The 288,358-nt window shown below is 40.8% G+C and overlaps 7 protein-coding genes and 1 long non-coding RNA gene across 28 annotated transcripts; 3 read left to right on the top strand and 5 right to left on the bottom strand.

Moving 5' to 3' along the window:
* Positions 1–38,136: 38,136 nt before the first annotated feature.
* LARP7 (La ribonucleoprotein 7, transcriptional regulator) lies at positions 38,137–65,633 on the bottom strand. Of its 4 annotated transcripts, none has more exons than XM_031596933.2 (13): positions 65,474–65,633; positions 61,324–61,532; positions 59,822–59,922; positions 59,627–59,710; positions 56,610–56,774; positions 55,917–56,025; positions 53,960–54,334; positions 53,054–53,189; positions 50,267–50,424; positions 49,383–49,501; positions 46,735–46,894; positions 44,199–44,290; positions 38,137–38,575 (listed from the first exon to the last, which is right to left on the bottom strand). In XM_031596933.2, exons 2-13 carry the CDS (start codon positions 61,529–61,531, stop codon positions 38,495–38,497), a joined length of 1,788 nt encoding a protein of 595 aa, XP_031452793.1. In that variant the 5' UTR covers position 61,532; positions 65,474–65,633; the 3' UTR covers positions 38,137–38,494. The 4 variants fall into 4 exon arrangements, with proteins under 4 accessions (XP_031452793.1, XP_031452790.1, XP_031452791.1 ...); XM_031596930.2 differs by lacking the exon at positions 38,137–38,575 and adding an exon at positions 42,924–43,517 and having other exon boundaries at positions 65,474–65,534; XM_031596931.2 differs by lacking the exons at positions 38,137–38,575; positions 65,474–65,633 and adding exons at positions 42,924–43,517; positions 64,971–65,365.
* A 26-nt stretch (positions 65,634–65,659) lies between these two features.
* ZGRF1 (zinc finger GRF-type containing 1) lies at positions 65,660–90,927 on the top strand. Of its 6 annotated transcripts, XM_031596926.2 has the most exons (29): positions 65,664–65,784; positions 66,175–66,235; positions 66,345–66,425; positions 66,531–66,587; positions 67,019–67,204; positions 68,008–70,162; positions 70,466–70,542; positions 70,900–70,971; positions 71,320–71,493; positions 72,065–72,167; positions 72,254–72,360; positions 72,599–72,731; positions 73,672–74,324; positions 75,220–75,358; positions 75,918–76,102; positions 76,553–76,743; positions 77,408–77,547; positions 78,597–78,743; positions 80,095–80,209; positions 81,147–81,406; positions 82,143–82,302; positions 82,932–83,009; positions 83,838–83,985; positions 84,956–85,083; positions 85,411–85,534; positions 85,970–86,146; positions 86,286–86,420; positions 87,395–87,656; positions 88,836–90,927. In XM_031596926.2, exons 2-29 carry the CDS (start codon positions 66,215–66,217, stop codon positions 88,949–88,951), a joined length of 6,324 nt encoding a protein of 2,107 aa, XP_031452786.2. In that variant the 5' UTR covers positions 65,664–65,784; positions 66,175–66,214; the 3' UTR covers positions 88,952–90,927. The 6 variants fall into 6 exon arrangements, with proteins under 6 accessions (XP_089995374.1, XP_089995375.1, XP_031452786.2 ...); XM_031596928.2 differs by lacking the exon at positions 70,466–70,542 and having other exon boundaries at positions 65,665–65,784; positions 68,008–70,020; XM_031596927.2 differs by lacking the exon at positions 71,320–71,493 and having other exon boundaries at positions 65,665–65,784; positions 88,836–90,926.
* Positions 90,928–93,013: 2,086 nt separating this feature from the next.
* On the top strand, positions 93,014–93,931 carry NEUROG2 (neurogenin 2). The gene has a single exon (XM_031596614.2). The coding sequence runs from the start codon at positions 93,039–93,041 to the stop codon at positions 93,678–93,680; it is 642 nt and encodes a 213-aa protein (XP_031452474.1). The 5' UTR covers positions 93,014–93,038; the 3' UTR covers positions 93,681–93,931.
* Positions 93,932–96,014: 2,083 nt separating this feature from the next.
* Positions 96,015–139,513, bottom strand: ALPK1 (alpha kinase 1). Of its 6 annotated transcripts, none has more exons than XM_090139250.1 (14): positions 139,445–139,509; positions 127,239–127,416; positions 123,305–123,459; positions 114,445–114,643; positions 112,961–113,020; positions 111,383–111,469; positions 110,543–110,619; positions 109,402–109,497; positions 108,771–108,875; positions 106,261–108,346; positions 105,378–105,531; positions 102,779–102,941; positions 101,670–101,856; positions 96,017–101,052 (listed from the first exon to the last, which is right to left on the bottom strand). In XM_090139250.1, exons 2-14 carry the CDS (start codon positions 127,357–127,359, stop codon positions 100,856–100,858), a joined length of 3,687 nt encoding a protein of 1,228 aa, XP_089995376.1. In that variant the 5' UTR covers positions 127,360–127,416; positions 139,445–139,509; the 3' UTR covers positions 96,017–100,855. The 6 variants fall into 6 exon arrangements, with proteins under 6 accessions (XP_089995378.1, XP_089995381.1, XP_089995380.1 ...); XM_031596935.2 differs by having other exon boundaries at positions 127,239–127,419; XM_090139251.1 differs by having other exon boundaries at positions 100,969–101,531.
* On the top strand, positions 139,505–145,810 carry TIFA (TRAF interacting protein with forkhead associated domain). 5 transcript variants are annotated; one of them, XM_090139261.1, is made up of 4 exons: positions 139,561–139,646; positions 139,935–140,030; positions 143,497–143,502; positions 143,935–145,810. In XM_090139261.1, exons 1-4 carry the CDS (start codon positions 139,561–139,563, stop codon positions 144,509–144,511), a joined length of 765 nt encoding a protein of 254 aa, XP_089995387.1. In that variant the 3' UTR covers positions 144,512–145,810. The 5 variants fall into 5 exon arrangements, with proteins under 5 accessions (XP_089995383.1, XP_089995386.1, XP_089995387.1 ...); XM_090139260.1 differs by lacking the exons at positions 139,935–140,030; positions 143,497–143,502 and adding an exon at positions 141,225–141,539 and having other exon boundaries at positions 139,513–139,642; XM_090139258.1 differs by lacking the exons at positions 139,561–139,646; positions 143,497–143,502 and adding an exon at positions 141,225–141,539 and having other exon boundaries at positions 139,649–141,101.
* A 2,658-nt stretch (positions 145,811–148,468) lies between these two features.
* Positions 148,469–168,546, bottom strand: AP1AR (adaptor related protein complex 1 associated regulatory protein). Of its 4 annotated transcripts, none has more exons than XM_031596938.2 (10): positions 168,168–168,542; positions 163,405–163,453; positions 161,831–161,857; positions 160,964–160,989; positions 160,060–160,156; positions 159,132–159,230; positions 156,338–156,396; positions 155,199–155,272; positions 154,268–154,396; positions 148,471–152,310 (listed from the first exon to the last, which is right to left on the bottom strand). In XM_031596938.2, the coding sequence occupies exons 1-10, from the start codon at positions 168,242–168,244 to the stop codon at positions 152,045–152,047; spliced, it is 903 nt and encodes a 300-aa protein (XP_031452798.1). In that variant the 5' UTR covers positions 168,245–168,542; the 3' UTR covers positions 148,471–152,044. The 4 variants fall into 4 exon arrangements, with proteins under 4 accessions (XP_031452799.1, XP_031452798.1, XP_089995382.1 ...); XM_090139256.1 differs by lacking the exon at positions 168,168–168,542 and adding an exon at positions 165,954–165,971 and having other exon boundaries at positions 156,338–156,399; XM_031596937.2 differs by having other exon boundaries at positions 148,473–152,310; positions 156,338–156,399; positions 168,168–168,540.
* Positions 168,547–172,346: 3,800 nt separating this feature from the next.
* LOC149918197 (uncharacterized) lies at positions 172,347–183,705 on the bottom strand. Its single transcript, XR_016466439.1, has 3 exons — positions 183,500–183,705; positions 175,141–175,293; positions 172,347–172,464 (listed from the first exon to the last, which is right to left on the bottom strand). It is a non-coding gene; the product is annotated as an uncharacterized LOC149918197 (long non-coding RNA).
* A 136-nt stretch (positions 183,706–183,841) lies between these two features.
* On the bottom strand, positions 183,842–199,335 carry FAM241A (family with sequence similarity 241 member A). The gene is made up of 2 exons (XM_031596940.2): positions 199,134–199,335; positions 183,842–188,388 (listed from the first exon to the last, which is right to left on the bottom strand). The coding sequence occupies exons 1-2, from the start codon at positions 199,227–199,229 to the stop codon at positions 188,143–188,145; spliced, it is 342 nt and encodes a 113-aa protein (XP_031452800.1). The 5' UTR covers positions 199,230–199,335; the 3' UTR covers positions 183,842–188,142.
* Positions 199,336–288,358: the final 89,023 nt, after the last annotated feature.

The raw sequence follows: 288,358 nt of genomic DNA on the forward strand, positions 1-288,358 counted from the left end.
ATGTGATTCAAACATTAAAAATTATGTGTGCTCCCACTGATTCTGGAGGGGATTAATGGAGTTCCATTCTTGCAGATATAGCCATGGGTTCCAGCAAAGCCACCTTTAACCTAAGCTGCTAGAGAGCATGACAAAGATCATGGAGAATCCAGCTATTTGCAATTCTTACACTTGTTATGGAGTCTCCCATGCCATGTAAGTACTAGACTAAATCACTCCAAGACAGAAAGCCATTCAATAGTAACAATGAAAGGCTTTTATAGTTCTTTAGAGCTACAGATGTAGTAGGCCAAGGAAAGGTCTAAATACACTCAGAACACCCAGGTTGCACTGGAAGCAGTAATTTATTGACCCTATCACTGTGGCTTAATGTGCAGACAGAAGAGACAAGTCAGGAATTGTATACAGACCACTGAATTGCCAGGATATGCAGGTTGCTGTGCACTAAGACAACCATCTGACAAAAAACAAGTGAAAGATCTGTAGTAAAAGCATATTTTGTTTCCACTGAGTGAAATAAGAGAAAGGTGAGATGACTTGTTTGTTTAAGTACTCAAGAACAAGTTCAGGGATCAGTACCAAGACACTGCTGGAATCTACAGTTGCTAATTGCACAGATGGCAGAAAGGGACCCAATCCAAGATCCATCCAGGTCAAAGCAACACCTTTTATTGATACTAGCAAGCTTCAGATCAGGCCCAGAGATACCAATGCCAACCTGACTAGCACTGGATTACCTTCTAAACACAAATGAATCACCAGCAGGCACCAGCCCTTGTGTGGCTCTGGCCTACTGGAAATACATGAAAGCAAAAATAAGAATTATGCATAAAACAAGTTGCAAAGGTTACAGATTAGCGAGAGGGCTTGCTTTCCCCTTTTATCTGCTTTTCTATATTAATCAACTCTTTGAACAAGTGCTTCTAATAGAAGCGGCAGTTTATAAACAAGAAGCATAGAGTTACAGACACCTTTTCAATAGCTCCCTGCTCTATTTACAGAAATATCTCCCCACAACAGAGACAGAGACCATTTTGCAGCCCTAAAAAAATGAGAGAAGTGAAGAGCAACAGGAGTATTTCACAGGCAGGATCTCATATAAATTCACTTACAGTTTAAGCATGCTCTCAGAGTACATTTTTCCTCTTCAACAACATACCACAAAGTAAAGAAAAAACAAATTAACACAGCAAGCTAGTTGGACATAACTGGGACTAAATCAGAAATTATGGATTTGCATCACCAACAATTCCTCCTTTCCTCCTTAGTACAAGCAGGGAACAAGAAATGAGAGTTATAACCACCCATATTTGCAGCAGCTGACACGCCCAGTAGCTGCACCCAGCACTCCATCCCCAGGTTTTGCGCAGTCAGGATCCCCATCTCACTGCCAACGAAGCCCTACGCCCGCACATGGCTCAGTGAAGCCATCACATGGACGGTGTTCTGTTCCATCATTCACTATCACAAGCACCGGTAGGTGCTGCATGGTATGTTATGAGGGAAATCGAATGGAATGCAAGGGACTTCACACACTAGTCTCTGTGGGGGGGAAGGAAGCCTCGGGGACTGAGGACATCTTCCTTCTCTCCAGCCTTTGTTCATTTAAGCAGAACAATCAGAAATCTGGTAGATCTCCTCTAGCAACCTACTACATCACAATAAGCGGGGAAGGGGGGGGCAGGAACAATTGTGACAACTCCTTACAGAAGATGCAGATGTTATTGACAGATGTCATTCTGCATCTTGCCGACCAGCACACGACCACCCCCTCGCAGCACACCACAGCGGCACAGCAGAGCCGCACGCCGCTGCCACCCGGTCCCTCCGAAGGTGCAGCGGGAGCACCTGTGCCGGCTGCCCCCGGGCCGCCACGGGGAGCTCTCCCACCGTGCAGCAGCCCCAGCGAGTACCGAGCCGCTAACCCTCGCCCTGGCGCATCTCCCTGCCAGCAGCCAGGTTTCCCGTTTCTACCGGAGATTTCTCATTATCCTTCCCCGCTATTTATTTCAATGGCTTCTTACGCAGAATAACCTGCGGGATTGCCATCGAGAAATAATCACTGGGGGGAAAAAATAAAATTAAGCATCGACGCCCACCCCTTACAAGCAGTGCTGGAGGAAAGAGACCCCGGCTAACTTACGCGCTCGCGTTTCTCGGCAGCAGCGCCTCTGAGGAAGGCTCCCCGGCTGCAGGCGGCGGTGCCGAGTTCCGCAGGACGCGATGGAGCGGCCCGGCCCCCGCAGCCCGCCCTGCCTCCCTGCCCCGGGGCGGCACCGCGCGGAGGAGACGAGACGAGCCGCAGCCCCGCACCGCCGCTCCCACCCCGAGCTCGGAGAGGCGGCGTGTGGGTGCGGGCAGAGCGGCACCCGCCGGGCTGCCCCCCGCCCTGTCGAGCCGCGTTGAAGAGCCTCGCGTTTGAGGCTGGGATGCGGAGCCACGGCAGTGCCGGTTACGGTGCCGGAGCTGGGAGCGGGCAGAGCGCGGAGCTCCAGCCCTCTGCGGAGCGGCAGGCCGGCTGGCAAGCGATGCTCGTTCTGCTCAAAATGAGCCCGAGCTGGCTTCGCTGCCGCATTACAACACGTCTGTGCCTACAGCTCTGCCAAATAGTGACGGCGAAGGAGCAGAAGACAATAAGAAAAGAATCTAATTCGTTAGATTCAAGCAGAAATGGCAGGGAGAACAAGGGACAGAACAGAAACCACACCGGGATACAGCTGGCAGTTGCGCAGAATCATTAAGGTCGGAAAAGACACCTAAGATCACCTGTAGTCCAACCATCAACCCATCCCCGCTAACTGTGTCCCTCAATGCCATATCTCCACATCTCCTGAGGCTGAGCATTGCCACCACCACAAAATCACGGGAGCTCTGGAAATCACCCAGTCCAACCCCCGGTAAAGCACCTTCCCCACAGCAGGCTGTCCCACTGGCAATGCAGAGCCCAACCTGCTCCAGCAGCTCCACAGCTCACCTCCATGTCTTCACATGTTCTCATAAGAGACCCTTCATCTAGATTAACTGTTAAGAGCACAGTATTAACCTAAGCCACATTCCTTTTATTTTGGGAATAGAGGTAATTACCACAAAAGACGGAGGTGAAACTGGAAGCATCAGTAGGGTCACTTTTAGTGCCTTGCCACCTATTAGTTTTTGTTCAAATGAACTTCAGTAAGAACCTTAAAGAGCAAGTCTAATACATGAAATCAGAAGCCAATTTCATCACAAGGATTTAGGTCAGATCCAGTTCGAGACCTATTGCATCCAAGTCAATGGCAGTGCTACCAGTGTAACAGAGAGCCATGTTCTCATCACCACACATACAGAAGTCAGTGGGACTTTTTCAAATAAATTTGCCACACCATCTGATCCTTCAGATTACAAGCACAGCTGCAGTTCTCCTTTTTGAGCACAAAATAAATCACCAGAACATTGCTACAGGGGAGAACAAAGTGGGTCAGTGAAGTAACGGTCTCTTCTAAACAGAAAGGAACATTCTAAGTCAGCAGCATTAGCATTTATTTTCCAGAGGTGTTTCAGAAAATACTGTTATAAATCATGTGGTTCAAAGATCACCGATAGCTCTTGTCATTCTCCTTATACATCACTGCTTCAGCACCGAAGGGACAAAGTGAAGCACTGATACAGTGTCACTGCTTTCTCTGTGCATTCAGAGAATTCAAGATGAAGGCCTGCAGCTCAGTAACTAAGAAAAAAAAAGTGGTCTTTAGCATGGTTTTAGCACATAGAACCTAATAGTCCAGGCACAAGGATCTTGAAACCTGACCTGCTTTAGCCACATACAACTTGATAGTTTTAATAATATTGATCCACATATTAACAAATATTAGAAAATGGATATTGAGATGCTATGGAAACAGAAGGCTGAGGAAAGGGTTAAGGAGAACAGGAAGTAGGAAGAAATGCAAAAATAGAAATGCTGTATACATTAGCTCTGGTTTCCAGCACCCAGTCTGTGCTGCCTGGAATCAGTTCTGCTAAAGCTTAAACAGTGCTAAGTATCCCTCCCACCAAAACTGTAAGTGAGATAAAGATTTATGCTGGAATTTATACTTTCTAAACATTATTTCTATACCACTCCCCCCCAGGTTGTATTACGCTTGCACATCACTGACATAAGATGACTTATAACACCATTCCGAGACCAAGGGAAGCAGCACTATTCTTCGTACAGCTCAGCAAGATGGGGTAGTTGAATCCTGCAGACAACACATGCACCAAGCAAAACGTGAAGGCAGGCAAACATACAGCGAGCTAGGAAATCACTGTATTGAAATACATGGCATGAAACATTCATTTGGTTCCCCCCCATTTCTTCCCTCATTTTCCAGATAGATCTAAATTGTTTCATTCATAGCAAATGAAATCAATAATGCTTTTAGCTCTGAGTACATAAAGAGTCCAGCACAATGCTGCACCCCTTTCATATCCGACTCCTTCCAGAGCTTAACAGGAGTAAAACACAAGCTGGAGCAGGCCCAGCACAGCCACTTAAGTAAATACATATACATTCACCAGGAAAAGACAGGGGAAGCATCACTGTTTCAGGGCTTTCTAGCTGACCATGTTAGATGCCAAGGCAGGTTGGTGAGGAGCCCCATCACCCACGCAGAAGAAAAGAAATCATTTCACCAACTAGAGCTGTTCTCCCACACTTTGATGTATACCACTTGAACAGCCCAGTCTCCCTCAGTCACCTTTCCATCGACACAACTCAGCAGGCCACTGGGCTCAATACAGGCACTGTGCTTTTCAGGATGCTCAGCCCAGGAACAAATCCTGCTTGGCAGGATGAGGAGCGGTATTCTCCTGCTGGAGAATACTTCAACTATTTCAACACAAAATGAGACACATCTTCTGCATGGTAACTGACTACTGAAGCAAAACATTTCTCTCCATCACTAACTCCTCCAGAAATAAGCTAACAAAGATCAATTCTGAGAAGAACTCTCCTTGTAGGGTCTCCCAAGCCACAAAATCAAGGACAATTTTCACCTTCCTGGCAGAGCAAAGCCACAGACTGAACTGTCTGCCAAATGCACATTAGTCTGTGTCTACATAACAGCTTTGAATTACTGTAGGTCAGAGCCTTGGGATTTCCAAGGCAAGTTTGTTTTGTTTTCTTTTTCAAGTTTTTTTTTTTTTTTTTTTTTAAATGACCAAACGTAACAGCAAGGAGAACTGCTGCTAAAGACATCAATTTAAAGTTTTAAATGAAAATTAAATGAAAAGCAGATCCATATTCCTCCCAAAGGATACCCCACCTGTGGAAAGATCAAAGTGAGATCCACCCACACATTTGGATACTAGCCATTAAAAATATATACGATTTCCTAGTTTTAAGTTTACACTTTGCTTTCCTATCCATCACTAACTCCAAACCAGATCCCACAGAGCAATTTTCATCAGCTAATGGGAGAAGCAAAAAAAAAAAAAAAAAGAATGGCATTTGTGTCCTTCACTTTCTCTTCCAGCATCTGGTGGTCCTGCAGGGAGGAAAATCAGGGAGTATAATACTGCCAAATTAACAAGTGAGGTGTGCTAGGCACTCATTTTTCTGGCTGAGAAGGTAACTTGAAATAATTGTTCTATACTCTATTTCTGTTCACTATTATTTGTTTTCCTTTTCCTCCCCCTCAAAGCTTTAATGGTAAAGGAATTTAACTTCATTTGCAGTGAAGGCAAGAGGAAGTTCTCTGGTATTTGTTAATTTCCAGCATTATGTCCTTCTAATTGAATTTCTGTGCATCTCTGTTCAGTGTTCAGAACATAATTGAAGGAGGTGGTTTGTGCAGTTCAGTCACCAGCATGAGCCAATTTAATGGTATTCAACAGCTCATGATAGCAACAAGCAGCTTTCAAACAAACTTAACATTCCCAGAAGAGCTGGAAGCACAGCGTGCCCACTGCTGACTGTACTGTGGTCAAACACAGAGAACCATATAAGCTGCACCTGCAGTAAGATGCCCAGCAAAATTGAGGTTTTTCCAAAAAAAAAGCATAAATCCAACTGCAATTGCATCAATTCTTTCTACTGACTGTTGAAGTCAGAGCTACAGCTCTCCTTGGAATAACAGAATTCACTAGTAACAAAATAAGCTAAGAATTACAAAGATGGAAAAACACATTCCTGTGAGTTTACTACAGATTTACCCCAAACTTCCCCTACCTCCAAAGGCCGCTTACTATTTTGGGATTCAACTCAGTTTAGAAGCCTTTGGAGTGCTGCTTGGCACACTTGCAGATACACCTTAGCAAAACCAAATTGACAGAACCTATTAAATAAAATAGTGGTTAGAAAAACAATGTTTGAGGAGGACAAGCAGACTGAAGCCAAAGAGTAAGATGCTGGCAGGAGGTACTGCAAGCAGATTTTATGTCTTCTATTTCCATTTGAAAAAAAAAAAAAAAAAGAGTTCTCAGCATTGAGATATGCACACTCAGCCCACACAGACTAATCTGTGCTTTTAAACACAAGCTTCTTGTTAAACAACAACAAAACAAATAACTCCTGGGCACGTTGTATATTTTAATGGAACTGTCCTTGCTGTGTGATATGAAGGCAAATTTGTTTCCCATCAACCTAATGGACTTCTGAGCTGCAGTTTTTCCACTCCTGTTAATGACTTGTTTCAATGGAGATGAGTGCTCTGTGTACAGCAATGCCATCTTCTGGCACAGTTCCTATGAGAAAAGGAACTTGCTGAATACCATTAAAAGAAAGCTCCTGTTCTGTGAAAACAGAAACTCAGACTCCACAATAAATCTCAGATTTTCCACTTTCCATTGCTCACACTGTTGGGCTGTAATTGTTGGAGGGACTGAAATAAAGTAGTGAGAATACATGCAGTGCACTGTAGGAGAAAATTCACTCAAGTGGCTCTTAAAGGTGCACCAAGCACACTAACAAGAATGGATGTCACTGCCGATTCCCACAAATGCTCCGAGGTAAAGCATTGTGGCTGAAGTCATGGACACGCACAAAGCTGATGGCAAGGCAACAAAGCAGCTTGGGAAGAACTAGTACTAACAGAACCAGCTTTGCTGATACAGAAAGCATTTCCCCAGGAATACGCAACCATTTCACACATCTAAATTATTCTTACTTTTGTATTCCACAACAGGAAATCTTCATTAAGCAGTGAAGAAACATGTCATTTATATTAAGGAAATAAATTAGGGCTAGAAATGCATAACTCTTCATAATTCCAATTCTGACTTTTTCCAGAACTATCTCTATTTGTAATTAAGAAGTACAGTAGGACAAGATTGGAATCAAACATTTCCCACTGAACCCATGCCTACACTTGTTCCAGAATCTGCAAGGGTCAGAACTCATTGCAAGTACATTTCTCAAAGACTGAACAACCAAGTCAAATCTTAACAAGCTGTACTCTGGAACAATAGCTGAAAAGATTATTTATGTGTGCCATTTGATTCCCAAAATCCTCCCTAGGAATCAGGTAGAAGAAATACATAGTCTTGCACCCACCAGACTTCTGTAGAAGCTGCCTGAATTATATTTAGCCTACAACACAAGCTGTACAATTCAAGAGATTACATACATAGAAAACAAAACCAAACAAAAAACACTGCCTGAAATGAATTCTTATGCATGTAACAGAGCGAAAACTTCAAGTAAACCACTTCCCACAGCAACTGTATCTAGGGACTCTTGTTCCCATACAGATTCCTGTCAGACTTAGGTCAAGAGTTAGAGGTTTGTTCCATTCTCTCCCATCACTCTCGCTGAACAGCTCTCAGCAACCCTCACTAACAGCTAATCATTCCCTTCCAGAAGTTTTATACTTCATTTTTCTCAGTACTTAATATTTCAAGATGAATTTGCTTTGATCAGATTCTCCACTCTTATTCTGACTGAAAAATGGGAAAAGTATAGAGGCAGAGCCCACACAACTAAAGTGCACTTTTCAATAACTTTTTATTTATCAGATAAACTGTTTAGAGCCAACCTACCAAAAATAGCCAGATAGTCACTTCCAAGAAAGCTACATGATTACTGTAAGCATCTTCAGTTAAGTAGTTTGTCCTCCCAATGCATTTACACAAGCTACCACTAACACTACCCTAATGTATGTAGTAAATAGAATAAATAGATGAGGACAGTCATTCAAAACACGACACTGAGCAGCTGACACAGAGAGGTTTGTTTTTAAGGATCACTCAGCCAAGCATTTTGATGGCTTCTGGAGAAGATCAGTCACTCAAATGCTGCCATCACAGAATTTGTTAATCACTGACTTTTTTTTTTTTAAATGAGTAACTGGTCAAACTAGCTCAACTTCTGTAATTATCAAGTAAAACAGCAAATAGTACTGTTCTTTACTGCTAGTACACAAAAATATTAAAATAAACAATGCTGCAGCAGTGGGACTGATAAGGAAACATTGCTGCTGAATTCTTGGAAGTGGTACATATGAAAGTTTTCCTTTTTTTTTGTTACAGCTGAATTCTTAGTTAAAACCTTATTCTGAACCTCAGAGGTTTAGGAATTGATATATACAGTATCAGGATACAAGGCAAGTTAAAAAAAAAAACTCTCATACATCTTCTACCTCAGAAGCAGTAGAAAGTCAATCATGCTTCCAGTAAAGCTGTGCAGAGTTGATAATGGATGATATCAACATTAGATAACAGCAGAGCAACATCTAGAGGTGAGAAGGATGTATGCTGGCACGTTTGGGGAAAAAGCACAGCCCAGATGCAGATGTCTGAAAGAGTAAACCACTACCTCAACAATATATTGCTATCTTTCTTCAGTGCAAGACAACAGGTAGAAGTCTACCTGACAGGTTGCTGCTGAGCAAGACTTGAAGTCAAGATCTAATCTCTGATAACTACAAATTTAACTTCTCATGAAATTAAACAAAAAACAACAGTAGAAGAAGCACCATTCATTTCAGGTTTTGTAGGCTAAACCTTTGCTGGCTCTGGCAAAGCTGCAGTAAACAAAGTCTTCCCATAGGAATATCCATTATATGAAAAGGAGTAGGAAACAAAACAAATCAAATTATAAAGCACTTAGGGCCAAACGTAATAATTCTACTGATCAGTAGCTGAATATGCTTTTTCCTAGTGAGTCACCCTTTCAGAGACTGTCCAGCTAAACAACAAGCTGTGCCTACAGCTTTTATCATGCAACACAACTGTAAACCTAACCAGAGTCCTTCTTTTGCAGGGGCAGTAAAAGACAAAGTGAGAGAAGCACTGAACACAGCTTACGGATACACAAGTACATTTATACACGTGATATCTGAAATGCATACATTGTTCCCATGTTTTGCTAGTGGAGTTATATGACTTTTCCTCTAAAGTTCATGCATCTGGATAAACACAACTGTTTCCCATATCTATTAGTGTCTAAATTCCTCATGAGTAATCTTAACAACATAAAATTTGGAATCAGAACTGAAAGGTTTGTCTTGTCAAATTATGTACACCAGTAGTTTGTTTCCAATAGCATTTTTGTCTGGCAACAGTTTAAATATAGCAACTCTGGCAGCAACACAGTTTTTTTTTTTTTTAATAGCTTTGCCTTGTCAGAGCAACACTAACTGGTCCTTTTCACTATATTTTCAAAATGAAGTGAACCATAGCAGCACAACTCCATACAAAGCTTTTGGGGAAGCAGATGAAGCAGCTCCTACTCGCTGCACTACATCCCAGGTGCTGTGGTCACCATGGTCACTGTTCTTGGAGCAGCAGCTCCGTAGCAGACAAGCAACTCAGCAGTGAGGTAAAGCAGGATTCCTGCATTTCCCTGTTTCAGATAGGGAGTCATGAGTTTCCATCATGCATAATCAGTGATACTTTATCTAAAAAAAAAAGTAATCTCCCCCCCTACCTTGCCCTGACACAGATGCTAGTCTTCTCCTTAAGGAAAAGAGGTTATGCTTGTTGCACCCTCTGTTCTGCATGAAGGACAGAGACACAAAGAATTTGAGACAAACACACCTCAACCTTTGCTTTGCAGTATAATCATTGTAGATCGAAATCCACTTCAAGTGCTTAAAGAATAAAGTTATTCCCTACATTATCACAGTTCAATTCAAGTACAAAAGCTTTCCAGTCATTTGACTCCTTCATTTATTCATCTGCATATGAACTGAAACATCACTCAGGACTCAGTTCTCTCATCTCAGAGGACTTCTTCCTCTTCTCCTAAGGCAAAGCAGTAACTCACCAGCCACAAATAGGTGAGGCTAGAATAGCAGGACAGTCACTCTTACCAGAGCATCTTAAGTGAGGTGGTTTTCTCCCCAATCAAACATTTTTATTTGACATTCAGCAGTGAAAGCTCAGATGCTTTGCTTCAGAAGAAACAAACTCCATACATGCATCTTTAATAGATTTATAGCTTAGTACTCCAGCCAACAGGGAGATGAAAAAGTATATTCTGATACTGGAGACAGATGTCCATCTGTATTTACTTATTATTGATGGGAGTAATTAATTAGTCTGCTAACCTTTTGCACACTGAGTTTTGATTTTAACTAATAGTTGCAATGTCACTTTAACACAGCTGGGTTTCTTTAAATACATGCAAGTTTGTTTTGTTTTTTTTTAAGTGGCCCAGTTCAAGTAGCCAATAGCATAAGGAACCTTCTTACAGAAATAATTCAGTTATTTCTCCTATATTAAAAAAAAAAAGCACCAAAATTCTGCCAATGGAATTCCAGACCAACCTTCATATCTGCAAGTTGAGATTTTAGATATACAAACTTCTCACTTCCTCTCTCTTCAACACCATCCTCTCCCAGAAATGCTACATGTATCTTCCCAGCTAGAAACAAGCAAGTGTAGCACCAGTACCAAAAGAAGGAAAACAAAAATAGAGGTAGCAGCAGCACAGGGTTGAAAACAACCAATTAAAACCCATATTTTAAGTATATATACACTACTCAAGTAAAAAAAAAAAAGAGAATAACAGACACTGCTCTTTATTATTTTCTAACACTAGGGAAATGCTATACCAGGAGTTTAGCATAGTTCAGGTACACAAGCAGTACTTCCTACACTCATTAGAGCAAAGTCTGCATTGCCCTAAGTTGACACAATTCTCTCACAATTTCCAGAGCATAACATCCATTCCAGCATTAAATAGAACTTAGTATTTTTTCCGAGCAATCTGGTACCTCTGTAATTTGAAGCAAATGAAACACTTGAATACATCAGTAGATTTAAAATTAACTCACTGCAAAGATAAACTTGGGTTCCAGCAAAAGTTCACTTCCATCTGTCCAAATGAAATTTAGAAGCATACCAGGTGAGGCAGGTGCCTTCGTACCAGGTATTATAAGCAACTTGGATCCAGCAGAACATCCTGGAGCAGTGGATACCAGTCGCAATCAAGAAGTGATCACAGCCTTGCCTTCAGCACAGCAAGGCTCAGTCTTCCAGGGTAGACCACTCAGACACTGATTAAATCAGCCTTATGCATCACTGTCATTTGTTAATTTCCTCCATCCCTAAACTAAAATTATTTTTGGATCATAATTACTGAAAAAAATAATGTAAGATCATTACTTTTGCTGACAGGTTTTCAATTTTGAATCTGAACCATGGGTGACCTTGTATAAGTGATTGGTTCTTCTTCATCGCAGAGAATCTTATACATCCAGAAATCTACAGAAAAGCATACAACATCTTCCAGCACAAAAGAAATATTTCATAGAGATGACTTTGATAGAGTCAGTATTTCACTAAAGGGAGTATTTTCTTTATACACTAGATCATCTCTGATTATGTCTCACACCAGGTACGTCCAACCCTCCTCTGCCCTCCACTATAGATTCCCTCCAGAATGCCCCTGGGTTGCACATCCATTGCTCTGCAATGACCCAACCATCAGGGTGCTGTTAGCACTGTGCTGACCGAAAGCAGGGCATGGGGAGGGCAGTGGTGTGCAGTGCTGACTCAAGTGATGGCAAGTAACTGTGTGCATTTTGATACACAGGCTAAGCACAGTGCTCTGAATGGAGAAGAATACACCTGTGCTTTCTAGTTTGATAAAGGAGCTTGACAATAGGTTCCAAGGCTGCAAAAGGCTTGCAGCACCATATTCGGTTAATATTAGTACATGATCTGCTAATTTTCAAACTGAATGTATAGAGGTGCAATCAGTCGTTCAACTCAAATCTGATCACATCTCTTTACCCTTTTTATAAAAGGCTCAAGACTTTGATTCAGTCACACCTCATTCACATCATCTTTTTCTGGTTGTATATACATTTGTGAACAATTGTCAAGGATAAAATAAGAGTAAGATTTCAAAAAATCTCTGCCAAGCATCTTGATAACTCACTAAGAGCTGTAGCCATTGCCACTGAACCAGCCTGATGCATTAGTTTCACAAAAACTTGAATATCCCATGTGTTTTATGGTTTTGTTCCTTACTTTTTCAATACTACTTTAAAAAAGTGTTAAAAATTGAAATGTTTCATTTATATATTAACAATATGTTAGGGAGGGTACAGTGGAAGCAATGGCTCCTGTGTTCTTACATTCGCCCATGACATCAGAAGCAGATGTTGGTGGTAGGGGAGCAGAGGCTGAACCTTCCCCCAGTATTCCGTTCCACGTTGTTGCAGTCCGATAGACAGCAGTAGAAAGGCAGTCTGACATAGAAATACATATGAAGCAAAGGGGTACCACTGAATTCCTCCACGCAGAAAAAATAGCACCCACTGACATTTATTGACAATTGCTGAACATTAATGGAGACCAAGCAGTAGTCAGCAGCAGTGGCAGACTTATGAGCACGGCATACAGGCTCTTGTTTACTGCTAGCAGAAATGCTTAGCTAACACAGGTGACTATGTTGAAATAGCTGACAATTTGCTCTACAAATACTGTTACCGACCTCTTCATAGCTGCTGTAGTTTCCATGCAAATAAGTAGGAGGCATCACTTTTGGAGCAAAATACATTATACAGCCCGAGACAATTCCCCTTTGCTCAGTGCAACCAAGACAAGCCAAACAGACACCCATGTCTTACACAATTTCTTCCTCCAGGAAAACATAACAGTAGAAGACAGGGACACAAAGGCTCATTTGGGGATTTGACAAAGCACAAATTGTGGAAAACCAGACTCCAGCCCTGTTCCTCTCACTACATCTCAACTAGACAAAAAAAACTAACCAGCTGGTGCCTTCAGCAGAGGTAAGATTCTCATCTTTCTTGATCCCTTATTAACTGATATAGGCACCAATATAGATATTCCACTACACTTACAGACTCACAGTGGAAAAGTAGTTAATGTAAATGATGACTAGATGCAAGAGTACTTTCATTTTTGGCAGAGTATAAGTCCCAGTTGGGGCTACATTGCATCTCCAGTTAAGTTCATACCAGCTTGCCATGTATATGAGGCACACCAAACTGACATGAAACACTGTGTGAACTGTTCTGCAGCACATGAGTTAGAAGAGAAGCACTTCTCCAAATGCATAACAGTTTCTACATGCATATTTATGTTCTTCTAAATTTAACTTTTAAATTACGTAAAATTATTTTTGCAATTACAGATTAAACAGGCTTTGAGTGAAATACATTATAACTAACATAATTAAAAATGCAACAGAAACATCACCTTTTATAGTTATTCCTTGGCTGCCACTGGATCTCAGGTATAAAAAAAAGCCAGTGGATCTGCTAGTATGATCTACGTTACCATGGTAAATGTTCTGCGTAGATAATTCCATCTTTCTACAAACAAAGACCAAAAATAAGTATTTGTGTCATCTCCAAAAGTGAAGATTTAATTTTCCATTCCCATATCAAAACGTGTTTCTGAAAACACATCTATCTCTATAACTGCATTTAAGGAAGGATTATTAAATAACACATACTGTTGATATTAAAGAATAGCTTAAAACAAAGATTCTAGAAACCTCCCATTTATATTATTATCATTGATTTCACATTATTTACTACTTTTCCTTGTAATCCTTTTAACTTTCTACAATATAAAAAACATCTTCAAAGTGCCTTTAGCCAATATTTTGTTTATTTTCCTTCAGATAACAGATCCATTGTGTGCTACCATAGTTGCTTCATGAGAAAATAAGTCTAGAAGGTTCAATGCAGTTTCTTCATGAAGTATAAAGACACTGGTAAATATGCTTCCTATTACATATTCCAAAATAGATACTACCAAAACAAGGGAATGGATAGAGGAAACCTTCATTTATCTTTCATTAAAAAAATAAAAAATAAAAAGGGTATTGCTCTCTTTTGAAGAAGATTGACAGAGCCTGTTATAGTATATATTCCATAGCCAGGGCATTTTCAACAGCCTTCTTCAGAACATACGTTCCTATAAAATAAGTTATCTCAGGAGTTATTCAAAGACCCTGTACCCTGCAATAGCAAGATACTCTGCATGCATACACTTCCATTTCTGAATTGAATGTTCAGGTTGTACATACAAATCCTGGAATCTAGCTGTATTAGAGTGAACATCTGTCAGTATTATTTATTTCACCTTTAACATACATTCAGTGTACATCAAGAGGTATTTTTCAACATAACCTCAAACCTCTTATTCTGAATAGTCACCAACAGCGCATTCCACAAGTAGGACAGAACCAACATGTATTTACAACAAGTTCTTTATATAGACCAAAGCAGCTGCCTTTAAATGAACACAGATTTTGTGACCTTCTCAGAAGCACCACAGACTAATAGGAGATTCTACACTGCAGCTGAAACCAATGTGACCAGCTGTCCTCAATTCCTTATAAGATAGCCACAGTGCTGGAGAGATAATTGCTGCAAGTTCTGGGATTTGTTTGCCACAGCAGTAGTATTGAAGCAACCTGAAGAGTTAGCTAGAAGCTTCTTCTTGCAGCACTAGTGTTTAAAATAGATAGATCATTATCAGTGTCAGAGCCATCAGGCCATTCTATTATTAATCCCCAAAAATCCCATGGTGCTGTTGCTCAGCATTTCTTTTCCTGATTGAAATGAATCTTCCCACAAAGTCTACAGAACCTAAGTAAACAAACATCAAGAATGCAGCACATACAAATTTTGGTGGAAGCTGTTAGGGAGAAGAAACATGCATACTATGTTATTGGTGCCTAAGGGAGATGCAATGACAAAGCTGAATGTCAAAAGCTCCAACAGGCACTAATCACATTGAATCTCAGTGGGACTACAGGCAGACTAGAAGCTGCCTGCCTCCTCAACTTCCAACTGCTTCAAAGAACTGATTTTCCAAAACATGACTATAATCATACACAAGCAAGGCTTCAAAAGCCAAGCCAGTTGCTTTTCATAGATGTGGAGGCCAACTTCAGGTAAATGTCTAGATTCACACATCCCCCTCAAATACAGGCACCATGAGCAGCAGGCTGACAGGTGCACAAAATACCAGACTATGTTTAGTCACAACTAAGGCTGCATCAGGTCACACTACATATAACTAGAGCTTTCTACCCCCACCCACCACTGCCCTCACAGATGCAGAAGTTTGCATCTCATCTCTGTACTGCATTTCAGAAAATGTCATAAGAAACAAGGGAGCTCCAGTTTCACCAGGTACAGCTAATAATGCAAAACCTTGCCAGGGATGTGTATTTTTGAATCCACTACCACCTCTGGCTGCAAAGACAACCAGAAAGCTACAAAGCCAAGCCTGACCAGCAAAGGAACCTTAACTGGCACTGCAGTCCAAGCTGTCTGATGGAGGTATACTAACTGCAGCTGTGCCAGATGCACACACTACTATACACAGATCACCCAGAGTGCCCCAAGACCATCAGAAGTGCACAGTAAGAGACAGTGCCCTTCCTCACTAGACTTTCAGCTGCTGTGCTATCACGGAGTCTGCAGGAATAGGCTAAGACCATGGTCACACAGCTGGAGAGGTTAAGGCTTCTATCCTTAGACCAAATGAAACTGCGACAGCACAGTTCAAACAGATTTGAAAACCAGGAACTAATAAGTTAGCTGCCAGCAGCAGTATTATTCTGGGTGATTAGAAGTTATCACCCATTAGTGCATGCTAAGCAAGCATTTTCATGTTGTAAAAATAGAGCATCAATTGATTTCATACAGAGCCCACACATTGATTTACCAAGTCTTAAGAACAGATTAAAAACTTGTCAGACAAAATAATCTATATAAATTTCATCCACATTTGCTTTACTAAATATAGATTCTCTTCTTAGAGCTGAACAGACAGAAAGGAATGTAACCACTCAAATCAAGAGGAATTTTGCAGATGTACTTTTAGCATTTGTACTCAACACCTCTTGTTCATTACCTGTTCTGACTTACCCAGCTGCCACTTGAAGAACTGTAACCTTTCCCGCTTTTGCTTTTAAGGTCACAGGAACAAAGGACCCTCTGTTGTTCTTGCCCCAGTTTCCCTAATTGTATCCCCTGGACTTCAATATTACTATTAAGAAAAGTTGGTTATTTTTGTTACTGGGGAGGTGGGGGGGAGGTTCTGTTTTAAACCAACCATAATTCTGGGATAACGGAAAAATCCTCCATACTCATGAATAAGTTATCAACTATTCCAGAAACACATCCATCTTTTTTTTTTTTTTAAATTTCAAGAATCTGAATTTCCAAGATAGAAAATGAAGTTTCAGTCAACTTATTATTACTTATCACAATCAAAAGCACAAAGAAAAAATTAAAAAGACTATTGTATCAGCAAGCAAACTGCTGCGACAATTAATACAAACCAAAGGTTTGCTGAACATAACTTTTCCCCTTTTATGGTAAGGCCACACACATAATAGCTGAGTATGATCCTGTAAAGTGAATGAAACAAGGTTCATTTCTACCAGGAATGCAGATTCTTGCTCTAAAGATATTCCTAAATTCATGCATCTGTTTACAACTGGATGTGTAAATAAATCTCACCTGGCAACTCAGACTATTCTGAAGCTTTCAGCCTTGGAATTACCCTTTGTTGATGTAAGGCTTTGACCCATGAGAGGCAGTGGGAAGAGTATTACCTATTATTTCCAACATGTGACAGTCCTCATGAACAGTCCATTTTGCTCTCAGTGGAACCTGCAGAAGGTTGTGCTGACACACGCTCACTTAGGGGGCTAAAAATAGGATCACAGTGGCATCTTTCCATCAGTTGTTGTCACCTGGAAAATCACGTGTTCTGCTGGTTCCTCATAAGCGAGGCAGATCAGACTAGAAAAAGAGGCATCAGTCCTAGTTTCTGGTTTCAAGTATACTCCTATGTCATTTGTATCAAATAGTCCTAAAATTGCTGGAAACACCCACCTCATTAAGTACCAGCCAGCCACAGGACAGCAGAGAATGCATACCAAGACAGCAGTGAACCCAGCAGTAATTCAGTTTAGAGCATTTCCAGTATAAATCTGACTGCTACGGAAACAGTGCTCGTAAACAGCCTCATTAGAGGTCGGGTTCAGATACAAAAAGCTGGTTGTATGAAATCCAAGACCAGATTACTCATGACATTATCTGGATCTACAACTCCTCCAGGTTTGCAGCATGACAAGAGATGCACATGTGGCACGTGATGCCCTGTCTGCTGTCCCAAGCAAACTAACAGCCTTTGGCTTCTGTGCACCGACCAGCTGCTGCTCTCAGCAGGAACTAAAATATCATCTTGAACACAGGCCAAGATATCAGCATCCAGCCAGAGCAAGTTCAGGCTCCCAGAGAGCTCTTGCAGAGTCACGAGAGGATCCTACTCCTGACACAATCCTGCCAACTTCATTGTTACCCACACATACACACACAACATGAGAGGGAACTGCAGCCATCCGCTGCTGCTGGAACAAAACCCGCATTCCTTAGTAGCAGCAGCTGAGGGTCACAGATGACCAAATATTGGCAGTCACTCCACACTGAGAGGAGGGAAAGCTAGATTTTAGAAAGATACAATAATAAACAGAAGGGTCTCAGAGGATTCATGGAGCTGTAACACAGGAACCAGCATACAAAGGATACTTCAGAAGAGTTCTGCTCATGTGATCAGAAGGCCAGTTACAAGTAAAGCACATACACAGCAACATTAGTACAGCATTCACTGCCTCGGAGGCGTATGACAAGAGGTGGAAATACTTTAGTTGTTTTCAACCAATGAGTTTGGGCACGTGGTATTCCTAATGGTGTTAGAAGGCATGAAATGGAAGTTATCCTCAGCAGAACATGAAGGACATGTAAGGTAAGGACTCTGGGAAAAAAAATAAACTGCAACCTTTTGAGACTACACAAGATGATGAATCATGTCTGGATACTCTGTGTTTTCTGAAGTAAGCTCACAAAACAATACTTCACTATTAGACCTAATAAAAGGGACATCATCATTTACATCATCAACAATACAGCTGTTCTATTAGTTTGAGACCAGTCACTTTGAATGCTTTAAGTGCATTCTCATCACTTGGTAACAGCCCATGAAATGCAAGTTCTCCAGCTGGATGCAGAACTTGTGTCAAGGGCTCCCACACTTTCTCCTCAGTTGACAGGACTTGAGATCACACCCCATATCTTCATGCCATTACATGCTACACATGCACACTTTGCAGTAAGTAACAGCACTCAGGACAGTCACATGAACATACTCATGCACAAGCTGATGTTTTAACCTGCCTTGCAAATAACAATCACTAGAGATGTCAAATACTTCCCCAAGTTTAGTCTACTACCAAGAAAAAAATTCTAATATTTTATGCTAACTATGATCTCCAGAACCTCTCAATTTAGCAATACTGAACATTGTACCCAATTTAAAGACTTCAACAGAGCAAATTGGATGCTTAAAGAAGCAAAAGTAGCAAAGGCAACAAAGAACAGCATCATAGTTTCATCGTCACCAGCTCGAACTTCGGCATTAGCAGCTCAGCATAGGGAAACCCGCTGCAGAGTTGTGTGAGCCCCACAAGAAAACAATCATCCCCCGTACTCTTCCTCCCCAGATACATCATAAAACACACAGAGAATCTTAATAAAATAAGGACTTTTATTAGTAAAGTTTAAATGTAGAGATTCATTTTGTAAAGCCTCTTACTCCTTTTCAAGAATCACAAGCTAAAATTCAAAGCCTCCACAACTTCTGGAAACTTGCCTTGATTATCAATGTTCAAAGCACTGTTTGAAAGGGAACCCCTAGAAGTGGGAGGTCAGCAGACTGATCTGCCAGCTGCCAATTTTTGTACATCAGTGGAGCTGAATATAAAGAGTTAATAAGGCAAACACTTTTAAAAAATGTTTCACAGGGATTTTAGATGAATGAATCCTTGTTACACAAACAAAGATTCCTTTAACGTAAGAACTGCCCCAGTGCATACTGTACCCCCAGTACTCCATAGGAACAGTCAAGTTCTGCAGATAAACCAAAATACTTAAAGACCAGACAATCAAAATAGTAAGAATAAAACTGTACAGAGAGAACCAATAACTGTGCTGCAAGTTGTGCAGTCCCATAGCTCAATGCAGTTCTTTCAATCTCAACTGTGAAATACAACTTAAAAATGCAGAGCACTTGCACATAATTAGTACCAGCAGTTATGTCACAGGAGGAAGGAGATCTACATAAACATTATTCCAGGGTTCTATTAGTAGACTTATAGAAAACACATTTTTAAACAGTCACCAAAGCTCTCAGGGTTTTAATATTATGTTTTGAGGCAGTGGAAGAGTAAACTGCAACTCTGATATTGTTGCCATAATCTCATTAGCAAAGCCACTGTACTACTACTGTTGCTTGTCTGCTGAGGATTTAGTAACCTCTAGCAGAGATTGGACATGGAGTAAATTATTAGAAGAGCATCAGGATGTCAGGCACTGCAGAGGAATCTTAATACTTAGAAGTAATTATCAGAAAATGCATATATTTGTTCAACTGAAAGAGGAACTTCACTGCATAACACATTTCTGTTTTCAGAACACAGTTCTGAAAAATCTGCAGCTCTGCATGTTTAACTCATTTTCTACACAGTATTACTTCTTACATTATTAGTGAGTAAGGTTCAGCTTTCAGTACTAAAACTCCCACAGAAGTTTTGTCACACTATTTCAGCCACATTCTTATACCAATCGAAATAAGTAGTTCTAGTCATGATTTTTAAAAAGGATGTAACTACAGAGCATATCTTGAACCACTAGGTAAGACATTTGATCCTAAATGCCCAGCTTGCTATCCCCGCTGAGGACAGTCAGACACTTAAAAAATGAAAGGGGAGAGGATGGGAGAAAGGACATCAGAACAGAACATGCAGTGTTTAGTCAAGTCAAGCTTCTGAAGTTCATTTGGCAGTTACTATTTTTATACACAATAGAAACATGTACCAACAGAAGGGCAGGAGGCCCATCTCTGTACTCTGATCGTCAGCAAAGCATATTCACCATTCAAGGAGCTCATTCTCAGTGATCACAGCTTGAGATAGATGCCTTAGAGCATTTCAGACATTAAAATTATTTCTCTATTACTAAACATACAACATATTTACTATGCTGTATAGCAATACCATGCACAGGACAACGTGAAAGAGCAGCCCAGTAAAATACAGGATGCAGTCCCATTCAAGGAGAGCTCTTCTAGTAGGGGCACAGTCCTAAGACAGCCTAACTGTGAGTAGAGAAGTCTGTACAGCCCACTGCAGTGCAGATACCAGAGCACACACAGCCACCTCACTCCAGGTAGAGTGCTCAGAGCATGCCCTCACAGGGACAACCAGAGACTATCACAAAGCTAACACTAAGAGCTATAGCCCTGCCTGTGGGAGTACCAACATACATCAGTCCTGCAGAGGACGGAAACTTCCAGAAGGTGGGAGAAAACTTCTCCTAAAGGCTCACTTCACAGGATACATAACACATAAACCAGACAGAGAAAGTTCAGACACTGACACAATCAAATTCAAACCCTTAGTTCAACACCTCTTCCTTAAGTAGCTATATTGAAAGAAAAACAAACCACTACCTCTGAGATGGTCCATCAGCAGTAGTCCTAGAACAGCTTCTCCTGGACACAGCAGTACCACAACCCTACTAAGATAATGCTTCAAGCAGCTTTCTCCTTTATAGCCTTCTTCTGTGGCTGCTTCTAGAACCTTCTAAGCAACGGCCATTTGAGGTAACCAGCTGAGAGAATTAGAGGAGCCAATATGCTGGACTTGCTTCCCAATTAGTACCAGCTGCCTGTAATTACCAAGGCCCATAAGCAGCACCTGGGCAGGAGCAGCAACACAGCTGCAGCAGGCTGGCCTAACCAAAAGAGCCTGGTATGGTTAAGGAAAAGCTTTTTCTGGAACTCTGAGAGGGGCAATTCCTCTAATAGTTATTTCCCTGCATGGTCCCTAGTTTTTCTCTGTTTCTCAAACTGTTGTCTGTGGCTGCCCACGGAGCCCTCAGCTCCAGTCTGGCCCATCTCCCTCTGGGAGCACCTTCCCCAGAAGCCCTCTCTCTGTCTCCTTTTTGCTCTGGTTGTTCTTCATGCAGTTTGCTTTTTAAAAGAAAAGCTTTAACACCGCTCAGTAAGAGTCCTTGGCTCTGGTCTGCTAGCTTTCTGGTGCTGGGGGCACCCCATCTCCAACAGGGCAGGAGGTCTTCCCCAGAAAGTTGTGTCTGCTTAATAAATACCAATGCTTCTGTTTTTATATGTTCAGGAGTGAGTCATAATATTTAAACAACTCCTTGCCTACTTTCCTTCCTACCTGGTTTAGAAGCCCCTGATAATACATGTACATACTGCACCTGACAGTATTTACTAAACTAACTTAGTTTAGAAACATATTTAATACCCTCAGACAGCCCTGGCTCTGGGACTTGATTTACTTTTTTCTTTTTTTAGCCCTTCCACACTCCTTTCTATAAACCAAGAAAAGACCAGGCTGAAACAGGAATAGGTTTAAATCCCTTAGTTCTTTCCCTCTATAGCAGGCTAAAATTGCAGCTCAGGCTGAGCTGATTTTTGTGACAGTGATAAATTTTATTCACTGTTTCTGCATAAATCAGAACTCTCCAATGTTGTTCCCTCATTTTGGAATCTTAGATGTGATCAAAAGGATCTATTAATTTTAAGGATTTCAGAGCACTACCTTGCCTAAATTTAATCTATCTACAGATGTGGTATCTCACAGACTGGCTTTGCAGCTACTGTATGTTTAAAAAAAAAAAAAAAAAAAAAAAAGACTAGATATAAAGTATTTGCTGTGATTTTGAATATATGAAATTTTTATCCTGGAGAATTTTTGCTACAGTTTTTCTTAAAGCTCCAGTACCTCTACTTCCTTCCTCAAGATTCTTCATTGCTTTGAGGATGCAGATGACTAAAACAAATGCTGAGCTGACCTGTCAGCAGCAGACTAACATTATAGCTGCACTTTTGGAAAATATTCCTCATAAGCTCTCTCTATACCATCAGCTTTAGGCAGTGCCAAGAATTGGTGCGGTCATACTTCCCATCCATCCTCCCTTGTATGCCTTGTGTGCAATCCATTGTGACATACTCTTTCACAGCATGATCATTAGAGATTCCTTAAGTGGTTGCTACACAAAGCAATCATTTAAAAAGATTTCACCTCCCTTATATGCACACACTTCTCCTTCAGGGATTAGATGATCTTTGTGCAGCCCAACCATATGCCAAGGCCCAGCCCCCAGCAGACAGGAAAACTTTGCAGGGGTGAAGACTTGGAGGCAGAGCTGTACCTTTAATCTCTGTTTGCAAATTCCCTCCACATTTGGGAAGGAAAAAGCTTTCAAAAATTACCATTTTCCTCTTCTTGATTATGGGCCTTTATGGCAGAAATATGTTTGTTATTCTACAGCGTGTTATCATACATTGCAATTCAGTTCCTAGGGTCACTTCAAGCCTTTTTCTACACATGTCAAATCAGCGTGAAGGACAGACACAGAAGGTGACGGAATTAACATTGCACAGTCCTTAATTCTATTACCTTGTAACTTCTAAGCACTTGACTTTGCAACTGAAATAACACTGCAGTATACTAATTATTGAGTATTACCTAGACACACACAGTCATTTATGTACTAACCATAATTACCTTTTCCTACATCAATCTACATCTACTATGCAACAGGCGCATTACACATTGTTCCATAATTTAAAAATAGTAAGAAGCCATTTTTTAGCATGCTTCTTCCTTTGATAGAGCATATACAGTTCATAGACATAAAACGTTCATTTTGGTGGCTGTTCTCTTCACAATGTGCTGTGATGCAGTCATTTCACTATGCTGCTTTTCAAGACATTTACATTTTGAACAAATTACTTCTAATCCTTAATAGTAGCAGAGGATAAGATTAAAAATAAGCTTGAATGAAATTAAAGTTTAAAGAATCCTTGAAAATTGAGAATTCAGACCAATTTAATTTTTGAAATTAGAATCCCATGCCAGCAAAGATGTGAAAGGAAACATCATCATATCCAAAGCAAAGCTTTGACAAGTTTGGGGTCTTGGCATCAATCTAACCTCCCGTGGAAGAGGAGCTTCTATTATCCTCAAAAACCACAGTGTTAGTAGGAGACAAAGAACGTCCTGCAGTGGGAAATGTGGAGGGAATGGGATGAAAAGACAGAAAAGGCAGCAGCAAAACACCCCAAGTGTGAGAAGTCAGCAGTACGATGGTCCACAAGATCATCTCTGACACTGCAGTGGCATACGAGTTTTTGGAATGGTTAATCTTCTCTACCTTTTCTCTACCAGGGAAAAATAGAAAAAGGGACAGTAGAGTTGTGGAGGGAAATTCCTTGGGGAAAAAAAATCCAACAAAAAGAACAAAGGTGGCTCCTGCAGTCCCACACACCAAATGAAGTGTTCCTGATAAGAGATTTTTGTCAGCCCCTAGGTGGAGACCTCATACCGATCAGACCACATCTGTTAGTCTTCAGGTGACCTGACAGCCTGCAAAGCTGTGTCATTTCAGCACAGAGAAGCTCTGCTCCTGCATCCAGGAGTCACATTTGGCACAATACATGAGACCAGACAACTCTGATTTTCAACCATCTCAACTGTGTTGGGGGTCTTTGGCTCCCCCAGATCTAGTACCAAGGTACTGAGTAAAACATGAAGGTCTCATATTCCCCATTCTTGAACATGCAAGCTAATTTCTTGCTCTCACTGATTCACAGTACAGGGCCATTTTGCTATGGAAAGATCCTTGGAGAAATGGAATGATAGATCTGCTCTGCATCCTCCCACCCAACAGCAGTACTCCCATCCTGAACAGCACGGTGGATTCTCACTCTCCATATTCTGGTTCTTATTTCAAGTCTTAGTCTGGCAGCACAGAATTCTTATGTCCTTTGAATATATTTGGATTGCCACATACATCCTGCCATATTTGGAAAAAAAACAAAAAAACAAACCAAACCAAACCAACCAACCAACCAACCACAGATTGTATAGGAAGAAAGAGGACTACCAGTTCCAGGCATCATTCTACAGACAGTTCTTTTACCAAAGGAGAATCGTGTGGAATAAAGGGACTTCAGGCAAACAATAAAGGTATTATTGCATTGGGAATATCATCATGTTACTCTGGTACATTGCTCCATGATAAGCAACTTTGATTGAGATGAGTTAAATCACAACAGAAGACGCTCTTTCACCTTTTTTTTTTTTTTTTTTTTTAATAATAATAAGCAATGCATTAATATCAGTGATATATTCATTCAAATTCAGAGGCATAACATGATAGAATGCCTGGCAGGTAACACAGAGGGCATGTATCCAACAGGAAAGCTGGTCTTCAAATAAGGACCCCAGAACAGTCCAAGAGTTACTGATGTGGGAATCCCAGTTTGAGTCTCTTACACCAAACAAGGCAGAAAATGAGTGTACAGCTGAGAGCCTCACAGTCCGGGCAAGAGGTGCAAAGCTTGTTAATGTACCTTTCTCAATTTCTTGAAAAAAATACTGAAAGGTTTGTCCAAATGTGGCACAGCAGAATACCAAAGACCTTCACAGAACAATAAAACTATTTTCTCTGACACTGGCTTTATTTCTATTGCTGACATGTTCTTGTCTCAATCAGCTCATCTGTGCAAATCCGCTAATGGTGGTGACTATATTGAAAAACAGTGTTTTGTAGTTGAGAATTTGCTCTATCAAATAGCATCATTGTGCTCTATCACACACAAAATCTTCATTCCAAATTAAACAAGACTCCTTGCTGGAATACTTGCGGTGTCTGAGGACAGTCTGGTGTGGTAGACCCTAGCAGAGGTGGCTGCAATTCTGCTGTCTAAATACTGAAAAGCTTCCACAGAGTTTGGAAGAGATATGTCTGCCAAAAGGGGGAGGGGAGACTTACAAAAGAGTTAATTTAATTGCGGATCCAAGTGGCAACACAACCCAACATCCCAGTCCTTCCTTTCAGTACTATTTTTATTGGTTTGTTTCTTCTACAGACCATGTGTTCTGATGCAAGATGCTTAATGCTTGTTTTGAAAATGTTGTATTTATTAATATGGTTGTATTTTTTTAATGTGAAGAGGTGTGTTTGAATTCCCTTCTGACAACAGAAGAAAAACCTTGGCAAACAGAAGGAATAATAATGAAACTAACACAGGCAACTATGGGAACATGAGGAACAACACCCATCCTATCCTAAACACTATGGTCTCCAATGATGTCATTTATAGAAGTTCTGCTTTTTGTTTGGTACATTCTTAAGCTTTGTGTAACAAATTTCACTAGTATCTGACTGCAACACTTGACTCGGCAAGGTACACTTTCAGCAAAACTTTAAGCAAGTGTGTATCTTGTGAAAAAAGGTTCCCAGCTAACAGCTCTTCAGACATCCCCAGATACATCTTTAACATAAAGGTCATATTCAAGGGTCTTAAACTAACTGAAAGACACAGCAGAAACTCCACAAATATATGTTCAGCTAAAACAACATCTTCAATGACTTTTGATATCGAGCTGGAAGTGCCTTCAATGATCTTTGGTACATAGTGAGAACTTAACATGCTGCTGGTTTTCAGTTTTCACTGGGGGTGCTGTGGTAAGTCCAGCCTGCTAATAAGTTGAGGCAGTGGTTTCAAGCAGGCACATTCACCACATTTTTGTTTAGTTTCTCAAGCCTATCCCTGTTCATCCTCAGGATGCAAGAGATGCTCGGTACAGTGGAAAGCTGGTAATGGCTTATAGGAAAACCGATTGACTTTAGCCATTGCTGTGTTCCTTAACTTGGTCCTGACTGGCTTTGTTTATTTGTTCATGTACTTTTATATTCCTGTGAAGGTCATCCAGTAAGATGTATGCATGCTGTCTTACTGAAGAATGGTAGAATGTCAATTGAATACCAGACCCTATCATAGCCATAGTTCAGAAGCACACCTGCTGAGTGATTTCTTTCTAAAGTAATTAAGAATAATTCCAAATGTAGACAGGACAAAATGCATAGGATGGCAGTAAAACAGCTGCAGTAGTCACATCTTTTCACAGGCAACTTCCATGTAGTAATATGAGATTTTACACTGTCATTTCACTCCCATGTAAAATAAGTAACATCATGAAAAGTCAATCCATAATGCTAAGAAGTGCTAGACTGGAAAACAGCACTCATCCCACTGAGCCATGCAGTGGATGCCAGGCTACACTGCATGCACAGCACCTGATCTGCTCTCAGGGGTCCAGCTCTGTGCAGCCAATGACATGCATGCTATTGGGACCTGTACTGCCTCCTTCCTTCCGTGCTGCCTCCTCCATACAGACAGTCATGCCCACCTCTGGAACCACTAAAAGCGGCTGCTTGGCCTGGCATGACTTCCTTTTCCTTCATCTTCATCAGCAGCGAGCAGCTACTATTAATTGCTATTAGCGGTGATAACCACTTAGTGCAAAAAATAGGTCAGCAGAAGCGCGGTGCTGCCCATGCACTCAGGATCCAAGTGCTGGCTGGAGAGCTGATGGCTTGCAATAAGCAGGACCTGGGCAAGGAGCAACTCAAGTCATCTCTGAGGGTCTGCAGCGATCCTACAGAGCTGCTCCCACAACAGCAGCCAGCTGCGTGGGGTCCTCGTGGCCAGGCCCCCCCCTGCTGTTACCTGCAGCTCCTCTCAGCCCCTGTATCCTGCCGGTGCCCCACACAAAGGCCGTTGGGCCCAGGCCAGCAGCCCCAGCTCCATGCGCACCGTGGGGCTGAGCCGGGAACCCACATCTCCTACTGGGCAGCACCGCCAGCGCTTCAGCCAACGGTGAAAGAACAAAAAGAGCAGGGCGTAATTTACACTTGGATTTCTGTTTGAGCACGTACACGGTACGATAACCTGACTGCTCACCAGGAAACCCTCCTTTGCAACAGCGTTTTATTGATTGATCTCAGCACGGTGACACAAAAGCTTCAGCACCAGGAGCAGCCACAGAGCCGGCAGGGACGGGGACCACGCGGGGATGTCCCTCAGCGCCCGCTCCGCGGCTCCGAATGTAAATCAATGCAGCACCGCCGAACGCGCGCTGTCGGCTCGGGGCGGCGCGGGCAGCGCGGTGCATGCGGCACGGACGGCGCGGAGCGCGAGCCGAGCGCTGCTGCATTACGCCAACGGGGCCGCGGTGGCGGCGGTCCCGGTGCGCGCTGCCCGGCCGGGGCGCCCCGCCTCAGCGCCGCGGTAGCTCAGGCGAGCGTGGGTGCGCACCTGTCCGAAAGGAGCTGGTTGAGGGGCGGCGGGGGAAGGAGGAGCGCGCGCAGCCCGTAACCGACGGCGCCGCCCGCCCGCGGCACCCGCTCCCACGCACCCGGGGGGGCCGTGACTCCCCTCCGGGAGGCCGCTGCCCGCCACGCGCGGCCCCTCCGCACCTGCCGGCCGCGCGGGGCGCCGAGCCCCGGGGTGGGGGAAGGGGGGGGGCGCGGACGCTCGCGTCGCCGGGCACCCACCTGGCGAAGGCGCGGCGGGCCGGCGGGGGGCGAGGTCCCGCCTCCCGGCGCGGGGGGCGCGGGGGCGGCCATCTTCTCGCCCCGCGGCTCCTTCCCGCCGGCGCCCGCCTCTGCTCAGCCCCGCGGGCGGCGGCGCCCCGTGGCCGACAGCATGCCGGGGCTCCCGGCCCGCCGCCTGCCCGGCCCCGGCACGGGGCGAGCGGGGTGACCTTCCCGGGACGGTGCCCGGCCCCCGCGCGGGCTGGTGGGTGCGGGCGGGTGGGTGCGAGGGGAGCGGGGTGCCGGGCGGCGCGGCGGGGTGCCCGCAGCCGGCGGCGGGTGCGGAGGAGGAGGAGAAAGAGGAGGAGGCGGCGGAGGAGGCCGGGCCGCCGATGAGATCATGGACAGCTCCGAGACGCGCGGGCGGGAGGAGCCGCCTCGCACCCCGCGCGGCACGCACGCACCGCTGCCCCTCGCGCGGCACGCAGCCTCTGCCCTGCCCGTGGGGATGAGCGCGATGTCTCCCCACGTTTCGCACTGCGTCGCAGCACGGGGAGAGCTCCCATTTCAGCTCTCGGCCCTAACGTGGTGAATAAAGCCGTGTTTTCGGGTCTCAGAACGGGGCAGCTCTTTCTCAGATGTGAGTACAGACTGGGAGAAGAACTCCCTGTGAGAAGAACGTGGGGATCCCGGTGGACGAAAAGCTGGACGTGCTCCAGCAGAGTCCTCTCGCATCCCGGAAAGTCGACGGTACTCTGGGCTGCATCAGCAGAGGGGTGGCAGCAGGGAAGGGATGGGATCGTCCCCTCTGCTCTGCCCTCACGAGGCCCTATCCGGAGTACCACGTCCAGACCCTGTACAGGAAGGACGCGGAGCTGGTGGAGTGGGTGCAGATGACACCTCTCCTGTGAAGAAAGGTTGGAGAAGCAGCGGGCAGATATTGTGGCCTTGAAGGGAGCTTATAAGCAGGAGGAAGAGCGACTTTTTACACAGTCTGTAGTGATAGGACAAGAGGGAATGACTTTAAATGAAAAGAAGCAAGATTTAGGTTAGATGTTAGGAAGAAGTCTTCTACTCAGAAGGTGATGAGGTCCTGGCACAGCTGCCAGAGAGCCTATGGCTGCCCCATCCTTGGGGGTGTTTAGGATCAGGCTGTATGGGGCCCTGGGCAGCCTGACCTGGTGGGGAACAACCAGCACTCGTCAGGGAGTTGGAACTGGATGATATTTAAAGTGCCTTCCAACAGAAGCCATTCTATGATTCTATGATGTTCTATGATTTACACGTGGTTGCCATCACCCTCTGCAGGCTGACGATGCAGAAATGTGCGTTCCTGCTGGCCTTGACCTCTGTGGAACATCAAGGGGAAGGCATTGTCCCCTGTCACCCACATTTTGGTATTTTAGGACCCTAAAACCAGAGTCTGTCCTCCCACAGCTGGCAAGACTTTCTGGGAAGACAATTTCCCTCAGCAGCTCCTTTAGGAGCAGGTAGAGCTGCAGGATGTGTGTCAGAAAAGACACATAAAGTGTGGTGCATTAAAAAGAATTCTCAGTATCTCTGGGTAGGCAGGCAGTTGGATGCACTCATCTCCAGAACCCAGCTGCTATTTTTGATTTAAGGGATGCAGCAGGTCCATTTTGGATCTATGCAAACCTGCATCAAGCAAGTTCAGACTTAGAGGAGCTTAGGGCAGATACAGCTGCAGGGAGGAGGAGCTGCTCTTCATGCTGACCAAAGCTTGAAGGTCTCAGCAAAGCAGCGGTTTTAATGAAGATTTGTTAGAAGTGTTTGAGGTGTGCAGTGGGAAACACGGGGTCAGCAGTAAGCATGGGCATGTTGTGGGCAAGTGAAGAGTGAGAGAGATGAGGCTGTCAGATTTTGCAGACTGAAAAAACCACAAGGACACTGGTGGTGGCAACCTAGTGCGTTAGAGCAGGGGAAGCAGCACTGCTGGGAAAATCCAGGGTTGTTGGCCTGCACAGGGACACGTGGTCCTCTTTCCTCTCCCCACCAAGGTTGTGCAGGGAGGCCCAGCTCCTGGTGCCCACTGCAGCTAAAGGGATGCTGTGGGAGAGAAGAGCAAAGCCTAGCAGAGCCTGCCAGAAATCACATGCAATGCAAAAAGCGGTTGCAATTTTCAAGACCGCCTGAGGGGTCTGTGTGACTACTTCCTATTTAATTGGGTGTTATGATTTTTCAAGCATCTTTGAAAATCACTGCCAAAGTTTACACACCATCGGTTTGCATGCCCAGCTTTGGAGAACAGCCCATTTTTATCCCAGCACACACTGCCAGTGAGGCCTTGATGAAGAAAACCTCTTTTCTGCTTAATCCTTTGAGCTTTGTGATTAGGACATCTCTATTTCTAACCTGCCCCCGTGTCCTTTGCTGCATTCTCTCTATGCTTTGATACTATCTCTAATATTGTCTCATTCCTTATTGAAGTCTGCAAGTACTGGATTAAATCCACAGCCTGCCAGCAGACTGTTAGCCTTATTTCTACCATTTAATGCACTCTGCTGTGCCTGGGGGTTTAAATCCCCTATTAAACATAGCTTTGCCCTTTTGCAGACTTTTTCACTTGGGCAGCAGTTTTACACTCGACTTCTTTCTTGGGTGAACAGACTGTGAGATTCATATAAGCAGATTTTTTTGCTGAAACATAGCTAGTATCAAGCCACAGTGACCCTACCACTGCCCTCTGAGCTGCCTCTGCTCCTCAAAGCCCCTCAGGATTTCTCAAGGGAAGCATTTTGGGGTGGCATTGCTTCAGTCCCAAGGCACAGCAGCTGGGTGGAAGATGAATAAGCTTGACATCACTCTTGTCAGCCTAATGCTAGGGGAGCGATGCCACAGCAGATGTATGGATGTTCTGCTTTCACACCAGTGTCAAGCAGAGATGAGACTGCCCTGCACTGTGCTGCAGTGAGCAGCACAACCCCTTGTTTCTTGTGTCCTCTATTTCTTTCCATTTCAGAACAGCTGGGCTCACCTACTTTTCCTTGTAGCAGGACTCCTTCAGATGGACCTCAGACTACCCTGACATCACATGGCTTTGTGTCACATCTCGATAGGCCTTGTCTCTTGGTATTGAAGTGCTCTTGTTCTATCCTAGCATCAGCACCCTTCCTCCTCTTGGTTTTGGTGCTGTGCAGGAGATATGCCTAAGAAGCTGCACCTCCATTTGTTTCTCTATCAGTTTTTCATGATAATCTTGAAAACAACAAAAAGGTACCCTCTGTGCGAAAAGGCATTTTTAAACACTGCATGTAAAAATCAGTCATAACAAAAATTTTGACTGAAATCAGTGTTTGGTCATGCTAGATTTTTTGCCATGTGTGTTTCTGAGTTGCTATCATCTTGCATGTAATTATTTAACAGCCATATTACTGCAGAAATATGTCTATACTTGGCTATACCAACATCTGTGACATTCCAACTCAGCCTGTGAGATCCCTACAAGTAGCTCTAGAAGCCCTTGCAGCAGAACAGTGCCACTTAAAATTATGTCTTTGCTGCTGGGCAAAATCACCACTTACTTTTTCCACCACAGCCCCATTTTCCTGGCCTGGCTGCCACTGCCTTTGCACGTATACCTTGGTTTCCCCACAGAACTCACAACTCACAGCAACGTTGTGGCACCCAGCTACCCTAAGGCACTTGTCCCTGCCTCAAAGACCGTCCCTTATGGGAAAGCAGCAGGTAAAGGAAGAAGCTTGGGGCATTTGTTTTTAGAATGTGGTTAGCGTGAGCCAGGGTAACACTGGGAAGCAGTGCCAGCTCCAGCACCAAGACATCAGGTCACATCGAGCTGAGGCTGCAGCTGATCCCAGCTTGTGTTTGCACCTGCAGGAGGTCTTCTCACCACACCTGGTGAGGAGCAGCAAACAGATACTGCACAAAGCACTTGGGAACCAGAAGCCACATTTCCTAACAAAAGACATTTGAGCGTGAAGCAAGTAAGAGAAAAGAAAACAAATATCAGCCATGGCAGAAAAAAGGAGAACAAAACAAAGGAAAAAACATCATAAAGCGCAAAGGGGAGAAAGGTATACTATAAAGGCAGCTCCATGCATTGTTCAGAGGGTGGGAGAGGGGAGCACAATGCTCCCTCCAAGGGAACTAGGTGTAAGAGTCACCAACTTCCATGTTTGTCATGCTTTTGCTTCTGGCAACAAGCAGCAGCTGTGTCACCTGCACCCCATGTACCACCACACGCTTTTCCATCACTGTTCCCATGCAACTGTGGACTGGATTATTCCAGAGAACAATCATCCTCAGGAACGTGCACTCTGCCAGTGCTCAGAGAGGTGAGTACCTGGTGGTGAAGGGAGCTTTCATAGAAGGGACTTTGTTTTCCCAATAGGATATCTGTAGCATCCCATCGGTGATCAGCACAGCCAAATCAGCACTCAGCGCTGGGCTGCCCCAGCTTTGCCTGTGCCTACAAAGTGGGACAGCACACAGCAGTTTCACCTTCTGCTGGCCACAGTTCTCTGTGATGTCTGCACAGGGACAGGTTCCCCCATGGTTGGGCATGGAAGTCCACAAAACCTGTACATTTAGAACACAGCACCCTCCCCTTGCATCACTGAGCCCAGACTCAGCCCTACAGGAAGCTGCAAGGAAGCAGGGGAGATGCAGGACTGCTTTTAGCATCAGACTCCTCTTATCTCTCACTTTATTCCAAATCTTTCCTTTTGTACAGACCATGAGGGCTGTGCACTCTGATTACACATTTTGGAGCAGCACAGCACTACTGGCAGCCAGCTACCAGCAACAGGTGTGCGTGCCCAGAGCACTGTGACAGGGGCTGAAGTAGTCTGCCACTGCAGCACAGCCCTCCTACCTGCATAGCTGTTTGCTTTCAAGTGCCACGAGTGGTTCATCCCTTCCCTTTCCCTTTCTCCCATTTCTTGCCACCCTTCTGTGTTTGTTTTCTTCCATTCAAAATGCCAGCAGGCAATAAAATGGCAGCAGCAATGAGCATGTGCTTATCTGGCTTAAAGTTAGTTGCCTTGGCAACAGCGACCAAAGATCTCATGTATTCTCCTACCTTCGTTCTCTCATTTTTGCAGTAATTGAGATGACTAAGATTAGCATACACGCATGCTAAGTGTGCTGCCAGCACCACTCCCGGCACAGGGATGCAGCAGCAGACAAGCTGCCTGGCTCTGCTCGCTCGCTAGCAGAAACCACGGGCTGGGCTGCCGGTGCCCTAAGAGTTCTCAGCCCTTTGGCACGAGAAGCTCTAAGCTAAGGGATGCGTGAAGCACTGCAGTGCCCAGCCAACTCTAGTAGGCAGCTCCACAGCCCACTGGCACTTCCCTCTTTGTCCTCAGAGGGTCACTGCTGGAGCTGCAATTAGCACATCTGTGTAATTAGTTTGATTATGTGTTCAGCCAGTCTCTGGCCATCAGCATTGCAAAGAGGGCACAGTGGCTTCCAGCCATTTCTGCAGCAAATCTGCAGCAGTACTTGCTTGCAGTGCTGCCAATGCATGCCTGGCACTGTATGCTAACTCTAGGTCCATCAGTCACGTTTGGAGTGTGTTTACACAGGCAGTTTGTAAGTCAGTTTGATATTTCCTACCATTATTAGCCCAGCTGCACATTCTGGCTCCCTTACAGAGAGGGGATTTTTCTTTTAACCCAGGTCCCTCAGTCCTAAAGTTGACAAGCAGCAGGGTCAGAGCAGGCAGAAGGGGCTGCAGGGGCAGAGAGGATAGGCTCCTGGCCAGTTGTGCTGCCAAAGAGATGGGCAATGCCTGTTCAGAACACAATGAAAAGCAGCAAGAAGATCTTTGCCCTTGTAAAATTAATCAAGTACGTTTGCCCAGGCATTTCCCTAATGCTGCTCTTAGAGACAAAATGCCTACTGGCATTTTAGAAAAATAGAAGTAAAATAATGACCAAAAAAAAAAAACCCAAACAACAGCTCTTTTCTTGCATTTAAAATAAACACTCCTCAGTACTTGCATGACTAAGTTTCTAACCTACTACAGGAGAAATAAAACGCATTGGGTATCTAATACTTTGATACCACTGCTCTGAAGAGCTAGCTCACACCCAGATCACCACAGGCAGGAACACACAGTGCTCCATCTCAGAACCCACCCGATATGACTTAGGCAGAACTAACGCTAAGTATAATATTCTATTCTACTTTGGGTGTTGAGCAACTTCCTTAGTGCCACCAACAGAAATTTTATATCTTGCAGGCAAGATAACTGCATTTCTTCCACTCTCAGTCAGTCACATTTCAAAGTCACCCAAGTATACCTTATCTTGTTTTTTTTTTTTTTTTTTTTTTTCCCAGCATTATGCAGTATTCTATGATTTAATGCTGTCTGAGATCAGTAGACAGTATGGTACCACAAGTAAGTAATCACAGCACCGACCTATGTTCTGGGGGCCTAGACAGGCAAATGCCTTCGACATCCATCAGAGGATAATTTTCTAATTTGATTTAGAGCTTGTCCAGAAAAAGATAATTGCCTTACCTGCTAGCTTTCAAGGACTGAAGTCTGATTTAAACTAGAATGCACAGTACTGCATACATCTTAGGAAAAAAAAAAAAAGTGTGCAGAACACCAATATAACGTACAAAGCAGACAGAACAGACAATACTAAATCAGAACTGGATGGTAAAAAAAACAAAGAAGAAAGGAAAAGCAGGGAAACAAACAAACAAAAAAAAAGGATGTAAATCTTGGGAATACCGCACATCAGTAGAAGTAGCAGATAAAAATTTAGGAAGTCTTCCTACTGCAGGTGTTCACACCCTAGATGAGAACTTTGGCATCTCATAATCTCTCAAGGACAGACCAAAGGGTACAAGCATAACCGCGTGAGGGGATAGCCCACTAAGAGCAGGCTGCTGGAATTTGCAGGTCCAGTAGCTGTGGAATACCAGGCGGCTCCTTTTGGGCACAGCTGTTTTAGCACTACTGTTTTTCTCCTTCCAGCACTTGGAGTGCACAAACAGCTTGTGGGGGGTAGTCATAATCTGGGAGGACATGGGTTTGAAGATGCAGGCATTGCGAGCTTCCTTGAGAGGCATGCAGTGGCTCTGCGGCGAAAGCACGTAGGTCCTACTGCTCATTTCTGTACATATATAGAACGACTTGAGCCAGATCTTGGGAAGGGCTTTCATTTGTGTCAGCTGAGGAGGGGAGCATGAGTTCTAACTGAATCTGCCCACATGCAGGATAGCTCTGCAAGCACACACTCACTGATGGCACCTGCCAGAATCAGCTTGAGAGCATTTAGAAAAATTAAGCTTAGCGCACCAGGGCATAAGCATTTTGGTGAGAAATGTGTTCAACAGTGCTTTTTACCTTTGGCTGCTGGTGCCACCATAAAGCCAAAAGAACAGTTGCAAAAGCAGATTAAATCCAGGCTAGCAGACATGTTTGCTTCCGTCCTTTTAAGATCCTTTCCTGCAGGCAACAAAATACGTTTGCAGATGTCTCTGCTTTTGTCTTCAACAAAGACTTCCAAATTAACTGTGGCCCACACCCTCCTCACCTGCCCAATCCCCCCCATCTCACCAGCCAGCCCACCTCGTAGCAGATCCTTTCCATCCAACTCCTCCCACACCCCGTGTTAACATCACACCTTTGCACCTGCATTCCAGTCATCCTCCTCCCCTTCCTCATCTCCTATCCCGAACTCTTATCTGAGCCCAGCGTGACAGAGCCCAATTCTTTCCAAAACACAACAACATTCACAAGGCCAACTTTCAAACCTGGAAATGTTCCCTCAGAGGAGGAAAAAAAAATAATAAAATCAAAGCAGCCTTCTGTGGGTAGGAAAAATAAAGTAACAAAACAGTTTTCCCTACAAAGTATTCATGATTAGATAGGCTGGATTAGAACACTGTCAACATTCCCTAAATAAACCATTTAAATCACAGACCACATGACCTAAGAGTACTTAATATTACTCCAAAAACAAAACACCACAAAGCTCTCCTTTTATTGAAGTCCCAAATTGTGTTTCTTGCTCCGAAGGCCTCCATTTGGCAGGATTACAGTCCTGTTGCTGCCATGCACAATCTGCAACTAGTAGAAAAGACGTAAAAATGTAACACTGCTAAAAATCATTTCAGATTCAGCACTAAGCTGGTTCAGGAAAATCACAATCAACACCAGACTTTGCCTCAGGCAAATTTATGTGCAATAATGCTCTTGAAGCTTGACACTGAATATTGCAAGCAGACAGGAGTCTGCAAAAACAACTGAGAGTCATAGGTTAGGAACTGCTGTTCCTACAGATGAGCAGAACAGAACATTTAATTGTGTGTACAACACTGTTCTTGAAATTCGTCACTGAATACTGCAAGCAAACAAATCTGCAAAAACAAATAAGAGCCATAAATTAGGAGCGGCTATGATGGATGAACCTAGAAACAAGTAGAACAGAACATTTTTAACTGTAATTAAAACAAAACAAACAGAAAAATCGCTGTAGGTAAACACTGCAGACCACGCTGAAGGCAGCCTCTGTTGGTAATGGTCAAATCTGAAGTACTTCAGGGATGCAATACTCAGGGGATTGTAAAATTCAGCAGATGGACTCCTCTACTTAGCATATGTTGATGAAGAAGGATAGAAGCAGCAGATTTTAACTGTCATGTTAAAGAAAAAAATACATAAACCATTCTGGCATAATTAAGAATCCTAGGTTGTTGGGTTTTTTTTTTTTGTAAATATACATGTTTGTATCTTTGACTTCTGAAATAGGGGGCAACAATGCTACACTTAATAACTTCAGGAAAAATAAAAACCCACTAAACGTTCTCTTCCCTTCTGAAGATTTCAACACCGGCTTGGAAAAAGCAGAAAAAAACTGCTGCCTCACAGTAAGTACTTCACCTATATAAGGATAGAAAGGAGCAGAAGGACCACTTGCTGTGTGTTTGAATTATTAATAAAGCAGCAAAACTCCCAAGAATTCTGCTTGTGCAGCTCTGCTCCACTCTCCATAAAACATAAAAAGACTGAATAATTTATTATTTGAATCATTTATAACACGGATGAATTTCAGCTTACGTGAATTTCTATTCCAATTACAGAGAAATCCATTACATTTTACCCAGAGCAGTTACTCCAGAAGTCCACACGTGAGAGACTGGCATCTACAGTAGAATCTAGTCTTTCCCCTCCTTTTCTCCAGATTCCTCTGGAACGAAGTGGCCTTATGCAATTTCTAAGAACTATTTGCAAGCTTTTTTATCCCTCCCCTGAAAGTTTGTCTCTTATCTTGTAGTTTTTCTGTTCTGTATTCCTGCTATCTTTAGTTTGATCACTGTTATACCCCCTTCATTGATTTGTAGTAATCCTCTCCATTCACTTACTGCCTGAGGAGAGGGATACTGTCTGCTGCCGGCTCAGATGCTAATCTGTGTCTGATGGGAGTAAAGGATGGATGCTTACACTGGCTGTGCCAGAGCCTAAGGACTGCATAGCAGCAGGAAAATACCAATGTAACAAAACTTTTATTAACGTGTGGCATTAAAATAGTCACACTGCTCAAATGACTAGAAAGCATACCATTTTTAAATGTTAACCAATTTTATAACCAAAATCTAAAGACAAAAATGCCTGGAGTGTCATTCCAAGTTTGTTTCAAGAGGCTGGTGGTATTTTAGGAATTTACTTCCAGTTTCCAAGTAGCTTGCTCATCCCTCTATTTATAAAGGAAAAAAAATCACACTTTTATAGACCAATATGTTAGTTTCTCTGCCCTGCAGCAACATTCCCTAAATCTCATGAACAAATGTGTGAACACCTCGTAACTGAGAGAACTGTAAAAATACACTTAGATATGCAAGTTTAACTATTATATATGTGCACGTATATATATATATATAAAATTGTGGCTAGTTAACAATGAAATCAAGCACATTAAGATTAGTATCTTACCTTGCAAACTACAGAACTCCAGCACCCCATCCCCAAGCAAGAAATATTTCTGGAACTAGAGTTAGCAGATGTAATCGAGTTTGGTTTTTTCCTTTACTGTCCTCTCTCAAAATTACAACTACAAGACCTGTTAAGCAAGCACTTCACATTAATTATTTTCAGACTCCTCAGTGACAGATTTTCACACATCCCCAGTCATTTTAAAATACACATAAGAGTATACATTCATTTTACTGCGTTTTTTAATGGTCTGATGAACTAGATAGAGGCCTAGAGAGATGTATTTACCATTAAACGGTTTTATTATTTATAGTGTCAAAACATCAAATTAGAGAAACACAACTGAAAATTTGTCAAGCATTTTATTTCATAACCTGGTGTATAAAACTTCAACATACAAAAAACCCGAAGGTGAACTAGAACAAGATCTCTTGATACATTTTTTTTTCTCCATAAAGCTCTACCTAAAGGCTCAGAAGCAGTAAACATTCAGCCTATTCAAAAATGGGATTTGGAGTAATGTTCATACTTGCAAACTGCAGAATTATGAGTCAAATGAATGGGTTTTTGATTCCTTCTTAAAAACAGTTTAGTTGCTGTAAGCAGTGATGGGTTTGGTTTTTTCCTTTTTTTTTTTTTTTTTAAATCCATGGTTCAATTTCAAGACTATATTCAGCCTTGGTTAGTTATCTTCAGAGAAGCGAATATGTTTACTTGTCTGTTGAGTTTTTTCAAGTCTCATTCTTTCAGCTTTGGCAATCAACTGCAAACAAACATGAAAAACATTGAAGAAAGTTAACAAGAAAATTATGATTTGACTAAAATTACAGTTTTGTACAAATCATGATTGTAGTATTCACTGATTTACCAAGTTTTCTAAGAAAAAGATACTGTTTGAACAGAAAAGCTAATCTGTACATGCAACAAAAAGCTAAAGCAGCCCCAATTAGCTATACTTCAGTAGGGCCTCAGAGCATTCAAAAATAAAATAGGGCATCCCTTCCATTTCTGGACACTGCAGCATCTTTCATTCCAGTCCTTCTTCCTCTGACCATGGCTTAACAAAACTGTGCATTAAGAAATCACAAAATGCAGTGCTATACAGGAAATTAAAAAACATACCCATTTACTGGATTCATGCTATCACTGATGATATAAGATAAACAAGGTGACATGCAAAAAAGCCGTATGACTGCTGTGTCATTTTTTAAAGTAAGGTAGCAAAGACAAGAGCACTGAAATCCTGAAGGAGAAGCATCCTTCATGCTGGGAAAACAGCACAACACATCATAGCTCTGCTGAGAATTACTCTTAAAGAATAATAGTGTAGTAGGGAGAAGTATTTATGCTAGGAATCCCTTACTGAAATCTATCTGACCAGCGGTCAGTATGATGTTGGCTGCATTTTACGTCAGGCCGGTAAAGTTACTACAGTATCTGGGTTTGTTTTACTTTTTCCAAACTTTTTCCAAACAATTTGAAGCTGTAAGCACTGAACTGCCATACTGCTGAAACTGCCTGCCTCAGTTCCCTGTCTGATTGCAGATGATTATAACTCATATCTCTGACCATGCTATCTTTTACTCATGGCAGTAATCCAGACTCTTTTCAGAAAAGCAGCCTTTCTTGCTTTGCAGAAGATGATCAGCTAGGACACCTGTATATTACTACTCTGACAAGTGGTGCTCCTCATCAGTTCAGATGACTCCTGCAACATAACTGCAAGCTGGCATAGAACATTGTTCCCTTTTCCCATAGCTAACCAAACTTCAGGGAGATATCCCAAATCTAGACTTCAGCATAACCTATTATCTCTGTAGTAAACTCTGAATTTAGCTATCCACATTCCTGTAGGATATTTACACTTGAGGGAAAAAACCTCAGTAGAAATTCTCACACACATCACCTACTGAAGGTAAAATAGTTCTTGTGCTTCCTTGCAAAAGTGATTTTTTTTTTTCCAAAAAACCACCATAACTTGATAGTCTAACCAGTTTAATTCAGCCTGTTTCTCTTTCATGCATTCATTTCAGAATATACATGTGCAGTCACTAGTGGTACTCAAGAAATTTCTCGGTAAATTAGAAAGTTAACTGCTCTCCATAAAACATGGAACATTACTAACCTGCTAGTTTTCAACTTACATACTTTGTGACAACAAAGTATACTTTGACAACAAAACACTGAGCCCAACTTTACAAACATGCTTGTTTTTCAAGCACCCATACTAGAACACTCTCCTATTTAACTACAGCACTGCAACAATGCCATGATAACATCTGAAAGCAAAGATGCAAGTACTCTTGCTGGAATGATTCCTTATATGTAAGCAAAAGCTCATAATAACTGTTACATGAGCAAAAATATGTAAGGAGCAAAACAGACTTCCTTGTCTGGATAAAAGGTGAGAAAGCAGGGAACAGTGGTGAACCTGGACACAAATCCATAAAGCACCAGCATAAATCCACCTCAACTTATCTGATGTAGACTAGGAGAGTATCAGCTGGTGCTGAGGTCATGGGTGGGGGGAAGGAACCTGTGCAGAAGGCAACCCATCACAGAGTTTCTTTGATTTGAACCAAACCATCCAATTTATACCAGATGTTTCTATACCAGCACCTCAGTGCTGGTCAAAACCTCAGATGGGGGTTTTTGCAAAAAGGCCTCAAGAACTCTTATTTTCAAATAATCAATCCAGTACCAGCACCTATTTTTCATGGTTGCACCTAATTGGAACTACTATTCATTTCTCAGAGAGCAGCCCAGCCTTCCACAGACATCAGCTAAAGCAGCATGCAAAGAAACAGCATGCCATTCAGAGGGACTTCGACAAACTTGAAAGGTGGGCCCATGTGAACCTAAAGAGGTTCAACATAGCAAAGTCCAGGGCTTTGCACCTGGGTCAGGGTAATCACAGATACATATACAGAATGGGAGAACAACTCCTGGAGAGTTGCCCTGTGGAGAAGGACATAGGAGTCCTGGTGGATGAAAAACTGAACATGAGCCAGCAGTGTGCTGTTACAGCTCAGATGGACAACAATATCCTGGGCTTCATCAGAAGAGGTGGGCAGCAGGGACAGGGAGGTGATTGTCCCTCTCTACTCCGCCCTCATGAAGCCTCACGTAGAGTACTGCATCCAGGTCCAGAGCCCCCAATACAAGACAGACAGGAAGCTGTTGGAGAGGGTCTGAGGAGGGCCACAAAGATGATCAGAGGGCTGGAGCACCTCCCCTATGAAGACAGGCTGAGGGAGCTGGGCTTGTTCAGCCTGGAGAAGAGAAGGCAGCGGGGTGGACTCATTGAAGCCTTCCAGTATTTAAAAGGAGATTATAAACAGGAGGGGAGTCAACTTTTTACAAGGGTAGACAGTGATAGGACAAGGGAGAAAGGTTTTAAGTTCAAGGAGAGAAGGTTCAGACTGGATGTCAGGGGGAAGTTTGTTACTGAGAGAGCGGTGAGGTGCTGAAACAGACTGCCCAGAAAGGCCGTGGATGCTCTGTCCCTGGAGGTGTTCAAGACCAGGTTGCACGGGGCCCTAGGCAGCCTGGTCTAGTACCAGATCTGGAGGTTGGTGGCCCTGCCTGTGGCAGAGGGGTTGGAACCTGATGATCCTTCCAACCCAAGCCATTCTATGATTCTATGAAAGGGGCTTAATGTGTGCTCTAGAATGGGATCCTCCCTTCCTCCTCTTATTAGCCCCCACCACCTGTGCAAAGCAGGGAACAAATCAATCTTGCAAAGACGCAGCCCCTGAGTGTAATGAGAAAAGAACAACATGGGCTGTGCCCAAGTGTTCCCACTGTTCTCCACTATCCCTTTTTCCCATTTATTCTGCAAATTATTCCTCCCTTCACTAGCACCCAATTCTCACTTCCTCCTCAAATTCTTTCCACTTCTTCCCATCCTCTTGAACTTCATTCTTTCCTTCTGTGTAAGAAGTATACAAAGCATAAGACAGCTTCAACACCCACAGAAGTCAAGCACCCAGGCTGAAAGCATACAGCACCTTCTTTGTGAGCAGACAACTTCTAATCAGTCTATGGAGTCTAAAGCTATACACTAATTGCTTAAGATCTGTCTGAACTAGTACTGCCCCTAAGGAAGCATTTCTGACAAGATTTCCAGTCTTTATCACTTCAAGTTGTTTATCATGTAGTTGAACAATAGGCTAAAGCATAGATTTGGAAGAGCTAGAAGAAGCAAGCACAGAAATGACAATGAACTAACAAGTCTGGGGCAAAGAAATTATACAAAGAAAGGGTTTAGCACAATACTGACACTGAACCTTTTAATTCTCCTATACCAAAGGGTGATTAGATATCAGTCACAAACTATGGCGAACCTTTTAAGCTTTGTATACTAATTCAAATAGTTATCTATAACATATTGTCTCCAACAGAGCTGTAACAGTTAAGTGCTCATCTCGAAAAAAAAAAATCTTGTAATGGACTTTAAAAAAAATCCTTAAAAGAGCAGATATTCATAAGGTAAATATATCAATGGCATACTGAGCTGTACATACGCACACATTTTCCTTGCTTTTACTGTGATCTTTGAATGAACCAACGTGGGAGTACATTTGTGATATTTTATGTTGAAAATTCTTCCATATTAACGAATAAAGCAGTACTGTGGGTTTTTTTGTACTATCTTTTCCTGGAATACAAGCTGCAAAAACTTAAATAAAGGGTTAAAAGCTCTTGACTAGAGCTAGACATTCTTTTCCTGATGTCTTGCTTAACAGAGTTAGCATTTAAACAGCACTTGCTAAGCTTTGAAGTTAACACCTCCCAGCATTGTAAGGTGATGGGTAAGGGGGAGGAGCAGGAGTTTGCATCCCTGCTGCTGCTATTGTTAAGCAGAACTGCGACACTTTATATTTGCAAGCCTAAATAAGGTGCATTACTAGCCACTTTACACCAGTTTGGTCAACAAATACCAATCGTCAAAAAGATGAAGAAATAGAATCATGAGAGCAGGACACCTACAGTATGAAGTAAACAAAGTCACTGCAAAATACATCTTTAAAATAATGACTAATTTGAAAAAAAAAAACCACGAAACCAGCAGTACTCAGTAAAGAGCATTAAAGCTTTATTTTTCACATTCATGGAGTCCAATACTGCTTCTATTAAGGAATAATAGCTAAGATTCAAAGACATCTCTTATACGTCCAGAAAAATCCAATCACTTATTCTGGAAAAATATGTTGTGCACATCTGTTAGTAAGAGGACTACATTCATGTATCTGTGAGATCCGTGGAAGCACATTTAGAGAAGGAAGATAGTACAGCTTGAGAAGACTGTGCAATTAGGTTTTTTTTTTTGTAAATGCAGTATGTCTTTCCAATTATATGGGACAACTAGGAAACTCAGTATTGTGTGCATTAACGTGGCATCTTGGAAACAGAACTTGTCCACAAGTCTATATAGTCACTGTAAAACAAGGTCAGATGATTTTGAAGTTTTGTAAGCAATGACAAAGACAGGTTAAAGCCAACTTGGAAGCCTTATCTGCAATACATGTGTTGAGTAAACCTAGCAATAAAGCATCTGTGAAATACCTTTTGGCCCCTCTCTTCAGGGTGAAAGGTCAAACTCCCTTGATAAAGAACCCTTCATGACTGGAAGTATGTTCTGTGGGCAGGAGTTGGGGATGCTCCCTGCCAAGTTCACTGCAACACTCTCTCAACACCGTGGTCTGATGGCAGCAGTAAGATCAAGGGTGGAAGAAAACACCAAATGAGCACTGAGTAAAATTATACTGCAGTGCTACAGATAGAAGGATTAATCTGTTTGACAGTGAAAACAACCATACTCAAGCACCTTAGGTGTGCTCTCAGCTCACTAGACTAGTTTTTAATTTGGAAGCTGTTTAGCTACAGATGCAGTACATGAATTTGTCTGGATTGGAACATACAAGTCAGTTTTGCACAGATTTGAAATTACACTACAATCACACCATCTTTCACCACAGCACAGACTTGTACATTAAATGCTGTATAAATGCTTGTGAGAAAAGGTTTCTAATGTAATTTCTAACAACGTTTCTAACGAAATGTTGTTTATTGCACTAGACAAATGACCTAGAGCAAATAAAAGACTGCTTTATAATGAGCTCAACCAAAAGAGTTTTTCAAGGAAAAATCAGCTTACAGATTAATCTCATGTAATTAGCCCTGGGTTCAAGTTTTTCTCATCTCCATAAAGAGAATCCTTGCATTTGGCAACTGGACTACATACTTTGTGGCTGTAAAGCCATGCTGCAAATTAGGTAGAAGCTGACAATTTTTGACTAATTACATAGGCAAAGATTCTGAAAAACCAGATAGTTTTTTCAACAATGGTCATATGAAGGGAAGGACAGACAAACATAAATTACCTTTTCAGTACCCCGCTTCTTTTCTCGAGGCTGGTTAAGTTTAGCTTGTCTATCCACTAAAATCTTCTGCCAGTAACGTTGTTCATTATCACCTTGAAAATCAAGTTAACATAATAGTATGTGAATACAGGTATTCAATATAGAAACATGCTGTTTGTGTTGGTAAAACCTTTTCTAACTCAGGTAATCCCATGTAAAAAAACTGATTAGGCAAACCTAAACATCAGTTGTAGAAAGAAACAGAATTCTGTTTATTTTTATTTATTTTTATTAGGACAGCAAACAAAACTGTCTCTTTCTGCTTATCACAAAATTGGTTTCAAAACAGATTCAACTGAGTAAAAACGTAGGCTTCAACTATTTTTTCCCCCATTAGTTTTTATGAACCTGATCCCTACTGATAAACAAGCCAGTCCTATATAAAATGCTGCCCTGCAACATTTGATCAACACACTATGGTGAACAATGTAAAGAAAGACTGTCTAAAGAAACTTAAAGCTGACACAAGGGCCTGTGTTCTGTATGCTGGACTGGACCTTAGTCTAAGTTACTACAAACTTTATTAACTTTAGGACTGGATTGGCAAGGTAGCCGGGTAGTCCTGAGCAAGTATCTTTACAAGCTTAACAGAAAGAACTAAAGAAATAAGCAAATATCACTCTTAACTGGCAGGAGGAGCTCATTTTTACTAACATTTCACCACAGTACTGAGAGAGACCCTATAATCCACTGGTGTACTTACTCTGGTTTGAGTGGGCTATCAAAAAATAACTGCAAAATGACAGTATTTGGCTTTATCACACTGTGAGAAGCAAACTGTAGATTGCGTGGGTAGTTTCAGAAGATAGAAAAGGAGCAGAAATACTTTTCTTCAGTGAGTGTTTTGCAGTAAAATAAGCAGTTTGCCACCATTTCTTTTGGTGTGAACTGCAACTATCACAATAGGAATTTTGTGGTGAAATGCCATACAGTCTCATGAGAAGCCATCAATCACTGGGAAGGCTCCAGGTTAGCTTGGAAAGGGTTTCTACAGAAAGTATGGAATTCTGATAAGCAATTCTACAGATATTTGAACTGCATTTTATGTACATTCAATCACAATACCAAAACACCATCACATATGCTTAGTATGTTGTCAGAGGAAAAGCATAGTCAAAAGTTCCATTAAGTCAAATATTACCAGGAGAACTTCTGCTCCTGAAGTAGCAGGGAGCATTAAAGATTCCCTATTGTTATTCACATATTCACATTTACACTACCAAGAAAAGCTGAAGTCCTTACTCAGCCTTTTGCATTTTTCAAAAGCCTTTCCATTCTCATTCCAATGAACCAGTTCAGGAGAAGAAAAATTAGAACTATGAATGGAACGATCCTACAATGTAGTATTTACCTACTTCCAGTCTACCACTGTGCTCTTTCATATAAGGAAAAAGAAATACACATAAAATCGTAGTTTAGAACATTTTGGTTTTTTTTGGATTTCTGGAACACAAGACTCTGGAGGACAAATAATCTCTGCATGACATTAGCAGCATTCACCAAACCTAAATTTTAACAGTTACAGTATCAAGGTTAAGGCTTTCATTGCAGTTATTTCTTCTGTAATCCTTAATTGTCTTTTATGTGGGTTTACATCTATGCATGCATGGAACTGGACCCCATAAAGCTCTATGCAAGTATATAATGACATTTAAACACACAGACAAGATAACCTTATCTATATGATTCTTTCATTTGTATGTTTTGGTACATCTAAGATGTTTAGTGTTTAGAATTAAAAAGTATGAACTCAGTAATCAAATTTGAGGCAACTCTTAACTCCCCATCCCTTTCTCCTGCTCTTCACTTACATGAAGATGTTTCTTTACACATAGAAAAATATTTCAATCTAAAACAATACCAAAGTAATTACAGAACAAAAAATACATTACAGCAAGTCTCATAAATAAACCAGTAAACATTTTAGTGTAATTATATTTTTAAGAAGCATTACCCTGGCATATCTTATTCAATCTCCTAAAAAAAAAAGATTAATCAGAAGGCAGGTGTTAAAGCATAACCATGCTGAGGGTTTAGTATCTTTCATTTTAAATTCTTATCAGTCATCAGAATGTTATAGTTCTAAGGCCAAAATGTGCTTTAAGTTCTATGGTCCAAATCTATAGAAGTGACAAAACCAATCTCAAAAGAACAGAATTAAATCAATCAGAGCAAGTAAAGCAATTATTTCGCTCTAGACAGTGACTCAAAAACATTTACTATTTTACTAATTCCATTCCAGTAAAAAATTAAGATTTATAGGAAATAGATATACTAGCTAATAAAAATGCAGTCTGTTCCACAGCTACAAAGACGCTTAAAATTTTATCCATAAAGCTACCGAAGTACTACATGATACACAAAAAGGATATGATCTGTAGTCAGTCTCTGAAGCTGTAAAATATCTATACATTTAAATTGTCTCCTTCCACTAGGAAAAAAAAACGGTAACAAAGAAAAACCCACACAAAATAACAAACAAGCAAACAAGACTCACCAGTGAGAATTTCATATTTCCAGTTGTTTTTTATCTGTAGGTCTTTGTGAGATTTCATGACCGTCTGCGCATCCTCTGGAGTATTAAAACGGACATGACATTCTGTGTCTCCTTCTAGCATGTCAACATAAGCAACATCAGCCAGCATTGCCAAGGCATCCTATCAGGGTGCGTGAGAACAGAAACCATGAAACAGACTTCTGAGTACAGCAGAACAGCTATTTTGACCACACAATTTGTGGAACATCACTCATATTTACATAAAAGGTTATAAAGTAGAAAGAATTAACTGTTTTCATAATTAAAAAATACCTGTCTAATAGTTTTGACTCAATATACTTTCATAAGAAGGATATTACAGAGTTCTGAATGAGCCCATAACTTTAATACATCTATTAACCTTTCACTGTGTTCCTGAGAACTATTTTAAGCAGTAATTCCTACAGACATTTTTTTCCTAAGAAAAATTTTGACTAATGGAACACTGGTTACTGTCCATTTTGTTTCAATACTGTATCTGTACCGACATTCCTTAAAAAGAAAATAAAGTGTGCTGTAACACTGAAAAGTGTCATTCCAACAGAAAAATATTCAGTATCTTCTTACATATGAAATCCACACATGCAAGCTTCTTCTAGGCAGATTATCTGAACAGTAAAGAAAACCAGGCCTTCCTATCTTTATGAAGTGATCTCTGCCTGAAAATTTTCACTAATACTGAAGGAGGAAGAGTCACACATGCTCTTTCAGATGAAGTACTTCACTTGTAATACCTGCTGTTATGGAAATTAACTAAAACCACACATTCCTAGTCCATTTTGTTCACAGCAGGCAGTTCAAGTCGCTACTGTTCAAGAATTACTTGCTTTTAACCCCATCCACTACAAAGCACAACCTTAGAGCAAAAGAAAATTAAGTACCAAAATTGTTGAGATCATTTGAGAACCAGAACTACTTTTCACTCTTAATTCTGGTAACTCAGTTTAAAGAAAAACAAAGACTCATACAACACACTGTAATTGGCAAGTATCTCTGAGGGGAGCAAATGGAAGTAGTAAAGCAAAAAATTGAAATATCAAAATAATATTAGGAAGGCTCTGAAAAGATCTTTCAGGTGCGTGGAAGTTCCCTATGCCTGTGATACAAGAAGAAACACAGTTAAACGCTGGAAATTTCCTACAAAAAAAACTAAATGCATTCTCTGGTGGCAGCAGCGCTGTAGCTGTGACAGACCAGGCGTACAGGCAAAGTAAAGGTTTTTGAAGAAGAGTTATACATTTCATAGAGGCAACTGGTATAGCCACAAGTCAGCCAGGGAGCATCAAGTATAGTTTGCAGCTTCCACTGCCAACCTGAAAAACAGCTGGAGCATTCCACAGATTGTTGTTTCTACCAACTACAGCTGTATTTTACAATTGTATTTCTTCCTAAAAATCTTTCCTCACTTGTTTGGTGACAGTTTGTAAAATATTTTGCCTTATTTTGGAAACCACAATTATTAACAGCAGCAAAGGCCACCCCATTCTTATTTTGTCTTTACTTTCATTTCCCTGGAATATGTCGCTTAAACTAAAGAAAATAACTAGATTTGTATTATCTAGAAATACCAGACTTGAAGTTTATCATTTCAGTAGTAGCTGAAAACGAACTCCCCCCCCCCCCCACCCAAACACAGTGTGTTAAATGGCAACATCAACTCAACCCTGTAAAATGTATTCTGCAGTCAAACTGAACCGGCCTTAAACGTTACAATGACGACTACCACATTCTCTCAGTGCCTCCAGCACTCAGACGACTGCCTACAAATACCAAGGCAGATAAGACTGATTAAGTTGAAGCCCCATGTACCATCAATTTGTTTTCAGCAAAAAATACCCTTCAAGTCTTGCTAATATTTTTGCACACACTCAACTTCACACACTTGAAAGTAGAAAGCAATTTCAAACAAAGTACTCTTAGAAATAGAAGTAGTATGGTAAGCTACCTCAGAACTTGTGTTTAGATTTGTTCTCATTATGTGGTCTGCATATAACACGAGTTAAAACCAAAAGTCTACTTTCTCATACAAAACACATTTTCTTGATCCCAAATTCCTCTTAACAGTTAAAAAAACAGAAGAAAACAATAAACCATCACATACCAAAACAAAAACAATTTACCACTATGGACTCCTTAATTTGATTTGTACCAAAATTAGTAGCACAATTACATACAGAAAAGGGCACACCCATCAACATCAAGCTCCTCTTCCTCCAATGGAAGATTGGTCTTAGCAGTGATTTACTTTTAACAATATAATATTAACCACATTTTTCACACTGCAAATGAAAAGACAGAACAAGAAGGGCTGGAGGTAGAGGTGACAACTACTCATCCTCCAGAGCATTTTTTTTTTTTTGCCATTATTTTCAGACTTGGTTGAAGCACTGAAAAGGCTACATTTTGTTTGAAACATTTCTCTTCACCGTATTTTTCCATCCTAAAACCTTCCATTAACAGGTACTAGAGAGGAATCTACACACAGCTACACACAAGCAAACAAAAAAAATATCATTAAAACTTGTTTAAATCGTATTCCATATTCAAACATTTGGGGGGCACCGTAAGAGGAAAGGCTAACAGCTACCCTGAGGTTACAAAGGCATTACCTTGATCTGCTTCCTGCCCGGCAGGGGCTCAGTGCTAATGATCTTCACAATTACTCCACTCACAAACTGGGGCCCCATTGTGTTAGCCTTGACAGGAGGGGCACCATCTTCATTGGTGGCTGATCAATTTGAAAAAAGGAGAAAAAAAATCACATTTATCAGTTTGACAAGCCAAAGTCTCTACAAAAGCACATAAGCAAAGTGATGTATACAGAAATGAAAAAAGTATATATATTTTAAAATAATGGATCCAGATTCCTCACCAAAGTCATTGAGTTCAAGAAAAAAATTGTAGGTCCACAAGCACACGAGAATATTTTTTTTTATTCTATCCATCACAGTTAACAATCAAATCCTGAACTCTATAGTGATTTAAAATAAGTGACATCTGTTATCAAAGTTAGTGAGCAGTAAGAGAAAGAAGATCCTGAGAGGGGGAGGCGAGGAAACAATTCTATTTCAGAAAAATAAACAAGTAGAACCAAGAACATGCAACTTCTAGCTATAAACCTGACCAAATCACATTATAAGGCATTTTTGAATGCCTTAAAGTAATAGTTTTGTAAACCTTGCAAGGGATGGTTAAACAACACAGGCCAACATTACATCAAGAAACTCATTCTTGATTTATTTCTCCAAAGCTTTTAAAATTACAATTACCTAAAAAAAATCTCTGTTTAACAAGTGAAACTGGAGCATTCTTGCACCACTTGTTTGCTTATAAAATTCCTTATTTCTAAACCAATCTAAATTAGGGAAGGTTGGCATTCAGAGAATCCATCTACATTATAGGAAAATAAGTTTTATTTTTCTATGTTTCTGGAGGAGCAGCAACTTAAGCACCATTTATCCATATAGAAAGAAAAAGAAGAACAAACAGTTACATTTGCCATTTTTAGACTGAAGATTTTTTGGTGCACAATTGTTCGTTTTCATCTCTCCCACAGGCTCAGGTTTGATTTGGGACATTGTTTTCTTTAAGGAGGCCATACTGGCTTTTTGAAGAGCCAAATATTCTTGCTTCAAATCCATCCATTCAGTCCTGTAAAGAGGCAACCCAGGAGAGGTATGTCAGTTGTAAACATAAAAATAATGTTTAGAAACTCATCAGACAAATCTGTCTTACGATGGTGGCTTAAACTAAACTTGGCAAGTGGTGTAGATCTTTCCCATTAAAAGTCTTCTCACAGTTTGCTCATCTACAGCTTTGTCCATATCTGCATTTTTAATTTTGCTTTGCTTTAAACATTTCAAGCAAGTTAAAACAAGATTAACCTCATTTGTAGAGTGACTCAAATTCCCTATACATTCAGAAAACATTTAGAACAGAAGTAAACTGTATTCTGCTGGAACTACAGAGCGCAAAGGCACTATATTCAGATTTAATTCAGAGACAGCAAACTCTGAATTCACCAAATTAGTTCAGTGAAACCACTTCTGTGTCACTATATTAAGAATCAGTCATTTACTTTCTAGAAAAATCATTCATCGAAAATCAACAACTGGTTAAACTCTCCAAAAACCTACTGAGATAAGAACATTCCTTACTATTCAAATGCACTTCGTTTAAAAAATACCACCACATGGAAGCAATTTATATATTTACATACATTTAACATGGAGATGTTTCTGCAAACAGCTAGAGCTTTGCTCCACAGAAACACAAAGCCTATAGTGCCACTGTGAGAACGACTCATTGTTACCCTAATCTGTACTATCAAACAAGCTGATAGAGGATTTTTAAAGAGGAGGATATCTTGTGGTAATGGTTTTAGCTGTTAACATTGACAACTGTGTACTTCAAAAAAGCATCCAGACTCACCCAGGATCATACATTCTCAACAGAGCAAAGACATTAAAATAACAAAAGACCCACGTAATGATTCGTTGAGATAAAAAGGCACACCGTTCCATGGCAAGGTATGGTATAAATACAAGCACAAGGAGTTACTTGTTAGCTTGTCTCGAAAGAAGAGGAGACCGTGGGGAATGATTCAGGCAAGTATTTACAATGCTTATCCTCTTTTGATTTTTTTTTTTTCTTTTACTTCGCTAAAATTTAAAACTTGTTTCTTTGTATTTGCACTGTTCTCAGGATCCTGGTGGAAGACGACAAGCACCGCCGATAACTTATTTTTTTTGTGGACCCCTTTTACTTTAACATGGAGGTGCTTTCTGTGATTTTACAAAAGTAAGTGCTTCCATGTTTTAGTAGAGGTGAATCCTGTTCTCAATTCTGAAGTGCCGTCCACGACTTCGTTCTTATTTTGGTCAAGATTTTTCCCCCACCACACGATTACTTGGGCAAAGAGACTTTTGGCCAGAAGCAGATAAGGACGTTAACCAAGACAGTTTATGGTCTGTAGGCTCAGAAGAATTTTTAAAGGACTTCCTCCGCTTTAACATGGAGGTACCTGCTGCCTACAAAAGTAAGTGCTTCCATGTTTCAGTGGTGGTGGATCCTAATGTCTGAAGCATTTTTGTGAGAGGAGAAAGAAAAGCATTACAACACAGCGCTGACATGGTTTATTGCAGCGCTGGGTGCATGGAGATCTCCACCTAGCGTGCACCCAGCGCTGAAATAACCAATGTCGGCTTTTTAAACTATCATTTAGTTGCATGATTTGATTGTATTGTTACAGTAATTTTCTAGTTTCTTTTACAGAAAAATACAGTCCCCCTACTTAAGGTTCCCCACAACTTAAATGTGGATGTGCTTGCTTTGTTCTGTAAAGAAAGTGCTTCCATGTTTTAGTGATGGTGAATCCTTCCTTCTCAACTGGAAACTTTTAACTGGAATGTTGGAAACAGAAGAACAATTTAAGAGCTTCCTTTTTGGTTTCTGTGTTATGAGGGAGGGAGTGTGGGGCTTCACAATATTTCTACCATAATATCTGTAGAAAACATTACTTCGTTTTCCATCCTGTTTCTGTATTTGCACTGCATGTAGTCTTGTATACAGGGCAGAGTCCTAAAAATAACGCACTCAGAAGGATCCCCTCAACTTTAACATGGAGGTACTTGCTGGACACCTGAAAAAGTAAGTGCTTCCATGTTTTAGTTGTGGTGTCTCCTGAAACCCAACAGAAGAGGAACAGATGTTTAAAATTCTGGTGTTCTCAACTTCTTAACTACAGGCTAGTACTGTTGCTAATATGCAACTCTGTTGTATAAAAATTGGAATTGCACTTTAGCAATGGTGATGGACTGTCAGACATGCACACTGAGACTTCTTGTTTCAAAAGCATTGTGTAAAAAAGCCTTGTATAACTCTTGTGTATATACACAAATTACTTATAAAATGTGTGATGTATCAGCATTCAATTAAAAAAACAAACAAACACCATGAAACTACTCAAATTTCCTTAACCAAGGCAGAAGTACTCTTGGTAACTGAACATTTTAAAATTACAGCGCTCCCAAACACATTTACTGGGCAAAAAGGCTACCCCTACTATAATAAAAACTCAAAATGCAGACAGCAAAATGATAATAACTGGTAACAATAATATGAGGCATAATTTTAACCTGAAGTTCCAACACAAAGACGGAGTTTAAACCAAAGGAAACCAAATCAGTGAGTTAAATTCTTTTCACTTAGGCTTGAACTAGCATTACACCATCTGCTCATAAAAAAAGACTTTGATAGTAAGCCACATATTAAAACCTACTTTGAGAGTACTCTGAGTGGAATAACTTCTTCACCCATCTTGTGTCTTTCTTTGTGTTTTTTCTTATGCTTTCTTTTAGACTTTGAAAGTGATGTGTCTTTTTTATCACCATCTTTATCATCTTCCACAGGAATTTCTAAATTAAAAATCCAAAAGGAAAGTTTAATATGGAGGCAGTAGACAACTGCAAAGTCTCCTTTCCCACCATTTTTCTTTGCTGCCATTTCAAATAAAATTTCTAGTCCACTTTCCCAGCTGAGATCTCTACTGGATTTTTCTTGCACATGCAAATAAATGCAATTGCAATGCAGCTTTTAATCTGATCTACTGACATTTTTCCTTATCTCCTCTAAGAAACTGAGACCATCAGTTTCCTTTTGTATTTTAACCTTATCTAAGTTTAATCCATACTTTTGTATCTTCAGTGAATACTGAACTTCTTTGAACTATTTCTATTTCTGATGAGATTTACCTACTTCAGTGTTAAAGACCTTCCCTATTCTCCCTGTAGGTTATCTCCTTGAAATGACTCATTATCAGGTTAAATTTCAACAGCAGAAAATCCCAAATATTCATAAACTGACCTTGTTCTGTCTAAACTACACCAATTTTTACTTACTGACTCAAGCAGAGCAAACCACCAGTTTGAACGTTACCAATCTTTAATTCGATAAGCTTACTAGCCTTCAAGAGTTGTTTTCTTAACTATATATGTATTACACAGATTACATTGCAGAAAAAGCTGCCTTCCATTCACGATGTTAGCAATTTGCCTATCCTAAACCTTGCCCTCATTCCCAAGCCATTCCCATTCCCCTCATTCCCATCCATCTGGGACAGATTATGTCTGCCTTTCAGCTACTCATTATATAAATGATAGAGAAAAAAACATGCAGAGAACTTTACCATTAGAATCTTTTGGAGCTTCAGCTGTTTCTTCTTTTACAGGATGAACTTCATCCTTCTGAACAGTTTTCTTGACTTTTGCAACTGATATCTCACCATCTCCAGAACTACTTCTTTTTCTCTTTCCTGGCCTGGTTTCCAAAGGTATTTCTGAGCTTTCTGATCTGTCCCATTTTCTTTTCTCTCTCTTTGAGAGCTGCCTGTGAACCTCAATTCCCCCCATCTCTGAACATTCCGATGAACTCCTGTGTCTTTTTGATTTGGGTGCTTGCTCTGTTGTAGTGTTCACATTAGATTCCTTTGCCTCTACAGCTGCCTGTACATTGCCTTCTTTCTTCATTTTGGATTTCTTTTTTTTCTTCTTTTTCTTCTCCTCTATGTAAAAAAAAAAGTATATTTACAACTGCTAATGATTAACAACTGAGTTAGATTAACTGACCCAAGTAAACAGTTGTTATACCACTGGTCATGCTAATCTGAGATGTTAAATAGGTGTCTGCCTCTACCATCTCTAGCTACACAACTAAGATGCAACACACTGCCCCAAAGTTCCTCTCAGGCATTCTAATCAGAATTAGAAAAAAACTAAAAAGAACACATGGTCTTACAAAATGGGAAAAAGTCTTGTCACACATGCAGTTTGACTACAGGTTTCCCCAAAATACCTGTTTTCAAATTAAGAAAGGAGTTAAGATGTTATGTCATTGCTTCTTGTCTTTGAGAAGAAATACACACCAGCTTCCAGGCCAGCCAAGGACAAACATGAAAAAAAACTGATTTATATTCCCAGAAAAAGGAGTCACTCAAAGTGACCCTAAAAACTAGCTGCCCATTAAGAATGCTAACTTAAGCAGTAGGAAAAAAAAAATCCATTTTGTTCACAATACTTGCTTCAAAACTGTTGTGGGTAGGATGCAGCATGGAGCATTGTGAACATCCTTTAGAGGGGTTTAAAGCATTGCTCCTGTGTGACCTGATCTAGGTGTTCCTGCTCCAGCAAGGGGACTGGACTAGATGATCTTTCAAGGTCCCTCCCAATCCCTGATATTTTCTGTGACTGTTTAAAAGATTTTTTTAAAATATAGTCTTAATCCTAACTGCTCTAATGATATAACGAAGAATCAGTGACAATAATGAGGAACACAACTCATCAGTAGGTTTGAGAAAAATGTAGGAAGTTCTCTGATGGCTTGGAAATTGTATTAGGCTATCAGAAACAAGAGGAAAAATGATTCAGTGAATCAGAGTTAGTACATGACCCTGTTACGCAGCTTCATAAATTACAGTAGCTATATTTTATTGGAAACTGTGAATTCATGATTCTTCTTAGTAATATCCTCAAGGTTTATGTGATCATTTATAGACCATGTAAAGTGAATTATTAAATAAGCTGCAGAAAGTTCATTCTGCTAAAAGCTGCTTTGTTCAAAGGAAAATTGTAAAAACATGGTTTTCAAATTTCTCTCACTGAGAATTTCAATGATGAATGAAAAATAGCACAAGGTTTCCTCTGATGTCAGATGATCACAAGCTTATGTAAACAGCACTAAAGTTCAAAAATAATCTCTCGTGTCTGTACCTTTCTTTTCAATACTAAATATTACTAACACGATATCTCCAATTGCCTTTTGCTAGTGCTGAGTGTTTAGATAACACTTGTATAGTCTGTAAGCTGTTCTGCTGGCATAACAATGACTAATGATAACTGGCAAGAGGGGAAAAAAGATACTGAATTTCTTATCAAGCAGGAAGACAAAAAAGCAGAATCCTCCTACATTTGAATTTTACAATTCCATTTTAAGTCTGCGTTGGCCTAGAAAAGCAGCACTAAAAAAAGCATATTTATTTCTTCAAGGTTAAGAAATGCGAGATTAGATTATAACAGCAATCAGTTCAAAACTCTTCAGAGGCTGAAACACAAAGCATTTAGTCTTGATCCCACCAACTTAACACTTACCCACTACACAGCTGTTACTTGTGTTCAGTGCAGGGACAGGCTTATTCTTTACTGTTTTGGGAAAAATCCCAGGTTTCCGTGGCGCTTCTTCTGGAGGATTATTCAAAAACTTAAAAACAACACAAAATCCATCAATTAATTTTGAACAATCCACTTTTTTTTGTTAAGCAAAGAATCCCCATTCAAGTTAAAACCAGCAGTGTTCATTCAAGAAAAACGACACCCTCCGTGACTTTGGACAAGTTCAGAACTCACTTATTTCACATTATTAGTGTGACATATTTCTGCCTCTGTCACCATTATGATATAGGAACTTTTAAATTTTCAAATGTATATTTACAGCCAGTTAACTTGGAGCAACTATGCTTCTATCAAGAAATTTAGCTAGCCATTCTACTGTTATGGAGATCTCTAATTCTGTATAAGATGCCAATGCTAGCCAATAAAATTAGTTCAACACTGCCACCCCCCCCTCCCTCAATGACTCTATTGAATCTCCAAACATCAGAATTTAAACTTTTAAGGATTTATGGGATTGATAGCAATTCTGAGGGGAAGAGATCAGGACATAATTCCTGCTAGCTCAGGATTTCAGTTATGATATTTTGGACTTCACATACCGAAATTTCTATGTCCATATCACTGCCACACAAACAGGAAGAACGTTGACAGATGAGAGGTGCCACTACTCACCTCAATAGCTTTTTCCGCTTGCTCTTTAGTTTCAAACTCAACAAAAGCAAATCCCTTTGGATCACCAGTAGATTTATACCGGGGTATGCTGACATAAACTACATTACCACACTTCCCAAACACTCTCTCAATCCAACTGTGATTGACATTTTTGGGAAGAAGCTCCTATAAAAATAAAAAGAAATCTTGTTTTCTCAGTATTGCACTATCATTTTATCAGGTGGTTTACTGCATCTAATTACAGTTCTTCACAAAAAAGATGCTTGATGTAACGTTAAAAAAAACTTGATTGCTGTAAATATTCTTGTCAGCAGGTCATAACATTCAGACAGTAAAAAATGATCTGAAAAATGGATCTCTATCCATTCACCTAATCTTAACAAATAATTTGTATTGAATTAAACAGGTTCATCTTCTTCCCTTGACAGAAACACCAAGGTCTCACATGTCACTGCATCTTGGAAAGATAAACCATCTCTCTCCAGTTAAGAATTCTGAGAAAGCATAACTCTACACTGTCAGTCAATGGTCAAAACTAGTCAGTGTAGAGCACAAGGATTTGTTGTTGGTTTTTTGTTTTATATTGTTGAAAACTCAGGTATCACACAATTTAATTCCTACGGGCCACTGAAGAGGTACTACTCAACAAGCTTTTTAACACAGCAACACATTCTAGCAGCATGCAGATACAATGCCTCAGTTCCTCACAATTTTTCTTATCAAAGAAACATTCTGTTGTACCAATTCCTAAAGAGACTCAATTGAACACAATTTAAAAACAATACTCCCAGCTTCATGCCTAAATAAAGTAACCAATCTTTTATTCTTTTTTTTCATGACAAGTTACCACACTAGAAGCTCTTTGCTCTAAGAAATGCTATTATTCTATTTGGGTAGAAAACTCTTTACATGAACTTTGCCTGTTTGAGGAAAACATTTCACTGTGGTTTTGGTATAATACTGAAAAGCTAAATTTCTTTGAAACAATCTTATGATCAGTGACTTTATTTTTGACATATTTTATTTAAATATGTTATTTTTGTATCATACACATCTCATAAGCTTTTCATAATATTTTTCAAGTTTGAAAGCTTATGAGATGAGTACAATTTATCATTTCAAAGAAAGTTAAAGAAAACAGCTCAAATAAATAAAATAAATAAAAAATTCTTGAAAATGCAAACTAATGAACTTACTGCTCCTTAAAGGAGCACGGCTCCCCCTCATGGCTTAACGAGTAAAATGACTTAACGAGTAACACTGCTTTACAGTTTTACAATAACAAAATAAAGGGTGGGCATCTTACACACTAGTCTTTTAAAACGTGAAAAAAAAACAAGCAATACCCCTCTCCAAAAAAAAAACCAAAACCAAAAACAACAAACAACTACAAAACAACTCTGTACCTCTTCTGGTGATAAGGAGAAGATTCTGAATTGCTACATATTCTCCAAATAAGATTTGTATGAACTAAATTACAAAATACAAATAAGCTATTTTGACCTTACAGAAGAAGTTAAGATTAAAGAAAACCCAATTAACGATGTAGTTAGGTTATATCACTCAATAAATTGAAATATCTTCTCTGAAAAGTATGTAGAAACAGCATCTGAGAAGTTCCTGTCATCACAGCAGAGCAATACCATGATTGCTAGATAGCACTTCATGTAAGTGGCAAGTCTTTCTGGGTTTTAGTTAAAGAACACAATGATCAGAGTAAGCCAATTTCTATTTACCTGGGTGGGCTGGCATTTTGGACATGAATATTACTCATCTTCAACGAGGAAGCTTGGTGCCTGCTTGAAATTATTAACTGCAGGAAGACCTAGCTGCTAAAAGCTATGGGAATAAACCTAAATTATAATAGCCACAAAAAGATCAATTGAAGGCCTTCATACTGGCTTCAATTATATTAAAAATGCAAAGACTTTTAAATAAGTGACAGTACAACCATCAGATCTCTTCTCTTATTACCACATAAGTGACTCAACGATATGATAATAGTAGACCTACTCTGAGATCTAAAATACCACGTTGAGATGCAGCATAAGCTATTTTCATTTACGTTATTGAATCGTTTAACTAGTAAGGTTGCCACACTGTGCTAGTAGGAGTACTTAAAAACACAACCTTAACATAAGATCAGCTCACCTACGTAAATCCTGCAACTAAAATAATACCAGTGCTACAAAACCAGAAGCACATAAGTAACAGATTTTATAAAGAGGTTGTATTTTATGAAGCATGACTGATTGTCTTCAGCACGTGCTGTTTGATAAAACTATTTTTCTAAAGATTTGACTACATTAACATACTTCATAAACATTTATTGGTAACCACTGTTACTCCTCTAGCAACATTAATCAGAAAAGCCCAGTTAAAGTAGTAATATATGGATGAAAATACACCATTTCTAAGCTGGGATGTGAAATGGCTCTGCTCAGCATTTTAGATCAAGACAGTACTAGAAGACAGCATACCACATACCACACTAACCCCACTTCTATATTGCCCTGGTCTCTGGCAGTGATCATCTACTTTCTCTTTACTTCCTTTACTCGGCACAAGCAGTAGTAGTCAGACCTCCCTGTTCTAATAACAATATCAATGCACAGGTATTTCCAAAACAAAAATCTTTATTGCATTGAAAGTATATATTAAGCCTAAGCTAAGAGTCTCATCATTACAAGTTCAGTACACCTACAGTGCATCTCTCTCCTTTGCACTGCCCTTTTTTTTTTTTTAATTGAGAAAAAAATCCTTTGTTTCCTGTATTAAATCAATGATCTTGTCCAAGAAAATCCAACTTCTAACTCCGGTAAAACTACATGGCTGCTTTGTTGAATGTGTCATTCTTATTACTGTAATAATTTGCAATCATATTACAGCTTTAAAGATGTACAGTGGTTTTTGCACTCCAAAATACTTTGCAGCAAGAATATAAGTTTAAAGTAGTTGCTATAGCTAGAAATAAAGTGCTGTCATACATGAGGCTTATAAAACAGGTACAACCTTACCACATAGACTGTACGACTATCCACATCCTTTGGCTGTTCACCCAGGGGCTGGCGTCTTCTAATCCTAGTTCCTTCTAAGTCCAACTAGAATTTAACCAGAAAAAAGCATTTTCTGTAAGACTGATTACTTCAGTTCCACTATAACTACTAATCCAATAGCATCAAACACAAAAGAGTGAAATATTAAACATTCACCTCTACAACAGATGAACTTTTAACGGCTCGTGCTATCAATTTTCCATCAGTAGTCAATTTTTTCATTTTGTTGAAAGAAACAAGAAGTGATATGTCAACATCTGAGGAGAAAAAAAAAGGTGCACATGATGAAATTAATGCGATCAAGAAACCCTTATTTTTGTGTAATAACCAGACATCAATAACAAGCTAGAATTCCCATGAAAAGAATGTGCAAGTCATAACTACAGCATGCAACCACACTGCATACTGATGAGGATTTACAGAAAAGTGTTACCATCAGAATTCAAGTTTCAAGGAACTCTATATTTAATGTTTTGTTAAATGTTATCTATCAAAGGAATTTCTATCTCCCCTTTTACCTTCCAAATGATAATTGTCCTTGGAAAGAAAGAAAAAGCCTTTCTGATGTACTTTTACAGTACAGAAATAATTTGCATTGAAAACATGTTTCTCCTTCAAGGACTCAACTGAGTGTGTAACCTAACCTTTCCAATACAGTAGAGGCCCTGCTTTTACTTTAGCTAAGTCATGCTGCTAACATCTGAACAGAAAATTATGCAGTATCAGTCTTGGTTAAAAATTGTTCAAGACATCCAAACTCTAATACCCACAGAAAATGTAAAGACTGTTCCTCTGAACATTTTTTTTTTTTTAAATGACTTCGAGTTCAATGCAATTGAGAACTCCAACAAGTGATAAGAAGATTAGACTTCTCACACAACACGGACGGCCTAATGATTTATACTTCAAACAAGTATGGAGTCCTTAAGAAAACAAAGTAAGAACACTTATGGAATCTGAAATAGATTATTTCTTTTGCTGGAAAAGGACTGTGTCTCTCTCTCTATAGATATAACACAACTGATGTAATTATCCATCTGGAGTAACACAATTGAGCAAATGTGCTGATAGATCGTCCTAACCACAAATTTACTATACTTAAAGCAAAAAGCAAATACTTGCAGCTAACGTGCAAATTAACTTCTGCCTCAGAATGTGTCAAGTTGTTTCAAAATCAATGTCTATCTCCTAATCTGAAGTCAAATGAACCTTGTCAAAAAATTGTCAGCAGAGAAGAGACCTATAAAAAGCCCCTATAAAAGCAAATGCAGAATCTCTCACATATCAAATTTGTCCAAGAAAGAGGAACAAAGTATATCAACCTGAAAAAGTGGCATTCTCATTCCTGCATACATCTAAGGGAAATAATGACCCCCGTTTATACTAAAAATATTTCTTTAAAAATCAGGTCTCTCAAACAGTCTCTACATCTGTTGCAGATGCCTCTGATTTACTTCTACAGCTGGTAGTAAAGGAAAGCAAAAAAGATACATACAAAAAACTATTAACAAACTCTAATGTTGATTTCCAGTATACATCTGCTTTTTTCCAGACAAGCAGACATGCACCTAAAAATAAACTTAACATCACCTGCAATATAGCAAAGAAGAAAATCAAAATCACCTCTGTTTACTGACATGCAATTAATACAAACTTACATCCATCTCTGGACTTTTCTATTTGTTCTCGAAGAAATCTATCTTTGTGGAGATTAACATCGCCAAACCAGAAATCCACCTGTTTAGCTATATCTGCAAGCACCTGTTTAACCCTCGACCTCTTCTTTTTCTCCCTCTCTTTCTTCTGTTCAGTGCTTTCTTCTTCCATGGCTTTGTCTCTTGCAGCTTCAGTCTCCATTCCCGTCATTCTGTCAATCAAAAATTAAATATAACCTTTGAGAAAATCAAAGTAATGTTATGGCATGGAACAAATACTGCTCTTCCACGCAATAATTTTCAGAAGTTTTATCACATGTTAAGGAGCCTAGCTTTATGCATTCCCTATAATAACATGAGCCGTTCAATACTGCGTAGCATAGAAAAATGCCAAATACAAAGAAAGAGAGAAACTTCAGGTCACAGAATAACTGTGTAGTGAAGACTAAGCTGAAACCCAAGTCTCACAGCTCCCTGCAATGCCTTCTAGCCACAGCAATTCACTGCAGGCAGGTTGGTACCAAACCACAGGCTTTCCATTGAAAATTTGTTCTATTTTGTTAATCCAGAAAGCTTCATGAGCAGCCTGCTCTCCCCATTAGATTACTAAAGAAAGCTTTTGAGTTTCAGCCGTGACATCTACAGTTTCAACTGTTTTCATGCACTGTCAGAAAAGCAAGGCTATTAACAAATATGTTACTGAATTATATGAAGTACCTGTGGAGACAATTAAATGTCCTTCAATAAGGCAAATTCCTTGTTAGCAGAGAAGGAAACAACCCGTTAAAGGGAGTTTACAAAATCCATCTAAAAGTAGATCTTTGCCCCCCAATAAGTACATTTTCTTAGAGCTGAAAAAAGGACAGAACTTACTTGATCTTTACGTCTTCCCAAGTGTCCCAGTACAAACCATTAGAAAGATTCCAACAAAAAAAAAAAAAAAGGAAAAAAACAATGCAAAGAACTACAAATCAGAAGCTACCCTTTTACGTAGAAGGCAAAGTAGAATAAAAAAAGCTAGGTTATCTAGGCAACTTCTGAACAGGCTGGCCCGAAGGACAAGACTCAGCAGGCATATATTGTAAACCCAGCGTTTGCAAGCAGGTTACATTAACACACAGCTGCAGATGGGCTCACCGCAAGAACATACAGTAAGATTTCCAAATGAGAAGCATCTATTAACCTTTATTACAAAATACAATTCCCATCCTTTTCGTAAATCCAGGTGCCATTCAGTAAGTGCTACACTTACACATCTTTCTTTGGTTGGAGATCTTTCACCAAAAGTCACTGATTTTAATGGCAAATCAAGTTCTGTTGGAACTTTGGAATCGAGCCCCTGCAAAAAGGGACTAAACCACAGCAGGTGACTTGAATTTACAGCTTTACTTGGAAAAAATATCAAAACTTCTACATAGATCAATTCACCTTTTTTTTGTCTCATGTTTCTGCTCACTGAAGGTATGCAGTCATCCTAGAAAAATGCCAGAGTACTTTACTCAAGCCAAGCAAAGCAATACTGGCAAAAGCAGACAGCTTTTAAAAATAAAATTTACACAAAAAATAAAGCGATTAATATGGAAATCATCATTTGAAAGACTTCTCAGCTCTCCGTACACAACATAAGGAAACAAAAGTACAGCCATCAGAGAGGAAGCTGACATCTGCAGCGGGACAACAATGGAGATGGTCTTCAAACTATTGTGCAAATCGCGCCTCCTTAGCCGGATATCAGTTTCTCTCCCTGCTGTGAACTGACCACTCAAGACAGTGAAAGGGCAATTACCTTGAAAAGATAAGCCAGGTAGAACTCCCAACTGAAGTTCAAGCTACATTCGAGCCCTTCAGCAACTTACATTAATTATCAGCACAACATACCACTTCACTAAAAGCTAGTGAGTTACACCATTACAAGATATTTTCTTTAGTTGAACAGTATTTTATGACCCCACTAACATGTAACAAATCCGGCTTATGTACAGCAGAGCTTTATTTTAGGAAGCTATCTAAATCATTTCATACATTTTGAGTTACTCGGGAAACACAGCTACAAGCTGTATTCTGCTCTGTTTTACTCCTCCTCCACCCCCATACCTACTTTTAGGCGCTGCTTTAGGAATAAAGCTTTGCAAACATGGCTTTGGGGAGCCTGGAACTGGAGCAAGTGTCAGCTATGAATCTATTATTAGAACCTGTATACAGTTTTTCAGTAGTGAAATACACCTGAGAGTTCACTCAGCATTTAAGAAAACATTTGGATGTCAGGGGGAAGTTCTTTGCTGTGAGAGTGGTGAGGTGCTGGAGCAGCTGCCCAAAGAGGCTGTGGTGTTCCCTGGAGGTGTTCAAGGCCAGGCTGGATGGGGCCCTGGGCAGCCTAGGCTGGTATTAAACGTGGAGGTTGGTAGCCCTGCATGTGGCAGGGGGTTGGAGATTCATGATCCTTGAGGTCCCTTCCAACCAGGGCCATTCTGTGATTCTGTGAAAACTCTGCTGATAGGAAAGCATATCACTAACTCATAGCACTTGCTTTTTCACCGGTATTCTTTCAGCTCGCAATTAATTTCGCAATTCTCAACACGGAATGCTGCAATGTCAGGATGTAAGGCAGTCCACGGTTTTGCTGCCTGACCAGCTCTCGCACTGCCAGCCTCACAACCACAAGCACTGTTCTCACAAACAAAGTAAATCAGAAGAAAGCAAAAGCTGAAGTCGAGATTTCAGTCTATTAAAACTACACAGCTACAGCTGTTACCTTTCCTTAACAGAAATTAAATTATCAGTGTGCAAGAAAGGAACCAAGAAAAGGAAGAATAACTCATCAGAGGGAAAAAAAAAAACCAACAAAATGATGTAAATCAAAATGATACAGATTCACACAAATCTATGATGACATACTTACATCCTTTTAGAAGGCAAATATTAAATTATACAGGCAGTAAATTTCAGAGACAAGTTTCAAATTTAACTGCTGTTACAAAGATACCTAGAGAAATGTGACAACATCTGTCATACAAAAGGAAAGGAACAGGGGTCCAGTTGTAAAACATCTGTGATATCAAGCACTGATATCAAACTTGCTTGCTTACTGTGGGCCTTTAAGCATCAAGATGAGAGGGGGGACCGTACAAAACGTGCTTTATACTGTGAATGCTTCCATACTAACTGACAATAATTCCCCTTCCGGACAAAATAAACGCAACCATGTAGCACGCCTCTAACTGCTTTTATAAATGTACTACTCTGCAGACCACCCTGGGCATTCCTCGCTACACGCAAAGGGAGAGCTGCACCTCTCCGAATTCATTTCTTACCCTGTAATTTCAACCTACAGAAAATGACGTGACAAAGGTCAGAAGATAGCACATGAGGACTTGCACAGTTTGCTTCATTATCTATAAAACAGACCCTACAGCTCTTTCACCAGTCCAAGGCATGAAACCAGTACGACCTTTTAAAGTGACAGCAGAGTTGTCTGCCACTTGTCACAAGACACGGCGTGTGCTGCGCCTGGGACCAGCGCACACGGCGGTGCTGCCGCGCTCAGCCCGTCCCCTCACAGCGACCAGAGCCGGGCAGCGCCAGCTCCGCTCTCACTTGCTACACTCCTTCCTTGCATCTCGTTCTCTGCCGAGCCAGGGCAGCTCTCGCACCTGAGAAGCCGTCATATTGCGGTGCTTCTCTCCTGGATGCACGAACTGGCTCATTCACGGAGGCGGAGCGGGAGCGGAGCAGCAGGCAGCGCACGGGACACACGCACAACAAGACGCACCGATGCCCCGTTAGCGGCTGCTGACGGAGCGCCCCGGAGGCACCGCACAGCCTCGCCTCCCTTCTCCCGTTTCAAACAAAGAGAAGAAGCAGATTCTCCTCGCTACGACCTAACCGTTACCAGCGGGACCAGCCAGCCACCTGTTCCCGGGGAACGCGGGCGGTGCGGGCCGACTGTGGCTCTAAGGGCGGGCGGAACGCCTCAGCCTCACGCCGCACTTAAGACCGCAACCGCCGCCCGGCACGCGTCCCGCACCCAACGGCGCGGCGCGGCGCCGCGCCGCCCCGCCCCGCGAGCTGCGTCCCGCGCATGCGTGCGGCAGCGCCCCCTTTTTGCGCCGCCGCAACCGCCCCCCAACGGTCACCCCCGCCGCGCGTTACTGACCTGCCGCGGGGCGGCGTCGCCGCGGGGACACCGGGCCGCACCCCCCGCTTCTCGCAACCGCCTTCTTCTCCCTCTCCCGTCTCTCAGCCGTCACTGCGGGCGCGACGCTCGGCCCCCGCGGAGAGAAAAGCCCCGCGGAGCCACGCGCGCATGCGCGGAGTGGGAGCGGCCGCGCCTCGCGTGGCGCACGTGATTTCCTCTCGGCGGGTGGGGTGAGGCGGCGGGCTTTCCTCGGCGCCGTCAGGGCGTGGTGACGTCAGGCGCCGTGGCGGGAAGTTCGGAGAGCGGCGGGACGGCGGCGGCCGCCTCAGGTGCGCGGCGGCCGTGGGGCGCTTCGGGTCCCGAGTGGGTGGCGGGGGGCGGTGCTCCGGGGGCGCGTAACGCGCTGGGTAACCGCTGGGCCGCGCGTTTGTGTGGGCCTCTCCGCGTTACGTCGCTGCGCGTCCCGCTCCTCCCGTGCTCGGAGGGCTGAGGGAGCGCTGCCGATCCCCTCGGGGCGGCTGTTGCTGCGCTGTCGCTGTCAGCGCGTCGGGGCGCAGCCGCACGGCAGCCGGCTGCGAGGGCCGGCCCTGCCCCCTCGGTCCCGCACGCATGGCCGCTCCGCAGTCCGGGAGCTGGTGAACCGGTGACAACGTTCTTCTGTTAGCGGTTTCTGGCTTTATTAAACAGCGGTTTATTTTGAGCCTTTCCCTGTCCCTCAGGTTGTGAAATTAGCTGTTGAAGGACCATTCTGCCGCACCAATGGCTTCTCAAGAATTTACTGTAAGTTTTTTAACACGATGTCGCTAAGTAAAAATCAGTCAAATGACACTGCTGTGTTATTTATTTTTTTAATTTATGATTGTTCCAACATCTCGCCCTTTTACATCAGGTGTTATACACTCACCAAAAAATGAAAAAATCAAAAACGTGGCAAGATGGAATTCTGAGGATTAGACCTGGAGAAAATAAGGTGAGCGTCTTTAGATTTAATGTCATCTGCTTGACAGTCAGTGGCCATTTAGTCGACCTCTGAAGTAAAACTGTTTTTTTTAATTCCATTTATTTTTCCTTGCAGGCAATGTTGCTTGATGATAAAGGACAATATTTGGAGAGTATGTTTGTAAAATCCCAGGTATATTTTATTTGGAGCTTGGTTTTTATGCTTATTACTGTGGTTTGCATTTCAAATTCCTGTTTGGTGATTAAGATGGTGCTTTTTCCCCAGCATTCTGACAGTTGTAGTGCAAATAATAGAAAACTAAAAATGCTTTCAATTGTTGATAGAACTTACTATTGCTTTTCCAGAACCAATATAGAGGATTCACAGAATTACACTGGTTGGGTAAAAGCAGCATATCATAGTAACGTATTAAATGAACATAACTAGGTGCTAATGTTTTCCATTATTAATTAATCTAACTACATATACAATGGTTGTGATGTGCTGGGTATAAAATGTTACATTTCTAAAAAATTTATACTTGAGTATATACAATATTTAGAAGATCTGTAGTTTCCTAAATTGCACTATTACATACACACTATTGCATTCTCTTTTCCTAGGTGAATTCTGGAGATAATTTAGAAAGTGAACGATATCTGATCATGGTTGAAGAAGCAAAAATGAAGGAAAAATCTTGTGAAGATCAACCAAGGAAAGCTGAAAAAGTAGACATGAATAGACGTGGTGTAAAGTCTGGAGTTCTACCTCCAAGGCATCTGTCTGTTGGCTTAAAGAGGAAGTTTACAGTATGTCTGTTTCAAAATTTGTCTGACATTAACGTACATTTAAAAACAGAAAAGGCAATTTTTAAATGGAATAGTAAATATATAGATAATGTCTTCCTACCTTTTTTTGGAACTGTAAGTCAAGTCATGGTACCAGTAGCTATTTTTTCCAAGACTCTTTAAATCTCTATTTAGTTTAGTATTACTATTGCTAAAGCTGCTGTGAAAATTGCAAGGATCTTGATTATTTTTATACACCCGTGGAATTGTTATACATGTACTATTTTATCTGAGTCAACCAAGACAGTTTGTTGTTGGAGAAGATTGAGAGGGGAATCTGTCACAAAGTTATCTCTATATATTTATATATATATATATAATATATATATAAAATATATAAAAATATATTATATAAAATATTTAAAAGGCATGAGCCAAGTGGATGGGGCCAGGCTCTTTTTGGTGGTTCCCAGACACAGAACAAGGGGGTAATGGGCACAAACTGCAAAACAGGTAGTTCCCTCTGAGCCTGAAGAAAAACTTCTTTATTGTGAGGGTAACAGAGCACTGGAACAAGTTGCTCGGAGAGGGTATGGAATCTTCTCTGGAGGTACTCAATTCAAGACTCACCTGGAGGCTTTCCTATGCAACTTCCTGTAGGGAACCTGCTTTAGCAAGGGATCGGATTAAATGATCTCCAGAGGTCCCTTCCAACTCCTATGATTCTGTGAATATACCTTAGGGAATGTGCTCAATTTTCATCTTTTGCTTATGAAATGTGAAGTTGTTTTCTGAGTAGAATTAACTTTAAATTCCTCTTGTAGGGTTTCCAAGGGCCACGTCAGGTTGAAAAAAAAGCATCAACAGCAGAAGATGGAGAAAGAATGGCAGTATTGCCTATATCTGAGCAGAGTCAGGATCCTTTTCCATCCAGGTTTTATATTACCTCTCCCTTATTTTCTACTATTTACAAGAAGAATGCAGAAACAAGCTTATCTGCAGGCTTGCATGAAGATGGAGGTACAGATAACAGAGATCATGTGACTCCCTCCTCAGTAGTTTCACTTCCATTTCTTCATACATGTAATGAAATAGAGAAGAAAAATTCTGATCAGTCCACGGTAAAGCCAGAGCCTCCTCTTATTACTGGGTACACCGAGTCTAGTAGTTGGACAACTGGTCGTGGGGCAGTGTCACAGAACATCAGGAGCACAGCACAGATCATAGCTCTTTTGAAATCTAAACCAGAAGTCTGCAGAGAGCAAGCAACATCTGAAGTCACAGAATGTCATAGATTTCAAGCACTGGAAAACATAAATAGCTTGTATAACCTAAAAAGCACAACCCTGCCAGCCTTTTCTGTCAACTCTGACAAAAAGATTGCTCAAAATATTCAGCACTTGCCTTTTACAAAGGAAATAGTAAATGATAAAAAGGAACGTTTGCTTATAAATTCATCTGAACCTTGTGATAAAGAAGGGCAAAGACATGACAAAAACGCTAATAGTTTAAGCCAAGATTTACAAGATCCCTGCAGGACAAACAGTTCTTCACTATCTGAATCAACCATAAGCAGAGTGAGTGACAGCCTATTTGTCTCTTCTTGTTCAACAAGTCCAGTCACCTTTGAAAAACCTCTCTCCAGATACAAAGAGCATTTGGCAATTAATGGTCTTCAGGATAATTCAATCAAATCTCAAAGTGACCTTCAGCTGAAACAAAATTCAGAAAGAATGCCTAGTGACTTAGAGCTCTCTGAGGATGTAACAGTGACTGAAAATGGAATTGCAAAGCAGGGATTAAGTGCATGTGGCAGAGACTGTAGTCCAGACAAACAGGTGATGGAGGTTAATTTTGACCTGTTGGGGGCTTTTGATTTTCATGATATGGACAGTGGAGAGCACTGTGAAAGAAATAAGAAAGAGCTCACTGAAGACATGCTTTCAAAAAGCGCAGATTGCTTAGAGGGAGAAGACAGGGCACAAAATACTGCATTGAGACTTAATTCTTGCTTTGAAGTGATGACACACTGCAAAAAGGAAGAAATCGAGTGTTCAACATATGATGTAGAAAATGATGGCAATCACTGTACTGTGCAAATGCCATTACAGATTTGTAACAATGTTACAGATACAGAGAGAAGTATGGAAGACTCTTCAAACCAGACCAAAATTGAAGTGGAGCTCCTGGATGACAGAAACAACTTAAAAGAGATTAAAGGAAGCCAAGGAAGTATTGAAGCCGTGAACAATAAGAAGGATCTTGTTGGCTGTGCAGCACTTACCATTAATGGCACATCAGGAATAAAAAGCAAGCACTTTGATCTTTTTCCTGTTGACACAAATGTCAAATGTCACCCTAAAACTGGAATGTTTAATAAAACTGAAAATGTTTCATGTACTGCTTCCAGCAGTGTAATTTCTACAGCAGAGGGACAGACTGAAGATGATGTTATACAACTTGAATGCATGAGATCCCCAGATCTTGATTTAGAACATTTTTGGGGAACTAAAATTGATTACATCAAATCAGATGGCCCTGTGCTGACTTTGTCACAAAACTCTGAATCTTGCTGTGGCTCATCCCAATATATTACAGAAGATCATCAAAATCTGTCTGGCATTTTGAATAAGGAAAGTACTCTTATTTCCAGAAGTGCTATCTGTCCTTTAGGGAAAGGTCGTTCAGCTTCAGAAGAAGCAGAAATGAATGAAACAGAGTTGGAAAATCTAGAGAGCATGAATGCTGCTCAAGGAGCCTGCAAAGGTGAAAGAATAGAAATGGATTGCCTGAAATCCATGGCAAAGGCTGAAAATTCATCAGATCTTCCTGACTTGGTAAACAATATCACTCTTCTAAGAGCTTTGTATCAATGTAGCACAGCACTAGACAGCTTACAAATGATGAAGGAAAACAATAGTGTGTTACATGAAGCAGAGACTTCTAAAGAGATACTTGAACTACTTACCAAAGATGAAGGTTAGATCAGTTTCTATTTCATGACTGACTCTTCCTGGTTGACTTCTGAACTGCCATCTCTCCTGCTGAACAATAAACATACAGAAGTCATACTTTTATAGCAGTACGTTACGAAAGCTACATCTCACAATGTTCAGCCTTTAAGGCACCAGTGTGGCCGCCAAGTCTGTTTCCCTGTTTTATTTAATGCAGTTAACTGTACAGTTTTTACATGGGGAATGAGTGCACAATCATTAAATTATTCAGATTTTGTGTTATGTAAAGTGACTGCTGTATCTTATTATGCTTTTCCATGTCTTGTAGCTATAAAACGGTTTACAGAAATGCCTTACTCAGAAAGTATACAGGCATCTTCATGCGTTGATTCTTCTGGCAATTTGGTAACCAGTTTTTGATTACATATATCTGTTGCTACAAAATATATATGTATTTTTACCAAACCTCTGGATCAACTAAGTAAACAAAACATGTTATAGAATCATAAAATTGCTCAGGTTGGAGAAGATCCTTAAAGATCATCATCTCTTCCAAACAGGAAAAAAAGACTTTATCTAAAATTCTTCTGCTTCTCCCTTTTCATTTGCAATACCTTCTGTTTTAGAAGTACATGAGGTCTTTGGAAAAATCCTTGGATATATGAGCTTATTTTTTTTACTCTGAAGGGTTATTAAAACTGTTAAGCTAATTAGCTTTTGATACTTTTATAGCAGCCTAACTGTAAGATTGATTTATTGCAGAAAACTGAGCTCTGTGTTCCACTGAAAGCACTGGGCCAAAGAGACCCTAGGACACCTGACTGCCAATGGAAGGTACAATTTCTCTGTGAAACTGAAGTGTGATGAACACTGTTAATGTTCAAGCCAGTAGTTTAGTATTTTCAACGTATTACAGTAAGTTCTAATAAATATTTAGCCAACTTCTCAGATCACGTTGTATCAGAATGTAACAACTTTGTGTTGACAGAGATTTGTGCAAAAGCTTTGTTGCTGCTGAATTGTGGGTCAGCAAGATACAGATACCTTCAAAAGCATAGACTGTTCTTCCCCCACAGTTTTGAAGAGGTTATTTTTGTTGTATCCCTGAAAAGTGCTTTGTTGGCTGTAGATAGTTCCTGAACAGTACTTATTTTCAGTTAATAATTCCAGTGTATTGTGTAGCCTGTAGAGTTTCAAGGGCACCAAATAAAGGGATCAGCATCTAGCGAGATAATGTTGAGAGCTCCCTGCTCACAGCCAGGATGGCAGCAGTACCTAGAGAATATGGAGTTTGCAGCTGAGAGATTTTTGTCACCTCCATTTTCATGCAATTGTGTTTTTTCTGACTTCAGAGAGGTAAAGCAATTTTTTCCAAGTTATTCTTGTTAACCTTAGTGCAAGAACCAAATGTAATACTGCAATTAGGCATAATTAATTTTACTTATTGTTGCAGAGTTATGTGTTTGCAACATGTAACTTAGATTGAAGAATCATAAAAACTATTTCATTTAAAGAATTTATAATGTATGTGATATTAAAAAAAGAGATTCCTTGAAGGGAAGAGTGACGATGAGGTTTTGTAGCAGTTATTTTTGGTGCATTTGAAATTTTGTGTATAGTTTTTGGAGAGTTTCAGAACAAAGATTAAAACATCCTTTTTTGGATGATGAGAATTTATTATTACTCCTCATGGATGCAGAGAAACATGAGGTGCAATGTTAAATAAACCATATTTTTCTAACACTCTAGGTATTTCAGTATTGACAGTGATGGAAGAAAACTGATCCTTCTTTTTTTCTCCAATTCCAAAATGGGAGAATTTGCATTTTGTAATTAGAAATGAGATCTTTGCACAAAGATGTTATTTGTAAGGAGGATAAAGAGTTTAAATTTCTAACAAGATTTTACTGATACTTTTTTGATACAGTCTCCAGATTCAAGAAGTCTTCATGAGGACGGTGTGAACTTTATCAGAGAGGAGAATTTTCAAAAGAAGTTTAACATTAAAGACTCAGTAGTAGGTCACTCCTGTAAGTGAAAGCAAATGTAGAACGGCAGTCATTGGCATCTGAACAATTATTCTGCCTGACTTCTGTCCTTTGCATGTTTTGCCTAGCATCAGCATTGAATGCGTGTTCTGAAGTTCCACAGTGGATGGTGTCAAGCTCACCATCACATTCTGATTTGGGAGGAACACAGTGGACCTCATGGGAACCTGGCAAGGTGTGACTTGACTCTGTTGTAGAGCTTTTTGGTTTTACTTCCTCTCTGTTCATGGTACCAACTTCATGTCTAATTTGTTACTTTTTCATCTTGACTCTGAGACATTTCAATTGTCTAGAATGATAAGAGGGAGAATAGTGACAAAAGAGCTATAATCAAGGGTAGTTTTTTCATTTTTTTTCTCCACTTTTTCTTCCCTCTGGTCATTCACTTAAAATGTTAATTCTTCATTCTGTAGATTATTTCATCAGTGCAATTGAATTCCTCGGTTTCTCCAGCTTCAGGAAAAAAGGGAAGGGTTCAAGACATTCAGGAACCTCTGATTTACAGGAACCTACCAAGTGATTCAGAACTTTCAGAAAACATTTTCAGTAAGAGATTATAGTTCATAATTGTACTTCATAATGTTTTTCCTACAAAGTCTGTGATGATTTTTGAAGCATTGTGAGTTGTTCTATTAGAAAAAAATCTGAATCTTGAAGTACATTGATATGTCTGTATAACTACACAGTTTGGTACACTTTTTTTCATACATGTGTTTCAGATTTCTAAGCACAATTTTCTATTCCATTCCCTTTTTTTCCAAACCACCTCAATTAGCCTACTTTTCCATACTTCCCACCCATATTTATTCCATGGGAGAAACTTGAGTATACAGATCCAATTGTATAAAGAAAAATTACTTTCCTGTTCAGAGAGAGAAATAAGGCTGTAAGCAAAACTTCTAATTCACATTTATGTTTTCACTTAATCGCCTGCTTTAGTTTGAATCCATGTTCAGCTGCCTGCTAATCCGCTTTCAGTGATTACATGGACACTTATCACTGACTGCCACTTCTTACTGGTAGTGAATTTAGCCAAAGTGATGATTTTGGTACTAGAAATCTTTTTATCTGCATTAACATTAATTTTGTACACTTTTTTGTAAAAAGGAATAGATATTAAGCTGTTTGTTTTCCATTTGGCTTCTGTCACTGAACTACCAAAATTATCAGATTTACAACTTCCACAGCAGATATTCAATTTGAAAAATTTCTACCTTTTACTTACAGAGAAGTAGAGTGCTTATAGAAATGTGTTCAGAATATACAAATTAAAATAAAAGAATCATTTTTGAAATCTGTCATTTTATGTGGAAATGTAGTATGGATGGCACAGTAGAGGGGCAATAGAAAGAACCTGTCAGTTATAAGATAGGTTGTAAAAGGAAGTACTTCGGATTATTTCTTTAACTTTAGATGCACAAAGAACTAAGATAATATGCCATCTGCAAGTACACAAAGTTGCTTATAGGATGTATTTGCTCTACAGCATGGGAACAAGACAGCTATCCAGAGGAATGCACCTCCACAGTTAAAACGCAAACTCCCCCTGTCACTGTTGATGCCACTGAGAAGATAACCAACACAGATTTTTCCCTAATCGACAGTGAGGAGGTCCAGCAGTCTAATGGCTTTTCAGTAGTCAGTTTGAACAACAGACCAGCAGTGTTTCCCATGAGTGCTTCTGGCCCTGAGGACAAGAATTATGAAACCTCTGTGTTTGAGGAGTGTACGGAAGACAGACAAAGGAAATCTGTGCACCCAGTACTCTCAAATGTGACTTCACAATATAAACAAAGCAAGTGGCTGAAATATCTAAACAGCACTCATTGTGACCCGATAACTCAAAACAGCAATGATATGGAAGTGACCAATGACATCTATGCTGAGAATGTCCTTGGAATGCTGCTGGGTGACACAGGAGAGAGCCAGAGCAGCACTGTGAACAGCAATGCTCCCAGCTCTGTACCTCTGCTGATAGCAAAGAGCACGCTTGGTGAATGCTGTGCAGATAGCAGCAACCAAGATTTGATTTCAGAGAGGAAGTTACTTTCTTGTCGCTTAAATCAGACTCCTTTAACTGAACCAGCACAAAAGGTGTTGAATCATTTGAGCTGTCGCACTGTAACAGGAGATGTCCAGGTGTGTAACTGTTCAAGCAGATACAGTTTAACAGAAACACATTTTTCTGGACAAAGCAACTTAATTTATCTGATTTCCTGCAAGATATTATCAGTATGATAGGATGTTTCTGTGTATGTAGTAGCACAAAAGAGGCTCTGCTACTAATGGAATCCTTAAGCTGTGTGTCCGAGCGTTTATGAAGATAATTCCTTGTTTCACATGGTGCCAGATTCAGATTTTTTTTTTTTAAAGTCTGAATGCTGATGGCAAGGAGATGATAAATCAGTACAATGGGCTTTTTCATATTTTGTTGGTAAGAACACATTTCCAATTCTTAATTGTGAAATCAGCATTATTTTCGTGAACGTCCACATCCTGCCTCAAAGTACAGTCTCTAATTTTAAGATACTGCAAATATCATAATTTTAATAATGGCAACACAGGTTATGACATTGAATAAGAGCCTACAGAATTAGCAGTTGGCACAGCTGCTTGTGACTGTTAGACTATTTTTTTTTTTTAAAAAGGAGAATATTGGAGAAAATAAAAACAACAAAACAAACCTATGTTCTTAAGAATGCAAATTGTTTTGCCAGGAACAAATTTTAACTTCATGTGCATCAAAAATGATACTTCCAGCTCATTATGCTGCAGTTTTCAAGTCTATTTAGTTTATTCCTCTTGAATACGTGTTTCTGTACTTCTAATAACAAGTTCTGCAAATGTTTGTGCTACAGGAGGTTTGTATTTTGCTTTTGAAAAACTTCATCTTGAAACTTCTGGTTACAGAAAAAAGGCCCTGAAAAATCTGACTGTTTTTGATACATCTGTACAGTAGCCATTTATGAAAATTTGTCTCCCTCAGGATTTTGCAAGCTTTTAACAGCCTATTTATTTATTTATTTATTTTTAGGACATAACAGTTTCTGAGTTGTCTTTTCCTAATGCAGATAAAGTAAACCATGCTAATCTCCCTAAAAGAAAGATTGCCATACCAACTGAGTTTCAGTCTCATGTTCACTACAAACAGATTTTTAAAGCTGCTTTGACAGGTATGTCTAACACCATGCTATGTAAAATGCTGTCATTTGTACACCACGTATTTCTGAAGCTTCACAAAAGCAGGTTGAAAGGGAAAGATATAATCAGCATTGTCTGTGGGAACAACTGTTTGTATCTGAACTTGGATCTATACACATCTTTATATGTGTATGTATACACTCATGTATATACTTAAATATATTCAGTCTATACTCAAAATTGTAAAGACAAACTGAAAGATTAGTATACTTCTTTTTCAAAGATGCAACCTTGTGCCTATTTACCAGTCCTATCTAACCTTCTTCTGAGCTACTGACATTCAGCATTTGCATCATTTGGAGATATAAATTTAAACTTGATTTATATGCAAGTAAGGTACTTAGAACAAGTTTATTTCATGTGCAATATGTGAATTTTGTAGACTGCATGTTCTTTTAGTACTCAGATTAATTATTTTGATGTAAATATGGAACTGAACGTTTCAAATGAAAATGCACGTCTAAATGCTGCGTACACGTAAACATTTTAAAGCTATATTAATTGCTCTTCTATTCTCCTTTCTACACCAAGAACATTTAAACATAATGCTTTTTGAGCTGTCACAAAGATTACACAACGCTCTTTCAAAAGTGGATATATCATTTTACACTTCATTGAAAGATGAGCAAAGCGAGAGCAAAGAAAGCTGCGTTCCACTCTGTGATCACATGCGTCCTGCTAAGGTTCTTGTGGTTAAAAAAGAAGGTCAAAACAAGGTGCTGTTTATTCCTTATCTGTTTGCAGTTTGGGATGTTTGCAATATAGACCATGTTGTGTGAACAATTCCAGCACAGTTCTCAGTGACTTATAATTACAAGTTAAAGCCATGTGTTACAGTGATCGCTTTTAAGATCATTGGTAGTAGCTGTTCTTGTCCAGAACTGCTGATGTGATGGTTCTCTCCATAGAGAAAGAACTTTATATACGAGAGAGAAAGCCTCCAATTAATAATTTGTTAGGTTACGCTGGATTTCCTTAAGCTGTGATTATACAAGCTAGCTTGAGAAACAGAGGTGTTAGGAACACATTTTTTTACAGCTAAACAAGCTGAAAACACAGATGTTTATCTGATATTTATATAGCAACTAGTACTGGTCAATTGCTCTACTTTTTTTTTTTTTTTTTCCTTTTAACTTGCTTAAGATCTCCCTCTCCTGCCTCCCTAGGGCCGCCTATTCTATGCCTGTGATGCCCCAAGAGCTGAGCGCTGTTCATTTTTCAAGTGGATAGAAGAAGTGAATCCTGCACAAAAAAAAACATTCAGACCGAGTGTAGTGCTTCATGATGTAAAAAGCATTGGAGCATACCTCCGAAATCAAAAGATTTTTGTCTTTGATGGATGCCAGCTTTTTGTAAGGTATTTTGATACAACATACATCTTTCATGGGTGCTATGTGAACTGCAAGGTCTATAAATCCAAAGTTAGCAACATCTTTAAATAACATTTGTCAGACACACTGACTATGTTTAAAGAGGTTGCAGTCCCGTGTAGAAATGTAAAAACCAAATAAGTAAAGGATTATTATTCACAACTGTCATTTCAGGTAAGTATCCCTTTTCCATGAGAAAAAAAAACAAAACTGCTTACCAGCAGTTTTATCAATTGCTTAAGAAAAATTCTTATGATGGTTGCATCTGTTTAATCTTTCTTAAGGGAATTTGGGACAGACTTTGTTTTATTGTTCCTACTGATGCTTTTTAAAACAGACATATTCAAGATACCAGATTGTTAATCTTTAAAAGGACAAAAAACACCTGTCTGGATATAACATACATATTCTAAATGTAATGTTAGAGGCCATATCTAAGGCTCTTCTATGCTTTTAAATTGTAGGGGAACCAATTTGATTTTAGCTGAGTATCAAGGTCAAAAAACACTTATTTAAGCCTTACTAAGATGAACAGCCAAGATCTGTGCTGCTTAGCCTGCTCTTATCTGTGGAATCTTCTTATTTTTATGGCAATTAACCTGTAATGTACCAAATGATTACATGCTTTTTCTGGAAATCACAATTTAACAGGAAAGGCTATGAAATTGGAACACGATGGTGTAGTAAGCTCAAGAAACTTATGAACGTGCATGCTGAATCTGATGGGAACTCCAAAAATAAACTGTACCTCAAGCTAAGCAGTAAGGAGCATTATTCTCTCTATAGCAAAGGTGAGAAAATTTTAAGCATCAGAACGATAGTCTATGTTCATGTTGTGCCTTCATGAGTTTCTTTTGAGATTGCAATTTAAAACTTTATCTCTTTGTGGAATGCCTGATAACTTTGATGATTCCTTTCCATTGTAGAAAGACAATGAAGTATACCTTTATTTCATCTTTTTCCTGTAAATGTTGATATAATTTAGAAAAAACATGAATTTTATGTCTTCAGATTTGGACTGTATGAAATCTGTAAATAGCTGAATTTTCAGGAAAGCCCAATATTCAAGTAGAATATAGTGAAGGAACACTTGATGCAAGAATAGGTGTTTCAGTAGGTGTTGCCTATTTTGTCTAACTTTCTGACATGTCACAGAGTCAGAGGGCATTCAGTGAGTTGATCCAGATTGCCTCAGTACTTCTACAATTGATACATATGTTTTCCTAGTTTGATCATTTTGGTATAGAACGTTACTGAAGAAATTAGGCATAAGCTAATATGTTTGTGAATGGTTTATCACAGACTCTAGAAGACTCCAACAGATCAGGTTTTTGCTGTTTTAAAATTCTGCAACTCTGCAAAAGGAAAACTTGTGAATGGAAAATTAGCTAGTGAAATTTGTTATAGGTAAATATGTATGGCCTAGAGGAGCCTCAGCAGATGTGCCTAGCAAAGCTGAACATTTGTAGATTACAGTATGTGATGCCTTTGAAAGGGACGAAAACCAAGTAGTTAACTAGATTTGTAGTATATTGAAGCAATTTGCTCTGAATACTATCAGAATTAATAACGCTTAGTTAACTGGCACTAAGTGCATTAAGGAGAGAACTTTACCACTACAATGAATTTTAGACAGGGAGTACCTGACAAATTGATAGTTTAAGTTATTTCTTCTTTGGGAACTGAACTAACATATGTTTAGGACTTTAATACCTCTCACTTTCGTGTTTGCAGTCATTTAATTTACAGCCTAGAAGATGTTTTACTTTTTTATCTGGCATTCTTTAGTTTAAAAGATATTAGATGTTTAAAGTTAATGAGAACTCTTTTGTTTTCACAGATGATATTTGGGTTGTTTCGAAGACTCTGAATTTTGATCCCCTTGATACTTTCATTGCAAGTAGTGCTTTCTTTGGACCAACCCATAACAATGAAGTAGAACTCCTACCACTGAAAGGCTATTACCCCTCAAACTGGCACTCACACAGTAAGTTTTATTCTAAATAATTAAGAAACATGGAAAACTACTACTGTGGGGAAAAATACGACTAGCTATGAAGGATGAGATTTGAGTTTCTCAAATCTAGTGCATGATTTTATTCACAGTAATTTTTTTAGTATGTATTTTGAATACAATACATAATGCATTGAAAGCAGCAGAGTAATAGGTAATAAATACTGGATGGATGATGAAGAGATGAGGATAATGCAAATGGCATATAGAGAGTGCAGTTTGGCTGTGAGAGCGTAGGTAGTGGTAGGTACATGTTGTTACCGTCATAAAATAAAAAGCTCAAGCAACTCACTATACAGTATTTGTACTTACATAAAAAGAGTGTTAAGTCTGTGATTTGGCTATCCCAGTGTTCCTCTCGGTTCATTTTTCACTGCAATCTGGAATAAGCAGAAAAAAAAAGTTTTAAAATTAAAGAAAAAAACAAATCTCTCTACTTCGTGTTACTATCATTGACAGAAAATGATAGTATCAGGGTAGTTTTCAATAAACCACTGATCATTATATTTTTAGCAAGATGTTTTCAAGTAAGGTGCTGCTATCCTCTATTTTGGTTTTAACGTTTTTGTTTGCGGTATTTTTTCACATCTTGATATCAGTGTTTTGTAAACAGTGAGGTTAGTGGTGTGGGCTTTAAGTACAGAGACACAGTGTGGGTCTGCCACAGATCTCACAACAGAACAACAAGTTTGCTGACAAAGGTAATGCAAAAGGTATTTTTTTTTCTATTGAATAAAACTAATTTAAAAAAATAAGGAAAGAGAAATGAAGAATGCCATTCTGGAGCTGGAATGCAGTGTGAAAATTGTGTGCTTGATTACTAGAGACTTTATTCATACTACTCAATCAGGTTTATTGAGTGTTTTAAGTCCACAAATTAATACTGTTTAGGCTTTCTATGTAATTATTAGAGATCCTGCAAAGCACATTTCAGTCAGCCTACATTAAGATTAATCTTATTCTGAGTTACATTCATAAAAATAAATAGAATGGCACATATTTTTGTGGGCATACTTGCTATGAAATTGCAGACTTCAAAGGCAATTGGAGGTTCGGTTTTGTTTGTTTCCTGCATGTAAAGTGCAGGACTGACATAAGCTGTCAGTGTCTAGAACAGTTTATATATAGCTTTGCAATCTTAATGTTGTTAGATCACAGTTCCATATTTATTTGTTCCTTAGCAAGATTTTACTCCCAACTTAATTTGTGACCATAAGTAATGCAGTAGGACTAATTCAGCATTTTCTAATTAATTTCTCTACCTGATTTGAAAGTTTGGCTTATTTCATTTTTTCTTAATTTTATTTTTCTGTGGCCTTTTCAGCATCAGTTCATGCCTTGCTAGTTTGTAATGCCAGTGGTGAGCTTATATCCTTAAGAAATATGGAAGAATACTTCAACCCATCTACATTACCACTAATACCATATCTACTAAAAATGTAAGTTACTGTTTCAGCATCAGCATACAATATGTAAACAGGTACAGGAAAAAAATACCATTGAGTTTGCTCTATTAAAAGTGTACTTCCAGAGAAGTGATGGAGTCACCATCCCTGGAGGCATTCAATAAATGTGTAGATGTAGTACTTAGGGGCATAGTTTAGTAGGCAATTGTAACACTATAATGGGATGAAAAGTACCATGATAATAGCAGGGTGGCAAAATCTTTGGCTGCAGCAAATAAGAATGAGCACAAGTGCAGCACCCATGCATGCAGAAATGAAAGAAAAAAAACTGCTTACCTTTGGAAGGCCTCAGGTAGGCAGAGATCTCTAGCAAGAGATGCCCTTGCTTTCACTGCCAACCCTTAAATGAGGTCTGGGAAGTGGTGGATCCTGGCTCCACCCCTTCCAGTCACTCAGGTTCATTGCATGCACCTGAGCTCCCCTGGGTTGACCCTGCCAATCACTGGTTCAGACCATGACTTAGCATTTCCACTACAGCAATATTGGTGGTAGGTAGACAGTTGGACTAGATGATCACAGAGGTCCTTTCCAACCTTTATATGATTCTATGAATCACAGTATAAAACAAGTAATTATGTGAACTCCTGCTACTTCTGACTACATGATTCTACCACTCTTAATTCTGTCAGGCTTGAGTAAGTCAGAGGAAAGTCTAATCTCACACCAAGTAGGATAAAAGCCCAAAAACCTGTTTAGTATGATACAGATTTCCCTTGAGAAGTAATAAGAGGCAGGAATATACAGTCCAGGTGTGCTTCAAGATGAAGAGGGCAGCAACTTCTTTGTATGTCAGTTGTTAATTATAATGCATCAGCATTTTGCCATAGGTGAGAGAACATCAGAACAACGAGATGCAATTCATACACACGCAGTATTGTAACACAGCTTTTGTTTGTTACATTTTTCTTAGGAATTTTGATTCTGAAAAGCCTACTAGGAGAATCAACAAAAGAAAATTTATTCCACCTGCCATGAGCCTGGTACGCAAAAAGATGTATGCATCTGTCAGCACTGAAGTGGCAATGGAACTAGCTGAAAAGATGATCCTAACGTTCTCATTGAATCCAGATCAAGCTACATCTCTGATTCATATAGCTCAGATGATGTCCTCGCATGAAAATATGAAACCAGTGGAAGAACATCAGATTTTCCCTATCACAATCATACATGGTATTAAGCAAATAATTGTAAAAATTGCTATTTTATTATTTGCAAAAATGCTGGTTGATATGTAACACCAACATTAGTGAAATATCCCTAAATTCTCTCGGTGTTGAAACAGTAGACTAGCTGCCTTTGTATTTATATATATTTACAGTCCTACACAGACTTAACAAGAAATTCTAAAGTCTGGTAAACAGTGACTTATTTTAAAGGCAGTATAAAAAAAGATTCATTGAATCAACTGCCTCTGTGAATGGAATATCCCTTTCAGCACTTCTGTAACACCACTGTTCATGCATTTCCTTAAAAAATCATGCCTTGCACAAGGTCTTTCTGATAAGGACCTTGCCATTAGAATCATAACATATGTTCTGTCAGCACAAAACTTTTGATCCTTGAATTTGCATCCTGCCTTTTGCAGTATTTTACCTTATGTATAGAGATCTTTCCTAGCAAAATCTCTATACAAAGTTAGGATTGTCTTCTGCTTATTTTTTCATATTAAAATACTTGTCATCATGTATAAGCTTTGCTAAATTATTACATAAACTTTTTTTTTTTGTTTGTTTGTTCTATACTTCCTGGCTACTTTCTGGCTACTGAAGCAAGTGCAAGCAATGTTTTTACAGGAATTACAGTGCAATATTATCGCAGAATAAAATTATGTTAGAATAGTTGATCAAAACTGCATTTCTAGAAAATCTCCATGTGAACTTTTGGCTTTTTCCTTCTAACATACCAGGTGTTTTTGGAGCTGGAAAGAGCTATTTGCTGTCTGTTGTGATCTTGTTCCTGGTCCAGCTCTTTGAAAGCAGTGAACCTAAGGAGGGTCCAGAGCTAGCTCCATGGAAACTTCTGATTGCTTCTTCCACTAATGTTGCTGTTGACAGGATACTGCTGTGGTAGGTGAATTAAGATTTCACAAAACATTGTTCAAACGACAACAATGCACTTAAATATTACTGGTAATTATGCAAGTATTTCCAGTATAATACTTTGGATTATACTTGCACTCTCCCTATAAATTTTTGCAAATGGGATTTAACTTTACTCTTGCTCCTTTGCATAGTCTGCCTACTCTAGGAAACCATGTAAGACTAGCTGGACTGTTTTGTATGAGCCTAATCTCACACTGTCATCACATTTACTATTAGAATCCACCCAAGACAGAAATTAGGAATGCTCAGAAAGTTTAAGGAAATAACAGTGGCAAGGGGGCAGATCAGACTTGGGAAGCTTCGCAAAATACCAAGAGAAGAAAATATGTTAGAGGCTAAGACAGTTGGAAAGATAAAGGGAGAAACACTGAATACAAGTCAAGAATCATAAAGGAATTGAGCATTTTTTGAGACAAATCACAATGAGGTAATTTGGTTTGATTTCTATTTATTTGACTTGTGGTTCACATTACTTTAGTTTGGTAAGTTGTTGAAGTTAGTTTATATTCTTCATTTCACAGAAAAAATGTTTTGTGTTTTTCAAAATTAATGCCTACCTTTTCCTAATGTGTATCATCTCTTTTTCTTTGAAGTCTACTTGATCTTGGATTTGAAGATTTTATCAGAGTGGGAAGTATTAGGAAAATCGCCAAAGCAATTCTTCCCTATAGGTAAGTATGCTAACCTTTATGGGATCTGAGACAATTAAATGGTTCATGATAATTATTTTACAGCATGCACACTATCTTGAAGTCATTCAAAATGAGACTGTAATATGACTATCTCCACCTACTCCCACACAGTGGGTAAATTTTATCTTGATTTAGGCACGTGACTTGTTACTGAATAGGGATAATGCTTTTAAATGGAAATAAATAGAGAACAAATTAACAACACTGAAAGATTTGGCAGTTTACACAAAGAGGAAAAGCAAAAAAAAAAAAGATAAGGACTAGGAGGAAGTGGTACATTTAATGCTCAGAGAATTAATAGTAACAGCTTGTTAATACTGTACTTCTTACCCAAGGCATCTCCACTGCATACAGCAGAAGTGTCCTGGGGTCTGTCTTTTGACAATTTAAAACTAAGTGGCCTACACCATACTTTCAAAACTATGGAGGGAATTAAGTACAGTTCAAGGTGAATAAAGATAAAATTACCATTCCGTGGTGTAAACAGAATGCCAAGGGTACAAAAAATATGGGAGTGAAAATTTTCTCCATGCTTCTACTCCACGCTGAAATCAACTGTATGAGCCTGGGGGAGTCATTTGAGTCATTTACTACGCATACATCTTTGCTCAAGGCAGTGGGTTTGAGCTGGTGGGATAAACTTCTGTTTTAATACAAGTATTTTATTAGTTTATCTCAGCTGGTATACACTAATTGTTGTAAAATACTTTTGTGTCTCGTAACACACAATATACAAAAACTAGTTAACTAAACACTGAAAACAATGTTATTTTTGGTCATTTTAATGCATGTTATGAAATCTTTAAGTTTACATGCTGGCTCAGGAAATGAAAATGAACAGTTAAAAGAACTTCTTGCTCTCATGAAAGAAGATTTAGCTCCAGCTGAAAAAATGTATGTAAGGAAGAGTATTGAGCGACATAAACTGGGGACCAATAAAACTGCACTGCAACAGGTATAGTCAAAGTGGGTGGGATGGGAAGGCGATCTTTTATATGCCTTACCTGCAAGACACAGCAAATGGATACTGGGAATCCTCTCTGGCACTGACAGACCGCCAAGCACCTCAAGTTTTGAGATGAATGTTCAGAATAGGACAGCTTTGATTCTACCAGTATAGCTTAATGTCTTACACATTCTGACTTGAGTTGTACTTACAGTTCCTATTTAATGATAAATTATGAGATAGAAACCTATTTTGAATTTACTGCAGTCTGTTCTAACACTACAGTTTACAAGGAGAGAAAAATAATTGAACGTTGCTTGTCTGCACTGTACTTTCAAAACAAATTTATATAGTCATAAAGGTAAAAGGCAAGGGATTAATTAAATTGAGTTAACCTAGAACTGAGAATCAGCTGCCAAGAATGTTTTTTCAAATATATTTTTAAGTAACTTTTCATCAAAGCATTACATTTTAAAATTAGCACTTCCTGTAGAAAAACCTTCTGATCTCCAGTTATTTGCTTCTTTTCCCTCATTTCTAGACTCAAGTGATTTGAGGATGTTGTAGAGCAATTACAACAAAGCAGAACTGAGCATTGTGGGTTTTTTGTGCTTGTTCCTAGTGATCACTGCTGCCGCTTCCGTTACTGGGGCTCAAAAGGTTTTGGAGAATTGTGTAATTTGAACTCTTTCTGTGCCTGACCTGTTCTGGCCTTGATATCCAGGAATTTGTGAATGGTTCTAACATAGAAACGCACCAATGATGCTAAATGTTAATTTCGATCCTCCTCTTTGTGTACACTATCTTTTACCTGAAGTTAGAGTTTAATTTTTTGAAACAGTATGACATAGCATATAGTAGAATAGCTAAAAATTAATTGAAGTGTATTCCATTGCTGGAGTTACAGTCATGTACTGCATAGAGACTACTTAATGATCATAATGTTTCTCTATCAAATTTTCCTTTACTAATGACAAAGGTAAAAGTGGTTGGAGTGACCTGTGCTGCCTGCCCATTCCCTTGCTTGGATACTCTTAAGTTTCCTGTAGTGGTGCTGGATGAGTGCAGTCAGATGACTGAACCTACTTCTCTCCTTCCTATTGCAAGGTATCACCAACCTTTTGTGTTTCAGCTGAAAAGTAACTTTTAGTTAACAGTGACACATCCTCAAATCACTAAACTCGGATGTTCTTTTAAGAACACAAACTCTAAGGTCTCACCTTAAAAAAAGAAGAGTAATTATAAACTGAGGCATGCTTTTAGATGCTTTTCTTGAGATAGTATGTTATTTTAACTTTAGAAAGAAGAGTGATGAAGGGAGCCTGATAGAAGGCAATCCACAACATAAGAAGAGCGGTTGCAGTTTCATTACAAATAATTTAACATCCTTTTTTAGAACATTTTAAAGGCTTTTTAAATAACATTCTTATTTAGGTTTCAGTGTGAAAAGCTAGTCCTTGTTGGAGATCCTAAGCAACTGCCACCAACTATTCAAGGGTCTGAGAGCATTCATGATAAAGGACTAGAACAGACTCTCTTTGATCGGCTTTGTTTAATGGTATGTACTGCTAACCACGTCTTTCCTAAAGGTGGAAGATAAAATTCCAAGTCCACTGAAGTCACTAAGACTTCTGACTTAGCTGTCAGAGAATCAGCATTTCAGTCTGCTCTTGAATCAAGTACATTCCATTTTGGTGCATTTCTCTGTAAATGTTCTTTGCACAATGCACAGACACTGCATAATAAACGTAAAACAAAAATGAGAAACAGTGACAGATTATTTCTCCTGATCTTTACATTCAGGTTTCCATCCACATAGAGGAATTAGAGGCTACAGTATTTCTTCTAACTTTTGTTATTAGTGTGAAGATTAAGTCTGCTTCTTGCAGGAATTGTTTCTATTTTTTGTCTGATCAAGCTGGCATTTCAAAATAGGTAGAAATTATTTTTCTTATTCTGAAATGATGATCCTCTCTACATCATAATCCTTTAGGGACATAAAACAATACTGCTACGGACACAATATCGATGCCACCCCGCTATTAGCGCCATAGCCAATGAGCTGTTCTATGAAGGAAACCTGATAGATGGTGTTTCTGAGAAGGAAAGAAGTCCTTTACTGGATTGGCTTCCAACACTATGTTTTTATAGTGTTAGTGGGCTGGAGCAAGTAAGTTTTCTCAACATTTCTTATTTAAAAAGACAATATTGTAGGGTTTTCACCATTCTGCTTGCATTCTTACTGTTCAATTAAGTGTATTTTAACTGCTACTAATGAGACCTGAATTAGAAATCTTCCCTATTTCCAGATTGAAAGAGACAACAGCTTTTATAACATGGCAGAAGTTCATTTTACAGTCAAGCTTATCCAGTCTCTGATTGCAAGTGGAATACACGGATCTGCAGTGGGTGTGATTACTTTTTACAAATCACAGATGTGCAAGGTTTGTACAATATACTATTGATAAAACAGCTGTAAATTTGTTCTAAACAAAGGCTCCACTTCAACCAGGAATAATGAACTAGAAGTAAGATATAAGTGCTGAAAGGTTAACCAGAATTGAATTTTATTTTATTTGTTTAAAAAAAAAAAATCTTTTATTCATCTTGTCAAAATGCTTACTTCTTTAATTTTTTTTTATTAAAAACAAACAAAAACCATTCCCTTTTTCTTGCTGTAATAATCAGAAAGAACACCACGATAAAACAATAATACAAAAGATGCAATGTCAAAGGGATTAACACAATAGAAAGGTGTTATAAGGGAAGGAAAAAAGGACTGCTCACCCATCTCCAAAGACTTAGGCTCACAGGGGAAGGCTCCACCAGGGAGGGATCTCCAACCAGAGAGATCCTTCCCTAGTGGCAGTCAGCCCTTAAATGAAGTCTAAGAGAGATGCAGCCAGGCTCCACCTCTTCCAGTCACACACATGAATTGCCTTCACTTGTGCTCCCAGGGCTGACAGGTTCTTTCCCCAGGTGATCAATCAGTGGTTCAGGCCATGACTCAGCAGTTCCCATACACCTGCCCACTTAAAAAATTTGGAAAATTAAATAATACATAATTTTAATCTATGATTTGGGTGCCATTACAGATGATATTCATGACAAGGACAGATAATGGAGAGACCTGCATAGCAAGGCCACAGTTGTACCTCACTCAGTCATTCAGGGCATGATATGGGCTGCTGTGATTACTAAGTGTGAGCACAGTTTGCCAAACTGAGCAGACCAGCGTTTTATCAAATGCAGTCTCATTCAATAATATTTTCCTGTAGGTAGCTGAAGATTTATTGTCATTGCACTTTGTAGTTTCTTAGTTTGCATCTTGTGGAGACTCAGACTTGTAGTTTTTGCTCAAGACAAATAATTGACAGAGCAGCATAATTCATCAACATCCATGTTCATTTGTCTACAGATTCAGAACTTGCTTAGGAGCATACATTCCGAGGCTTTTCCAGTGAAGGCTGTCCAGGTGTCCACTGTAGATGCATTCCAAGGAGCTGAGAAGGAGATCATTGTTCTGTCATGTGTAAGAACAAGACAAACTGGATTCACAGACTCAGAAAAGAGAATGAATGTTGCACTGACAAGGGCAAAGAGGCACCTGCTGATTGTTGGCAATCTGGCCTGCTTAAGTAAGAACAGACTCTATGAAAGAGTAATTAATCACTGCAAAGGTATTACATCTTTTCCTTTATTTTCAAAAACCTATAGCTCGTCTTTTAAAGTTATACAATATGCTGTATACTATACAGAATACATCCTTCATAATGTATAGTACGTATATGTTACAGTTGGTGTTACAGCTGGAAAGATTATTGTAGTGAAAAAGGAAAAAGAAACAAACAGGGAAGGAATGCTCACCTGTAGCCAAAGATCTAGGTTTGCAGGAAAGACTCCACAAAGGAGGGATCTCCAAAAAGAGATCTTTCCCTAGTGGCAGTCAGCCCTTAAATGGGGTCTAAGAGAGGTGCAGCCAAACTCCACCACTTTCTGGTCACATAGCTGAATTGCCTTCACCTGTGCTCCTAGGGCTGACTCAGTCCTTTCATCAGGTGATCAATCAGTGGTTAAGGCCATGACTCAACAGTTCCCATACAGCATACTATGCAAATACAGTATATTTCCTACATACATTGTATACTGCAAGTAGACTGCAAGCACAAAAGTTTGCTTGCTTGCAGTTTTATCTGCAGACGACTTTTATATGTTAAGTATTTTTGTTGTCAGTAATAGGACTTCTTTTTTCTTCTCTTGATGGCATCAAATAGATGGACAAAGTACTCTAGTGAGGAGATCTAGAGATGATTACTTCATTTCTAGTGCTTTACCAATTTGGTTTTTACATAGCAGACCTAGGCAGGAACACACTGTAAAGCAATGTAGCTCTATTTCTGAGTAGTATGTATTAAACAAGGGGAACACAACTGGGAAATCATTTCATATCTCAAAGCATGAGTACATTTCATCCTAACCTTTGCCTTATCAATTCTCATTGAATTAGAGAAGCGAGAGAAAGTCCCAGTTTCTAAAATGCCTTCAATAAACTGTCTGAATCCAACTCCCCAGCACCCACTTTGCAGACACACGCCTGCTCTTTGCACCGAGAGGCCTCACCTTAGCAGATACCACAGAAGGAGTTTTTAGTCTCTAAAACAACAGGTAACAGTAACAGGTTCCCTTTACTTGGTTGGCATCGACCAAGTAGGAGAAGAACAATGATGTTCCCAGTAGAAATATTATAGCCATTTGATACGTTTTGGGAAATAACAGATGTTCTCATTGCCACACAGCAATTACGTGATGGATGCTGCTGTGAAGTGAGATATAATTATGCTATTGAATATTGCTTTCAGGACGAGAAAACGGATTGCAACATGTAAGCCAGTGTGAGCAGCAGCTAAACGACATTCTGAAGTACTACTTGGAGGAAAAGAAGGAAGAGGAACAGAGTAAGAAAAAGGAAAAATAAAATGTGTGCATTTTATTTTGACAATATATGAATGGTGTGTCTATAAAAATGACCAGTACTGCTGTGAATGTATATTTAATGTTTAACGTGGGGAGATCTTACTTGCATCTGTTCTGATTCTTCTGTTTTGGCAGCCCCTTATTTGAATGACTAAAACTAAAGAATGTAGGAACTGCAGGGTATCTGAAATCCCTTGAATTCTATCGTTAATATTAGTATGAATTATTTAATAACTAAGCCTATGAAGTACCTAATTGTATTATTAGTGTTTTGTCATTCTTCAGATTTGATACGCACGCAGCAGCCTATTGTAAAAACAAGTGTCACTTTGCGTATTTACAAATCATTCAAAGCCAAGAGCATGGCTCTACCAGTAAAAAGGCCTAACGCAACGTCGTTTTTTCAAAGAAAATGGCATGCCCTCAGTTTATTCAATCCTCGCAAGTCAACAGCCCCACCCGGCTCGGCGCAGCCCCGCCAGGCCGCCAGGTGGCGCCGCCCGCCGCCGGGAACGGCCCGCTTTGCACCGTGCAGCGCTGCTGACACCTCGGCTCTCGCTCCCTAAAATCTCAATCAACAATCCATTAGGACGCAACGGGAGTAAAACTAAATCCTCGTTTAAGTGTATTTATCCGATCTCTTTTCTCTCTTTCAAATGCTAAATCCATTTCAGCATATGCCCCCTCTTTCTATCGCCTTTCTCTAAAGCCCGGCAGCCCACACTGCTCTTGTAAATATGAAAGATGCTAATCATATGACATATCACGTCTCAGTCGGGGCCTGGAATAAAGCCTTGAGATTTGGGATCATTGCCTCCAGACAACAGCTTCATCAGCCGGAAAGTTGGTTTTTTTCTCCTTTCCTTCAACTCTCAATCCCTTCTTTGTCTGGGGGAAAATGCAGCCAACTCGAGCCACCCCGGCCATATGGTTCACTCTGTGTTTTCTTAGTGAATTCTGAATTGTTTGTGACTTGCAGAGGGGTTTTTTTGGGAGCATGTATAAAGACATAGAAGGGGCTGCCCGCGCTGGGCAGGGCCGGGCCATGTCCTTCACGTGCCCATTTCACATACTCCTGTGTCCGCCCCACGGCCACGCGCTGCCCGGACACAGCCCTGGGCTCAGCAGCACCACGATGCCTTCTGGGGCTCTCACAGTTTTTCCTTTTTGAGGATCGAAGTGCCTTCCTTCCTGAAGGTGAGGCATTTTTGGGGCTGAGGGTGCAGGCTGCTCACTTGTGACAAACCTGCACGCATGCCAGGGCTGAGAGGTACGGTAGTGCCGTGCGTAGGGAAGCACGGTTCCTCTGCCCCGTGTGCTCCGGGAGCTGAATGGCTGCGGTGCGCTGCGGGTTGGGCAGCCCCATTTGATAGCAGCCTGCCAAATTTTCTTTCTCTCTTTCCTCACACAAATCCCCAAAAAGGCCCTTTCACCAAATCATTAAATTCTACAGAGGTGGTCAAGCTAGTCCTGCTTTTCATGCGTTGGAGAAAGAAAAGGGTCCTTGAAGTTTAGAAGATGCCCAAGGAAAACTCATTGAATGACATCAAAAGAATGAGTTTCCATAGCTGTTGAAGCACGAGAGCTGTGTAGCTGCACAAAGGCGGGTTGGGGCAGTGGGACTGTCCCACTGCTCTATCCCAGCACAATTGGGTCACTGAAATAGGGAATTAATTACCATTGGAGAGTGGGCAGCCCATTCACCGCTGGCTGAGTTTTATTAAACGCCAATATAAATAACAAAACAACTCTTGTGGCTGCACTATTCCTACACGCCAAAGGAAGGATTATGTCGGGGATTAACATCTTAAAGTCTATGAGACTTTCTGACTCAAGGCTCGGAGCTGGTAATCGTATTTGTCTCCTGGTTCAGCGATTAGTGCTCTCCCTCGCGCACCTTCGCCTGGATGGCCAATGTCCCTTTTTGCAGGCACCGGGTTTTTCACACAATCGGCTGTTCTTTTCCCTACAACTATAGAAAAGAATAAGAAAACTGAAGCGTGTTCACGCGATCCTCAAGCTTCTTCTTCTTCATGGGAAAGGAAGGCACCGGCGGCCTTTTTCACAGGGGGGAGGTGGGGGAGGCAAATCCTCGGGGGGGGGGGGGGGGGGGCAGCGGGGCTCCGCATCGCAAAATCACTCTGCAGCCTGCACCTGCCATGCAAATCCACCGGGAACAATCAGCCCGAACGGGGGCTCGTCCGCAAGGGGGGCTGGGCCTGGATGCCGGAGCAGCATTGCCCAGGGAGGCTGATCCCAAAGGAACCCCCAATATGGGGGCCTGCCCTTCCCTCCCAGCAGTGCTTCTGGCTGCGGCATGCCAGGGGCTGCCCCCTGCCGAGCACCCCTCATTCACCCTCTGGGAAGGGGCTGTGTTTTGACCCCCAGGTTAAGGGCTGGGCAACCCTGCTGCAGGCTGGGCACCCCACCATTAGCTGCTTGGGGGCTCCGTCCCACCGATCCTCTGGAGCCTTGGGAGCCCAGAGCCTGCTGCCCCCACCCTGCTGGGCCATGGGGCCGGCACAGGCACTCACAACTTGTGAGGTCGGAGCGTGGATGGGCCGCGTCCAAAGGTCTCTCAGCAACACAGAACCTAAACTTTTAGGGCTCTCGGGTCGCCTCCGAGTTCAATCTTCTTACTGCAAACAAAGCCCTTCTGAAGGTCTCCCCCTCTCCCGCACACCAGCTCAGCATCCTTTATTTCTGGGCCGTGTGATAAGCTTAAATCATTGTGCTCCCATTTCTTGATCGTCGCCTACTTCACCCCTTTGTTCCCGTAAAGTAGGATCGAGTCTGGCAAAGGGGCTGAAGTTGAACAGTTTGACCCCGGGGGACAGTTCAGGCCCTCACCCCGGCCCTGCCCGGCCCTCGCCTCACACAGCGCTGAGCCTCCGTCCTGCTGCTGCTGCCCTCCTCACACATAGGGATCTCCCGTTTCTCAGAACGGGGAAATGCATCCAAGTCACTTGGCGGAGTCACAGACATTTTGTAATAGATTGGCTAAATGTGGCATGGGGTAGCAGGGCGCACAACTGTGCAGCAGCAAAGAAGCAAAAACGAGGCTGGGGACGGGCAAGTGCAATAGGAGGGAATGGCTTTAAACTAAAGGAGGGGAGATGTAGGTCAGCTGTTAGGAGGAAACTCTTTACTCCGAGGGTGGTGAGGCCCTAACACAGGCTGACCAGAGAAGGTCGTGGATGCCCCATCCCTGGAAAGCCAGGCTGGATGGGGCCTGGGCAGCCCAAGCTGGTGGGGGCAACCTGCCCATGGCAGGGAGTTGAGGCTGGGCTGGCTGGTTGGAAGGTCCCTTCCAACCCACGCCAATGATCCTGTGATTCTATCACTTCTCCGTGCGTGTATTGTGCACCATGGGATACCCACGTACATCTCAACTCTGTCATGCTGATCCAAGCCTCCACTTCGGGGCTCTTCCCACCAGTTGCAAGGCAAGCTCTATTTTACAGCCTCCTATTTTTACCCCAAGCCACTGCATCCCACCGGCCCCGATCAGCGAGCCGGGCACGGGGCTGCTTGATGTTCGCTGCCGCACTGACAAGTCGAGCCGGTGGGAGCGGGCAGCCGAAGGTCCAAACGCCGGAGCCGCCTCGCGGCTTTAGGGGCACGGCGTCCCCCGAGCGCCGTCCGCCCCGCCCCGGCCCCGCTACCCCCGTGGGGACGCGCGGGGCCCCCCCAGCGGGGCAGCCCCCCGCCCGCGGCCGCTGAATGCAGCGCTGAAAGGGAGCCGGCTCCGGCGCGCGTGGCTCGCGGGGCGCCCCGATTGGCCGCCGGCGCCTCGCGGCTCTCCCCCGCCCCCCCCCCGCCATTCATTAATAAATTAGCGGCACGCTCCAGCCGAGCGCGAGGCACCAATGGCGCGGCGGCGGGGCCGGGGAGCGGGGGGGCCGCCGGCGGGGCAGGTTTGATTGTTCCCCGCGGGGTATATAAGGGGCGTTAGCGGGGTCGTGTGCCAGACACGCAGCCGCCGGGCCCCGGGCCGCTCCGACGCCGCCGGGGCGCGTGCCAGCGCCCCCCGACCGCCCGACGGCCGTCGACCCGCGGCCGCGCCCCCCTCTCCCCGCCCCCGCAGGATGCCGGTGAAGGCGGAGAGCCCGGCGCCCGCGGCGGAGGACGAGCTGCTGCTGCTGCGCCTCGCCTCGCCCGCTCCCTCGGCCTCGCTGCCGTCCAGCGCCGGCGAGGAGGAGGAGGACGAGGAGGACGGGCGGCCGCGGCGGCTGCAGGAGGGCTCGCGGCGGGCGGGGCGGCAGCGAGGGACCCCGCGGGCGGCGCGCACGGCGGAGACGGCGCAGCGCATCAAGCGGAGCCGGCGGCTGAAAGCCAACAACCGCGAGCGCAACCGCATGCACAACTTGAACGCGGCGCTGGACGCGCTGCGCGACGTGCTGCCCACCTTCCCCGAGGACGCCAAGCTCACCAAGATCGAGACGCTGCGCTTCGCCCACAACTACATCTGGGCGCTCACCGAGACGCTGCGCCTGGCCGGGGCCGCCCGCCTGGGGGGAGCCGCCGAGACCGCGCCCGGAGCGGCCGCCGAGGGCAGCCCCTCGCCCGCCTCGTCGTGGAGCGGCGGCGCCAGCCCCGCGCCCTCCGCCTCGCCCTACGCCTGCACTTTATCGCCCGGCAGCCCCGCCGGCTCCGCCTCGGACGCCGAGCACTGGCCGCCCCCGCGGGGCCGCTTCGCCCCTCCGCCGCCGCCCCACCGCTGCCTCTAATGCAGCCCGGGCGGCCCTCGCTCCTCCGACGTGCACTTTGCCCGGCTCTGCCCCTCGCCGCTCCGCAGCTGTCTCCGTGATTTACGAGGGGGGAGCGGAGAAAAAAAAAAAAAGTTAAAAAAAAAAAAAAGTTGTGTTGTTAGGGGTCCAGGTTAGAAGTCATTGTATAATTTGTAGGCTTTGTCAGGGCTGAATGCAAGCGTGGAAATTTAGGCTGAACTCTCTATCAAAAGGAAAAACTGTAGAGGGAAGGGAAGGGGTGGGTGGGAGGGAGGAGCGCCTCATGCATTATTTATTTCGACCTTTAGGGGACGAGGAACTCCCCCCTTCTTTCAGGAGATTAAAAATAAATCAACGGACTGAAAACCCAAACAGACACGGGACATTACAGCGATCTGCCACACACGTGTTCACATTTATTTATTATAAAGAAAGATTTCATGGAAAAGATGTATTTTTTTGTATAATTTACAGAGTCTATTCTAGTATGTATTTACGGCTGAAGAGCAAAGGGATTGTTCTCCTCATAAAATATAAATAAAATATCTAATTTTCATAATTTTCATCACTTGGGTTGCTCTTTTTCATGGCTTATGCACCATCTGTTGGGGTGACAAACATCCTCAGCCCCACTGCAGCTTGGCCTGGGGGCTATGGTAGGGGTGGCAGGCGATGCGGTGTGGGTGGCTCGGTTGTGCTCATGTGGTGCTTGGAGACACCGGAGCTGGAGTGTCTTCCAGGAAGCTGATGTGCCTTTCCGTTGCTGAAATGTTGTTTTGCTTCTTTAGAATTAAAGCAGAAACGTGAACTGTGTAGCCCCAGGGGGATGAGGTGGTTGCTCTTTGGGTGAGCAGATTCTGGGGGAGATGGGTGTGGGACGTACTGCCTCCTCACCTTGCGCAGGGACCCCGCTGGAGCTGGCTGCAGGGGGAATGTGGTGTCCCATGTAAGGCATTTCAGAGTCATTAAGGTTGGAAATGACTTCTCGGATCATCTCCATCATTCCATTCCCACTGTGCCCACTAACCCGTGCCCCTCAGTGCCACATCCACATGGTTCTTGAGCACCTACCGGCACGGTGACTCCACCACCTCCCTACCCACTCCATCACCTCCTCTCAGTGCTGGGCACCCTCCCCCCTCCACATTGATTCCTGGATGCCAGATGAGGCCTGGGTACGTCTGGTGTGTTCATGGGCCTTTCAGCACCATCGTAGGCACCCAGCAGTGGCCGGGTGACTTGTGGGCACAAACACCTGGAAATCATTAGGAACCAGTGGAGGCTCCCAAACGTGTTAATTCAATAACATGGGTCCTGGGAGCGTGAAACCCAGCCTTGAGAGCAACATCCCCGAAGGGGGAAAAAGGGAAAAAAAAAAAAAAAGCCCAACGTGTGAAAAGAGAATTAGTGAAATTAGGTTAGCCCAATAAAACGCACCCCCTGCCCCGCGGCCTCGGGCGAGCGCAGCTATCAGCCTCTGCTATTGTTTCCCCCCCTGGCAGGGGAGTTATTGTGTGATAAATAATTCCTGGAGGAAAAAAAAAAGGAAAAAAAGAAAAGTGGGCACATTTGCATAATCAGCGCTTTGATGTGGCCAGGGCACGGAGCTGTGTCCCCAGACCTGCTGTGGGCCAGAAGGGATGGGGCAGGAGGCCGCCTTCCAGCGGGGCGGCCCGGGGGTGCTGAAAAGGACCCCCTGTAATGGTTTGTCCCCATCGACGTGGGCTGGGAGCGGGGGCCCAGCTTATCCTGCTGCCAGGGGGCCGCTCTCTGTCCACGGTACCAACCCCACGGCTGGGAGTCTCTCCAGAAGGTGTGTGGAGGTCTGTCCCCTGCCCGGGCCCGTGCCATGGTTCTGTTGTCACCTTACAAAGACACACAGCACACCACCTGTACTCTGCAGCCTGGCCTTGTGGCCCTTCTCCTCCCTCCCACATGTGTGGGATGCACACCCAGGCCGTACGTTTCCTTTTATCAGGGCTGATCTTGTGATGATTTCATTGCCACAGAGATACTTTGGTTTTCTGATGGCAGAGAAGCAGTGCTGTTGGGCTGTGGAGCGGCACGTGAGGGTTCATCTACTAAGGGGCATCCCATAGTATGCTCTGATGGCTTTGTTAACTAAATTTATAGTACACTGAGTAGTTAAGGAGTAGTTAAGCGTACACTGGCTGGTTTTTAGCACTGGATACGTTAGCTCTGGTGTAAGGATTTTCAATTGGAGGAGGACCGCAAAGATGATCGGAGGACTGGAGCACCTCTCCTGTGAAGAAAGGCTGAGGGAGTTGGGCTTCTTCAGCTTGGAGATGAGAAGGCTTTCCAGTACTTAAAGGGTTTCCAGCACTTGAAGGGAGCTTACAAATAGAAGAAGGGCTGACCTTCACATGATAGTGATACAAGAAGAGGGAATGACTTTAAACTAAAAGAGGGGAGATTTAGGCTAAATATTAGGAAGAAATTCTGTACTCAGAAGGTGGTGAGATGCTGGCACAGCTGCCCAAAGAAGGTGTGGGTGCCCCATCCCTGAAGGCACTCAGGACAAGGTTGGATGGGGCCCTGGACAGCCTCAGCTGGTGGTGGGCAACCAGCCCGTGGCAGGGGGTTGGAACTTAATGGGATCTGAGGTCCCCTCCGACCCATGCCATTCTATGATCCTATGATTCTATGTCAAACTGAAAGGGACAATTACTGGGGCTGTTAAATTGGTGCATCTTTTATTTCCATATGAAGGTACGTATGTAACTTAGAGAAATGAAATGACACTTTAATGAAACGACACTGCAAAATATGTCGGACAGGTTTATCTGTGAAAGGGTGTTTGTATGTGTGCATGGGGAAAGCCGTGCTGGTCCCAGGCTGCTCTGGCAGCCAGCAGCAGCTCCTGGCAGTGCTTTCGCTCACCACTTGTGCCGAGCTCAGCACGCTGCTGGGGTGCCTGAAAAGCTGCTCTGAGGAAAACGGGCTCTCAGTTCTGAGCAGCAGGACCGGCAGCAGGACGGTGTCGGTGGCCTCCCCAGCATCCACCCTCCCCCTGCTTTTATTGAAAGGGAGAGCGACCGGACCAAAGCCGATGGCATATTTACCTTTGCGAGTTTTAAAAAAGTTAATTACTGCTCGGAGCAAGTTGGTACGGCTGTCCTGAGCTGCCTTTTATTAGTAGTCGCCTTCATTAATTTCCCTCGCTGGATTTGCTGCTAATAGCCGCTTGGTCCTGGGCAGCACAAAGCAGCATCTGTGCCATTGAGCGGAGAAGCGGGAGTCGGGCAGAGGGGGGCCAGGGGGAGCGACGCCGTTTGCAAATCAACCCCTATTAATGTGATGGCCTGAGCTGCGCTGACGGCAGCTCATGCTTCCCCTGCCCGGCACAGCAGCTCAGGCCTCGAAAGGCCCCCATGCACCTGTGGGTGCTGGTGGTGGCATCCCGGGAAGCAAAATGGGAAGCGGGGTGCTGGGTGCACAGCCCCAGGTGCCCCATCTGCTAGGAGGGGGGATGCTCAGCAGCATCCCGCAGCAGCTGGGTTGTTAGCAACTTGCTGTCTTGGAAGTTTGATTTCGTTGTTGTTGTTAAATAATGGGACGAAATTCTAGTTGGAAAGAAGAAAAAGCGAGAATAGGGCAGGGAGAAGTCACTGTTCCCAGAGGTGTGGTGGAGGCGACGGCAGCAGCATGGGGACCTGCAGAGGTGCAGGTGGAAGAAGTTCCTGAAGCACTGGGGAGGAGTGCATTAGCACATGGCCATTGCGCTATCAGCGGTGGGATATTCAGGCTTGGTTTGCTGCTTTCACTGGTGGCATGGACGGCCCTTCAGGCCTCACATCCTGCTGCTGGCAAGGATGTTTCACTGCTCCTCTACAATGAGCTTCTCTCATTCTGCAGAGACCACAGAACTGGTCCTTAGTGATCCTTAGTGATAACGAATCTACCCTATAAAGCAACTTACTTAATACAAAAGTCTGAATGTCTCAAAAAACAAGAATTTTGGTTGGCTGGTCCAAATGGCTTTCTTTGGAAAGCAGAGGAAATAGCCGAACAGAGATGTTGCTGGTTGTCCCAAGCTCTAAGCTCTTACCCAAAGGGTGAAGAGTACTGACCTGTGCTGGGGACTGACAGAGCAACCAGGCCAAGTACTGCAGTGCTGGTGCTGCTGGGAACAGGGCAAGCTGACGCTCAACGCCAACTTTTTCAAGCTGCTCATTCAGAAATCTGTCAGTAGCCATAAATTTAGCTGGGATGGGAAAGTGTCTTACATCAAACAACAAAAGAAACCAGCTGCTAAATGCTAATACTACTATGTTGGGAAGTACTCCAAATATTAAAATTCCCCATGTATGCATTCATCCAAAAGCGTATCTAAATACATTTTTTTTGGTCAAGCAAGCAGCAGACTGGAAAAAAGTGCTGCTTCTCAGGGTCGCGGGGCTGCCTGTGGGCAGTGCATGTGAACACTTTGTTCTGCAGGGATTGTTTGGGAGGGTTTCTTTTGCTTCTAATCACCTCTGCAGAGAAGGAAAAGATTTAACACAACATTTCAGCCACCGACTCATTCCCAAAGTCTCGCTGACCATCTTTGTTTCCCCGTGGTAGTCCAGAGTCCTTTTTTTGTGGCAGCACGAAGCCACGTTTGCATGGCTTCTGTCACTTGGTTAAAGGCAGCACACCCCCCACCGCAGACAAGGCAGCCCTTTATTGGCTGTGGAACAAGATAACTGGCTTAATCTTCCCGGTAACACGTGAACTTCCATGTATCACTTTAATCTGCGAGACACTGGGGCTGAGTGTACCGTCACATGCCGATTTTACTTTTCTATGAGCGAGTGACTCCCGAGCTCAATGATGGATTGTTTTGCTCCCTTTTAACAACAGTCAAGATGGTGAATGCCCCGGGGTGATAGACAGTGTGCAATGGGAACGGCAGCAAATCTGATGGCCCAGTTCAAGTTCACCTGACAAAGCTGGAGCAGTCTGCGAGCAGCATTCGAGAAAGGATTATTCACACTAGCATTATATTTTTGAATGCATTTTTCTTCCCGTGCAGCTGCCCAGCTCCCCAGCACTGAAGGTTTATGCACCATAATAAAGAGATTTAATTTTTTTTTCTCTTGCTTCTCCCTCTTTACACCTAGCTCTAATTGTTCAGAGCGGTGATAGGGCATCTTTCCAAACAACTCGGCGCAAACATCCCCTCGAAAACAATGGCATTGCTATAAAGCAACAACAAAAGCCTAAAAATCTCTGCCGGTTGCAGAAACAAAAGCTGATGGATTTGTTAAAGCTAACGTTGTGGTGCTGGGATCCATCTTTCTGTGGAAGTTTAATGCTGTGTTCCTTTTCTCTCCACACAAATCCCCCAGGAGGAGTGATCCCAGGGCAGAGACTCTCGAGGCTCGGTGAGAAGGGGAGCACGTCGGTGAGGGCAGCACATCAGTGAGGGCAGCTTTCAGCACCGCATACGGCAGGAAGGCTGTGCACCAATTGTCCGATGGGGACCCCTGTAGCACGTGGGTGACTGTGCACACACACTGGGTGAGTTGGCATGGTCTGGGAAGAGTAAACCCAAGGTCTCATCATGTTTAATTTTGCCTAGAGGCAGGTTGCTGAGCAGCTGCAGGTGCTATCTCCAGTCCTGTTATTTCACGGGGGATACACACGCACCTTTTCTTGGGCTTTCACAGAGCAGTTTTTGGCCTGGTTTGGATAATAACTTTTATTTTCTTTATCCCTCAACCAAAAGCTCCAGCCTGCTTAACTTGGTGCAGCACATGGTGTCATGAGCTCCTGCTCCCTCTCCTCTGGGTGTTTTCTCAGCTAAGAGAGGCCCATAAAATCGGGAAGCACCGTAACATCATGTGCATGCATTATTTGATGGTGCCACTGAGTTGGACTCAGCTTACCAGCCTGCGTGGGAAAAAGAAGTGGGATTTCAGCTGCACAGCCAGCATTCACAAGGCTGGAAAGGGTCTGCTTCCCAGCATGTGCTTCTGAGATGTACAGTGTGCCTCTAACCCAGCACGCACTGTTGGAGCACATGGCCAGCATGCACACCCAGGCTGGCCAGTGCTGGCCTTAAATATCTGTGTCTCTGTGGGGACAATGCTATGTAACAGCCACAAACAATAACAGAAATTCAGCTGCAGTGTCTAAGTTGAAGGCCATAGTCTGAGTTGCAGCTGTTTGTATGAGAGGGAATAAAGTACGACCCCTGCATGGGCAGAAACATCAATAAAAATCCCCTTTGTGCAGGTAAAGGTTTAGCCTTTGGCTGCATCAGAGTGGAGCGAGGTAAGAAGATCACGTCTTGGTGGGGGCTGTTATCTGTGGGCATTCATTACAGAATCATGAAACTTATGGTGCTTACAGACAAAAAGAGGTACTGTCCTCAAGTGAGAACTGTTCCACCCTTGGGAAACTCTGCTGAGAGTTTGCTAGATGTAGCAGGTCTAAATTATTCATGTATAGTGTTTCCTGGTTGGAGAACAATGTTGTGGTTTTTCTTTTTTTTTCTTTTTTCTTGAAGAACAGCAGCTTTCTCAGCTGTTGCAGTTAAAACATTATTTCAATCTATTTTAATACTGCATGGTCACATCCATGAACACACTTGTAGCAGAAATGCTAAGTGAGGCCTCGAAAGAGTGATTGAGCCATTGCTACACTTTTCATTGCATTATAGCGTTCCAACACTCCTCTGAAATAAATTGTATTTTATTTTTTAATCACCCCCAGACATTGCCATTTGTTCCTTGAAGCATTTATACAACTTTCTGTGAATTTTACGGATGGCTGAAATGCAAGTCTCTGTCTCACTCCATTTTGTACTCTTTCCAAAGAGCAGATGGTGACTATTGCCCTAACTTTGTCTGTAGATGCATTAGAGGTTTGTACAGTCTTGTAGTACATCTCAGCTGAATTTTGAAGGCTGTTTTCTTCTTTCTCTTACGTTCTTCTGTTAAGTCTCACAGATGGTTGTAAGAACACATGTTTCAGATGGTACTCAAGATGGTAACATGGTACTACCCAGCATTACACTACATTTCCCAAACTGTTGCACGTGCTTACATGGATGTCAGCTCAGAGGTCCTGTTCTCACCAAGACAACATGTTCCTAATTGTGTGTATGATTAATACCACTGTACCATTCAGCTTATGGGCCACACTCTCTTTGGCTGTCTTCTGTGAGTCTACATTGGTGTCTCTACTGAGGGTCTTGTTAAAGAAAGGCAACGGCAGATTTCATTGCATTCCACGTGTTGATTGTTGAAGAAATAATAAATTCCTCTCTTCCCAAAGTTAGAGCGTGAAACATCCTTGCTATTAAGAGAATGAATCTGCGGGTCTGTGAGGTAGATGAGACCTTTTCCATTACCTGTTACCCAGCCTGCAAAGGAGGGATACATTTTGATACTGAACAGTACAGCCTATGCACCATCACACTCATCTGTTTTTTGGCACAGCAAATCCTCTGATAATGGCATTTCAGTGATTCTCAGTTTACACTTAAGTCAGTAAAAGCAGAATAAAACTCTAGGAGGCACATAATGGATATTTAAATTGTATATGAGCATCCTAGACACATCTGTGTGCTAAAGGTTGAATTTCAAAGGTCATGTCCTGGACTTTTAAGCAAAGAGCTCAGCTCTTCATTAGCTGAATAGATAATTTTTTAGGCTTGCTGATTACAAGGAGGAGGAAGCACAAGAAGATCCACTTTCTCTTTTAGAGATTCTCCTTTAGATGCTTTCCTCAGGACATGTCCTTCCAGATTGGCTTCACCTTAATTGGGTGCATAAAAGTTGTGGCACACTAGGGTGCTATAGCTTTCCTGCTCCTCCTGTGACACAGCAGACAACAAGACCACTGCTCAGGGTAAAAAAAAAAAAAACCACCTACATATACCTCTCTCACTTTAGGTCTATTAGAGAGGGCATGTCCCTGTAAAGCATATTCTGCAGCATGAGGGGATGTGCAATAAATGAAGCTCACTGCAATACAAACCTTGCAGGTCAACAACAACTTCCGTTCCATTGGAGAACTCATAGGAGAAATGGCCATAGGCCAGACCATACTCTGTGGCTTTGTACTCATTCTTTACTACCTTTGTGTTATTGGACAGCTTCACAAACTCCCCAAGGATGTAGGGCTCCACACTCACACATCCTTTTATTGTTCTGTCTTCCAGGATCTGAAAAGAGAGTTTCAATGACAGTCACCCAAGCAGAGATGTAAAAACAAGGATGCTAAAGATCCTCTAACTTAATTTCTGTTGGTTTTTTTTTTTTTTTCTTGCTAGAACTGTCTTTGCATCTTATGAAAGAGTCCCCATATTAATCCACTGCTAATTCAAAACACAGGCTGTTCAGAACTTATATTTATCAAGAACAATGGTGTCACCAGATCCAACACAAAGCCAACCTGGCAGGCCAAACCAAGCAACAAATTCTACAAATATGTAGCTTGCCCAGTAAATAGGAAACTTCTTTCAGAAGATGTGTCTAAAGCTGAAAAGATTTGGATAACCCTGCTCCTCTTGGTCCTCCTTCAACATTCAAATAACCAATAGTGGGTTTTGTTAGTATTTTTGGTTTTTCTTGCCCCCAGTAATTTCTCTGTGCAGAGACCAGCATAAATACTGATTCCAGGTTGTCATTAAGTCTTACTAGCAAGTGGCACAGAGCCAGAATAGCTAGCAGAAACAGTAACATGCATACCATGCTATCGTATACATAGTAGTAATGAAATTGTGAATTCAGCTCTGCACCCTGCAGATGTTGGTAGGCTGTTAGAATGATTTAAAAGACTGGATAACTCCAGAGCTTCATACAGAAGTGAATCTCTGGTTTCCACCAGGACATAGCATCTTTTTTTTTTTTTTTAAACCAGCATTTTTTTGATCTCGCTTCTCTGTGCATAAGTACCTTCTGTCCTGAAAAGATCAGGTGCAGGTAATATCACGTGAACTAGAGCATGTCATCTGCAAGTGGCCTAACTATTTAAACAAACAAACAAAAAAAATCCACAACAAAAACCATCCTACCAAACAAACAAAATGACTTACGACTCTTTTCCCATCAATTCCCTGGCATTGTTTTGAAGATAGTTCTTACCAGAAGTACTGCAGATGGGATATAAAAGATTTGGGTAGGGAGCTTTTGCTCATACAGCCTTTTGTTGAATTCTGTCACGTAGTATTGGGCAGTCATTTGTCGTTCCACATCACTGAAATGATGAAGAAGCCCCTTTTCTTCTTTATATTCTTTCCCAACATACCTAAACAAGCAGGGAAATCTTTGCTGTAGTCAGTTTTGCATCAGACTGCACTTAGGAAGCCCTACTTGTGGTACACAAACATCACCACAGAGCAGAGTGTGGCAGCCAGCTGTTTGTTGGTGATACATCTAAAATTACAGTGATTAAAGGTGTGGGCTTTTTTCCACCTCCTACAGTAAAATACTGTAATAATTAACCTGATCCTTAACAAGAGTTTCATATTAAGGAAAGATTTAAGTCAAACTTTAAAATACTATTCTTAACACATGAGAATTCTTAAGCTACTTCTAATAACAACCTACAATCTGTGATTAACAGCAAGTAGAGCTCTCCTCATGTTGAGGTCTAATTGATGCAAATGGACTTTAACTCAGCTTTCAGAACAAATGCATCCATTGCATGCACCCACTGCTAAACTTAAACAACTGAAGAACTTCTCTTCCTGTAGTCATTGTTGCTAAGAAAGATCTTGCTGTAAAGCAGTTCTAGGCTGGGAGCTGCGTACTTGGTAGTGCAGCTGTCTGTTAGCTAGGGTAAATTCTTATTGACTCAGGCCCTGCACCATATTAAGCTTTCCTTCTTTCAGACGGCAGCAGGTATGAGGCTGTATTTCTTGGACTATGACTGGAACAAATGCTGGTGTCTTCACAGGAAGGTGAAGGTGAGCAAACTGTCTGATTTCTGGTAACGAGTGGCGTCCCCCAGGCATCTGTCTTGGGACCAATGCTCTTTAACATCTTTATCAATGACATTGATGATGGAATCGAGTGCACCCTCAGCAAAGTTTGCTGACGACACCAAGCTGAGTGGTGCGGTCAACACGGTAGAAGGAAGGGATGCCATTCAGAGGGACCTCGAGAGGCTAGAAAGGTGGGCCCGGGTGAACCTGATGAGGTTCAATACGGCAAAGTGCAGAGTTTTGCACTTGGGCCGGAGGAATCCCAGGCACCCATACAGACTGGAAGGAGGGGTCCTTGAGAGCAGCTCTGTGGAGAAGGACCTGGGGGTCTTGATAGATGAAAAACTTAATATGAACCAGCAGTGTGCCGTTGCGGCTCGGAAGGCAAATGGTATCCTGGGCTCCATCAAAAGAGGGGTGGCCAGCAGGGACAGGGAGGTGATTGTCTCCCTCTACTCTGCTCTTGTGAGGCCCCATCTGGAGTACTACGTCCAAGTGTGGAGTCCCAGTACAAGAAAGACAGGGAGCTGTTGGAGAGGGTCCAGAGGAGGGCCACGAAGATGATCAGGGGACTGGAGCACCTCCTCTACAAAGACGGACTGAGGGAGCTGGGCTTTTTCAGCCTGGAGAAAAGAAGGCTGCAGGGCGACCTCATTGCAGCCTTCCAGTACCTAAAGGGAGCCTACAAAGGGGAGGGGAATCAACTCTTTGAAAGGGTTGATAACTGCAGGATGAGGGGAAATGGTTTTAAATTGAGGGAGTGGAGATTTAGGTTGGACGTCAGGGGGAAATTCTTTACAGAGAGAATGGTGAGGTGCTGGAACAGGCTGCCCAGAGAGGTTGTGGATGCCCCATCCCTGGAAGTGTTCAAGGCCAGACTGGATGGGGCCCTGGGCAGCCTGGTCTAGCATTAAATGAGGAGGTTGGTGGCCCTGCCTGTGGCAGGGGGATTGGAGATTCGTGATCCTTGAGGTCCCTTCCAACCCTGGCCATTCTGTGATCTGCGTCTGAGCTACTAATATGACTCTGTGCTTGCACCCTCTTCAGCAATATAAAGTGTTGTACTGCCTACCCATGAGTAGGATTAGGAGAGCTTGTTTTATGAAACAGCGGAACCTGGAATCTATTTTAGCTTAATTACTTACAGTTGTTTTGGGTAACATTATCTTGCAGAACAAGTTAATCTGAAAATAAGTATGTTTTGTTAGGGTGCTAGGGAATAGCAGAAATGGAATTCCCTAATGCAAATCTAGAAGCCAAGTAAAGTGACACTTAAGCTCATTTAAGCTCACCTGAGTTTGTTTCAGCATGGATGAAGGTAGTTAGGTCTAAGAGTTGTCATGAGCAAACGGACAATAACGTGATTGTTAGAAGACAACAGTAAAGTAGCCTTTTCTTCCCAAAACTTCAGAGAGTTAGATGGAACGATGAGAAGAATTAGTGTAGCAAAGATTGCAAAATGCTCAATAGATTTAAAAAAGCAATGAAGCATTCTTGCTAAAGTGAATCAGTCAAAGGCTAACTCAGTGTAAACTAAATTGAAACAGAATAAAGAAAAAAATCTCCCCTTATGACTCTAATTTCTGCACTTGTCCAAGTGAAAACTCTATCTTCTGAAAATACTTTATAAAAATTAGAGCATGACAAGGCAGTGTACTAGCTGAATCACAGGTATAAGATGAGTCTTACCAGTGAGTTTTCATTCATGATTACACAGCACTGAAAATTTTTCTTTCACAAACTGGTTTGATCAGTACCTTCCCAAGCTTTCTTCTTGGTGCAGGAAGTGTATCCAAAATGCATTTCTCTGTTTGCCTTCTTTTGCCACGTTCAGGTAGTCCCCAATGAATACAGATGTTTCCTGGCCCGTCCAGAGGCCTGATTTCTTTGAATATTTCAAAAGAAGAGCAGCTACAAAAAGAAAACACTGCAGGTAGACTGAACAATTCAAGACTTCTGTAAGCCTTGCTGAGGGATGATATACCATCACAGAGGAGACAAGATATCCAGGCAAACAAATATATACTAAGATGTATCTAAGTCTACATCAAGGACAAAAAGTTGCTAATCAGATTTGAAACATGATAAGATGAGCCCCCAGCAGGTTTTACTTAATGAGCTTAATAACACATCCTACAGATATGCTGCTCCTAACTTCTGTATTTCCTAATGTATTCAATAAGGGTCTACAAATTAAGATACAGCAAATAAATTAAACTGTTATTTATGATTAACTTAATAATCATTGTCTCAATGTATAGTTTGCAGGATGAAATGTGGAATCTAAATGGGCTTGAGGAAAGGGAGAAGAAAGGACTTTATGAACTGGCACAAGGCACCAAGTGACCTGAGATACCTATTGCACGAAGGGATGAAGCAGGAATGATTGAGTGGTCACGGAAATGGAGCCCATCTCTATTGAGCTGTCAGTGATGTGCAAGTGAATAAAAAGGAATAGGAGAAAATGGTTCAAGGGTGTGTTCTTCTGTTGCTAAAACTGCTGCACAAAACCTCTTAGAATAACAACTTATAAAACCCTAGAAAGTGGTGACTAAATTATGAGGTTAAAAAGCCAGAGTAAAAGCTGTTTTCTATGGAAGTAGCATTGCTTGAAATGCCTGTTCCTGTGAGGAAACTTACAGTATGCTTTATGAAGCTGTTTAGACTTAAACATTCCAGTAGGCATCAGTCTCTGGACAAGCCAGTTGTGTTCTACTCCTGCCAGAAGCTGCAAGTAGTCATCATCCCTCAGAATCCGAGCATCAAGGATTTCTTCCTTGGTTCTCCCAGGTGTGAAGACAAGACCACTTCCCCTCAGGCTTAAAAAAGGACTTTCAGGGGAATTGCTGGGCATCTGAGCTGAGCTGTGCCATGGACGCAGTGATGAACTGAACAGTCTTTTGTTGCTCTGAGGCTTTTCCTCTTCCTCTTCTTCTTCTGTACTGGCACAATCAAAGTGTTTTGTTACAGATGTGTTTCCCCGCAAAGGCAAACCTATTGGTGCACCTGGAGCCACCAGAAGCTCTGGAGCAGTCACTCTGGGAGAACTGTTTATTAACTCTCCAGTACTGATGAAATCAAATTCAGTATCATCTACAGTTTCTGCTTGGGGGTCAACCTCAAGCACTTTGAGAGATCTGTGTCCGACCGTGGCTGCAGGTTTCCTCAGCCACTCACTCACGAAGGAGCTGCTGGCTGATTTTGGCTCGCTGCCTGTAGATCCTGCAGCAGCAGCGCTACTCGTGGGACGATTGACGTCGGGCGAGGGGTGCTCCGTGCTGTCCAGGGTTCCTCCCCCCGGGTCCCGCCCCACACAACTGTTTTGGGGCGGGGACGAGGCCATCTCAGAAAGGAGGTGGCCCATCCTGGCGCTGTCCTTGGTGCTGCAGCCTGCGTCCATCGGCCGGGCGGCCATCACACAGGGCTCCAGCTCCGCCCAGGAGGAGGAAGAACACTCCTCCTCCTCCGTCCTGGCAGGATAAGAAGGAGCGGTGAGGGAAGGAACCGAGTTGTTCGCTGTGTTATTCGTCTCCGCTTTCCCTTCCGAAGAGTTCTCTCTCTCCCTCAGCTTGGCTCCCTCAGGAGAAGCCTTCTCCCCAAGCCTTCTAGCTAGGGCTGTGTCTACTACCCCTAAGAAAGGCTGAGGTGACCTCAAACAACTATATGGAAGCTCTCCAGGAGAAGTATACTGAGTTTTGGGCAACAATGAGTGCATGTAAGCAGCTTGACCATTTTCATCTGTTTCTGTTGTGCAGCATTGCTCCTCCACTGAGCCCTTTTCTTGTTTCTGTCCTCCACTGGGTGACTCTTTGTTGCTATTACAGTTCAGTTCCTCCCAGCTGGAAGAGTAACTTGATAGTGACAGCTTGCACCAAGCATTCTCTGAAGAAGTGGTTTGACTTCTGTTTTGCCATCTGTTGAAAACACTGTTTTCATCAATTATTATTCTTTTTAATGATTTGGTCCCTTTTTCAGTGGAAATATTTCTCACATCAGAACTGCTCTGTTTGTTTCTTGTTTGGCCACTGGGCTTCTCTGAGCTGCTTTCCACTTTTGGTGTACTAAACATTTTTCCAGCACCCTTCCTCTGGTATACTGTGTCATCAGTGGTACACATGGTGTCTGTATTTTTGGTTTCTGTTTTTAAAGTTGTGATACAAGCTCCCACATGTGTTTCTCCCAGTGTGTTTTCCTTAATTCTGCAAGGATTTTTAAACACTTCACACACTGAGAGATGGTGCTGAGAATTCATGGCAAGGATTTTCTCAAAGTTGGCTTCCCCTTGCAGGACAGGTTTTTTCACTGCCCCTTTATAGCTGTCTGGCACATAAGACCTGGCATCAGAATTAGGAAAGGTTTCCACTTGTAGGAGCTTCTTAACAGATGTGATCAGAGACATGATCTCTTCTGCAAGCACTCCTTTCTCTTCCTCTTCTGTAAGTGAAGTGCTATAGGTATGCAGTTTTGCTATGGCTTCTCTACAAAGCTGATCAACCTCACGGAGTTTCTCACTCTCCCCATAGAGCCATCGATGCACAGTTGTGAGGCAGAAAGCAGCTTTAATAAAACTGTGGAGCTCCTGCTTGCTGGCGACATGACTGTTATCATTCTTGGTGAGGAGGCCGATCTCAAAGGATTCTTTGGCTTCAGACAAGTAGAACTTCCTCCTTTCTGGGGGACAGTCCTTGGAGTGACTATAGGACAGCAAACACACTCCACGGATGTTCTGGGAGGGAAGAAAAGAGGAGTCCAGGAATTAAAAACTTGTATCTCTGTCACAAATAAATGAGAAGAAAAAATATCTTTCTTTCCTTCTTACAACTGAAAGTAAATAGTGGCTCTAACTGCTTGCTGCTGTGTTTCCATGAGGAAACAATCTTGCTTTTTCCCCTTTGAAATATATTTGGAGTTAAAGGAGAAGCAGCACTCCCAGTTGGTGTTGAAAGCCCATCCTTACTCTATGGATAGATACTGCTTTCTTCCCATCTGCTTAGCTTCAGATCAGAGTCCAGTGTAACATATAGCATCTACAAAGCAGATAGGAGCATACTCTAAGGTATGAAGCTAGGAAGCTATATTAAAGCCAAATTTAATAGCCTAGACTCTTCTCTTACACACATAACTCTTCCAGAGTGTGGACTAATACTCACCACAGCTGTGAGCACAAACAGTGGGGTATACTGGCTGTATACTGCTGCTAATTTGCAGGCTTCAGCAGCTGATAGCAAGCGATGGCTGGACTCCCGGAGAAGAGTCTGGTGAAACAAACAAACAAACAAAGCAAGAGAAGCTCGATCTTAACAGCTGTCTTTTCAAAGAGAAGGATTTATCTGAGAGGCAACCCTATCCGATTGGAGGGAGGCAGCTTGGGATTTACCCATCAGAATCCATTGGGATTTGTAGATTTCTGATGCCTTTGAATCCTAGAGCAGGACACAAAATCAGACACAACAACCACTTAGATTTCTGAAGACGACTTTTTACTTAAGTTTACTATAGATGTATCAGGTTTGGCTCTGTAAATCGTCTGTCTACTATACACGCACATACATATATACACACTCTATAGTTATTCTTGCTGTTTTCTTTCTCCCAGAGCTAGGCAATTTTCTATCTAGGCGCTAATAAACATTTCCAATGGGAACAATGGAATTTGCTTCAGCCCTCTCAGCAAAGATGAGAAACTAGAGGATGGACAAAATATGGGTGAATTTGAGACAATGACATACAATTTGTCTGGAGAATCTGCACTCACAAAAAAAAACAAACCAGAAGTCTTACCAGGTTAATCGCTGCATTGGTTTTAAAACGTACATAATCCTTCTCATTCATGGAAGAAAATATATCTGCCAGAATACCCAAGGAAGTTGCAATTCCCTGAAAAAGAAATGGAAAGTAATGGTAGGGTTTTTCCCCTATGAATTGTTGATTGCAGTAAGTTTGGTTGTATGTACAACAGGAAAAACACACAAAACAAAAAAAAAAGTTCCAAAGGGAAGCATTGCTAAGTAAGTCAGAGTGGTCATCTCAGACTGGTAGGGTTTTATCAATTTGAACTTGCAGAAAGTGCAGCCTGGTGTATACTTCGGAGTTTCCTTAAGTGGTAGCTATCTTAATTGCTATTAGTTCTGAGTTTCAACAGAAACTTGAACAGCACTGCATTTTCCTTAGCTATTTTTCCTAGGTGCTGTTTGTGACAATGAAGGTATGGGAGAGGTGATGAGGTCTGTTTTTGTGGTATACCCTCTGCTGGAGTACAATTACAAAGATTTTTAAAGCATCACCCCAGGACTCACAAGACTTATGTTCACATTCCTGTTTAGCTACGGAAAGTCACGCCAAGTGTGACTGCTGCTTCACTGGCAGTGGGAAGATTAGTGTGACCATGCCTTACAAAGTTGTTGAAGACAGATATGCTAGCTGTTGCAAGGTGTTTAGGTACTACAGGGCCAGGGGATATGAATCACCCACAACTGCTAGCATAGGGCAGCTTGTGAACCCTCCAGCAAACAGCTCAGTTACTGGCTAAATAAATTTAGCGGTAGTCCTAGGAAAAAAACACAAAAATCTGGGGTGGGATTAGTGTGTCCTTTTCAGAAGCAGCTGTGACATACTAGGTGATGGTTCACTTCAGATGATCCTGCTTAATGAAAATGATCGTTTTCATTCCCCTGCAGGAAAAAAGGTGTCCACAAGCCTGTGCATGCATGCATAAATGATATGCAATACTTCAGCTAGAATACTTGCCCTGAGTGCTAATGGTTTCTGAGGTGCATAATTGAAACACTATTTCTAAAAGACATGAGTGAAGTAAACAGATGCTAATCTGGAATCATTATTAGGTTAGACTGAAGTAAACAGATGCTAATCTGGAATCATTATTAGGTTAGCAAGGTTATCCAGAGTGAAAAAGAGATCTTACCTTTTTATCTGGTTGAGGAAGTTTGAAATATCCCACAACTGAAGCCCAAATTAACTCTGCTGCCTCATACCACATCCCTGGAATAAAACAGAAAACAATTACTAAACAGATTACTTCTTCCACGTAGCTTTCAACAGGCTAGGTGTATTTTACACTTCCTAGAGACAGAAGCCCTCAAAACAGCATAAATCCATAGAATCCCCAAGGTTGGAAAAGACCCCCAATGTCATTTAATCTAACCACCCACCTACCAACAATATTTCCTCATTGAAAGCATTTTTTGCTTTGGTGACAGTGAATGTTTATTAGTTTCCTCTAGCTTTTGGCTGTATACGGACACACATTGTATGTTCATGAAAAGCTTCAGTTCAGCAGTCACTGAAGATAAAGGGTCACAGCAAAGGCATAAAATTAAAGCTGATGGCCTCAAGTACAAAGTCCTGGATACAGAAGTCCATCATGCTGAATGCTAGGATCTTCTTGAATTGACTGAGGAAAGCGCTGTGATAGATCTCTGTTAAACTATAGCATGCCTTTGGGAACAGTGAATTTGGTAAAAACATCAGAAGAAAAATGGAACGATATTTCAGGATGTTCTGTGACTTCTGGCTACATTAATAATAAAATGATAATTCCTAATATGTGCTTGCTTGGTACATGGTTCTAGGTCCCTCCTTCTTCCAACAGATGTGTATATACCTCATCTACTGCGACTGCATTACAGACACTGGGCAGATGTTTCACATAAGCTAAAATTCTGACATATAACAAATGCATTGTTTAGAATAGTGAAAAACCTTGAACAGATACTTATAGAAAAAGAAAAAAACCAAACCTTACCCAGCTTTTGCAGAATCTGTCCTCTGATTTGTAAGCAGACTGACTGAACAAGGATCCTATCACTTTCCTTAGCATATTGCCAGGTACCTGGGAAAGAGTTGAAAACTTCAATACAGAATGAATAATGCTGCTGCCATTTTCAGCTCTGAGGGCAACCTAAATCCCAGCAAACTGCTAGGAATCTTTCCATTGAATCCACCTGGTTTGATTCAGATCTTACGGCTGAGAGATGACAAAGGGGTAGTGCAGTAAGGAATATAAGCAGACAGCATGTAGCTTAAGTGACAGAATATAAGAACAACATAAAATGTGAAAGGTACCTCTCTTCTTTGAAGTAACAAAAAATCACTGTATATAAACATGCTGAGTTGTAATAAAAAGCAAAAGGATTTACATGGCATATTTTTGTTGTCACTGACATATGGAGTAGAACAAAATACTTTCAACACTGGCAAAAAAATATTTTCAGATATCAGAGTATTGCAAAGACCAAACCCAAGGTTTTCATATTAAAACAGAATTACTAGTTACACAAAGTCTTTCATTATCAAACCTATTTTGATACCTAATTAAAATACAAAATGAAACCACCACTTTAACAGTGATATGAGTATTTTGTTTAAGGCTCGCTTGAATGAGGACCACTGTTGTATGAGAATCTCAGTTTGGCATTAGAAACAAAACAAGAACCAGAAAAGGCTTGCTAAATTTTTTAATTTTCACAGCTGTTCAGGAACCTGAATGTGGTGACTAAATACACTCTGAAGACTAAGAGTTAGCTAGCAAGTCTAAAAATCTAAAATATATTATTTCTAAACTGTTATTAAATTGTCATTTTGGATGCCCATCCAAATTTGTGAATTTTTACAATAATAAATAGTACATGCCCCTGCAGATCTGAAACAAGTCATATTACCAGTGGTATAGTCATTTGACAGGAAGGGAAAAAAAAAGTAGCTTCTGAAAGTATCAGCACATATTAAAGAATATTCCCATTTTTATAGTTTACATGTCTGTCCAGACATGGAACGAAGTGCTGCAAGATTCATTCTCTTTTCCTTAAATCCAAAATATGGTAAATAAATGCACTGCTACCTGCTACAGGTCTGGGTTATAGCTATAATTTCATTCACAAGATCAGTGTGAATAAGACCATAAGCATTACTCAGCCTGGTTTGTTTTCTTGGGGGTGTAGATTTTCCTTGCTTTTTAGATCAATAAATTTCTTGAAATTGGTCCATAGCAGGAAGGCTGACAATCCATAATATTTTTCCTCCCAAGTGGGAGTCCAAAGATGGACTGTGGAAGTTTCAAAACAAAGTCTGAGTTCACAGAATGAAACAATCATAGAGGTTGGAAAGGACTTCTGGAGATCACTGTGTCCATTGAGTTTCCATACTGTAGTAAAGCGATAACAAAAGGACAGCAAAGGGATTGCAAGGAATGGTGGTGAGAAGAGACTGATGTCAGATTGATTGTATTTAAAATTTGTGTGATTGTTAAAATTGGTACAAAAAAAAAATAAAATAGTTCCACCAAAATAGTAATTATGAAATTGGAAAATAAATATATGTTTACCTGTTGCTCCTTTGTCATTAATAAGGCTGCTGAGGATGTATTCAGCTTTTAAAAGTTTACCTAATTAAAAACAAATCAAAACATTAAGAAAGTGAATATAAAAACATACATTGTGGTATGAACAAAAATATTCACTAGTGAAAGCCCCAGGAAACTGTACTCCTCAGTGCTGAAATTGTATTCACAATTAGCCTAAACTTTCCAGTTAATTGTGTACTGCTAAATGCTGCCTCATGCTCAGGAATCACTGTGATACAGGCTATTCTGCATACACCAAAAATTTTGCAAATAAATGCTGATGAAACAAATGTTCCTAGCTAGACATCTACTTTTAAAAACAAACACATTTTACTTTCTTTCAGGAGAGATGTTAAGTCTGTACGTTGGTTTAAGAGTCAATCCAGCTGCTCACACAAGACCAGCATTGTTGGACCGTGACTCCAGGTAGACTCAAGTCTACCTGCTTTTAAGAAGCACCCTACAGTCACAAGATATAGCCAAAATCTATGGGATTAAAGGATAAAAGGATGCAGTACTCAACAGAAGGTTGGTACTCTGCATTCTGCATTTCAGCCACCTGTCATATGGTTCAGAGGTTTTGTTGCATAGCAGAGTCATCCGAAGAAGCTTGATGGGCTACAAGAAATGTCTGAAAGTCTAATGTGATCAACATTGATGTTGCACCTTGTTTTTTGTCACAGTTATCCAAATTAATTCATTCACTGCTCCAGCCAGTGAAGAAATATGAATGCTGACTGAACTAGCCCATAGATCAGGCTGTGTCAGCAACCAGAGAAGTGGTATGCAAGGAGCTAACGGTCCTGACTATTTTCTGCAAATAAAATATTCCTTAATTGTCTTTTTCAAAGCAGGTTTGTCTGGATCCGTTTTGTTCCCCCAGAAGAAGTTGGAATACATCTTTGCAGTAGAAAGATGATACATAAAAAAACCCTTCAGGTGTTGCCCATGTTTATAGGAATGATGGACATTTAAAAAATAAATAAATCAATCAATTTATCTTAGAGGGGGTAAGCTGCATTGTTTGCATAGTCAAATGGTCCCACTGGAAAAAAAAAAAAAAAAAAAAAAAAAAGCAGCTGGGACAGTGCAGAGAAAATGCCAGGACTCTAATTTACTTTTTAAAGGCCCTTGGTCAGAAGTATAGCAATTCAGATATCCCTGTTTGAAACCAGCAGGGAATATTTGTTAAGGAACAAAAGCTCCAATTAGTATTTTCCACACCCTTTCACAATTTTCTCTACTGCTTTTGGCTCTGAAGCCCTTTATACCAGCCCCTTTGTGCTAGTGAGAGGAGCTGGGAGGGCCCAAGGGGGCCAGGAGCGGGCTGTGTGTTTGAAAAGATGGTACCAGGATCATAAGCATGTCATCCCCAGAAAGGGACAAAGTATCTTCTTCAAAGTCAAGTAGCTCCTAATTGGGTCTGAGCTGAGAAAATGGAGCAGTGGCTGCCCGGGAGCTGGTACCTGCATTGACAGCAAGGCGAGCCTGGCGGATGACCACCTGAGGACCAATTGGTGTGGTGGGCTGCAGCTTGTGCAAGCCCTTGGCGATCTTCAGGAGTTTGCTTGAGGCATCAATCCAGTACAGGAACCGGTCAATCAAGAACACGATAGCAGCTGCCGTCACACAATCCTTGACCATGATGGAAGCTTTCAAATAAACCTGAAAAGAACACCAGTGCCATGGGGCTACCTGGAAGAAATTCACGGAGCAGAGGCTCTGCCAACTGTTTATAGAAAATACTCAGCTTTAGCAATACTTCTCCTAAAAGGGCTGCTACATACCAGTTAAAGACAGATTGAATTTCCTTAGTCATTTGTTGTAAGGCAACTGCACAGTTTTGTAAGCAAGTAGAATTACAGAACAATACAAGAAGCAAGAACTAGCAATTAAAAGACTGCCTCAACATTTCTACTCATAACCTCTGTCTTCCTAGGCATTCACAAAAGGGAGTAAGTCTTTGTAGCACTGATTAGATATTTACTATAACCTATAATTTGACCAATTCGGCCATATTTTCACTTTAACATCGAAAGATTCTGTTTTTTTGTTTTTGTTTATAACTGCATGTGGTTTTTTGTTTGTTTGTTTTGTCTTTGTAATTGGCGTTCAGTATTTGGAACTATATAATTTGTTAGTCTGTTAATGAATTTAAATTATACCCAACAGATTAATAACAGTAATAACAGTTAGTTTTAAAGGGAGTCTGGGGAGACTGGAAATGGTCACTAAAGCATTTGTCTCAGATGGGACTACCTTCTGTCTGAGTACTACATTTTCAAGAATATGACTCTCAGCTTTTCTTTTCCTCTTTATCCTTAGAAGTCCCCTAGGAAATGGGGGACATTTAGGGACCATGTGGCTACCTGTGGAACCAGACCCTGGCTATAAACAACCAGCATCAGTGCAGCTTTAAGTTTGGATGGAGGATCAAATCTTTGTATACCACAAATAAACAAACAGGGCAGGCAATGCTTTCCCCTTGCAGATTACCTTTAATAACCTCCGTAATTGCAGGAACTCTTTCTGTATTCCAAGAGCCGTCACGCTGACATGAGGAATCACACAGAGCTCCTCAGGCAGCATGCTGTTAAGATGACAGAACCCCAGTAAAACCACCATGAGGCCTCACTGAGGATGCAAAAGGCCACATCGATGGCTACCAAACCACTTTCTGTGGTAGATAGCACATCACTTTCAAAAAGCAGCAATCAGCTGTAACAAAGGACCCATCTCTTTGGCCATGGAGTCGCAGGGGTGCTAGGCACAGCTGTGGCTTGCCTGGACTTCATGGCAGTGGCCTTGTGCTGCCATCAGAGCCTTGCCTCCTGGTATCCCACTTGGCTCCAGTGCCAGGGAGCTGGCAATGCTCAAGTACCATGTCGTGATATGGGAGAAATTGCAAGAGAATAAAGCAGGAAACACCTTCAACTATACGAAATCTCTTCATAAAAAGAATGTGTTTCTCATAGCATTCCTGTCAGCCAGTAAATCTGCTAACACAGTGGCTCAGGCCGCACTGCATCATCAGAGGATGACTGACAAGAAGGCTTTGTGAAAATCCCCACTAAAACACTCAGTTGGACAGCTATCTTCAGTTTTTATCTTCAGCATGTGTTTCCTTCCCTTTTTTCTTGCGTAGACGCACAGGCCCAAGAGCGCCATGTCAGAGATGCTGTTGATCACTCCAGTCACCACTGGGCTTCTTGAGCCTCCCTCATTGCCTTCATCCTGTCCAGACTTCTGCTCTCTTCTCTCAGTTCAGAGAACCACCTCCTGACAGCAAGACTCATTCTTGATTTTAGCAGCTTAATCATCAAGTGATTGAGGACAGGAATGGCAGCAGCCTGAGTAACACTTGTTTCTAATGAACAGAGCCCTCTGAGGTGTGGGGAAAGCCCATATCAAACCATCTGGAGATAAACTCGTGACTATGGCATGAACGCTGGGCTGCAGCATCAGCCCGCTTCAAGCATTTTCTGGCTTGTTTGCACTTGCCTCTGCACAGTGAGGCAGATTTGTGCAAATTTCCTTTTTCTTTTTTTTTCTGAGCCTGAGTTGGATTTTCTAAGAGGATGGCACTTGAAAAGGATTCCTGGAGCTCCGCACCCACAGCCCGCTTGTGCTGGTCAACAATGGAGGAATCCCCCTCTCTAAGCACCTGTAAACTGACACTGCAAACTATCCATTTGAAATGCTCATGAACAGGCCATATATTTAAGCACAGAGCATCGCCTAATCTATTTTTTTTCCTCCCCTTCTTCCTTTAATAGATTGGAGCACAAAAGCCTGAGAGAGGGTGACCTACCAAACAAAAGGGCCTTTGAGTCCCTAGGAAAAGTAGACTTGGAGGAGGATGGAAGGAATCCAAGTGGCCCTATTATTTCCACTTGCACTAATTAGACATTTTTCTGTCAGCTATTGAGCACTGCTGAGAGGCCAAACTCACTGAATTCATTTCTAAAGTGTTTACAGAAGTTTGCATCTGTTTGTGTCTCTTCAGGAGGAAAATAAGCACTTCAATAGCATTGTGGAAAATCTAAACGAAGCATCCTATTCTGAAGGGCTTGGCAGTCTTGCAGCTGCATAATTTAACTCCTTGCTCAATGCCGAAACCTCTTGTGTCCCTCTCCAAAACCAAATGGACACAAAATGTAGAAAAGTCAAGCCAGGGGGAGAGACTCAGCTACTTTTTCCTGAAAGGCCGGGCCGCACGCTGTGTGGCACACAAGGACACGGTTCGGTGTCAAGCTTTGCAATTATGTTCCCGGCAGCACACCCAGAAATCCATACCCACGCCTTTCACCCACTGCCAAATGGCACCACTCAGGAATTCCTCAGCCCAGCTCGGCTCTCACTTACGGGCACGTTGATCTTCAGAGGGGACGAGTGCGATAAACAGGTTACTTGCTGTCTTTCTCACTGCATCCACATCAAGACGGAAGGGGGAAAAGAAAAAAAAAAAGAAAGAACAGGGTATGTGCGCACTTTGTTTTAACATCTGTGTCCGTGATGCCCAATGCATATGTCTAATTGAGTTTAGGACACAAAGGGAACCTCACGCCTGGGAAGTGGAATCAGGTGGTGACAGAATTAAATTTGCACGAGATTTCTATACATGGACCGTGGGGGAAAATGCAAAACAGCCTTTAGTGAAGGGCTTGTCCTTAATGGCGATGAGTGGGAGGGTGTGCTGTGTGCATGGTTTCCTGCATTAGTGGGTTAACTCCTCCTCACGCCGGGGCCGAAGTTTGGGTCCCAGTGTTGGGTTCAAAGCCGTGATGCCTCCTCTGCATTGACAATGGGGCTGCTCCCGAGAGGGAGCAGCTCAGAACCGGGGCCATCTGGCACGGGAGCTGGCAGCATCGCGTCAAAGGGAAATTATTGGTGCATAGTAAATGAGGGTGGGGAGGAGGGGAAGGGAGTTGCAGAGATCTTATGTGGCAGCTGATGTAAGAGGAATTACAAGCCCAAATAAATGAAATATTGATTTAATCCACTCTCTCTGCCCTCTTTATAAGGCGACAGTCCCACAGGCAATTCCCCACATAGCCTGCAGGTGCAGAAGGGTCCCTGTTGCAGAAACATCCCTGCAGCATCAAGGGTTGAAATCATTTTTAGAGTGTACACACAGTTTTGCAGGCACTCTGGACTCCTGTGTTTGCCTACGGTCATTCACCTCACCCTATTTTAGTCTTTATTTGTAATCAAGGCTGAGGTTTTAAACCCTAAAAATCCAAGAGCAGTCACAATAAACTCAAGCTGTGTGCACAGAGCAGACACTTCCAGGTGCCAGGTTCTCCCTCAAGATCTACTGCTAGTTAGCATTTCACTGAACCCTAACAAATTGCCCGTCTCTTTCTCCCCCTACATTCGTACCCTGTCAGATTAAACACACAGTCAAAACAGCAATGGATTTGGCTGAAGTCTTGCCCTTTTACCCCACGCACTGTTAGCAAAGCCTGTATTTCCAAGAGACCAAAGCTGCTGTCACTGCACGGGACTTCTCTATCAATCTCAGCCTTTCAGCTGGCAATCAGAGCACACTCTGCAAATAACAATGAATTAAGCCTCCTACCACCTCTGTGACTGGCAGGAGAAAGCATGGCCATGATGTGCAGATGGATAAGCCTGAACACAGAATGGGTGAGTTGTGCAGTAAGTAGTTGCAGAGGAAGGAACGAGAGGTTCCTGGACACTTTCCTCTCTGCTCAGAGCAGCAGAGGATCCAATTTAATGGCTTGAGTGACTGGAGCTCTCAATTAGCTCACATTATTCATCCTGAAGGCAGTGGAGAGTTGGGTGTTTATTCGATGAGCCTAGCACTAGGTCAATTATTAGCAACTCAAAACACCGCAGAATGGATCAGTTTTGACAAGCTGCCTCATCATCCTTCATGAAGTGGGAAACTATAGGGGCAGCAGGGCACGTTCCTTGTTCTGTTCCCAACTCCTGCTCTTAAGTGCACTGCCTCCTCCATCGTCACTTGCTCCATCAGAGCAGAGCCAGGAGAGCCCACCTGGCTGCACCATGTCCACATCCTCCGCAGGATGGAGAAGGACACATACCTCAGCACAACATGAAGAGAAGGCACCACCCCTGCCCTAGCTGCTGCTTGCAGATTGAGGGGTCAATGGGAAAACACTTGTCAGTGGGACCAGGAGACACTGCCATGATGGATTTGGACATTCTCAGGAGAAGCGTTTTGGGGCAAGAATAGAAGAAAAGCCTTTAAAGCACTGAGGAAACTTCCTGAGCAGGAGCTCCTGTGGGCCTTCTCTTTCTGACAGCAGGGATTTGAGGGACCCCTGGAGCAGAAAGATTTTGCTGACTACTAACTGTAAGTGTAACAGGAACTTTGCGGCACCGATTTGCTCTTGCTGTGCTCAGTCTTTAATTAAAAGCCTATTGGTGTTTCCTTGTGTTACATTAAAATACTGTGTTAAAGGAGATATGTTAGTACTTCAAAATAGCTAACTGCCTACGAGAAATCCCTCCTGATAGGGCAGTATCAGTACCCTTATTATCATTTACAGATCCAAGAGTCTCCGAGAGTCTCTTTTCCTAAATCTGTCCTCAAAGTAAAAATCCATTTGAGAAGCAGTTGGAGGGGGGGGTGGGGAGGAAAGCACAGTGACCCCAGTAAGACAACACAAAACCTTTTCCAGGGACGAAAGGCTCCATGAAGCATCATCTGAGAACAGTAAATCCTGCTGATGTGCAGAGCTAACAAATAGCCCTGTTGGTACCCAGGACTGCAGCTCATGTTTTTCTCCTGACACTGCCCATGCAAGTCCTGCTGCAGTTTTTTTCCATATGTGCAGTGGAAGATGAGTGCTTTGCAGCACTGCACGTTAGTGGGACAGGGCTGAGCAACTGCACTGCTGTGCTGAAGCTGTCCCACTGAAGCTGCTGCTTTGGCTGGGCAGCATGAGCAACACGTGGGATGTTGGCCATTCTCCCACATTGACAGGGCCTGATTTCTGATATTTCTCGCTCAAAAAGCCCCAGAGTGACAGGGTTTGCACAGCATAAGGAGGCCAGGGTGCCACCAAGTCCTTCATGAGTTGAGTTCCCAAAGAAGCTGAGTTCCAAAGAAGAGCTCTTAAGAGGCAAATAGCAAAAGGTCAGCCAGAATGACCAAGATTCTAAGGGCTTTGGTTCTCCTGTTACCACACCAGTAGGTATGGGGAGGAGAAAACTAAATCCTCAGCTCCCTCTTCAGCTGTTTTTCAAAGGCTGCAGCTCTCAAGATCCACACACATCCCTAAGGGTATCGGAGCACTTCCCTTAGAATAATTATCCTAATGATAATCCAGCAGCACATAATTAGGTAAGGCCCAGGCAGGGGCTGCAGGGACTTTTTCTCTCTATTCTTTTCCACAGCCACATTAACTACAAGGAGATTTTGTATGACCAGGACCAGGATCTGCACTCCCCCAACCAGGGTGGGGATCAGCTGCACAGTCTCCTGCACAGCTGCTTGGAGGAAACCCGTTCTTGAAGAGTCTCAGGAGCACATGCAACCTGATAGACACCTTTAACCTGAAGGTTATTTCAATAGTGCATTTAAAAATAAACTGAGAATAACTGTCCTTAGTGTAAGTGCATGAGCAAATGAAATCTTTGAAGCTGAAACTTTGTTTTTGCTCTTGCACAATACCTATTGCAGTAGGTCCTGGTTCGTGACTGAATGCCTGAACTTGAATGCAGGAACTACTGCTGCGTGTGGTAAAAATGAAGTGATGTTCCAGATTGTACAGTCAGGAGAGTGGCAGGGTTAGGATGGTATTTTACAGGTTTATAGTTAGAAAGATTACCATGGTGGAAAAGGACAATCAAAAATGATATGCTCACCTCATGTCCTAGGCACACAGTAGAAAACTCCAAAAGGAAGGATCTCCAGAAAGAGATCCTTCCCTAGTGGCAGTCAGCCCTTAAATAGGGTCTAGGAGAGGTGGAGCCAGGCTCCACTCCTTCTGTCATACCGGTGAATTGCCTTCACCTGTGCTCCCATGGCTGACTCAGTCCTTGCCTCAGGTGATCAATCAGTGGTTCAGGCTGTGACTCAACAGTTCCCATACACACATCATTACAAGGGGTTTGAACATGGGTTCTTATCGTATAAGAAAATACAACCAAACGTTTCATGAATAATCCCAAAAGAGATGATATACTTGTACGTAGAGTTGTCTTCCAGTGAAGCCCTCAGTAGGGTTTGCAGAATCAAAGCCTATGTGCTCATGGGCATATTGCCCTCTGTTGGCTGGTCACTGAGCACAAGGGTATTTCCATGTCTCCAGATATGGGTAATCTGCAGGAACAGCAACACTTGCAAGTCTCCCTTTTGGAAGTGCAGCCTCAGCCTTTACCCTGCAAGGTATTCTTTTTTAGAGAAGTTACCCCTGTTTGTTTACTGTGATCCCATAGTAGAGTTGAAGAAAAGCTCTCTAAAAGGATACAGGTGTGGGTGGCTTTGCCTTCTTGGTGCATCGGATGAGCACACAGCCACCAGCATCAGGCATCCCACTTTTTAAAGTGTAGCACTAAGGCAAACCCTTGAAGCCAAAGCCTAATCCGCTTACTCCCTGCACTGGTCTCATGGAGCCTTTCAGCCGACGCGGCGCGCAGCGTAGAACGGCCCAGTCGGGGCGCAGGCAGCCAGAGCTCCACACCGCGCAGTGTGTTATGGTAATGAAGTGCCTTTCATTCAGGGATCTCAAAGTGCTTTTTAAATGTAATGAATTACGGTTTATGAGCTTATTCTGAGCATGGCAAATTAAAATAAACAGAGATGATTTTTTTTTAAGGTTTTGATGAACATTAAATTGGCAAAGACTTAAATATTTTTTTCCTTTGGGGACTTGCATTATCTTTCTGTCCCTCGTGCCAAAAAAAAAGAAGAAAGTTGCTCAGACTTTTATCTTTCCTCATCACACTGTAATCACTTCTCTTCAGCCTCATTTCCCTCCCAGCTTTTTATTCAAAGAACTGAAGCAGCCTTTGCTCTGCCTTGAAATTTTATTTAAAAAAAAAAAGGGGGGGGGAGGAATGAATGAAGGGGAAAAAAAATCCCTTTTCCCGACTAATACTAATAATACAGGTCAAAATGTCAGTCTTTCTACAATTAAATGGAAAACAAAAAAGGTTTTCCCTTTTTCCCATGGTACAATAGCACTGGAATATAAATTACCAGCGAAGATGAAATAATACTTCAAAGCACACAGGGAAAGGCAGCACAATGTTTACAAAGTATTTTCAACCACACGACGAAGCATTGAAGCCGACGGTTACCAATGGACTTCAGGGGGTGTTGGTGAATAGTCTGAAACGAGCATGCGGTGGGATTTTAGGTCCCTATGGTCTATGACCCCATGATATGCTTTGTTTAACAAGGGCAGCTGCAGTTATCAACAGATGTTTCAGCAATAAATAATTGGTATCATCTCAGAAAAGATCCATCTACCTGGGGAGAAGGCATAATGCTGAGAACACTGCCCCTCTATTACCGCCGCATTAATCTCCCATCTATCCAGGTCTCTCCGGGAGCTTACTGCAGGTGTTTGTCCTGGGAGAGAGCAGACAAACGCTGCGAAGCCAGAGTGCTGAGTAGGGATTGTAAAGGAGGTCAACCTCTGCCATAAATTTCTGTCGGAGGCCACACACACCAAAGAAAGAAAATAAATGCCCAAGGAGCAGCACCACCCCCCTGCACATTTGGGATCCCTGGAACCTATGGTGCTGGTGAGGGGATGTGCAGTGGGCACAGCCCTTAGCTTCCTGGAGCTCCTCATCACTGCCCAAAGCCATCATCCTCCCCAGAAAACACCTGCAGGCCTTGCTCAGGCTCTGCTGGGGGAACTCTGCCCCTTGGGCAAGCAAAATATAACTCAGATAAATCAGAAAACAAGAAGCAATGAGAATTCCTTCCTGCTTTCTGATCTTAAAGATAGATAAAATAAGCAGAGTATGCTTTGGGATCCCTTAGCACCTCCTGGATCCTGCAGCTCCTCACTCAGACCGGAGCCTCTTATACACATGGAAGACCATTACATTCTTAACTTGCTCGCCTTGGCTTTGGCCAGCTCAGGTCTCAGCCAAACAATTTTCTGGAAAATCACTAGAAAAGCATTTTGGCTTTATTGCAGTGCCAGGTCTTCAGGTAATAGGCAAACACACAACTTGTTGGAAACAGAAGTGAGCAAGATGAATGGGCAAAGCAAGCACTCAAGCTAAACAAACAAGAAACTCCTCACCTTCTCAGAGAAGGAAACCTTCCTGCCCCAAGCATCCCACGCTTCCCATAATAGCTGAGCTTCATACCAGTAGATCAGGGAGCCTGGCACCAATCGTATCCTGCAGGTTGGTTTTGTCCTCTGGGCCCAGATCTTGCTTGTATTGCCATTTCTCTGGCACAAAGGGCCACTTCATTTCCTTCGCCTCCTCCAGAAGGGTCCTCAAGTCATCAGGAAGCAATGCTGGAAAAGGCAAATTGCTGGCAGTAAGCATAGCCATGATCCCACACAGAACAGCTGCATTGCACGAAACAGAGATAAACCTAGGTTGTACAGAGCAGTTGGGCATAGATCTAAAGGGATGCAATGAAAGACAGTCAGATATGTTTGAGAATGTTTAACTCATCATTTGGGAAAAAAAGTCATTGGTTTGAGTTACTCAGTCTGAAAAAAGATTGAGTAACTCAAAGAAAGCTACAGGATACATCTTCCCTGGGCAGCAGAGAGATCCTTGCTACAGCAGGAAGAAATTGATCCACATGCTTGGGCACTGACAGTGCCTACATGTGCAGAGCAGGTCCCAGCTGGGGCTTGCACAGCCCTCTGTGAACTTTGTGCACTGACCTGGCCACTGCTGGAAGCTCTTTCTTTGGAGGCAGTGTATCGCAGCCATTCAGGTGAGCTGAGGACCTGGTGTGTCAGGATTGCTGGGGCAGAGGACGCCAAGCTCCTGCATGCTATACCACAAGGCTGAAGAGCTGCTGTGCCCTGAGCACAGTCTAGCTCCTGGGTTGTGCTCCCAGCATGAAGCATCACCCATGTGCCATGAAGCCGCTGGTCCAACCGTGTCTCCAACCCATCTGACTGAGAAAGGACTGCTAGTTCGAGCACACAGCTGTCCTTTCCTTTCAGCTGCAACCCACATTTAATTTTCTCCAAACAGCAGTGAAGCTGCAGCTCCTATGTACTGTACTAACCATAGGCCAAGCAGGCTCTCTGGCCAATAAAAGTGGATTAGCAAGGATTATTGACCAGATGGGGTCAATGGTGATCATCAGCTGCAGATCTAACCCCTACTGGCCATTAATCCCCAGAAAAAATCCTGCTCAGAGACCATCATTTCTTTAATGAGGTAATGCAAATAAATGTATTACTACCTATTCTTTAATCTATCCTTTGTGGAGAATGGTAGAAAATACACTACATAAAGATTCTGTTTTGTGCTCATATTGCAGTGCATTCATCAGTACGTTTTTCCTATGCAAAAATAGGAAGTCTGATACGGAGGGCCAGTTTTCCAAAAAGTCACCTTTAGAAAATACATCACTTTTTCCAACACAAGTTTTCTCACTTGCTGCTTCAGGTCTAGACACACTTCCCATTAGATCACAGCGCAACTGCACTGCCCTGCTGGTCTCATATCATGCCTTCAGAAGGCCTAGCCCTTCCCAGTGCAAAGAAAGGAGCCCAAGAGGCAAGCCAAAGGAAGAAGAGTTCCTATCCCCATGCATCTCATGGCTCCTGTGATGATGGCACTGCAAAACTAGGTAGGAGTGGGGGCGCTCTGCCCCCTCACCAGGCCTGAAAACTGAAGTAGGTATGTAGGGTGGCCAAGAGGAGGCCAGCGGTTGAAGATCAAGCTTCCCAAAGTCTTCCTCTAAAGAAGACAAAGAGTGCCTGGAGGCAGTCAAGCACACACTGATATATACTTTCCCTATATAATCCCAATGGGGGGGGACTATTTGGGGGGGGGGAATCTAGGAAAACAGTCATGGGATTCTCACACAGACAGCCATTCTGTCTCCTTCTCTGCCATCTGCTCTTCCCACTCAAACTTAAGCTTACTTAAATAACACCAAGCAGGAAAAGTAATAGTGTCAGAATGTACAAAAACAACCAATGGGATGATGTGGATGTTGGTATTCTCTTTGAAAAATACAGGTATTTCTGCTACCTAATTCTTCCAGTTTCCCATGTCATCCTTGGTTAAGCCTTACTGCCCCTCCTGTCTGATGCACCAAAGAACAAGGAACATATTTAATAGTGAAGTTTCACTCTCAGAGCACCCCCAGCAGTCACTGCAGTTGCACAAGAGGAACCCAGAGCAAGGTTTTCAGCAGGATCTGGTGATCCACAAGCCTCCAGCCACCTCTGATGTTAGGCGTTTGTGTTTGTTTGCTGGGCTTTGAGCCTTGCTCTGATTCCAGTTGTCACCACAAGGAAATAAATGCAATTAGCATGCTAATGATATTAATTTGATACTGTGACGTAGAAACATCCACTGTAAGCACATGAAGTAGCTGGGGAGCTGGTATGAACAATCCTGTAGCCACAAACTGAAATACAACTGCCAGAACAAGAGTGCCAGCAGAGAGCCACTGAAGCCACAGGGCCATGAGCTTTTCCATTCCAGAATGGGCAAACGGGTCTGAGCACTGTAGGCAGAGGTCCTGAGGAGGATGGGAGATCTTTGCAGGCTCTGACTGCCCATTTCCTCCAGCAGCTCACCTGAAGGGCTGCAGCTAATCGAGCAGTTATAAGGGCATCTGATTTACCTTAGCTGGAACTAAACTGATTATTTCTCGTCCGCTGCAGTATTTAATAGGAGAGAAGGGATGAAGAGGGTGAAGGGAAAAAGCTCTACCTGATTAGGAGTTCAAGAGCCTATTCTGAAGGGAGATAATCAAGCTTAAAAGAATTTGTGATGAGAAAACAAAGTAGCCTTTTGTTTAAAACAAAAAGAGAAGAATCTTCCAGCATCCCTGGCAGAAATCTACATGCCACCCTCCAGCACAGACAGGCCGAGGTGCTTCAGAAAGGGCGGCTGACCTCCCAGCGAGAACAAGGCGCGCGCAGAAACATATTTGAAGCAGCCCCGCACTCGGGGCAAACAAAGGGTTTTAAAGATCACATTGATGTGATGGTCAAGCCGGTCATGCAAGCAACACCAAGCATTATTGGCTTTAAACTGGAAAAGGGATGGTACAGCAGATGTGTAACACAAAATAGAACCTGCACAAAATTCAAGTTTTGCAATTTTTTGCTGATGCCTGTACTGTTTCCCTCAGAAATGTCAATCTTGTCCTTTACTGCATTGCCCCGTACTCACTGAAGTTATTTTCTGATGCGGCAGACAGCAATATGTAACCACTCTGCCCTGCACAGAACAGGTGTGACCCCCACAAGCCCAGCAATGCAAACATGGCTCTTCACTGGTGAGCAAAAAAACTGTGGCAGTTACATTGTGGAGCCCTGTGAAAGTCTGACTCTGGAGAAAGCTGAACTGAGCATGTAAGACCTTTCAGTGATTAGTGTCAGCTGCATTTCCACCAGAATTAATGAGTCATTTTTTAAAACCTCCCTTATTACCACAGCACTGAAATAAATGTTTCTAGCCCACAATGCTAGCACTGAAACAAGTGAAGAGCTCCTCTCCTAGCGCCCTCTCTAACTACTGCTTCCCTTCCCGGTTTTTCATTCCAGCCATTAGCTGACATGGGCTTTTCTTTCAAGAGGGATACTGCAAGTTTTTTCTTTGGACACCACTTACAGAGGTCACACGCATTTTACGAGATAAAGATTCAGGCAATGAGCTCTTTAATATATCAGAAGAAGCTGACAAACAGAGAGGGCCCTCCCCCAGCCCCACTGAAAGGAGAGGAAATATGTGCCCTTATTCAGAAGTTGCATCCTTTTTCTTTTCTTTTTTTTTTTTTCTTTCTTTCTTTCTTTCTTTCTTTTTTTTTTTTTAATAACTGAAATTTATGTGCATCAGCAAACTTTCGGGCATTGTTCTTCCCCAACTAAACTGTTCCTTACAGCCTCATGTTTACTGAAGCCTAAAATTAGAACTGACAGCAATTCACCGCAACAAAGTGGGCTGCCTTCCCCTGCCTACCCACAGCCCACGTCCCATTCACTGCCCTGAAATCCAGTCGTCTCTTGGCTCTCATCTGCCAGGAGCAGAAAAATAGGGCACGGCCGAGGAGCGGCTGCCCGCCCTGCTGCCCCTGGGGCCTCACCTTGGTGCCGCTGGTATTCCTGCTCCTCTTCCTCACGGATGTCTGCCTTGGCTGACAGCAGTGCGGCCAACGATCGCTCGCAGTCCTGCAGCAGTGCGGCCACCGCGCCGTGGGCGTTCATGGCCACTGCTCCCTCTTGGCTGCTCCAGCACTGAGGGCTCCTTCCAGGTGGAGGGACCTGCTGAACAGAGCAGGGAGATGACTGAAGCCCCTTCCAGCAGCACCAGAAAGAACTGGGGGAGCCCTAGCAGCAGAGGCCTGCCCGATGGCTGCTTACGGCATTGCCAGTGGTGAAGCAGAAGGAAAAGCTTTCTGTCTCAGCCATCTGAAATGAAATGTGTGGAAATATGTCTTTAATTCTTTCCCATGCAACAAAACAAATCTGACTGTTCTAATGAACTGCTCTCATAATTCAAAGTGATGTGGTTAGAAACAGCCTCTGAAAATATTTCTGAAGTTGGTGAAGCTGTAGGCTTCAGGAAGGGGAAGGCAGAACTACATGCAGCCAGGCACAGCTGGCTCTGCATCTCAGCAGCTGAATTCTTCTCTGCTGCAGCTTAGAGTGGCTGGATCCCAACTGGCAGCACCAGGCGGCCTGGGGATCAGAGGGCAGAAGCAATGAGCTCATGCAGAAGCAGAGGGAGGCAGGTGGAGTGAGGCTGGCCTGGTGTTCATCAGCATAGAGCCCAAGGCAGGAGCCAGGCAGTGGGACTGTGCTAGCACTGCAGATGGATGCCAGCAAGAGAAGAAATTAAATGGGGACACAGAGAGGAGGTTGGGGCAGGATGCAGTGCCAAGAGCAGCTAGAGTGTGGGGAAGGCAAGCAAAAGTGCAGACACCCATGTCCAAACCTATCCATGCTGGGGCACTGCCAGGGCATATCAGCTGCATCCCACTTCTGCAGGGCTTTCACGCCAGCCATAGCGCATGGGGAGTCACATGTGTGTCAGTGTTTGTGGAGTGTCTGCCATGTGAACAACGGCTCAAGAAATGGGAAAGTGCTCTGAGGGGCGGCACAGGTTACATCGCTGCATTTGTGACTCTCAGCTGGCCAAGAATGCAATTGAAAAGTAACCCGTCAGGAAAAGCAATCTAATAAGATATAGCATTCAGGTGAATGTACTTAAAACAGATTAAAGGCTTCAGTTCCCATCCCTCAACAAAACACTGAGGTGGGATTTCTGCTGTCAGCCCTTCCCTTCTTTGCTCTCCCCAAGTTACGCATTGCTTTTTCTCCAACTACTTCTGTGTTGTACATGCCCTCCTGAGAGAGGCATTTTCTGAAAACAGGCCACCTGTGGGCATGGAGGCAGCACACGAGCACAGGGCAACGTTAGCTGAGAGCTGTGGTGGCAGCATGTATGGCCATGGGCCCCTCCTAGGGCTTCTCTCCCATCCTAGCTGAGGAATCCAGCTGGCTGGCATGGACACAGAGCAAGGAGCAGCCAGAGGCACGGTTAGAGACAGCTGCAGCATGGTGCTTTGGCAGAGCGGCAGCCCTGCGATGTAAGGATGTCTGAGCTTGGTGACAACAGCCAGGCATGCGCGTGGGGCAAGCCAAGCCCTCTCCTCCCAGCCTTCTGGGTCTAGAAAAGCTGGACTTGTTGCTGGATATCCATTAGGGAAAAGAAAAGCGTCCCCCTCTGCCATGATTGCTGTCACACACACCTATGCTAGCGTTGCTCACTCTGCTCACCATGCCGACATCTGCTAATTGATTCATCTGATTACACAGCCCTGCGTGGCCACGGCTGTCCCACGAGTACCTCCCAGGTTGGGATGGAGCGTTCCTGCCATCTGGCCCTGGCTCCACTCCTTTGTGTAATTGATTTCTCCCAAGTCCCGTCCCCCGGGAAGCCCTCTCCAGAAGCTGTGGTGAGGATGTGGCTCAGACCCACAGCCAGGCAGGCAGGAGGCTGCTAACAGTGTGCAGGAGCATGTCACAGCCCTAGCAGGGATATGTCCATAACCAGATGGTCTACGACAATGTGCTGAAGCTGAGACACTTCACAAAAAAAAAAAAAAAAAAAAAAGAACAGTACTAAGAGCATCCAAGCTTACAGACACCCTCCAATGTGTCTGTGTTGCAGCGACGGCCCCGCTCCAGCCTTACAGCCTTACAGACAGCCCATGGAGGGCTGCAACCTGGGCGAGCGTGTGGGGCTGTGCTGTGAGGCTGAGAGTCCCGTGGCTTTGTGAGCCGCATGGCGCGTGAGCCGCACAAAGAGCAGAGGGGGCTTAGTGGGGAAGCTTAAATTAGTGTAGAAGTGCAGCACGTGGCTTGCTGGGATTGCAGGGATTTAACTCACCGGGAAACTGCTGGATCCGTAACAGGGATATAGGCAAGGCGGCAAGAGAGAGGTTTTTCTTCAAGTACGTTTTTCCAAAGAACTAAATAAACAACGAGGGCACTTAGTGTAATAAATAGCGATTTACAGCAGCAGGAACAACAGTGTGGTGGAACCACACAGACCAGTGCAATAAACTGCACGGTAGCACTCAGAAGCAAGACAGCCGTTTGAGACCCGTCACTGGGGGCAATGGCTTGGATCATAAAATCAGATGAAAATGCACCAGAGAGCTTTAAACTGCAGCAGCATCCTTTACACAGATGCACGCTGTAAGCTGTGTTTAGTAACAGCTGCAGCACTGTGGGGCAGCTGGGAGATGAAAACCCTGCCGGCAGCGCGTGGCAAATGCAGGACCTGAGAGTGGAGCTGAGCAGCAGAACCAGCACAGAGTTCTGGTGAGCCCTGTGACAGTCACTGGTTGGCTTCCTGTCACTGCCGATACATCTCAGCAAGCAGCACTTTGAGGGGACGTTGTGCTGAAAACTAAAAGTAGGTCCAAAAATGACTGCATAGCTGTCTAGAGAAAAGTGCTTTTAAAGACACACAACCTACTACTACAGAACACCTAGACACACCTACACTACTTTGGCTGCCACTTTCAAAACATGTAATAAAGACCATTTTATGTTACAGTGAAGATCTGGGCAATCGATGCAGTTCAAAGCAGAAATTATGGAAATAATCATCTGCACCATTTCAGGTTAGTGCTTGGCTTACAGTAACTTCTTGCATCAAATATGATGACCAAAAGTACAAAGATCTCTTTGGGAGAGGGGCAGCATGTTGCTGCAGTTGCCTCTACTGGGAGCTAGGACTCAGAACAAGAGGGAAGGAGAGGAGGAGGGAGGGAGGGTCTGGGTGGGCCACAGAGAAATGATCTCTTCAATAAGAAATGGGCCATACTGTGACTCTTCGGTGCCCTTGGGCTATAAGACCAAAAGGTCTGTCAAGATAAAGGAATTTTTTAAGTTATACTGTGGATAGGAGGGAGTCTGGGAGTCAGTTGGGCCAGTTTAAAATTAAAGTTAATGTCAGAGGCTCAAGTAAAGCGAAGATGTAATTGATGCACTCAATACAGTAAGCATAACAACCATTTGTTTCTCAGACAAAATTATTTAGGAAATTTTCCACAGCATTATTGTCCTGAAACACAAATTAGAGATCATCAGAGCTTTTCTCTCTGAAAATATATTATTCTAATTTCCATCTTACTCAGGCTACCCTCCAATTCCAGGGAGACTAATGAAGAAGAAGCAAAGACCTGATGAGTTCCACGCAGAGGCTACATTTATGGATTAATCCCAACAGGGAGCAAATCAACCTTATTCCCAGAGTGCTCAGTTGGGACTCAACACAATCAATTGAGGACTGGATAGTTATTTATGACTGAGGCTGTTTTGACTTTCAAATAAACATTTTAATTATTTTAAGTGCTACACTGGAACTTAGAGTATGAGTCCTGTTTTAATTTAGATGGCAGCAACGCCTTGCTCTCCTCCCTCCTAATCCCAAACCACTCCAGTCATTATGATACAGTGCCAGTGATCCTGATCATCATGCCTGTAACATTTGAAAGCATGGACCAAAAGCAAAACCCACTGGTCAGGCTAAGAAGAAAGCCCACGTTCTCTGTACCTGCAGTGAGGCGGTCTGGCTGAGATTTTTGCATCTACCAGGAGGGAATAGCTTGCTTTAGCAGTAACACCCCTTGGCATAGAACTACTACACATGAAAAGAGCATCCTCATAGGGGTACCAACTCTGAAACCCATTTGCACACCCTGATCCATCCTTGTGCGATATTTTCTATGCCAGCTTTTCCAAGCAACTATCAGTTTCTGTCAATAAGAGAGAGCCTGAACATTTATTTTCCCCTCAGCACATAGCAGTGAGCACACAAGTCCAGGGCACCCTCAGCTGCTCCCCATCCCATGGATTTGTGCAGACGCTTTCTGCAACCCTTCCCATTACCTGTGCCCCAAATAACAGGCTCAGCTTTGTTATCAGATTTGGTGACTTGAGAAAAAACGGAAAACTTGCTTAAAATGATTTAGTCTCACACCAAAGGTTTCACCAACTGACTTAATATTACCCTCTATAGAAAGAAAATCTGGTTCCCTGCTTCAGTATACACACATTTGTGCTTTCCTAGAGCGTTTACCTTGCTTGCAAGCGCGCGGAGGCTCTGCCACATGAGAGAGACAAGATGATAACCAAACAACAGCAGAATTCATTTGCTAGTGGATTTATTTATTTATTTATTTTCCTTCTCTGGCTTAAAGATGAGATGTTTTCTTTCGATAAAGCTGGATATACAAACCGACATTGGCTGTATTAAAATAAGGAAGAACCTCAATCAAAGAGCCTCTCCTAAGGCAAGCTTTCTTGTTAATATGCACCAACATGAAAGGCTTTCTTTTCATCCTATACAACTACAGTGTGTGTAAATTGCAGGGGGCTCATTGGCATAAATCTTGGCTGTGACCTCTGAGGTAAACTGGATTTACATTACTTTCTGACAAGAATTAAATGAAGGCCTTGTGGATATATGAACAGCCTTCTAGACTGCAACAGATGGGCATGAATGTGCTCCCTAGGCAAACTATCAGTGACATCTGTGTCCTCCAAATTCTGGTGGTCTCAGCCAATTAGCAGGCAAAAGGGAAAAAAAAAGGCAGCCTCTACACAGCTACCCCAGTCAGTGCTGAGCAGAAGTGCTTCTGTTTAGAAATGGGATCAAGAACAGCCTCCAGCAGCAAGGGGACAGTTATCTGCCCGGGTGCAATGCAAGGCAGCACAACAGAAAGCACTGAGGTAATTAGAAAGGATATTAATATGGATACGGGACAAATCCCAGCCTTGGCTAAGCCTGTGAGACTAAAGTAATGGGCTGCAGCGATGGATTTACATGGATAGAACAACAGAGTTCTATCCGCACTAAACACAGAAATGGGTACAAAGTGCACTCAGTGCCTCCCACAGCCAAGCTGGGCATTAAGGAGCCCATCCCCAGCCCTGTACCCTCCCAGTACACCCCAGTCCCCCACAGCAACAGCTGCACTCAGGCATGAATCCTGCTGGCACAAGCCCGCCCTGATGGCAGAGCCACCTCTGCCAGGTGCTGCCATGACGTAGCCAGGCCTGAATCCTCTCCCTACCACACACAATCTGCCTTGTCCCAGCTGATAACCAGGCCTGACACCCAACAGCGTGGGCACCAGGCAGGCATGGCTGTGGGGCTGGAGCGTGGTGCCCATGCAAAGCACCTGTTGTTTTGTCCTAATGGTGACTTCCCAGAGGTGCCATTTGGGCTCTTTCCCCTCATCTCTGCTCTGTTGTGTGCTACTAGGGGATGCCAAAAAAGGGAATAATTGAGGGGCAGATCAATAAATTATAAAGTCCAAAAAAAAAAAAAAAAAAAAGACATAATGAATTTGGTACAGCACATATTTTTAGATCAAAGATGCCTTTGAAGTGACAAACCCTTAATCCATAAACCACTGAAGCACTTCCTTTCTCTCACAAACTACTTGTTGTCAAATAAAATGGAAGTTAAGGAAATTATCTTTATCTGAAAATGGCCAAAAGAAGCCATCATCTAATGACAGCCTTGTCAAAATGACAATTGGGGAAATTGTTAGGCAGGCGAGGCCTAACGACGGGAGGAATAAGCTTGCTGTTTGCTCTAATCTGGTCAGGCAGGCCCCACACAATTCTGCACAGCTTGCCGTGTGAAACAGCCGAGTCTTTGTCAGTGTGAGCAAGGGCCAGGAGGACTTCTCTTTCATGAATATGTATCACCACCCCTCTATGTCTATAGAGAAAGAACCTTCCAAACACCAAAATAAGAAATAGATAAATAAAGCAAGCCACCATCACCAATAAAAAAAGAACCTTAAAGCAACAAAATCCTAAACTATGGAGTTGTGCCAGGTGAAAACTAATAAGCAAGGAAAACTGATAGTTTGGAAAGGGAGCCAGAAGCATCTTCTTCCCAAAAGTTTTCATCAGCACATGGGGAGGAGGCACTTCAAGTCATCATGGAAGCAAAATGGCCTGTTGGGGTACCTGAAGTCTCTCACTGTGTTTTATATGGGGCACATTTTTGAATGTGCTGCTTTGGGGTCAAAGCCCAGGTCACAGTCACCTATTGGGATGCCACATGTCCTAGGAAGCATACACATGCACAGCACCAAATATGAAGATAAATCCAGGCAAAATAAACACCGTACAGTGCATTAATGCAATAACAGTGGATTCCTCAACACAGAAAACTCAACAGAGGAGGCCCAGTGCTCACAGAAGAATGGATTTCTCAGAGGTATTCAAGACCTTCTACAAATAAAATCCCTTGCGACATCTCAAGACTGACAGTTTGAATTTCTGGTTCCCTTGAAGTTTTGGAGCTTTTTAAACATATGTACCACGTAAAATTAGCATAAAACTGGAGGAGAGTCACATCAAGACTACTGGACTGCCAGTGAAAGCTAATGTATAGACAGAAACTGCCTTTAAAATACGAAATGGCTCAGAAATCTTTACAAGAAATATTGCATCTCTGTAAGACTGATGCTGGCACACATATAAGCCCAAACGTACCATCTAGAGCCACAGAAAGGCAGGCAGGGCAGGGATGCAGTATTGAACCAAGACCATGCTTGTTACAGAAAACCCAAATGAAGTTGTTTTAAGATGCAGTGGGTTTTCTCTCTGCTGGAGAGCAAGGACATTGTTATAAAGCATTCATCAATGTTTGAAAAGTTACTTTCAAATGTTTGTTTTAAACTTCATTTGTAAGACTGCAAACCAGATCTTTATTTACTATAGAGAGATTGTGGTGATACTAAAAACTTCACTTTTTTCTCCAAGCAACAAACGGAATATAAAAGTTTGACTTCCAGCAGAGATATCATGACACAATGCTCAATTTTGAGGGTTTACAATATTATGCAATGTTTGCTGTAGACATTACCATTTCATTAGCATACTCTACTTTACATGAAATCCAGCAATGAATGCTGTCCCTGATCTAAGGCTAATCCTCTTTAAAGAGCTACAGGGTATATTACATGTGGCCACAACCACGGTTGTGCCATGACTGAATCACTTTGAAGCCTATTGAACAGCGTTCCCTTGTGAGACTATACACAAACCCCTAAACCAATGCTCCCTGTGCTGTGAAATTCTATTGTTTTTCATCACCGAGATTTTTTGTAAGGAGCAGTATTGCCCTAGTCCCAAGTGAGGTACAAGGCTGCCTTCACCATCTCTCAATGACAGTTTGTAACTGGAGCACATATGCCTGAGGTAATACAAATACCTATCTCCTAAAAACCACACGACGGCTCACAGGGATGCTCTGTCTCACAGACTGATTTCTGAAATACAGAAGGTTACTATGGCTCACTATTTAAGACTGCCAATATAACTCAGAATGGGAAGGAGATGGAAGATGACAGAGCAGTGCCACAATGCCACACTGATTGACCAGAAACTACAATTACAGCTGACATCAGAGGAAAATGGGTAGTGTTGCATTGTGCCAGTGAACTCCACAACACAAAGACAACATAGGCAGAACAGTTCTGGACAGGATCATGCTTATCTTTAAAGAAAATTAAAGGTGCCATACACCTTCAAGACAAGCTGCATTTTTTACAATTGGGTGTCCTTAAATGCTATAAAGTGTGATAACAGAATAGTATCTTTCTTGCCACACAGTCCAGGATATGGAATCTTTAACATCTATACAGATTCAAAGGAAAAACATGAAACATTGAACTACTGTTCCTGCTATATATCAGCATGGCAATATCAGCAAAAGGCAGTTTATTTTAATGCTTATCTTTAACTCTTCAAAATAACTTTCTATATTAAATCACTGCTTCTAAAGAGAGCTGGAAAGGATGGTTACATTTAGTCTGCATTGTGCATGGTGCCTATCATCTCCACTGAAACAGCATGCAATCAGATAGAGTGAGTAGATCCAGTCTCTGTGGTAAAACCTCAGCCCCAGTGAAGGTAATATTTAAACTCCTTGCTATCAAAATAGTATTTCATCCAAAATCCAAATCCAAAATCCAAATCCAGCAAATCTAGAAGTGTCACTGTATACCCAGGACACAACACCACACCACTCTCGTTGCGAATAAAGAAGAATACATATGTGGCATTTGGGAGGAAGTCCTGAAGCTTTTGCTTTCAGTGAAATCGCTTCACTGGAGTCTAACTCAATTGTCACGGTTTTTATGCACCAACGGATTTGCTTCAGCACAAATGAAAACAGATTACTTAATGCAGAAAAATACATTTTATCATTGTTAGAATCTTATCAATTCCCAGTAGGGTGTTTAAAACAATTGCCACTACACAAAAATGTATTGCAATATCTTTGATCAGAGCTGATGTCTGGCCACTTTGAGAAAGCCCAGCTTTAGGCAGTTTCCACAATTTAGTTCTGATTTAGCAGAAGAAAGAGAAGAGAACATCAGGCTGAAATGCAAGGGTTATAATCAAGAACGAACATACTTTCCTTGGCTGAAATTTTTGTAAGAAACCTGAACTGTTTTTTCAGTTCTTACAGTGAGTCAGGTCTCTTAATGGCCAGAGTTGGTCAGTGAGATTATGAAGACTAAGAATTCGTCACTTGATGGTTATAATGCACCAAGTCTTCTCTTGTTTAGCTCATCGGTGTGAGATTTGATATGAAAGATGGGCTGCCCCTTCCTGACTCTTTATTGCTCTTTATTGCACAAAGGTAAGCCAGAGTGTCATGTTGCGTGCTGCACTACCTACAGCAGCCTAGACGTCTCTTCAGTAAGCCTTTTTAAGGACTGACCACAATTAGCTTGAAAATTTGACAAGGTCAAAAACAACTATCATGGTGAGTACTGAGGTGATACCTAAGGAGGGGTTATCTGCAGCTAGGAAAATATCAGAATCACACACAGATGGCAGACTTCTAGGAACAATTACAGAAGGAAATGCTGTATAGCATATATTTTACCTTCTTAGTCTGAACTAGGTTCCACACAATTACGAGTATGAGGAGATGTATATGCCAGCTGAAAGTGCACTGACGTATAAGTGTAGATCCCTATATAGGAATCAAAACTTTGACCAGTAAAGGTTGAAGGTAGAGAGTCTTCCAGGTACAGAAGTAGGGAAATGACCACACAAAAAATCTGAAAGCCAGAATCCCAATTATTGGTTAACAAAGATCTGTGGTAGAATTCACAAACAAAAAAATCCCAGTGCTTCCTAACTATTTTTAGAAAATGTAGGGGACTCTTTTATTCAAGATCTATGAAAAATGAGCACAGTTATACTCAGCAGCTGTGGACAGCATACTCATCCCCAGCATGCTTCTGTTACACAAATGGTTTTTCATTTCCAATTCTACTGAAATGCATTAAGACATTAATCTGAAAAATGTGATGCTCGAACATGCTTAAGTACCTAGCCTTTGTTCCAAATTTAAAAAAAAGACAAAGCGAAGAGCTAACAATTTTTCTTCCACATTAGGGATTACAGATTAAATTTTGAGCAAGAAGCAAACACCTGCTCTATGGTGTTGTCTTCTTCTTGTCCCATAAAATCTGGAGTTACAGTAGTGTCCATCTCATAGCTGCCCAAACTGTCCTCTGGAGACGCATTTGTTAAGAAGAAGGGGTTCCAAGGCATAAAGAACATCGTCACAGACAGCAAGAGGGGCAGGAGGATGGAAGAGAAATTAAGGCAAAGGAGAGGCATGACAGAAGCTAGAAGGGTTAGAACAAGATGTGCTTGGCAGAAGGATCAAGGACAAACCGTGGTGCAAGAACAGGAAGGAGACGACAAAACTGGGGGAGAGGTGTAAGTAAAGCCCATCTAGTCCCCTTGAAATGGAATCCCTCACTGGGGCTTTAATCAGATCAAACGAGATGGGAAATGACAAGAGTTCTTTTTTTTTCCCAAGTAAAGGAGCAATGTAGTAGATAAAATACAGAGGGAACTGCACTCCCTTTTCCCTCTGGAATACCTCCTCACCACCTTGTGGTTCTTGGAATTAGTATCTGAAGTGTCAGTGAAAGCCACTCTTTCTAGCACACATCTGGTCTCACAGTGAGCTCCACCTGAATGTCCTGCTTTATACTTGGAATAAGGAGCTCATAAATAAATAAGCCTTTGAGTAGAAACTTTTTCTCTTCTCTTTGAACAAGAGACACTCTGCTGCTGTAAAGTCAAAACAATTAATTGCAGAACCCCGCTGCAGGTTGTTATTTGTTCTGTTACACCTTTCCCAAACGAACTCCTGGAAGCTATCACTGAAATTGCTAACGTTAACTACAGGTGTCCCGACAGCTCTTGCAACACGAAAACGCCATTTCCCGGTGTCTGGTCAAACATTGCCACCTACCGGCCCCCCTGCAACCCTGTGCTGGGCATCGCGGGGATTTTATCTCCCTCAACACTGATGTGCCCCCACATGTATCCCCTACCTGCACCTCAGGGCCATCATGAACAGCCATGCCACCTGCACAGTTTGCCAGAGCAATCAAAGGAAAGAAACAGTCCCCCACGTCGGGATACTCTGCTGAAGTTTGTTGGAGAGGGAGGTTTCCTGTTTAGCCACTCAGGAAGAGCTAGTAGGAACAGGTAGCCAAATGGAGTCCTTTCACTCACCAACCCACAACATACAAACATGAATTGCCTTAAAATTCCATCTCAGAAAGAGTGGTAGGGCTCTAGCACTGGCTGCCCAGGGATGCGGTGGAGTCACCAGCCCTGGAGGTGTTCAAGTACTGTGAAGATATGGCACTGAGGGACATGGGTTAGTGGGAAAATATTGGTAGTAGGTAGATGAAATAATAATTTGAGAGGTCTTTCGTGACCTTAATGATTCTGATTCTATGAGTCTACGCAAATAGAAAGAGATATATTTGCAGTGTAACTATCAGCTTCTCTGAAACTGATAATGACTAAAAGCAATTAAGAGTTCCTACTATTTTTTCCTGATTTGCTTTCATCTCCCAAAAAATTTGGGATGTGGAATTACTTGAAACCTCAGGGATCAGACCAAAGTTGTAAAAAAACAACACACCAACCAATCCCAACGCGCCTCTGTATTACAGCCTCCTGTAGTTAGTCATTACACACAATTAGCCCAGGCAGCTAGGGTTGCTAACTGGGAGCAATACAGAGAAGCCATGCCAGTTGTACACAAGCAGAAAGCATTACACTTGACATAATGAGCAGGGCTTTTCAAGAAGTCCCACTCCCTTATGACTGGAAAGGCAATGAACACAGTACTGGAAAAGCAGGCTGCCTTGTGAGGACAGCCCCAACCCACTTCTACATCCAACACCATCCTTATAGTCCAGGGACTGGCTGTGCAGTCAAACCTCATGTTCATCCTTCAGAAAGGAAAGCATTCCTGGGGAGAGCTGCACAGGTTCTGAAAAAACCCAAAGGAGAAGTTGTTTGCATGGGCACCATGAAGCAGAAGGGCTGGCCCTGATCCCACCACACCACGCTGCCTGGCAGCACAATTACTTGCAGTTTTGCTTTTAACTAAAGAAATTTCAATTGGACAGGAAAAAAAGGAAAAAACGCAGCAATGAACTCTGGTAAACCAAGTAGCTATTTTTGCAGAAAGTGCCGGGGATTTTTCACTCTTAGGGGAAAGCTGAGGTCATCTTGCTAAATCTGGCAGCATTTCAGCCAGTGCGAAGCTTAGAGAAGAGAGGAGCAGAAAATCCAGTCCCAGCCAGCACCTAAATGAAGTCACATAGCATAATATTAAGTTCATAAATTACCAGGAAAGATATAGTTAACTATTTCTAGGCAAAAATAAGCAGGAAGAGGATGGACTTACCTCAATATCTCCACACAGTAAAATAACCTCACCAGGAAAGCTCTCACTGCGCCATGCTCTTGTAAACAGGCTGTACGCGGAAATGAGGGGCTGGCAGAGGTTACAAGAAGCAGCACATGCAGCATTGCACAACTCCAGGCTTTCCAGACGGCAGTGAGCCACAGTGTGCACAGCCAGCCTGCTGCAGCCCAGCACTCGGTAAGTGAGTGGTGGTGGGACCTCTGCTTCTCTGCTCTCGAAGCCAGCTGAATGGCAGCAGGGCACATGCAGCAGAGACACTGGGTGCAGATAAAAGCCATAGTGGGAGGGCTATTGCTAAATAACTTATCAAGCTGTAGGTGATTTACTTGATTATTGGGTAAACAAAAGAAGCTGCAAATGAAACAGTTTATTTGAGCTGAAGCTCACCGTATTTATCAGAGAACCATAGAATGGTTTAGGTTGGAGAGGGTTTTAAAGATCACCCAATTCCAACCCCTGCCACGGGCAGAGCTGCCACCTGCCAGATCAGGCTGCCCACAGCCTCATCCCACCTGGCCTTGGTACTCAGCGGAGCACAACACCTTTGGGCCACAGCGCTTCGCAGGTAAGGAGGATGTGGAACTGCACGGGACTAAGAACAGCTCAAACCCTTTTGCTATGGGTGCTGCCCCCAGTTCTGGATGAGGGAGTAACCTTGCTTAGTAGGGAAAACAGGAAGGGAGGGAGGGAGTGAAGGGCTCGCTTTTCCTGTCAGCCAGCAGCACTGCCGCGCAATTCTAGCAAACAGGTATTTTCTGCTCAGCCAGGCTCAGCAGCCTAGGAGCAGTGAGCGCTGTCTTTCCTAACGGCATTGCTTAAAGCACAAGGAAATAACCAAATACTTGTAAATGCTTAATTTTAAAATGTTACCAGTTATGTCGAAAACATGCCTTGTAGTTACTATATGCTATTACCCTTCAAAATGTTCTTGAAGGGGAGGGGCATAAAACTGAAACTACTTGAATTCTTCCAAAAGTCAAACCCACAAGCCTTGGAGCATGTAGATCTGGTCAGCAGCTTGACTGCTGGTTTGAGGACGTTAGATGACCTCAGACAAAGCTGAACTCCTTATGCTTATTGGAAAAACAACTCCAGTACTTGTGTGCAGAGCAGCTCCACAGCCTCTCCCTCCCTGCCCCTGTGCTGCTCAGCTTGGGTTTCCTTCAGTGTCTTGTGGAATAGATGGCTGCATTGCATCTAAACTTTGGGATGTGCCTCTCCTCACAATAGCTGCGTCTGGTGGCTGCAAGACTGAGCAGCATCTGTGCTGCCCCACAGGCACTCTGTGTACGTGCGGGACTGAGAGTGAGCAGCACTTTCAGTGTGTTCTCTTGTAAATACAGCAAATATCATTTTAACAAGGCTAAGGCTGCGGATACTGAGCACCCCAAAGTTACAAGCTCTCAGAGGTACACCTGCCTGGAGATGGTTGCTCTTTGTACACACCTGTGCAATACATATTAATTTGGTGATAATGGACTATTGTCTGTGTTAGGCACCTAAGACACCAACCACACAGGACAAACCTGTCCAGGAATGATCAGAGGCTGAAAAGCAACCTGCTGACTGCTGGCCTCCTGCCCTTGTCCCTCGTTGCTGGTAGAGACTGCTGCCTACGTTCCTGGAGGCAGAAAGGGTAGCCATGTTTATGTATTATCCTTGAAAGCCTTCCACAGCACCCTGATATTGGTGGCTTATTTAAAACAAAAGGCAAAAAAACAAAGTGGATGTACCTTTTTTTTTTTTCCTTTGTATTCAGGCTGAGAATTTATGTTTGCGTCTACAGAAGCAAACAGGCAGTGTGCCCTGAACTCCAGCTTGACGGTAAAGGTATCACCATTGAACAAGCAGTTAACTCAAATTGGAGTGCTATGGCTTCTCAAGTTAGGCAGGCTTGTTCTTAACTCTCAGCGTCACTTTCCTCTCTCTTAAAATGGGGACAGTGGTGTACACTGAAAGAGATGATGCTGTGAGAAAGGAAAGAGGTAAAATCTTGACTCAAATGAAGGTACAGACAACAGCGCTACAAGGGACTATCTTACAGTTGCAGAAAAAATCTTTGCTTCTAACTACGGTAAGTTTCCTTCTCTGGATAGTATCCTTCAAAATCTTTCTGCTGTGCCATACAATCTAATAAACTCCTTTAGCAGTAATTTGGCACCAAACTCAGCCCAGAACTTAAGACAGAGAACTGTTTCTGTCTGTAGAAATAGACAGACTTATGAACTCAGTGAAATGATGTGGTTTCCCCAAAGCCTTTAGCTTTCCCTCTAGCCAAAGCTGACCTTGTGTAACGTTTCACATCTCTTACTGGAGTGAAACAGTGACAAGGGTACAAAAGAGCACAGAAAGCAACAGTTCACTCTCCTTCACACAGAGCTGTGCCCAGGTCCCTGGGGCTGAAGCATACTGCTGGAACAAGGGATGGATGCAGATGCCATGGAAGCATATCTCACAGATGACAAAGGAACAGTCTGCCACCACAATGTCTTCATACTTTGTCAAAAGCATATATCATATGCTCAATTTGGTTTTCAAGTGAGCTTTGAGATCTGCTTGAAGTTTTATATTTCTCTAAATATCCATGCTTGGCAGAAGCACTTTCGTAGCCTACTTAGCTAAGCAAGCTGTAGTAGCTATATTCCTGTGTCAGAACTGCTGCTGTTATTGTGCTAAAGGTCAGGGAAGGAAGAGATTCCAGTAGATAGGCATGCTGATAAACCACATATTTTGCTTGGAACTTACTTACAGTGGTATAATATGCCCTTACAAACAAGAAGTCAGAATAAGCAGCGATGATTCAGCTACCCATAAAACAACAGCTTACTTCGTAAGATTTATCCAGCATGATTCAGAGAACAGAGCTGGTGAGACAGCTTAGAGTTCTAGGAGAAACACAAAGCATATGCACTGTATATTTGCAGTTAAACGGCAGCTTACAAATAATGCTGTTTAATAACATTTCTCTGGCTAGCAACAGAGCTCATTCTTAGGTTCCCACTTTAAGTACATAGTCTTCTCCTTCTTCAGACTAAGTTCCAGTGCAGGAAAATACTGGACTTGCACTTACAAAGGACCAGACTCCAGTGCTTCACAGATTTATATCAGGATGTGCTGCTGTTACTCAGATTTTTAAACAGAATGTAGTTCTTAAGTAACTCTGTGCTGCATTTCAAAACCTTTTCCAAACAAACAAACAAACCCAAAACACCCTGATAAAGCTTGCTTACTTATTTTGGTATCTAGTTTAGTACTTCTCACAGAATCACCAAGGTTGGAAAAGAACTTCAAGATCATCCAGTCCAACCATCCACCTATCACCAATAGTACCCACCTAACAATGTCCCTCAACACAAAAACCAAACATTCCTTGAACACCTCCAGGGTCGGTGACTCCACCACTTTCCTGGGCAGCCCATTCCAGTGCCTGACCACTCTTTCAGAAAAGTAGTATTTCCTAACATTCAGCCTAAATCTCCCCTGGTGCAGCTTGAAGCCATTCCCTCTAGTTCTACCACTAGTTACATGAGTGAAGAGGCCGACCCCCAGCTCACTACAACCTCCCTTCAGGTAGTTATAGAGAGCAATAAGGTCTCCTCTCAGCCTCCTTTTCTCCAGACTGAACAATCCCAGCTCCTTCCACCGCTCCTCATAAGGCCTGTGCTCCAGCCCCCTCACCAGCTTTGTTGCCCTTCTTTGAATCCCGCTCCAGGGCCTCAATGTCTTTCTTGCAAACATACTTCTGCAGAGAGCTGGGACTTTCCAGTAGGCTACAGGGAAATTCCCAGAATGGGTGACAATTCTTCTCCTGGGTCTCTGATATTCTAGCTTTTGCATTCATTTTACAAACTGCCACATCAAATCATTTCTAACCATTGTATTTGGTTTCATAAAAGAGGCAAACTCTCTTTAGAGATAGAAAAAATACTACTTTATTCACATTTGAAATATCAGTTCTTACAGTCAGACGGCATTTGTACAAGTTGGCTGATGTCTAGACAAAGGAATACACTGTAAAGCAGTGTGCAGAGACACAGGTTGTGCTACTATCTCTCCTTTGTAAGCCCATAGAGCCAGTCTTACTGTCACTGTAAAGTGCCATCTATTTTTCAGAGATAAACCTACCTGTGAGGTCCTCATGATGAACTTGTTGTAGGCATTTACAGTCATGTGTGGTCTTCAGAGTCCATGACAGCAGGCAGGAGATTAACTGTTGGGAAGGGGTTAGCACAGGGTAATCTGCCACTTGGCCCCCCATCAAGTCTTCAGCAGAGTGGCAGGAAATGATGGTTATCATGGATAGGGCGTGCTCAACTCCCACTCTTTGTTCCAGTGCTTTACTTAGGTTTGTTGTCAGCCTATTCTCTAGGAAATAGATACAGCCATTAAATAATGGTAGTAGACAGGACAATTTATTTGGTTCTACAGTGATTTCATGCTGTGACTTTACTTTTTCTTGTATTTTTGAGGACTCATTTCAACATGACCTCTTTTGAAGAAGATGAAACTGAAGAAACAGCAACGTGCCTCCACATGACATTTTACCATCCCTGCCAGCAAGACAAGATGATGTTTCGTTGCTTGAATTTCTGTAAGCGAGAACAGGTCAGGGCAGATGAAACGGCCAAGTTTGGCCGTGATTCTAATGTCTGCCATTATAACTTAGTGGATACTCGTGTTTCTCGGATCCAGTTTTCACTGCAGTTCTACAGAAAACTTAACAGCTCAGAATTTTGTTTTGAGATAAAGAACATGAGCAAGAAAACAAAGCTGACGGTAGACCAAACAGAACTGGGTTACTTAAACAAAATTGATTTGCCATGGAAGTGTATCATTTGTTTTGGAGACTACCAGATTTTAGCAGAGATTCAAGAAGGAGAGGCCATGGATTATTTTGAGACTCACTTACACTTGGCTAAAGTGCCAATCTTACAAGAAACTTGCCTGCCATCTCTGCAACCCATACCTGAGAAAGGCATTTTCCCTTCATTGTCTCCTTCCCATGACAAAAGACCCATAGAGATTGATGAAAATGAGTCATGCTAGCAGCAAGGAGGAGGCTGGATGAGTTTTTGAACATGTGAAGCCTGCACAACTTCAAGAGCTGAAAGCGATCATCTCACCCACTGTTTCTAATGGTTCTCACTGCTGTATATCAGTTTCCTTACACACTATTTCCCATCCAGACATACCAGGTGTCTTGATCCAATTACAGGAGGAGGTGGTTCGACATATATATACTTGGAGGAAGATTAAGGCAGCCAGACGCCAAATGCTGTCAACTGACTTATTAATCTCAGATGAGGGCTGCTGGACAAGCTTTGAGGCAAAACTTCTCACACCAGGACATTACTTTGTTGAACAAAAACAGCGTGTCTGACATTGTGTTTGTCAGGGCATACGTGCTCGTGCTCTTTGTTCATTACACAAAGATGTGAGAGGGATCACTTAAGTCCATGGCAGCATATTCAATTCAAAACTGTGACTGCATGCCTAAAAGGTATATTTAGCAAGCGTTAATATTTTATGCAAGCAGAACAATGTCCTAGCCCCTGTACTGGTTAACTACGGAGGGGTCACGTAGAGTCACGTCTCACTGCATTTGTTATACTTTGTTTTGCTTTTGACATTAAATTCTGAACAGTATTTTCAAGCCTAGGTTGTAACTTCCCAGATTTTGCAGCTTAGAAGCACTTTGTAAGGATAGCATTTTTAAGTTAATGTTTTTATTGACTTTGCACAGAGATTTTTCTAATATTTTTAAATAGATGAAAAATATGTTGGTTTTTTTTTTTTTTTTTGCAAGTAAGCTGTTTTAGTTTGTGAACGTAAATAAACATATAACATTATGTAAAGATCCAGCTAGATTTTGTAATAAAGCATTTGGTTGTTCAGTAAAGGTTTGTTGTCTTCTGCAGCTATAAAGTAAAAAGGCTTATGTGAATAAAATGACATCCAGGACAATCCACCAGCAATATTCTAAAAGTGATGCTGGTCGAAGAGTTAACTAAAATGCTTTGTGAGTTTTCTCCCTATTCTCTCTCTCCCCATGCCACACCTACTTTAGTCTCTTATAATTTTATTTTCAGTTAAGTTTTTCTCACATAGGTTTAGTTAAATTTTTGTTGGGGGCTCAGCATTTCATTAGCACTTCCGTTTTGTCAAGTGTTTTAGACTGCTTGAAAGACACACCGGAAGGGCTCAGAACAAAGCACTTTTAAGAGTTATCTATCTTACCCTCAAGCATTAACATCTACTGAATAACTAAATTATCCTAGACATTTAGCAGAACACCTTTCAACTTTAAACTACTTCCAACCTCTAAGCTCTGTAATCCAGTACAGAGTAAACCTCTGCTACATACTGCTCCTGTTCCCACACACATCTGTCTGAGGAGTCCTAGAGTCAGGCTTACATTTAACTGGATATCAACTGTTCCCTCTAACTTCCCCAACACTAGGAAAGTATTTCAACATTAGTCGTTACAATACAAGAAAACCACAACATAATCCAAGATTAGTGGAAACAATCACAAGTGAAAGAAGTTTGTGGAAGGGCAATGAGACCAAACCCAAGTTTTCATGGGATTTCATTTGTCTGTTTCACCCTTGCAAAAAAAAATGCCTCGTTGACAAATTTTCCACCTGTTGAACTAACCTCTAATACTCACCCCTCTTACAGTCATTAGGCTGGATGTGCAATGCAAAATTCAGCTGACACCTCTCAGCACCAATGCCTCTATCAGGCCAGCCCGTCAGCCTAACAAAACCAACCCAGCAGGAATCACCAGGTCACCAGACCCAGTGCCACTGGCTGCTTGGCTTCCATACGCTTTTGATGTGAGTCTTCCTACTCTCTAATTAGAGAGAGTGGCAAATAGCCTACAAATGCAAACTGTTCAGAAAAGGAACAAGATGAAAACACATCTGCAAGAAGCTCTTATATTTAACAGCTTTAATGTGGAATCAACCTCTCATATAAAACACATGAGATTTCTTAAGTTCATTAATTTGGCAAGTGGCTGAGGGAAAAGGGAGTGTTCTGCATTCCCAAGGAACAGCTTTGTTCTTATGAACGCTTTTAAATGATTGCATGGTGACATGCAAGTTCTTGTTTTGTACTGCTTGGGTCCTCAAAATCAGGTTGCTAGTACTACTGCTAAACAGTGTTACACAATTCCTATACGCTGGCCCTGCCATACAGGACATCAGCCTCCAGCACTGATTGTATTCATTGCTTATACTTTCTCTGCAGTTACCCACAGAAAAAAAAAAAAAAAGACAACCCCAATCACAACTTTTCAGGCTCAATATATAGACAGAAGTTTTTACCACCTACTGACCTCAGGAAAATCTTTTGTCTGTTCTGTGGAGTTCAGTGCTGCATCTCAGAAGGTTTTGCATTCACACTGAACAGAGGGGCTCTGCGGCTAGCCGTAAGTCTGGAGTGGCACAGTCCATAGCACACCTCTGGGAACCAGCAGAAAATATTGGCCTGGGGAATGGAAAATGAATGATTAATATTTTCCAAACCTTCTTCCTGTGATAATATAAAAAAGCAAGTGCATTACTGCATGTGAGCAGCAAGACTAGATGCACAGGTACCAGCGTTTTAGCACTTACCTTCCTGTAGCTTGGTTTATCTCGTGATGAACTACACTGTTTTATTGACTTTGCCACTGCTGAAAGCTCTTTAGGCCCAATTAAAAGCTCACTGGAAACATTCCCATGGAATTCAGAGGTCAGTAGACCAGGCATTAAACAGCAGTTGTGAAAATTTCAATAACCAGCATTATGGTCCTCTGGTATGTACCTTGAGCAGCCTCCACGACAGCCATTCTAAATTCGTATCACCACCAAAAAGAGTCTCAACTGTTGTAATATTTATATACCTGTAAAATACAAAGATGGTCATCTTAATAGAGAAAATTAGAGGAACCATTGTACAGGTGCCTTCTTAAGCTAGAATGTCAAAAACCAGCACAGTCTCTCACAGTCTCTCTCACACAGATGATCCCAGGAAAGCAGTGACAAGGCTCACTTCTATTATGATCCCCCCAAAACAGTAAAAATGTTTGTTTTCCTGAAAACAAACACAAAAATTGGTATTGTGGATAAATTATATGCATTGATTCTGTAGTAGCAGTCAACTAAAAAATACTGGAAATGATGAGGTGTGCTCCAGACACACACCCACCTGATGAATATCTCTACCACACACTAGTTATTAAAGTGTATGCTAACAAAAGAAAATATCAGTACATATGGTCTCAATAAATACAGACACCTTCCAAGAAATTTCAAGACCTTAGGAACATCTTTACATCAGGCTATTCTTAAATATAATTTCACATCTAAAATGAAGGTGACTCACATAAAAACAAAGTGAGGCAGGCACGATGAGACTGGATTTTGCAGAATGATTTTTTTCTTCCCCATCTTGAATATGTTTCTATGGCAATTTCCACCCTCTGTTATACAGCACAAAATTTGCAAGCTGTTGTTTCAGTGAACTTTCAGACCTCCCTATCATTATATTTAGCCTCACTTATTCAGATAAATGCTTAGTGAAGGAGATTCAGCTGCACAGTTTAGGAAATAGCTGGGTTACTTCCAATGATTGCACATAACCTAAGAGCAGATTTAATGTTCGTTTTTAAATCAAAGATTATTACACATGCTTTATTAATGTGCTAAAGTCAACACTTCAACCTACTGAAGTGATTTCAAAAAGAAACACTGGAGAATTCTGCACGTACCATACTGTGGGAGGAGACAATGATAACATAAAAGATGAAAAAATGTTACCTGAAAGACAAATAGGTATGCTTGATAATACTAGAAAAATAATTTCCAGTTACCTCACTAAAAAAAAAATCAAGAAATGTAATAGGAATGTAACCATTCAATAGCACACCAAAAGCACTGTATAAGAAAAAACCTGAAAATTAGCTGGTTTTGAACAATACATATCCAGCAAAATAATATTTTTCCTAGATTAACAGACAAAATATTTAGGATCCATTCTCGTAACACACATGCTAATGGTTTGTAGAAGGTAATAAAATTTGCTTTCATCCACAAGATACACGCTGATAGCTTATGACAGCTTTCATGATATGGTGGCCAGGGCCCATTTTCACTTTAGAAGATGATGTAAAGTAAAAGAAAGATAGCGAAAATGACCATTTTCCTTTACAAAAGGCAGCTAGATAACTCAATGCTCTCAGCATACACTCTTTCCGAAGTCTGATCCCTTAATTTGAAATGATTCTCACAATACTTCACAAGTTATTTAACTGGTCATCAACCAATTCATCACTTCAGAGCAGTAAGACTGAATCTCCCTTTAAACCAACCACATGAGTGACAATTTTATCCCACTGACTTGAATGAAATTCACTGTTCATACATCAGTTTATGAAAAGATCACCTTTAAACTAAAGAGTTTGGATTAAGGGGATTCAAAATACAAAATGGACAGTTTGATGCTTACTTTTCTTATTACTATTTTTAGGCTTTACTCTCAAGTCTACTGTTCCAGTTCAGGCAAAAGAGAAACACAGGAAAGTTAGACACCTCCAGTATAACACCAAAGCAAGCTGGCAAAGTGCCTAGGAGGCTACATAAAGCTGGCAAGTAATTCAGAAATATAACTCCCCCTTTACAGATTTTAGTTGATATCCTGAAATCATTCCTTTCATGTCTTCCAGATAATCAGTGGGAATTCAGCATCCTTGGGTTCCACACACAGGGACAGAAGCTGCCATTAATCATATATTACTAACTTAAGTGGAAAAAATAATACATGCATTAACGTAGATGCTTTTCTTTTAATTTTTCATTTTGTTCCACTTGGGATAGCTAACAGCATTCACAACTACAGAATACTAAAAGACAGTGCTCTGAAACACTAACTTTATACTTAGTCAAGTAACACTGCTGAGACTGAACAATCACATCAACAGATCTCACATTTGATTACAGCACAGCTTCAGCATAAAACATACTTAAGATGAACAACTTAATAAAACTCTTCCTCAATAGAAAACACAATTTCCAATTAATAAATACACAGACAGCCTATACAGACACAGCCAGCAAGTCAGTTAAAATGATATACTACAGACACGGAGGACGGGGATGCTGCTTGCATTACACAAGTGTATCCTTACTTTGAATCACAGTGCTGCAGTTGCTTCTTTTTAAACAGAAAAGCTTCACACTCCAAGTTCTTCAGGTCTTCTATCATTGCAGCTTGTTAGAGTTTCCTTTCCACAGCAGCAGGTCCCAGAGAAGGGAGGGTACAGTAGTAGCTCAGTAGTTCAAGACACAGCTTCGTCAAAATCTTAAGTTATGTGATGCACAATAATTTTAAAAGTGAAAGAGATTCCTTCACGATGCAGAGATAATTCTGGGTACCACTTAGCATTTCATCTTCACATACTGCTTTCACTATGCATGAAATAGTGATCACAAAAAAACAAAACACTGTTAAACATAAGACTGACTGAAAATTTTAATTAGTTTTAAGTTTGTACAGAGATATGTATTTTACAGTACTGTTGTGTTGTTTCATGTGAGCTGTTTACATCTTCTTTCCATTTCTCACATTTCCACAAACATTGAGAGTAATTTCTTAAGTCACTCTGTGATTCACTTAACTCTGAAAAGCAGAATGCTAGTAACCATGTCTACAGAACACACAGATCACAGTACAGACTTTCAGTTGGAGATAAGGCTGCCTTTTTGCCAAATGCCCGCTCATTCTACAAGCAGGACTACAGCTTACTTCCTTGAATCACGGTCAGGACAAGTCAATCTCATCTTCACTGATGAAGAAAGGGCAAGTTACAATTTCAGCAGGTTAAAAAAGTTATTTACATGGTGAGAAAGTTGCCTTCATTACAGTAAGAATATATTATATGAATAAGCATCAGAAGTTATACAGAAGTAGCTTATGCCAAACAAAAATATACGTTTGATGTGTACAAATTTTTAAAGCATATTACAGGCATTGCAGATGCAGATAATTACATTAAAATATTTCCAATTACATTGCTACAATTTAAATTAAGAAATGGCATGTTACCAACAATAGATTTTTATCTTTGTCAGTGTCAATATATGTACATATTTAACCCAAATGTGCAGGATTTTTTAAGTTGTCAAGAAGAGGAGCACATTACAGCAATCCTAACATTATACATGGGTTCAGATGATCTAAAACAGTTACGTAACTTGTACCAACAAATTCAGTTGTTCCAATGATGCAGCTTTTCCTGCGTAACAGGGTGCTGCTTTTTATTCCACAATGCTGAAGTTAAACCCCACTCCTTTTTTTTTTTTTTTTTTAAGGGGGAAAGAAACCAGACAGCTAGACAAAGTAACAGTAGACTAGTATGGCTTTACTGAAATGCTGAGGAAATCTTGAAGTTTACAACTGTTTTGCACTTTCTCTTCAGTGGGGATTGCTTTTCTTTTTTCCCCTTCTTAAAGAAGAACTTGTATTAAAAACAAAGGGGAGACCACACAATACACTATATCTGCAGTAGCTGAACACCTGCTTAAATTTCAGCCCATGTTAGCACTACTAATCATTTAGTTTAGAGGCACAGGAAAGCTAGAGCACTTAACTACACTATTTTGTAGAGAAATTCAGTCTCCCAGTTCACTCAGAAAATGCTGTGTTTCAATAATCGTTCTCATTAGGCTAATTTACAAGTCATCCACAATTTAAGAATGTTAAAAACCATGTAGTAGCAAATGTTGACCTTTAAGGGAATGGGGTGATGGGTGATCAAAAAAAATCAAAACTTTGGTCCTCCCAGTCACCCAGCAGACAATGGGTTATTCCAGTTTAAAACAAACAATGTTTATGTTTTGTTCTCCTCTGTCTGGGCACACTGACTATGCCTAGACAGCATTATTACAGAAGACAATATTTTACCTAAACCGATGATTCATACCATGAGGTAAATTGTACTTAGCATAAAATAATAAGAAAAAAAGTAAAAGAAATGGTAAAAGGAACACAGAAGGCCAGAGAGAATACATGACAGACAGAAAAAACTGCAATTCACTGTGTGATTTTTTTTTTTCCACAACTGACTAATTCCACCCCTTAAATCACTGAACACCACATCAGAGAGCACATATCAGAAATAAAGACAGATTTTTAAAAATATTTTTCTATATTCAAGTATTAGATAAATTATATAAGACTTTCTTAGGACAACAATGAGTTTTAAAAACAAATCATAGAAACATCATCCAGAAAAAAAGCTAGTTAAAATATAGATATGCCAACTACGAAGCTTAAATTAGCACAGATAATTCCATATTAAATCCAGATATCCAGAAATATACACAATAGAATCATCCCAGTTTTCACAAAAGTTTAGAAGGTAGATGATAAAATTGCACTTAATTCTGAATTAATCAGATAGCAAGTCTTTCCCATTCCTTGCTGATCAACTTGTAAAAAAAAGAAGGAAACAGTGCTATAAAAGAGCAATACGTTTTTGTACATTCCATTTCACTTTTAAACATTTGGTCACAAACAAGGGCCACAGTTTCACTACCTGTCCTGTTGATCAGAATCAGATGTCCTTACATCTGATGTAGACAAATCTAATACAGGATTTACAAATCCAGCATATTCTGAATTGCCATTATCATCCATTTCAGCACTAACAAAGTCATTCTCCCACTCCAACCCATTAGAATCATCAGAGGCTGAAGCTGGATTACTTCCTGTCTTCTTGCTATTAAATTTCAATGCTGCCCGGAGTATGTCTTCTTCTGTCTTTGAACGTTCTCTCATTGGAATCATTCTGTTCATGCCTGCAATTTAAGACATGTTTATGAGAAGGACATAATTGAAGCAAGTATCTTTCCATTATTATTTCCATTGAAACCTAAGAAACAAGAATCATATAGAGATTCAGACTTGGGTAATTTCATTCCTGAGTATCACAGGTTTTTTCTTCGTTCTGCTCCACAGTGTCGTTAGTCACACCGTAGCTAGCTTGTCTCCTAAAATTCAGAGGAAGTCAGAAAATACTATGAAACAATTCAGAAGCAGTATTCATTTCTCCTTTATATGAAACCTACTGCACTCCATTATGGGCATGAAAACATCACGAGATTTTGGAACTGTGCCATTTCCAGAAAATCTACATATCTGTAATACTCCTGTAATTCATCATCAAACAGATGAAATATCACCACATTTCAAACAGAAGCTAAAAATTAGATATTGGATACTTTTTTATTGGAAAGGTAAACTTAATTTCACACAAAATAAGACAAAACATTGGTCAGATAATTGCACAGGGCTGCTATTTATTCTATCAGTACATACAGACTTTCTGAGAAGTCCTGTACAACTCCTTACCATAAGCCCTACTAACATTTGAAATGTACAACTAATCCATAAAGTAGTACCTCAGATCACTCAACCCAGCCACCAACACACTTTTCAGACTGCTATGGTCTCTACAGTAGATTCTGCCAGCAGATAATAGAGTAACTAAATTGCTTATCGTAAGCAAGCAGTCAATCTCATTCAGAGAGATTGTTTTCATGCACCTACAGCTAGATCAGATCTAGAAAGAATTTGTTAAGACTACTCGAAGTCTTTGCAGTATTGACTAGTAATGCTTTCAAATGACATTACTTCCTTTGCAACCATTAAAGCAAGTTGTGTTCCATGGATTGTGTTAATATCTCTTCTGCTCAAGATTTGAGAGTAACAGGGAAAAGAAATGCACAATTCTCACAATGAATAACTCTTAAAAATGCTTCCCCTCTGCAGCACGCAAGCTGGTAGAAATCAGAAAAAAAAATACAGCAATGTCTGCATTTTGGCAGTTTTCGGCACTTCTCAGAAGTGCAAAAACAGATGAATACCCGTGGCTAAGTTGTAGCTGGTTGAAGTGCAAAATCTGCTGGTGCCAATTACCTCTCATGTAAAATCCAGTACATTTCAACATACATGATACTGTTCTAGTTTCAGTTCCTCTGCCCCACACTAAAGAAAATAGGTTGTATATTTCTATGAAGATTGGTGAAAGTTAAATCTTTCTAGTTCAGAAGCTTGTTTTGACATTTTAGTGCTCTTGGTAGTGCCAAAAATTTGAATTATACACACTGTGAAAAAAAGTTACAATTTTTAAATTAAATTCTATTAATTCTTCTAATTCTTATTTGTGGTGAGCTTTTCAAAAGGCAGCATCCCAGAACCTTAGATAACTTTGAAAGAAAGACAAGAGCTTCTGAATATTTCCTAAAAAGAACAGGAAAAATCTACAACAGCAGCAACAAAAACAGTGGGGATACTCATCCGGAACGCACATCCAAGAAAGTTTCCAGTAGAACCATAAAAATTACCATTAAAGTAATTCATTTAAAAAAAAAGAACAGTAATCAACCAAAAGACAAAAATCCTACCACAACACTTTCCTGAAATACTTCAATGAAATATGCTTGATCAATTTCTGTAACTAAAAAACTAAATAGAAGAAACTGCTCCTGTTGCTACTGGCTCACAAGAGGGCAGCATTTCTTTACAGTTCATTTTGGTATGGGCTTACCCTACAGTTTCATTTAATAAAGATTTACTAAAAGATTCAAATAAATGAATTATTACACAGATAATTACATTTATCAAAATAAGCAGTTTTCTACCTAAAATTATCACACCTAAAATGCCTACCTAAAATAATCACCACACATTGAGAGAAATATCATTAAAAGTAAGCTTTAAACCATTGTTCCCATTTAAAAGTGACAGATTTACCTTCTTCATCTTCCCACTCTAAATCTAATGAAGTGCTGTCATCATTTCCACTCGTTGATTTTGTTTTGGTCATTAAGTCACAACTGCTCTCTGTGTTTGGTGTCAGCACTGTAGCATCAGATGAAAGTCCTGTATAAAAAAGTTATTGAATTTGAGATTTAACATGCAAAACTAAACTTTCAAATTAAGTTTTCATTCTATGTTGTGTACTTTAAATCCCATTTGAAAAAAGGCTTCAACCATCACTCCTGAGAGTACACAGTAGCTTAGAAACACTCAACAGCACCAAGATCCTATGGGACGACATTTTGTCACACTGTTCAATTAGAACAATGGAACAATTCATTAAGCTGCAGGTTGAATTTGTACGATGACTGACTTCTTAGTGATTATCACAGACAATCATTAAACTAATGGATTTAACAGCTTATATTTTCCCATAAACTACTAGTGGAATTTTTAAATATAGGCAGCCAAATCTTCTGATAAACTGAATTAGAAAAAGAAGTTAACTATTAGTTTGATTCTAATTATCTTTCTAAGACACAGTTTAAAAAAGCTACACAAACATTTGCATCCTTAAAACACTTGGACTTTACAAGGAAAGTTCACTGGATGTTGCCTCCACACATACAGTTGGAATGCTTTAGTAAAGAAAAATCCATACACAGAACTTGTCCCTACATAACTTGCCTCTGAGAACTGGAATGGCAGTAGCTCAAGTTATATTTCCTATATTTTTTGAGCCCTTGAAGCACTGCAGATTAAGAAGAACTTGCTCTCTTTTTTTTTTCCCCTCTCTCTTTCTCTCTGAAAATAATACATATAAAAACTTAAAAGTATGTTTATCTGTGTGGGGAAAAAAATATGACTTCTGTGCTCCCGAGTCACTTAACATTTAAAAGACATGCATTAGAAAAGGAAGACTTACTGCTACTTCGAAAAGCTTCATACTGGAATTTTGTATTTCTTAAGAAGGAATCAAAATCTTCCTCCATCACAGAGCTGTAAGAACAGTGCAAGTTTTATTTTTAGCTTTATAAATCTCTAAACACCATAAAAGAGATGTTAATCCATACATTCTCCCATTCACAGTTTTGAAGAAACTGTTTACAGTCCCTTGTAAGCTACAAAGCACATAAATCTTTAACTAAAATCTACAAAAAGATCACAGTATGACTTTCCATTCTTTCAGATCACAAACCTCCCGAGTCTGAGCTTCTGTTCCATTCTCAGTTGTAATTTCAGCTAAACATGAATTATGTCATAAAACAACCTTTCCCCTCTCCTCTGTCATTATGGTTAATTCCTAACTTTTTTTTTAATTAAATATATTCAAATGCTGTAACACACATTTCCAAAACATGACTAATTCCAACTTGTCCAATAAAACCCATTTCTCATAGTTCCTTTTCTTACTGTACTTTCTCCATCTAATTAAACATCCCTTCTATTCCATTTAAAAATAATGGTTGGCCTTTAGAGCTTTTCCTAAATTCAAACATCCTTTGACAGTAAATGTGTTCGTAATTTGTAGGGAGAATTAAAGGAACAACATTCATGAAGAAACAAGCAGAATATATAAACCATTTAAGTTCCCATTCAATTAATTTGTACTTTTATAGGGCATTTCTAAGAGTTCTGAATAAAGACATTTTACAATTAAGTGTTTTTGTTACACAATAAGGCATTTTATATACATGTGCATATACAGATTCACGCATATGTAGGTGTGTGCATATATATATAAATCACTAAGATCCTGTGATACATAATATATAGACAGACATGTTAGCCAAGAGTAGGTTTGATATTTTATGAATCAGTCTAGTAACTACAGTGACATCTAGAGCAAATGCAATCTATCCTCAGGGTTTGAAGGTTAAAGGGGAACCAGTTTACATTCAGTAACTACTTGGTGTGAACAAAACTGCAATGAATTAAAGAATTCTGACTTAACTATGAAGTATGTGTAAGTCTTGAAAAACTTTTTTTTCCCTGTATGTGCGAGATAGAGACGAGTAGGAATAAAAACAGTCACACTTCAATTATTAACACTTTGTATCTTACCTTTGATAGTCTCCGTTATTAACGGCATGTGTTCTCTGCGTTATCCTCTGCTGTCTACGCTGCTATTGAAAGAAGTAAATTGTTGAAAATGCTGAATGCAGTCTCTCAAATATACTCAGTACTCATTCTCTTTTTTGCAGCACTAAAGGGAGCATTGTCCTGGCTCTTGGAGCAATCCAAGTACAGCTTAAGAAAAAACTGACTTTCATTCAAATGAAGATCAAATTTTAAGATACTGAAGAGTCTTTTATATGGAAGTAATATCCAATTTCAGAAATCTCTCAATTAAAAAAAGGTGGAAACAGAACAAAAAAATGCAAGTTATGAGTTGAGAAACATTCATTTTGTAGTGATAAGAGGAACAATAAAAAAAAAAATCACAGAAGTAGGATTCTACAGCTTCTTAAGTTCTGGAGTTTTAAGAACATTGTCTCAAGTCTTTTTTCCCTTGCCTGGAAAAAAGTAAGCATTAAAACTGGGTACCACCAACTACGTGACAAGAGGTAAATGAGCAATGAAGCAGTATTGCTCACATGGACTATGGCAAAGCCATTAATATACAAAAATACAAAAAACAACAGCAACAAAAAAACCAAGCTAGCTTTATAGACAAATCTGACTTAATTAGCTACAATGTTTTCTGAAAAATCTATTCTCAGCCTTAACGGATCTATCCCTGCAAAGAAAAACATAGTGTTTTTTTTAATTGCCAAATTTAAACTTCATCCAACAGTCACTCTTAGCTGGATTAACAGTCATGCGAGATATTTCATCAGCTACTATTTTCAGTCCCAAGATGATGGTGGTTTTGTTGGCACCTACTATCACAAGTAGTAAAGTATCAGAATAAGCAGGTTGAAACCAGTAAGGAAATGGGAAGCGCGGAAGAATTAGAAATACAATATTGGTGGTAAGAGATGGGAAGACTTAAGTAAACAGGGAGAAAGGGCCAGGAAATTGGCACTGACACAGTTGGTGTAAAAAAACTTAAAAATCTATTACTGATGTATGCAACAACAGACTTTTAGAATTCATATACCTACATAATATTTGACTTAAATTATCTATCCATTTTGAGGGATCACTTACAAGCATACAGCACCACAAGTTCCATCATACACATATATTAAAACTTTCTGTTCTAAACCACCTTGACATTCAGCAAGGAAACATCAGCAAACAAATTAAAGAGAAACCACATTTTCAATGAAAAAACATTTTTAAAATTTAAAATACTTAATGAATAGAAAAGACATCAGTTATGTATTCAAAAAATGGCTTCTAGCTGATAAAGAAAGGTTCAAGTTTAGTGCATACATATACAAAAACACTACCTTAGAAATCCTTAACGCTTCAGGATTTTGGATGGGATTTATTTATGAAGGGAATAAGTGGTATTAATTTCATGAGAGAAAGAAAATAACTCCATAAACGCATTCTGTCACAGGTTGTGTCTAAGAGAGGTGCCTGTTAAAAAGACGGGGACAAGGAAAGCAGAATTTTTCACATGGAATTTCTACAAAGATGAGCGAAAGGCTCAAGCATAAAAGAAATCACTTTTCCTGACTTTATATAGAGGAGAAAAAAAAAAGACAGGGACAGGGAAAGAGTCAGAAAGAATTAGCCACCCACCCTAAATGGCAAGAGGATAGAAAGAGAAATGCAAAATGAGATCTGAGCTATACTTAGTAATATAAATATTAGATGAAAACTGAGTCATCGCTATCAGTCTGCAAATAGTAACTTCCAATTTATTCACTTTTGAATACAGAAAAAACACTAGAGCTACAGACCTTGCCTTTACCTTTTATAGATTTCAGACTTCTTCCATTACTCTAATTCTGAACACTTACAAATTTACTTCTAACTGAACAAATATCACATGTCTAGCAGAACTGCCTTGAACATACTACAGCTTCGGTCAGACATGTTAAATATGGACAGATAGTTTGAAAAACATTCTGTTAAACATATACATTTCTGGCAACCTGAAGTCTCTGTGAGAACACATACTTAAACAGCTTATTAAGATGCTGAAAATATTAAGTGCACCAATACATGTTTTTGAAATGCAACATGAAAACAATCAGCAATAAATGCTATCAGGAGACAAAACAGTAACCGTTTTTAGAAATGTAGGAAATCAAGATATAGCTTTTGTTTTGCTCGACCAAGCTCCAGTTACCAGACAGACATCTAAAGGCAGGCACGGATACATTAAATAAACACCACTGTTAAGTAGTTGTTACTGGAGTTTGGCTACTATACATACAAATCACAAAATTATAAACAATTCAGGGTGGGAGGGACCTCACAAGGTCATCCAAACTCAACCTCTTGCTTAAAGCAGGGTCAACAGTGAATTCAGATGACTCAAACACTAATCCTCATGTTAGCATAAACCACAGAGACAGGCAACAATTTAGTGCAAATAAGTTCATTTTTTAAACCTAAATGATGTTGTAACGTGCGCTTAACTTCAATATTTTTAGTTAGAAAGCTGTCATAGATTACATTAAAGATCAGTAAATTCTATATAATGTTATTAAGTCTGTTAAGCTAATTCCAGATCAAAAAAATCATAATCTATATTTAGCATAAAAAGCTGTTTCAAACAATTCTAATGATTTTCAGCTCTCCCAGTCAGATTCAAATCATACTTTCTCTACTGGAATTTACAAGCTGGAGCAATTTTGTCTTTACATTTCCTGAGATATAAAGGATATAAGGAAAGTCTGCATACATAAAAACAGAAGAGAAGCTCTGATATATATTGGGGTCTTTTTCCCCTCACCTCCAAGAGCTTTTTCTGCTTTGCTGCCCTGGCTGCTTCACGTTGTGCAGCATATAAAGCCTCCTCTTCTATTCTTAACTTCTCCTCTTGTAAGGCTAACTGTATATGAACAAAATAATAATGGTTAACAAAAGCAGAACCTATCTATCTTCCTATGAGTAAAATTGTAAGTTCTATAAATCAAAAGAAGAGCTACTAGAAAATAAAAATAAAATAAATTTAACTATAGGCAAAACATTTTTTTCCATTAACTGAATCTAACAGCTTCCCCCCTCCACAAACATCCCAAGAAATTCAGATAACTAAACATTATCTTATTGAATAAACATAATTACTAGTGAATTGCTGTAAATGCAAGGTTGCATGTTATTATGCATTATAGTAGTTGTGAGGTTTGCTATATCATGAAATAGTATTATGAAAGACGTAGAACTTCAGCTGCAGATTTAATTGCTACTTTATTCAAAATCTTTCTCCATTTCTACCTTGTATTCTACATCACATTCCATTAAATGCTTCAGAACACAGAAAGAAAACTGACAAATTGTCTTTTCCTTAAGAAAAGTTTGGGGAAAAACTGAGCACAAGAAAAGCTAAATCAAATACACTCTCCATTTTGCCTTTCTTACAAATAAAAGACTGTTCATATTTAACTGATCTCAGTAAGAGCCAGCCCATTCATTCAGCTCTGAAGTTATTAAAAAGAAAATCTCTGATGCAAACTTAGCTGCAGAGCAAACTCCTTGGGTATCTCATTGACTGAATAATTACAAAGGATGCACAAAAATCAACTGTTTCATTCACATGAATGAAATCCCATGCTCGTGGTTGATTTTAACTACATAACAAAACAACACAAGCAAGCAACCAAAACAAGAAAAAAACCCCAAAAACTACCCACACCATTCTAGTCATTTTAACCACTTACCTCTGATTGAAGTTTCATATCAACAGCTCTCTGCTTTTCAGCAATGGAGTCGTAATGCCTGTCCTTCAAATCAGCAATTTCTTCTTCAGTCAAAGGTCTAAAAATCAAGACAGAAACACAAAGAGACTAATTATTGCTTACTCATGATAAAGTAATTTAAACATAAATACGCAGCCTTTTTTGACTTCTTTAATCCAAATTCAACAAGCTGTGCATTAGGCCTACTCCTCCTGAGCAGAGTTCCAAAGTTCCAGCTTACTGGAGAAAATGCTGCCCTCCCCTTACAAAGCATTTTTTTGCATCTTTACAAGTATAATCTCAAAACATATTTTGCTAACAGAATTATTGGAACCAAATGGTTAAAATTTCATTGCTAAGTAAATCTTACTTCTCTTTCCTCATTTATTCAGGTCCCCTAATTCTGATTTGTTCCTTTTCCACTTGTTGCCCACTTTTATGTACATAACAAACCAGCATTATAGTAGTTGTGAGGTTTGCTATATCATTTCTTTGGGACCTCTGACAGTGAACTGCATTTTGAGAAACATTAAATGGAAGTAATTCAAAATACCTAGAATTAGGCAACTGAAACACAGTTTAGTGTTTTCATACATTTCTTGTACTAAGTTTCTACAGCTTTGATAAATACTAACACAGCCAGCTAAAATTAAATGTAACCCCAAGGAACAAGAATAAAGACACTTCACAATGTTCTGCTTTCACATACACTTGCCATCATCTCAACTGTTTTAACACAGTTAAGCATTAAGGTTAATTTAACATCTTCTGCCTGTGCATCTAATTAAAAAGAAAAGAAAAAAAAGAGTTTTGATGATAAGTCTATGATTTTTTCAAATTCAATAGGAGAGCAAAGGAAAAGAGGCCCTGAATCTTGGCAACTGACCTGTGACTGCTTCCTGGGCTTTCCCCCTGTGGGAAACAGAAAAAAAGAAACCAAAACCAACCAGCTTTAATTTTTGAAAATCCCATTAGTCAATCACTTGCAAGAGAGTACAAGACATGATATAAAATCAGTTTCACCCCACATGTTGGTTTTTACACCTGGGGAAAAAATATACCCCCTTACATATTATTTTAATTTGGAATGTGAAAAGAACTTGTTATGCAATCAACCAAAGTAGATGACTAAGTAAAACAAATAAGCATTTACACGACTGAAATGTTTGTTTTCAGTTGAATTTCAGTATTTCAGGAATCAAAATACTAGTCATTGAGTTTTAAAATACAAGTCAAAGTAATAAAAACACATTTTTCCCACCATTATCAACCTACATTAAATTCACAGTTTTAAGGCCAACTTCTATTTTTTTTTAAACACCCTTCATTCAGTTTACCCACAACTGTCATATCACAGGGCTACCAAAATGCTCCTCAGCAAAGCAACTTGTGCCCATTTACTACTCAGTGTTTGCTGAATTGTATACAAGGCCTATAACACGAGCAAATTATTTTTCAAAGCTTTTTGGCTTTTTCTTTAGTTTCTGTCTTGCTAATATCTGTAACACTTTTATGAAGTGCTACCTCCCACTTTCCCGCAGCCAGATTTTTTTTTTTTTTATCATCACAGCTTTTCGTCTCTCTGAACATATCAAATATTCCTGGAACAACCAAAACTCCAAGTAAAAAAACCCAGCAATTTAAGCCTGAGCAGATTAACGTGGCATCAAGTAGGAGACAGATACAGACCTTGCAACCATTTTAAGTGAGTGTATTGTATTAGCAAGATTCATATTATGATCCAAGCACCTACCTCATCACTTTCCACGAGGTTCTCAAACTGCAGAGAAAAAGTAAACAATCTTTACAATCCAGTATAACAAATCACTGAACACCTGAAGTACACATAATCACGTATTTAATGTGCCTTGTGAAAATACTACTCCAGTGATAATACTGCAATTGTAATGCTATTTATAAAAGGATCTTCCTTCTGAGGAATTAGCACATTTAGCATAGCTTCTGTCTTGGTATGCCTCTTCAATAAATCAAAGCACCCACTCAGTTTAACATACACAAAATGTGAGGGGTACAGTGCAAGTAATTTTCCCTTTGCATGGCAATTGTGACGCTTCAAAAAGAAGTATCTGAAGATGTACTTAACTTACAGAATACATAGGATTATTTTCTACCCAGGATTCTAAAAGCAAACAGAACACATACACTAGCTTTGCACATAAGAAACTAAAGGCCAATAAAGCAATGTAATGCCTTATGATAAGAAGCCCAAGAAGTCCCCAAGCAGTCTAGAATACATGCAGCATTCAAAGTTGCTTGAACAGGTACAACAGCAGTTGAACTATCTGATGAAACAGAGCAAATGGAAAAATTCCCTACTATTTTCAGAAAAGTAATCATAAATGAGGTCAATACATCAAAAGTGGAGGTCAGCAAGACTCCTTTGCTGTTCTAATTGCTGCAAGTAGAATATGTGTAAGAACTTGAGGGGAGGACAGAACCTCCTTTTCTCTATCATATTGCTGGTGCAGGAATGTTCTTTCACAACTGGAAGCTGTGTACTAAGAACAGATCTTCCACACTCTGTGGCTCAAAACCAAAGCCGTGATTAATTACTAGTATTCTCAGTAAAGGGAATCTCTGAAAGGTCTAGAACTTTTGGACCATAAGAAATACTTGCAGAAAGTAAACCAGCTTATCCTGACAATCTCAAATAATACAAATAAACCTTACACAACCCTTCACAAAAAGGAGAGAGATTCAGTTGTTGAGAAGGACCTCTCTAGTGAACACAATGAACAGATGCGCATCTAACTATAAACTTAAAAAACTATAAATTCCAGTAGATTTTTAAAATTTTATTTTTTTTTTTAGAATGAGACTCATGGTCCTGCAGTCAAGAACAAAATATGCCACATTAACAGCAGAAGGGAAAAAAAAATAGCTCCCTGCATAGTAGGGATGAAAGAAGCAATAGACAGACTTCAGTATGATCCGGTGCTGGCTCTCAGGTGATCACAGTTACTTCATGTCAGATGATCACAGATGACTCTTTACAAATGATAGATTAATAAGATGTGATGATGTGTTAATGTTCCCAAGTATTGTAGGAACTACAATCTTGCCATCCAGCGTAGCACCAATTCAGTCTGGAATAACCTAGAGTATTTCAGTACATTCAGTATTTTATTGCAAGAAGCATTAAAGGTATTGCTAAAATTAACCTCTTTCCACTTATTTTCTTCTGAAAACAAATAAACAAAAAAAACAACATCACACAACAAAAATTAGACAACTACTTTCCAAACCAACCAAAAAGAAAAGCCAAAACAAAACAAAACCCAACCTGATTTAAATGTAAATGCTCACCTCTATAGTGAAGTGCTCTCCTGTTGTACATGTTCTAAAGTACTTTGACCTGGAAAAATAAGCACAACATTACTCTACAGAATAATCTTCATTTCAACCCCAGCAGAAAAAAAAACAAGAGTCACACAATTTTAAATAGCTTTTCAAATATTCTTAGTATGAAATAAACAAGCTTCCTATATTAAATACGTTGACTTGTCAAGCTGTGTCTCCATTGCTACCATTCTATACCATAGCACAGAGGGAAACAGAACTGAAGAAAATATGAACACCCTCAAACTGGAGGCACCACTATCAGCATGATGGACTTGCCATTGACAAATATTAAGCACATTCTTTAACACACTTATCTTGAAAAACACTATTCTAGACAACTTCCAAAAGCTCCACTGCTCATCATGGGGTTTAATTATTTACTAGCATAATTGTATGATGTCAACATTAAACAATACATCCCATTTTGACAGCTTGGCACAGCTGTAAGGTTGACCTTCTTCCCCCATATTCATGGAAGCATTACCAATCATCAAAAGAACAAGAAAGAATCTCTGAGAAAAACCTATCTGGGGTAAAGGCAATGCTCCTAAGCTAGAAAAAGAGCTATTTGGAGTCAGTAACTTTATACAGGGATTAGTCTCCTCCTTTATTCTTAATCTGTCTTAATGTTGCCCTTTATAAAAAGGACAACACCAATACGGTATTGAGTTATCTGAATAAATTTTACCCAGTGACAGAGGTTTGGCTGTCCCCCAGAAGCACACTCATGCTTCAGTAAAACATCCATTTCATCTAACATTTTTAAAAGCAAAGTTTCCAGCTGCAAGTGCTCATCAATATCGAATAAATCCAGGGCCCCAGTCATTTCTATACTTCTACGATAGATTGTTCTGTACTTGCAATCAACATACAGCTCCACTTTACTAAAAGCAACACACCAGCCAAAGCCCGGATTATTTTAATCATATCACATTTCATTCCCATTGTATTTTCATCTAGAAATCAGTCAGGACATGTCCTCCAAAAGCCTGTGCAGCCCTTTTCAGTGCAGACTCCTGGTCAGCCTGTCCTTGCACACACAGCTGTAACACTGCAATTCACAGCTGGCACTAAGGAATCACCTTCAGCTGATTCATTGCTACAAAATCAGGGGAAAATGGGCATTTCAATTCATGCACTACATCTTCATTATAGCTGGCATGTGTGGTACCAGCACTTAAGGTAATTTCACTGTTACATCTTGGGCACATTTTAACATGCAAGAGCCAATGCCATTAAGAATTGAATTTACTATGACCATGACACAAAATTGTTTTAGGAACTTGTATTCTTTAACAAAAAACACAGTTCCAGTTTACAGCAACAGTGGCTACTCAAAATATGATCAAGTTTTCAGACAGAGGAGCTGCAGTCAGATTAGTTGCAAGAATTTAACAGTGAACTAGTGGAAAACTAAGACAATGTAGCATGAGCTTACTACACGTATTACAAACATATCAACAGTGGTGACATTTTAAGGAAGATCTACATTTCCTGCTACATATTCCTTGCTGAACAGGGGCTCCATAACCTAAGATACCGTTCTGTACAAGAGTCTGGGACCTGAAATCTCAGCACACCTACAGGTGACTGAGTTCACAGAGGACAGAAATGGAAAACACCACCTCCATCCCCATACGTACCAATTGTATATTGAATTGAAATAAAGTGGCGATACTGAAAAGCCTACAGCTTTTATTATTCTCATTTCAAGTCTTACTTGCTAAAACAGACTTGAGAAACACATAGCTTTGATGAGTATTGGAGAAAGCAGGGCATCTAGTATGCCACTGCACCTATAAACACTTTTAAATCAATCTTCAAGTTCTAAACAAATTAAAGAAACCAACTCTAATCCACTTAACATCTACGTACCTTGTTAGCCTTTAATGCAAAGTCATGTTACTACTTTTTTTTTTTTTTAATGCATGAGAAAAAAATCTCTACAGAACATTAACATTTTGTGTAATAAAACCATGGCACGAGTTAGTTTTTTTTTCCCCTTCACACTGAGAATAAAGTTGATTTTGCTACATTTTGCTGTATGATAACACCCCCATACCCTAATGAAAAAGAAGAGAACTATATACATTTTCTCTAGGTTATTTATTCTTTCTATTTATTATTTTTAGCCCTATATATGTAAGAACCCTTATGGTCGAGCACAGAGATAAAATAAGCACTGACCTACTTTCTAATTATGGCTGCAAATTGTAGTACTTCATGTAAAACTATTTCATAAGAAGCCTAAGGACACTCCCTAAAAAATAAAATAAAAAATAAGAAGTCACAAACTGAAAGTTTGTTTTTACAGAAAGGTGAACTATATTATACTGAAGAAGATTTTCACATTTCTTTACTTTCTGTATGTGTACAACATAAACTCTAGAATCACTGCAACAAATCATACATAAACCCCTAAGTATTTAAACACAGATTAGAATCTTGCAGGCCTTGAAAACACTTGCTAAAAACTGTATAGTTTACTACTTAATTCAGAATTTACTTCTTACATTTAAGTCCTGGAGTACCTAAGAATAATGAAGTTCTACTTCTGGAAGAGAAAAAAAAAATCTGAGTGATGACAATAATCACCATTAACTTGATAAGCTACATTATGCTGTCCTAGAAGTAGCCAGACGTGCAGAATTTAGTAGCAGAATTCAGATCCGCAGAATTTGGTCACTTTCAAACTTAAAAAAAATTCAATACACACATTTTAGAGTTTTGTATTTAGTCTAATACCCTGTCTCTCCCACTGTACACTTATGGAAAATACCCGGGTTGCTTAATACTCCGATACTATTCTGTGTACTGCCAATACATCCAAAAAACAAAGGTCTATTGAGACATATGCCACCTGTCTACAAGAGGAAGTACTGATGATTGTTTCCTTGTAAGCTGATCCTTGTAGTGATATTCCAGTTTCAGGGTTCAAAAGGGAATCCAAACAGGTTGCTGTCTTTGCCAGTTAGAAAAGTCTGTTTTCTGTACTACAATTCCACCTTTCTAACAATTTCCAAAACCTTTCACTGCAGGTATGACCTGAAGGAACGTACATTTACAGCATTACAACAGCAGACAGTAAGATTTATCTCACTGATAAGGACAGTCTGACCTTGGACAAAGAGAAGAAGTATGTGCATGCCAGAGAAGCTCTGCAAACAACCTTCTTCTTTGAGGGTGTACACCTACAAACATCTCCTGAGCCCCAACCCTCAGTTTAAGAGAACGATGTTTCTCATAATGCTGCTTGTTGATATTCCTGTCTGCCACTATGAAAAAGAAGCTAGCAGCAAACTGGTAACTATGTGGAAGATATCAAAACACAAAGTCTGTCAAGAAAACTGGTAACCTCAGTAAGAGCATGCAGAAAACCAGTTGGTGAATATGAGAAGGTTGAGCACGGCAGAAGCTAACAAGTTTGAAAACAATTTTGTGTGATGATCTTGGTAAATTCAATCAGACATGCACCCAAACCAAACACTAGAAGAGATAACACCACAAGCACTAATGAATGTTTAGAAAACAAAACACACACACACACAAAAAGAACCTAGATAAAAGAACTGCATGAAAGAAAAGAATGTAAGGGAAAAAAAAAAAAAAAAAAAAGGCAACAATCAGTTTAGGGCAGAGGGAAAGATAAAAGATAGGGGTAAATCAAGGAATTACTACTATGGTCAAGATAATCTTATGTCTTTCTGGACTCTGCTTCCTACCCAGTGCCATTGAATCAGCTAACAGTGGCTGGACAGGAAAAACAAGCACAGAGAAAACAAACATGAACCCACTGAGCCTCAAAACCAGAACAATCAATTCAAAGCACGAGGACCCATAGCAGATAACTTATTATCACTAACCTTGAATGTCAGAAAGGCTATAATCAGAGACCCAGCAAAAACAACGGGTGAAGCACGACTATCAAGTACGACCTGTTTATCTCAGACGACAGCAGAAGAAATGGATACTTCAGTGACAAGGCACTTCACACCCTCAGTGGGAGCACCGGGAACCCGAGCAGGTATCCTCTACCGCCCAGCCCTGCTCTCACACGCGCGCCTCGAAAAAGGATCGCCAGGAGGCCCTCGGGACAAGCCGACCTGCCTGCGGAGCCGGACTGAAACCAAAGGCCTCCAGCCTGCTACACGTGAGGTGCTCGAGACCTAGCAGTACTTCAGCTCTCACAGCAGGCGACACCGAACTGCCGGCAGGTGTACGGAAGGACTCGGAGCTGCCGGCAGGGCACGTACCCTTCCGGGTTTGCGTGCCGCAAATCGGGGATTGGAAAACAAAGCACAGGTTCCGCACCGAGACGAAATCGTAAAGTTTATTTGCATCACCCCGCCGCCGGCCTCCTGTGCCAGCCCGCCGCAGGGCTCACAGGGAGCACAAGGTCATCCTCCCGAACACGCCGCCTTGTCCGCCTTCCCGCAAGGCGCGCACCTCGGCGGCTACCACGAAACCCGCTCTGTGGTTTTCTCTCCGCGAGAGCGCCCGCTGTGAGGTAACCCCGCAGCCACCCGGCAGCACGCCCGGCCCGGCGGGGTACCGGTACTACCGCCACCGCCGCCTGCCAGCCCGCCCGCCTCGCCCTGCCCGGGCAGCCCTCCGGCGAGCCGCGCTCCCGCCGCGGAGGAGGAGGGCGGAGCCGGGCGGGCCCAGCACCTCCCCGCCTCGGGGAGGGGAGAGGAGAGGAGAGAGGGGCAGCCGCGCCGCCTGCTTACCCTCCGCCTCGCTGGAGCCGGCCCGCTTCCCTGCGGAGGAGCAGCCCGCAGCAGCCCTGCGCCCAGCAGTTCCCCATCGCATCCTGGGCGGCGGCGGCTGCTCCTCCTTCTCCTTCTTCTCCTCCTCCTCCTCCTCCTCCCGCCGTCGCCGCCGCCTCGCGCAGCGCCACGCGGCCGCCCCGAGGCGGTCAGCGGTGGGGAGCCGCTGCCCTAAGGAACAAAGGGCCCGGCTAGGCCCGCCGCGGTCGCCGGGCGAGGAGGAGGAGGAGAAGAAGGGCGGAAGCTCGGCGCCCACGGCCTCATAGCCGCGCCGCTCCCGTAGCGCAGAGGCGGACGCCGCATGCCTCGCGCTGGCACCGCCCCGGGCGGCAGCGGCCCGCCCCTCGCGAGCACGCGTGTGGGACTGGAATGCAGCTCGGGGCTTCCGTTGGCTGTGGACGTCGTATTGCAAAAGAGAAAATGGTTCCTCTCAAATTACCAGGCCTGAACCCAGTAAATGCCGTTCAGGCTGTCAAACGTGTCTGGAGCATGGGGACTATACGATTTAGCAAGATATCTCACTTATCCTTTACCGCCTCCAGTCTCTTTGGCTTCAAGTATCACATCGTCGGCCTCTCTCATGTAACTAGTGACAGGACAAGAAAGAATGGCCTCAAGTTACACCAGGGAAGGTTCAGGTTGAATAATAGGGAAAACTTACCTAAAAGAGCGCTTGGGCACTGGCACAGGCTGCCCAGGGAGGTGGTGGGGTTACTGACACTGGAGGTGTTCAAGAAATGTGGAGATGTGACAATAAGGGACGTAGCTAAGAAATACTGGCAGTAGGTGGATATTTGGACCTAGATGATCTGAGAGGTCTTTTCCAACCTTGATGATTCTGTGATCACACCAAACCCCGTCATTTTAAGTTACCGCTGCAGTTACATATGCAAAGTTTAAGATCACTCAAAACCCAGAAATAAACAACAAAGGCAACCTACAACCAAGAGGAACTGTTGCCATCTTTAAGTTAGTTCCTGCAGGAGGCTGGAATCACCACTTAACCAATCCTGTTTGCACTGAATACTGTCCATAAGCAACAAGGGTTTTCCACTTCGTAGAATCATAGAATCATAGAATCACAGAATGGCGAGGGTTGAAAGGGACCTCAAGGATCATGAATCTCCAACCCCCTTGCCACACGTAGGGCCACCACCCTCCCCATTTAATGCTAGACCAGGCTGCCCAGGGCCCCATCCAATCTGGCCTTGAACACTTCCAGGGACGGAGCATCCACAATCTCTCTGGGCAGCCTGTTCCAGTACCTCACCTCTCTCTCTGTAAAGAATTTCCCCCTGACGTCCAACCTAAATCTCCACTCCCTCAACTTAAAACCATTTCCTCTTGTCCTGCAGTTATCTACCCTTTCAAAAAGTTGATTCCCCTCCCCTTTGTAGGCTCCCTTTAGGTACTGGAAGGCTGCAATGAGGTCGCCCTGCAGCCTTCTTTTCTCCAGGCTGAAAAAGCCCAGCTCCCTCAGTCTGTCTTCATAGGGGAGATGCTCCAGTCCCCTGATCATCTTTGTGGCCCTCCTCTGGACCCTCTCCAACAGCTCCCTGTCTTTCTTGTACTGGGACTCCAGACTTGGATGTAGTATTCCAGGTGGGGCCTCACAAGAGCAGAGTAGAGGGGAACAATCACCTCCCTGTCCCTGCTGGCCACCCCCCTTTTGATGGAGCCCAGGATACCATTTGCCTTCTGAGCCACAAGGGCACACTGCTGGCTCATATTAAGTTTTTCATCTATCAAGACCCCCAGGTCCTTCTCCACAGGGCTGCTCTCAAGGACCGCTCCTTCCAGTCTGTATGGGTGCCTGGGATTCCTCCGGCCCAAGTGCAAAACTCTGCACTTTGCTGTGTTGAACCTCATCAGGTTCACTCGGGCCCACCTTTCTAGCCTCTCAAGGTCCTTCTGAATGGCATCCCTTCCTTCAACCGTGTCAACTGCACCACTCAGCTTGGTGTTGTCAGCAAATCATCTTGTCCAGAAGGCCAGTACAACTGCATTCATCTGTGCTTAGGTCAAGAAGGGCTCTTGGTAGTTCACCTAGGTAAGATACGTATCAACATAATGGGGACAGGTACTATCTGTGCCCTGCATCATTCTCATTAGTCTTCCATAAAAATATTAAACCCAAAGTGGTGCCAGACTGGTACCAGAGAATTGCATTCTTGAAAAACCTTTTGTTGTTCCTCAAGACAACAAAGACTACAGACTCTATTCTCCCTAAGCCTCTAGGTAGATCGTTCAAACACCAATGCATCATCTCTCTTGTAAGCTGATGCACTTTTCTTACCAATGATGAACAAAAAGAATTTCTGCCTCCAACATGGCCCTGAGATTGCACCTACCTCCTCTGTAACAGGTAATGAGATACAAGCTAACCTGGCCCTTATGACTACTGAATCACAGAATCATTAAGGTTGGAAAAGACCACTAGATCATCTAGTCCAACAACCAAATGCGTGCATCTCTTCGTGAGGGAGGGCATATGTTGTAAAAAAGTACCATATAGATACTACACAAAGGAGGTGCCTCATTGTAGATTAAACAGTTTTTGTACAGAAGATCTCCAGGTGAACTTAGAGCTAGGGATGAAGGTGAATACATCCAGTAGGGAAATAAAACTGTAGTACTGTTTGTTATGGTTTGAAAAAAATCGTTGAAGAACCATCTGCACTGACAAACTCAGTTTTTGAGGTCTATTTTGAGCCTACGGTTCTTGTTTGTGCCTTTTATTTAATGAATCCAAAAGTGGTGGCTTAGAATTGAAAGAGTTAATCAGTTGCCAAGTTAGCTATCTTTTAGTAGTGCTGAACAGATGCTTGCACCCAGAGAACGCAATTGCTACAATAATGATAAGCAGTAGAAGGTGGGAGGTATATAATAAATTAATGTCAACTTTTTGTCAGTTTTTTTCCTGGAAATGTGAGGTCAGCCTCGAAAGGTTCATTACAGTGATTGCATATGGGAAGTGAGAGTGAGTGTGAAGGAGAAATAAAAACAACTAGAAATTAATTGCAGAAGGTGGCATGTATCAACATGACTCAAGAGAAATATGATGCAGATTTCAGAAGGAATTATTGGAATATATGATGCTTCACGATGCTGTTTTCTACAGAATTAGCATTTTGGCAAGGTCTGTGCAGCTCCTCTCCCAAAGAGAAATGTTGCAGTAGTCAAACCTGGCAGGCATTCATAAATCTCTTTGTAGCAATTGGTGACCTTTCCTAATAGAGCCCCCTGGACTGTGAAATGTAGGCCAGCAAACTGGGGAGAGAAATGTCTAGGAACTGGCTGGAATAAACTGAAAAGTCAAAGTGGCAAACTATGGCTAGGCATGATGTCAGTGAGCTAAGAACATTTCCTAGCAATCTGGTGGGTTAGGAGTTAACACAGCTTTGCAGGCTTTGGAACAGACATAGCAGCTGTCTGTCTGTATACTTTTCTTCCTGTTGCTTTCATCTCTTCATTCCCCCACCCCTCAAACAATTTTTAAATACAGCACCTATGTTTCTGGAATATCCACACTCCATTTCTTTGTTCCTGTAGTTACAGTTTCTGAACTTTATTGTTTTCTCCTGCATGAATCCTTCCATGAAACTGATGCCTAGAGCAAAATAAGTCAATGCTAGCAGTATGAAGAGCAAAAAGAAAAGGAGTGTGAAGTGGAAAGACCAAGAGTGCTCTAGATTAAGTCTAATTTGATAAACACACATTCAAACTTTGCTGTTACTGAAAAACTTTGCTCTTACTGAAGTAAACAGGTTACTTTCATGCCTAATGTTAAGTTGCATGTGTGTAAGAAAGTGCCATGCTTTTAAAATGCAGTGCATGGCAAAAACGCAGATATCAACATCCATTTTAAAGCAAATTATTCCACCTTTATCACTGCCATATTCTTAGCAACTTAGGCTGCCTTGCAGTAGTGCACAATTGCTCAGATATAGAATATTCATTAAATGATTTCATAGTGATTTTTTATCTTGGCACTCTGCCCACTGCACATTTTCATGCCAAGATAAGATTTCTTAGTCATTTATTCTTTCTATGTCTTAATGGCTTTAAGAAAAACCACAGTTTTAAGGATTCTCAAGGGAGAATGCTTTATAAAGGCTTTTTATGTGTTACAGTGGATTGCCAGCATATCTCGGGCACTCTCTTAGATTGTTCAGAAGGAGTCAGGCAGCTCTTATGCTATCAACTCACAACTTGTTTTGTGGCTATTCCTGTCTTCCTTGATGCCTTGGCGACTGTTCTAGAAGGCAGATGAAAAACAGAGTTAGGGACCATGCAGGAGGAAGAAGGAGAAGGTCACATCCAGTCAGCACCTGGCTACCAAACTGAAGTGGGTCTGTTAATTTTTAGGGAACAATCTTAGCAGGATTTTACCCTATTAAAAAAAAAAAACAAAAACAACACTCATTTCAAATCAATTACCTCTTATACTACTGAACCCCTGAAATCAGGCTACATTTATGGTTGCACAGCATAAGCCTTATCACAAATAGTTCTTTACCTCTGCATTTTATTTTATTTTTTTTTAATTTTTGTAAAGGTTATAAAGTTTCTATCCATTGGTTTTAAGATCTTTGGAGTTTCCACAGGACATTCAAATACAGCTAGTCAGAATTTTGGGAACCAATCAGCAATATCATAGAGGCACAGCCAGTCAAACCATCCTAGCTGTTATATATCTAGGTTAAATTGTCATCTCCAGCTGTTCATTAATCTGAAACCTTTCAAAGAATCAGCACAAAACCTGGTCACACGTACAGTTTAGCAAGAAAGGGCAGTAACCGAGTGGGTAAGGGAGAGGTGGAAACAAACAACTGTTCCCACTTATCAGCAATCTGCTTCTGTCAAACCTATTTGTTTTACTGTGCCCTAAATGTGAACTCTAATTTTTCTAAGAGCACTGTTGTTCACGATGGTTTTATTTGTGGGAAGGTGTATTGCAACTCTTTTGGTTACCAGATGAATTTGAAAGACTTGGACATAGTATCCTTAATTAAATAGGAACATTTCTTTGCCTCTCACTTGGATGTGCCTAGAAACTGGAATTAAAGGCTTATAAGAAAATAAATTTCAAGGGTGGAGGGCAGACTCAGGGAAAAGGAATTTCCAAATATTACACTATTCTGACAATAACAAACACAATGGTTTATTGTATTTGGGAATTTGAAAACAGAGAAGCATAAATTTGCAAAGCACGCAACTATCAGTTCACTGTAAGTGGATACCAGGGAGTCCAGCAATTTACATTTGTCATAGCATGTAAGGTCAGTTCTCTGGGGAAAGTGACTGGTTGGCACTGGAATGGCATGCAAGTAATGGATGGTCTGGGTATAAATGAATAATAGAAGAATGCTAAACACCACCTTTGACCAGTACAAGATTTCAGGCTTCACATATTAGACCCTGGAATAGTTATCATTCTGCTAAGTTCCCTGAGGTAAAAATAGGAAGTGTAGTGTCACTTAAAATTCATCACCTCCCTAATTAAGAGTAAGACAACATCCTCTGAGCATAACTGATGTCTTTCTGAACCTGCCATTAGAGCTGGAATGTGTAAAAATGAGGGGTGCCATTTCCTTTCAAATGTGAGGGAATGATCCCAAGGTAGTTTTTCTGCTAATGCTATTGATGACAACTCACTTGCAGGTCACGCCACACACTGGCAACTGCTCCACTTCCACCTCAGTGCTTACAGTTGGAGTCTTACAGCAGTCAAGCTTTCAAAATTTCTTCCTTGCTAAGAATGTCACATCTTTAAGGAGCAAGCAAGCAGTGCGTAGGTCTCTATTATTTCAGGGTCACTGTCTTGTAAAATAAGTTCTTTGAAGATAGAGAGGAGAGACCAAAGCAGCCTATATTGGACAGGGACACCCAACAGTTTATGCAGTGGGAGTTTTGTAGTTTCCTACACTACATTTTAAAGCATCCTTAGGGGCCAACAGAGCAAAACAAGAACTACATCTGAGGTCAGGCCTACTTTTCAATTGCATCCAGACAGTGCAATAGGATCTGGTCCAGCAGAGGCGCTCCTGCACACTAAGATAATGAAAGAGAGAACTACAATGAAAGAGTTTATCTGCTTTCTGCTATGTTTGTTTTAAAAAACACCATTCTGGTGGTAATAAAACATATATGTGTTTGTTTATAATATATGTTTTACTGATACCTTCATATATACTTATTATTTCAAATTGCACACATTTAGCTTCTCCCATAATGAGGTAGCATGGAACAGGCATGATACACTTCCTGAAAGATGTGACTGATTTTTTTTTTTCTATGTTCTTCTCTGTCTTGCAGTAGGTACTTGAGTGTTTCTGGGGGCTTGGTGGTAGCCCAGCAGCTGCAGGCATGGCTTCCTTCTTACTGTGGAACGGACTGCTTAAAGCAGATCCTGTGAGTAGAGGCAACACTAGGCTTCTGCTGATGTCTTTGCAATATGCATCTTTATTACCCTTCTACAGAAAATAAGCAATGCAGAGGATCCAGAAAGAAAAAAAGGATTGTTCTTCAAATATTCAAATATATGTGGGCTGCAGACTTACATCATTTATATCCCAGCAACAAAAGAGCTGAGAATTTTCTGTCTTCCTGAGACTGCTATGAATCAGTGCAGCCAATGGCAGTGACTAGCTATCCAAGAGCATCCTGGGGCTCTGTTTTAGTTATGTTTATTTTGACAGAAGAATTTTGAAGGAAATTAATTTGTTAATTTTAAAACCATAGACAGAATATAGAGTGCACAAGCACAAATATTTATTTTCTGTGCTTCTGATAATGTTTCCAGGATAGCTCATGCAGACAGAAGAGAGAAAAAATCAGGTTGCAGTATTCTGCTGCCAGCCCAAAATGGCTAGGCAGGTTATACTGTTAACAAGAGCCATCATTAGGTGAAGAGGTTAGCTGGACAACTTACTGAAATGCAGTAATTCAAGGACTCCCCTGCACTTCTAGGAAACCTTTTTGAGGTTTTGGAGATGTGTGAGGGAATTCTTCTGTGTATCTGTGTATTCTGTGTGTCAGACTGAAATGGTTGTGGGGTCCTTTGCTTTTTCTCTTTCTCCTTCACCTGCAGGTTGGATGAGAATTATAAAGATTGGTGGTTAAGCACTAATGGTAGCAGGTCACTGACATAAGTGCTCTATCGTCAAAATGCTGCAGCTTTAAACAATAGATTGCCTCCCTCCCAGAAGCACTGATTTATCATGGGACAGATCACCTAGCAACAAAGTCCCCATGGGAAAGGGTCTATGTCTAGTGCATTTCAGAAAGAATTCATCAGGAACAGCAACGGAAACAGAGACCGTTTTTATCCTCAGCTCTTCTTATGAAAATGAGGCTAGACAGATATCTTGTTATTTAGGATTTTCATGAGGAACTTTTCATGAGCTAAAGATTTTCCAGTGGAGCAAGAAATACTTTTTATAACACTATTTCCAGTTAGTAAATAGGAAACACTGAGAAAATAAGTATTCTGTTAGAAAGGTGCCATTTTTCAGAGTGAAAAAGTGTTATTGGTACATATGTACCAACCTACATAGGCAAAGCAAGATTATGTGTCTCATTTAAAACCAACAATAAAAATGCAAATCAGAGAAATGTGTTTGATTCTGTCATATCTGATTCATTTTTAAGACAAAAAGAAATCCTTCCAGCCATACTCAGTAGGTTGTCTCGCATGTGTCATTCATTTAGAGGGAGTGGTGATGGCAGATACGATCAGATTCACTAAGATGGTGTCAGTCATATAGTGTTTATATGACCGGATGGTTGATTTAGGTGAGGATCTCATGCTTCTGGAAAGCTATCTACATCATTTTCATCATAGCACCTGGGCTTCCCTGGAAAGATAACGCAGAACAGCTCACAGTGCTGCAGCCACAGTTATGATGTCTTTTTAACAAAACACTAACCTATGGCTAATGAACCCCTTTTGCATTTCATTAGGCAGATAAGATTACCAGGTTCTTCAGTCAAATGTGGCAGACTTCTTTCTGCTTTCTATCATATCACACCCCCTGGCATAATTTCTTCATTTTTTTTCAGTCAAACCTCACTAGCTGATCTTTGAGTGTTTATAGGTTTGCCTAATAGCCGATCTTGAAATTCAAACCCATTTTTGGAGCAAGAGCTGTATCTTCAAATGAGGCTCCCATGCATAAGATAATGTTTTTTCCATTAGCACACCTAAACACCTAAAAACAATTTCTGGGTGCTCCCACTGCTGAAAGATCTGAAACAGCCAATGCGCAGGACTGTGTCTGCTGTTGGTTACTCACATTGTCCTTTCTGCAAGGCTCCTGACATCCTACAGCTGGCCAGGCAGGCAGAGTTCAGGCTGTGCACGCCCAGCAGGCTCAGCAGCTGAGCAGGTGCTTGCTAATGGGGCTGGTAGGGGAATATTCAGACCAGCAGGAACATTTATTCTTTTTATCATAGATAAGAGCAGAAATTTTTAACTAGCCTGAGCTCAGACAGATTTCACTGATTCTGAATTGAGCTTCTGAAGTGTGGATCTCCAGCAAAAGTACAAGACTCCATGATTTCCTAATTCTCTACTTTTTTCTCACTAGATGATGAAGTGTATCGAATAATGCCACCTGCGGCAGCCACTTTGCAGATTACACATTTACTGACTAGGAGACGTGTTTTGAGATTGCAAAGTCCAATTGCAGAAGCCTATCATAAGCCCTGAGGTGATAACAGCTGTGATTTTCCCAGTGACATGGATTAGATGTGAATTGGTAACTGGAGCTGAAAACCATTCCCTCATACCATGGCTTCTGTGAAAAGCTGTTTCTGCCCAGGCATCTGTGGGCTGCTCAGCTGCACGTGGAAGGGGGGGATGGTGCTGAAATTGTTGAGCAATTTCTGTTAGCTGAAAAGGGAAGTGCTGCTTGCATCACTGACCATGAGATTATCAGCTTTTATGGTCACAAGTAATTGAATGGCCAACCTAGGATGCTGGGGGCACATTGCTACAATATACAGTTTATTGAGCAAAACAGAAGCAAGCAAGCAGAATTTAGCAATAGCTTGACTTAAGATCCTAATTGTTTAACTCTTTTATTTCTTCCACTCTAATGATGCTTACACAGGTCATAACGGCTTGGTCATTCAGTAGGAAACAATATCACTCATTCTTTTCCTTCCTCCAAGCCAGAAAAATTAGATGTTTGGAAACAGAGAACGGCATTAAGCAAATTATAAACTGTGTGATCATGAAAATATTTCTTTTAGAAAAATGAACCAAAGTCAGAGCAGAGATGAAGTTAGATCGGCTCCTTGCATCACACGCGGTACTACAAAGTGCTGACAACCAGGACCGGGGAAACGAGCAAAACCACAATCTTTGAGGACCACTTCACGTACCCACCATGCACTGATCTCTCTGGCAGAGCACATGATAAGCTTAGTTCAACTTTTCATTGTATCTGTACCAAGAAACTGGACAAAACCTTTCTCCCATCTTGCAGGCAGTCATTCCATATAATCTTTTTTAGAAACAATCTGGCTTTATCCTAAAGCTATATACAGTGTTTGTTGTCCCTAATGGTACTGCGTTAGGATCTTGCTCAAATAAGTGAAGCCCTTTACTAATAGCCAGACTAACGCTGCTGTCAGACAGTTTTTACCTAGTAACTCTTGTGCCCATCTGACCTTGAGAAACAAGCCAGCTTCCATAGCATTTTCATTTCTGTGAACTCTCTTCCATACCAGATTGAGTCTGTTATTTTTAATTTTAAAATAGGACTAAAAAAATTAAGCACGATAAGTTGTTACATAGCAAGAATATTTGGCAAAAGTATCCTGGGATTGTATTTTCTGATGCTTGTATCTTATTCCTGGCTCCTACGTATCCTGTGTTCAGCTCAAACTCAGGCTGTCTTTTGTCATTCTCAACAGACGAGCTCTTAGTATGTTTTCTTAACTATATGCTCTTGCACATCACACTATGAAACTAATTCCCCCTCCCTTTTTCATAACCCAGGCTTTAACTCCAATGTGCTCTTGGCATAACCTTCTAATAGTCCTTCCTATTGCTCCTGAAAGTTTATCACATGCCTAGTGTTTATGCTACCATCACTACTGCAAATATAAACAAGATAGGGGTACAAAACCTCCCATGAGAAATTTTCCTATAAGAATTCCTTTGGCCCTATAGATTTTCTTTGTTTCCCTTGTCTCAGTTTGAGTTACTACCTTCATCTTCCCAAATTGTATTAACACTGATTTACAGGTAGGCTAGATCATTTACTCAGCTATGAAATCAGTTATCAAAAATACATGGCTCTAAGAAATAAATTTCCACCATATCTTATCTAGTTTAGTTACTTTCCTGTTATGACAATAATGCATAGAGCACATGCATGGGAAATCTCAGATAAGCAATTTTTAGAGAAGCACAGCAACTTCCTGCTAGCACCAAGAAGTGCAGGCTTCAGGCAATCATTTCAACAATTTCACAGTTCGAAAGGCAAAATAGGAAACTCAAGCAATAGATACAAATGTTCTAAGCTTCCCAAACGCCAAACTCAGGAAAATGTTTGAAGTTTTGTTTTTTTTTTTTCTCTTCTGAAAGTAGAGGACACATAGGAAAGTATCAAAGCTTTATTATGATAGCATCAGGCTTGAATAAGCTGAGCTTGCTGAAGATAAGCTCAAAAGCAAGCCATGTGGCACATACATAATTTAAATGCCTTTTCTAGCACTCAGCATCCAGCACAAGCTCATGCTACTGCAGAGCATGTTTCCTGCTCTGCACTCACCACAAACAAGCAGGGAGCCCCTCGGAGGTACAGAGATGGTTTTTCTGAGGCCAAGCTGGAGCATCTTTAATATATCAAGAATTGTATTCTAAAAAGCTCTGAAGTTCTTCTTTTGAGGAAGAAAGTAGTGACTGTGTGATACTGAGGGGCACTATAAATTACTTCTCCGTGTCATGGGATAAATTAGCAGATTTGCTCACACACACAAGTTGTACATTGCTGAGAAAAGCTGGAGATTCTGAGGGTCTGTACACAACACCATTTACAGACACAAACCAAATAAAAGCTGAACACAGTTATGCAGTGGATGGCTTTCAGGCACCAGAACTCAGTATTGTTCCCATCCTCAGCCAGCTACAGCTGACTTTGTTCTCAGCTGGCAAGGAGCACGCTTATATGAGCTGCACCTATTGGCTTTCTGGTGTCATCGTCTGAACATCCCATTCTGTGATCCTTCACAACATTCAATAATTAATTGACATCTTCACAGAATCACAGAATCACAGAATGGCCAGGGTTGGAAGGGACCTCAAGGATCATGAATCTCCAACCCCCCTGCCACATGCAGGGCCACCAATCATCCCACCTAATGCTAGACCTTCACTTGAGTTTTGTTTTGGATTTCCAGTAACACTTGCTCGGGACAGCTCTATATGACCAATAGAGAAAGAAGTACTTGGCACCATGCTGAGGCTGAGCTGGGGACAGCAAGGAAAGGCCATGCATGGGTCAGGGAAGGGGGAGTCTGCTTCCCAGATAGGTAAGATGAAGGACTATGTTTCAGGAAATAAGAGCCCACATAAACTAAGACAGCGCATGCAGTGTCTCTTAAAAATCCTTCGTGAGAAGATTTCAAAACTGGCTATTACAGTACCAATCTCCTAAATGATACAATAATTTCTATTCATTCATCTGTGCATTACTACTCGCAGAATAGGAAGACAGTATTTTCAAGATATATATCTTTTTTTTTTTTTTTTTTTTTTTTTTTTTTTTTTCTTCTGACTGCTCTTGTCCAGACAGGATGGTAACAGATATTCTACATCTGTGAAATGCAATGCTAGAATGGTTTTGCAAATTCTTGCCGTTAATAAAACCATTGAAGCAGAAAGGCACGAACAAAGATAATAATCATAATGTATGGACTATTAACTATTCTGTTTTTGCATTGGAGTGCTTCAGTGCTTTTTACAGTAATAACGGCATAGACTCTGTGCCTGCCTCCAACTTTCGTACAGCAAGCTCCATTTCTTCTCCTCTAGAGAAAATGATTTAAGCATGAAAGTTACTTGGTTCCGAAACACACAAAAGACACCCACACACATTCAGCTGGCATCATGTGCTAGCTGCTGAAACTGAGCCCCAGCACAGCTCCTCAAGCACATGTGAGGCATATGGAAACCCCAGGATGTCGGGGAGGTAGAACAGGGAGTGTTATTTAAGGACTCCTTGTGTTTTCCTTTTACACAATCATAGTAAAATGCTACATATTTGAGAGAGAAACTATATTCTTTATGAAAAAAAACTGGCAGGAGAATGGAGAAGCTTACGCGTAGTTTGTTTTTTAAGTTTAGTCTGTTGTATTTTAGTCCATGCACCTATGCACTTGGCAGAGGATTCCTTAGCAAGAAACTCACTTATAAATACTGTGAATCAAAATTAGTCAAAAGAATCAACATATATAGTGATACAGAAGCAGAGATGGCTCTGAGTTAAATGGTTTCTGAGTTTCCCCAGGACGTATCAGAAGGGCTTTGAAAGGAGAAAGTGTTTCCACTGTAGTGGTAGTGACTGCCTTCTATCTGGGAACAGCCACAAGTTTTTTCCTCTACTGCCTGTATTACACTGGGATTTGAAGGGGGAAAGTTAAAGGTGTCTTCAGAAAAGATGGAAGATCTGTGCTACCAATCTTAAAGAAACAAGTGAAAAACAGAGCATTAATGATGGAGCAGTTACTCAGGAAGACCTGAGTTCCCTTTGCAGTGACTTTATTTTATTTGCTGGAGTTTCTTGCAAAACACGACTAGGGCTCAGTCTCCTGGGAAACTACACCATGACCATCACTGCAAAAATACATGCTATTAGTCTAAAGACTTCACTGCACTGTAAGAACTACCCACTTTTAAGCACAGAAATCTCCCCAGGTGATAAAGCCCAGATAACAAGGCAGGCAGGGCTCAGCAACAACGGAACCCACACTGGGTGCAGTATCCAAATTGTCTTAATGGTGCTGTCTCCACTGAGGTATCTGCATAGCATGGAACGGACTCTTCCCGAAACGTTGTACAAAAGAAAGCTAGGTCCAAAGATTGCTCTGTAATGCATTAGAACATACAGAAAAACAGAGACATTGAAGGAAAGCTAAAAAATCAGGTTGTTAGCAGTAATTTGTATTTATCTGTCAAAGACCTTGGGATAAGAACTTGTTAATTGAGAATAGTTAGTTCCATTGCTTACAGAGCTCAGCCAAATACTTCATCTCTTGTCACAGATGGAAGGAGGAAACTATGAATCAAAATGAAAAAATTAATAGTCAAACACTTGTGTGCATTTGCTACTCTTATCTGACTAAGCATCTGCAATGGACAATAGCCTCAAGACTGCTTAATCTTTTTCCTCTGCAACAAGATTCACAGAGAGACTTACTGAAGTAAGCTTCAAGGCACAGAAAGATTTGGTCTCAGAAAAACTGCATCATCATGTTTTTCCTAATCTTATTAGGTCGAGGACATGAACACCAAATACCGGAATATATTTTACTCCAACAAGAAGCACAGAACAGTTACCTGGTACTCAGCTGTCTGAAGATGGGCAGAGCTGTACTGAAATGCCGGAGGAAATAAGGTGCCTGGCTGATGTCAGCTCTTCCTGGCAGGTGCACCCTGACAGGGTGCATGTATACAGAAAGTGACAGCAAAGAAAGTTCTGCAGACCTGCTCTGAGGCTTTGTGACACTGACCAGGTAGCATTAAAGACATCTCAGTCTCTTCCCATGACCTCCATTCTGCTCGTACTGCCTGGCTTCACCCCTCTGGTAACAGCTAGTGTGGGAGGAATGGCTTTCAAAAGAGTTTTGAGAAAGAATATGAATGAATGAACGATTCAAAAGGATAACCAAGTACAATTTTTGAAATAAGTCATTTACAAGCCAAAGCACTCAAGAACTCAAATTTCTTTTAAGTCAAGGAGAGACTTCTCAGCATCTATCACTTCATAAAACAGGATTTTGGCTGCCAAAGACTTTTCTTTACCAAATAATTCATTTCCTTGTCACAGACTCACTATACTTGGGATGTAGTCCTGATATCACATTAGAAAGTAGGTAATTGGTGAATTAAGACAGAAAAATGGTTCATTTCCACCATCTATTCTGGGCAGCATGCAAACCCATGTCTCTTGTACCTTCATCGTCCACAGGTATTTCTTTCACAAGGAAGCCCCCAATAGTTTGCCAGTGACTAATTTAGCATCTTCCTCACATACATTAAACCCTCATCCAAATGAGGACAAGAAGATGAGCCCTTTTCCTCTGCAAGGTTTTAAAATGCAATATACAACAAATATAAAATATGCCAAGACAGACACAGACAGATACCAAAAGAAGGAAAAGCCGCCTCAAGCAATGTTCATTCCAGATGCAAGGTGATGTGCCAGGACAAGCTAAGAAACTATTTGGCTTAATTAATTTACTTTTAATGAACACAAAATCTTATGCCCTAACAGTTCTGTTTCAAGTATCAGCTGATGGTAATCACCATTTGAAAAGACAGGTAAACACAGGTTAAAAATGAAAAAACAACAAAAAAACCCAACTACCTGGCACATGCGTATTTTTAAAAATCTTGTCTCCAACTTCTTCCCCTCTGGCATTAAGCAGATGCCCAGTAAAAGATGATGTCCAACTGAAAATAAAATGACTGTCTGGGTGACTTTTAAGGAGACTGAGTGATTGGAAAAAGCCGAAACCCTTAGCATACAGCTGTTCTTGTGAATGGCCCTACTGCAGAGTGAAGTAAGAAAAGTTAGAAGAGGATGAAGGTGTCAGTTCTGGAAGGGTGGAAAGGCCAAAAAATAGCTCCTAAAGACTAGACTAAGGCCCAGGATGAAAAGAATCAAACAGAACACTGAATTCCCCTCTCTGCCACTTCTACAGAAGCAGACAGCAAGTTCAGTAGCTAGAGCCAAAGACAGGCATTCTTGAAGTTGCAGACATCCAGTAAAAGGGCTGAGAAGGAAACTTTGCTGGAAATCAAAACCTGAAGGCCTGAATTTATTCAAGTATTGAGTTTTGCTTAGTTTGTGCATAACCAATTCTTTCCTTTTAGAAAACCCACAGTACTTAATTTGCTGTGCATCTTGAGCAACACAAACAGATGCACCTGATGGATCTGGCAGAACAAACATTCTGCTGAGCTGCAGGAAAAATATCCCCAAATAACATTTGTTTATGTTTTGACCCGCAAGATGTTCTGTAAATACTTAGAAGACAAATGAAAAGTCCCAAACCTCCTTGTGGCACAGCAACCGTCACCGTTTTTCACACTGCTGACCACATCTGGTTCCTCCAGAGGCTGCTCTGGGTGCAAAACAAAGATAGGCAGTGAAGGGATAACTACTTACAGCACAATGTTGCCATTATTTGTTAACAGGTGTTTCCCCTCCTTCCCCAGTTCGGTGCAACTTTCTATACACTCAGTCACTAAGACGTGAAACAGTTTATTCAGCTCTGGAACTGCAGTTGTTTCTCCAACAACTGATTTCTGGGGGGAATTTGAAAGCTGTCACATTTCATTTGGGCCTACCATGAAATCTGAGAAGTGTGAGCCCTGAACAAAGCACCACAAAGAATTCAGTTCTCACTGATGACAATACTTTTTATTACAAAGGATAACAAAGTGCTTTCCACAGGATTCACTTTAATACAGAGTTGTTAAGAAACGCAATTTTTGCTTTTTAAAACAGACAGTTTCAATGCAATGATTTTTCAGTGCAAACAAGGTTCTCCAACGCTCTCCATTGTGTAGCACTTCTTCTCTGTACACAGTAGTTCAGACATTCAGGCATCAAGTGTGAAACAGTACCAATGAGTCCATCTTTTAAAAAACAGAGGTTATGTAAAAACTTTTGAGATGTCACAATGACCAACAGGAATTACATCAGGTTGTTTATTGCAGTCTGAGGGGACATCTTTCCTTCATACAGTCCTACACATCAAGGTGCTTTCAGTTCTAATAATCATATATACCAATATAAACAACACTATCCATCTTAACTATATAGACAAAAGCAAAATTGTCTTTTTTCTTCTTCTTCTTCTTCTTTTTTTTTTTTTTTTTCCTTTTCTTGAATTAAATTAACCTTTTCCTTTTTAACTAGAGATACACTGGGAATGTCTGGTGTTCCTGATGCTGTGGAACTAAATTTAGATGGAAAGAAGAACACAATACAAGGACTGTTTACCTATTTCCCTCTCTTCTTGGCACAAATTCACGGTTAGATTTATTTTAACTCTTTAAATACATACATGCAACCTTTTGGCTTGCCTGGACCGCACTGAGTGAAGAAGAGTTATCTTGGGTCACATATAAAATACATACCATAGTTAATATTTGTAACTAAACTTAAAAATATTTTTTTATGAAAACATAAAAAAGAGGGCAACAAAATCATAAAGTGAGGGGGATATTTGACCCTGTTTTTGTGAAACTAATGCATCAGGCTGGTTTGATGGCAGTGGCTGCAATTCTTGGTGAGCTCTCAGGGCATTTGTCATGGATTTTTGATGAAATGTTATTCTTCTTGTGCTTCATTCTTGAAAAGTTATTCACAAATGTACGAACTGCCAAACGTGATGACACAAAGTATGATTGTGAAGTGAGGGGTATTTTTCTTACCAGACTTACGTAAGTCTGGTAAAGAGAGACAGTCAGATTTTTGAGTTGTCTCTGATTGCAACGCTATACCTCAGATTCCTTTATCACAACGGAAAGCGCAGCCACATATTTTTCACTGTTCACAGGACTGTGTTTAGCCAGTGTACTGCAATGCATAAACCTATTTGCCATCACTTGAGTGGCACATCTCCATGCCCTCCGCCTGCCTGGTTTCAGCCCAGACAGTGCCAATCACACAGCAATGTTGGCTGTTGCTGGGCGATGGGTGTGTGCCCAGGCTGCTCAGCAGGGCAGAGCCACTGCCACGATGGTGGGGCAGAGGCAGCCACAGAATGGGCTGGGCTCAGCCATATGCTGGCCATGGGTTTGACATGCCTGCATTTAGGCACTGCCTCACTGTGTTCCATTTTCCATTCTCTGGATCTGATTATATCTCAGTCCTTTATTCCTTATGTCCTCTTTCCTTTCCTGCAAACAGCAATCATAAAAAACAAAAAACAAACAAAAAAAACCAAACCCAAAATCAAATGAACAACTATGCAAATTCTTATATACAATGGAATGTATTAAACCACAAGAGTGAAAGTGAGGGGGTATTTTCCAGACAGGACTGTTTTTCCCCTCTTTGCTTTCAGTCAATGCCATTAAGAGAAATATTCTTTTGGGTTTTAAAATATTTTAAATCTTCTGTGAAGGACAAGATGTAAATAGTCATCCTTAAGAGAAACAGTATCAAACATTCACCATACACAACCTTAGTTCAGAACCCACTTATCCATACATCACAAGTACAGAGGCATGAACTTCAAAAGAAAAACTTAAATGGCTTCATGAATGAAATAGTCATAGTTATACACATAATAAAAGGTTACATGCATATAAACAGCTTCCTTAGCTTGTCAGTCACACCCTCAATTCATTGTTCCCAGTTACCCACACGCAGACCAAAATCACCATGTCAAGAAAACACTGCATGCTGTGTCACAATACAGTCTTCACACAAGTAGTACTGCAATGAGGCTATCACACTGACACCTTTCTTCACAAGACAAAAGGAACTGGATGAGTTTCTCTGAACAATAATTTGATTGCGGGAAGAAAGGAAGGATCTTTTTTTTAAATGACAAGATGCTTCTGTAATACAGCCCTTATAGAAGAAAAGAATACACTCAAACCTACCAGTATAGCTATGTAAATACGTAACAGTATAAACAGGTGTTCTGCTTTCCAAGGGATCGAAACAAAAGACAAAGTTTACCATAGGCACTTGAGTAAAGAGCTTCCTGCCACCAGCATGTGCTTGCTATTTGCTTTTGGAGTTCCAGCTGTGAGCAACAAAGCCCTGTATGTAGGAACACCTCCTGTTGCCAAACACTTCCCTGCCACCAGTGTGATTATTTAACCAGCTGCCAGTCAACACAGGTTGCCATTCAGACACACCCTGTCTCACACGCATGCTGTCCTACTGGCTCACCAGAGCCTCCCAGATCCACTCACAGCCACAGCCATCTGAACAATTGGACAGGGGCTCCTCACAACAGAACTACTAGTTAGAAAAGTTGAGACTTTTCTGGCATAGTGGCAGGGGGTGGGCCACAGTATGCATGTGGCCCACAGGTTAGAGGTGCCTGAGCTGTTCGCTTCACTAAAGAGCCATCAGTTCTCTAATAGAAAAGTCTGTAAGGACTGGGATCAAGGGCTGTGGAAATACAGCCCAGCAAGCAACGTGATCCATTGCGTTGGCATAAAATCTGTTCTGCAAATCCAGTTGTGACAAAGGAACTACAGAAGGACTACACTTAACTTCAGAGGTCTTTGGATAAGACTCAGCATTTTCAACTACAAGCAATCTGTTGTTGATGGCTGCTAATATAAAAATATTTAGAAAAAAAATCATTGCAAAAGCTTAAGTAGTTATTTTGTAAATTTTACAATTTATATTACATCTGTAAGTAAATGTATAATTTCATTCTGACAGAGATGAGGTCAAATTTGCAGTCAAATTTATTACTAAAAGTAATATACAGCAAATAATAGATTAGTAGCCTATTTAGTAAAGATTCTGTCTCATTTTACTACTTTCCTTTAAATGTGCACATCCAACTCTGAAATATTCAGTACATCCTTGGTGTGGCTCCTAAGGAGCTAGAGAGAATCTTGCACCTATTCTTCAATCCTGTTCTGTTCTCAAGTTTGCATTGCCCATGCCATCCAATTATAGGTAGGCATTTTACTGCCTATTTTGGAAATTAGTCAATTAAAGCTACTAAATAAAATGGCCACTTGATTTCACTACATTCTTGTCTTGCAGGAGGAAACAAGACTGATTTGCTTATGTATGCAAGTTCTTAGTTTGCATTTGGCCTACAGTGCAGTTGATGAGGAAGGCGTTAACAGCTCCTGTCTATTATCTCTCTGGTTGTTCACGCATGACCCCAGAGGAAGCAGACAGTATTCTAGCAGCACTGTCTGGAACAGCAAATTCCCAAGACTGCAGTTATAACTACTTACAAAGTCCATGAGTTAGCCAAATATTTATCTTCAGGAGGAGGGATGTGGGGAAGAACAAGGAAAAAAATAGAGCAGCAGCAGCTAAGTGCATTTCCAAAACCAAGGCAGAGTTATATTCGTCCATTCGGGACTGTGATTCCTCCCTAGCCCTAAACAACAGCTGAAGTCTTGTGTGAAGTCACCAGCACTAGTATACAAGCAGTTTTCTGGATTCCTGACTTCCTGGAGGAAAGCCCGCTATAAACTGTACTAAGCAAAGATGCTTTTACATGACAAAGCTCTCTCCACGTCAGAGCACTCATCACTGAAGGTTTCTTAGCAAACCTCTCTCATGTAAACCTAGCTTTTTGGCAATAAACTAGAAAATTATGCAGATTCAGAGAACAAACAGCACACAGTCCCCCAACAATGAAACAGGATACTCATATCAAGTGTCCTTTTCAAACCAGACAAGAAATTTTCATTATGAAAAACAAGAACATTGCAGGAATCGGGAGGGTAGGAGAAACAAAATGCCAATAGGGGGACTAAGGCCCCAGGAGTGTAGAAAAGGGTATATTACTTTGGACACAGTTATTCATAATTTTAGTCCCTCTCACACCGAATCTTGAAAGTTCAGCAAAAAACAATTTGAAGCATTGCAACTTTTGATATGCCACCCATTTACTTAAACATCCATGCCCACTGAGACAGTGGATTGACAGTGTTAAAATACAGAATCCAACAACGGGCATCTATAAAATCTTACTGCTGTACATAAATAATGACAAGGCACAGAATAGCAACCAGTCCAAGAGCTTGTAAGCCGACAAACCAGAGCATAACCCAGAAGAATATAACGATTACAGGTTCTACTATCCGTTCTCCAAAGTACATCCTTGTGAAGCCTATTCTGATAAGACTTTTGTTCAGTCCACCGAAGAGTGTCCCCATCTTTTTATAATCGTCTATTACAGGTTCTGTGGCGTGGTTTCTTTGTTCTTGCTGGACCTACAGAAGACAAAAATAAGAAATACATTGTACTATCAGTTCTTATTAGTATGATCCATGTGAACAACCTGATTACATTTTAATTTATAAAAATAAGATATACATGTAAAAAAGCCACTCCTTATGTCACGAAATTGAAAATGTGATACGGCTTGTGAGGCAGGTACAATGTTAAGCATGAGACTCACTGATCCACGCTCAGAACACTTAAGTAACACAACAAAAGCATGCCAGCCTGTCTCCTTTCCAGGTTCCACTCTAGGGCGTACAGCTCTCCCACAGAACCTTCAGAACCACAGGAACAATTCAGAACTAGTAAGCATGAACTATCAAATACTTTGCACTACAGTACAACTGCAGGGCTCTGTCTCTGTCATCTCTGACAGAAGGGCACTGAATTAGACATGGAAGAGGGCAAACATCCATCTTGATATTGGTGTGGAAACCAATCCAAGGCAAGCAAGGGAATACGGACACAAAGTGGTGATACAAAGACAAAGAGGGGATAGGAAGCAAGTTCTGCGGGGTTTCCAAAAAGAAAAATCACGGGGCTTATTCATACCAAGGCAGAAGAACATCTTTAGATGAAGATAACATGGTTAAGTATCACTGCAAAAAACATGCACCAAAGATATTGATTCAGCATGTATATTTTAACCAGATTAGAGCTTGAAATCCCATCTCTAGTTCCCCAATGTCCAGAGATCCATTGCACAAAACCTGATTGCCTTATGTTTGGGTACAACAAGTTGAGCACATTTTCAAGATGCAGGTTTGCTAATCCTTCCATTAGGCAGCAATGAAAACACAAAGAGCAGCTACTCATCAATATTTCAGTCAGCTGATCAATAAGTCCAACAAATTGTCTGTAAACCTCATGTGCAATTAGTCAATTCCTGGATTCAAAGCAAACATGCAACTTCAATTATGTCTTCAAGGATGAATGCCATACTGTGCCCCTGGTTACATGGCACAGACTCAGCAAGAAACAGAAACTCTACCCCATAGCAGCACTGGGCTCTCTGATAGACAGCAAATAATAGATGGAGTCCCATTCCTGCAGAAAGTCACCCACTGAAGACAAAAGGAAGCTAATATTTTGTTCTAAGCCGTACTTAAAGCCACAATATGTAACCCTCTGGCTAACTGAAGGTTGGGCAAACCGCCACACATGATGCTGAAAAACAAAAAACCCCAAACATACAAAAAAATCAGCACACAGTCCCTCAGCTTTGTGTGCTTGGGCAATTTTTTATTTGCATATTCATAAAGATTTTGGTTTAAGTTTCAGCATTGAATCCCAAAATGTGAAGAGTACAAGCAGCCTAAATTGTAATGAATACTGCATTCAACTGCGGTTCTACAGAAGAGTCTAACCTCTGAGAGCTCCAGCATTTTACTCCATGTGCTGACAGCCACCCACCTCTTCTCTTTTCAACCTGCTTTTCAAGCACAGGTCATTTTCCTCCCCCAGTGGCTACGAAAACTCCAGCTTTCAGCATTTTGCCTTTAATTGTACTCATCATTCAAGTAACCATTAATTTCTCTTTAATTCCAGTGTCTCAAGATCAGCTTTTTCAAGAAAGGGAGAGGCAATCTCAGGCTTACAAAACAGAGTCCGGATGGCAGGATGCTTGCTGTCCTGAGAGCCAAGTGTTATTATGGGAACTCTCATTCCTCTTTCCTCAAAGACTGCGGGGAGACGGAGCAGAAACATGAAATGATTAGCCTAAGTGGTATATTGATTGCAACAATTAGGGAAAACAAAAAGGATACATTTGCTTCCTGCATTCAGATACCATAGGGAGCACAAACCTATGGGACGGAAGAGGGATCAGAGAGCAGCTCTCAATGGGACCACTGCTGAGCTGCAGACCCATGACATTTGTTTGAGAAGCAGCTCAGGCTTCAAGCTAGCAGCCAGTGTAACCAGGAGGGGAAAAACGAGGCAACAACAAATCCCATCTTTGCCTCGGGATTATGAACAGCACTCTTCAACATGCCAGAAGCCATGGCACAGGGTGAGCCGAGCACAGGACTGGTGGGGACACCAGCGGGCATGCTTATATCAGCACCCTGTCACCTGGCCAGCTGCTGTACCAAGAACCGCACGTTCCTACACTGAGAGCACCTCTCACTTCTGCAAGGTGATCTGGGACTTCCCTGGCCTTGTCATACTGATTGGATAAGCTGACAGCAACAATTTGTGTAGGCCTGTTAAAGCAGGGTACAGAAGCAATGTCGTTTCAGTGCTTTGGGGTTTTATTTTCTATTTTTTTCAGAAGATGTCAGCTCACCCTCTCCTTCTCAAACAAGGGTGGAGTCATGAATTCCTACAGCCATTAAATAAAGCTTGCTTCTAGGAAAGGAGACTGAAAAGCACATGCTTAGTTACAAAATAAGTGTGAAGTCTATTTTCCAAACGCTTTAGACATATTACAAAAGCTTTCAGAAAGATAATGGGAATTTGCAAAACTTCAAAGTCTACTGCAGTTGATTCAGGCTGAGTATGCCTTGCTCCAGGCAACTCTGCCAAAACAAGTGCAACTGGAAACAGATGATGGCCTGTAAATCACAGGCAGCAGTTTTCTTCCCTATTGCATAATCATTTCACAGGCTGGACAAAGCAGGTTCCTTCAGAAGTGGGACTAAAGCAGAACCAGCAGGGTGAGCACCGGTAACATTACAATACCCCAGATGGATAACAAGTATTAAATAATAACAAGTATTAAATAAGCATTAACACGACAGCTCAGAGTTCTTTTAATAACTTCTAATGAGATAGTAAAACCGCACAGAGCCACGCAGGCATGCCAGCACCACTCAGCACAACTTCAGAACCAAACAACTCCTCTTTTTCTTCCAAGAGCACATTACCAAAAGCATTTTTAGAATTTGGTTTCCTTCAGGTGGTGCACAATTCCCAGCTGACTCTTAACTTCCATTGGGCTAATTTAATGTATGAAATCAGCCTGCAACTAGAAAGACACTGCCATAACAGGAAAACATAGAAATGTGTTTAGATTTTACACATAGTGGGACCATCCACCCACTTAAGCAAGTTTCATTAGTGAAATTCTTTACACAAATGCAAAGCCATTGTATATAACTTCATTGCCTGTTTATATTCCTTTAGCACATTCAAATTAATAGCATAATATTTACACTTTCTCCCTTTTTAAACATGTGGTGCTTGGTTTCTATTTTTCAAATTATTTACAGCTAAATGCAAGAGTTCTCACAGAGAACCAAAGGGGAAGTGCCCCATGTCCTGTCACGCTCCTTGCTGCATGCATGTGGGCCGCGTCCTGCGCACACCCACCGCAGATCTCCAAGTGCTCTGTATTCAGTTGTCCTTTCAGATGCTTGGTGCCCAAGTTTCCCTCCCTAGCTATTAGATATTTCCATCTGCAAAGCCATTGCTGATTGTGTCCCATGGTTCGCTGGCAAAAAGTCAGAACTTGAAGATCCAAACTCTGAAAAAGGCTGTGACCAGAAGTACCCAGCCGCTCAGGCCGTGTGGCTGCAGGTTAGATGCTGTAAGGAGAACCTGCCACATCTCTCTCTGAGGCAGACGCCAGCAAATGCACTTTTTTTCCCCAGGTAAAAGTCTCTGAAAAGCAGATGCTGAGCACAAGTTCCCACATCCCTAAAGTGCTTCTGAGAAAAACCTTCCTTGTAAGTCAATGTTTCTCTGGGCAAGCTTTAGAAGAACAGAAAAGGTGAAGTCAGCTCAGCTCTCTGAATCCAATGAATATCTGGCTGTGGCTTTACCAGTTATGTCTGTCATCACTGCAAGACTCAAAATTATATGTATTCTGACCACTGCTTTTGCTTTTGGCAAAATTTAATCACATTCACTCAAATCCACAGCTACCTCAGCTTGCATGGAGCCTGCGTTTCCCACAGGACGTGCAGAGGCCGCTCACTCCACCCTGACAGCAGCAGCTTTTTGAACTTATCTCCATTGGGGCAAGACTGTTTTGGCAATATAGAGAAATCAGAGATCCCCATGGAAGACAACCTCTCCTCCTAAAAACGACCTTGGAAATGCTTCATATGCTATTCCTTAGGAGAGATGGACAAAAGTAGCACTGGACTTCTCACAACTGCTCAAGGCCAATCCCTGCCTGAACCACCTAAGCACAATGCATTCAGCTCAAGGTCTGTTTTCCTCAAAATGCTGAGAGCATTCAGTTCCTACCACAGAAAATTTGCAGCCTGTATAGAACAGCTTCCTGAGACCGTGGAGGACACAGATCTGAAGGGGACACATACATTGCCAATGTGACTGCACAGTTCTGCTGTTAATTCAAGAGAGCGCTGAGTTACAGAGCTAGCATTTCTCCTTTTCTGCAGTCAGCACCACTAACTTGCTGAAGGACAGCATGAGCTTTGCCTTTGTACAGCACCCAGATGTCCTTACGCTGCCCTGCTGGGATGGGCCTGGAGCTTCTATGCACGCAGCCGGGCTGCAGCACTTTCCCCTGCAGGCGATGGAGAAGCTGCCCACATGCAGCACACACAGCATCCCACATGGTCTGGACACGGTGGACTCACTGCCCACACATAGATCATATCAGATCTAAACTAGCACCACTCTGCGTGCCCCTCAGACTCCCACCTGCTGGATCAACTGGGGCCCTCCAGGCTCCAATCCCTGGGGGGCAAAAGTGGTCTGACAGCAGTGACTCATGCTGGTGCCTCCTGCCAGTCTCCTTGAGGCCAGCTTCATCACCTGCTCCCTGCCACCAGGCTAATGTGATAAGTGAGATGCTATGGGGCCACCTGGAAAAAGACAGGATTGAGCTAGATGGAGAACCAGAACCTGAATGGCTCCAAAGTGGCTGTAACATTTCTCATCCTTGCAACTTCAGTACAGCCCTGTGACAAGAGCAACTATTCGAGTTATATCGTGTCTTCCTGGTATTTCACCTGCTGAAGCAACAGCACGGCCCACATTTTTCATAAAGATCTTGAGATTGTTTAGTGTGGGGTGCACGTATATGTGTGTGTGTAATAAAATCCTAAGTAACTGACTTGAGTTAAATAATTGGACAAAGTTCAGCAGCCCTTGTTCTGTAGCAGGTGAACATAAATAAACTGTTTCACCTAAAGAATTTTTTTTCTTTAATTCAATTACTCTGAGGGTACAACTTCATTCAAAACAAACCAACCAACATCCCTCATCCTACTTTTCCCAATTAATAAATGCAAGAAATCCTAATACTCCTTTGCTCTTTGCAACAACACCAGGCTGAGCACAAACCTACCAGCTCCCCTATGCTGCTTCAAAGAGTGTTGAGCAAACATGATCTCCAGCAATGAAAGATAAAGAAGTCTGACAGACTGGGAAAGTAACCGCTCTCCATGTGCTGTGGGTGATTTTACACCCACCAGAAGCTGGTGATTTTACAGTTAGGAAAAACGCTGCTGGGCTGATGAGGAAGAAGGAAAAGAGAGAGAAAAAGGAATCCATAAAGTCCACCTCAACCACAGAATCAGCAGTGTCTCCAAATTGCTTCTAACATGCTTCAAGTGGCAGTTGGTGACATCTGCTATTATAAAAGAAAAGGAGACTGCATGTTTAAGGTATATATTTTTGTTACAAAAGAACCTCTTTTTGAGTTTAATAACAAATGCGATTAACAACTTTAAAATGAAACATTAAAACATTTGCAACCAAGAAACACAACGATATCACCTACATGCATGATGGAAATGGGTTGATGATTGGACTTAAGATGATCTTAGAGGTCCTTTCCAACCTTAATGATTCTATGCTTGCACTTTTTTTTTTCTTTTTTTTTTTCCTAACATAAGGATTTTCTTCTTCAGTATTTAAATGCTCGCTATCTACTTTACTTCACTCATGGTTATTTTTTCTCCAAGGGACAGGTGGCGTATGTGATAGCTGACAACCACGTGTACTTCGATGTCAAAAAGCCACTAAGATGTGACTTCAACAACATGGGTACTTAATGAAAAACATACTCCAGTATTTTTGAAAGCTAGACACTGATGTTTGGAAGGCAACCTCACAAAGTCATCTCTTTTAGAGGACGCAAACTAAAACTAAAAACACTTCGAGCTCAATCTAGAGAATAAGAGAAGAAAGCAGGCAGGTGACAGAAACCATGCCAAAAGAAACCACAAGTTCCCTTCCACTCCAAAACAAGAGACCAGTTTCTGTTTGGTACAACCATTGCACACATCTGCATGTAACAGGTAACAGAGATCAGGGAAGCACAACATACCCAATTTTCCTTGTATTCAAACAGCTGACTGCGCAGTGTATAGCCACAGACAAACTTTAATGTGCTCAAGAAGAGCAAATAGGTTCACTGGAAATCTGATTTTCTTCCTTTTCTACTGTAGCAGGAAGAGAATGGTATTTGTTTGCATTATTTGTTAGCATGAAACCAAAGTCTAGCATTCGGCCCTGTGACTAAGTGGTAAAACGATCTTGATACTCAGCCAACACGCTATTAAGCAAACGAACTTTCTTAAACTGCCTGCAGAACATCAATCAGATTCATTTCTCCAGGCTAACTTTAACCTGATATTTAAATATTAAAGGATTGATAGATTAGAAAAGCAGGAAAAGACAGTCATACATCACTTCCAGATGAAAAGGTGATGAAAAGTTCATTTTTTTCCTTCTGGAGAGAGGAAAAAAAAAAAGTAAACAGCAAAATCAAAAAGCGCGGAATAAAATGACTCTACAAAACTTTACTACTACCCAAACTACTTTACAATAGCTATCAATAAAAGTGGCATTCTTAAACAAAGACTTACAATGAAAACTTGCAAAATGAAGATTGAGTTAACATTTATTTCACAGCAAAAATTTATACATCACTGCTTATAAAACAGAACCAAGATGTTGCTATAGAAACAAGCAACAACATAAGAAAGTCAACAGCAACGTATTAGCTTTATTCAGCTTTCACGGCAACTGAAGTTTAGGATCAACGGTTGCTGCAACAAACTTCTACCCACCAGGAGCAGCTGTGTGTCAGGGAGATGAAAAGGCTTTTCCAGGAGATGAACTTCTGCATGTGCAGAGCAGATAAAACTCCAAAAGCAATACAGCCTTTAGCTGATAAACCATATTGCAGTCCCAGCAGAGAAGGAAGTGGGAATCAAAAAATAAGCCTATATTAAAACACGGGGAATTAATCTTCTGCTGTACCTGTACCTTGATCCCCACCGTGCTAAAATCTTCGCCAGAGATCAGACCACAAGTCATTTCCAATCAATCTTTTCCTTACAACCTCAACACGTAATTTCCACAGGATAAGTTTCCCCACTAAAAATGGTCAGTTGAAGCCAGAAAAAAGGTACAACCCGTGGTACATTCAGCATGGTATTAACCCTCTGACTTCCTGCAGAGCAATGGTTAATCCTTCCTCTGAGGAAGAATAAATTTCTGTACACTTCTATCTCCAGGCACTTTTGTCTTTGAGCTAGGAGGATCTTCATATTATAAAAGCAGGGCATACTATGCTATCTCTTGTATGTGCTACAGCTATGTCTGAAAGTTTTGCTTACTTTTATTTTCTTCTCAAAACACTGTCAACTCACAGAAGACTCACTGTGGTGGGGGGTTGGAATGTGATGATCCCTGCGGTCCCTTCCAACCCAAGCCGTTCTATGATTCTGTGATAATGCCTTTTAGAAAGTCTTTATAAGATACTAGTACACAGCTAGGAACCTTTACAGTAAAGATAAGGTGTTAGTAGATCCAGAACAAATTTTGGATTACGCCATCCAGCCAGGTATTGCTCTTTTCAGTTCAGAAACAAATCCTAACAGCTACAAGCAGGAGAAGCCTACAATTTTCAGATTATCTCAGCATAGAATAAATAAGAAACTTAGCAATAAGTTTCTAGCCTTAGGCACCACAGTTTCCATGTACACTAGTGTATTTAAAACATTCTTGGCCTCTACTGACTTGTGACTAAAATTATATAGTCCCATGAACAACACGGCATTTACACGAGAGAGACCATGCAGCTGTTGAAAGCATCCTTTCAACAGTCTCTGCTCTTTCTTTCCACACTGTAGAAACACCAGTGATACAGCATGTTGGAAACATAATTTAAAAAATCAGGATTTGAAAACCACCAGCTAAGACATCTGTACTTCCTTTAAAATAATTCTCAATGGGAAACACCAAAAAAAACATTTAAAATGGAATCATAGAATAGCTTAGGTTGCAAGGTACTTCCTTCTAAGCCTCCAACTGGATGACCCAGTTCCAACCCCCTGCCGTGTGCTGGTTGCCCCCCACCAAGTCAGGCTGCCCAGGACCTCATCCCACCTGGTCCTGAACACCTCAAGGAATAGGGCACTCACAACCTCTCTGAGCAGCAGTTCCAGCACTTCACTGCCCCCTGAATGAAAATTTTCTTCCTAACATCTAAGCTGAATCTCTTCTCTTTTAGTTAAAGCCATTCTCCCTTGTCCTATCACTATCAGACTGTGTAAAAAGTTGCTTCCTTTCCTTCTTGTAAGCTTCAAGTACTGAAAGGCCGCTGAATAGTCCCTCTAGATCTCAATCCACCTATTATAAGATAAAATACTCCATTTATAGAGATAAAATGTTATTCAAAATTACAATAAAATATTCAAAAAGGTTAGAAGCTCAGGTTAATAAGGTGACTGTCTAAGCTAATTTATCTACTTGTGAACACATGTATTGCATATTAACTCCACATTTAGACATCTTCCAGGAGGGAGTGATGGTTTCAGTTCAGCTGTCTAACAACGCTTTGGATTCTGTTTATCCTCAACCAATTTGAGGTGGAAATCCTGCCTTCAGCAAAGCAACCTGGAATTCTGCCATTGCCTTACACTTTGATTACAAGAGAGTAAAGCCACTACAACCTACACAAGTAATCTACCCTCATTTCTTCTGCTCGTAGAACATAATTCTCATGCTTTAGCTACACAGTAGGCACTTTTTGGAAGCCTCTTTCCTAACTGCTTGCAGCACCTAGAAACAGTGCAAGGCTGTGCACTGCATCTCCCACAGCTTCTTCACATTCGCATGGGGACCATGAGGCCTGCTCACCTCCTGGCTGACACCGCTGTATCCTCTAACACAGGGCTTCTGCCTCATCTTTTCTTACTACACACTTCACGTACTTCACCTGTCTATTCTTACTTTGTGCTTTAACCCAGTAAGGCTTATAAGATAATTACACCTGCAGCGGTAATAAAATAGAAGACTATGACCCCAGTTCTTCCATGCTTCAAAGACTACCATCCAGGTAACCATCCTCATCTTTGTACGCAAACCCACAGAGAATATTAATCACATCACCATCCTGTTCAGCTTCTAAATCTAATCACCAAGGTAGGTAATTTTATAGCCTACTGCAATAATGAGTTCCACAGGCTGTGCTCTACATTTAGTAACACGTCCTTCTGTTCTTCCAGAAACGGACTTCATTACACAGGTCCATGCTGACCTTACTGCCACCACCTTCAATGCAGTATCAAACCTAGAGAGTTTGGCATTTCAAAAATAGACTCCCTAAAGGTTATTCTTATTTAAAAAAAAAAGACACTAAAGGGCACACACATTATTATTTACATCCTTACTGCCCTGTGTTGCAAGGAGCTGCAGCTAGCCCGCTCCCATGCTGGGTATGTGACCTGCTTGCTCCATTTCCCCACTGAAAGGCTTGGAGACAGACTCACAGCCTTATGCAGTCACCAGAGGAATCCACTAAGCCCAGTGTCTTTCAGGAGCACCACACTGCCGGCCGTGAGATCACACAGGTGTGCTGGGTGCTGCCACACATTCAGCTGCTGCCAGCTTTCTGGTTCAGCGCAGGCATAACTTTTTTATATGACTTTTCCACAGAAGTAATTAACAAACTAAATGAAACTGTCTGAACATCAGTTTGGGATGTACTCCGGTGGCTCCGCTCGCCCATGTGCGGATCTCAGCCGCGGTACCTTTCTCTCTCGTTGCCGTCTCAAGAGATTCGCAATGGATCACTACACCGAAGCATGAAACAGAAGTATATTTCTCACCACGGGCTCCATGAAGGGGCATTCGGCACGGCGCCGCTGTCCGAGTACCGAGCAGCCCGTGCTGCAGCCAGGCAGCCACGCGCACCGCCGGGGAGAGCCGCTCCGCAACCAGCAACGAGGAAGGCACGCGGCTCCGCCCGCGCCCGAAGGGAACGGCCCGCTGCCGGCACGCAGCCGACACGCGTGCCGAGAAGAGGCGAGGCGAGCCCAGAAACGAACCGATCAATTTCTGCCATAGCTCCAATAAATTCCGTACAACGCGGCAGACGAACCGGCGGCACGCTCCTAAGGGCGCCCGGTTACCAGGAACGGCGACAGCGCCCACCGCTCCCAGCGCGCTCCCGGGCCGGCCCCTGCCCGGTGCGGGACGGCCCCGCCGCGCCGCGCGGTGTCCGGGGTTGGACGGCCCCGAGGGCCCCGCCCGCCACGCACGGCCGTTTGGCTGCGGGTCAGCTTCCCGACAGCGCGTTAACCGAGAGCAAAGCCGTGGGCGGCGCGCCGCGGGAGCCGCGGGCACGGCTGCGGGAACTCCAGAGAACCGATTCTCATGGCTTACACAACGCGGACGCCGCCTCGCAGACCGATCGCTCGCTGAGCGGCACTCCGCCCCGCGCCGCGCTCCCTCCGCTCGGGACAGCCCCGGCCCGGCCCTTCCCTCCCGCTGGCCCCGGCCGACCCCGTCCCGCGGCACCGACCTGCTCCTCCGGGCTCCGCCGGTACCGGACGGGCGCCGCCCCCGCCTCCCGCTCGCGGTCCCCGGGCGGCGGCGGCAGCTCGGCCGCCGAGCCCATGGCTCCTCGGGCGGCGGGGGCGGCCGCTGGCGGGAGCCCCGCCGGGGTGGCGGCGGCGGCGGCGGCGGCGAAGGAGGAGGGAGCGCCGCTTCCTCCCGCAGCGCCGAGCGGAGCCGCACGCTCCCGGCCGGCGGCGGCTCCTCCTCGCGGCGGGGCGGGGCTCGGCGCGGGGCCCCGCGGCAGCCGCCCGTGTAGGGCCAAGTCGCGGCCCCGCGGCGGTGAGGGGCGCTGGGCTGCGGTCCCGCCTCGGGTCGGCGCTCCCCGCTGAGAGCCGCGCCGCGCTGCCGCAAACACGAAGCCCGAGCGCGGACCTTGCGCTGAGAGCCGCGAGCACGCGAGCCGGGCGCTACCGGAACGTTGGTTCCAGCCCGCTCCTGAAGCCCGGAGTGGGGCCGAGGGGAGGCGGCAGCGGGTGCGGCGCGCCGTGTCCCTGCCCCTGCAGCGCCTGGGCACCTGTGGGTGCTCCTGTTGACGGCCCAGCACCGTGGCTGCAGGGCTGGGCTCCGTTCCCACGAGCCGTTACCCGAGGCGCTGCGTGACAGCTGGGCTCGGTGGAAGTGGAGCGTTTGTATGAATTTGGTCCGACTTTCTATTAGATGGGTGCGGACCCCGCTGCTTTTTGTCTGCACTCCACCCACGTTTTTGCTTTTCCTGCCGTTATCGAACAGCAGCAAACCGAAAACCACCGCAGAGAAGCACCCCGCCTGTCGCGGAGCCGTCACGCCTTCAGGCTAACAGGGAGCACGTCTCCTGAAAGCGCCGGCCCACGTGTAGACCAACCGACTGGCAGGCCGTGGGCTGGACGGGCCAGCCAGCAGGCACACAGTGGTACCGGTGCCATGAGCCCGGCCCCTTGTGCTCCTCCTCCAGACAGGGCCACCACAGATCACCGAGCGATGTTTCCCAGCCTCCAAGCCCCCTGACTCCCAGCCCATGGTGCCTTCTCCCACTATCCATCTCAGAAAATGCCAGTATAAATTCCACTGTTATTTTACTGATGAGCAAAAAGCTATTTAGGGTCAATAGAATCATTTAGGTTGAAAAAGACCATAAAGTTCATTGCATCCAATGCCAACCCACCCTCACCGTGCCCACTAACCATGTCCCTCAGTGCCACATCTACACCATTCTTGAACACCTCCTGGGATGGTGACTCCACCACCTCCCTGGGCAGCCTGTGCCAGTGGGCCCAAGTAAGTTGCTGACATGCAAGTTGAAGGGTAGATTCTGAAGAATATCCCTTTGTTTTGCATGTAACACAGTACAGAACATCTCCGAAGGGGTGAAGAGGGATCCTTTTAATCGTTTATCAATTGGAGGTCACTAAGGAGAGTCAGAATCTCCTGACAAGATCTGTAATTGATGGGATTTCTGGAAAAATGTGAGGTTCAAGAGGAGGAAGACTGAGTGCTGCAGCTTTGCTCAGTCCTAGGCCAAGCACACCAGGCCAACTACACCAGCCTTTCTGAACCAGACCACAGTGGTGGTAACAGCTCTAGCCAGGCTTATGCTTTCTGGCTGCAGCCATAGTAGTTGCCTGGCAAAGAATACTGTGCTGTAGGGATATTTCTGGAGAGTGTTCATCTGGCTTCCAGGGTTCAAAGACATCCTGGGGCCAAGTGCCATGCTGACTGCAGGGGCGGTATTTCAGCAGTGGGATCAAAGGCACTGAGGAAAGATGTGCAGGGAGATCACATGCAGACAGAACAGAGTGCTTACACTGGGTTAGTTGCCCAAGGGCCAGAAGACCTGGCACAATACATCCCTTTCATCCTGCACTCTCTTCCCTTGTCCATCTCCCTGGCGTTCACTCGTGCCCCTGCAGACTGCAGGGGCTGGGGCAGTGAGCTGCTCTGTGGGATCTCAGCTGCTTGGCCCTCAGGACTTTCCCATCCCACTCCTTCTCTGAAGCACAAAAGCCAAGATGAAACTCTGGTCTAGTATTAGAAATGGAGGTTGGTAGCCCTGCATGCGGCAGGAGGGTTGGAGCTTGATGATCCTTGAGATCCCTTCTAACCCAAGCCATTCTGTGATTCTATGATTCTAAGAAGCCTGGGTCAGCGGTTTGATGATGCGATGCAACCAGCATCAGGGCTTTAGATTGAAAAGGGTATAGCTGTGTAACACAGAAATGTGAGACACCTTCCTGGTTCCAACAGGTCAACACTTTTTGATGGGTTGGCACTGTGGACTAGCACAAACACCTATAATCAACCTAAAATCGTGTCTTGTGTCCTAACTGATTGAACAGCTTTGTGAGTGGCATATCCTGCATCTGCTCCAATCCAGCTGAGCCTTGGAGGCCATGTTAACACTAAACAACCCCCAGAAGGAGTCTCAGAAAGGACTGGGACAGAGGATGAGCCAAGTTTGTACTTGCTCACAACGTGCCATTTCTTATCAGCCTGGCTGACTTTCTGCCATAAATATGTAGTTAAGGACTCAGGAAAAAAAAAGAAAAAAGAAAGCAACTCACTTTTTATTCTTTCTTTATTTTATATGCAACTAACAGACCAAACTGAATTCAATATGAGATTCAGTCAGATTGCTGAGTGCAGAGTTTAATCCCGAATCTTTTGAAACTCCAGAGTTCATCTAAATATTAAAAGGCTTGGAAAAAACAGAGGTTCTTTAAACCTTTGGTAATGGAAACTTTTGTCATAACTGGGAAGGGGTCAATGTGGTTTAGTAGAGTTTAATGGATTTACTGATAAATGAAACATTTCCAACTCTCTGATGGGTTTTATCTACTTTATATTCCAGATGTTAATATAAGTAAATTCCCTAAACTCTCAAACAATTTGTCCAGTATGACCATGCAGCTTATGGTGGTCACTGTAGCTCTTACATGGATTTCTGAAGTAAAGCTGCTAAATTCTGTAATTTCCCTAGATCCTTAAAGCATATTAAGAAACACAAGAAATGGCTTTTCCAATACGGGCTACAATATGAACTGGGAGAAATTGGAATTCAAAACATGAAAATATATTAGAGTATACTGAATGAAAATGAAATGAAACCATTAATTTGCTTCCTTTTTCTTCCATGTATAATGACAAAGGAACATGGAAGATCAGCTCCCATTAGCGATCGCTATTCTCCAACAGTTGAAATATATCATGCAATCTCACTTGGGGGCCAAAGCAAAATATATGTGAACTCATATACAGGGGATCAGAAAGGAGAAACAAAACATTAATGGGGAAGATCTATCACAAAAGGTCACCTGGAATATTCCCAGGCATCAGAGGTGGTTTTCTACTCTACCTTTGCAAATGCATTCAGCAGTCTGATTTTTTTTTTATGTCCCAAGTGCGTTCTGCCATTTATCTTTCGTATTATTTCACATATTTCACATAAAAAAATTTGACAAAAAGCTCTTCTCTTAGTATCAAATCCAAATTTTCCCCTTTTTATTTCATTCTATTAGGTTAAGTTCATTTATCATCCTTGATGACCAGCCTGAGTTTCTGCAGAGTGTGCTTGTGCCAACCATATTCACCTCCACTAACCCTACAGAAGAAAGCAAAATTTAGGTCCTGGTTTGAAAATCTGGTAGAGTTACAGCGTGATCCCAGTGCAGCTTTGCCCTTACCTAGCTAATCTTTATTTTGCTTACTTCACTCACTTTGCTATATTTTAACTTATGACCTTTCTTTTTTGCTACCATTTGAAAAGAGAGATTTGATCTTTTTTCTTGCAATGAGCCCTCTCTAAGCATTTATTTCTCCCTAAAATAAGCTCCAAGCAGGCCCAAAATACTTTGGACACAGATAGACAGTGTAGCATTGTATTTATTCATTTGTTTACTCCAGGACATTGGATGCACGAGTCCAATTTGCTACTTGGTGTCACACAGAGATTTCATACTTCTAGCTGCTCTCCTCAGTCATACAAGCCTTTTCTTTTTACAGTCCTTTTTGCTGTGTTCAACAGCAATAAAATTGCTACCCCAATTTATCTGCTAGGTGAAATAAGCCTAACAGTTTACTGAAATGATGCTTCACCTCTACGGCACAAACCCATGTGTAAACCATACTGGTTCCACAGGGCCCTCCTGGCTTTCCATGGTGGCCCATTGCCTTCCCAGTTCTTCCTTCTATGGAGCAGACACTTCTCTGGGTGGAAATTTGTCAGCCAAGTATTACAAAAGGCGTGTGATCATTTCTAGCCTTGTCCCATGAGCAGTTTTCTTGAATCTAAACCAGGACAGTGCTTTGAATCGTAGGCACAGAAGCAAATGGCTTGAGGTGTTTGGCATGAGAGCAGGGAGATGCGAACTGGTGCTGAGTGCTGCACATTACGGATCTGTGAGCTCATCCTCAGCTTTAAATTGCAGTTCCCCTCATCCATTGAGAATCTCTCTGGGTTTACGTGAAACATTACCATTATTTTGAGGGCAGGGGTAGTTAAGCTATGGGCACTTCAACAAATACTGCTCTGAGCAACCTGATGGAGCTGTAGGTATCCCTGTTCATTGCAGGGAAGTTGGACTAGATGGCCTTTAAAGGTCCCTTCCGATTCAAATGACTTGATTATAGCTATGGGTTTGTGATGTAAGATTTGTTAGACTAAAACTAAGCCCCAAGATTTCTTTCATGTAGTCCTTAGTCCTAGTGTAAGCAAGGACAGGCCAGAATACGAGGGTGCTTTACAGGCTATGTGGGCATGTGTTAAACCTCATGTGGGCAAATGAATTATGATGTTAGGTATTTCTGAGTCTATAAAACAATTGCAGAAAGAACAGAGGGGATGCCAGGTATGTGGCAGCAGGAAAGGTCTTTCTGATTAAACTGGGGATGATTGTCTCAGTTTCTGATAGAAATCTCTAGCATCTAGGCAAGCAAAATTAACTGTGGTAACCAATTATTCTCAAGCAAATAGTGCATTTATATAAGCATGAGATGGACAGGAAAAAAGGAAGAGGAAGGGCCTGAATGAATGTATTTAATTGAGGATGCTTCCTGGTACCCTGGGTGATCAAATCAACAGACATCAGGAGAAAGACCAAACAGAAAAACACACAATTTGTGTTCTGTTTTTTTTTAGCTTGGCTGGGCCTTTTTTTTTTTTTTCCCTGCCCTTTTTTTTTTATTTAATTTTCTGACAATAGCAGCCTGTGTGTGTGTGTGCATGAGACTCAAGAGAAGCCTGATGAGTCAGGGCTATGTTTGCTGAAGACTTCAGTTTACATGGATCCAACTTCACTTTCTATAATTAACATAACTACAAATCAGATAAAGTTCATCCAAGTGAGTTGTTAATAAAGGCCTAAGCGATGTGCTTTAAACTTAAGAAAATCCTATTTTAACAAAGCCTCATTATTTGAAGCTCTCACATACTCTCATGCTTCAGGGAAAGGAGTAATAAATTAGGGTCTTTATCTTGCACTAATTTTAAATTTCTAGAAAAATGTTGTGAATAATTCATAATGGGTAATTTATCTCTCTTCTTTGATATTTGTCCCCAAGCATAGCAAGATTTCCTTAAATATATTTGATTTTTAAAAGTACTTGTTAAATCATTCATTTAAATAAAGTTCTTGATCTGCAGCTCATCAATGACCCAATCCCTGTGGGTATCAGGTAGTTATCCTGTGGGACAGAGAGTCTGAGCAGGACACGTCCATCTGACTAGGATCTCTTTTCAGTGTGTGCCTAGGTTCCTTGAGTGGGACCTGACTGGAGAGCTGGTTCCATGTGCCCTCGTGTCCTTCCTAGAGGAATCACATGTAGGGTACAAAAAGATAAAGCTCATCTTGTCAGCCTGAGGATGGACCCCGGAAGTAATCTGCATCCCAGCTGCACTACTGACTATTAGAATCAAATAGAAGGTAAAGGTAAAGAAGTCAGCCAGCATTTGTGTATATGCCCCAACAGCTGCCTAACATTTGCTTTGATTAACACTGCACTACCGTTGGAAAGCTGTAGTCACAAAGTGTTTAGGCAACTCAGGATGCAGATAAACTCATGCCGTGGTTTTTGAAAGTGTCCTGAGATGCCTGTTAAAATTCCCAGAAATACATATTCATATATTTGGGCACATAAAGAACCCCTGAGTCCAGTTAAAAGTAATACAAAGCATTAGCCTTTGAAATTCTCCTGTTTCTCTAAGCCTTAGCTGTCTATGTGGTGTAATTCAATATAACAGAAGACATTATTACAGGTCAAGTCTTTAATAATTTCATCTGCAGAGAACTAAAATTTCATAATTTTCTACTGGAATGAAAAAACTATGCAGAACAATGCTGCACAGATTCTGATGGCAAGCTACATTTCATCTAAATGGTAAGACATAATTAACACTCCTCCAGCCTGGATTCAAAGTAAACTAACTCCTATTGTATGATTAACTCCTTTGTGCTTTATTAAGGGTTATGGAGATTGCAAATGTAAGCATCTGTCGCTTTCCAGAATTTAATTAAAGAAATGTAAAGAAGTAACTATTGCTACTGCAATTTCTCCTTGGGGCAACAAAAGACAAACACAGTAAGAAGGAAAAGAGAAACTCAGAAATGTGAAGGAACCCCCCCCCCATACAAAAACACCAACAAGCAAATCCCAAATAATTGAGTTGTTAACGGCTATCAACCTTTCTGTTCCTCATCTCCCAAGCAAATTGTTTTAAATATTATCTATTCTGATATGGAGAATACTGCATAAATTCTGCTTTGAAATGCCTCTTTTTTTTTTTTTCTTTTACTTTGCTTTTTTTTTCTTCTACATTAGTGTTGAGGAACAGAATTGGGACAGCTGACTTAAACTGGCCAAAGGGTTATTCCATACCATCAGTCATTGTATGGAAGGAGTTTTGAAGGGGGTGGGTGTTCAACTCTCTCTTTTTCCACTGTTTGGGCGTGCTAGCTGGGCATCAGTCAGGGGTAGTTAGCAATTGCTTGTGCATCACTTGTTATATACATTCATTTATACATGTGCATGAACCACCGTGCTCAGCTAGCAGCCGGGTTAAACCACAGCAAAGCAACTCAGAGGTCATGATTTGGCTCCGCTAGAGTTTTTGCTTAGATACAATGAAAATGTTACAGTGCCCAGATAACTTATGAGAAGCTGGTGAAGTTTGTGATAAATGAATGAGACCCTTCTAGCTTGTAAAGTATCCCAGGATTTTTTGCCTTTTCAGATTTTTTTGTACTTCAGGGGAGACATTCAAAGAGAATGGAGTGAAGTTATTGCTGCTGAAGAACAGTATGACTGCTCCAGCACTCCATGTCAGTTTTGCTTATTAAAAAATGAAAAGAGGAGAGCAAGATGAAAGAAAATGAATAATTCCAAGGGGAAAATCAATGGAATAGAAAGGTATTGAAAAGCTTTTCTAACAGCTAAGTTTCATTTTCTTTTTGATGTCCTTATTCCTCCCTTGTTGATGACTAAAACTACATAGGTTTTGATTCTAAAATTTATCAGAACATAATAGTATTGGAGTAAAGTAACTTTATTTTTTTTTAAGATTTTATTTTCCACTCTGGTCAGCTACCTTGGAACATTCAGAATAAGACAGCTTATTCCAGTCAGTTCTCATGGACACCAACCCTTCAGACTGGCCTTGCTGACCAAACGTGTTCCAATAGTTGTTCAATTTAGACAATTAATTAATTAGGGAAGTTAATTTTAAGAGATGGAAGCTCGTTAAGTTAATACAACTAGTCAAGAAGGAGGCAAGCTGTCAAACCCATGTCCTGGGTGTTCATTCAACATTTTGTTTAAAGTGTATGATGACCTTGGGCACATTTAACACCCTATAGCTTTTCCTTCTGTACCCTGCCGTTCTAAGTACAATTAGCACTAGAAGCCATAGATGTGACGCAAGCCATTTTACACTGCAAGTGATTATTTCAAAAGTGCTACTCTGCCTGCAAGGCTACAAATGGAAGTTCAGCAATGACTGTAGAAATTCCCTGTCAGTTTCGTTGCTGTTGTATGACTGAGGGTATGACCATGCAAAGTAAGGAGAACTTTTGTTGATCCAAAGCAGCAAAACTTGACTGTCTAAAGCAAAATGTCCTTTATTTTAGAATTATTTTTAAAAGGAAATGTTAGAAATTTTAAGAAATGCCTATGCTGAAATGTTCCCAAATACATTATCTAATAAAGCTTCTGATCTTTACAATTGGAAAGAGAAGTACTGTGAAATTAAACTAAACCCTGTTTAAGTTCAAATTACTTGCTCAATTCAGTTTCTCTGCAGCCTCCTTCCTTCACTTTGAAATTGTTATCAAGTTTTACAATCCTTAACTTTCAAATAGAATTCACTGTTTTTCCTATCTGATTGTCTTATCTTGCTGTCAGCTGAAATATTTAGCATTTTGTAGAGATGCACTCCTGCAGATCACAGTATAAGATTATGATGTTTCATGCTAAAAAGCTGCCCTGAACTTTAACTATGGTTTTCACTGTTTTATGCAATCGTTTACTTATGTTTGTGGTACATGTGCCATTCTCTGATACACCACTAAATCCTTTCAAAATGGCAGTCAAATAATGCATTGCATTGTAAGAAAACCTTTAACTGACCAAAGCAGACAAAAATATAGACATTATGGGGCTTACAAGCGTACTGAGTTCAAAGACATACCTGTAGACTTGTAAGAAATGTGTGTAGGCTTCAACTTTGCTTTTAGCCTTTCCCTTTGGGTGAAGGATGTGAGAAAAGACATTGTCATTTACAGCTTCAGGGCTGAAGGGAGAACCAAGAGCGTTCACTGATCTCCTCCCTTTGAGCTGAAGTCTAGAAGGGAATGCATGTACCTGGAGCAGTATGGCAGAGAGATCCGTCTGTGGCTCATTAGCAGTGTTGTTCTGCTGAGATCTTGGGTCAAGAGCCTGGCACCAAGTGGGCCCCCAAACTTTAAGAGGATGTCTGTGTCTCATTACCTTAAAGTGCTCTTTCTGCATGTCTGTCTTAATCTCATCCTTTACTCTCTTTTGTCACCTCTCCTTCCTACCTCAGTAAGAGCACTTTCTTAGGTCTGCTTCTTTTTTTTCTTATTCCTCTTCGGGGATAAATCATAAAACTCTCAAAAATTTCATTGCTTTTCCTTTTCATGAATTAGAAATATGTTTGATGTTCTGCAGCAGTCAGATCCCTTTCCAGGTACCAAGTTCTTTGGCATATGAAAAGTACAAGGAGAAAAAGAGCTAAAACAACAGAAGAAATAGTTACTGTCCTACTTTTGGTCACCGTGGCCCAATTATAATGTACAGTCTTATCCTCAGTTTCTGTAGTATGTTTTAGAATGAATTAGGTGTAGGTAAGAAATTTTCCTCTTTAATTCCTTTTGTAAAGCATTTCAGTAATAATTTTGTATTGAGGGAGAAGAACAAGGGTGGAACTAGCAGGATGGGAGGTATGAAGGGAGTGGAGATGACTGGAAAGAAACTGTTAGAAATTGTTCCCCTGCAGAAAGTTTTCCATCAGGAGGTGCTCCCCTGAAGTGCACAATGTCCTGTGCAGAGACCCTAAAGTACTTTCAGTGTGGCCAGAAAATCAGAATATTATAGCTACATCTTGAGGTTCTAAGGCGTAGCAGATGGGAAATTTTAAGAGTGCAAATTTTCAGTTATGTATGTGTGTTTAACAGCTCAGCTAAAACTTATCATGAGACCATGAGGGAAGTGTCTCAGCTGAGAAACAGCAACAGTGTAATTTAAGCATGCTGTTATGCTTCTGGGAATGGCTTATTGCTTGAGTTGCTAATTTCTACAACTGGACACTGATTCAACCTATCATTTCCAGCTCAGTGCTTGCTTCCAGTGACATTACAGGGTCAGGCAGATTCCTACTGCATAGTGTAGATCAGCGCATGACTGCACCTCCTTGTAGAAAAGCAGATTTAAGCAAATGCCTTGGAAACACTTCATTGACAGTAAGAAACTGGTTGGAATAAATTGGACTTTTTTGTATCAGTTTTGTGTGTTGACAAGGTAATTTCTAAGAGAACAAATGTCTCAAATACTATTTTCTTGTGTGTGTTCTTGTCTACCTGAAGCCTTTTTCCAGCTCACTTACTATTGATATTAAAACCCACTTTTACAGCAGAACAACACTTGACAGGGTTCAGGAAACGTTCAATAATTATTCCTGCTCTGCATAAAGGAGATAGAAATAATATACACAGAGATGCTTTCAGCAGCCTTTTAGAAGCCTGGAAAAGTAAATAGTAGGGCAACACCAAATGGCTCTAAATTACCCTTGATGCAAGTGAACAGAAAAACAAAGCCAAAATGCCGGATGGCAGGACTGGAAGTGAAACCTCTTCTCCATGTCAGCACTGTGCTATTCTCTAACCACCAACTGAGTATGTCAGAGATCTTTCCTAGCACAGAGGATTTGGCAGAGCTCCTCTGTGATCTCAGTATTTGGCTTCTGGGAAAGCCATTACTTTCAGAAAGCTGTTGCTGGAAGAGAATAAGGATGGAAAGGCTCTAGCAACGTGGCCAGCAGTTGTATTTCAGGAGTGCATCAGCTGGGGATGGTGGAGTGCACTGAATGATGCCACAAGAGGTGGGTTTGTTCCACTGGGTTTCAGTTTCCATCAATATATTGTACATCAGCTAGACCTTATGTTGCTACACTTACCTAGACATACTCACACATGTTCATGCAAAATTAAAATGGATATCCTGTTGACAATCAAGCATTTAAAACAATGGCAAACTACAGTTTTTGCATGGATGACTGTTAAAATGACAGTTTCCAAACTTAAACTGTGATGCTCTCACCAGAGATTTTTTTTTCATCTACACTAACATCTTTACAATATGCTTATGTGTGCAGCCTAACTTCCAGCTGGTGTGGTGGAAAAGGAACACCAGACAACATGTGTGTTGGATTAAGATTATATCAAAATAAAAGTTTATGGGTCATCTACTGGAATGTTTTCTCTAAGTGTAGCTCATCCAGAATAAATTGTATCACCTGTTTGGCTTGTTCACTGTCCAGTGTTCTGATTTTGTGTCACTTTCTTTCCCTTTCTCTGCTGCATTAGATTTAAGTCACTCACCAGCACTAACAAATTAGTTAGAGGGAAAAAGTCATCTGTCCTACACAGTGCAAATAGATTCTATTTCCCTAAAGCTTTCACCTAATTGAGGCCACGTTGCTTTTAAGTCAATGACAAAAATCCCATTCCCTTCATTAAGATCAAAATCACATTCCCAGAAGAGATCTGGATATTTCCAGAAACAGACTGATCCTAACTCAATAACCGTTTACACCTCATATAATCATAACTTAAGTTCTTCCAGATGATCTTTTAGACATAAAGGCCTTATAGCGAAGTGCCACCTGGTGGACAAAATTAAATTGCCTTTTTTTTCCCTGCTCCACCTAACCAGGCAGTACAATTTCTCCTTCCAGAAAGACCTAAGATACAGAGGCCTCTAGTGACCAGACCTAAACTAATTTTATCTATCTACACGTAGATATGGTTTTATTTATTTATTTGTTTATTTATTTACAGAAGTAGTCCAGGTGCACATCTATTATTTTTTTTCTGCTGTAACTCCCACAGCGATGAAGAATGCTGATAGCTGCAGTAGGAACAAGTTTTGTAGCAGGCATAAAAAATGCCAAGAATTAAAAGCCATGTAGTGTAAGGAGCTGGAAATTCATCTTCCTGAATAGGAAGCCTTTCTTCCTAGCAGTTATTGTTCCTGTCAGCTGCACAACTGTTTTTATAAATAATAATAATAATAAAGCTAATTTATATATTGCTGCTAGAATGGGCTTTGGAGGAAACTGTGGAGCCTGGAATTCCTGTATGATTTAGACTTGTTCACGGTTGATGTACACATGGGCTTGAATTTGTGAACTTAGCTGAGTACATGAATTAGGACATTGAACAGGAAATAGATGTCTGAGAGCCTAACATATCTGGATCTGTTACACTGAATAAGATAATCTCTATTCATCACCACCCTTATGAATGTTTGAACCACAATAGCTTTGGAGGTAGAAACACCAAACTGGACATTTATAACACAATCTAACCCAGAGATGTTTCTAGCCATGAGAAACAACAGATATCCTAAACATGATGGCTGAAGTCCATCTCTACAGCTATTTTTTGAAACAGTTCTAACTCAAACCATAGCCAAATTAAAATGGATATCCTGTTGATTAAGATTGCACTCAATCTCTGGTAGAGCTCAACACAAACGTTAGTGTCCATCACAGAAATTTCTCTGCTTTTCACTATACTGGGCATGATTGTTAATGTGTGGACATATGATATACATATTATTTCTAAAAATGAATTCAAATAATATTGTAACATACTTAATTACTATATATGTATTCATGTGTATAAAATAGACTGAAGTTTTCGGAGACTTATTTAGATATTAGCCACTAGGCGGTAGTATAAGATTAAGTCATGTAAAAGTAACTGATAGTTTTGTATTCATTGTGTAGCAAGCTTCAAAATACACACCAGCTCTATAAGAATTTTTTTAATAGGTATTTTCATGCTTCTTTATCAAATCAACATTCTTATAAAGATTTCATGATAGTTTAAGTGCAGTATTTAAGGCCAACTTACCACAAGGGCAAGGGTACATAGAAACCCAATCTCTTCCCTTCCCTTATCTGTTTGTAAGATTCAGAAACACACATTTGGCATTGCGCAATCTTAATTACCTTAAAGAACTACAATGTGATCAACTTCTTTACTCTTCGCTATCTGTCCTCCACTGGAGCTGAACTGGAATGACTGGCATAAGTTTCTCTTTTCACAGAATCATATTGTGTTTGAGGTTGGAAAAGACTCCTGGAGATTGTCTAGTCCACCTGTCTGGGAACTCCACTTTGAGTTGGGTCATCTACACTTGGTTACCCAGGACTGTAACCAGTTGGATTTTGAGTATCTCCAAGGATGGAGACTCCACAGTTTCTCTGCATAGCCAGTGCCAGTGCTTGATCACCCTCACAGTAAAAAAGCTTTTTTCTTGTGTACAGATAGAATACTATGTTTTTTCATGTTTTCATTTGCAACCATTGCTTCTTGTCCTATCAGTGAGCCTTCCCTTCTATCAGGCATTTATACACACTGCAAGATTCCTCTGAGCCTTCTCTTCTCCACACTAAACAGTCCCAGCTCTTGCAGCTTCTCCTCCATGAAAACAAGCTCTACACCCTTAGTCACCCTATGGCCTTTTGCAGGACTCCCTCCTGTAAAGCTGCGTACATACGCTGCTATGAGTGGCCACTTCCAAAGATACAAGGTGATCTTTGCAACGGATTGACCTTTGCTTCTTAAAATAATAATAATACAAAGACATCAAGATTGTGAAATAGACTCACATGAGCATGGATTACTTGAGAGTAAAACCACCGACTGCAACGTAAAATCCCAGTGCCTCTTACTTGCAATCTTGCTAGTGTTTCTGATGAATATGGAAATTTAAATTTGTGTATAATATGACAAATTAATTTTATAAGATTAGAAGCATACAAAAAGGAGAAATGTAAGACTACAGGATGTTTAAATAGCAGAATACAATTCAATCTGGGAGGCTCTCAGCTACAGTAGAGGAAGTCAGCTTGGCTCACTCCCTCTTCTGTGTTTGACTTCTGCATGCTCGTATGATAATATGGTTGATTGCCTTCATTGCCTGTTAGAAAAGGTTCTCCCCAGGCAAATTTGGGTAAATACCAAAAAGGCCAGGTATGCATGATTTCTGCTCTTTTTCAAGCAAATGAAAAGATCAGATCTTTCTGCAGCAGTGCCTCCCTTGCTTAAAATAACTTGAAATATGTATTTACTATTAAGATGTTACGCCCATATTTTGATGTTATTTAACAGCAGATCTTCAGCATAGCTTGAATGTGGGCCATAATTGGTGAAAAACCCAGTTAATGGAAAAAGATTACAACAGACAAAGCTCCACGTATTTTGTTTAGCTCAGTTCTTTTATTTTTCTAACTATTCCTTGTTACTGCTCTTGATAGACTGTGCTGGCACTGTTAAGATTAATGTCAGAGAAATGGAAAACTTCCCAAATATTTAAATTAATCTACATAAAAATGGTAATAGATAAATATATAATTTGATCTTCTTTTTACAGACTCCGTATGCACAGGAGATTATTTCATGTACAGGTCCATACATGTAAGTACACCTTAATAAAGAGGTTGCAAAAGTCTTGAAGGTTTGTGATAAATTCTATCACCTAGGAGATCTGAATTCATGTTTTCTTTTGAGATCTTTATCTAATGTTCTTTCTGCTCTACCAGGTATGTGTAGTTCTTCCTGAACTACATGGGGCTATTGCTTATTACAGCACTATGCTGTAGCATCTCTCTTGGATTTATATTTTATTGATGGAGGAATGTAGGGAGATCACTCAGAAGAGAGCCTTTGTTACATTTTCACAATTTAAAATTATTTTCTCTGTTGGGATAAGCATATAGCACATTTTTAGGAAGATTAAAAAGTTTTCTTCAATTTATGTTCACATACAGCACATTTTTCAAAAAGCTGTTTTTTTTCTTTTTGATGCTTGCCAACATCCTTATCAATGTGCATTTTGTGGAGTGCTGCGTGGTTTCGGAATATTGTATGTGAAATAAATTTTAAGCTCACAATGGACATAAACCATAAAGTCAAAAGGGAAATAGTAACGTGATTTAATCTCAGGGTTTGTTACAGCTTGTTACACAAAGAGGAGCCAAAAACTACACAAGAATGTGGGGTCACTCTTTCTGAAGAATGAATTCCATAAATGTTCTCATTGGACTGGAGTTCTGCCCTTTAAATGCAAACACATTCAGGAAAGTCCATGCTCTTTAATTCTGAAGTCTATATATTGGTATGCACATTCTAGCAAGCTTGAAAAGTATAATTAGAATCCAACTAAATCTACCTCAGTCTTGCAAAACCTTTGCCACAGATACTAATTTCTACAAGCACAGTTTTGATCTAAATTGGGACTCCCCTTGATAAATATTTGCAAAAACAATCAGATTTCTGTCCATTTTTATTTTGGTGGAGTATTTTTAAATCCTGATCTCTCAAAGAAAATGGAAAGACTCGCAGCACTTCTACTAGTGCAGGGTGAGCTCGTATTGGCTAATATGGAAAATACTTTTTCCTATCTCCTTTTGTTCATTTTAAGCTTGATGCAAATCATGTATCCTCAAGACCCATTTCCCTGTTCTTTTCCACTATTTTTGGAGGAAGTTCATCCTATCTATTCCTCTTTCTCTCTTGAAATGTAACATGAAGATAGATATTGTGATAAGTACTGAGGGCAGAGGAGAATTCTCAAAAAAATATGCTACAATATGCTTTTCTGTTTTTCTTACAAAGAAATTTGAATTAGCATAGTTTATGATAGGGACAACAAGCATGTGACATTTCAGCTCCTTTTGCCATGAGATAATATAGCAATTTCCTGTATTTGTAGGTATTGATATATTACAAAAAATGTTCTTTCCATAAAATAATAACATTAAACTCTTGCTTCTTAATATATTACCTTGAAAACTCTAAGAATCAATAGTTATTTTAGGAGGCTATCCAAAGGTTAACCAGATAAATCTAAAATTATGCTTATAAACAATCTAAACAATGACCAGCCATAGAAACAGATGCTGCTTCTGGAAGGGCCCAAAACATTTTCACCATTAATTCAATGTAAAACTCCTGTTTGGAGCTTGTCAGCTGTGGTCTTTCGTGTTTACCTTTTAATGCACTGTTCCTTGAAAGGTGAGATTTGTGACACAGTGGGTGAAGCTGCTTTAACCAGAAACAACGGTAAGCCCCTGCATACATGATTAACAGGAGAACTTGTATTGCTCTCCTGAAATCAGTGGCACTGTTTTTTTAACTACAGTTAAACAAACTGCAACTGAAAATAAGCAAAGTCAGCCTTAGTTTTTACTGTCTTTGCTTAGTATTTGCAGTACCTGTTAATGGCATTTAATTGTCTTAGTTTATATTATCATCACACGTTACTCCATGTTTGAAAATAAGATTTTTTTATATCTGCTTTTGATCATTCCCTAGTTTTGTTTTACTACAGCTTCATTTATTCGGGTAACCAGATTGTCAGAATCAAATGATTTGTGCTGGAAAGATACCAAATTACTTAACTCAGTGCTCCAAAATATTCACCTGAGTCAAATAACTTTAATGAAACAATACAATCTGGTTTCTTACACAGAATATGTGTTACCTGAATGAGGATGAACCCAACAAAGGAATATGCAGATTAAGCAGTGGTAGTGTCCTCAAGCAGATCTCCTCCTAGTAATAGGTTTTGGGTTTTTTTAACTATCAGAAAAAAAAAAAAAAAGTTGAGTGCAGGCTTAGTGCTGGGATATATTCACTGGGCAGATTTTTTCCAAAAGCTCTCTGGATGGGGGAAAAAGTCATTACAACACAATAATTTTAAAGAGTTATGCAAAATAAATGCAAGATATGAGTGTTCCATATAATTTATTAGTTCCTGTGCTTCATCAGTATTTCAGTCTTCTCTGCATTAAGGTATTTCTTAAGTCCATGGTTTGCTATTTCTAAAGGAGGTGAAGTTATCCAAAGTGGGAAAGAATGCCTGGGAATTTATGGACTAGATACATGGAGATGTAAAAAATAATATAAATATTAAATCCAAAGAAATGGTGTGGTAATTGCAACTCTGAGGCAACATAAGGTAGGAATTAAAAGCACTTACTCCCCCTTTAGAAATATATTGGAAGAAACATTTAAGAGTCAGTTGCATAAACCAATTCTTGCTTTGAAGGGGTTGATTACAGTTATCTTTGATCTCATCCAAGGGCCAAGAATCAGCTACATATATTTATTTGATTGGGTTGTACCCATTTCGGATATTTATAGCCATTGATAAAATACACAAGTCAGTGTATGGAGATAGATTTCAAACAGAATAATGCCTAATGAGTCATGGAAAAGGATTTTTTTTTTTTTTTTTAAATAACTCCTCTTATAGTCAAGGTAACATAGCTACATTTGCACTTCCAAAGACTAGATAATGTTTAATTCATATAGCTATGGAGTTTCAGGATTATCTCTTGAATAAGTTAAAAATAAATATATGTAAGGCAAAGAAATTAATATGTTTTACAGGACATCAACAGGGGGAGGAACAGAGAGAGACAGAAAACAAAGCATATGTGGAGGGAATAAATCTGTCTAGAACCTTGGAGTACTCCAGGGGAGATAAGTTTTAAAAGCTCTCATAAGAATAGCTTCCAAACATTTGTGTAAAAGGCCTCTGTCACTAAGACATCTGAACTTTAAAACAACAGTACGTAAATACACCTTCACAATGTGAGAAAAAACAATTTGTGCTCACAGCAACATGAGTGGGAGATGCCCAGGTTCTCCTGAGCAGATTAAGAGGAATGGGACCCAGTGTTGTGTATGTGGAAATCAGTGTGCTCAGTAGCTGAGCTGCCGAGTAACGTTATTTTGTTATCCCCCAAACATCTGTCAGCTTGCATTTGCCAATAGTTTGGCCACCACAATATAAGAAGGACATAAAATTGTTAGATGGTGTCCAAAGGAGGGCTACAAAGATGGAGAAGGGTTTAGAGAGCAAGATCTATGAGGAGAAGCTAAGGTCCCTTGGTTTGTCCAGCCCAGAGAGGAGGAGGCTGAGGGGAGGCCTCATGGTGGCTACAGGGTCAGGTTGGGTGTTAAGGAAAGGTTCTTCAGCAGAGGGTGGTGTGTGTGGAACAGGCTGCCCAGGGCAATGGGCACATGCCCAAGCTGTCAGAGTTCAAGGAGTGTTTGGACCGCACTTTCAGACACAGGGTTTGGTTTTGGGTGGTCCTGTGTGGAATGAGGGATTTTTTCTTTAAGTCCCTTCCAACTTCAGATACTCAATGATTCTATAATTCTGAGTATTATCCATCACTATCATAGTTCTTGTTACTTATTTTGCTGTTCATTATTACCTGTTTATGAGTTAACAGTGCAACTCTAACATACAGCATGAAATGCCTGGTCCTTCGAAGCAACTCTTCAGATGAGAACTGGATAAATCTGGAAGATGTGCAGACAAGGAGTTCCTTTGAAAATTGAATAAAGAGGTTTTTCTATACAGAAAACAGTAACCACAAAAAACTTGGGGAAAAATGTAATTACCATGTCCTTCTGCACATCCTGGAGCTTAATGGGGCATTTGGTGCTTGGAGGATGAGTAATTTCTGCTAGAGGAGAGATTTTGCTTTGGGCCTTCTAAATTTATGTGAGCTTTCCTAGGCAGTCAGTGTGCCATTATTAAGTTTGCTGTAGAGCCTTGCACATTAATGCCTTATCTCAACTCGTTCCTGCCCACTACTGTAATATTAATGCTTTGTAATGATGTAATAATAAGACAGAATGATTCAGAGCAGTGGAAGTGTTTGGAAACAGGTGCGTCAGCACGTTCCCTGTCTGCATCGTGGGAGCTGGCAGTGAGAACATGGCCCGGTTGGCCCACATTGCCTCCAAGGAGTCTGTTAATTCTGCTTTGGGGTTCTCATTCCTGATGGATCCTCAGTACTGCTGATCAGGAATAGTCAATTTTAGCTGCTTGTGATTGTTTTATTTTGCAAAGTTACTTATATGGGCAGATATATTTACATATAGATATAAATTTACATGTATTCGTAAAAATATGTGAACACACACACACACACACACACACACACACACACACACACACACACACACACACACACACACACACACACACACGTTTCTCCAATGCCAAAAAAAACCCCAGGAGAAATAACAAGGTGAAATAATAAGGAAAAATAATAAGGAGAAAAAATTGAAGAAGCACAAAATTGTTAAAGAATGAATAAAGATTGGTTCCTGGTTTACCGAGGGCCAACTTTATCTCGATGACTTTGCAGTAGCAGGAAACATCAGGTTTTTTTTTTCATTGGATGCGTGACTAAAGTTCAAAGACCTGTTTTCCTAGATATTTTTTCAACACTCAGGTAAGGCTAACAAACTGGCCAGTAAGTTGAGTGTTAGACTTTGTACGCAGGAAGAGAACTGTGTGCTGCTTTTAGCATCACCTTTCCACTTGCCAGTCCAAGGGGAAGCCTAGGCATTTCTCACTATTGGCACTATCAGTCCTGCCTCTCTCTAGCTGTTAGTATCATTCAAATACTTTATTGTTATTGCTATCTCCACACAAAATACAAAATTACTTTTGATTTCATTAAAATGGAAAAAAATTGAACAAAGAACAAGCACAGAGAGTTTCTGCCATAAAGTATAGCTTAAAAATACGCTAAATAGACTTGTTTGCAAGAAAAAAAGTAATCCAGAATTAATTCTGGACTATTTTCAGTGATGTTTTTCAAAGATATTTATGCCAGCATTCTCACAATCTTATGTGTCAGTCCCAGACAAACAATGACTACAGAATGATCTCAAATTTATTTTGAGTTCTTCAGCTTACAAATATCTATACCTCCTAAATGAGGAGAGGAAAACACAGTGGAGGCGTCAAGTTAGACATGAACATTTGGAAATGCAATCAGTACATATATCTTGTGATTATTTTTGTTTAAAAAATAAAAAGACAGGCCCAGTTGAAAATGAGACCTAAAAAGAATTTTGTTGTAGTGTAGCTTCATTAATTGAATAGAATTACATTGAAATTAATATTCAATCCAATCACTATATAGCTGGTAAAAAAATCCCACTTTTCAAACCCATTTAGCTTGCTCTGTGCCTGCCAGTGTCAAAGAGTTATAGCTGAAACAATTACTGCATGAGCTGACTTTTAACTTTCATGAAAGCTTTGCTTACTGATTCAGCACTACATTTTAAGTTTACAAATCCAGTGTCAGAAATCAATGGCATAATGTTCTTATGGTAATCTAAGGAGAAGCCTTTTCTAAACCTAATGTACATTGTATTTATTCCTAAAATCTCATCAGCTAATCCCTTAGAAATAAACTGTTGTTCTATAAATGTCATGTATTTTCCTGTCTGTGTTTTCAATTCAAATGAATGTTTCCTTTTCTGAACTTCTCCCACAGAGTATCTTTTACCTCTGGTTACAAAGAAAAAGCATTAATCATCTGGGAAGATGGAACACTTAAAAAACCTCCATGCAGAGTTCATAATGAAAAGTATATCTGCGTGTATGACACATCTTTGTTGGTGGACATGTTGCACATAGGTCATGGAAGATGTTGTCAGGAGACGTATTCTGGGAAGCCAGTCTGCTATAGAAAATCCAGTTGTGTGATGTTTGCAAGCAACCCTGGCCTATTCAAAAACGATTTGGCATAGATTATATTTCTGTAGTTCGTGCGAGTTTAGATTTGTTTATAACAAGACTCAACAGAAAACTCCAATTAAAAATAGGTATCTCTTCTTAGAATCATAGAATGGCCTGGGTTGGAAGGGACCTCAAAGATAATCAAGTTCCAAAACCAGTCACTAAATCAAGTACTACATCAGAGCCCCATCCAGCCTGTCTTTGAAGACCTCTAGGGACAGGGCATCCACAACCACTCTGGGCAATGTGTGCAATTCTTCATTGCACTCTCCCTGAGAAGACAAGGGGTAAACAAGCTCTGGTTTGGGCACATCTCTAAGCAGAAATGTTAGTTGAACTAGTACCCTTCTGAAGAGTCACCAGTGAAATCACTATGTTGAGTAATGGTGCTTCACAGAGCTGCCCCAGTGTCTGCCAATGACTGAAAGAGACTGCCTTTAAAAATGACTTTGCATCACTGATTTAAAACCCTGCAGAAACCAATGGGAATTGAAAATGTAGTGCAAGAAATCTTGTTCTTTGTTGTTTGACAGTGAAAAGGCACTTGGCTCTAATAATTTTCCTAATGGCTTAACTTGCCTGTTGCAGTGTGTTACAGAAGTGAACTAGTCAGAGAGTGATTGCCAAAATTAACAAACCATGAGATCACTCACTTTTTAAAGAGAGAACTGAAAACTCTGCTTGCAGTAGAAGTTCAGACAATTAAATGTTCGCTCCAGTTAGGACAACAACATAACATTAGCATCATTTCTTTGTGCTAGCTTAGAAGCATGTATTTCAAGATAAATTATCTACTCATCAAAGGAGTCAGTTCTGAACCTTGTTCCACTTTTAAATTCCTTTCTATCAGGTATCAGGCGGCTCAGAAGCCCAAATGCTGTCATTTCCAATTTGGAAAAAAAAAAAAAAAAAAAAAAAAAAAGAACAGATAAAATAAAGCTTAGTGGTATATTTGAGTATAAAATGGCCTTATATAAAATGAGGTCAGCTTGGCTTATGTTATACTCAGAACATAAGTGAACATGCTGAACTTTTTAGTTCTTTTTGCATGCTGTTCTTTGTATAGTACAAAAGGCATTTATGATATATATTGTCATTTCAAGTATTCTTGCCAAGCAGTTTCTCAGTCTTTTCATAAATTTAAAGGAACTATATAACAGTTCAGCACATTTAATAAACATACTTTATATGGAAATAACTTTTTGAATAGTAGCATGAAAAAGTTTATCTTAGAAAGTTCTGCTTTAGTTTTTCAAAAGCAAACTAATCAGGATCTGATTTAAGACCTTATGTTAATGATAACTTGAATGCAAATGCAAGCATAAGTTAACTGGACTGATAGCCCTTTGCTGTACTTTGAAGACTGCATATAAATTTGGAATCAGCTCATGTTTTAGTAAGAATTGAGAAATATTAAAAAAAAAAAAATCCTAAGTTTATAACAGTGATGAGCTAAAAGTGTGTTATGCTCCCATAGATGAAGAATTGAAATACAGTGTGCAGTACGGCAGGTGAAAAAGAGTGCACTCATTTCAATTCCCAGCATACAACAGATCTTTCACACACTCTTTGATGAAAAGAAAGTTAAGGATCATTTTCTATAGAGTTTCATGGAAATGAGTGGTTTAGTGACCCAGGCACATATTCTCAAATGTATCTGTTAATATGGGCTTCAACACGGCCACCCTGATTTGAAAATTACAATAGCTCTTCCAAGAAGTACCAACGAAGAAACTGATGAAGCTCAATCACACAATTAGTTAAGCACTGTGCCTAAGGATTTTTCTGTATTAAAATGTAAGCGCAAGCAGGTGCCATATGCTGCATGTGGAGTTTAATTTTCAGAACTGCTGAATAGCTCTGTGCACCCCTTAGATCTCTGGGAGAACTTTTAGGTTTAAATAATAGGCAAAATGCACCTCTCCTTAGCACATATAGGTTGTTTTGAAAGTAATGCTTCCTGGTTATTTCCATGGAGACTTTAAGAGATACAAAGAGCACAATAACATTATTTGATAGAGCAAATTTGCAGATACTAAACAGTTTTTCAATATAGCAACAACCATTAGCTATGCGTTTTTATCAGTGATGAACAAGAGCTTGTAGGCTGTGCTCAAAAAATCTGCACAGACATCACTGTCACCACCACTGAAATGCACCAATCACCACCACCTCACTGTTTGCACCCACTGCTTGGTCTCTATATAAACATTGAGCAAATGTTGATGAATATCAGTGGGTGCCATTTTTTCCACATGGGGGAATTCAGTGCCACACCTTTGCTCCGTATGTACTTCCATGTCAGACACCATTCTGTCAGACTGCCCCTCTGCTGCCATCTGTCACATGGCAACAAAATGTAATGAAACATTGGCAGGAAGGTTCACCCTCTGTGGCCATACCACTGACATCTGCCTCTGATGTTGTGGGCCAACCTAATAACATAGGAGGCATTGCTTTTGGAGCAGTCCTCATAGCTTACAGTTATCTTTTAATTTCTCTTGGTAGGGACACTCCTGTTTTTCTCCTTTCAGAGTCAAAAATAATTTCTAGATAATTTCAGTACTATTTCATTTTGTCATTGCAGAGAATGAATTACAGGCACGCTACTATTCGGAATACTTGGGAATAAAAACAGTAACAGTGACTACTCATGCACTAACCTGAAAATAACATTTAATGCTTAACAGATTAAAGCAAACATTTTTGTGTCTTTGACACTGTAGACTGCGATTTTGTGCAATTCCCTATTAAACATCTATGTAATGTCAGTCTAGTCAGCTGTTTGCTTGATGTAGCTGAGTTTGATGTCAAACACATTTGGGATGCTTGTTATACTGTGAATCAATGCCAGCCAGTTTTAATTACGTTCTGAGGAAATATTCTTTTAATTATTTAATGGCTCTCCTCTGGTGTTTAACTGTGCTTTCCACAGACTCCTTTTCAAATAGTTGCATCACTTGAATTTTATTAGTTAACTGGTTGACAGATCTTTCTTTGAGGAGCTGTGAATTATAGAATCATAGAATCACTCAGGTTGGAAAAGACCTTAAAGATCATCAAGTCCAAGCATGACCTAACCATACTACCCTAACTAACAACCCTCTGCTAAATCATGTCCCTGAGCACCACATCCAAATGGCTTTTAAACACATCCAGGGATGGTGACTCAACCACCTCCCTGGGGAGCCTATTCCAGTGCTTAACAACCCTTTCTGTAAAGAAGTGTTTCCTGATATCCAACCTAAACTTACCCCAGTGCAACTTGAGGCCATTTCCCCTTGTCCTGTCACCTGTCACCGGTGAGAAGAGACCAACCCCGCTCTCACTCTAAGTACCTGTCAGGTATTGGAAGAGAGGAATAAGGTCTCCCCTCAGCCACCTTTTCCCCAGACTAAACAGCCCCAGTTCCTTCAGTCTCTCCTCGTAGGGCACGTTCTCCAAGCCCTTCACAAGCCTTGTTGCCCTTCTTTGGACCTGCTCCAGCACCTCAGTGTCCTTTCTGTACTGAGGTGCCCAAAAATGAACACAGTACTCGAGGTGAGGCCTCACCAATGCCAAGTATAGCGGCTTCCCTAGTCCTGCTCACCACACCATTCCTGATTCAGCTGACTGTCCATCAATACACAAAGTTCCCTTTCCATCAGGCCATCCATCAGTTCGTTCCTTGTGCCCAAGGAAGGGAGATAAGAATTACTGAGAGGAGAAAACACTGGAGCTGCCTCCACATAGGATGCATTCTGATGGGGATCATTCACAAAATGGGACAGAAGCTATGAAATGGCAGCAGAAAGGGGAAATCTGCATATTCTAGTCTGATCGTTGCTAGGAAATAATCAGAGAAAATGGAAACAACGAAGACTAGTAGTTCTCCACCAGTAAATGCAATTATTATATATTATTTACACAATGAGCCAAAGTATACTGCATTGTACCCTAGATGAGCCACATTCTCATGTCTTCTTCTGTTAATCTGCTGCAATTTAATTTGAAGTGCCATGTTTCAGTATTGCTGTGTGTTTTGTATCCTGCCTCGCTGCATTTCCAAGGCTTGATGAAATGGGATATAATCCTTTAGATGTCTGCTCAAGGCTTAATGAATGCCACTATATCTTGCTTTCTTATGTACTCTTGAAATTCTTGCAGATTTCTAATAATAATTATATCCCATCCCCCAGCAAAACATATCAAGTACGTTTTCTCAGTCAGTCTTCCTCTTGCTCCTTTGCTCCCAGACCTTTCGTGAAAATCTCTTTACAAGAGGGTGGTGGGCATTCAGCCAGGCTTAGCTATACTTCTTTGTGAATTTGGTAAAAGGGAAGTTAGGGCTTTACAGCATGTGTACCCACAAAACATTCTGTTGCGTGATTTTGATATGCCTTAATTAATCTGCACACTTGGTTAAAATTAAGCAAAATCTAAGAGCTGCTCGGAATATACCATTTCCAGAGAGATTTACATCCTACTGCTTCATGTAGGAAATTGCCTTGTTGCATTTTTAAGAAGACCCCCCACCAGATGTCCCCCCTCCCCCACCAAAATGATGGCAAAAGACTATTTAACTGGCAATTGAAATTGTTATAATTCAGTTCTCCATTATACTGTATGTGCTGTACCATAGTACCTACATTTAGAGATGATGTAGTAATAGCCTCACACTGTAGGAAGGATACATGATCTAATAGCAGCGCTTTACAAATGGAGAGCTTGAGCCAGGCAGAGCAGGTATCTCCCTACATATCTCTCAGTATGTGGGAAATGATGCTATGTTTCAGGTGCCTGTTTTCTAGAACTGGAAGCTACACACAAACTCCCTGGATTTGTGTTCAGACACGTGTTTTGGGGGAAGTGAAAGAAAGTAGTGGGATACACTAAAGTCTTTTGGCCTACTTGTTAGGAAGTTTTGATTTCTGCTCAGAAATGCACCAAAAGTGGACTGATCCACTGATTTGATATATCTCTCTATATATTTAAAAGCTAAATAAGGAAAAAGAAATGAAATCTCAGGGGTTGAATTAGCATTTTCACAGGAGTACTACTTGGAATATACATTTAGATTCGTCACTGCCATAGGATGCCACAGAATGCCAGTTAATCAAAGGGCACATTTTTACATTTACTGTGCCACCAAATGTGACAAACTACTTGCTATTCCCAGTCACCTCTTTGCTAGTATGGAATGGGCTTTCTGATCTTAAGAAAAAATGCTTTCTCATCAATAAGGAAACAATGCAGAAATGAGAGAGTGTAGACTAGGACAGAGAAGCGTACCGCTGGTGATAACGAAAGCCAAAATACTTAAGGAAGTGATAATGCATGATTGAAACAGGCATGGCCAAGAGAGGAGAATTTTTGAAGCATCCTTTGAATGACACGCTTGCTGGTGCCTATGTCACTTGTGAGGATGGTGCTGAAATGAGTCAGAAAGAATTTACATGAGCATCTCAGATAGACTTAATTTCACCCATGGCTGCAGCAATGAGAATCAACCTCCTTCAGATATAGCTATCTTTCTTTCTCTGCATACACATGTTTCCACTCACTTTGACAGTTTTGTACTTAATGTGGAAAGGGCAGCAGGGCCTGGCCATAAGATCATGCTTACATTCCACAGAGTCCGAGACGAACAGGAGAAATGAGTCCATGACGCTTATTTCATAGTGCACACAAAATAATGGGATACCTCTGGTGCTTGAGTTCTAGACATTGACAATTGAAAGTGACTGCTCATAAAAAGAAGTCTGCATATTTGATATCTTGCCAACTAAGCTACGAAGCAAGAGGCACTGGATTTATTTTTCTGGCACTGCTAGTCACAATGTGAGCCAGACCCAGAACCTCAGCATTACATAGGGTAAATTGGTTTGGGGGAGCTGAGAGCCCACAATGAACCTAGCCGCTTTTTAGACATGAATCGGACTAGAAAAGGAGATGCAAGCCAATGATTGTAGATTAACCCATTTTTCCTATTTTCTTGAAAACTGAAACCTCTGTGTTCCAAGTGGGATCAGTCCTGCAAGTACAAAAAGAAAAGAAAAAAAAAGAAAAAAAAAAAGGAAAAAAAGAAACAGTAAACCAAACAGAAACCCAGAGCCCAAGGGTACAAAGGCAATGAAATATCGATTCTTTTGCTTCATCTCAGCTGCCTATGCATACAGCAGAATTATGGATGCTTCTTTCATCCCACCTTTTGTCAGATGAGCCCATAGGGATGGTTGGTTCTGGGTGGGGGATTGTTTTTCACACCATGCTTGTACATCCCATAACACAGAGGAGGTCTCCCTCTGATAAATTCATTGGATGATGCAAGTGATAGTAAGAACAAACGATGGGGACATCTTGACTGACAGAATCTATTTACAGACTCAAGACGTAAGGAGCAATCTTTCAGTGTGTTTCTGCCAAATCAATGGCCGACAGTGCTGGGCACAGATAGTATTTTACAGGCTTAACTTCCTAGTTCCCTTTTCACTTTCTTCGTGCAGAATTTTGAGGTGTAAAAACTGTCTAACATAAAGGTTACATGAAGAATAAAAAGGGGAAATCTGGCTAACAAAAGGATTTGCTGCAGCTATTAAAAATAAATAATTTCCCAAACCACTAGTGCAACTGAATGGGCATTTCAAATATTCTAATATAGACAACCATTCAGTTGTAGCTCTAATGATTACAATATGAGCTTATGATTCATATAAGAAGTGGTGTAATTACTGTGAATATCCTACTGGATTTTGAAATAAGGAAAAAAGGAATTTTCATGCTTTCTAGGTCAAAGATAAATATAATTGATTTATGATTAACATCAATGTCCAGGCTTATCTTCCAAATATATTGTATTTCTCAGAGAAATGAGGATAAAGGCATTTTTCTCATCTCAATTGAAACAGGGTATTTGCAAGCCGGAGTGGATAGGAGGAATTCTACTGAGAGCTACTGCTAGATGAAGATTTGACATCATTCATGCTGGATTCCAGTCCATCTGTTGTATGGCAGTAGGAAGATGAATGGGAGGTCAAAAGTCTAAAGAATAACATGAACAAGGTTTTTAAAGGACATATTTATAAAGTAACACAATTAGAAAAAAACAGATCCACATCTTCCTGTCAGTTCGGTACAAATTAATTAAGCAACACTGATCACCAGGCATTTTTTGGGAACTAGTGAGAGTCAGAGGTTAATAGTCCAAGCCTGTGCCCTAGACCATCAGTATTTGCCAACTTCTCCTGCCACCCATTACCCCATACCAAGCCTCTTATTGTAATTTAGATTAAAAACAAACAAACAAACAAAGAAACAAACAAAAAACCCACAACAAAATGTGGAAAGATATTCTAATTTTGGGAAAGCTGTATCAACAACTGAGCAATAGTTATTCCTAGAGGGACACAGGTTTGATTCTGAAAAGCACTGAATTCCACCATTTGCCATCAATCCCTCTGGATCTCTGATCATCAGCAGTTGAGAGAAGCTCTATCAAGTCTAACTGACTTGCACCCTTAATTTCATGACTTTGGAAGTCCGATTCAGATAATAATGCAGATGACTACATCTTGAGGCTCTTTAAGTATCCTCAGCCACCATTAATACAACAATCAAATCACACTACTAGGTCTAAGCTGACTGCACTCATCTCCAGAAATTCCCATGTTAAGTGCACCCCTTTTCAAAAGGTGTCTCTTGCAAAGAGTCTGGAAGGCCATGCAAAATCAGACTGCTATGCAGAAGGTAAGGAAAAAGATTGAGAGCCTAGATGAGTGGCATTATACCTGAAGGTTTACATTTTACACATTTCTCTGGAATACTGAATAATTTTGCAGCACTCACTCTGTCTTATTCATCAGCAAGGATGACTTACTACAGGTATCAACTGTGTTAAAAAATGTGTGACTCCACTTTCAGACAAAGATGAATATGATTCTGACCGTACCACATAACAGGATGAATAAAACAATTCTGAACATTCGATTCCTTACTCTGTACAAGGTTGGACAGGTTAGACATCTGTGGCAGGACAGCCACTCCCTGTCTGCACAACTGGCTGAAATGCCAGTCAACTACAGAGCTCCCTGATGCTAACACTTTGTGTTCAGGAGTCAAGCTTCCAGATATCTGAGTCATTCTAACTCTTTCATAGAATCATAGAATCACAAGGTTGGAAACGACCTATAAGATCATCTAGTCCAACCGTCTTCAACTCAACTGCCAGTCAAACTTCCATTGACATTAATGGCAGCAGTAGCTATGGCTCAATTCTGCAAGGTTGCAGCTAAGCTAATAGGCACCGTATTGTTATTCTTCAAGTTCTCCCATAAAGTTACAACTCTCAAGATTCTGGTATGAGAATACTGCATAATGATATTAATGTCCAGGAAGGATAAGTATAGAGAGTATAATTATGCAAAGTTCTCTTTTGAGGTAGGTTGGGATTTAACCATCTTTTTGTAAAGCTCACTTCTATAGATAGAAGTCCTTAGCTGGACCTCTGGCTTCAAATTTACCTTAAGACTCAGACAGCTTTGCAATCCCCCTAGGACTGTGGCTGCAAATCAAAGGTGTAACCTCTCCACATATGCAGTAGGATACACCAACCAAAAAATCAGGGAAGAGGGCACAATGTGTGTGCTGCAGAGAGTAGATTCTTGAAGCTTCCCTGTGGTATCACTGCCATGCTCCTCCCTTGTCCTGGAATGATTCCGGGTAATGTATAAAACCCAGCAATTTCATGAGGCTGTTCTAAACATTGTTCCTTACATCTAAAATCTCTCTCCTGTTAGCTTTGCTAAAACACATGGCGCTCAAGTCCTAGGTAGTTTCTAAATGGCTATCAATAGACTCTGCACTTAAAGGGAAATGTAAAAAGAACAAACCAAACACATATATCATACACCTTTTAGGGCTTAGACATTAAAAAGCAGAAGCTTAATCTTTGGAATTTTTCAGTATAAATAACTGAGCCTGTTTATTCAACTCCTGCAAATGTCTTCCACTCTCTTACATGAAATTTTCCTTAACTAGTTCTTTGAGGAAAAACACTTCTTGACTTTCCATACTATCATTTTCAATTTATAACCAGCAAACATAGCCTATTAAGAAGTTATTCCTGTGTACTGTGCTGTTTTAAAACTCAAGGAGAAATACAAGATACATTGAGAGTACATTCTGTTTTCTTGAAAAATGAATTATTTGATACAATTCATCTTGTCCACAGTTTTTGTTTTTGTTAAGAATGACCTTTCTGACTTCTCCAGTGTGACATAAAAAATCAAGATGGTAGCCACAAAATACTGCAGAGTTGATGGTAGTCCTTTCTGCCTGTTACTTATCTCAAAAGGAACTGAAATTATAGCCACTGGATGGGGATAAAAAGGCATACGATATGCACTTTACCGAACATTGATCTCTGCATATTTTTCAGATGTCAGTAGACAATGCTTGCACAGTGTTTCAAGAGTGCAAAGTATGGTTTGAAAAGTTAATAGTATTTATGAAGTGCTAAGACCTCCTCTAAGCTAGTATGCTGTGAAATGGAGAAACACTTTCTTTAGAAGTGTTGTGTGTATGCTCACTTTTAAAAGCATAGGAGACATGCTAAAACAAGTAATTATTTCAACATTTCTCATTAATCACGTTATCCTGCAGAATAGCAGGAAAGGAGATTTTATAAACTGCAAGCTACAACCAATCAACTGCATATACTCTGCAGTTTACAGGCTCTATTGATTAAAAAGGTGCATGGGCCTTAACCTACACTCTCAGATAAACCAAACTTCGTGGGATTTTGCTTGAATAAACACTGTAGGGTTGCATCCCAAACAGTGAGAGCACTTGTCCTTGGACACTGCTCCTACTACAGGCAGACCTTCCCGAGCATTAGCAGAGCAATTCTGCCCAGCAGAGTGTGAGTCTGAGTCTGCCTGTGCTCTCAGAACTCTTCCAAAATGTTTCTGAAGATAAACTGTACTTTTCTTTAACTTTGCATTTGTCAGGCAATTTTTCTGAGACGTGTCCCTTCAGTCGTGTCCTGCCCACACAGGGACATGACCATAGCTGCTCCAAACAGTAGGAATAGGGAACCTCAAAAGAGCCAAGGGAACTAGCTTTGTGGATGCCTCTCATATCACAAAGTGCAAAGAATGACAGACAGTGGTACTCCCAGCCAAAGTGAGGTTCACACAACAGACAGTTGAAGATACTTTCATCTGACTTCTGAAGTACTGAATATTTCATTATGAAACATACATTTACAAATAAAACGGAGTTGAAACTGTAATACAAATGGAAGTGGTAGGATTCGGGTTTCCTTTCTGTCTTTGGGGTTAGTGGAAGCTAAACATTAGTGTTAAAGGTTTTAACTTAATAAATGCATTGACGTACAAACTGTATGAGGTAAATGCATTACACATTCTCACATACATCAGGGTGAAGATTCTTTAAAGCTGCTGGCATGTGAGTTTGACTTTCCTAAGGGAAAGTGTATGTGAATTAGCAAAAATATAAGGGGTGGTTTTGGGGTTCTAAGAATTCTGTAAATTCTAACACCAGCAGGTGTTACGGTTTTCTTTTCTGCCAGTACTCCTGAAAAAACCTCTTTGTTATTCAAAATAGGGAGCCACATTTTAGCATTAATAATATATATATTGCTCACTTTTTTTTTTTTTTTTTTTTTTTTTATGAAGTTTCTGTTCTTCCCTTAATATTAGAAAATGCAGCCCTCAATTGGAGCAAGAACTGGTGTCCAGGAACTAAAGTAGAATTCTGACTCTGTGCCTATGGCATTCTTTCTTTCTTTCTTCTATGCATGTCTTTAGGGAAACCTCTACTTTCCCTATGCCTAAAAGCCTGCAGATCCATGAAGTTTAATTAGGCGCAGTAAAACACCTTCAGGACTATGAGTGCCAAACATTATTATAATTTATGACCTTCAGATAGTGAAGAAGTGCCCTGCTTTTACATAAGGCATGTCAGGTATTAGATCACGAAACTGTTTGAGAGCACTGCCCTTCTGATACAAGCTATACATGACCTAGTATGCTGGTAACTTGTTGCTTACACACATAACGCATCACCACTGAATTTTGTCAAGATACAGTACTTGCTGCAAGTGAAGGGCGATGTTGTAATGTTTATGTTTAGCTTATGCAAAATCAAAGCTTTTTATAAGAAGTCCTGTGACAGATTTCAGGGTAAAGGAATATGATAACCTCTAATTTAACATATCTTAAATCACAAGATCAAATGAGATCAAATGCAGATTTGGACATGTTGGAAGAAAAGTTCTACTTTCCTGATGAAATCTAGAAGAATTTAAATAATGTGCTTGGGAACTTTTACATTTTTTACATTTCCATGGAGAGTAACTAACTTTTCTTTATTTCTGTCACTTTTTAATAGTTAAAACATTTTTTCCCCTTTCCCTAAAGCTCATAATGTGGTAAAAAAAATCTGTTAGGAATAGTTAGATCAGTTTATAAATCCTGGCCCACTGCAGATTTTGCACATCTCAGGGGTTCAAGGATGGTGGGCAGGAATCTGATCAAAAATATAAAGCCAGACAGATTTCAGTGAATTCACTGGCGTTCCTCCAGATGTCAGAATAACAGAGAGCAGAGTGTAGTTCAGGAAGTGAAAAATAGAACAGAAGACCTATGTCTTTCACCATTGATGCTGTAACTCATGACAGAAACCTTCTCTGAAGCTGCAATGTGCTAGTGTTCCAACCATGCTGAATTCATTTACTTTGGCAGTTTCTTGATTATTCCATTGCCTCTTTATTTGAAGTGAAAACCAAGTCATATTGCCTGCTCCTTCTCCTGGCATATGATTACACAATACATCTTCCATTTTTTGCAATCAATTACTCCCTGTGCTTTTTCTCCATTGTGTACCACTGTTCATGGCTTTTGCAGAGGCTTCCATTTGAACATGAGTGGAAAGGAAAAATTTAAAAATAAAAAAAATTGTCTATGCGTTTGAAATGTGTGAAGAATGTCTACGTTATTCCACACAGTCACTTGGTTTTTTAATGACAACTGATTTGGAACATATGGTTCTCAGACTTCTAGTGTGCTTCTCAGTTTTGGGTGTTAGGGATAGTGATTTTAGTGTCAGATAAACAAACACTGTTGTTCAGAAAGAGTCAGGACCTATCGTTATTACAGACATCTCCTAGTTGGTGTGGAAAAACTATGCAATGTGGCTGTTCAATATCAGAGACAGATGAACCAAATATTTGGTATTCTTAGGATTCTTTTCAAATTGTTCTACAGTCAAATAAAATAAAAACTAAAGCAAGGTATGTAAGAGACCTCACACCTCACAATGCATTTCAAATGGAAAGGAATTGCATTATAAGGTGGTTTTGATTTTTAAAAAGGTAATTCTATATAATTAAAATATACATTTCTTCCTTTTAAGGTCAGAGTTCCCACATATTTGTTAATAGACCATCCTTCAAAAAGTTATTTTTATTACAGATGTGGAAACTGAGATATGTAGATTAAAAAAAATTGCTCAAGATCAACCAGTAGGCCAGTGGAAGGATGAACAGTGTTTAAGAGACAAAAATATAACTGAAGAAAGGTCATCTTTGATAATAAAAGCAGGTCTTAGTGAGAGTATGTGCTGTGTTTGGTTTCATCGAAATGCTGACAAAGTTCCCTTTCCTGTGGAGGCACAGGTATGTCTGCCAACAACTAAGAAAGGGCAAAGTTGCTGTCAGCAATGTTTTTAGCATGGACTAGTGCTTCATCCATTTATACCAAAGCTGCAGTAAATCTACATAATTGATCAACTAATCACTCAGGAAAAGGGCTTCTGTCACCAAGAGATGCTCTCAGAGGGCTGGGATTTCCTCTCTTACTCCACTAAAACTTTCTCCTGTCTCCTGGATGGCTGACGTTTTTCCACACTGGCCATGCTGACCTTTTGGTCCTCTCACAGCACAATATCTGCTGGTGCCCCTTCCCTGTCACCTTCTCCTTGTCTTCTTTGTTGTCTGCACTTCTACCACTGATTCTAGCTACTATTGCTATCTCCTCTTTCTTGACCAATTTAATTCAGCAACACAGACACTGATCTGATATCTAGCAATATTTATTTATTCTCTGCATTTTACTTTGCCTCTCTGTACCTCTATTCATTTTGCCAATTCGGAAAGTGATGTTTTAAAGAAGGAGCACTGTCCAGTTTGGAAGCTCCTGGGGACCGCCACTGTAGAGAGGTACAGTTGAATGCCTCAGACAGGGGTGATTGGGTCAACAAGGCTTCTTGCATCATTCACTTCTATGAACAGTGGAAATCACCTCATCTTTGGCTGCAGTCATCAAACCTCCTTATGTGTTACAATCAGAAATTACTGACGAGCCTATTTCTCCTAAGCTAGGCTCATACCCCACAGCTCTCTTCATTAACAACTACAATTGCAAGGATTGTATGTATACATGTTCTTCATCTGTGAGATAAAAGGCACCTCAGACAGAATAAGTAAGACAATTTTTCTAGAGGATACCACAAATCCTACAGACTTGAATGGAGCAGCCTGGCAGACACCTGACACATGCAAAGGGCTCATCAACCCTAGAAGAAAAAACCGTCAGTTTTGTTGCCTGACTTCCTGAGAACTAAGGGACACACCTCAGATAAATGCAACATAGGACAGCACTGCCATGGTGGGAAATGTCATGCTTCCCAGAGAAGTTAGCCTCATGCCTTCAGAGCAGTGAAAAAAGAAAGGAGTGAAACTCCCACTGGATTAGTACCTAAATTATACCTAAGTAGAATGGTAACGTGCAGAGCATACAAGTTGGGGCTTGCTTTCTTTAGCACCTGAACATTCATTTTTAAAACTGTTTCTCCTGTTATTGTGTCAAAATGAGAGATTCCCAGCAGGCTGGTTGACAGATTAGACAAAGAACCCTGTTCAGTAATAAAACAGTTATGCAGGTGTTCTCCAGTTCTCCCTACAGCGTTTGTACTGAGCACGTGGACTGTGCTTGGGTCTGATATACCCCTGCTTTATCTATGATTTGACAATAATTGCTATGGAAGTTGAGGAGATGTTTGGACTAGAGCTAGCATTTCTGAAACAAAATAGGATGGTCAATAATATTTTGCTTCTCAGGAAGGTTGATGATATATTCACTGTATCCATGCATCACAGCAAATGCTGGTAAACTTTGCTGCATTAACAACTGACTTCAGAAATTAAATCTATTAGGAAGATCATCATTTATCTTTAGAGATATAAGGCCATAATGCACATTGGGTACAGGCCTGAACTAAACTAGGAATAGCACAGAGCCAAATGCATATCATCCACAGCCAAAGTTATTCCCCTCTTTTTTGCCTTCCTCCTGCTTGTTAAATGTTGCTTTTCCTCTTATTTTCTTTCATATGATTACACCTAGCAAAGGCAAAAATTTGGCTTAACAGTTGGAGCTGCAGGTTCCCTCAAGATGGGCTGAGGAAAAGACTGTAGCTTGGAATAAGCATTCAGCTGAATTTATAAAAAAACAATTTAAAGTTTCCTGACATCAGTTCATCAAGTCTTGCTTTTTCAAGAATACCATGCAATGTTATGGCAAATTTTTCAAAGCAGTTCTCTTCACAAAACAGTGTAGAAGAGGAATAACCTGAGTGACATGAATGGAGATATCCAGGAGCAAAACAGGCATGTAAGAGGCAGATCAGTTGGCAAAATCCTGAGTAACCTGAGCTACCTTGCTCTGCTTTGAACAGTGGGTTGTACAAGGTCACTCTAGAAGTCCTTGCATTCCAAAATTACATAAATTGTTATGAAAATGATGCTATCTATTAAATACAGATGATGATATTGCTGTTCTTCCCTGATACAGTATAGATCTCTGTTAGCACTCTGTTTCAAAAATAACTTTGGAATAATTACTAAGTTGCTAATTGCATTTAGATTTCTTTTCAATAGTAATATCTTGTTCTTATTAGCCATTTAGCTTCCTACCCTTTGTTTTCATCCAAATGCTTCTTTTCAGATACTATCAATTAGTTCATTCTTTTCTCCTTATCTCATTGATGATGATACTTCACTTTCAGACTTAGGACTATTACTTCTTTCCTTTCTCTTAATCTCTTATCACTGACTCTACAGTGGCCCTAAAATTTAGCTATTAATACTCAGCCAAACAAAGCCAAACAAAGCCTACACTGACTACAAAGACCATTGCAAAACCAATTAGAGAAAATAATCAGAATGGGCTAACCAGAAATAAAAGTGCAAGATTTTTAGCTTCTGCACTGGTCTGTTCTTGTCAATCCAGAAAATGAGAAAAAGCCTGGCCATATGGCTTTGGTTCAGACCTGCAGCACAGACCAAATCCTCAATAAGCAAAGCAGCTCTCTGAGAAGATCTTTATCCTTGTATCTCATGTGTTTCAAATAGGCCCTTGCTCTTGGTGTTTATAACTTTGCTGAAGTTGCAGTCCTTTAAAAAGGGAATGCCTGCTGACACAGGAAAAGGACAGGTGGCCTGCCAGAAACACAGTAGATACCATGAGGTGATGTTTTAATTATGTCACATTCTTCTCAGAAATGCCAAATATGATTTTTTTTTTCAGGCAGTCTTAGATTATGACACACTCTGATGCTATTTCTTACCTGATAGTATTCTCTGAAATTGATGCAACCACATGATATATCATTCTCTGCCTGAAAAATATCTGGTGTCCTTTGCTGTGCAAAAGCTACTTGTTATGGGACAGACATTTTCACATACAGTTTGAAAGGAAAAATGGGAGAAAATGCTAATTTTTCTTTCAAAACCTTTATTTAACTGTCATTTCTATTTGTAACCCTATTGAATCAGTTATTGAGAAATATAAATCTCCCTAAATACCTGCAGGGGTATATCTATCTATATTTGATGATCACTAGACTAAGGACGTCAACACTTGCTCTTTCAAATGCCAAGAAACTTTACCTGTCAGCAAAGCAAATAAAATAAATCACACAGGAATGTTGGTGGAATGGAATGGGGAAATGGATTTAGCTATTATAGTTCATATTGGAAACAATGGTAAATCCAGGTGCATGATTGACAGAATTGGTGAAAACATTTCTAAAGTAACCATCTCCCACAGTACACAAGGCCACCTAACCAAGAGGAAAAATGGGAACTGAATATGTGGTATGGAAGAGACAGCAGAGTATCTCAATAAAATGCTGGAGAACTTTTCAGTGCTCCATCTAACCGAACTAAAGCTAGGCCTGCATCTAAGGTAATTGGCAAAGACTGGGAACAACATAACTAGCAGCTGGGAGAAGACTAACACAGTGAGATCTTCAAGAGAACAAAGACAATTGTCAGGCATTAATAGCATTGCTATAATTTAAAAGGCAGTAATAAAAGATCAGACAGAAGGTACAAATGCCTGGGAGGAGAAGAGACTGATAAGTATTACAGTACAGTAGATACCAATATGTCTTGTGCATATCCACATCACAGTGTACAAAGGACAAGCTGAAATAATTTATTAGGAACAAGCCTAAAGTCCTTTAAAGAATTTCATGAAGTCCTAGACAGTCACAAAGCAAAAAGTTATTAAAGTAAATGGTGACAGATGAAAGAATAATCTAAGACAGAAACAATAGGATCGTAGATTTTCTGTATTGAAAGACACCAAACACTGGGATGTATCAAGGATTTAAAATAAGACCTACTTATTTGATGTGTTTAGTAAGGATTTACTTTCCATTTTTGTGAACACAAAGAATTATAGGGCCACTAATACTGCTTACAGTCTCAATTAAACACCAGTCTAGAAAACATAATCATGCAAACATCTGGAGAGAAATTTTAAGTATTCAGTCTTGGTTTAAACCCTCTGTAACCATTACTGATCTTTGACTATCATAAGAAAATCCAGCTCTGAAGATTTTTAAACTGGAATCAATCACACTCACGACTAGTGAAAACAAAAACACCACAACAATCTTCCATAAATCTGTAGGTACAAAATTAGAGACTAGTTACAACCAAGCTGAAAAATCAGAACACAGCTACTATGTTCTCATAACTTCCAGATTTGAAAGTGTACAATTATTCCACACACTCATTCACTGATGTTATTCATTAAAAATACTTTAAATTACTTCTCAAAATAACAACTGCCTAAAGGCAAATAATGGCATCACTGACAAGATACTGTATATCTTTTTCAATTACATTTATTGCATGGTTAAGAAATTAAATGCTTCCCTGTTTCTAAATATTCTTTCCACATTGAGTAATAACAGAGAACTCTATATTGGCATAAACCATGGCTTTGCTGGAAATTTAATTAATTCATAAAATTCAGGTATGGTTTATTATTGCAGCTGAAGTGTCTGCCTAAAGGAAAATTAATATATTAAATATCTTTCCATAGAACAGTCTTTATAAACTATAATTGTTTGAAATAATCCTGATCCTAAGAAGATGTGAAGGAGGTGCTATTTTTAACATGAGAGGCAAATCATACCTTCTAGTGTTTGACTTCCCAAATACCTTTTAAGTTTCTCATTGAGTTTTGAAAACGTCTGTTTACAAGATCTTTTTCTCTAGTAAACCTGTCTTTCTGGGAGTTCCATAAAATAATAATATATTATATTTTTGGCAAGTTTATGGCATGACTTTCTCATCTTTTTTGATTCCAGTCCAAACCAGTGAGACATTCTGGCAACTTAAAAATGGAACTAAATTGTCCTTGTCTTCATATACATAAGTAGTGTAAATAAATATTTATGTCTTGATAAGAAAAGGCACCTAATTACGGGCTGAATTTTAATCACATCCCTATTTCCTGAAAAAATAAACTTAAAACTACATGGAAGTGATCTCCTTTGCAAAGGAGCTCTTGCTTGCTTCTTTCATTAATTTGTCATTTTTTGCACGTACTGGAAAATATTAACCAAAAAGTTCAACAGTTGGACTGCGTGGGGTGATTCACAGTGACAGCATACTGCTGTTACAGGCGCCTCAAAGAGAGAGGTCTAATGCATTCGTACGGCTCTGAAGAGCCATAAGGGGAGATTGTTGCAGATGATGGCACATCTCCCCAGAAGCCTTTGGCCTGAATTTAGTGCGATACGCCAGTACGTGAATTTCTTTCCACCGCCTGACTATTGTCAATGTTGAGTTACAACCCGTTTCCTCTCCGCAGAATCAGTTCATGGATTTCCTTTTATGTTTGCACTGACTTGCTAGGGAGCACCTGTCTGTGTTGCTTTCCTCATTTCCTCTAAAATGAGACTAATAGATACCAGCCTGCCTCTGAGGTGCACTGCAGGGCTTTCCTCTTTGTATAGCGCTTAGATCTTGTAAAAGCCTGATTTAATGCCATCTACCCCAACAGAACTCATTCTCTCTAGCATTTGTAGCATCTTGGAACATATGACAGAACAAATTGTGTTCTCAACCCCACCAGCACTGTTGCCTAATTTCTCTCTTTACAGTAGCACAGCAACTCTGGATTTAGATGCACTAGTTAAGAGTGGGAAAGAAGAGTATTTGTTTTTTGTCTGAGCCACTGCTATTCTATTTCCCAAACTCTCAAGAGGGCAGGATCTGGCCAAATGTACCTTTGTGAAAAATTTGTAACCCCAGCATTCCAAAATTTAACAAAAAATATGAATACTTTCATTGTGATATAGAGCTCTGACCTTCAACAGTAGTTCAGTCAAACCCAGCTTTTGTTACCTTCCAACACAGATACATTAAGAGATCTGTATCTGATCAAATATAATATTTGGAGAATAAGATATACTGGCAAAGAAGCAATTTTCTGCTAAGACTGACGCCAGACTATCAAACACTTAGATTATTCATAATTTTAAAAGTGTATAACAGTACATATGCATCTGATATCAGAACTGAAGCATAAGTTATGCAAAGCACAATAGCTTTGAAAATATATTGCCTAGTATTAAGAAAAAGAATAACCCTACACAGTTTCAGAGCTCTTTTTTACTACAAACTTAAAAAAAAATCTGGACAACTTGCCAAGTTTACAAATATGCACACACATTCCACATATGGATATGCTTTAGTAATCATCTTTACAAACCTTTTAGGCTACACATGGCTCTAATAAATAACCCATTCACAAACAATATATTATCATCTAAAAAAAGAAAAAAACCCAAGTCCTTTTCATATACAGCCCAACGATTCTAGCCTTTACTTTCAACCCCCAGCTTCATGATCAATCATTACGTCAGTGTCCATTTTTCATGGTTTGGTGTTGAACAATAAATGGAAAAGAAAATGACTGAAATAATTAATATTGCCTCTGACAATGAGCAAAGCCCAAGAAAGAGCTTGCAAGCAACAGCTGAGGACAGTCTGCCCTCTGTAAACTGCAAATGTAATAAAATCTGAACTTTTTTTTTCTTCTTTTCTTCTTGGACAAAGTTCACATGGGCAAAACTGCATGACGGGAAGGCTCACATGTCAGTCCCTTTGTGTAAATAGTAAACAGCTGCACTTAAATGCTTTACCCCTTGAAGGACAATACTTATTAGCTCAAGGTTAAGAGCCTTGCAGAAGGTCAGCCCAGCTACTGGAGAGCTGTGAAATATCATCCTCTGGCTATCTGCAGACTTGCATTCAGGGACTCAGTTATGCAATATAGATTATACAAGCTCCACTGCTCAGAAAATGACATCAGATTAATAAAAATCATGTTCCCTAGCTTCCTAATTACTGGGGCAGTAAACGTTTCAAACTGATAATACCCTTTTTCAGTCTCGATCCCGTGAGTTTTCTTCACTCTCAAATCCCACTAAATTGTTACCTCTATCACAAATATACGCTATCATTGTGCATGAAAGTTGGACAAAGACCTTTTGTCTATATAGCCTGCTTTTGGCAGGGTGAGATGCAAACCAGGAGGAGTGGCGGAAGATTCTGGAAGAACATAACTTCAAGTGCCTTGTGTTGTTTTCTCCCTGCGTATAAATCTGTATACAGACAGGTCTCAGAGAAAGACAGTAGTGCTAGCTGCAGCTGGAGAATTATGACTTTTTAGAGAGTTTATTTGAAACTAGAGGCCCTAAAGGGAGGGACTGATAAAGCCTCTCTGTACTGTGAATGCGGATCTGAAGCAGGGGACACTTGGCAGGGTGGTGCTGGGAAGATGGGCGATGGGGGCCAGAGGAGAACGTGGGATGAGAACCAGTCGTCTCAGCTGGGAGATAATGGTATGTTCGTGGCTGCACTGTCTCTTCTACCAAGTCTCAGGTTAATTTAACAGGAAGGCATAACCTAGCTAATTTGCTTTATTGCTATTTTTTTATGCTTATGTTTAATGAGAATTCTGACTTTCCACATTTGTCAGAAGTAGCAAGAATATGCACCTTTTCCTTGTCACGAAGGATTCAAGCTTATTATCTTAGTCTAAACATGCCCAATTTTTGTTTTCTTCTAGCACCAATACCTTAGACATCTGGCCTATCCCAACATATGAAAGATGTATTTGCCTTGGCAGAGAAACAATTCTGAGCTTGACTGATGCCAGACCCTAGGCAGTACTAATTATGCCTCTTTTCGGTGATACGCAAGAGTCTTTCATCAGAATTAAGACTCGGGCATTCAAAATCTGACAGACTGTAGCTGAATGAGACCATGGTTATGTTTCTAGCACACTGAACAATTTCTGTCCCAAAAATCAAATGTTTTTCATGGCTCTGTTTTCATGTTGTACCACCATTTCCCTAGTGCCTAACAACAAAGTACATATACCTATGAAGCTCAGTATGCTTAAACTTACAGAGAGTATTTCAGCTTTCGCAGATTGTTACAAACTTCTTCAGTGCTTATGTCATATGCAAGTGCTACTTGTTTGATTGATGAGATATACCCATGAATGCTGGAGGCTGGCATGTAATGAAAAACATAATTTAACAAAATATTAAAAGAATAATATATCCAACATAATTCTTCCGATCTCAGATCTGACTGCACAACCCCATTTACCAGCTAAAAAGGAAAGTAAAAAGGTGCATGGAGCTGCCAGTGTTTCAGTTCCTTTAGGCTAACACTATCCTGATGTCCCTCTTCCAAGAACACCTTGGGTGTTAGACTGGCATCTTGAACCAGTCTAAACTGAGTGCTGCAGTTGACCTCATCTTTCCCACCACAAGAAGTAGTGTTTAAGCCAAACCAACTTCTAGAGAGTAGTCCAAGCAGAAGGGTTGAGTTTGCGCTAACGGGTGAGTAGTATCAACCCCCTGCATAATCTTGACAGGGATGATAAAGGTCCTCCCTACTGCCAGCAGTTACAGCAGGCTCTCCTTTTCCTCCATGAAAAGAGATTTAAGGGTCCAGGCATGGGTTTTGATTTTCACAACTGCCACAGCAAGAACTATAGATGCTCTACTGCTGGCCCAATGAGGGTGAATGCCAGCAAACCCAGGGCACAGAGCTCTGTAACACTAGACTGGAGCAAGGTTGGGATGATACTGGGCACTCTGCTTGCTGCACTAAGCAGGTGGGCAGCCACATGTCACAGCAGCCTCCACTTCCAATGACCTTCACCAGCAGCCCAGCGCACAACATACTGCATTAATCCTTTCTGGAGGTCACAACATGGTGGCGAAGTGTGCTGCAGTACAGATCCAAGAGAAACAGTTGCAAATGCCTAGCCAGATGCAGATGGAAAAAATGTGCTTTTCATGTAGCCTGTTCAGAAGACTGAATAATGTATTAGTGCATCACATGCTATTTTTCGAAACTATGCCACTTTGAAGGAAATCGTATATTTTAAATCATAAGCAGGTCCTGCTAACAAAGTGGATCACAAATGCCAAAGCTGACAAACCATTGCGTGTCCACCAATAAAACAATTACTGGTGCTGCATCATAACTTGGTGCACTCAAACCCTGATGCAGAGTCCTTGAGGTGACCCTTCTCAGAGTACCCTCAGTGTAGCCTCTCACTAACAGACTATCAAAAGCTGCAGGGTGGATTAATTCCATTGGCGTTTATGGAGCTGAGCGAGGCTGACACATGAAATACAATTTGCCTGTCTCGGTGTGGGTATTGTGTTCTGTCCTGTAATGCAGCACAGGTGTTGCAGGCCAGGAAGGAGACGCGCTGGCAGAAGTGTGATAAAGAAAGCTGTAAAGGAAACCAAGCCTCGACATGTTGGGGAGAGGACCCGAGGCAGAGGGCCCCCTGCCCTGCAGGGTACTGTTGGGCCCTGATGCTCCCCCCAAGTCTCACAGCATAACTCTAGGTACCATATGGTTTGAAGATGTGCTTTGAGGGGTGGAAGAGAAGGAGGAAGCATTTGCGTATGGGGAGAATAATTGCTTCCCTCTTCCACTCCTTCTCCTCCCGTGCCCTGAGCATCAACTTTATACCACCATAAGAAGGACATGCATTGTAGAATCAACCTCAACTGAAACTCATGGGAGAGCAAAGAGAGAAAACACAACAGGTTAGCATTCTAACAGCACATGGTGTATCTCACAGCAGTGAGAACCAGTCACAGTTTTTCACAGTAAAATAGACAGAGTTCAGAGGGACTCAAATCACCCAAATCAACTTTATGTGAGGATTTGTCTTATGTTTGGTTCCACAGCAATGAGAAAATCTGCTTACACAGCTGTTACCTGCAGTTCTAGAGGATCTGTTACTATCCACAGCCCAGCCTACCTGACAAGATAGTGTTTACTGCACAGAACCATCTAAAAATGGCTGACTGTCCTCACCAAAAGTTGTTACACTATATGAGTGTCATTTGTAACTAGAGAGGGACAAGAAGAATGGGCAATTTTATGTCGCATTTAATAGAATGTAAAGATTTTCTATTAAGTTCATTAGAATTCGGTTAATAATCATTCCATTGTAAAAATGGAGCACTGAGTCCAATAATAATAATATTAAAAGCCTAAACAAAGGCTGCAATAACTATGATTTATAGAAATTCCACCTCGAGGCAGCTTTTCACCCACATCTGCCACAAAAGCAATACAATATAGGCTTGGTTGTGGCATGCAAATGCCACACACATAAGAAACACTCTTCAGTACCGAAGTATGTCCTAACCTCATTATGCCCCCTACTCTCCAGATTACACATGCAATTCTGGACAATATTTTTCATTAGCAATCTGGTTATGGTTACACAGAGAGATCTAAATATGTCTTCATAACATGCATAATGAAAACCAAAGAAACTCTGCCTGTACTCAAAGGTAAACTAGTTCTCAGAAAATCAGATAGTATATGCAATTGTCACATGCAAGTCACATGCTTGTCTAATTCCTCTCAGAAAATTTCTAATTGACAGGCAGAGGCTCAGCTTTTTCTCAGGTAATTCACTTTTTTGATACCAGCACCAGAACCATATACTGAAGGTCATTAGTACCTACCTTGGGCTGAACTGGTAGGAGCTGACCCTTATCCTAAGAAAACTGCCCCCTCTGAAGTGATGATCGTCCATTCCTTCATTTTTGTAGATAACCTGGAACGAGGAATGAAAATTTTAAAATCCTATCTCAATGAATACATTTAATCAAACTACCTTAAACTTGAAACTAATAAAATCATCCTCGTCAAACAGTGTCTCATAGAAAAGGTCATGTCATTTTACATATTTTCATACAGAATTAGCAATTCAATCTTAAAGTTTGAAGTCATCTTTTACCAAAAGCTGCAGTAGGATAGCTCTGCTATTTTGGTGTGCTAGCAGTGTCACTGGAGGTGATCTTTCTGGGTCAGATTTTTAGAGGCATTCAATGTCTAATTTCCAATTAAATCAACCTTTAGAAAGCTGCCCCACTTTTTCCAAATTAAAGAGGAAAAAAGAAAAATAAGAAAAGCTAATTGGAAGAGTGCTAAGTGTCAAATGAAACACGGTGATGCACACTATGAATCTCTTTCTGTTATTCAGACTGCTTTGCTTCAGTGCATTACTGTGGATCAAAGGGCTGCTTTGGGCTGCTCCCCTCTTTCTTTTCAGCAGCTCTGAGTTTTAGTGTTGTGCTGCATTTGCACCATTTGTCTGCCTCCCCAATTTGAAAAGTTGGTTTTGGAATTTATGTTAATAGAGTTGTAACTGCATATATTCTGAATGGCATAGTTACATATACATGTTCCAGTTAGTCTTTTGCTGTGTTTGCTGCATTGTACAGTTCCACCAAGGTGGATCAAGAATAATAGGAGTGAAGATACTCATTCCTAACCTATACAAAACATCAGATCAGGGAAAACAGATCCTTCAGGAAGACAATGTTGTAAATACATGATGCAATTTCAATTTTAGTTCTGATTTTCCTTCTTTGGCCTCCTGTCAGCACTTCTGAAAATGTAGGAAACCCATTTAATCTATATCTGTGGAACTTCTTGCAGAAATCAAAGTATATCTATTGACAATTATCATCTGAATGCCATTTTCAAGCATATTCTAATTAGCAGATCTGTGAATTTAATAGTTCTCCAAACTGTTATGTCAAATTGGTGAAGGCAAATGCCTCTTCTTATGCAGTTTTTAAAAATAATTCTGTGTAAAACATTTTATACTAAAAAAACATTTCTCAATCAAGTGTGTATGAACATTTAAACACAAGGAATTAAAATGTATATAACACCGCTGATATTTATATTGATTTCTTCTCTCTTTTTCTTCCTCCTCCCTTTTGAGAACATCCTCTCTTTGTCCTTTTGTCTGATTACTTGGAAAACTGAATACAAAGGATTTTTACAGAATCATTGGATATGTAACAGATTCAATGTATTATTGGCAAAAGCCATATTGAAAACGACTTTGAAAAATGACTCTTTTCCAGTGGATTCAGATTTCCAAATTCCAAATGTTCACGTCTCTATTTACGGTTACTTTAAATAGCTTCATTTCTATGGATGGCTGATGAGCTTCCCAGATGGAATATAAAGCTTTATGTAGCTCTTGAGAGGTGCTCCTTTTGCTCTTTATGAAGAATAAAGGAAGAAAAATAGCTTTCAACTGGTAGGATTTTGTGAAAAACAACTGTTCGGAAAATGGAAACATTTTCAGACAAACTGACCAGCTGACGATTTTTGGCTGTAAATTATTTGGTTTCCTTTGATGAAAGATTTAATTAAAGTTTGGACTATTTTTATGCACAAAGAGAAATATCAGTGTGACATTACCTGATGGATTAAACAAGTGCATAGTATGCTCTATTGTTTGACTGCTTTTTCTTCAATCACTTAAAGCACAGCTGCTGCGTGCCTGATACTTACAAGGAAAATGTTCTGCCCTTGCAAACATATTCTTTTCATTCTTAAACAGCTAGGAAGAGAAAAGTCACATTTCTCTTGTATTCCAGCAGCTTTTGATTTTAAGAGCTAGAAAAATAATTTGTCACTGCAACTTTGGCTGCAACTCAAGCATGGAAACACTCACGGAAGTCCAGCCTATGATTCTAACCCCAGTTATTAAGGCCCCCCCTTAGGGCCCTTATAAAATAGGATTTGGGATAGATTTTCTTTGGAGACTTCTAAAGATTTCCTGAAATTCTTGAACAAGTTTAGAAGTGAGAGTATGCAGAACTGTGTCAAGGTGGAAGGTTTGTTATTTAGTTCAGACAGAGCAATTAAGTCAGAAAGATGCCATCTGGTCAAAAGTTTCATTCAAGTTTCATGGTTAAAGGTCTTGCTCCAAATACCACAAAAGTCAACAAAATGCTCTTGACATCTTCAGTGTGATATGGACTAGGACCTGACCAGGAGGGAAAAATACTAGAGTTGCAGACTTATCTTCTGTACATATGTGGGATTAAACTCTGCTCCATATGAGACTGCTAAGGAACATAATAAATAGTTAGAGGCTACCACAGAGATGGGAAAGCAAAGGAGATTAAGGGGACTCATTTTTATTTCATTTGTTCGTTGCACAGTCTGCAAGACAACAATAGAAAAGGGAAACAACTTTGTATTTATTATTATGGCTGAGCTTCATGTAATAAATTATGGAAGAAAAAAAGACCGAGGGATAATTGACTGAAAAAACAAATGTCAGTTAAAGTAAACACAGCAGTTTCTACTGAACCTATTTGTAAAAATGTCAAAGGAGCTGAGTTGTTTTCCTTCACAATATTTGTGCTGGTATAAAGGGACCGTGGTTTAATTAAATTTCCCCACAGAGACTAGATATTCCACTAGATGTCACTTTGAGACTTTGCTAAGATGAAGGACAGCATCCTGATGAAGGGAAGCAGCATCCCCTACTGCGAAACAGATGGGCTGGGGGCTAATTCCTCTTAAAGCAGGAGCCCAAAGTCAGGAATGTTAATACTGGGGTGCAATATTATGCACAAGGAGGCTGTTTCTGTGTAACGAGCCATCTGCCAGGAGAAAAGTTGCCACCTAGAAATGTCTACTAGCAAAGGTATCCAGCCAGTATAAACTTTTTACACTGCTCCCTAGGGAAGGAGCGAGGAGACCACTGTCTTTGCCAGCAATCTGCCCTGCCCTCTCTACAAGTAGGAACAGGGTCAGGCTTGGTAGAAAGGAGATTGGCTCTTGGGCAGATTCCTTGCTACTATGGGAGATTTGATGGATTCAGGCAACTAACACCCCTCAGCATCAAGGATGAGGTACTGGCCCCAGTGTAGACTTTTCTTCCCAGAGCACCACACAGGCAACAACAAATCCAACAAATAAAACACATGGAAACTGTCTCCAAAAAGGGGAAGCAGATGACTGACCCCTTTCTTGGAACTGTCCTGCTCTTTTAGCAACCAATCATTATGTAATACACTAAACAAAAGACATGAGACATCAAGGTCTCTCTAAGTGCTGAATATTGAATAAAAGAAGGGAAAGTGAAATATAGCATGCTTATTCTCCTAAAGGCAAGTGAAAAGTGAATGACATATCTCTGTTCCTAGTAAGGTAATAAAAGAGTTATCACAGTGGCATAATCCTGCCTTTTTAGTTCAGACCAAAGGGGCTCAATATTTAGCAAAAAGGGAGAGCAAAACAAACCAAAGCCCAGTTACCCTTTAATAATGCTGGCACACGGTTGTCTTTGTATGGAGGAAGAGCTTGTGTTTGCACCTACACTCAGCTGTGAAAATCACACAGAACAGGCCGCTGGGACACAAAAATCCAGGAAATGTGGAAAGTAAAAAGCACAAAGAAATATGTCTGTGCATTAAATACACTATACCATGTCTACTGCCAAGGGTGCCTGTCCAAAGCTCCAGCAAGCTGCATACTGTTTGTGTTGTCAACAAGCAGCAGCTTTTGTACCTATGCACGTTTGTTTACTAAATATATGAAAACAATGGAGCTCAATTAAAAGTAGATTAGTCACACATGTACCAAAGGAATGTGTACTTAACTGACTACGGTGAATCTGGCTCCAATTAAATCCCCTGGAGAGGCTGCTCTGGCATGTCTGCTGAGGCCTTATTGGTATCCCATCTAGGCACAGCAGTGGTTATGGCTCCTCTAGAATATATTAAATGGATCCTATAATAACCATTGGGCAGATGTTGTGACAGCAGAAGTTTGCTGCGAGCACGCAGATGGGGCAGCAGATTATCCTGGGAAGGGAACCATGAGTTGATGGGTTCATTTCCATTATTGCTTGGCAACACACCACATGCGTCAGCAGAGATGCTGGAAAACCCCTTTTAAGGAACCAAAATGAAAGCTTACACAAGGAGGTGATTTATAAAGGAGCACTGTCAACTATGCAAGCCTATGGAGAGAATGTCTGAGGGAGTTTCTGCTTCTAACTTTATTAATGAGAAGAGAGCATGCGAGCAAAACAGAAAGCTACAAAAGAATAATTGGGACATAGATTAAAAACAAAAACACGAACTGCTGGGCTGAAATTGGGAGTTGTAGGAATTCTGTTCAGGCAAACTCTTATAGTACACAAAAGAGATATTTATTGTTCATATTACCTGGGAAATTATAGAATTGAATAAATCTGCTCAAGATTTCTGGTCCTGTGTAATTCTGAGTTCTTTTAAACAATAATCTGAAGTGGAGCTGTGTTTAACATAGCACCTTTGATCTAAGCAACTCTTTCAATCAGAATATTCTAAATTAGAGATTTTCAAATAAATTCAAGCTTTAAACTGAGCTGGGTCAAAATCCTTCATTAGATTCTGATGGAAGTCTGATTTAGGATTAGCAGCTACTGGTTTGAGATAGCCAAGAGACATGTTAGTGATTTTGCTTTAAAATTCTCTTCTGATTTCTGAGCCCTACAGATTTTTAAATTCAAATATATGGAAGAATATTCAGAACGATTTTAGCATTATTTTAGTCGCCAAGCTCAACTCTTTTACAATCTAAAAGTATGCCATTAGGAGAATAATTTCAGTGATACATTGATATTAAAATTATAGAAGCTGTATATGATATGGATAAACAACTCAAAATTGGGGAAAAAAAGATTTCTCGAGGAGCTGTCTTCATGTGTGAAAAAGCTTTGGAAGCCATAATTAATTGTGTTTTTGCTTCTGTTGATAAGTACAACTTCCTAAATTATCACAAAACCACAAATTTGTGTAACACTGTAGAAATCTCTGGTATGTGACAGTTGATTTGCTGGGGAACCTATCCCATCTTTTGACAACGATATTACAACACACATCTGTGATGCTATATGCAAAGCACTCTACAGTGAATTAACTAACCAGCTTAGCAACTTTACAACAGTGTTTTTTTATTTGCCCACCCAACTAAAGCATATGAATCAAGGAGAGGCCAGAGGATCTCCCCTATAAAGCAAGGTGGGGATAGAGTCAGATGTATTATCAGAAGCTCATACTTCTAATCTCCTTTTCTAATGTCTAAAATGAATTCTCTTTTCTCACTGAGGTAACTTAACTGAAGTATCTAATATATGCTCCAATGAAAGCTAAAATGATTCTGCCATGACCTTTAGTAAAGTCCTGTAGGCTCTATTAATAGAGGAAAAAAAATAAAGGTTATTCTGTTAATGTAATTACAGAAGTGCTTTCATCCTTTAAAACTGAACAGCTTTGGTAAACATTTTGATATAAAAAAAGAAAACTACATGAGGAAATCCAGGCTCCAATTAAACCAGTGGAAATTTACAGGCTACGGTGGAGATAAGATTTTTCTATACTAGGCTTTAGAATAACATCTCCAGGCATGTATTATATTTGCATACAAATTGTTGGGTCTACATATCTTCTAGAGTACTTTCCTATAAGCACTTAGGCTCCTTGTCTTTTGGCAGAAAAAGCAGATAGAGTTATTCGGGGTGTGGTAAAAATGGGAAATGCAGCATATTTGTTCTGTAAACCATACAAACATGTACCTATTTTCAGATTAGAAATAATCCCATTTATTTGGTAGGACTGGCTATATATAGAGAGATGCTGAAGTTAGGACCTTTACGTGTAGACAGTGAGCATAGAACTTTCGAGTAGTTGCTAGTAGTAACCAGATAAGAAGTAGTGACGCAAGTGCTTACGTACGATAAGAGGGGCGTAGACGAAGTTGTACAAGGCTATATAAACTGTTGTCACGAGTTAATAAACGCCATTTTACCACCCACCACATTGGTGTGCACCGAGGTAGATGGACAGACCAACGAGTCCCTAACGATTGCGAACACTTGTATGAAGCTGAAGCGGGCTTCCGGCTTCACTTTACGAAATGAAGCAAAATGCTTCTTTGTTCAGTCATATATTTAGGGAATCAAGGTATATATCTGTGTTCTCAGTTCTCAAACTGAAGACTTTGATCAAACACTCACTAGAATCTTAAAGTAAAGGACTGGATCCTAAATCACATCTGTGTTTTTCTGAAATAGCTAAAAATGTTGATAAGCAACACACATTTTTTCTCCGAAGTATTTCTGCAGCAATAATGGTATTTTTTCAACATAGCTTGTTCTCTTATAGAGATGTTCTGTACTAAATATAATTCCATACAATAATTTTGCAAGCAGCTTCTTCCCATCACCATATCAAAATAGTGAATTAAAAAAACAAGTTCCTGTCATACAGTGGGAGACAAGGTGAATCAGCAGAATGTACTTCTAGGTTTTCCCTTCCTCTGCCCATTGGCTGCTGAGTGTTATTCCAGTGCTCAATGGAATAAGTGTACAACTCTGAACAAAATCTGCACTCAAATGTATTCCCTCCACATTACTCAGGACAAAAGCCTAAGACAACTCTGCTACTTACAAAACCACAACTAATTAGGTCTTTGCTGCCTGTAGAATCTTCTACAGCATAAGTTCATGTTGTAATATGGGGGGAAATGAAAGGTTACAATTCATTACAACGCTTCAGGTAAGCCCAGTGGAACTATGACTTTGATTTCAAGAGCATCAAATACTCTGAAGTTCTTAGATAGCTAATATTCAGATTGATAGGAAACAGACACCTAAAACTTGCTCTAAGTAGAAGAGGTCTGGTCAAAATTACATTACCATCAAATATAGTTAGTCAATCAAATTTATTCAGTGAATGTAATTGTAAAACGTATATTTTAGTAGGGTTAAGGCAATTTTTAACCAAGTTATTGGATCAATATTGCTACATTTGTTGTAATACATTATTATAAAGTCAGTGAAGCCTTCCAAATACAACTAGTTACATGTTCTAAAGGAACTAGTAATAAATTGATTGAAAAGATTTTAATCTGTCTTATCTCTAATTGGAGGAGAAAACGACAAGTGCTACAGAAGACTTCCATTGTATATCTATACCTACACATAGGCACATCACATACATACACTATTTAATATGCAAACACACATATAGGACTTCACAAAAAAAGTGATGTTATCATCATGTCTAAAAGAAGGTAATTGTGATTCTAAAATGCCAAATACACTGATACTTGGCAGATTAATATACCAAGTTTAGCTCATAATTCAAGAAATGACATAAGCTACTATGAAACATCTTGTTACACAAACAGATCCTTTCTGGAGACAGGCTCTACTTCAAAGTGCTTTTGAATTAAAAAACAAAACGAAACCATAAAACACAATTATTTCAAACACTGTAGAAAAAAATAATTAAAAAAATCTTCCTGGATCCATTTCACTGATTTATTCAGGCACATCCACTGGAAAGAGAAACACTCATCTGACAACAGAATTACTCTCCTCAGTACCCAAGGAGCACCTCATTTACACTGCTGTCAGCACATCCAATTACACCTTTCATTCTCACGCTGAATGGTATTCAAAAGGCCATTGTGGAGACCTGCTTCTGGGAGATGTACTGACTTCAAGGTTTTAGATATTTCATCTCCCACATGCTAAGATTTTCTCAGCACTGCTTCTCTCACTTCATCCATTTTTGTTTAGGTTCAGGTACATTTTAAGCAATGATTTGACTTCAACACATTGGGTCTGTCTTCTGACTGAAAGGCATTCTGCTGGTTTTAATGCTGATTGTCTAATCTGGGTATAGGGAAATGTAATCTTGTCACATATGCTCTACCAATGACCCGTATCAGCATTCATTTATTTAATGCTATGGTCCAATACCAATCATTTTCCTTCAACATAATATATGTGGGAAGTGGTTAAACAAGGCCACTACATTGATTTAAGTGATAAAAATTGCTCTAAATGGTAAAATGTTAGGTCTGTGAAAGTTTAGGGATTGCATTTGTTGCCTTTTTCTTTCTTTTTAGCATACAGAACAATGCCTGAAGGTGGAGCTGTTTACAAACTTCTGTTGGATAAAAGGGAACATCTATTTGCGACAGACTTCACAAAAACAAACACCGTAGTTACTTTTATCAGGTGTAAAGAGCCATCCCAGATTCCTACAGATAATCATAAATTTACTTTTAAAGTAGGGATATATCACATACATGTTTTTTTCCATAAAAACTTGTAAAGTGTTTAGTTCCAGAAGCAAGTAAATCAGAGAAACATTAAATGAATGCTGATAGAGGTTTCTATTTTACCAACATAACATCTTAGTGTGATTTCTCATACTCTTCAAATGGACTTGGTTTCCCCCCCTCCCCTCATATTTTGTGCATGTGTGTGTGGTCATATTGATTAGATTTTATCATCACGGCAGTTTCATAGTCGACCTCCTTCCATTAATCAAGGCTAGAAAAGCTGTTACGCTCAGCTACAGATGTCAATCTTTTCTCTCCTTCTGCAAATGCAAGTCCATCCCCCTGAGGGAGAATTTTCAAAGCCAGTTCAGTGTAGCCAAAGAGCAGTACGTCTGTGCAGGATTTTTTTTTTTTTTAAATGCATGGTCATTGGTGCACTCATATGCTCTTTCCTAGTGAACTTTCTTAATCCTTCAGTATGCAAAAATGATTCACACGTTGACGTTAAGCAACGCTGAAGTATTGGAAGAGTCAGAGCTGAGATAAGAAAAGCCGTTTGAGCACACACAGATTTGTGCTAGCTACACTGAACTGTAGGTGTCCCTGTTCAGTGTAGGGGAGTGAGACTAGATGACCTGTAGTAGCCCCTTCAACTCAAATGATTCAGTGATTCTTCATGCATATTCAGTCACTCCTATGGTTTAGAGTAACTGCAAGAGTGCATAGATCTTCCTGGAGACTTGACAGAGAGGAAGCACAGTATTTGCTCCACTGACAGCCATTGTTATAACATCAGCTTTTCACCAGCTCTCACCTTCCTCTGGCAAAACATGCAATGCAAAGCACTGCCCAAAGGTACTCAATCCATTACTTATTTTAAATGGATTATCTACCCAGATTATCTACCTAACTGATGTACCAGTCCTAATTTTTGTTGTGCTGTTAGAAAACGTTTTGGCTTTGTAATAAACAGAAGCATACACACACACACAATTGCACTGCCTTTTCCTTTCGGTTACATCAGTTTAATTAAGACATTTTAATCAAGCTCGAGTGCTGCTATCAAAAGAATTAATCTTACCCACACATCAGAATATGAACAAGCTGTCGGCTAATATTTTAGCTAACTTTTTAAAGAGCACTACATAAATAATTCAAAATACCATCTACACCTTGTCTAATTACCAGACTTAAATCCTGAAGCTTCATCAAGTCTCAAAACAAAAACAAACAGAGACAATACCAGTGTACACTTTGCTCTTTCAGGTAACTAGCATCAAACATGCCCACCAATAACTTATATTTTGGAGCATGGCCCTGTCTTTTGCACACAGAAAAAAAGAAATCCAGTGGTCACTATTGAGCATTAGAATAGCCAGTGAATATTAAAGGGTTAATTTGGTCAAAGGACTGTCTGCATTCACAGGAACACAGGGGTTGGAAGGGACCTCAAGTGACCATCAGATCCAACTCCCATGCTAAAGGAGGTACCCTACAATAGGTCACAATGTTAGGTGTCCAGATGGGTCTTAAGTCAGAGGGAGACTCCATAACCTCTCTGGGCAACCCGTTCCAGTGCTCTGTCACCTTTATCATAAAGAAGCTCATCCACATGTTTGCAACAAAGAAACACCTGAATAAAGATCTATGGTAGACTGCATAGACTGAGCTCCCTTAGGGTATCACATTGTACCCTTCCACTTTCTTTCATAAGAGATCTGGCAGCAGTTCCCTACTCTTGTTTAATTTGTCAGTACCAAGCTGCATTGCACAATGGTGATACTGAAGTACAGTGACAGGAATGACTGCTGAATAAAACACAATTAACTGCTTCAGGCATATTGAAAGAAGACAGGCAATACAGAGAGCTGGCCTCATGTTAAAGTAGCACTGAGCAGCACTCTCCTCATCTTCCTTCCACTGCGTGTCAGTTCTGTGCTCAGAGCTTGGCAGAGCCAGGTACTGCATGCTGTGGGAATGCAGTCTTGAGGTCAGTGCAACGGCAAGATCCGTGCCTGAAAGGAAAGGTTTCATTTCACCTTGTTCCCTGTCATGCTCAATGTTCTCAAGGAAGTTTACAGGACTCAATTTTACCTCTGGGTGGAGGCAATGAGATCATTCCTCTGCAAGTTTTAATACGTCCTGTGGATTCTTGCTCTTGTCTTCTCACTGCTGATTAGTGGTTATTAGGATTTATGGAAAAGATAACATCAGAAATCCACTGCAACACTTTTTTTTCTAGCTTGTTTTTTCTTTCCTTATCCCTTTCTTCCCCCCCCCCCCCCCTTTTTTTTTTTAATATTTTTTTCATATTTTAAAGTAGCCCTTAGGGTTATCCCCATTGTTAGGTTTTTTTTTTTTTTTTTTTTTTTTTTTTTTGTAGTGGAATCCTACAAAACTCAATTCCATCACTAGTGCCTTGAGATCTTGGGCAATTACAGGTGATGGGAGAGAAAAATGTCTTTGAAAAAAATATTTGGATCCATTTAAGTTCAAAACCAAGACCTAACATCTGACAGAATTCTGTTGTATTATTAGGAAAGACCTATGACAAAATGGGGGTTTAACTGGACAACAAATTCTATTATATTTTAACTTACTGCTCACAGATTCCTTAGGCGTAAGGCAATTCTCATTGCTTTTGTTCGATTTCATGAATGTAATTCTAAATGTAATTCTGGGTTTGTAAAACTGCCTCCTTACCTGTACTGAATTTAGAAGCGTATCTTTTATCTAGAAGAGAGAGCAGCAAGACTCTGTTTAGACATCCTGCCCTCACCTTCTGCAACATTCTACAACCTAAGGAAGACTAGGTCAGCAGGCCAACCTGATGTCATCTTGTCTCAGCTCCCTCAATCTGTTCAGCTAGGGCCACAGTCACATACTTTTGTTTTTCTTTTGCCTTTCTGTGAAAATTGTCCTACCAAAGCTATAGTATCTTAATTCAGATAACTCACCTCTGCTTTTACCTGCTTCCACATACATCTGCTCAAAGAAAATATACCCAGCATCTACTTCCTTTCTTGGTATCTGTAATACTTCCATGTTTGTCTGTGCTCATATACAGGAAGAGCTACACCATTCACAAAACAAAAACAAAATAAAGCAAACAAGACCAACAAAGGGGATAGATTGAATGACACTAAAAAGAAAGCAATAAAGAAAGAAGCAGAATTTTTCTTCCACTTTCACACTGAAGTTGGTACTTGGTCTATAGCTGAAAACTAATAATCACATTGTATAGTCAACGAGTATATGGATGTATAATCAACAAGTATACAGAGAAGTTAGGCTGGTCTTTAGAGAGCATACAGCTGGAAAGATTATTACATTGGAAAGGAATAATTGGAAATGAATGGAAAAGCTTACCTGCATCCTGAGCTTACAGAAAAAGACTCCCAGAGGAGCAATCTTCAGAGAGATCCTTCCTCAGTGGCAGTCAGCCCTTAAATGGGGTCAGGAGAGGTGGAGCCAGGCTCTACCCCTTCTGATCACACAGGTGAATTGCCTTCCTGCAGCTTGCCTCAGGTGATCAATCAGAGGTTCAGACTGTGATTCAATAATTCCCATACACACGTCTTCAGAGAAACATATAAATCTATCATTCTTTTTGTTGTGCAGATGACAATTACCCTTAAAAAAAAACAGTAATAAAGGAAGGAAGGTATTTTTATTTCACTGTAGACTTGGTCTTGACCATAGGCTATCAAAACTTTATTATAATGTTTTAGCTAAGCTACTTTGGTGAGCTGCCTTACAATATAAACAGAAATGTGCCCTTGCAGCCCAGAAAGCCAACCATACCTTGGGCTGCATCAACAAGAAGAAGGCCAGCAGGGTGAGGGAGGTGATCCTACCCCTCTGCTCTGTGCTTTGAGACATCACCTGGAATACTGCATCCAGATTTGGAGTCCTCAGTACAGGAGAGATATGGACTTGGGGATTGTCCAGAGGAGGGCCACAAAAATGATCCAAGGGATGGAACACCTCTTCTATGAGGACAGGCTGAGAGAGCTGGGGCTGTTCAGCCTGGAGAAGAGAACACTCTGGGAAAACTTGAGAGCAGCCTTTCAGTATCTAAACCCGGGAGGGGGGAATAAGAAAGAAGGGGAGAGTCTCTTTAGCAGTCTCTATGGTGATAGGACAAGGGGAAATGGTTTCAGAATAAAAGAGGGAAGAAGTATCTGGATATAAACAAGAACTTTTTTACAATATGGGTGGTGAGGCATTGGAACAGGTTATCCAGGGAGGATGCCCCATCCTTAGAAACACTCATGTCAAAGCTGGAGGTGCTCTGAGCAACTGATCTAGCTGTGGGCGTTCTTGTTCATTGCAAGGGAGTGGGACTAGATGACCTCTAAGGGTCCCTTCCAACTCAAATGATTCTATGATCTTAAGGTTTGATTTCTGCTACAGTGGGTAGCTTTTCAAGAGTAAAAGTGGAGCCAAAAAGAATGATAGTGATCAGAAATAGTCACATACATTTGTGATTCAGATGTGGGAGGGCAAAGTTTAAATTTCTCAAGAATACCTCTCCCAGATAATCAAGCTTCAGACAACTGTTTTTAGCAAATAGGATTACTGTAATCAAGCCACACCTTTCAGAATAATGACAAACTTCTCAAAGCAAGTGGGGGGGCAGAGGAAGGAGGGAGTAGATCTAATCTTGTTCATAGCTTTGATGATAAGGTCATCAGGAAATCAGACTTAGAAAGACAAAACAAGCACTACTGTCATAGCTCCTGGCATGTCAAAAAAGTAACAATGAAAATATCTGCCATTATGAATAGTGAATATTAACTGCTCACAGAAAGCATGCACCAGTGAGAAAAGAGAATTTTCTACTGCAGAGAGAGGAAGCTTATTGCCACAAGAATAATCGTTAAGCAAAGAAGGAACTTTTTAGGACCAATCAACATAAAACCAATTAAAAAGGCCATAATATTGTTCCAGATTGCACACAATGAAATTAATATCTAAATATTTTAATTTGTTGCATAACAAGTAGATTAAAGCATTTTTCCTGGCATACAAAGAATAACTTTCTAATATAAAAATCACTGCTTCTTTTCATATCAGAATTTCAGGAGCGGCGTTGATCACCTATGAAAGCCCATTTCTTTGCCCGTGTGAGAATGGCATGCAGAAATCCCAGTCTCTAGTAAGCCACATCACCGCTGGATCTTTGAATCACAGCCCAGTGCAACAATCTGTTCCTGTGCTCTACTGTAATTGTCATCATGCTTTATCAGCCAAAATGACCTCTAGCTCTCCCACAGTATTCTGCCTACATATGATGATCAGTTGCGATATAAGCGTTGTACTTATATCAATCCTTCTCTATGAAAAGAATTAATTTTGAAGACTGACATGGTTAATTCAAATTAGGCAAGTTAAAAACCAAACAAAATGAAAAATATCTCCTCAATGAAAGAATAGAAATATTACTTTTTTAGGTTATTATAATTAAGCCTTAAATACTAATAAAATAAAAATAAAATAAATACAGAGAAAGTTTCACTTCCAAATCTGTTCTGCTCCCTGTTTCTTCCATTCCTATTTACATAGCTTTTGAGCAGGATGTGGTTTTTTTTGTTATTTATTTATTTATTTATTTATTTATTTATTTAAGTGGGAAATGAAGCTCTAAATTGACCTTAAGGGAACCCTAGAATATTGCCTACAGTGTCCAGAATCAGTCCATGGTTTTCTTATTGTGTTATTTTTGCTTCTTATAACCAGACATAAATGTTTTTGATCCATTTTCCCAAGATCTTTCTTTGCAGATGATATGGATATTCTAAACTCTGTGCCTATTTTCTGCCATCTGACTCATCTGCTTATGGCAGAAGAGAGAAGATGAGAAGAAAAGCCCAATATTAGTGGTGAGAGAGATTAAAATGCAAATAAATGACATTACATTTTAAGACTGCCATGGTAGTTTGTATTTGACAGAAAGACAGCATGGCAGGTTTTCCCCTGTTACTGCGACAGGTCACCATTTCTAATCTCAGGGTCATGTCCAAGTTCTCACTTTCATAATTGCTTGGGCTGACATCTATTTTGACCTTTTTTTCATTTTGGCCTTCCTAACTGAGAGAGGTCACAGACACATACGGAGGCAGAAGTTCCATAAAACGCCATAGTGATTATGAAATAGGACTACTACTCCTCTGGCCTTTGGCATAAATGTATATATAATCTGCTGTGATATTTTAACCCTTGAAAGTTGCCAGAGAACACATAATTGTTAGTTTGATACAATTTGAGAGAGCTGTTCTTACAGTATCTTTAGTGTTAATTGTTTGGGGTGTATAGTGAAACATAGTCAATTGTAGATCCCCTGTAGCTTTACTAAGGAACAATTAATGACTAATTATCCATATTTACTAAGAAAGTACAGTGAATATAATTTCATACCATTATTCTGTCTGCTATTCTGAGTAGAGTCAACATCTTTATTGTGTGATATAACAATCTCACATTTTGTTTGATTTTCTATTCATAAACATTAGATTAAGGCCTGCAGATTCCTGCAAAACATCTGTGAAGATGGAAGCTGCATAAATATTATACTGACCAAAAATGCACAGAGAACAAATGCACAAATAATCTCAAATAAAATAGTCATGATACATAAGCTATCCTTCTTTATTACTAGCTACATAGTGCTGCCTAGTTTCTTACTCGAACTTTGTTATAAGACACAGCCAAATATCAAGCCAATAACAAGGAAAGGAATCTCTACATAATCAGTGCTTAACAAATATTCTTACATATACATATCTAGCAATACAAAGATTATATTTAAGTATATTTACATATATATCTATTTTTATATATATTGAGTCCAGAGAGTGGTGGTCAATGACTTCATGTCTGGATGGAGATCAGTGACAAGTGGTGTACCCCAGGGGTCATTGCTGGGACCAATACTCTTTTAAATCTTCATTCATTACATTGACAGTGGAGCTGAATGCATCCTCAGCAAGTCTGCTGAAACCAAGCTGTGGGGTGAGGTTGACACACTAGTGTCAACTGAGGTTGACTCTGGGATGCCATCCAGAAGGACCTAGGCAGGTTTGAGCAGTGGGTTCAGGTGAACCTCATGAGGTTCAACAAATCTAAATGCAAAATCTTGCACCTGGGTCAAGGCAGCCCTCACTACAAATACAAGCCAGGGGATGAAAGGATTGAGTGCAGTTCTGCCAGAAAATGATCTGGAAGTACTGGTGGATGGGAAGCTGGACATCAGCCAGCAATGTGCCCTTGCAGCCCAGAAAGACAACCATATCCTGGGCTGCATCAAAAGAAGTGTGACCAGCAAGATGAGGGAGGTGATCCTGCCTTTCTGCTCTATGCTGGTGTACTGCATCCAGATTTAGAGTCCTCGGTATGGGAGGGACATAGACCTGTTGGAGCATGTTCAGAGGAGGGCCACAAAAATGATTCAAGTGATGGAATACCTCTTCTATGAGAACAGGCTAAGAGAGCTGGGGCTGTTCAGCCTGGAGAAGAGAAGGCTCCAAGGTGGCCTTTCAGTATCTAAAGAGGAGCTACAGGAAAGAAGGGGAAAGACTCTTCAGCAGTGTCTCTGGTGACAGGACAAGAGGAAATGGCTTCAAGCCCAAAGAGGATAGATTTAGCTTGGATATAAAGAAAAAGTCTTTTACAGTGAAGGTAGTGACACACTGGAACAGGCTGCCTAGAGATGTGGCTGATGCCCTGTACCTGGAGACTTTCAAGCGGGATCAAGCCCTGGGCAACCTGAACAAGCTGTTGACGTCTCTGTTCATTGTAGGGGAGTTAGACCAGATGACCTCTAAATGTCCCTTCCAACTCTAAGAATTCTATGATACAGTCTTACTCAAAGAACCTTCTACAAGTCATTGATTACTACTGGTAATATTCTTTGGAAAATACAACATCTAAAGTACAGGTACTGCAGTCATTACAGAGCTACCTAGATATAGAAACTCCCTTTTCCATGATGTCATTTGTTGTTAATATACTTTTATTTTAAGATGGGCTGAGAACTAGCTCAGAACTAGTCACCTGATTAATACAGGACCACGTGTATGTCAGGCAGCCAGCAATACTGGATTTGGTAATTCCAGAAAACACCAGGTACTGCAGAGCAAGAGGTTGATGTGCTTTCTCCATTAGAGAAGAAAGAATAAGTTCAGGGCAGGGTTGGAAGGTGTACCTTGGAAGGTATAACCACTGCAGTGAACTGAGAAGAGTGAAATCTGCAAGCATGTAAGATGCTGATGCAAGGTAAAATGATGTAGTTCTCTCATAAAGCAGGCACCCTTGATGTTTTCCAGGAATAGTTTTGCCCTAGATCTGGTAATATCTTCGGACTGCTCATATAGTGTAACACACCTCACCATGCTGGGAGCAAAAACAGTGATTACTTTTTGGTGTATATGAAGAAATACCTTACTTTTTTTTTTTTTTCCTCATTTATCCTTTTTCAGGAAACAAATGAATAGTTAATTGTCCTTCAGTTCTCCCTCCTTTTTTTTTTTATTTTTTTATTTTTATAAGCACTCAGCTTTACTCTGTGGAAGAGACTGTTATCCTAACATCATTCCAGTGTACTCAGCACCCTCCACAGTACACTATGTAAAACCCATTACATATATCATTTTATTAGCTTTTATTAAGGCAATATATGGAAGCCAGATAATTTTTTTTCCTTAATCTAAAGTACTTATGGGATACATTAGTACAATGATATATAGATTATGCATGCAGTATTTAATGTCTGAGCCATATTTTCCACTAAGGAGACTTTGGAAAGAGCTTTGGAAAAAATTGATGTTTAATAAATGTGATATCAAGAAAATGGGGGAGCAAGAAGATGAAAAATTAGTTGGTTTTCCTTGGAACTATAGCATAAAAGTAAAGCTTCTTAGTTCCTTATAATTCTAATTAATTCATATGATAGTCTTTAAAGTAAAATGTAACTTGGAATAGGGATAAAACATTTTAAAAGGTGAGATTCTAAGCTGTATTTTCATCGAAAAAATTTGCCTCTCTGAAAGGTCAATCTTAAATCTCAAAATTAGTTCAGTGACAAGAGAATAATTCTAACATTGCAATGAGTTTCACAGTTTAGTTACATTTCATCAGATATATCTTCTTTTTTCAAGTCACATAATTAAGAACCATTAGGTACATTTTTTGAAATCTGATGAAATCATTCTTAAGTTAATATTGAAAGGAAGATGAATTGCTTTTCACGATTAAAATGTCAGATCTTGGCAAGCTCTGGGAATAGACCTCCTGAAAATACATTACTCTTTTGTGAGGTCATAAGAAACAACACAAGGACTTTAGTGGATTTTCCATGCAAACATAGTAGGCCTTTAAGATTACATATCATACTATTTTTGTAGACTATATAACACTTTCCACAATGCAGCTGCATCCTGAAGAGTAGTTACAAATAGTCCTTCTTTGCACAAATGGCTCCACTGGATTCTCAGTAACAAGGACTCAGTAGTATGTACCCAGGTGACCAAACTCACCAACTCACACAAGTGGTATTTTGTTAGGGTGAGGCTATCCACTTCGAGAAAACCACGAAAACAAAGCAAAACAAACAAACAAAAAACCAACACATATGTTTGAAAGATAAACAGGTTTCAGTACAAATAATTCAAATGTAACCAAACTTTGCAAACTGAAATAAGTACAGCTGGTTTTGCACTCTACATCTCTGGTCAACGAGCAGCAAAAAAACAGCAAAAAAAAAAAAAGCCAAAAAGACAAGGTTCAAGCCATTTTAAAAATCTTTATAGACATTCTTTAATTAGAAATGGCAATCTTGAAGAAGATGGACATGAAAAATGATTAATTGAAGTAAGCTTTGCAAAATTAGCTCAAGTGATTACATTTAGATTTTTGGCAGAAGTTTCAACAGTGTGGAGAGATGACTGTACAAAACTCTGCATACTTACTGCCTTCCACTGAGCTTGGAGCAACCCTATAGGGAGCTACAGGCTTTGCAGAGTGGATTCTAGCTTTTCCTTCAGCAGTATACTGAGGATATATATTATCTTTTTCAGAGGATTGTGGGAGTTTCTTGGCTTCTGTGAACACAAAAGGAACTGTGGGAAAGGGTGACTTTCATCAGGCAAAAGGATTAGCCTGTTTCTCAGTGGTAAAGCAGGTGGCTTCCAGCTGAAATATGCACAGCATTTGTACTCTAATTTTTATTGCATCTAGCCAGTTCATTAACTCAACTGGGAACACCAGGATATTTATCTGCATTAACAGCTTGTATTTTCTCTCTTCACTTACAACTGTTTAACACTGAGGAGTATGAATGCTCAATTTTTACTAATGGAAGAAACTATACCCTGGTGGATTGTTTTGATGCCCCTCTTTCTAAACAAGAAATCAGTGATGAGAAAAGTTATGTGAAAGAGACACAATAAGAGTAACTATGTGAAAGAAGCATTTTGCAGTCAAGGAGGTATCTTACTTTTAATGAAAGGAAACAATGCTTGACACTGGATTCATACTTAAATGATAAGCAATTTCAGTGAGATCTGTTCCCTATAAAATAGGAGTTCATGCTTTTATTGGCACAGGTGCTCCCTGAATTCTAACACCTGTTGAAGTCACAGGGAGATGATGATTGAGCTCATCAGGATCAGTGTCTTCATGCATTCTCACTTGACAGGAGTTTAAAAGCTTACTGTGCCAACTAACTCACCAGGAAGTATTTAAACAAATTTTATATACCAAGAAAGTCGATGCCCTGTTTTGACACAAAAGTTTCCATGGCTGTGGAAAATCTGTACAACTTTACTTCAGCCCATGAAGTAAATGCCTATTGAATGTAGGCATTCAATATGGTATAGAGTATTTACTTACCCCATGTGTTCCAGGGGCCATAGGACAGATGATACCCACTTTACAGCAAGGTGGTATTAGTTGCAGTGTCACTGTTCAGTGAATAGCCCTAGGCATTTTTTTTTAACTGAATGTTATTCTTGATCTGCTATTTATCCCGAATGATTCATTTCCTCATAGTAATACCCATACAACAACCAGCTGTGTCACAAACATTGCCTTGTCGTTGCAAAGGGAGGTGAAGGGTTTCTCCATTTTATGGGGATAAAAATATTCATTCATATGCTTATCCAGTTAACCAGACTGAGAGGCACTGCCTCTTCATTTCACAGCATGCTTCAACAGTTTTTTCTCTTTTATAGCCCTGCCTGGCTTGGACTTCAGATGCACGTATGTATATTCAGTATTTTTACAAATCAGACCTTGAACTCTTCTGTTGGATCTGAAGAAAGTGAATGAAAAAGTAGCACTAAGGCTTTTGAAATGACTTTCCTATTTCATTACCTCAGGAGGATTCTGTGGAAGATGTGAAAATAAAGTTCATTTCTCTGAAGAAGCATTTCTCTATATTAATTGGGCTAACATTTCATCCTCTTCTTACCAGTCTATGCTTTTGTTACTGAACGTTTTGTTCCTAAAACTATGAATCAAACGTTCACACAGAGGCACCTGAATTCCTTTCAGTTCCTTTCACTCTCTTCCCATAATTGTCTTTGTTTTTTTTTTTTTCTCAATCACTCAGTCTCCTTCATCTCTCCCTGTCCTGGGTCCATGCTCATTTTTTCCTTCACAGCTGCTGTCTCTTCATCTCCCCTCCAGCCCTCAGGCACCTTCTTAAGCTCTCTCATTCCAGGTTCTCAGCCTTTGCCAACCAGGCCTTGGTTTCATCAGCATCTGCATAAAATCTCTAGTCCTAGCTTTCATTTCTCCCTGCAGCCTCAGTAGAAACAGTCTATTTTTTTTTCCTCTCTGATTCAGATAGGTTTTAGTCCACAATGCTACAAAAGTGAGAGCAACTTGAGAGCACAAGGATGACAGATCATAGTGATTAGTTCTCCTGCAAGTGCTTTACTCTATCTGATGCACACTCCACAGGCAAAGGCCTTGGTATCCCAGATACTGCTGTTGGACTGGCCCCTGCATTGTCCAACAGGAGGAACAGACTGAGAAGGAACAGAATTCTCTCACTTGTTCAGTATTAATAACACAGTTTTCAAATCCTTGATCAAGTATGTGGACATTTTCCTGGGTGAAAAAAAGCATATCTTTAACACAATAATCATTCTCCTTTTAAGTTTCATGTCCCACACTAGAAATATAGACGTTCTTGTGCTTAAAACAAAAAGATCAATTTTAGTTTCATCTCGTGTCCTCATCATCAGAACAAAATCAAATAATTTTGACTAAAACTTAAGAAAGAAAAAAAAAAAGACAGTATTTAGGCTATGGCAGATATTTCCACTCAAAAAATTCTGAAATGTAAAAAATGTGTGAAAATAGGTCTTATAATAAGAAATCTCAAGCTTCACATGCTACCATAACATAACTACATATTCTTCCTCCTTGCTAGAAAGGCTCTTCCCAAAAGTGCAACTGTGGGATTGGAGAACTGATCCTGAGGAGAAAGTCCATGCTATTTAGGTAGTCACTCTCTTTTTTTCCTGTACTACAGAATTTGCCCTTCCAGATTAATGGTGTTGAACTTTTCATGCTGACCAGAGGGAACGCAGGAAGAGATGAAAAGCACCCAAAATACGAAGCCATAGAGCCTCTCACACACGTTCTTGCACAACTTATAAAATATGGGCATGATTGCTGTCCTTTATTCAAAGAAACTTAATGGTTGCCTCATTTCTTTTGGGAGCACCATGTTTCTCCAAAGGCCTTAGGATAAAGTGGAGTCATGGCTGTCTACTTATCTCCAAAATGGCCTTAAGATACAAATATTTTGTAATAAAAACCATCTGGAATTAGCTATAAATAATAAGATGCAGCAAAATCTGTCTATACTCTCATGCATTGGTATTCTGATAATGTAGAAGTAAATGAGAAATACTTAACTGATATAAGTGGGCTATAGCTCCAGGTAGTCAACTTCCACTTACAGTGAAACCGCAAAAGAAAAAGAAACTAATGATAAGGAAGTCTGCTGTGCTCTCGGCAGGTACTACAGCTGAGATAATGTCATTATGGGTGTTCTGTTTCATTTGAGGTCAGCTTTTTTAATTTATAGATGTCTTACATCAAAATGAGAAATAATGGTTTTGCCACTGGCTTTTGTTTTCATAGTTAACCACCTCAAGGTACATTTACCTTCACCTTTCTATGCATATATAATTCTCTATAGCCAGAGAGTTTATTTTTTATGACTATTTTATCTAATTTAAGAGGTGATTAACTATTAGAAATGTTTTCAAAAAGAGTCATAAAACTAGTGCTGTCAGTGCCATGTTACTGCATGCTCAATTTTAACATTATTTCATTGATTGCAGAAACATCTGAAACACAGCTAAAGAGGTGGCTTGGGACACCTACTTTCATTTTATGGACAACACTCAGAAGTAATCTCTCAGCTTATTCTGCAGTTGTTCCCAAGTGGAACAGAAATTTTTGTACCTAAGCTCCATGTCAGTAAAAACTGAACAAGATAGCCATGATCCTAATACTTCTAAAATGCTTTTGAGACCAAATGTTGCATAGGAGATGAAGAGGAATGCACCCATTATTATTGCAGTATAGTCATTTGCAGGCATCTAAATGACCTGGATGTTTCTAACACCTTTATGTAAAAACTCCCTTTTAAAGGAATATAATTTAAGAAGCTTGTTTATGAGCAAAGAATTCTTACGATAGCACCTAAAATAAATCAGACATCTCATACATATATACAACCAGTCAGTTGCTAAGAATCTCTGCAAGAGTACCATGCAATGGAAAGGTTTTTCTTTTTTTTTTTTTTTTTCATTTTCTTTTTCCCTCACTCAAAACCAAATAAAAAAAAACCCATTCACTTAAGAAGTGATTGTCTGTAGACCTTTGAAGCCAAGGAGGGTGACAGCAAGGGCAAGAGGCTTATTTCAAGGGTCACATTTCATTTGCATAAGCAAGTAACCATAGGGCACTGTGGAATGTCTGTAAATGGATTTCATTACAGAAATTCAGCTTAAAGGGACTATAAATAATCCTCTGACAAACATTGTATATTGCTTCAAGTTCTTCTGTAATAAAAATATTTTAGTAACACAACAATCCGTGAAAGCAGGAAATGAAACAGGAGGAGCTGCTCATCTTCCCCTTTTCTCTCTCAGGGCAACATTATATTGTAATATGTTTTAGAGAAGAAAAATGTGATATTCATATTATTTTAGCAAAGTAATCCTACAAAAACAGGCTTATATCATTCCATATGGCTGAGACAGGGTGGCTGAACAAATACTCAGATCTTTACTAGCTCTTCTCCCCTGGAGATCATCTATTCAGCAGGACAGGTGTGCAGGCTGCATGGTATTCTGCCCAAAGGAACATCTCAAAATGCATATTGGTGTGTAAATCTTACTGGATGTATTTCAGTGCAGAAGCCATCTAAATTACGTGTGTTACTGGATTGACATTTTTTGATCACATGAAGAAAATATGAATGTCTAAGGCCTCATTTTGGACAAAGCATTTAAGCAACTTGCTAACTGAAGTGCACACTTAAGTCTTGATTATTTCTGCAGGACTTGGCTCTATGGTCAAAAGCTTTCCTAAATGTGGAGGGATGTTCTCACATAGTTAAGTACATGTTAATGCATACTAGATGTTTTCACATGTCCCTTCCCAGCACTGTCAAGTATTCATAGCTAGACAACAGACCCCCTGTTCAACATCGCATACTGATGGTCTCAGAGGTCCAAGAAGTCACTGGAGCTTTTGCACTTTTACTGTGTATAGAAACAAATCCTTAGTATCCCCTTAAAGATACTTGGCTTGCCACCTTCAAAGGGAAAGTTTGGGCTATCATCTCATCACCACTACATCTCTCCTGGAGTACCTCTTGGAAGGACATAGACAGTGGCCAAAGCTCTGTTCTGCATAGACATTCATCTCTGGGGAAAGTTTTGGCTGTGCCCCCAGCCTATTACAAAAGGTCTTGACAAGCAGTCTCTTTTTACCATTTCTAATAATATACTTGCAAAGAAAAGGGAAATGTAGGATACTTTTGCTAAAGGAAAGAAAAAGTAGGGCTTCATAGCAGTAATTTAGTCAATTAATTTTCATTTATGCTAGTTTTTGTTTCCTCCTATTCACCCTTCTAATAACTACTGGCATTACTGTTATCTCTGGAATAGATTTGTTCACACTGAAAAATCCAATTGAATCAGAGCATGTAACGAGAAAATGTAATCCATCATTATTAAAAAAGACAGCTTACCTTTATCTGGGTGTTAAATAGTACAAATCCATGAGAGTCAGTGAATGTTTTGAAGTAAAAACGAAGGGCATTATGAAGGCTGAAGTGGATTTGTCACCGAATTATATGTATTACCTCAGAAATGGCCTGATATAGGGTTGTAGAAATAACATGTTTAGGGGTGGAAAAGAGAAAATGCTATTTACTTGTTTTCCCCATTTCCAGAGAAACTAAATGAGATCTCAAACATCAGGTTATTTCGTGGAAAACTGCAAAATGAAAAGAAAGGCTGTTCTTGAAAATAAATCATGTTTGTTTCACTTTTCATACCTGAATGATGTTTCTGACAATATGCATGTCAGAAAATGCGAACAAACTTGCTGTATGTCAAGCTAGGCAGCACAGTCCCAGCTACTGGCACAAAACAGCAAGTTCAGCAATATAGTGCATGTTCCTTTCACTATGGACAAACCTGGTCAAATCTCTTAATCTGCTATCTTCACAACAAAGAAGCTAATGTGATTTATTCATTGTTATGATGTACTTCAAAGGCTACAAACTACAAAAAAGCCACAGGATGCTATGTGATTGTAGCATTTTTTGCATTTGTCATTCTGAACAAGCAGCTGGTGCTAACAATGGGATAGGCTAATTGCATCTCTGAAAATAAAAATCTAATATAGTTCATAGCTAAGCTGAAGAGATTGGTACTAGAAGAGTGTGAACTACTCTGAAAAGTAAGTAAAATAGCTTTACTGGAAGATTTTAGTTACAGAGGGCCTGTCACAAGGCCTGAATCCAGATTTGATTGAATGCCTGTGATGCTGGTGGGTGCTCAGAGTTTTGCATTAGATCTACAACTGAAGGAAAACTAGAGCTCAGCTTCAGGTAGAGCCAGGCAATGTTTGCAAACTTTGCCAGTTTTGAGTGAGACAGGGGAAATGTAATGGATGCAGTCATCAGAAGGAACAGCTGAATAAAGCCCAAACTTGGTATTTGCCTCTTTCCTAACAAATGACTATCTTCCTTCACTCAATCACTAACTTTTCTTTTTCCAAAATGGACACATTTCCAGATGAAGCGATCTAGGAATTCTGGTGCAAGAAATTAAACAATTATATCTTCACTGCATAGCAGGAACTTCTGCTGGTGGAGATCAATTGCAAAGTAGTGCTAAACTTGCCATGGAGTCTCTGAGCCCCTGTCATCTAGGTTCAAATTGAGCTCTTAGTTAGATCATGCTTTTACGTCATCATTTTTTCCTTCTGTTGTCAAACAAAACATTTCATGGATTTAGAGAAATATGTATTTATTGTTTAGTTTTTCTTTTTGACCATAAAACATGGCACATCACTGTACCTGTGTTCATTATGACAGCACAGAGGGAAAAGTTACACAAATGACTGAAAACTAGGTGAGAGAACAATCACAGAATCACAGAATCACAGAATTGTAGGGGTTGGAGGGGACCTCCAGAGATCACCGAGTCCAACCAATCTCACAGAAAGGTAAGATAATGGTGTTTAGCATATCCGTACGAAGTACTCCTGGATATATTTGAGATCTTCCAGAGATAGGAATATCTGTCTTGGCAAAAGGCAAAATGGGCAGTTGTCCTTGATAGACCTGGTACTGCATTTGACACAATATGACAGACCATTCAGTGCCCTTCTTTCAAGAGCTAATTTCATTTGGTTGCTTTTTATGAATTAGAAGAGGGAAGCATACATTGCATATGTATCTATAAAGGGGATGGAACGATTAAAATTATTTCTGAGGGGAACTGGCAACAGTAAAGCTGAGGATCTGTGATTTAGAGAACAGAAAATATTGAGAAGGTATGTGGAGCTAGTGTGATTAAAGAAATGGTTTTGTTAAAAAAAGAGATCAGCTCATGAACCATTTAGAAAAACAGGCAAATATTGGTCAATTATTCATGATGAATTATTCACCTTGTTCTATTGGAACAGAACGATCCTGGAATGCTAAATTAGGAGTTAATCAGGATGCAATCTCTCACTCCTTGTGTTTGGCATTGCCATTGACCTTATTGTGAGAGAGGCAGTATGTGGATACAACACAGAAAGACCAAAGCTTAAGTACTATGCCAGAATGTTTAGGCTTAGCTGACAACATACCTCCTCTAAGAAAGAATCATCAAACAAATAGTGGTCAGAAAACTGTAATCTTTTAAGAAAAATGAGGGTAATCATTAATTATGAACAAAACAAATCTAATAAAGTTAGCAATTCCTCTCCCAGAGAGCAAGTATTAGTATCAACACACTAGGAATGAGTGTAGTCATTTACATTGTTGGTAAAGGGAAAGTTGGAGGGAATTACTAGAAATTTTGTAATGAATCTGTAATAATCAGAGAGCTCAATAACTATTTAATCTCAGAAATTCTCCAGGAGAAAGAAAGAAGTAGCTCATATAAAAAAAAAGTCTGCCATGGCAGTCTTTGGCGGGCCAAGCAGACTATTCATTGCACAGAATGCACAATGGGGAAATTTGTGGGAACACAGGCTGAGCACACAGAGATTGGCAGAATGTTATTCCTGCTCTAAGTATCTTGGATTATCTCTGAAGCATCCAGAATCAGCTTTCAGCAGTTCCTCAGTACTATTTCTTTTTGTAAGTAAGGTACTACTATAAGATAATGATTATGATGCTTTTCAGGACTGACAGGCACTCTTGTCTAACCTGAACCTCCCTATATCTTTTCTTTAAAAGGTCGTAATCCTAAATATCTTTTTTTTTCTTCTTTTCTTTTTTTTTTTCAAGGAGCTGCAAAAAGTCTGACTTTGGATTTTTGGGAATACAAAAGAATTCTCTGTATTTCTCTAAGAAAAAAATCCATTAATTGCCAGAGAGTACTCCTGGTTTTCAATCCCATCTTCAGCAGTGAGGTAGAATCCATCCAAATTTTACTTGGGTTTAGAAAAATGAACACATTTCTACTTGTGTATTGGCTGAATATTCTTTAGAGAGATAACATTTGCAAATATAAATCCCATACAAGAATATCACTACAGCTTCTCCCTTTCATAGAATCTACCAGTACTTAAGCAAGCAAAGCTATCTTAACAGCAAGACATCATCACCTACCTTTACTAGCTCGGCTCAGAAGTGAAAGATTGCTTTTACTTCTGGCCCTCAGGATAATAACCTTTTGGCCCATCTATTTCTTTTCAAATTTCCAAAAACACATTAAAAAATTCCTTGGGAAAAGTGTTGCACAAAACATCTTTTCAGAAGGTGAAGGACTATGTTCCCAAAAAACCCCAAACCATGAGATCTCTATATGTAAACATATACTTGCAAATAGGAAATGGCAACTCAGAAGATAAACAGTCTCCCAGCCTCCCCATTGTCACATCTGGCTATATGAATTCAGAACCTTTCCTTGTCCAAATCTTACTCTCCCCAGATTGTACCCTCATGTCAAGGCAGCTCTCAAGAGAATCAAGGGGCAAAGTTGCTCACCTCTGCTAATCTTGAGTACTCATGGCAGGGCTGTTCTGACAGATTCTGTTTAGATAACTGGCTTCAGCTACTGACTCAGCAAAGGGTTTGCTCTGTTGTGAGTGTATAGTTTTATGGTTCCACATACTCCTGGATTTGGAAAACAAATAAGCTTTACCTTTTCTGCTGCCTACTTGCTCATGTGTTTTTGTGGAGTCAGGTTTTCTGCTTTACACTCTCCTGCCGGGTTCTCAAATTTTGCTTCCAGAGAAAATAATCTGGAGTGAATCACAGCTTGGAAAGAGACCTTGGCCCTCATCTCAGCATTATCTCAAATCTTGCTCCGTTAGCATACGTAAGAGCATACATGATCAGAAATTGCCATTACTAATTATCACCTGTAGCAAATTAATCATAAACTGAAGATTTCATCAAATCCTCAGCGTAAACTCTGTGTCTATCCACAACAGCTTAGATGATGGACCCAAGAATAACTTCTTTGTTTCTTCAGTTTTGAGCATCCAATTGCTGCTTAAATACAATAAATGAACATTATTTAGCCACCCAGCAATTCAGAGAGTATTTTTGTGATATTTGTTCTTTACTGAGGATTACACTCTCCTCTTAAATTAGCAACTAAATTCATTAGTCAACATAAACTTCTCTAAATAGCTTGCTTAAGTACTTTGACCTATGTAGTATATTCCAAATAAAAGTGAAGTAAAAGAGTAGCAGAAAAAATACACAATTCAACAAATTCACAATTAGAAAAAATAGAGTGCATAATTTAATGATGTTGAAATTTACTCTGCTTATACTGTTTGTTGCAAAGGGAAGCATAAAGAGAAATTTACGAGGGCTGTTCTGACATTAATAACTCCTGTTTTGTTATGTTGGCCCATGGTATCAGAGGTGGATGTTGGTGGTATGGCAGTAGAGATTGAGCCTTCCCACCAATATCCCGTTATGTGTTGTCGTTATGTGACAGATGGCAGCCTGACAAAAGGATGTCTGATATGGAACTACATATGAAGCAAAGGTGTGTCACTGAATTCTTCCATGCAGAAACAATGGCACCCATTGACATTCACTGACATTTGCTGAACTTTTCTGGAGACCAAAGAATAGATATGAGCACAGTGAGGTGGTGGGAGGTGCGTTTCAGCAGTGGCGACAATGACAGAGGGGCATCTTCACTGGTGCAGATTTCTATGAGCATGGCATGCAGGCTTTTGTTCATTGTTCAAAATGAATCACTAATGGTGGTGACTATGTTGAAAAATAGTGCTTTGTATCTGTGAGTTTGCTCTATCAGATAGTGTTATTGTTCTCTTTGTGTCTTTTGTAGTTTCCATGAAAAAAAAAATAGAAGGCATTACTTCCAGAATGACCTATGTATGAGGACATCTGCCTACTTTTATTGCATTTTAATTATCAATTAACAACAGCTTAAGAAACCCATATTACCTACTGACCTTGATCTTTTTGTCTTTGCATGTTACTAAGGAAATCAGAATACAAACTTTACAATGCTGCAGTTATCAGTTTTATGATAAGAGCGTATATGTTTTTTCAATCTGATGGGTATGAACCTGTTCCATGTGAGTCTTTCTATGTAAACCTATCTACTATGGAGACACCCATCAAAGGCCTCATAAGTAGTAAATTAATCTGACTTCAAAGACAACACTTCCTTAAAAAAATAAGGCTACAGAGATAGAAAAGGGCGGCAAAAATAATTCATCTATTGAAGGCCAACTTATGAAAAGCGCTGTCACTTCCAAGTTTAATGACTGTTTCAAGAATAATTGCTCATAATTATGCACTATTAAGGGACATAGTATTGCATGCCAGAATCATTCTACTTTATTTTGCTTATTCTAGTAAGTGAGTTGTTTTAATTGAGATTTATACATTAATTATATATTAGAATATATACATTTTAATTTGAATATATACATATGTACACACAAAGTTACCTCTGAACTGAGGTTTAAAAGTTAATCAGTGTGAAATATTTTCATTGTGAAGTTCATGTAGTTGAATCTCCTGTGAGATGTTGCTTGGGTGTGAATGATTTACTTTAAAATTACTAGGCCTGATTGTCTCATCATTTTGCTTTACTACTCAGTGTGCAACGAAGGAGGAAGAGCACAATAGTTCCGACATTAGCCCATAGAAGAAGATGAAGAACTGGCACAATTTTCTGAGGACTGGCTTTATTCAATCCTCAAAATTTTGTTTCATGTTGAAGGAAATATAACTGATAGAATTATGTGAAGGATGAAGCTTATTGTTTGAGATAAGTTATCAGCTCAAGTTAAGCCCTGGTATGCATTTTGGCAAACTTTACTAATTCAGAATTTATTTTTCAGTTAAATGACTTCTACTGCCTCTACATAACTTGGGCAAAAGGGTTAAACTGAAAGTAAAAACAAACAGACCTTCACTGCTGAATATTTTATTGTTAATTTATAAGATATGCTGTTTGCAGAAGCACAGCCTGCCTGCTGATTCACTGAGTGAAAAGTGAATGATAGCCAAATATCAACCAATTTTTGCAGTTCACATTGTTTTCAGGAAATAGGCTGCTGAGCCATGATGATTTTGGCAGTAGAATATAATGTTATAATGTAACCATATAGTAACTATTCTATTCCCTCAAAAGTTTGAATTTAAAAACAAAACCAAAAAGGGTATTTGTTTAGTTAATACAAAGATGTCAGTGTAATATTTAAGAAACTAACTCAGCCTATAATATCTGAAACAAAAAAGACTGCATCTCCCACATTAGTACAGGTTAGGGGTAATTAGCTGGAGATGAGCTTTGCAGTGAAGGATCTGGGGGTCCTGGTGGACAACAGGTTGGCCATGAGCCAGCAGTGTGCCCTGGTGGCCAAGAAGGCCAATGGTATCCTTAATAAGAGCATGGTCAGCAGGTCAAGGGAGATGATCCTCCTCTGCTCTGCCCTGGTGAGGCCACATTTAGAATACTGTGTCCAGCTCTGAGCTCCCCAGTTCAAAAAATATAGAGTCAAGGAGTCCTGAGGAGGGCCACAGATATTACAAAGGTCCTCCTGGAACATGTCCCATATGAGGAAGGACTGAGTAACCTGGGTCTGTTCAGCCTGGGGAAAAGAAGACTGAGAGGGGATCTGATGAACGTTTATAAATATCCTAGGAGAGCTGGGAGACAAATGGATGAGGCCAGGCTCTTCTCAGTCGTGTGTAGTGATAAGACAAGGAGTAGTGGCCTAAAACGTGAACATAAGAAGTTCTGTACTAACATGCAAAAGAATTTCTGTATGTAAGGGTGACAGAGCACTGGAAGAGATTGCCCAGAGATGTTGTGGAGTCTCCTTCTATGGAGATATTCAAGACCCATCTGGATGCCTACCTGTGTGACCTATTGTAGAGTACTTGCTTTGGCAGGGGGGTTGGACTTGATCTCTCAAGGTTACTTTCCATCCCCTGCAATTCTGTGATTCTGTGATTCCAATAGCTTTCCTATGTCATGTATGTGAAAATATAAACAGCCGTAAAAAATCTCATGTGTATTAAATACTTAGCTTAAGAATAAATGTTTCCCTAACTCTGACTTAAGCAAGCTTAAATTATTTAAACAGACAGTTTAAGAAATGAAATTTCAGTACTGTTTTAAAGAGAATTAAAGTATCAGCAGACTTTACATGGCTATCTGCCTATACCAAATGCATAAAAATATTTGCTATAAGCTTTATTTCTAGTACCTGGGATCTTTTTCTTTAACTCTTAAAATGTGAGTTTTATTAAATTTAACATGAAAGATGAAGAGACAGCAGAACATAATGAAATTCTCTCTCTCTCTCCAGGCTCATTAATGTTGGTGAATGCCTTAAAGTAATGTGTGCTTTTGTGCTGGGTTCCTTCTGCTTGCCTTGGCCTGGCCAAATATTTCACATAAACAGCTTTTCATTCATAAATAGAAGTTGGATAAGAAAGTCATTAGAAAAAATGGAAAAATAATGCACAGAGTGTTCTACTGATAAAAATGGGAAAGAAAATCCCATCTCCTAGTGCTTTTTTCCTGGAATTCACCATTACCCCTCATTTCCATATAACAGAGAACTTTTAAAAGTTATTTCTTTTTGTAAATTACAAAAATACTCACTGTAGTTTAATCTGTACTTCTGTTACATCCATAAGCCCTTGATCGCTACCAAGGGCTACCTTCCCAATTCCACTTGGTATTTTGAGTATGCTGTATTTATTGATAAAAAACCCTCAAGAGATAGGCAGTTCTGCAAAACTTGCCACACATCTGTTGGATTTTTGTTTATGTATTGAAATGTAATTGGGCAACTGGAGAAAAGTGGATTTGTGAGCTGTTATTTTCCTAAAGATTACATTTAATAATGTTGGTGTACCCTCCATAATTTATTTGATTAATAATATTTGATCTAAACCCAAATTATGACTTCCCACATATATGACATAACTAATGAACTGTGAAAGGAAAGCTGTTCAGATGGTCACCAATAACCGATGCTTAGTTAATCCTTTAAATAAACCGGAGCTCACAATGTGTCCCTTTGAAGTCATAAATAATGTATATTTTTCTTTTGACTTTTAATAAGCCAGTGGAGTTCATCTCACAGTCTCCAAACACATATATTTTATTATGGGCCTCTGCAGTTTACTTTAATTAGTGTGTCTGAGTGCTTTGGGAGACTTAGCCCTACTGAAAACAAACAGAGTCTTACCATCTATAAAACATTAGCTCCCTTTGGTTTATCCTGATACAGCCGAGGCTCAGTGAGAAACACATGGTGTAAGTAAACACTCATAATTGCATTAGAATTCCCGGGTGTATTGGTAATTCAAGCTCTGTTTCATGATATTGTTAGAGCAGTTAGAGCAGGTTTACCAATCTCCTTGTCTTCTGGGATTTCATGAATTTCCATTTGGAGAGAAATTTAAATGACAAATCTAATAGAAACAGCAACAGACAGAACAAGCCACAGGGACTCTGAAAAGGAAGCACACTGCTAAATACCCCTTCAGTCTAATTGTATTTTTTCATGTCTCTGAAATTTCTCATTCCTCTAATCTCCTTGCTGATGTGTTAATTTTGGTGCAAGGTGGGGGAGCCTGTTTTCTTCCACTGTCCCCACAGAACTTTTAGTCCAGTGTCAACCTTTCTCATATTCTTATTTCTCAGCTATTAAAAAAAGAAATGATACAGTCAGCTCCAAAATATGCTATGTTTTCATAGTAGTGTGTTGAATAGCATGCATATTTTTTATGAGAGGAGTAAATTACTGTTGAAAGCTTTCCACTGCAAGAAGGATTTAAGAAATGGAAAATCCTTTGCAAAAGCAACTCACTGAGCCTATAATTTACTATTTGCTTTTTTTTCCAAAGAAATAAAGTGTTGCTTTGAAAAGAACAAAAATAGAAGCAAAGTGGTTGAGAATCCTATCTATGGTAGGGGGTTGGAACTAGATGATCTTGTGGATGTTGTGGATGCCCCGTCCCTGCAGACATTCAAGGCCAAGCTGGATGTGGCTCTGGGCAGCCTGGTCTAGTGACTGGCAGCACTGCCCATGGCAGGGGGTTGAAACTAGATGATCTTTGAGGTCCTTTCCAACCCAGGCCATTCTATGATTCTATGATTCTGTGATTCTAAGATCTTTGAGGTCCCTTCCAACTCATGCAATTCTATGATTCACTCCTTGATTCCACAATCTTGTATAAAAAGCACTGTTAGACTTAAACCAAATACTATTCAAATCAGTGCTGGTAAGTAAATATAATTCTGTTGAGTCCTTATCCCAAACTTCACTAGTCCTATCTCTGCACCTTCTGGAGTATTAAACAAATAATATTAAAGAATAAAATCCAAACTTCTTCTGTCTTACCTCTATCATGTTTTCGAAAACACAGTATGACTACATAAACACCAGGATTACAAATCAGTATAAAATGAATTATGTGGGGTTTTATTGTTTGCCTGAAATTTTTTTTAAAGGTGCATTTCTCTAGTATTTCTATCACAGTTTTTTCCAAAGTACAGAGCATCCTCTCTAAACTGGGATTTCAGCAATGTATAACTTAATTATGTTATGACAGAGCAGAAACTTTTATATTAAAAAATCACAGAAAAAAAATCATACCATTTTCAAAGGCAGTTCAAAGTTGAATATGTATATCTTCACAAGAAGCATTTTGTCATGGTGGGGTTAAATTGTAATGCTTAGCATTTATAAGTGCTACCCTTTACTTTCCTTGTATTTCTGTTACTCATGAAATACGAAAGTACTTATTTCATTAAAGTGCTAAGCAGTTGTAACAAATAAAATGAAGACATTTCATTCTGCTATCTGACCATTTGAGATCCTTTTGAATCATTTGTACCTTTCTGCCTTTACAGGCTGCTCCCTCTGTATTTGCTCGCGTTTCTTTAGCGCTTTGTTGGCGATTGCATCTCTTTGGCTTGCACCTCCTGATTTATTCTCTTACGAAATTCCCATCTTAAACTTGTCAGACATTTTGAAACAGAATCATTTTCCAGGATGTTTGTAAATCCTTGCTCTCATTTCACGTTATGATCAGTGCAATGAGAATGCTACCAATATAACTCAAGCTTTACACACCAAAGACTTGAAAGCAGGGATATCTGAGCCCAAATGCCCAGACAGGCTTCCTGTGCTGTCCCACTGGGAGAGGGGACAAACAGGCCTTACTTGCACAATGCCATCATGAGCTTCACCAGGCCAGATCCACTAGCACGAGATGCTGCCAGAGGAGCTGTGACTTCTCCCCCTTCACTTGGAAGCCACAGGAGTTCGGAGGTTGTAATGTAAAAGTGTGAACGGGATTTCACTGCTCATTTTCTCTTTAGAAAAGGTAAGCATTACCTTTAGCAACAGCCTACACATGCAGAGCACAAGTTTGGAAGATTTACAACTCTACTTCAACTGTGACATTTTGCTCACCCCATTACCCTGTCAGCAGGGAAATGGTGCAGCCATGGGTCTTTCAAATGTGTTTCTGCCTCTGGAAAATCAGACGGAGTTGAAAATCATCAGCTCTATCGCTATGGTATACTTCTGGTGTAAACAACATTCTTCAGAGAACTGGATCACCTGGTCCAAAATCCACTCCTGTTTCACACATGAATTGTGCAAAGTGATATATAATTCAGCTTATTCTTTGAAACCAATTAAATTTGTATAAATAATCAATCTCTGATAGTGAGACTCTAGCAAAGCTGCAGTACTAATAAGGTTTGCTGAAGCTACATTTCTAAACCCCTTTGCATGGAATATTTCCTCTCTATTATATTCATCAACAGAAGTGATGCTGAAATTAAAAAGGACAAACTAAACCCCAGTTTGTCAAAACATACCATATTTATAATATTAAATAATTGAAGCTATAAGTAAATATATACAGTGTTGATAAAATCGAATTATCAGGCTAGGCATAATTGGGGTTTATTTAATGTGTGACTGATTCCATTCATCTGTTATTCCAATGGATATATAAAGATAAATTACTTTCTCGGAAATTGAGACACTTTTTTTTTTTTTAAAGATATTTTTCTTATCAGGTTTTCATTAGACAAGGCAGCCTGCTTTATATGTTTGTACAATTTAAGTAGGCTCTCAGTCTGTTTGTTAATACATCATGTTTATTTAAAACTCCTGAAGGAAGTTATTAATCTGTCAAAACTTTAAAGATTTGAAGATGATAAATAAATGAACAATGCTAAATAATTCTTTGTGTTGTCTACAAAAACACAAAACAATTCTTACTGTTCTTTTCTAAGAGATGAAGATTGGTTTGCTTTGAAATTACTCAATATTTGCCCATACTACGTGGCTGCCAAAATCTGCACTGTCTGATTAGTACACAACTGGCTTAAACAAGGTTCCTCTCTGACTAGAATGGTTGGTCAAGAATAAAAAAATATGCCTTAATCCAATTTTCATTTTCTAATCACAGAAAGTGCTATGGAATGATTGCCATTTGCAAAAGAAAAAGGCAAACACAATTAAAAGCTGAATGTCTAATCCCTCTGCCTATGGCTTAGAACTGGAGCCAAAAGAAATATTTCCTTAACAGGTATATTTCCCCTGAGGGAAAGCACACCTTTGACCACCTAGTTCGGGAAATGTAGAGATAGTAAGATGTTCAATTGTGTCAGTGGCCAACAAACTGTTTGGTGGCTTCTGACAGAAAAGCCTGGAATTAGTAGACAGCAAATGAAAGCTCTATTTCTGAAGGCAGCTCTTTCAGCACAACGTCAAATCAAATAGCATTATTTTTTAGCCCCTAGCAGTCAAGTCATATTGGTCCATGGGAAAGTCTGTGTTTCAGTAGCTGACATTCGTCTAAAGAGACTTTTGAAATTGATTGAAGGATAATGTGAACTCCTAACTGTTAATTAGGCTAATTAATAGTACAGGTGGATGACAGCTATTGCAATAACACCTGTGTCTGACTATCTGAAAGGAATGTGGTTATTAATAAGTGGATTATTTTAAATTTGGGAAGAGAAGCCTAAAAATATTCTCTCCAATGCACTTAGGAACTCTCCTGTTCCTGCAAACCTTTTCTCACCAGCAGTAACTCAGAGATGGTATGTGAAAGATTTTATTTCCTCACAGTGTAAAGAAATTTTTTCTTGGACCTGTTTATCTACAGTATAAAACTGTATGTTTCTATTTGTCTAGGAGAATTATCATATTTCAGGTTTTAATGAGGCTTAACTTTTATATTTTCTGTAATCTCTGGTAGAATTGGAGTGTAAATAAGATTCTGCTCACACTGTTGTACAGATCTCAGGATGCTTTCTCACGTCACTAACTGTGAGCTTTACCAAGCCTTTTCCCAGACACTACAGCACAAGTGACTTAAGACTAGGCAGTACCATGGTCAAGTAAGAAATAAACACTTGTAAGAAAACACATGGGGTAGGGATGGCATTGCCAATTTCGTCAGGTTTCTCTTGCAACATTTGCCATTTTTTTCAGAGATGTATCTCAATGTGAGAGACTCTTAGCTCCCACTATAAAATGTAAGTTACTTGCTGGCTTCAGGATAGATTTTTTTTTGGTAGTTGATTTATTGTTTTTCAACGGTGGCATTAACAATTCTGTTGTGATGGTGAAAGATGCACAGTGCATAATCTTGGCTTGTTTCAGAACAGAAAGAGAAATAAAATGAATCAAATGTATTCCAAATTAGTTCAGCTTCATGTAATTATGTTGGTCACTCATCACAGAACTCTCAGTGTTATCTGGATATATGAAATTCAGGTACAAAATGTTGTAAATGTTGCATGACTTCTTTAATAAGCATATTGGAAACTTTTTATATGACAGATTGCTTCTTACCTCCCACAAAATGGCTGTAAATGGATTGCCAGGTTTTTAAACATCTTTTGTTTTATGATAATTACTAATGCCTTAAGCCTCAGATCGTAATCCTATCATAGAATCATAGAATGGCTTAGGTTAGAGGGGTCCTTAAAGATCATCCATTTCAATCTCCCCTGCAGTGGGCAGGGTTCCCATCCACCAGATTAGGTTGCCCAGGATCCCATCCAACCTGGCCTTGAATGCCTCCAGAGATGGGACATCCACAATATCTCTGGGCAGCCTATGCCAGACCCTCACTACCCTCTGCATAAAAAATTTCTTCCTAATTTCTAACTTAAATCTCCCCTCTTTTGGTTTAAAGCCGTTCCCCCTTGTCCTATCGCTATGCAAAGACTGTGCAAAAAGTTGATCCCCCTCCTGCTTGTAAGCTCCCTTTTAAGTACTGGAAGCTGCAATAATATCTCTCCAGAGCATTCACAGAATCACACAGAATCACAGAATCACCAAGGTTGGAAAAGACCTTCAAGATCATGCAGTTCAACCATCCCCCCATCACCAATAATTCTCACCATGTCCCTCAACACAAAATCCAAATGTTTCTTGAACACCTCCAGGGTCAGTGACTCCACCACCTCCCTGGGCAGCCCATTCCAGTACCTGACCACTCTTTCAGAAAAGTAATATTTCCTAACATCCAGCCTAAATCTCCCCTGGCGCAGCTTGAAGCCATTCTTTCTAGTTCTATCACCATTACACAAGAGAAGAGGCCAACCCCCAGCTCACTAAGCTCACTACAACCTCCCTTCAGGTAGTTATGGAGAGCAATAAGGTCTCTGAGCATCCTCTTCTCCAGACTGAACAATCCCAGTTCCTTCAGCCACTCCTCATAAGGCCTGTGCTCCAGACCTGTCATTAGCTTTGTCGCCCTTCTCTGAACCCGCTCCAGGGCCTCAATGTCTTTCTTGTAGTGAGGGGCCCAAAACTGGACACAGTACTTGAGGTGCAGCCTCACCAGTGCTGAGTACAGGGGGACAATCACTTCCCTGTTTCTGCTGGCAACACCGTTCCTGATGCAAGCCAAGATACCACTGGCCTTCTTGGCCACCTGGGCACACTGCTGGCTCATGTTCAGTTGCGCATCAATCAATACCCCCAGGCCCATTTCCTCTACGCAGTCTTCCAGCCACTCTGCCCCAAGCCTGTAGCGTTGCCTGGGGTTGTTGCGGCCAAAGTGCAGGACCTGGCATTTGTTGAAACTCATCCCATTGGCTTCAGCCCAGCTATCCAGCCTGTCCAGATCCCTCTGTAGGGCCTCGCTACCCCCAGGCAGATCTACACTTCCAGCCAGCTTGGTGTCATCCACAAACTTACTGAGGGTGCACTCATTGCCCTCACCCAGGTCATCAATAAAGATACTGATGAGGACAGGCCTCAGCACCGACTCCTGGGGAACACCACTCATGACAGGTCGCCAGCTAGATTTAGCTTCATTCATTACCACTCTCTGGGCCCGGCCTTCCAGCCAGTTCCTTATCCAGCCAAGAGTGTACCTGTCCAAGCCATGGGCTGCCAGCTTCTGCAGGAGAATGCTGTGGGAGACAGTGTCAAAGGCCTTACTGAAGTCTAGATAGACCATATCAACAGTCTTTCCATCATCTACCAGACGGGGTCACTAGATCATAGAAGGAGATCAGGTTGGTCAAGCAGGACCTGCCCTTTGTGAACCCATGCTGGCTAGGCCTGATCCCCCAGTTGTCCCGCACATGTTGTGTGATCTCCCTCAAGACAATCTGCTCCATAACCTTCCCTGGGACCGAGGTCAGGCTAACAGGCCTGTAGTTCCCTGGATCCTCCTTACAAACCCTTCTTGTAGATGGGAGTCACATTGGCAAGCCTCCAGTTTTCTGGGACCTTACAAGTCAACAAAGAGCGCTGATAGATAATGGCAAGCGGCTTGGCTATCACTTCCGCCAGTTCCCTCAGCACTCTTGGGTGAATCCCATCTGGCCCTGTGGACTTGTGACAGTCCAGCTGGAGTAGTAGGTCTCTGACTGCATCCTCCCGAATCACGGGGGGTTCTGTCCGCAACCCAGTCGAGACCACCAGGTCAGAGAGTGGAGTACCCTGAGGATAACTGGTCTGACCTTTAAAGACAGATGTAAAGAAGGCATTCAGAACCTCTGCCTTTTCCTTATCCTCAGTGGTCACGTTCCCAGCCTTATCCAGTAAAGAATGAAGATTCTCCTTAGTCCTCCTCTTACTGTTGATGTATTTGTAAAAGAGTTTCTTGTTTCTTTTTACCCCAGCAGCCAAGTTGACTTCAAGCTGGGCTTTTGCCTTTCTGATTTTCTCTCTACACATCTTAACAATTTCTCTGTACTCTTTCTGAATCACCTATCCCTTCTTCCACAGGAGGTAGATTCTCTTTTTTTCCTGGAGCCTCAAGAACAGCTCCCTATTCATCCACGCTGGTCTTCTTCCCCACCGGCTCATTTTGCCTTAGGGGGACAGCCAGCTCCTGTGCCTTTAAGACTTCCTTCTTGAAGAGCGACCAGCCATCTTGGACCCCTTTACTCTCTAAGACTGAAACCCAGGGGATTCCTCTAAAGTCCACCCTCTGGAAGTCCAAGGTAGCAGTTTTGCTTTTCCCCCTCCTGGCTCCACCAAGAATCGAGAACTCTACCATTTCATGGTCATTCTGTCCAAGACAGCCCCCAGCATCCACATCTCCTACCAGACCTTCTCTGTTTGCAAACAGCAGGTCTAGCGAGGCAGCTCCTCTCGTCTGCTCTCTCACCAGCTGTGTCAGAAAGTTATCCTCCATACACTCCAGAAACCTCCTAGACTGCTTCTTCTGTGCTGTGTTATATTCCTAGCATATGTCGAGGAATTTGAAGTCCCCTATGAGGACAAGGGCTGGTGATCGCGCAGCTTCCGCCAGCTGCTTGTAGAACTCCTCATCTGTCTCTTCATCCCGGTTTGGTGGTCTGTAGCAGATGCCCACAGGAAGTCTGCCTTGTCAGCCCTTCCCCTGATCTTTACCCTTAGGGATTCAACCTTATCTTCCCCAGCCTCAAGCTCAATAACATCAAAGCACTCTCTAATATAGAGAGCCGCGCCGCCACCCCTCCTTCCTTGCCTATCCTTCCTGAAGAGTTTGTAGCCCGCAATTGCAGCACTCTAGTCATGGGAGTGGTTTCCATAATGGCAACTAGGTCATAGTTAGCCTGCCTCACAATAGCTTCCAACTCTTCTTTTTTGTTGCCCATGCTGCGTGCATTGGTGTAGATGCACTTCAGCTGAGCCCCTCGCTTCACCTCTAATCCCATTACCGCTCCCCCAGGCTCATTTCTAGCGGACTTGGTTTTATCCCCTTCCCCTTTCATATCTAGTTTAATATTATCTACAAGTCCCTCCTGGGCAAGGATCCGTTTCCCCCTTTCGGATAGGTGATACCCATTGGCAGTCCTCATACCAGGTGCCGAGTAGACCGCCCCATGATCAAAGAACCCCCAATTTTTGTCTTGTCATTCTTCTCTCCAAGCTAAACAAGCCCCACTCTCTCAACCTTTCTTCATAACAGAGGTACTCGAGTCGTTTGATCGTCTTTGTGTCTCTCCTCTGGATCTAATTCAACAGCTCTGCATCCTTCCCGTGCAGGGGGCCCAGGCTTAGACACAGTTTTCCAGATGGGACCTCTTATAGGCAAAGTAGAGGGGAATAATTTCCTCCATCTCCCTGCTGCCATCCCTCTGTTGATGCAGCCCGGGATGCAGTTGGTCTTCCGGGCTGCAGGCACACACTGCTGGTTCATGTCCAGCTTTTTGTCCACCAGATCTCCCAAGTCCATCTCTGTAGGACTGTTCTCAAGGAGTTCTTCTCCCAGTGTGTACTCATATCTGGGATTGCCTTGAACCAAGTGCATTTGGCCTTTGTTAAACCTCATTAGATTCATGTGTGTCGACTTTCTGAGAGTGTTCAGGTCCCTTTGGGTGGCTTCCCTCTCTTCTATTGTCAGCTTGGTACTATAAGAAAGCTTGCTGAGGCTACACTCAATCCCAAAGTCTGTGTCATTGATAAAGATCTTGAAGCATGCTGGTCCCAAGATTGTCACCTGGCAGATGCCACTCATGACCAGCTGCTACCTGGTCACAGAACTGGCTATTATCATGCAACCAATTATTTATCCACCTAATAGTCCATCCTTTAAATCCATATATCTCCAATTTAGAGATAAAGGTATGGTATGGGACCATGTCAAAGACCTCATGCAAATCCAGGTAGATGACATCAGTTGTCCCTCCTTTGCCCACTGATGCTGTCACTCCATCGTAGAAGGCCACCAGATTGGTCAGGCATGATCTGCCCTGGTGAAGTCATGCCGGCTGTTCCAAATGACCTCCACATCTTGAATGTGCCTTTACATCTCTTCCAGGAGGATCCATTCCACAATCTTTACAGGTACAGACTTGAGGCTCATTGGCCTGTAGTTTCGCAGATCTTCCTTTCTCCCTTTCTTGAATATGGGAGCCATGTTTCCTTTTTGACAGTCACTTGGACCTGAGAACTACAATTTTTCGAACATGCTGGAATGGCTTGGCAACCACATCAACCAGTACATTCAGGACCCTGGAACACAGGTCATCTGGCCCCATAGACCTGTATACATTCTGCCTCATGAGGTGGTCTTAGAGTGGCTCCACTCTTATACTGGGAAGGATTTTGCTCACCCAGCCCCTGCTAAGAATTTCAGGCAAACTGGAGGCATGAGAAGTCTGGCCATGAAGACTGAGGCAAAGAACTTGCTAAGTACCTCAGACTTCTCCATATCTGAGGAGGCCAACTCTTCCTTCTCATTTATCAGAGGGAGTAAGCTCTCCTTTGCTTTTTTCTTTTGCCCAATGTATCTAAAGAATCCCTTGTTGTTTTTCACATCTCTTGTCAAGTTCAATTTCATCTTCACCTTGACTTTCCTATCTTCATCCCTGCACAACCAGATGACATCCCTATATTATTCCCATGCCACCCACCCCTGTTTTCACTACTTAAGCTTTTCCCTTTTTTTCCCCTCAACCTGACCAAAAAGTTATTGCTCAGCCATGCAGGTTTCCTACATCATCTGCCTGATTTCTTATTCTAGGGGATGGAGAACTCTTGTGTTCTCAGAAAGGCATCCTTAAAGTGCTGCCAGTTCTGTTCTGTTCCTTTGTACCTAAGAAAAGTTTTCCAGGGAATCTCATCCAACAATTCCTTAAAAGGCCTTAAGTTCTCTTTCCTGAAGTTCAGGGTGCTGACTCCACTCTTTGCCAGGATCACATTCCCAAACTTGTCCAGGACATGGTCACTGCACCACAGGCTGCCTGCGGTCTTAATCTCTTTTACAATCTCTTCCACATTGATGAGCACCAGGTCCAGTAACGCTTCACCTCTGATGAGTCTGTCAATACCTGAACCAGAATGTTGTCATCAATGGACTGCAGGAGTCTTCTGGATCACCCAGCAGATATCTGTGTGGTTGAAATTCTCTACCAGAATGAGAGCCTGTGAGTGTGGTGCCTTTTGCAGCTGAAGCAAGAGGGCCTCATCAACAGGCTCCCCTTTGCCAGGTGGTCTATAGTGGACCCCTACCACCAGATGTCTGGTCTGATTCCTAATTTTAACCCACAACTTGTTCGTGACTGTTTCTCAGGGGCAGCTCTTCACAGTTTATCCACTTCTTAATATAGAGGGCAACTCCTACACCTCTCCTACCTTGCCTATACTTTCTAGAAAACTCATAGCCATCAATCATGGTATTCCAGTTATGTGAGTCATTCCACTATGTTTCCATAATAGCAATAAAACTGTAGTTTCTGAATTGCACCATGGTTTCAAATTCCTCCTGCTTATTTCCCATGCTGCATGCATTGGTACAGAGGCACTTCAATTGGGCTTTTGGCTGCATTACCTTCTTGGAGGAGCCCTCTCAAAAAACTCTTGGAAAAATCTGAGATTTTCCCCTGCTCTTCCTAAAGCAAAAGTGTTTCCTCACTATTTTCTGATCTTCAGCAGTACATCCCCTTGCTTCATCAAGTCTAGTTTAGAGACGTGGTGATGAGCCTTGCCAGCTTGCTGCCTAGTATATTCATCATAAAATATAGCAGGTTGAGGGCCCCTGCTAGAATCTTGTCCCTCTGACTTATTATGCTATTCCACACTTTGTCATAGACAACCTTGCTTTCACTCCCTTCCTCCTTCAAATGCAGTTTAAAGCACTGTCAATAGGCCTAGACATATCCTGGGCCATAATTTTTTTTTTGTCTATGACCTAGGTGGGCTGCATCAGCAGCCATCAGACTAGGCACTGCTCCGTGTAAACTGCTCCATGGTCATAAGAGCCAAAATTCCTGCAGTCACACCAGCCTTTTAGACTTTTAGTGATTAGATGGTTTTTCCTACTTCTCTGTCTCACTCACTACCACTGAGGGGATCGAGGAAAAACACTGCCTGTAGTCTTTCTTAATCAACTAACTTCCCCAGTCCCCCAAAGCCCATTTTGATAGTCTTCAGACTTCTCTCAGCAACTTCATCACTGCCATCCCGAACTATCAGTAAGTGATAATAAACAGAGGGATAATAATAACTGGTAATCAGTGGTCAGCTATAATTATTCGAAATGGAGGTATTGAACATATTGAACAAGCCTGTTCAAGATCAGTTGCTATTGTATTCATCTAACATCATAATTTTCTGTCTATTCCAATAGTCATAACTCTTATGCAAAACCTGTGAAGTGGTTTGATTGCCCTGGAAGAGGTGCAGGCAGCATGAAAGAATTCATTCCTGTACTGCCTTTCCCTGGTTGGGGCTGAAATGGCCTTCACCGTAACACCTGCCCTAGAGATCTAATAACTTATTGAAGAATTAAAGTAATATTACCTCCCAAAAGTTGAGATGAAATAACAGTTAAATTCCAATGGTTTAAATAATCACAACATACATTTAACTCTAGGCAAGCATAAACTTCACAGCTTTCTAGAGACCATATAGAGACAAAGTTTAAATTCAGGGAAGTATTTGAGTCAGGCATCTGAACTGCGCATGCAGGAACAGTTACTTAAGTCTGTGCTCTGTTTTTTCAGTAGATCATTTAGCAAAAACAGTAAGTGCTCTTCTCACAGTTGCAGAAGTAAAACCTGTATTAATAAATGCGGAAGTTAGAGACTAGTGTTTCACACCACTAAAATGTAATCACTTGTATGCAAATGTATCCCAAAGTAGGGCCATTTCAGAAGGAGTGCTTTCCTCACCAAAAATGTTTTGTAGAGTTAGTCAGCTGTGACACTCAAGAATGTGATGTCATAGCCTAGATTGTGCATTTTCTTGGATAGCAAGAACTCTGCTTTTTTGACCTCAAAGCCATATTTTGCCATGATATAAATAAATACTGTGGGACCTCAAGGTCAAATGAGCAAGGTCTCTACCCATAACAAGGAAAAAAAGCTTACAAAGTTCATCTGTTCTTTGTAGAGTCTGCAACAAACTTACAGGATGAGCACATCCCACAGGATATTTGAATACCTTGCAAACAAACAAAAAAAAATACAGGCAAGTGTAAAATATTGTCCTCTTTCTGATGATACGCATTAGGTACCTTACATTTTGAGAAGGCTATTAAACAAGCAGAAAGGAATGAATTAAAGCAAAATCCATTCTTTCTCTAATTAAAGAAAACTTCATATCATGCCTTTCAGTTCAAGGAACACACAACTGTTTAAATCAGGATCTCCCACATCAGTTCCAACTACTGTAAGAATTTCTTTAATTCAGTCCTGCTTACTCACATGTCCATAAACATGCATCTTTCATAAGTACTGACTGCTGTTTTGCTGTGTGTATTTACTTATATAGGATCCACTTTTTGCATGTCATCTGAAACAGAAACTTCCCTCAGTTATACCTACATACATCTACAATTACTTAATCATGCCAAGAGCCATAACTCTATTCAACTGACAAACTAAATTTATCCCGTGCTTATTTAATTAGCTTATTAGACATAACCATAACACATTCCTAGATAAGAAGGGCTTTGGCTCGGCCTGGTTAAAAGAGTGGTATTTTTCAGTTGTTTTAACCTGACAACACTTTCAGGCCAAAGTAATGTGACAGCTCTCTCAAAATGAAGGCTGCCAAATGGTATTTAGTCAGCACACAACTCCCTTCCCAAGCTGAGGTTTTATTGATGCACATAACAGACAGTGGAAGAAACACTTCAGTCTACATTCAGAAAGGCTGCCTCCAAAACTTATGAACATAGCTTAAGCTTTATCAACAGCAAACGTAAATTAATAACATGCCTTCTGATTCTGGACAAAAATCAGCAAAATTAAAATCCATGGAAATCTTATCATGCAATTCTATGGGATTGGAATGCAGATATCCCTCCCAAAATGCAACCATCCCCAAATTCTGGGGCATTTACACCCAGAGGGGGATCTTGCAGTGATTTGCAAACACTGATGTAGTCTCAGATCTCTTTCATCTGGGAACTTTTTTTTTTTCACATTTCACAGATGGGAGTATGTATGGAAGTTAAAGACCTAACTCAGAATAGGATTTTGACACCTGAAAGGGGTGTCAAGGGAAAGTTAAGTAAATAGGATCAAAATCTTAGTGAGCTGCTGGTTAATTGCCATAGCTTAATCATTTTTACCCTGTACACTCTGAAAGGATTGAGACAGTAGGTCCTTCAGTAGAAGGTGTTTCAGAGAAATGCAACGTTATCTATTTCTTAACAAAAAAAAGTTTTAACAAGGAGACCCTTTCTCCAGATTGTAGAAAACCTAGGATCAGCTCTCATCACTGTCTAAGGAGATTCAGTTCTATTGGTAAGAGACTCAAACTTCCCACTTCTCTTGGGAGAGATGCTTCCTGCTCAGTGTCTCAATGCCTGTGGGCCCTTTTAGGGCACCATC

Source organism: Phasianus colchicus, chromosome 4, assembly GCF_987193195.1.
Source record: "Phasianus colchicus chromosome 4, bPhaCol1.hap1.1, whole genome shotgun sequence".
Lineage (NCBI taxonomy): Eukaryota > Metazoa > Chordata > Aves > Galliformes > Phasianidae > Phasianus > Phasianus colchicus.

What these genes read in the sequence shown, in the direction of transcription:
- TIFA (XM_090139261.1), top strand. Translation starts at nt 139,561, where the DNA reads ATGCAGCATTGCACAACTCCAGGCTTTCCAGACGGCAGTGAGCCACAG. An exon ending in TGCAGCCCAGCACTCGGTAA is followed by an intron (nt 139,647 to 139,934) that starts GTGAGTGGTGGT and finishes TGCCACGGGCAG; the next exon opens with AGCTGCCACCTGCCAGATCA.
- FAM241A (XM_031596940.2), bottom strand. Translation starts at nt 199,229, where the DNA reads ATGGGCTCGGCGGCCGAGCTGCCGCCGCCGCCCGGGGACCGCGAGCGG. An exon ending in GGCGGAGCCCGGAGGAGCAG is followed by an intron (nt 188,389 to 199,133) that starts GTCGGTGCCGCG and finishes TGTCTTCTGTAG; the next exon opens with GTCCAGCAAGAACAAAGAAA.
- NEUROG2 (XM_031596614.2), top strand. Translation starts at nt 93,039, where the DNA reads ATGCCGGTGAAGGCGGAGAGCCCGGCGCCCGCGGCGGAGGACGAGCTG.
- AP1AR (XM_031596937.2), bottom strand. Translation starts at nt 168,244, where the DNA reads ATGGGGAACTGCTGGGCGCAGGGCTGCTGCGGGCTGCTCCTCCGCAGG. An exon ending in GAGAGCACTTCACTATAGAG is followed by an intron (nt 161,858 to 163,404) that starts GTGAGCATTTAC and finishes TTTTCTCTGCAG; the next exon opens with TTTGAGAACCTCGTGGAAAG. An exon ending in AGCCCAGGAAGCAGTCACAG is followed by an intron (nt 160,157 to 160,963) that starts GTCAGTTGCCAA and finishes CTTGATTTTTAG; the next exon opens with ACCTTTGACTGAAGAAGAAA.
- LARP7 (XM_031596930.2), bottom strand. Translation starts at nt 61,531, where the DNA reads ATGACGGGAATGGAGACTGAAGCTGCAAGAGACAAAGCCATGGAAGAA. An exon ending in AAGTAACAGCTGTGTAGTGG is followed by an intron (nt 54,335 to 55,916) that starts GTAAGTGTTAAG and finishes TTTTTTACATAG; the next exon opens with AGGAGAAGAAAAAGAAGAAA. An exon ending in AGCTCCAAAAGATTCTAATG is followed by an intron (nt 53,190 to 53,959) that starts GTAAAGTTCTCT and finishes TTTTTAATTTAG; the next exon opens with AAATTCCTGTGGAAGATGAT.
- ZGRF1 (XM_031596926.2), top strand. Translation starts at nt 66,215, where the DNA reads ATGGCTTCTCAAGAATTTACT. An exon ending in ATACCATATCTACTAAAAAT is followed by an intron (nt 80,210 to 81,146) that starts GTAAGTTACTGT and finishes CATTTTTCTTAG; the next exon opens with GAATTTTGATTCTGAAAAGC. An exon ending in AGTAATTAATCACTGCAAAG is followed by an intron (nt 87,657 to 88,835) that starts GTATTACATCTT and finishes TATTGCTTTCAG; the next exon opens with GACGAGAAAACGGATTGCAA.
- ALPK1 (XM_090139250.1), bottom strand. Translation starts at nt 127,359, where the DNA reads ATGAACGCCCACGGCGCGGTGGCCGCACTGCTGCAGGACTGCGAGCGA. An exon ending in CCAATGCAGCGATTAACCTG is followed by an intron (nt 108,876 to 109,401) that starts GTAAGACTTCTG and finishes TTGTTTCACCAG; the next exon opens with ACTCTTCTCCGGGAGTCCAG. An exon ending in AGTTGTTGTTGACCTGCAAG is followed by an intron (nt 101,053 to 101,669) that starts GTTTGTATTGCA and finishes CCTCCTTTGCAG; the next exon opens with GCTGGGTAACAGGTAATGGA.